Here is a 225,026-nt window from a genome sequence, read left to right on the forward strand (position 1 = left end):
AGATACAGCTTCTCCCTGGTGAGTTTCTTTTTATGATCTCGATTGCAGGTGTTAATTAGTTACCAGTTATTTGTAGTCCCAGGCACTTCTGGACCCAAGGTGTCAAGTGAGCAAGACTGGAGCCTCAAGCCTTAGGTTTGAAGGGGCCTATACCTTTGCGGTTAAAAGGCAGATTATGCAATCCTTGGGGCAAGGTCCGTGTTTTATTTTCTGTACCTGCCCTGAGGTTTGGCACACAGCAGGCTGTTGGTGATCATGTTGAGTGAAATACAGTAAAAATACCATTTTAAAAAATGTTTTAGATGTAGTGATATGCTCTGAATTCAGTGAGGGCACTTTACGAATCAACCAGTTGAGAAAGCAGTGGAAGAAGAAGGCCATCAGCAGGTGGAAAGAGGGACAACTCTCCCTTAAGTGTTTCAGACATGCTCTAGCTTCATGAAAGCCCAGGCCAGACCTGCTCAGGACTAAGGTTGGAGGCTGCCAACATCCTCTCACCCTGTCTCCCTCTCAGGAGGGTCCTCTACCCACTGCTTCCTCCACTTTCTGCTCTCTTCTGAGACACCTGTTCCTTCTCCTTCACCCACATAGTTCTGCCCTTGGCTTAATCTCCAACACAACTGCCTTTGCTGTACCTCCAGAGAATCAGCCTGTTCCCTGGGGATCAGAGGCTTTTCGAGGAAGAGTTGGCAAATCTTTTTCTGAAAAGGTCAAAGAGTAAATATTTCAGGCTGTGCAGATCATGTAGTCTCTGTGGCAACTATTCAAGTCTGCTCTTGCAGCTGGAAGGCAGCAAAGACCTGAGCATAAAGGAGTTAGTGTGGCCACATCCCTAAAAAACTTTGCTGACAAAAAATATGCAAAGGGGCATAACTTACTGACCCTTGAGTTTTAGAGAATTGACTCCTCAAGATGGTGGTGATCAGTTCAGTTCAGTCGCTCAGTCATGTCCGACTCTTTGCGACCCATGGACTGCAGCATGCCAGGCTCCCCTGTCCATCACCAACTCCCGAAGTTTACTCAAACTCGAGTCCATTAAGTCGGTGATGCCATCTAACCAACTCATCCTCTGTCATCCCCTTCTCCTCCTGCCTTCAATTTTTCCTAGCATCAGGGTCTTTTCAAATGAGTCAGTTCTTCACATCAGGTGGCCAAAGTATTGGAGTTTCAGTTTCAACATCAGTCCTTCCAATGAATATCAGGACTGATCTCCTTTAGGATGGACTGGTTGGATCTCCTTGCAGTCCAAGGGACTCTCAGGAGTCTTCTCCAACACCACAGTTCAAAAGCATCAATTCTTTGGTGCTCAGCTTTCTTTATAGTCCAACTCTCATATCCATACATCACTACTGGAAAAACCATAGCTTTGACTAGACGGACCTTTGTTGGCAAAGTAATGTCTCTGCTTTTTAATGTGCTGTCTAGGTTGGTCATGATTTTCCTCCCAAATAGCAAGCATCTTTTAATTTCATGGCTGCAATCACCATCTGCAGTGATTTGAAGCCCAAGAAAATAAAGTCTGTCACTGTTTCCACTGTTTCCCCATCTATTTGCCACGAAGTCATGGGACTGGAGGCCATGGTCTTCATTTTCTGAATGTTGAGCTTTAGTCCAACTTTTTCACTCTCCTCTTTCACTTTCATCAAGAGGCTATTTAGTTCCTCTTCACTTTCTGCCATAAGGGTGGTGTCATCTGTGTATCTGAGGTTATTGATATTTCTTGCAGCAATCTTGATTCTAGCCTGTGCTTCCTCCAGTCCAGCGTTTCTCATGATGGACTCTGCATAGAAGTTAAATAAGCAGGGTGACAATATACAGCCTTGAGGTGCTCCAAGGTGGAGATGGAGATGGTGATAGCAGTTACAACAGAAGCAGCAGCAGCGGCAACTGACAAGTATTGACATGTATCAATACGTAGCTTTTACTGTGGCCTGGGCCACTATTCATTTAATCTTGAGAATAATTCTATGAAGTAGACACTCTCTATCCCCATTTTATAGACTGAGAAACTGTATACATATACAATGGGATGTTACTCAGCCATAAATAGAATTAAATAATGCCCTTTGCAGAAACAAGGATGAACCCAGAGAGAGTCATATTAGGTACAGTAAGACAAAGACAAATATCACATGAGATCGCTTATATGGGGAAACTAAAACAATAAAGATACAAGTGAGCTTATTTACAAGACAGAAATAGACTCCCAGACATAGAAAGCAAACTTAATGGTTACCAAAGGGAAAAGGGAAGGAGGGATAAATTAGCAGTTTGGGATTAACAGATACACACTGCTCTCCACATTCAAGTGGGCTTTCCATAGGCTTTCATCTTGATTTCAGCTTTTCCTCCTCTATAGGAGCTAAAGAAGATATTGTCACCCACGTTTTACAGTGTGAGGAAGACAGACAAGAAGCTTACTTCATTTTTTCCCAATTCTCTTCCTATTTATTGAATCCTCATACAGTACTTGAAATTGAAGCACACTCAGCTGAGAGCTCTAAGATTGCCCACTGATTTTAGGAAAAGTCTCTAACTCCTGCTGATTACAAGGGTTATCACTCTCCAAGAGGTCAAGTTGGACCATGACATCTGGCAGGAGAGACTAAATACATGAGAATTGTTGATTAAAGGGAAGATACAAAGAGGGGGAGAAATAAACTCGGAGATTGGGGTTGACAGATACACACTATTATATATAAAATAAATAGCTATTAAGGACCTACTGAACAGCACAGGGAACTCTATTCACTACTCTGGAATGACCTACAGGCAAAAGGAACCTAAAAAAGAGTGAATATATGTGTAACTGATTCACTTTGCTTTACAGCTGAAAGTAATAAAACATTGTAAATCAACTATACTCTAATAAATAATTTTTAAAAAATAAAGGGAGGGTACAATTGGGATGGGCTTTTCTCTGAAAGGAACTATGACTCTAAAGAGGAAGAGGTCTACCTATTTTCTACTGTCAAAGGACAAAGCTAAAACAATGTAATGAATTTGATGTTCTTTTAGGGGAAACAATTCATGGGCCGGGGGAGTAGAGGGTCTCACAGGCCTCCCGCGGGATTTGGGGCAAGCGTTTCATAGAGCATTTGAAGACGTGATCAGAAAACAAGGCATAAGTGGCTGGGGTTGCAGATCTGACCTAATTTAGAAAGATCAAGAAGCAAGGAAACCAGTATTGACCCCAGAGTCGGCTTGGCATTTGGGGACTGACCCGAATAGATTTTCTGTTTATCATCGAGCAGAGCATTCACGAGAAAATGAAAGCTTATTTGGCTGATGTGTCGCCCTGGGCAGCAGTGGGTCCGTCCTGAGCCTAGAAATGTATTTCAACACTACTGTCCCTGAAGTCAGGAGATAAAGAAACAGGCTAAAATTTCAGAAAAGACACTTAATTGTTGGAGGCAAAGCCCTTCCTGATCATCTGAGGATTCCTGGATCCTGCTATGTTTCAAGGAGGCAGACAGCATTAGCCACAGAGAATAATTCCAGAGCCGCCAGCTGGAGGGGAAGGCAAGTGTGAACAGATGAAATTCTTCAGAAAGAGATGATGATGGGGAAGGAATGGGTGGGGACTTGCTTGGGGATTTTTCTTTGTCCTGGGAAATCATTCAGTTTTGAGGTCATCTAATGGAAGCAAGATGGTGGTAAGTCGGACGTTTCACTTGATCCAGAGAACAAGAGTCTCAGCCCTCTTAGAAAACAAAGGAGAACTGCCATCTCATTTCCCTTTGAAAACCACAACATTGTTTTTGGTACAGTGAATTCTATGCAAGTGGCCAGCAGGTCCATTCAGACCAATTACATTATCTGCCACTTGAACTGGAATCTGAGTTAGCACCAGGGGAAGGTAAGGGGAAGGTGTCTATGGGAGCATTATGGGAGGTTTCAGGGATAATTGGTCAAAGTCAATCAGGAGGTTTCCTAAATTAGCAACAGGTCTGTTTATGTTCCTAGGTTGAATCAAAATTTTCAAAATAAGTTGATCTCATTATCAGTGGGGAAGATGGCAGTGGCAGCCACTTTTCAAAGCAATGTTCACTAATGAGAACAGCTTTGCACAGACAGGCAAGCAGGAACATCAGTCACTGATGCCCTGTGAATAGATGGGCTAAATCAGGGGTTCCCAACCTCTGGGGCCACAGACTGGTTCGGAACTGGGCTGCAGAGCAGGAGGTGAGCAAAGGGCAAGCGAGCTAAGCTTCAACCTATATTTACAGCCACTCCTCATCTTGTTTTCCCATAACCCTCAGATGAGACTGTCTAGTTGCAGGAAAACAAGCTCAGGGCTCCCACTGAGTCTGCATTATGGTGAGTTGTGTAATTATCTCATTAGATACCACAATGTAATAATAATAGAAACAGAGTGCACAAAAAATGTAATGCACTCAAATCATCCCCAAACCATCCCCTCCCTAGTCTGGAAAAACTGTCTTCCGTGAAATGGGTCCCTGGTGCCAGAAACATTAGGGACTGCTGGGCTACGTGATGGCATACCAGGAAAGGAAGAAAACTAGCTACCCCTTCATTTTCCAGTTGAATTTCTGGGAAGAACAGTTTGTAACCCCCTACAAATTTTCCTACCTTGAACAGCATTTCTTGTTATTCAAATAATAGCAATGATTATGATAACAACCAGATGACGTTTTAGACAGTTATTACCTGGCAGGCATGGTGACAACAAACTGTGGAAAATTCTTAGAGAGATGTGAATACCAGACCACCTGACCTGCCTCTTGAGAAACCTGTATGCAGGTCAGGAAGCAACAGTTAAAACTGGACATGGAACGACAGACGGGTTCCAATTAGGGAAAGGAGTACGTCAAGGCTGTATATTGTCACCCTACTTATTTAACTTATATGCAGAGTACGTCATGAGAAACGCTGGACTGGATGAAGCACAAGCTGGAATCAAGATTTCTGGGAGAATATCCATAACTTCAGATATGCAGATGACACCACCCTTATGGCAGAAAGTGAAGAAGCACTAAAGAGCCTCTTGATCAAAGTGAAAGAGGAGAGTGAAAAAGTTGGCTTAAAGCTCAACATTCAGAAAACTAAGATCATGGTTTCCAGTCCCATCACTTCATGGGAAATAGATGGGGAAACAGTGGAAACAGTGTCAGACTTTATTTTGGGGGGCTCCAAAATCACTGTGTATAGTGACTGTGGCCATGAAATTAAACGATGCTTACTACTTGGAAGGAAAGTCATGACCAACCTAGACTGCATCTTAAAAAGCAGAGATATTACTTTGCCAACAAAGCTTTGTCTAGCCAAAGCTCTGGTTTTTCTAGTAGTCATGTATGGATGTGAGAGTTGAACTATAAAGAAAGCTGAGCACTGAAGAACTGATGCTTTTGAGATGTGGTGTTGGAGAAGACTCTTGAGAGTCCCTTGGACTGCAAGGAGATCCAACCAGTCCATCCTAAAGGAAATCAGTCCTGAACATTCATTGGAAGGACTGATGCTGAAGCTGAAATTCCAATACTTTGGCCACCTGATGTGAAGAACTGACTCATTTGAAAAGACGCTGATGCTGAGAAAGATTAAAGACAGGAGGAGAAGGCGATGGCAGAGAATGAAACGGTTGGATGGCATCACCGACTCAGTGGACGTGAGTTTGAGTAAACTCTGGGAGTTGGTGATGGACAGGGAAGCCTGGCACACTGCAGTCCATGGGGTCGCAAAGAGTTGGACATGACTGAGCCACTGAACTGAACTGACTGAGGCATGGTGTAAAATGCTTTCCATAGGCTATTTCATTTCATTCTTGCAATAGACCCATATGGTAAGAATTGTTGCCCTCATTTATAAAAGATTGAGCTCAGAAAGGTTATATATAGTACCCAGAACCTGAAAAACATCAAAAGAGAGAAATCGGCTTAATGATGTGTTTCCCTTTCTAGAGCAGTCTCCATTCTCAGTTGCTTAGTTACCAGCGGATTGTGTTCATTCATTCATTTGTTCATCTGTGCATTCAGCCATAGAGTTATTTTCGGGTGCATCCTCTGTGCTTGGCATTGTGTTAGGCACTGAGGACAGAGTTATGAACCAGACAGGCACTGTCCTTGCCTTCATAGAGCTTAGACAGAGGTGAACATCATGGGGAGGAAAACATTTACCACCATTTCACTAGATCCCCAAATAAAGATGGATCAACAGGTAAGTAGATAAACAAATGGTGATGTATTCACGGATCACAAGAAGATACTGTCACAAGGGATGCTACTGCACAATTGAAAAGGGTTATGTTACACTGCTATATTTAAAATGAATAAACAACAAAGACCTAGTGTATAGCATAGGGATCTCTGCTCAATGTTTTGTGGCAGCCTGAATGGGAGGAGAGTTTGGGGGAGAATGGATACCCATGTACTTATGACCAAGTCCCTTTGCTGTCCACCTAAGACTATCAGCATTGTCAGTTGGCTATACGCCAGTATAAAATTTTTAAAAATAAATAAAATAAAAATTAACTAATTAAAAATAAAAATGATTGTACTGCCAGTACACACAGAAACATGAATAAACCTCCAAAGCATTATGCTAATAGAAAGAAGACAGATAAGAACCATATGTTGTGGAATTCACTTATATAAAATACTGCAAAAGGCAAAACTATAGTCAGAATCCAAATCAACAGTTGCCAGGGACCAGAGACTGGAGGGCAAAAGAAAAGGTTTGGGCTAAAAGAAATGTTCTATATCTTGATTTTGTTGGTGGCTATGCAACTGTGTACATTTGTCAACACTCAAAGAATTATTTGCTAAAACTGGTGAGTTTAATGGCAGGCAAGTTACATCTCAGTAAAGCTGACTTAAAACAATCAGAAACATGGGGTCCACTTCCCACCCCTTTCACTAACATAGTAGGTGACATTGGGTGAAATACCAAATCTATGTTTTCATTTATTCTTTTGTAACATGAGACTCCTGAGACCTGTTCTGCCTCTTCTGTTACTAAAGTGAATGTGTTAGTCACTCAATCGTGTCCAACTCTTTGCAACCCCATGGACTGTAGCCTGCCAGGCTCCTCTGTCCATGGAATTCTCCAGGCAAGAATACTGGAGTGGATTGCATGCCTTCCTCGAGGGGCTCTCCATTCCAGGGATCGAACCTGAGTCTTCTGCATTGCAGGCAGATTTTTTACCATCTGAGGCACCAGGGAAGCCCCTTCTATTACTAAGTAAGAGAATTTCAAATGTGCAGGATAAAAGCTTTACAGGGTATTGAATGTCGTGTGAATATGGAGCTTCATTGTTATTTTTCCCCTCACTGAGGACTATTCAATTCTAGATGCTCAGAGATCTAGAGTGAATTTAATTTGGTAGGCTTCGTAACATTTGGGGTCTTGATCTTCTGATAAGAGGGGCAGCCCCAGAGGGTGTGACAGGGCTTCAGAGTCCCAGGTCAGTATGTTCCAGAGAAGACCCAGCCATCTGTTTTGGATTTGGACCATCAGGCGACTGAGCCAAAGTGACATCTTCTGAAGGTCTTTGCTGATGGCCACACATCGCTACATCATGAACAAATCATGTCCTCTGCCCAGCTGGATAAGAGACACATTCCGAGGGTAGATCCGTGGAGCCTGGTCACAGAACAAAGCAAGGAATAGATGGTTGGCTGTGTGTTCAGAAAAGCTCCTTGATCCTCATCCAGGGATTTATCTCTTTCGTGTGAACTGTTTTTCTGAAGAAGCAGAAACTCTTTCCAACTCTGAATACAATTCTCACCCCACCAATTTTTATTTTATTTAGTTTACAGTTTCATAAATCACCAGTATTTACATGATTCACACTGAGAAGGAATATGAGTAGCACAGAAAATCCAGCTTGGCATATGACCCACCCAGCTGGTATTTGATCCAGTTACCAAAATTCTCTTGGTCCCATGCTGGATGCTGAGGGGAAAACAGGAATAATATTGCATGTTCCTTGTTCTCAAGGGCTTTAAATGTAACTTTTTTGAGAGTTCATCTTCCTCATTTAGTGGGTAAAGAAAACAAAAACAGTTAAAACATGTTAAGATGTTCATTTTGAAACATTTAATAAACTATTAAAAAATATGAAAAAGAAAAAATCACCACCAATCATACTCTCGACATATAGTCTGTTTCTTCAAGTTTCTTATTATTTATACATGCATATTTATAATAATATAAAATTTTATCCACTTAAATGTTGGCCACCAGAGCTCTCAAGGAGTCATGGACACCTATTTTGGCTATATTATCCTTCTGTAGAATGTTCATTTATGCTCGATCCTTCCCCAATAGATATTCACCAATGCAGAGTTTTGCCAAAAACACAGTGGATACTTAGATGCTTCAGCTTTTTAAAGTGTTAGCCACTCAGTTATGTCCAGCTCTTTGTGACCTCATGGACTGTAGCCCACCAGGCTCCTCTGTCCATGGAATTCTCCAGGCAAGAATACTGAAGTGGGTAGCCATTCCCTTCTCCAGGGGATCTTCCTGACCCAGGGATTGAACCCATGTCTCCTTAATTGCAGGCAAATTCTTCACCATCTGAGCCACCATGGGAGCCTCGAGCTTTTTAAAGGATCATGTCTATTAAGTTTTCCTGTATTCATCATTACTACTTATTCAATACAAAAAGTTGGAAGACACGATACAAAAACACTAACTTCAATCCCACCACCAAAAATAACCACTGCTAGCGGAGAAGGCGATGGCACCCCACTTCAGTACTCTTGCCTGGAAAATCCCATGGAGAGAGGAGCCTGGTGGGCTGCAGTCCATGGGGTCGCTAAGAGTCGGACACGACTGAGCGACTTCATTTTCACTTTTCACTTTCATGCATTGGAGAAGGAAATGGCAACCCACTCCAGTGTTCTTGCCTGGAGAACCCCAGGGACGGGGGAGCCTGGTGGGCTGCCATCTATGGGGTCACACAGAGTCGGACACGACTGAAGTGACTTAGCAGCAGCAGCATCTTGGTATATGTTCCAGATTTTCCGCCATGCTTGTTTTTCTTTATAAGAATGTTAGTTACATGAGGTTTATAGACTGGGCTATAAATGTTTCCTCATGTCAGTAGCTATTCCTCAGCACCATACTTCTCAGTGGCTCCATGAAATTCCATTGAATGGATGGGCTGGATGTAACTAGCCAATCCTGTGCTATGTGAGGAGGTTATTTTCAGTTGATTCCTCTTATCACAGGCTCTGCTGTAGTAAATATCCCTGCACTTGCAATTGTACACACTTTCAGTTTATTGCCCTAGAACAAATTCCAATAAGTAGAATTGCTGAGTCAAAATGTACCGAGTCAGTTCATGTTTTTAAAGGAATATAATGAAAAAGACCTCCAATTTTTCCAAGCTCTGAAACCATGTCACAGAAAGATGAAGGTGGTTTGAACTCCTTTAGCCAAAGACCCTGAGAATGCAGGAGTTAACTCTTAAAGAGGGAAGGGAAGTAATTGTACTATCGTTTGGAGACTTACAAAAGGTAACACAAAAGTGAGGAATATTAAGATCAACAATATGGACAAAGCAATGTCCATTCTTATTCTTGGTTGAATGCTGTGATACATGTACAAATAGATTTACCAAGACAGAGAATATGTTTCCAGTAGTAGGCCTTTCCCATGGGACAATGGCTATGCGCACAATAGACGTGACAGTATCTTAGGGGGCAAAGAAAGTCACCTGTGTTACCTGTATGCTGCAACCAGAACAGACGGTTTTTAGCATCATTAAATCACTTAGTTTTCACTCAAGCCCTCTGATGTATGTTAGTGACCTAACGGGCCTGGCTCCCTGTCAAATTCACATGTTGAAGCTCTAACTTCCAGCCTGGCAGTATTTGAGGATGGAGTCTCTAAAGAAGTCATTAAGGTTAATGACTTAGGGGTAGCGGGAGGGCCCTGATCTTATTAAAAGAGCACCACGGAGCTCACTTTCTCCTCTCCATATGCATGCATTAAGAAAAGGCCAGATGAGGAGATAGCAAGAAGGCAGTCATCTACAAGCCAGGAAGAGAGGACTCATCAGAACCCAAATTTGCCTAACCATGATCTTAGACTTTCTAGCCTCAATGACTGTGAGCAAATGAATTTCTGTTCTTTAAGCCACCTAGTCTGTGGTATTTTGCTATAGCAGCCCAAGCAGGCTAGTACCCCATGAAGACTATCATCATCACCTATGCTATAGATGAGAAAACTTTGAGAAAAATTAATAATGTGTACAAGGTCACACAGTAAGCAGTAACCACCTTTTAAATTCATCTCTCTCTGAGGCCCGTGTTCCATCTGCTTTATCCCTTTGATTCTCTAGTAGGAAAAACTGATGACCGTCCTCCAAGTGTGACTTGAGACACTCAATTCAGTCATTTTAGAATCACGAAAGTGTGCATAGTCGTCTGTCTCCTCCTCTAAAAAGCCAGAGGGAGCGGAAGGTGGCAGGGAGACTCAAGAGGGAGGGGCCATATGTATAACTGTGGCTGATTCACATTTTGATGTATGGCAGAAATTAACACAATATTATAAAGCAATTATCCTCCAATTAAAAATTTTTTAAATAAAACAAACCAAAAAGAACCCAGTGTCCTCTCTCCCAGAGGAGAACCCAAAGTCTCCTCTCTATTTTGTCCCCTTCTTGTAAAAGTCTGAAATCCTAAGAATAATATTTTTAAGCCAAGGAATCTGACATGCAGCCCCCTCTCCAAAGGTATAACCCACATGTAACTTGAGAACTTGTGTCCAATTATCTAAACTCAATAAGAAGACCAACTGTGCTTGACCAGTTTACCCACAAATGCAATTATATGGGCAAACAAATGGTAAACAGGAGGCTTGACTCAATAAGCGGTCATCATTGACGCTAAATGTAATTATTACATCATTGAGAGCTACTTAATTCTTGTAAGGATGTCTTAAAATTCTTTTGAAATTACAGGCATAATGAAAGTTTACTAACAAAAATAATACAAAGAACAAAGTCTGCATTATGTTCTCAGCTTTTTCTTTTTTGATCCTCATTAACACTTGCAAGCCAGGCATGGACTTTCTCAAATGCCTTTATTGTCAATTAAATATCCATGTGGATGTACACACTCACAAAATATTTCAGACTGTGTGTCCTGATCCTAAAAAAACATGTAGACAACTCACCTACTAACTTTTGCAGCCATCTTTACTCAAAGAAGCCCCCATCAGGACTTCCCTGGTGGTCCAGTTGTTAAGACTCCACACTTCCACTGCAGGGGGAGTGGGTTGCACCCCTGGTCCAGAAACTAGCATCTTGCATGCTGTGCAGCCAGAAAGTTTTAAAAAAGAAGAAGAAGCCTCTACCTCAGTTACCATCCACCTAACTACTCCAAAACAGAAACTCAGGAACTATCCTTGCCTCTTCCCCCTTGTAGCAATCAATTTCAGTAAGTTCTGTGGATTCAGCTTCATAACCAACTCTCAAAACCATCTGCTTCACACTCTTCCTAATAATCCCCACTCCATCACAGGTCAGCATCACCCATCCCTTCGAAACTGGATCAGCTTTCTAAGTAGATCCCCCTCCTCCCACCAATTAATTCACTCAGTCTATGGTGAAAATCTTCAAGAATGTTTAAAGAATGCAGAACAGTAAGACATTACTAGAAGTTATTTTTTTTTAACTTGCCATTCTACAAGTATGCATTCCTCTTGACATATATCTCTATGTGATCTTTTATATTAATGCTGTTTTCATAAAGGGTCTTAAATTCTTAGCACAACCTCAGATTTGTGATGCTTTATGATTTGAGGGCAAGTTGCTAACTTTTTGGAGCTTTGATTTTCTTATCTGTAATATGATGTCACACATTCATGATTAACATCTCAAATTCTAAGGTTCTGTGATGTCTTGACCGGAATGGATGAATTTAACTCAGATGACCATTATATCTACTACTGTGGGCAGGAATCCCTTAGAAGAAATGGAGTAGCCATCATGGTCAACAAAAGAGTCCAAAATGCAGTACTTGGATGCAATCTCAAAAACGACAGAATGATCTCTGTTTGTTTCCAAGGCAAACCATTCAGTATCACGGTAATCCAAGCCTATGCCCCAACCAATAACGCTGAAGAAGATGAAGTTGAACGGTTCTATGAAGACCTACAAGACCTTTTAGAGCTAACACCCAAAAAAGATGTCATTTTCATTATAGGGGACTGGAATGCAGAAGTAGGAAGTCAAAAAACACCCGGGGTAACAGGCAAATTTGGCCTTGGAGTACGGAATGAAGCAGGGCAAAGGCTAACAGAGTTTTGGAAGAGAACGCACTGGTCATAGCAAACACCCTCTTCCAACAACACAAGAGAAGACTCTACACATGGACATCACCAGATGGTCAACACTGAAATCAGATTGATTATATTTTTTGCAGCCAAAGATGGAGAAGCTCTATACAGTCAGCAAAAACAAGACCGGGAGCTGACTGTGGCTTGGATCATGAACTCCTTATTGCCAAATTCAGACATAAATAGAAAAAAGTGGGTAAAACCACTAGACCATTCAGGTATGACCTAAATCAAATCCCTTATGACTGTACAGTGGAAGTGAGAAATAGATTTAAGGGACTAGATCTGATAGAGTGCCTGATGAACTATGGGCAGAGGTTCGTGACATTGAGGAGACAGGAATCAAGACCATCCTCATGGAAAAGAAATGCAAAAAAGCAAAATGGCTGCCTGAGGAGGCCTTACAAATAGCTGTGAAAAAAAGCAAAGCAGAAAAGGAAAGATAAAAGCATCTGAATGCAGAGTTCCAAAGACTAGCAAGGAGAGATAAGAAAGTCTTCCTCAGTGATCAGTGCAAAGAAATAGAGGAAAACAACAGAATGGGAAAGACTAGAGATCTCTTCAAGAAAATTAGAGATACCAAGGGAACATGTCATGCAAAGATGGGCCTGATAAAGAACAGAAATGGTATGGACCTAACAGAAGCAGAAGATATTAAGAAGAGGTGGCAAGAATACACAGAAAAAAATGTACAAAAAAGAGCTTCATGACCAAGATAATCACAATGGTGTGATCACTCACCTAGAGCCAGACATCTTGGAATGCGAAGTCAAGTAGGCCTTAGAAAGCATCACTAGGAACAAAGCTAGTGGAGGTGATGGAATTCCAGTTGAGCTATTTCAAATCCTGAAAGATGCTGCTTTTAAAGTGCTGCACTCAATGTGTCAGCACATTTGGAAAACTCAGCAGGGGCCACAGGACTGGAAAAGGTCAGTTTTCATTCCAATCCCAAAGAAAGGCAATGCAAAGAATGCTCACACTACCACACAATTGCACTCATCTCACACGCTAGTAAAGTAATGCTCAAAATTCTCCAAGCCAGGCTTCAGCAGTACGTGAACCATGAACTTCCAGATGTTCAAGCTGGTTTTAGAAAAGTCAGAGGAACCAGAGATCAAATTACCAACATCCACTGGATCACAGACAAAGCAAGAGAGTTCCAGAAAAACATCTATTTCTGCTTTATTGACTATGCCAAAGCCTTTGACTGTGTGGATCACAACAAACTGTGGAAAATTCTGAAAGAGATGGGAATACCAGACCACCTGACCTGCCTGTTGAGAAACCTGTATGCAGGTCAAGAAGCAACAGTTAGAACCGGACATGGAACTACAGACTGGTTCCAAATAGGAAAAGGAGTACGTCAAGGCTGTATACTGTCCCCCTGCTTATTTAACTTATATGCAGAGTACATCATGAGAAATGCTGGGCTGGAGGAAGCACAAGCTGGAATCAAGATTGCCAGGAGAAATATCAATAACCTCAGCTATGCAGATGACACCACCCTTATGGCAGAAAGTGAAGAGGAACTAAAAAGCCTCTTGATGAAAGTGAAAGAGGAGAGTTAAAAAGCTGGCTTAAAGCTCAACATTCAGAAAACTAAGATCATGGTCTCCAGTCCCATCACTTCATGGCAAATAGATTGGGAGACAGTGGAAACAGTGTCAGACTTTATTTTGGGGGGCTCCAAGATCACAGCAGATGGTGATTGCAGCCATGAAATTAAAAGATGCTTACTCCTTGGAAGGAAAGTTATGACCAAGCTTGATAGCATATTCAAAAGCAGAGACATTACTTTGCCAACAAAGGTCCATCTAGTCAAGGCTATGGTTTTTCCAGTGGTCATGTATGAATGTGAGAGTTGGACTGTGAAGAAGGCTGAGCACCGAAGAATTGATGCTTTTGAACTGTGGTGTTGGAGAAGATTCTTGAGAGTCCCTTGGACTGCAAGAAGATCCAACCAGTCCTTCCTAAAGAGATCAGTCCTGGGTGTTCATTGGAAGGACTGATGCTGATGCTGAAACTCCATTACTTTGGCCACCTGATGTGAAGAACTGACTCATTGGAAAAGACCCTGATGCTGGGAAAGATTGAAGAGGGCAGGAGAAGGGGACGACAGAGGATGAGATGGTTGGATGTCAATGGACATGAGTTTGAGTAAGCTCCAGGAGTTGGTGATGGACAGGGAGGCCTGGCATGTTGCATTCCATGGGGTTGCAGAGTAGGACATGGCTGAGCAACTGAATGGAACTGGTATGGAAATAACTTGAAAAAGTACTGAAATATAGGCTACTGCTTTTAGACAGGAGTTTATTGCTGAATAATCAGAACTCAGCATGTGTGTAGATTATCTTAAATATAATTAGAAATTCAAAGAATTGGACACAATTGACGAACTAACACTTTCACTTCTTGCAATGGAAAAAAAGATCAAATGAAATCATAGAAGATCCACTTTTTCTTCTTGAAATGTATTTATTTGGAATTTTCATAAAATGGAAGAAAAGTGCTCACATAAGTAGCATGTTCGCAGTCAACAGCATCATCTGTTTTATTCTTTTTATGGTGATTATCAAAATAAAGCCATTGAGCCAAGCACTCTCCTTATAAAAGTTATCTGAGGCAAAATTCTTTACAAAAGCAGCAAAATATTTTGGAGAATGATGAAGCAGTTTTGAAGGAAGACTCTTGCAACTGTTTAGAGAAATTGATTCAAAGATGATCATTTATGGGGTTTAGGTAAATTGTAATGGGATTTGGTGATGGAGAGTGGTAATTATGAAGTGGGTAGGGGAAAATTGATAGGGAAAAGGCCGGGGAAAAGAAAGGAGTAGAGGACTTAGTGGAGGGGGCTGGGCAGAGAATGGAGAAATTAATAGTCAAAGGGACCCTGTGGACAGGCAGACATTAGGACCTCAGGTGTCAGGACCTCAGACACCAGAGAGAAGCTGCCAAGGAAACCAGACATCCAAAGGACTTAAAATGTCTCATCAAAGGCAAAGCAGACACCCAGGAGGCTGATCAGGGCATTACGAGATGTGAGAGATGACATTTAAAGGGGCTTTTAAAAAAATAATTTTATTTATTTACTTATTTTTTGCTGTTCTGGTCTTCATTGCTGTGTGGGTTTTCCTCTAGTTGCCGCTAGTGGGAGCTACTCTCTAGCTGTAGCGTGCTGGCTTCTCATTGCGGTGGCTTCTCCTGTTATGGGGCACGGGCTCTAGGGCACCGATTTCAGTAGTTGCAGCTCCAGAGCTCAGTAGTTGCGGCTCCAGATCCCAGAGCCCAGGCTCAGTAGTTGTGGCACACAGCCTTAGTTGCTCCTTGGCAGGTGGGATCTTCCTGCATAAGGGATCCAACCCCTGTCTCCTGCATTGGCAGGCGGATTCTTTACTGCTGAGCCACCAGGGAAGCCCACAAGGACTTCTTATATGAGGTTATAGAAGTAGTAGAAAAAACATGGAATTCTTCTATATGGGTTTGAGTGGCTTTGAAAACATGCATTAACATCCCTGAGGCTGAGTTTCTTCAATTAAAAAATGAGGCTAATGATACCTGCCTCTCAGTGTTGTTATAAGAATTCAATAAAGTCATACAGAGAAACCCACATGTGGTAAATACTGCAAAAGCGTCATTAGGGTCCTCCTTCCTCCCCTTCATGGTTATCATGATCATCGTTGTTTTTCTTCTAAGGCTTAAAGACGGAAGTCTTGAAGTAGATGTACCTAGTTAAGGCTTGTATGCCTTCCCGTGCATGAAAACCAAATCAAAACAAACTCTGATAAGGTACAACTCTATGGCTAAGAAATTCCACTCCTAGGTGTTTACCAAAAGAAATGAAACTACATGTAAATAAAATGTTCATTGCAGTTTTATCTTTTTGCAATAAGAACATTTAACATAAGGTCTATCCTTTCCACAAAATTTTAAGTACCCAAAGCAGTACTGTTAACCAAGTGTAATGTTATACAGTTAGATCTCTAGCACTTAATCATCTTGCATAAATGAAATTTAATTTCCACCAAATAGCAACTTCTCATCTCCCAGATCCTGACAACTGCCAATCCACTTTCCACTTTTATGAGTCTGGCTATTTAATATACCACTTCATGTGAGTCGAATCATGCAGGGTTTGTCCTTCCTTGACTAATTTGTTTCACACCAGGTAATATCCTTAGTTTTCATCATGTCGTTGTATATTACAGTATTTCCTTCCTTTCTAAGGCTGGTTAATATTCCACTGTGTGTATCCACTACATTTTCTTTATCTGTTCAACTGTTCCCATATCTTTGTTTATTATGAATAAAACTTTTCTGCAGTTTTAACCATGATGACCTCAAACTGGAAGCATCACAAACGTCCGCCAAGTGGTGAATTACTTTAAAAACTTGTGCTATATTTATCTAGGGTACAAACTATGGATGCAATCAGTAACATACATGCATCTCAAACACACTGTATTGAGTGAAAGAAGCCAGACACTAAGGAATGAACAGTAACTATTTTCTTAGATAAAGTTTAAGAATAGGTCAAAGTAATTCAAGGCAAGCATAAATCATAACAGAGGTTAGGCGGGGAAGGAGATGGTAGAGATTGATTGGAAAGGGGTCTAAGGGGACTATCTTGGGCTCTAGGAGTATTCTAATCCTGTTTGGAGTGGACATTTCACAGGTATACACTTTAAACTGCTCCTGTAAGCTTTGTGCATCTGATGTCTGTAAATTTACTTCAATAGGCTTCCCAGGTGGCACAGTTGTAAAGATCCTCCTGCCAATGCAAGAGACACAAGAGACACGAGTTCAGTCCCTGGTTGGAAGATCCCCTGGAGGAGGAAATGGCAACTCACTCCAGGATTCTTGCCTGGAAAATTTCACGGACAGAGGAGCCTGGCAGGCTACAGCCATGGGGTCACAAAGAGCAGGACATGAATGAACACACACACAATATTTTCGTACTTTGGGGGAAAAAGACAAAACAAATCAAAACAAACAAGACCAATATTTGACTGGCCCCAAAAAGCTCACAAAACAAAGCAGGACTACCAAGATATAATGGAGGTCACACACGTAGAGAAAACTTTTCTGGCAAAGAGACAGAAGCAGATAGTGATGAATAAAGCAAGAGCAACTTTCCAGAAGGGCAGGCACATGCATAGCCGTTCAGAAAATAATCAGCTGACGGGGGCCATATAGCAGAGGCTTCCCTCTGTGACAGCTGAATTGTCAGCAGGCATAATTGAGGTCTCTGAAAGGGTTGATGGCACTCATCCTGAGAATGCGTGTATTTTTCTATGAAAGTGTCTATTAATTTGTCTATTCACCCAATAACTGGGCCCTGTGCTGGGCTGGATGGCATCACCGACTTGATGGATGTGAGTTTGAGTGAACTCTGGGAGTTGGTGATGGACAAAGAGGCCTGGAGTGCGCAATTCATGGGGTCGCAAAGAGTCAGACACAATTGAGCAACTGAACTGAACTGCTGGCCCTCCAAAGTAGGTCCATAATCTGGCTGCTTCTCATGGCCTTTGCAGCATCCATTGTTGCCAAAGCCACCATCCTCTGTAGTCTGATTATGACAACAAGCTCAGTGATGGTGTGTCCCAGCTTCCACCCTGCCCCCTCTGCAGTCTGTTCTCAGCACAGTAGCCAGATACATGTGGCTTACACTCACCAGTGGCTTTCCATGATCCTTTAAACAGAATGCCTGAGTCTCAGCTTGATCCCAAGGTTTCATGAACCAGGCGCTGTCCACCTCTCAAACCACAGCTCCTTCCCTGGGACTCCTCCCCTCCCTGAGCCCTCCTCCTGCTCCCTGTCTATGCTCCAGCCATAGTGGTTCATTACTGTAGCTTCGACATTCTGAGCTTGCCCCAAGCACAGAGTTTTATATTTGCCATTCCCTCCACTCAAAACTCACTTTCACTTTTCCACTCAAAATGATCCTTCTCTGCAGCTTTATTCTGAGTCCTTCTGTGAGGGTGCTTGGGGATGAAGTTGACATTTAAGTCCCCTTCTTGAGTAAAGCAGGTTGCCCTCCCTAATGTGGGTTGCTGCTGCTGCTGCTGCTGCTGATGCTAAGTTGCTTCAGTCGTGTCCAACTTTGTGTGACCCCATAGACGGTAGCCTACCAGGCTCCCCCGTCCCTGGGATTCTCCAGCCAAGAACACTGGAGTGGGTTGCCATTTCCTTCTCTAATGCATGAAAGTGAAAAGTGAAAGTGAAGTCGCTCAGTTGTGTCCGACCCTCAGCGACCCCATGGACTGCAGCCAGGCTCCTCCGTCCATGGGATTTTCCAGGCAAGAGTACTGGAGTGGGGTGCCATTGCCTTCTCCGCTAATGTGGGTTGATTGCATCCAATCAGTGGAAGGCCTGAATAGAACAAGAGGCTGATGCTCTTCCAGGTAAGAGAGGATTCTCATGTCTTGGGACAGAGAGAGAGAGAGAGAGAGAGAAAGAGAGAAAGAGAGAGAGAGAGATCTAGAGGCTCAGTTTCTGTGAGTTTTATTTTCGTAAGTACTTAATTTTTCCCACAGCACCTATCACCAGCTGATATGCTGTATGATTCTGAGTTTATTTGTTTATTGCCAACCCCCCTTGTGTAAGTTCATGACAGCAGGAACGTCATTTTATTCTCTGCTGTATTTCTACTGCCCAGCACACAGTAGGTGCTCAGTAAATGCCTAAACAATTGTTCTATTCCAAAGGCTATCCAAGAATACACAAAAGGCTTTCTCTCATAATACCAGACATCTAGAGTGGTGGTCCTCCCACTTCCGTCATTCATGAGAATCCACGGGGGCCTTTTATAGATCTGATTTTGTGCTTTTAAAATACAATTTTGAGAAGTGGTCTGTAAGCTTCACCAGACAACCAAAGGGGTCCAGGGTATGAAACGATCAAGAACTTACCCTGCTCAAGGAAAATGGCTTGAAGGCAGGAATGAGGCCTTCCTCCTCGGTCACAGAGCTTAACACAGTGCGGAAGCTCAGCACGCGTTTTCTGAGCAGAGGGAGGCTGGGGGGCCCCTCAGCGAGCCCCCCAGCTCACAGTGGCTGAGCATAGCCTTCGTGCCTGGTCCTGTGTGAGATACTGCACATGCCTCTGTCCACTGAATTATCACAGGGATAGTCTTTCTAAGACAGTCCACTAGTCTCCTCAGCTCACAGATAAGAAGTTTAGAGACGCAAAGTATCCAAAGTTAAACTCCTCACAGATACATCTGGCAGGGAATCCAAGTTTTCATTCCCTGGGCTACACTGCCCCCGGCGGCTCCTCTCCCCTGGGCTACCCCAGCACTTCCCCAGGTGGTCTTCATACCTGTTTCTGGCCCTGCTCCAATCTGTTTGCACGGCCACTATGTCACTCCCCTCCCCCACCGGGAAGTCCCTCCTAGGCTGCTTGACACCATCTAAGTGCCATCCTAACGCCAACTCTGAGTTGCCTCATTTTACCCTCCTGGGACCCCCACCCATCCCCACCCCATGGCTACCCTTTTCACAGCCCATCTTCATCTGTTATTGTTTTGGGTTGTTTAACTTTTTGCCTTCCTAGCTGGACGGGATCTAGTCTGTTTCACTCATTTAAGACAAGCAGCACGTGCAGTGCCTGGGCCATGATTGTCAGTAAGTGATGGATCCAATTTGTGAGTCGTAAAGATATGGCTATCTACTGTGACACATCCATCTATTTGTTATGAAATGCCTAGAAAAGATAAATCTATAGAGAAACGGAATCATGTTTGCTGGGAGGGGGAGTGGGGAGTACAGCCTATGAAGCAGAAAGGATCTCTTTGGTGTAATGAAAATGGTCTATGAGGTTATAAAATTCTTAAAATCATTGAATTTTACACTTACAATGAGAACACTTTTGACATGTTATTATCCATGTCAAACACATGTATAATATTGAGGTATCATGTACATAATACCTCAATAAAACTGTTAAAAAAACAAACAAACTAATGCCTGTCAGCCCTTTGCAAGTCAGTTCCAGAGATTTCTCTGATGGCGGGAAAGATACTCCCAAGTGGTATGTAGCTTAACATTTTTGTAAAAGCAATAATATTCAGACATCAAAGTTCACTGTTTCATAGGGAACCTTAACTTCCCAGTGGAAGATATTTCACTACTTTGGATTCTTCAGGGTCTGTGATCAAGTTTCATGGCAACCGATAAAGAATTTCAGAGTCATGTGGTCATGCGAACTAAATTTTTAGACAGAAATCTTTGTGGCTTAGTTTGGCTGAAAACTAGAATGATGTACAGAAATGGGATGATGATGTAGCAATCAGAAGCTGTTATCTCCAATTTCTGAGCCCTTGGGGCAATATTGCTAAACAGTCCTTTGGTTCCTAGTGGGAAGAAGGTCACGCCTTTCTCTTCTACAGATTTAGCAAGAGTTTGAAGTTTCCTAGGCTAACATGGAGGGACATAGGTGAAAACGGGCGGGCCTTGGACCCCAGTCATATTCTAGGAGGGAGCTGCTTCTTTGCCCTGTTCTGGTTGAATGAGAGGCGGCAAGATATAGCCTGCAGGGGGCTGAAGCTGGACCTAATGGACCTATGAAGTTGCTATACACCATGCTCTGGTTCTCAAACAAAAACCATGGCACTTCTCAGGCCAAAGGTCCTTGGAAAGTTCAAGGCCAGCTGCCCCAAAGCCCCTTGATCTTACGGAATTTAAGACTGCTGGAGTGTGGCAGAGAGAAAGTTCCACTGCTCCAACCCTGGGTTGCCTCTTGCTGAGTTATTGCTCTCCTGCACTAGAAAGATTGGTGTAACTGATGGCCATATAGTTTGTCTGCTGCATTTTACAAGATGGAAGGAAGCTTCAGGAGGAAGAGTGATCCAATGGACAGAAGATGGACTGGAACACAGAAGACCTGAATTCAAAGGCCAGTGTTATAACTAATCAGCTGTATGTCACTGGGAAAATCACTTCTCTCTGAGCATCCGATTGTCCATCTGTAAAACGGAGGAGTCTGAGTTAAACGAATTTGAAGGTCCTTTTGACTCTAATACTAAGAATATTGATAACTCTAATTTCCTAACCTTGGTGTCCGGAATATTCACATTTATTCCTACGAGGCAGGCACAGTTTTCACTGCTTATAAACAAGGAAACTAAGGATAAGGCAGGCTAACCGAATGGTTCAAGTTCAAGTGAAAATGTTAATCACCCACTTGAACTTGTGTCTGACTCTGCAACCCCGTGGGCTATAGCCTGCCAAGCTCCTGTGTCCAAGAGATACTCCAAGCAAGAATACTGGAATGGGTTGCCATTTCCTTCTCCAGAGAATCTTCCCAACCCAGGGATCGCACCCAAGTCTCCTGCATTGCAGACAGATTCTTTACCATCTGAGCCATTCAGAGTGCTTAGAAATGGAATTGCTTGAACTTACCCAGATCGTCTACACTGGGTCCTGAACTCCAGCTACACAGCAAAGTGTGAGAGGATGTTCTTCGTTCCCTGGCTTGGGAGCACCATAAACATTTTCAAAGGCCACTCACTGCTATAGAAAAGCTTTAGATTTTTTTCCTCCAACAGTATGAAACTTTTAACAGTTATAACTTTTAACATACACAAAATTAAAAGAACTTTACAGAGACTCTGTCATAACTATTTGTTACTAGCTCTGTTTGCTTTGACACCTATCCAGCCATCTAGCCATCCCTCTGTTCCCCTATCAATCCATCTTATTTTTGGTAGAATCCTTTGTTTTTAATTAACTTTGAGAAAGGTTGCTCCCATTGGGTTTTCTCAGTTCTTTCTCCCTGGTCACATATCATTTAATCATTTCAAGAGCCAATGGAACCAAAATTGTAGAAAACAATGTCTACTCTCTACATCATCTTCCTATTTCTTACTTCTTTAAAAAAACTTTTTTTGGCCCTGTGGCACTCAGTATTTAATCCCCAACCAGGGATTGAACCTCCACTCCCGATGCAGTGGAAGTGTAGAATCTTAACTACTGGACCATCAGAGAATTCCCATTTTCTTATTTCCACACATCATGCTAGTCTTCAAGCAAAGACAAAAAGATTTCTCTTTTTAAACATTCAGTACTAGAACTCCCATGACAATGTGACCCTGAGCTCCTTTATCCTGCCTTAGTGTGAGTTGCTCAGTCATGTTCTACTCTTTGCAACCCCGTGGACTGTAGCCCACCAGGCTCCTCTGTCCATGGGATTCTCCAGGCAAGAATACTGGAGTGGGTTACCATTGCCTTCTCCAGGGGATCTTCCCAACCCAGGGATCAAAGCCAGGTCTCCTTCATCCTGCCTTACAGATGAAGAAACAGGCTCATAAAAGTTAACAGCTGTCTGACTGTCACTTAGCTGGGGAACGCTGGAGCTCAAGCCTCTGTAGGGCTAAAGCTTTGACTCTTAGCCCTATGCCCTCATGCCTTTTGACATGGCAATTTCCCCATCATAGGCATTATGCTTTATCTTGAACCAATCTTTGTTAATTTCCGTTAGGGATTTTCTCCATAGGCAATTAACATCTTTTATAGCCAAACAAAACAAAACAAAAACAACTGAGGGTTTATTCACTCTGTTATGACTAGAAATTCAGATACGGTATCTTAGAATAGTAAATTACATGGCCCTTCTCTCATAAAGCTTAACATTTACAGTTTGTGTGTGTGAGTGTGTGTGTGTCCTCCTGTGGATTCTGTAATAGTTGTTGCTTTTAAAAACCAATGCCTTTGAACTCAGTTCACAAGCTTGACTGTTTCTTTTTAATTTCTTTTCCTTTTGCTTGTCCTGCTCTTGAAATAGAAGAGGTTTCATCAGGGTGCACCAGGGTAAGTGTTGGCACTGGTGTGATGTGGGATTGTTCAGATTACTCAGCATGGCTCTCAAGAGCCAAGCTTATCATCCTCAACCTATCAGCTTGGCTCAAGAAGAAGAAGAAAAAGTCGCTCAGTCATGTCCGACTCTTTACAACACTATGAACTGTTGTCTGCCAGGCTCCTTTGTCCATGGGATTCTCCAGGCAAGAATACTGGAGTGGGTTGCCGTGTCCTCTTCCAGGGGATCTTCCTGATCTAGGGAGCGAATCTGGGTCTCCTGAATTGCAGGCAGATTCTTTACCATCTGAGCCAAATTCCCTGGCCAACCCGCTTGAGTGATATTATCCTCTGTGAAATAAACAGGTCATAGAAGGACAAATATGGCACAATTCCATTTATATGAGGTATACAATATAGTCAATCTGCAGATGTGTAGGGAATCTACCAGAGGCAGCAGGAACCAGGGCCCAGTGTGCAGAGGTCCCGTAGTACCATAGACACGTGGCCAGGCTGTGGAGCTGGTTAAGTCCAAGTTCCAGTTCTGTCCTTTGCCAGTTGTATGGCCCAGGAAAGTTACCTAACTTCCCTCGACCGCTATGTCCTCTCTTATAACATCTGCCTCACAGAATTATTGACTGGGACACAGTAACATGCCCAGCACACTTGGTAAATATTACCAGGTGTTAGGGAAATTAAATGGAAGTAGTCTTGTTCGGGCTTCAGAGAAAAGAAAGCAGGGCAGGCCTCTGACCTTGTTTCCAACCTCCCTGGACACTGCCCTGACTACGTGCCTGCTGTGAGCGCAAGCCCAGGGCACCATAGATAAAATAGGAGGCAGATCTTGGAATTGTTGAGCCCCTGGAGGGGGTCTGACCAACCGAGCCCCAGGCTTAGCAACATTCCAAGATTTGCAAGAAAAAACAAACAACATTGTAAAAAAAAAAAAAAAAAGATTAACATAAAACCAGAGCTACAGTTTGCTCCAGTCTTCGACCCCTTCCAGTGCTCTTGCCTTAAAATCCCATGGATGGAGGAGCCTGGGAGGCTGCAGTCCATGGGGTCGCAAAGAGTTGGACACGACGGAGTGACTTCACGTAAAAGCATTGTCAATGACTGAACAGCAAAGGTGTTTGCCATCTGCCTCTAGGAGACTGAACCCAGTGCTGCCATAGCTGTTGACCTTCAACACCCTCTGAGGGAGTTCAGGGTGGAGTGAGGCACTCTGTGCTCCAGGGAATCTGGTGGGACCTGTCTTTAGACAGTTGGATGTTTTTAGGAATAGATTTTATGATCTCAATGCTTGCATCTCCTCATATTTCAGTCAGTTCAGTCGCTCAGTCATGTCCGATTCTTTGCGACCCCATGAATCGCAGCACACCAGGCCTCCCTGTCCATCACCAACTCCCGGAGTTCACTCAGACTCACGTCCATCAAGTCAGTGATGTCATCCAGCCATCTCATCCTCTGTCATCCCCTTCTCCTCCTGCCCCCAATCCCTCCCAGCATCAGAGTCTTTTCCAATGAGTCAACTCTTTGCATGAGGTGGCCAAAGTACTGGAGTTTCAGCTTTAGCATCATTCCTTCCAAAGAAATCCCAGGGCTGATCTCCTTCAGAATGGACTGGTTGGATCTCCTTGCAGTCCAAGGGACTCTCAAGAGTCTTCTCCAACACCACAGTTCAAAAGCATCAATTCTTCGGCGCTCAGCCTTCTTCACAGTCCAACTCTCACATCCATACATGACCACAGGAAAAACCATAGCCTTGACTAGACAGACCTTTGTTGGCAAAGTAATGTCTCTGCTTTTGAATATGCTATCTAGGTTGGTCATAACTTTCCTTCCAAGGAGTAAGCGTCTTTTAATTTCATGGCTGCAGTCACCATCTGCAGTGATTTTGGAGCCCCAAAAAATAAAGTCTGACACTGTTTCCCCATCTATTTCCCATGAAGTGATGGGACCAGATGCCATGATCTTCGTTTGCTGAATGTTGAGCTTTAAGCCAACTTTTTCACTCTCCACTTTCACTTTCATCAAGAGGCTCTTTAGTTCTTCTTCACTTCCTGCCATAAAGGTGGTGTCATCTGCATAGCTGAGGTTATTGATATTTCTCCCAGCGATCTTGATTCCAGCTTGTGTTTCTTCCAGCCCAGTATTTCTCATGATGTACTCTGCATATAAGTTAAATAAGCAGGGTGACAATATACAGCCTTGACTTTTCCTACTCCTTTTCCTATTTGGAACCAGTCTGTTGTTCCATGTCCAGTTCTAACTGTTGTTTCCTGACATGCATACAAATTTCCTCATATTTAGAGAAGCACTAAATCCTTTCATGGTGACAACAGATCCTCTTGACTAACAAAAACCTTTTGTAAAATGAGTGCTCCCTGGCATTGAACTCCCCCTTCACCAAAACCTTTATATATTGACTTTCCCCCACTGCCGCTTTGGAGCAGTCTCTCAGAACTATCGGAGATGCTGCCTCCTGGGCTGTGGTCCTCATTTTGCCCCAAATAAAACTTAAGTCACAACTCTCAAGTTGTACATCTTTTTTAAGTCTACACTCCCTAACTGATGATGGTATTAGTTTGCAGCCTGGGATTATTAGTGAGAACACCCACATGGCAATTTTGAAGTCTCACCTGTGGAGTGATTATGCTGCCTGGGACCTATTCCCACTGGGGACTCCAGACTGCTGTTACAGGGGATTTCCTAGTGCTGTTTGACTTGACTCCGGATGCTGTCAGCCCAGTTAGGAGATGTATATGGGTTATGATTGTATATTGAAAGTAAATTAGAAAATTCTCTATTAACTATTGAAAGTGTTTATTTGAGTTTAACTAGTGGTTTCTTTGGGCTTCCCTGGTGGCTCAGATGGTAAAGCGTTTGCCTGCCATGTGGGAGACTTGGGTTCGATCCCTGGGTCGGGAAGATCCCCTGGAGAAGGATATGGCAACCCACTCCAGTACTCTTGCCTGGAAAATTCCATGGACAGAGGAGCTTCGTAGGCTACTGTCCTTATTAATGAATCCTTTGAACCTGAAACCAAAGTTAAAACTTTTGGCAAAACACCAGGCAGTGAGCAGCCCAGCTTGACAGGCAATGGCAGTCTCGAAGGAAAAGAATTCAGATGTGAGATGAGATTATACACTTCAGTTCTGGAGTGGGTTGCCCTTCCCTCCTCCAGGGGATCTTTCTGACCCAGGGATTGAAACCAGGTCTCCTGCTTTGCAGGCGGATTCTTTATCATCTGAGCCACCAGGGAAGCCTGTGTGAGATATGGGATTTGGTTAACATTTTTTGGTAGGGTGTTTTTGTCTTCACCCATGAAGTTTCTCTTTTCAGGGCTTTTAAGTGAACACTGCCTGCCAACAGAGTATACAGGACAGAAACAGAAAAAGTGTTGGCCTGAATTCATAAGGTCAAAGATGAAAGTCAGAATGCTGGTAAGAAAAAACCTTAATAATGTTTTTGGCTGAACTCAAGCTGTTTGGGACTCTTTCTCAAGCAATGCCAAATAATTCATGCTGTAAAAAATAAATTCCACAAACTCCTTTGATATCATAAATACCAAACAATAGCATTTTCAGGAAGACACACCCTGAGTGCTCTGTTCCATGGTACAGTTCTTAGAATCTGTTTATAAATAATGGCTTTTTAAAATAAGATAGAAAAATTTTCCATGGCCAAGAAAAGATGTCCAGGTAATTTAAAGACCCTTAAATGTGGAAAGCATTGTACCAAGTGCTTAACATGAGTTATCTCATTTAATTCTCCCCACAACGCTATGGTATAGACATTCTGTCCTCCCCAAGTTACAATGAAGAAAACTATAGATGTTAAGCAACCTGCCTGAGGTTTCAGCTTGCAAGGTTAGAGTTCCTTCCAGTCCAGGCAGGCTTTCAAGATTTTATGAGCCATCAGCCAGATGGCCTCGAGGCAGAAGGCAGATGGGCACCCCCAGGGTAAAGCATGGGGGTTTCATTCCCTGTGGACTGAAACTCCAAGACAAGATAACAGGACAATAAAGAGAGGAGGCTGGGCCCTGCTCAGACCACATATTTCTTTTCTTGAAGTTAGGAGACCTCCACTACCACACAGGCACAGAAAGGCTCGTCGGAGGGAGGAATTATGTCAAGAGATATTCTACCCAGACACCTTTTCGGTAGAATCCATCTTGGCTAAGGGATGCGTGTGCACACATGGGAAGACCCTGAGATAAACCAAATATGGACTGTGAACCCAGGCAAATGAAAATGGCTGACCAAAGGAAATCTGGAAGAAATGCCACATAAAAGTAATTCAAACTGCCACAAGGGTGCGACTCAGCGACTCTCTCTCTCTCTCACTGAGTCTGCCCACGTGTCTATCCACACATATTGTATTTTCTCCCCTAAAAATTATTTTACTTGTTTTACTACTTTCCGTCTTTGTGGGAATTCTTTTCTGCAAAGCCTAAGGTCCAGGGCCCTTGTCACTGACCACTGATCTAGTGGCTAGGATCTGGTGCTTTCAACCGCTCTGACCCAACCCGATCTCTGACTGGGAACCCAAGCCATTGCAAGCGAGGCCACCGAGATCAGCCTAGGGCCAGTCACTCAGCCTCTCAGAATTTTAGTTTGTGATGTCAACTGGGGATGATGATACCTGCCTTGCAGGTGTGTCATGCAGAGTAGATATAATACATGTAAAGCACTTAGTACAGAATCTGAAAGGCAAAAAAAAAAAAAAAAAAGGAATCTGCATGGCAATAGCTTCTTCATTGATGCTTTTGAACTGTGGTGTTGGAGAAGACTCTTGAGAGTCCCTTGGACTGCAAGGAGATCCAACCAGTCCATTCTGAAGGAGATTAGCCCTGGGATTTCTTTGGAAGGAATGATGCTAAAGCTGAAACTCCAGTACTTTGGCCACCTCATGCAAAGAGTTGACTCATTGGAAAAGACTCTGATGCTGGGAGGGATTGGGGGCAGGAGGAGAAGGGGACGACAGAGGATGAGATGGCTGGATGGCATAACTGACTCGATGGACGTGAGTCTGAGTGAACTCCGGGAGCTGGTGATGGACAGGGAGGCCTGGCATGCTGCGATTCATGGAGTCGCAAAGAGTTGGACACGACTGAGCGACTGAACTGAACTGAACTGACAAGGAAGCTATTTTGGTGTCCTCTTTCTGTTGTTCTTATAAAGTACACAAACTCGAGTAGGACCAGAAATATATTCCTTCTCCTAATGCCTCGATGAGGATAACAATGAAAGGAGGACTCAGTAAGGACACTGGGAGGCCATGGGTTATGGACCCAGTGAAGGACCCAAAGAACACACACCACAGTTTGGTCCAACCAATGGAAGAAGGGCTATTATCTGTGCCATGAAACTAGGCAGGGGGTATTTATGCACTGAACAATGGAGAGCCTCACTCAATCCATAAAAGGCATTCTTCCTGGATCTCTTTGGGGTTCTCAGGGAAAAACTGAGCTCACCCCTATAAGTAATACAATTAGCCATTACATGTACCAGGTAGAGTGCCAGTGCCAGCATCTTATACATCGTCTCATCTGCACAGCAACCCCAGGATGTAAGGATTATTTCGCCTGCTTCCTAGGGGAGGTTACAAACCTAAGCCTGCTTGACTCATATGCCCATGATCTTAAAATACTGTGCTTATGAAGAAAGATTGATTGTGAGGGAGAAAACAATCAAGTCAATGTACTGTAAGCAAAAGAGGAAATCTCATTATGAAAATGGTATTTCACAGATTTCCTGAGTAAGAAGCCAGAACTGGAAACTAGAAAGGTTGTGAGCATGCTCACTCACTGTCTTGCTGTCTGTCTCTGTCCATCTTTTCTTTCTTTTTCTAGAACACTCCTCTACCCTTCCTCAGCCCCATCATAGTATTAGCCACTTCACTCTTCTGAGGTTATATGTTATTGGTCCACGTTCTCATGAAGACTTCACATTCCCAGGGGAAGACTCTTTATTAAAAATTCTTTTTCTTTCTTTCTTCTTTTTTTTGTTAAAGAAGTGAATACATCACTGATAGTAAAGTATTTAGGATGCATTCCTTTAAAAAAAATTTATTTATTTTCGCTGTACCAAGTTTTCGTTGCAGCTGTTGGATCTTTGATCTTTGTTGTGGTATGCAGGATGTTTAGTTGGGCCTGTGGGATCTAGCTTCCTGACGGAAATCGAACCTGAGCCCCCTGCATTGGGAGCATAGAGTCTCAGCTACTGAAAGACAGGGAAGTCCCCTTTTTCTTATTTTATTACCCAGGTGGAATGTGAAAGCTGAAGAGGGGGCCACAGAAATTTCTGAGTCCGGCCTAGTCTTAAGTAGGAATCTATAAAACCCCTGGAGAGTGCTTACCCAACTGTTTAGACACTTCAGGGGGGCCAATTTTACTGTAGGAGTCCTGGCTCTTAAAATGTGCATGCTCAGTTGCTCAGTTGTGTCCAACTCTTTGCCACCCCATGGACAGTAGCCTGCAGATTCTTCTGTCCATAGAATTTACCAGGCAAGAACACTGGAGTGGGTTGCCATTTCCTTCTCCAAGGGATCTTCCTGACCCAGGGATTGAACCACACAGGTCTTGTCTCCTGCATTGCAGGCAGATACTTTACCACTGTGCACCTGGGAGGCACGGGTCTTAAAATACCTTCCCTTTCACTATTCCTGTCTCTATTAATTCTCCTCCACGGAACCCACCTGGGCTGAGGGAGCAGGCCTGGTAGATGGCCCTAGCCCTTACTGTTGCAGGAAAGGGGACCCTTTGCAGGGCCTGAAACTGGGCTCTTGTCTAACACTCAGAAATGAATTGTCCGAGGAGACACATGTGCTGACAAAGCAAAAGATTTTATTGGGAAAGGACCCCTGGGGGAGAGCAGTAGGGTAAGGGAACCCAGGAGAACAGCCCTGCCACATGGCTTGCAGTCTCGGGTTTTATGGTGACAGGATTTGTTTCCAGGTTGTCTTTAGCCAATCACTCTGACTCAAAGTCCTTCCTGGTGGTGCACGCCTTGTTCAGCCAAGATGGATGCCAGAGAGAAGAATTCTGGGAGGTGGTCGGACATGCAGTGTCTCCATTTGACCTTTCCCAAACTCTTCCAGTTGGTGGAGGCTTATTAGTTCCGTATCCCTTACCAAAACATCCTGTCGTAAAACAACTCATGCAAATGGTTACTATGGTGCCTGGCCAGGGTGGGTGGTTTCAATCAGTGTGCTTCCCCTAACATTACCTCCCAGCTTCTTGTCCACAAGCTCCCATCATTAATATTCCTCTGAAAATGAACACCCAGACCAGAGCCAGACTGAATCTGCCACCCTCCAGGTCTGACCTCTGGGCAAGATTTCCATGCCATTTGGTCAGCGCAGCACCTGGTGGCCAGTGCCCAGAAGGACAAATTGCCCTAGAGGAAGAGCCATTAGGGAGTCACTCAGGGGCCAAAGGCAATGATGAGGGGAGAGGGTGGACATGAAGACCACCCTGCTCCTGAGGATGCTTAGGGAGTAAGGACCCCAGGAAGGTCCTGGCTGGGATAGGAAGGCCAGAACCTGCAGCTTCCTCCCCTCTGGGCCCAGCCTGGTGTCACAGGTCCTGAGTGGGGTCTTTCTGAGAGTGTGACCAGGGCCAAGGGTAGGGGGAAAGTTATGACGAGGGGGCTGTTGAGAAGACTGAGGTTTCTAAATCAGCAGGGGGCTCAGGGAGGGCAATGAGTGCCCAGTGAGGGAGGGGGCTTACCAGTGGGGGGGGGGTCCATCAGTGAGGGGCCCTATGAAAAGATGGGGTTCAATTTAAGTGATGAGGGGGAAAACTATAGGACTTTCTTTTTGTCAACTTTGGGGTCTCAGTGTTGCAGCCTGGGCCCTTTTCCACCCACTTCCACCCCTCACCCCTCTCCCTCCCTCCCTTCCCTCCTTCTCCCTTCTCCCTTGGACAGAGTCTAGGGCAAGTATGTTGTTCATTAACATAGCTTAAGATAAACATTTCCATAAGATTTGAGAAAAGTTAAGTTCAGGTGGAACCAGCTGTCCTCATGGCAACAGAGAATTTTAAAAGAAACCTCTTTTTTAATTTGTATAGAGAAGTGGAAAAAATAGAACGCTAGTAATTTGCTTCCTCCTGCTGCTTAAGAGAGAGATAAAAAATGTCTGACACTTGCAGCCTATATCCTCCATTTGGAGACTCCTGTCCTTCCTGCCGGTTACCCTCTCAAAACCAGCAAGCCCAGGGTATCCCCATTCACAATCCCAGAAGAAGATGCATTGGTCCAGCTGGAGCTGCTGCTTGTTGAGGACCAATACAAGGATGGCAAGCAGGAACCACATCTATAAACTGCAGGGATAAGAGAAAGAAAATTGATGCTCCAGAGGGATGAACACTAGACAGGGTGTCCTCCACAGCTACACTGCTTTCCTGTAAGATGCTCAAGCATTCATTTATTTTAGAAAATTCAACCTATATTTGTATAAGCATTGAGGAGCATGTAATTAACACAATGTCCGGTGCCTCAAGATATTGATTTAGGCAGAAAAATTAATCAACTTAGAATGCGGGGTAGTCAATTCAAGGGCACCAGATCAGCTACATAGTGGAGACTCTAAATATTGTCTGTTTCTACTATAGTACTGGTTCATAAGGAAAAAAAATCAAGCCACCTATGCAATTTTAAACACTCTACTAGCCACATTTTTAAAAAACTGAAAGGAGAAAGGCAAAATTCATGTTAGTAATATGTTTTATTTAATCCCAATATTCAAAATATTATATTTCAACCTGCAATTAATATTATTGATGAGCTATTTTACATTTTTTATTCTAAGTCTTAAAATTACCATCTGTACTTCACATTTATAGCATATCTCAATTTGAATGCAGCACTTTCATTGGAAATACCTGATCTATATTTAGATATCCTAAAATATACAGTTGATCAAGTAAAGTTATAGTTACAAGTTCCATGATTTTACGCCAGCTCTCATTATTAAGCAGAATAAAATTAATTTAAGGTTTTTAATTTTTCACTGAGCCAATCTTATGGCCAAATTGTTTCTCCTGTGTAGAAGGGATCTTTGCCCTGCTAGACTGTGGGCTTGTACGCCACCTACACACACACACACACACACAAATATCTGGAAATTCAAAGCTACATCTCTTCACTTCTTTTCTTGGTCTATATGACAACAAGTAATTTTTTTTTTTTCATAGATTAACTGACCTGAGAATGTTGGAGATTTCTGAGGTTTTGTTGTTGCTTTTTTTTTTTCCCCATTGAAACAACTAAGTTTCCTTAGCAGAAGTTTTCTTTGCCCCTGAAACTCTGTAATTGCATATAGAGGCTCAGGAGACCTGACAGTGCAAATCACTGATGACAAAATGCAAGCAGCTGATGTTTGTCTTCTCTTGGTAGCTCTTGGAGACAATAGGTACTGGCATGGAGGAACAGCCCATGTATAGCGTGCCCAGGCCAGACTTGAGGATTGAATGACAGATCAGGAGCTACCAGTCAAAGCCATGTGGGTAATTCAGGATCTAGGAGTAAAATCATGCCAGGACAACACATACCTTACAACATCTAGTCCGGCACCATGGAAAGTGTCCTGCCAGGTAACACACCTACAGTCCCTGGGAGGCGGGCCTCTCATGCTCCCCTCTCCTTGGTATTGCTGAGCCTGCTAGGGCCTCCGGTTTTCTTACTCTTTTTTGTATTAGTGTTTTTATTCCAGGAAGGAAGAGACAGCTCCAGCTCCCTCTTCTTGGCGTCCCAGTCTTCATCTCGCTGATCGAGTTGCAGCCCCATCCGCCTGGCGACCTGGCGATATTCCCGGCACTGGGGTTCCGCCCTAGGAGAGGGAAGCCAACTCTCAATCCCAACCTCTGCATCAGACAGCGTGTCCAGCCTGTGGAGGGGCCTCTCTTCTGCCCTCTGCATGCGGCCTGGGCACCTAGGCCATCCACTCAAGGAGGAATGAGGTCAAGTTCGAGCATTTCCAAGTGTACACTTAGAGAGGTCTCAGACACTAAAGAAACTATCAATACTTTGAGGTGGAGAAGACTGGGGTGGCTGGGTCAAATGTTCATAGAATCAAAGACAACCACTTAGCTTGAAGGCCCTGCTCATTTTTTAAATGCTCACATCAATAGAGGTCAAGGAAGATGGCCCTGTTTGTACGTACGCAGGAAGGCTTCTTGAGGGTCGGAAAGGGAGGGTACCCCATCCCATAGTAAATGTGGACATGCACCCACAGGTCTGTATGATGGGATCCATCTAGAAAAAAGTTGCTCGTGCTTCTTGGGAAGGGTTCATGGACCATCAGGGTAAAAAAAGAAACAAGATAATTGGCCAAACGTAAACAAAGACCCGGAAGGACTAGCCTATGTAAGTGATTTACGTCACCTCCATACTGCGCTCCGCCTTGCTCAGAGCGCCTCACTGCTCTCTGGGTGTGTATCTCCGCCTAGGGTCTGACTTACTGCTCTCCTCATTAGAGAGGATCCCCATACCGTTTCTCTCTGAGTGTGTATCTCTGCCCTGCTTCTGAGTTAGATAAACTAACTGTTTTCCTGTGTGCTCTCCCATACATTGTGAAAGTGAAAGTCACTCGGTCGTGTCCAACTCTTTGTGACCCCATGGACTATACAATCCATGGAGTTCTCCAGGCCAGAATACTGGAGTGGGTAGCCATTCCCTTCTCCATGGATCTTCCCAACCCAGGGATCAAACCCAGGTCTCCCGCTTTGCAGGTGGATTCTTTACCAGCTGAGTCACCAGGGAAGCCCCCCATACACTGTGCTGTGTCTCTCTAGTAGTAAACTTTGTACCTTTTTGTACAGCTTTTGCCTCCTTGAAACATTCTTGTTTTCAAACAGGGGCAAGAGCCCAGGGCCACTTTCCTTCTAGCCTCTAGCCCCTGGTGAGTAGTGGCTAGGGCTCTTGGTTTTTATCCAGGTTACCCAGGTTTAATTCCTGGGCAGGGAACTAAGATTTCGCTTCAGGACAGCTCACTGCTCTCCCTCTGAGATCAGAAGACTGTTTTCCTTCATTTATCTATTTTATTTAAAGATTTTTTTTTAATGTGGACCAGGACCATTTTTAAAGTCTTTATTGAATTTGCTATTGTTCATGGGGTCACTAAGAGTGACTCACGACTGAAGCTACTTAGCATACATGCACAGTATTGCTCCTGTTTTAGGTTTTGGTTTGGTTTGGTGGCTGTGAGGCATGTGGGATCTTAGCTTGAATCGCCTGCAATGGAAGGTGAAGTTTTAACCACTGGACCACCAGAGAAGTCCTATCATTTATTTTTTAATGGCATATTTCACTGATTATAAAAGCTGTGTCTGTTCATTGTAGAAAATTTTAAAGTACAGAAACATGTAGAGAAGAAAATAAAAATTACAGTCACACGTATGTTGTATGTATAGATAGATTTATGTAAAGCATAGTTAGATGATATTATATAAATGAGAGATATATATGTATATATAAATCATAGAATAGGTTATAGAAAAATAGATGAACCGATCATCAGACATGCACAGGCAATGGGAAGCATACAAAAAATACTGTTTTGTATATGAGACCAAAGGTGAGCATGTGACTTCTTTAAGGACACTGATGAAAGCCGGTTCACAGAGATAGTATTTGAGTCAGTATGAGGACAAATGCAATTTGAGAGGATAGATGATCGTATAGCCAGAGCAAACAGTATTTTAAGTGCAAAGCATGATGAAATGCACCATTCATTCAGTGGATAGCAAACCAGCTTGTCCCCCAGCCCCTGTGCCCCCAATAAGATGGAAGTGACCTCTCCATATTCAGACCACACAGTGTCCCTCCTCCAGCCTGCTCTTTTGACCTCTGTCACTGTCTATCTTGCGTTAGTGTTATTTATATAAACAAGTTATCTCTTCTCTGAGACAAAGAGCTTCTTATTGCCCAGCACTGTATTTGCTGCATCGTTACATCCTTTTTAGTATTTAGTTCGATGCCATGCATGTGAAAGTGTTAGTCCCCCAGTCGTGTCCGACTCTTTGAAACCCTATGGATCGTAGCTCGCCAGGCTCCTCTGTCTATGGGATTCTTCAGGCAAGAATACTGGAATGGGTTGCCATTTCCTTCTCTAGGGGATTTTTCCGACCCAGCGATAGAACCTGCGTCTGCTACACTGCAGGCAGATTCCTAACTGTCTAAACCACCAGGGACCCGCTGCCATGCATATAGTTGGGCTCAAAAATAATTGTTTTCTTAAATTTTACTGAAGTAGAGTTGATTTACAATGTATTAATTTCTCCTGAAAGAAATATTTGTTGAATGAGAGATTTAGAACTTAAGAGAAGCTGAATCAAGGACTTCTCTGGTGGTCCGGTGACTGAGACTAGCCCTTCTGCTGTGGGGGACATGGATTCCATCCTTGATAGGGGAACCAAATCCTGCCTGCTGTGTGGCCAGAAAAAAAAAATATTGAATAAAAACAAAAATACAACATATCAACTTAAAATAACTATATGGGGAAACTAACACTTTTAAAAAGAAGTGAAAAACTGAATTGAAAGTTGATTGTTCCACTAGGATACCTAGAATATTCTGAAAACCGTCAAATCCTGTCTAAGCTTCTTTTGATATTCTTTTATATTTTTTTCCCTTCATCATCCTAGCCCATGACCTCACCTACTTGCAAAATGAATCATTAAAAAATTCCTTATGTGATCTCCTTGCCTGTAGGGTAAGTACGTTCAGTCTAAGCTGCACAGCATCAATGCCACCTCTTCCCCTATAGGAGTAACTTAGCTAGAGCCTCTGTTTCATCTTGCCAGTCCTCTGATGAGTTCACATCCACTTGCTTGCTCACCCATCCAGCCTTATTCTCCATTCCTCTCCACTGTGAAGGCTCTATTCTGCCAGGGCCACTCATCCCTTCTTTGTCTTTCCACTTCCTCACATCCACACACAACCTACGCGCATTTCCAACTTGGTACCTTCACTCCAAATCAGGAATCTTTCTCCCTCCTCCATTAAGCAAGTTTTAGCTAGCTTTTAGGATCCAGATTAATTTCTCCTTAGCCAGAATTCCTTCCCCTAAGCCCCAGCTGTCACAAGCGAAGTTCCTCATAGGAGATGATAAGTAGAAATGACTTACATGTGATGTGGTTGATTGACCTTTGTTGTATTTGTCTGCTCAGCGCTGCCTGCCCACTTTTCCTGGTAATAGCACACACTCCCCATTATATGGAAGAATCGCTCCTCCTCCACTTCAGTTACGCTGCAATCGGGTATCCTAGTCATTCACCCACCGGTTACTACAGAGGGGCTGAGATTATTCAGAGAAATTCAGTACAGGAGAACCAAGGACAGGCCCCTGAGGAATTCCAGCACCTAAAAGGCATGCAAGAATAGGAACTTAGAAAAATCATGAGAAGAAATGGCCCTCGAGTAGGAGAACCAGAAGAGAGCAGCAGCAGATAAAACAAGGAAGAGCAACCAAATACCAGATTAAGTGGAGGTAAGATGTGCACTGAAAAGACGCCATTAATCTAGCAGCGAGATCTCCGTGAATGAGAGCTGATTCAGTATGATAGGGGAATAAGTCAGAAGAGTGGGTGAAGAAGTAGAGACAATTGCATAGATGACCTTTCAAGTAGCTTAGAAATGTAGGGAAGAAGAAAGGCATAGCTGACACTGGAAAGACCTCTAACTCTTCGTGTGTTTGTTTAATAAAAGCTATCTGAGCATGTTCAGAAGACAAAGAGAAGGGAAGAGGAGGAATAGAGAAAACTTAAAAACACAAAAGATGCAACAAAGAACAAGGAAATGATGATCTTGTAGGAGACATAAAGGTTTGGATAAAGGATCTATATGGAGGGATAACACTTGCCACAGAAGGATGGATGGGAAAGCAAGAAGAAACAGATATTTATAATAAGTTGGTTTGAGAGGTTTGAAAATGTATACCCATGACTTTAACATTCTCTATGAAGCTGAAGGCATACATTCTGAAGGACAGGCTGAGATGTGATAGGGACTTGCAATTGTCAACACTGGAGAAGGACAGGAAGCGATGGCCAGAGGAACTAAGGGTTCAGCTGGAGACAGAAGTCTTAGAACTTCTGGTGGTACTGGTCGACTTATTTGTGGTCTTTTCCCTAGCAGAACAAGAACAGGCGTGGAGAAGACAGAGACCAACCCAAGGCTAGGAATTCTGGGTTATATACTACAGAAGGACCAAGGGGTGGTAAGTTAAAAATAGTGGAAAGAGAGTGAAAGAAGCAGTGTATCATGGCACAGCAAACAAAAGGAAAGGGCGTTTTGCTCACCATCCAATTCTACAAAGATCAGCCTGCTGCAGTCACTGACGCACAGTGCACTCTGTGCTTCAGACAGAAGAGATTGAGGTGATAAGATACTTCGTTTAGTACTCTGTGCTTCTGCCAGGAAATGAAAGATGATAACAGGATGCTCTGTGCTTTGGATAAGCAGGTTCTTTAGTTAGATGTGTCTCAGGAAGAATTGTAATGAATCCAAAGATTCTTGTATCTTCCCGTACATAGAAAAGCACTATAATCATCACACTTGTTCTTTGTGATGCACAGTAATCTTTTACCAAGATGTATCCTTGACTGCACGTATTCCTTTAACCAAAAAAAATCATATATAGACTAGCCTTGCCCCCACCTCTTGAGATCAATTTCTCAGAGCTACTGAAAGGCTATCTCCTGAGCTAAAGTCCTCAGTAAGACCTCAAATAAAACTGAACTCACAGGTCTTATGTTGTGCTTTTTTTCTTTTAGCCCACAGTGTCCAGCTGGCAGACAGAAGGAAGATAGTGAAGTCTTCAGGGAGGTGAGAGGATGGAAGGGAAAGAATCTGAATAAGATGAGGTCTGGGACTCAAATACCTGCATGAGGATTCAAAAACTGGGAAAATGAAGACAGGGAGTCATGGTCACAGGGTGGTATGTTACAGTCTTAGAGAGTCCAGGAAACAATGCCGCTGATTTTGAGGTCTAGGACAGATGGAGATTATTGAATGCAGGCGATGACGGCAGGATCAGGGAGAAGAGAGAATCTTAAAGTTAGGACTCAGGGTTCTGCCTCTATTTCCCAAATCACCTTAATGATTATTTTGAATATTTTTAAGGTGGGACACCACTTTTCATCATAAGCAAAGATTTTACTGGTTTAACTTTCGGAAGATAACTGTATTTCTGAGAAGGGCATTTCACTATCACCCTTGTTCCCCAATGAATCTACGGTTAGATTTACTCTTGATTTCATTTTGGTTTTCAAGCAACGTTGTCCTCACTCTGCTGCTTTACTGTCTCAACTATGAATTACTTATTAACCTAACCAGATTATGTTGTTGCTGTTGTTTATCTGCTAAGTCGTGTCTCACTCTTTGTGACCCCATGAACTGTACCCTGCCAGGCTCTTCTGTCCATGGGATTTCCCAGGCAAGAACACTGGAGTGGCTTGCTATTTCCTTCTCCAGGAGATCTTCCCAGCCCAGGGATCGAACCCACATCTCCTGCATTGCAGGTGGATTCTTGACTACTGAGCCACCAGAGAAGCAGCCAGATTATACGTTCTTCAACTTTACCAACATCCCTCTCAAAGCTATAACCTTCATGTACATGAAAGTGAAGTTGCTCAGTCATGTCCGACTCTTCGCAGCCCCATGGGCTGTAGTCCGCCAGGCTCCTCTGTCCATGGGGATTCTCCAGACAAGAATACTGGAGTGGGTTGCCATTCCCATCTCCAGGGAATTGAACCCGGGTTTCCTGCATTGCAGGCAGACTCTTTACCCTCTGAGCCACCAAGGAAACCCGATCATGTACGTAATTGATACTTAATTCTATTTGAATGATTGGCTGAGAGAAAAAAATTAATGGGTGCTGGAAAAGTTCTTAACTTTCGTGAGTGCGTAAGTAGGAGAGTCACAGATAAGTAGGCATTTTAAAAAGTAGAAGGACCCTTATGGATGACAGCAGCCTAATTCACCTGCTTCATTTTAAATATGAGGAAACTGAGGGCCAGGAAGGAGACAGTTTGTCTAAGGTGACACAGCTGGTTTGAAGACTTTTCAAGAATCTGAAGGGGGTCCAAGAATCTTGTACTATCTCCGGTTTTCAAATTTGTGTCCCACCTCTCTTATCTCAGATAGTTTATGTATAGTTTAAGATAACAATTATAATTATTATATATTATTAAAATTATTGTAATAATCATGTAAAGTTATAATAATTATAATGTTGCATAATTTTAAAACAATAGATTTTTCCAGAAAAAATATAATTTTTTAATTAATTAACTGCCTGACATGCCTCTCTAATTTTTATTTTCTGTAAGGTAACAATAACTTTTTAAAAAATGGAAGTATAGTTGATTTACAAAGTTGTGTTAATACCTGGTATACAGCAAGGTGATTCTGTTTTACATATACATATATGAATATATATATTCTTTTTTCAGATATTTTTCTCTTATAGGTTATTACAGGATATTACAAGATATATTGAATATTGTTTCCTGTGCCATATAATAGGACCTTGTTGTTTATCTAGTTTATATATAGTAATGTCTGCTAATCTCAAACAATAGATTTTGATATTATATTTAATTGTAATCTAAATATTCTAATTTCTACCCCAAACTAGTCATTTTTCAATGAAATATTAATAAAAACTCAAACAACTATTGGTTGGATTGTGTCACTTCATTTTCATCAACCTGAGACCACTGAATTGGTAAAGACCTTGGTCACTGGTTCCTGTTTCTCTGCCCTTTTAAACTGGGAATACAGTCCATGGCGAAGAAGGCAATGGCACCCCACTCCAGTTCTCTTGCCTGGAAAATCCCATGGACGAAGGAGCCTGGTAGGCTGCAGTCCATGGGGTCGCTAAGAGTCGGACACGACTGAGCGACTTCATTTTCACTTTTCAGTTTCATGCATTGGAGAAGGAAATGGCAACCCACTCCAGTGTTCTTGCCTGGAGAATCCCAGGGATGGTGGAACCTGATGGGCTGCCATCTATGGGGTCGCACAGAGTCGGACACAACTGAAGCGACTTAGCAGCAGCAGCACAGTCTGTGGGGTCACAAAGAAAGTCAGACACGACTGAGCATGGAGCACAGTACCAAAGGAAACTTACTTCTCCAGGAACGCCACACAGGCTTTCTGCCCATAGATCTGAGCAAGCCTCTTTGGTGTGTCTCCAAAGAAGTCGGGGGCGTCGATGGCAGCATGCAAAGCATGGAGGGCTTTGAGCACGTTCAGGTGGCCTGATTCAGCTGCGAAATGAGCAGGGGTCCAGCCCACATCAGTTACCAGGCACGGCCGGGCTCCGTGTTCTATCAGGAGCTGTAGCACCTCCATGTGTCCTTAGATGAAGCCAGAAGAAACAGGAGGTTAAGGTGAAAGTGTCTCTGCCAGGCTGAGGCCAGAGCTAGCCTAGGTGGCACAGAAGAGGGGGAGACATTTGCCCTTGAAGCCCCTCCAGTTTCTTAGCATCACCCCTTCCTCTGTTCTCCCTTTTCTTACCAGGGACTCAGGGCCCCACCCTAACCCCTTTGTTCCTGCTCTGGGTCTGAGCCCTCAAAGGATTCCCTTTGCTCCTTTCAGGATGCTCCCCTCTCTTGTCCATTCTTACAGATACCACCCAGGAATTTGCTTTTTCTCCTAAGTTACTCTATCCACTCCCCAACGCCCCATCTGAGCTGGCACTCATAAGTTTCCCTCTGCTTTCAGCAGTACCAATGCTGATTGCAAAACCAAATATTTTGCAACAACATGGATGGACCTTGAGGGGCATGATCCTAAATGAAATAAGTCAGACAGAGGAAGACAAATATCATATGATCACACTATAAGCAGAAGCTAAAAACAAAAAACTGAGCTCATAGGTACAGAGAACAGAGCGCTGGGGTGTGGGTGGGTGTGAGATGGGTGAAGGTGGTCAAAAGGTACAAACTTCCGGTTATAAATGTCAATAGGATTTAATATATACAATGGTGACTATCATCAATAATACTCCATTGCATACTTGAAAGTTGCCAAGAGGGTAGATCTTAAAAGTTATCACAAGGAAAAAAATACATATGGTGACAGAAGTTAACCAAACTTATCGTGATATTTGACAATTTATACAAAAATGGAATCATTATGTTAGACACTAAAACTGATATAATAATGTATGTTAATTACATCTCAATAAAAAATACTTTAAGTCCCAATTACGTGAAAACTAGCACAGATTAAGAGCTCATGCTTTCTAGTCATATGGACGTGGGTTTATACCTGAGAATAAATACTGCTTGCCGACCATAACAACCCAGGTGAGAAACAAACGGCTGAGGTTTAGTTTCCTTATTTGTATAAAATATCACTTAAGTCACTGAGCTCTTGAGGAGTACAAATGAAATCACAGACAAAAAGTACATAGCACAGAGACCAGCATTCAGCAAATGTTCCACTGACAGGTGCTTTACTGTAACTCCCATCACTGTGCTTAAATTTCTGCAAAATTCTCCCAACTGATTTCTTTGGCTTGCTTCCTGGCAGCCCAGTCTCCATACAGGAGTCAAAACAAAATTTTAAAAAGCAAAGTTGACTATCACACTTTCCTAACATTCTTTAATGGTATTCTATGGCTGAAGGTCTTCACAGGCCCCTTGGCGGAGTTTCTGCCATGATCCTTCTCCAGTTCTATAACCGAGACTAGTTTAGCATGCCCCCGGCCATGAACAAGACAAAGTTCCTGTCCTATGAGCAGGAAAGATGCTCCATTTCTGCTAGAGGTTAAGAGGGCAGAGGGCTAGTATTAATTGGGAGTCCTTACGTGCTAGGCAATGCACACTCACTATCTTCCTGAATTTTCACTGCAAAACAGCATTACTGCTCTCATTATACTGATAAATAGACTAAGACTCAGAGATGTTAAATAACTTGCCTAAGGTGCTACAGCTAGTTTAAGTGGTGGTGCCAGGACTGAAATGGTTGTCATTCATGTGTCTGATTTCCAAGAAATGTTCTTTCTACTACCCCACAACGACTGCCTACTGGGAACCTCATGAACAGTGGTCTTGAAAGGAGGGACCTATATATAGGCATTGCCCTCTCACCCTTGATCGCAGCCCAGTGAAGTGGGGTTCGGTCATTCCAGTCCACGTCCTTGTAGTTTGGGTCACAGAGACCTTTCTTCAAAATCTTTTTCACTGAATTGTAGTCCCCTGCAGCCACAGCTTGGTGGAGCTTTGTCATGTCGGACAGTTTGGTCAACTCCATGATCAAGAAAAGTAACTGTGGGAAAAACATGCCACTTAGGAAAGTCTCTACAAGACTTGATTTCTAGTGAGTGATTCCATAGGGTTCCCACTGTTTACTTTCTGTTTTACTTCATACATTTGCATCCAGGGTTACTTCATGTGTGTGCCCTACTGAGGGTGTATTTGGATCTTAGCTACTATGTGGTTAGTGCCTGCCAATGCCCCATCCAAAAACTTTCAACAGTTCCTTTCTACCTATAGGATTATAGGCTAAACTCAAGGGCTGACATGTGCTAATTGGCCTCAAACCACTTCCCAGTACTACTTCCCACTCCTACTCTGAAGTGATAGCAGTTTGACCCTGAGTTAGTTGTGTAACTCTACCTCATCTTTCTCATCTAAAGAGGGAGTGTTATTAGCCAGAGTCTTGTGAGGATACAAGGGCAATTCATGTGAACAGTTTATACTGGATACAGACCAGGTAATTAACTATTGTTAATTCAAGAGATGGTGTGTGTGCCGGATTGCTCAGTTGTGTCTGACTCTTTGCAGCCCTTTGGACAAGAGCCCACCAGTCTTCTCCATCTCAGGGATTTTTCAGCAAGAATTCTGGAGTGGGTAGCCATTTCCTCCTCCAGGGGATCTTCCTGACCCAGGGATCAAACACGCATCTCCTGTATCTCCTGCACTGCAGGCAGATTCTTTACCTCTAGCCACCAGGAAGGTAAACAAACAACTAAAATGGCTAAATTGTTTACAACATTAAGAGATAAACCCACAGTTCTCAAATTACAGTCTGTAGACAGGACTCAGGGAACTTTTCTGGAGATCCATGGGGTCAAAATTCTTTTTTATTATAATATTAAAATGTCATTGGTCTTGTTCACTGTGCTGATGTTTGGCCTGATGATTCAAAAGTAATGATGTAGAAAACTGCTGATGCCTTAGCGTGAAGCAAAGCTGTGTCATCAAATTGAACTAGCAGTCAAGGTTTTCTTCACATGGTACACACAGAGTGTAAAAAACAAAAAACTAACAAACAAAAACAACTAAGTTTTGGAAAGAAATTAAGGCAGTAAAAATTATTTATATCAGGACTTCCTTGGTGGTCCAGTGGTTAAGAATCTGCCTGCCAATGCAGGGGCAGGGGTTCCATCCCTGGTCCAGGAAGATCTCACAGGGTGAATAAGCCTGCAAACTACAACTAGAGAAAAGCCCACGTACTACAATGTGCTGCCACTAAGACCCAACACAGCCAAAAGTAAATAAATTTAAAAAAAAGAATAGATACTTGGGTGTCAGCCCATAGTGGTTCTAAATCTCTGAGCATGCAGGACAAAGATACATCTTTTGCAGGAAGTACATATGCTGAGTAACCAAAGATGACACAGGTGTTGTTTTATCTTTTTGGCTTGCATGTTTTAGTAGAAAACCTTGACACTGGAGCATTTGCTCAATGATAAAATGAAATGGCAAACGGAAATACTAGAGGATTTCCAACTTGCAGATGTCACAAAAAGTCACACCATTGTATCTGGGAGCCTCTTTGCCCTTCTCACAAACCTTTAAGCAGGTTTATGCAAAAATCAGCCCCATTTGGTTTGCAACTGATTTCATCCCAAGGATATTCCACAACTTCTCATGGGACAGTTGCAATTCAAGTGTAAGTTTTCAGTGGAATATAAGCAGAAGATTTAAAAAAATAAATGTACAGAGCCAATAAGCACACGAAAAGATGCTCAATATCATTAGTTACTGTGTGTGTGCATGCTAAGTCACTTCAGTCATGTTCAACTCTTTGCTATCCTATGGAATGTAGCCCACAAGATTCCTCTATCCATGGGATTCTCCAGGCAAGAATACTGGAGTGGCTTGCCATGCCCTCCTCCTGGGGATATTCCAACCCAGGGACTGAACCTGTGTCTCAGGCAAGTCCTGCATTGCAGGTGGATTCTTTACTGCTGAGCTAATGGGGAAGCCCCACTAGTCATTAGGTAAATGCAAATCAAAACCACAATGAGACACCACTTCACAGCCATTAGGATAACAAATAATTTAAAAGACAAATAATAACAAGTGTGAGGATGTGGAGAAACTGGGATCGTCATACCCTGTGATGGGAATATAAAATGATGCAGTCACTTTGGAAAGCAGTTGGTAATTCTTCAAAAGATTAAAATGAAACATGGAGTTCTCATATGACCAGAACTCCACTTCTAGGAGTAAACCTAAAAGAAATGAAACCATATGACCACACAAACACTTGTACACAAATGTTTATAGCAGTATTATTCAATACAGAATACTTCAAAAATATGTCTAACAGATGAATATGGGAAAACATGGGAAAATATGTCTAACAGATGAATGCAGAAATAAAATATGGGATACTCATATTTTATTGGAATAGTACTTGACAATTTAAAAATGAGGACTTGATACATGCTATAATTTGCATGAACCTTGAAAACATGCTAAGAGAAAGAAGCTAGTCACAAAAGACCACATGCTGTAAGATTCCATGTGTGTCAAATGTCCAGAGTAGGCAAATCTATAGAGATGGAATGTAGATTATTGGTGACCTAGGACTAGGATGATTTTGGGGTGGAAAGTGAGCTAAGGAGCACAGGATTTCTTTCTGGGGTGATGAAATGCCTTAACATTAGGTAGTGGAGGGTGATACTTTCACAACTTTGAATATATTAAAAACCACTGAACTGTGTACTTGAAAGAGATGAATTTTATGGTGGTGGTGGTGGTGGTTTAATCGCTAAGTCCGACTCTTGAAACCGCATGGACTGTAGCTTGTCCGGCTCCTCTGTCCATGGGATTCTCCAGGAAAGAATACTGGAGTGGGTTGCCATTCCCTTCTCCAGGGGATCTTCCCGACCCAGGAAACCTGAGTCTCCTGCATTGCAGGCAGACTTTTATGGTGTGTGAATTATATCTCAAAAAAGCTGTTTAAAAATCAATGATACTATGAATTAGTGCCTTTCTTACAAAAAGCCAAAAATGTATTTGTAGAAAACAGAAACAATTCACTAAGCTTACCATAACTGAAAATTTAACAAAATTTCCAGCACTAGAATCCTTGTAAATTTGATTGTGCACTTGAATTTCCATCTTTCTCATGACAGGTGTCTCAATGTCAAAAAGTTGTCAGTAAATATAAGTTCTAATAAATATGAATGATCTAAAATAATTTTCAGTACTTTGGCCACCAAAAGAGTTTGACTCATTGGAAAAGACTCTGATGCTGGGAGGGATTGAGGGCAGGAGGAAAAGGGGACGACAGAGGATGAGCTGGCTGGATGGCATCACCGACTCGATGGACGTGAGTCTGAGTGAACTCCGGGAGTTGGTGATGGACAGGGAGGCCTGGCGTGCTGCGATCCACGGGGTCGCAAAGAGTCGGACACGACTGAGCGACTGAACTGAACTGAACTGAAAATAATTTCAGTAAAGATCTGAAGACAGAAGCAATATAAAAATACTCACTGTCTTGTTTGCAATCTGCAGTGCTCAGGCTTGGCAGGAAGTCCTAGCTGCTTGTCTTGTTGTGTTCATACCATGGAAACTGACTCCGCCTGCTTCATTAAAGCCCGCCAATCAAGGTCAGCCTCACTAGGGCCCCCCCTATGGTGGGCGGAGACTGTCCCTCTACCGGCACAGATGCTCTTCAGCCATTCCTGTTTGCTTCTGTAGTTCAACTGAGGTCTTTAACAGGCTGTTTGGAACTCTATTTGATTAGAAACCATGAAAATTAAAAAACAAACAAAAAGATCACCAGTTCTCAAGATACCATGGAGGAGGTAAGCTGCTGGTAGCCAGCTGGAGTAATGAAAGCAATGTGTGCCCCTCATATTCAGCACACTACTACTGTGCTTTTTAAAAAAATAGTATTTACTTAAATTTAATTATTATTTATTTGGCTGCCCTGGGTCTTAGTTGTGGTATGTGGGATCTAGTTCCTTGACCAAGGATTGAACCCAGGCCCCCTGCATTGTACCACCAGGGAAGTCCTTGCTATTGGTTTGTTTGTTTGTTTAATTGTCGGATAATTGCTTTACAATTTTGTGCTGGTTTCTGCCATACAACAATGTGAATCAGCTGTAAGTATACATATATCCCCTCTCTCTTGAGCCACTCTTATCCCACCCTTCTAGGCCATCACAGAGCACCACACTGAATTCACAGAGTTCCCTGTGGTATACAGCTGCTGCTATTGTGTTTTAATTCATCTCTTACCAATTCTCCCACCCCAGTTAAGCTCAACATACAGAATAGGTGCACAGTAACTTCAAGTTTGAGCTGGCCAGTTTGCCACTCTCTTGCATATATACTGCTTACGGGTGACCCCCAGTTCAGAATGCTGTGATTTGATCCTTTTCTACCTCCCTCCAATTTGAAAGAAGATAATAACAAACCTATATAAGTTTTTTTCTTAGTGCTTTAGGGTATATTTACAAGTTTAATCATGTGGAGCAGGTACAATTATGATTCCTACTTTACAGAAGAGCAAACTAAGGCACACAGTAATCAAGTAACTCTCCTAAGGTTATAAACCCAGTCGTTGGACAACTCAGCAGTTTGGCTGCAGTCGCCATGTTCTTATCTATTCTGCCAATGAATATTCAGGACTGATTTCCTTTAGGATTGACTGATTTGATCTCCTTGCTGTCCAAGGGACTCTCCAACACTGCATTTCAAAAGCATCAAAGTCACTTGCCAAGATAAATCAAAGTCACATGCAAAAGCAATTAAGTTTAAGCTTTCTCCACCTGGGAAACAATGCAGTTCCAGTCTCAAATCAATATTGTGAAAGAGACAACACAATGAGGCAGATAGAATGGTGATATGGGAGCTGGGTGTGGCAAGAAGGAAATTAACTCTTTGTTAAATGCCTTTGTGCATCAGACCTTGTTCTAGGAGTTTTATGGATATTATCTCATCAATCCTAATGCCAAGTCTGAAATATAGGTAGTTTCCAAGCAAGGAAACTGAGGCTTAGAGGGCTTAAGCCTACTTAGACCAGGTCTGTCTACTTCCTGTTGGGAGCTGAGTGTGAGAACATTAATCAGACTTAGTACCTAATGGTGTTATTGTCAGAATCTAGATCTCTGGGAAGTTCTGGCGTTCCTTGCACTCAGGCCTGGGAGGGTGAGAGTCAGGCAGGGTTCATTTGTGAATTCTGGATCACAAGTTCCCTTCCTCCTATAACCAGCTTGTAGGAGCTTTCATGGCTGTCCCTAGTGGTGCCGTGGTTAAATAATCTGCCTGCCAATGTAGGAGACTTGGGTTTGATCCCTAGGTTAGGAGGATACCCTGGAGGAGGGGATGGCAACCTACTCCAGGATTCTTGCCTGGGGAATTCCATGGACAGAGGAGCCTGGCAAGCTACAGTCCATGGGGTCACAAGAGAGTCAGCACAACTGAGTGATTAAGCACACACATGTATTCTAGGAGCTTTCATGGGGTCGCTTTGTTAGGGAGCAGGAACTTGGTTGACATCTGGGACCATCCCTAGGATCAGGAGGAGAAGGATGTGCTGGGTCTAGGATTCCAGCTTTTCTGCTGATCAGCACAAGCTGGAAATGTGTGCCAATCTGGGGTGAGATTTATGAAAGCTTGTTCTGGGGAGAGAGGATTTGCAGATTGGTCTTTTCTTTAAGGTGCTATTTTGCCATCGGGTGTCCTTCAGAGACCACCTTCAGAGACACAGCTGCAGGTCTGCTCTCAGCCTCTCCTGGTTCTGCACAACTTGAATGTGGGTGTTTGTAGCTTCATCATATGCTGACTTTTGCATGGACTTCTATAAGGGATTTGTATTACTGTCTTGGTACCAGGTACCCCTTCCACTGAGTAGCCCTTGTCCAGACACTTCATCTTCCCTATCACCTCCTGTAGGCCTGCCTCAGGCTCAGTTCCCTCGAGGAAGTCTCTCCCATTTGCTCCTTCAGGCCCAGCGTGTCTAAAGAGGCATTGCATGCTGCCTTGTGGGGTTCCCTAAACCCTGCTCTCACTTTTAGAAACAGTCACTTTATCAAACACTCATCAAATAAACCAGTTTGAGGATGATACATGCTTCTCGTCAGGATCCAGATCAGAAGGACAAGATTCTACAAGCAAAAGCAATGCCCCAGCATGGAGGCCAGAATGACTGTGTATAAAGTAAAAGACCTAAATGAAAAGGAGTTTGAGGCCAGATCCTAGAAGGCCACAAGTGCCACATCAGGACATCTGGACCTTATTTCTCCCTGTGCACAACAGAAACCATTGACAGTTTCTGAATGGGGAAGTAAGATGATTACAAGTCCAACATTTTTAGAGAAGTAATTTTGTCACAAGGTAGTATAATGTCTTCTGGGGTGAGGGCACCCATAGAAGAGGAAGAAAGAGTTAGAAGGCTTTAAAAATGCATATACTTTGAGAAAACGTATTTCTAGGGATTTATCACAAAGAAATCAATAAAAACATATACAAAAATTTAACTTTAAGAATATGCACAGAAGTGCTATTTCAAAAATTACGAATTATAAATAACCTAGTTTTCTAATAAAAAGGTATTAAACCCAGCTTTCCAGATTTTCATTATACAGCAAAATAATATACAACCTTTTTAAATGATACTGTATATGTGTATTTATTAGCTTGCTAAAATGTTAGTGTTATACTGTTGCTGTTTAGTTGCTAAGTCATGTCTGATTCTTTTGTGACCCCATGGACTGTAGCCCACCAGGTTCCTCTGTCCATGGGATTTCCCAGGTAAGAGTACTGGAGTGGGTTGTCTTTTCCTCCGTCAGGGGATCTTCCAACCTATGGAACCCACATCTCCTGCATTGAAAGGCAGATGGCTCTTTACCACTGAGTTACCAGGGAAGACCTAGTATTATACTACTACTACTAAGTCACTTCAGTCGTGTCCGACTCTGTGTGACCCCATAGACGGCAGCCCACCAGGCTCCCCCGTGCCTGGGATTCTCCAGGCAAGAATACTGGAGTGGGTTGCCATTTCCTTCTCCAATGCATGAAAGTGAAAACTGAAAGTGAAGTCGCTCAGTCGTGTCCGACTCTTAGCGACCTCATGGACTGCAGCCTACCAGGCTCCTCCATCCATGGGATTTTCCAGGCAAGAGTACTGGAGTGGGGTGCCATTGCCTTAAATGACCAATAACGTAGTTTATATATATTATTTGTTTTATGACAAAAGCTTAAAAGAATATACATTGAATTTAGATTAGTTGAATAAGCGCCTATAACTCATGCAAACAAAAGAGACATTTTGTAATTGTCAAGGATAGAGCTTTTAAGGACTTGATTAGGGTGGTAGCTGTGGAAATGGGAAGGAGAAATTGAGACACTGTAGGTGCAGAATCAGATAACTTGGCAGCTGGATAAGAGAGTCAAGTGACTACGAATCATAGTGTCACTGAGAGAAACCAGGTGTCTTAGACTTAGTACAAAGCCTCCTACATCTTGACTGAGTTTAGTAGGGGTGTTATCAATGACTGAAGCAAGCAAAAATGTCCTGGAAACTGGTTTGGCAAGCCAGATCTTAGAGTCCACTTACTGAATGGATACAAACAAGTCAGTTGTAACATCCATAGTTCCAAGAGTCCACAAATCAATCAAGTCTACAGAAGGTATTAAGAAAGTGAAAGTGAAGTCGCTCAGTCCTGTTGGACTCTTTGTGACCCCATGGATGGCAGGCTCTGCGATCCATGGGATTTTCCAGGCAAGAATACTGGAATGGGCTGCCATGGCCTTCTCCAGGGGATCTTCCCAACCCAGGGATCGAACCCAGGTCTCTGGCATTGCAGGCGGATTCTTTATCAGCTGAGCCACAAAGGAAAATATCGAATATGAGGGTTCCCTCATAACCCCAACCTCATTAGGTAATTATTTAACAATCATTTAACCCCTCAGTTAGAGGGGTTAAAAGTCTGTAAATTGCCCTAGGCCTTAGAGCTAGTAAAGGTAGAACTCGATTGGAGCCCAGGTCTGTCTGACACAGCCCTCTTAATTACTACATTTACCTCTGAAAAGATATCTGAAAGGTATGCACCACAATGTTAAATAATTACCTAATGAGGTTGGGGTTATGAGGGAACCCTCATATTCGATATTTTCTCCTTTGTTTTGTTTAGATCTCTATCTAAAAATTCCATATTTCTACATTAACATCAATTCCTTCTTTTTTTCACTGCCTCTGGCTAATTTGCTCTCCCAGGTCCAAGCCCATGTAATTCTCCTCTCTGGCCTAGTTTCTAGTCTGGCAAACTTCCCTGGGGAAAGTTCATCACCAGACAGACTGACTCCATGACTAAGAAGTGGATTCCAGTCACCTCAGGGCTCAGAAAACTTCCAACATCCTTGGGCAGATCTCCTGACCATCCCCCAAATTTTCACTCTCCTCGTTTTTTCTTTCACTCACACTGTTGCCATATGTCTTTTCTTTTGTTTTCCATTAACTGTCTTAAAAGTCTACACATATTGTCTTTGTATCCTCACCTCCTTACCTTACTGACCCCCTGCCTTCACTGCTCTATTATACTCAAGTTGATTTAGGGGTTAACAAGACTTTCCTAAATGAGAAATCTCACAGCCCTTGCTTTAGTCCGTTCTGTTTAATCAACCATGTCAAACATACTTTTAAAACTCCTTTCTCTCTTGACTTCTGTAAAGCTTCTCTCTCCCATTTTCTATCCTCACTTTGACCAACCTCTCATTTACATTCACCACCTTCTTTTCTTCCTACCTTCTTCCATGAATGTGATGTTATTGAGAATTTTATCTTCTGCCTCTGCTCTGTTTAAACCCTCCGTGCCAGTTCCATGCATATTCTCAGTACTTTTATCTCCTAATAAACAACTTCTGTCCGGGTCTCTATATTGAGCTTCAGACCAGTATAGCTAACCACTCAGAGGTGTGCTGGCTCTCTAGAGGGGACAAAGATCACATTTTGTAGTGTTTGCTAATTCCTATAACATGAGGTTCTCACTGGGATGATTTCAAGCCATCCAGGTGAAATCACTGCAGACAGAATTGGAAAATGTGCACTCTCTCCAGCAGGGATAAGTTTTAATTTTAAATTTAAGTAATTTAACTTTTTTATTCTTCTACATTTTGTTATCTTCTACGGGACTCAAAGATTTCCAAGTTGCCAATTATACGCTTGCAGTTTTATTGAATCCCATTGTTCCCTCCAGTTTCATTGCTTTAATCAGGATGGGTTAGTTTCCAGGCCAAGGCGCAGCCATCGCCCAGGGACTTCCCTCCTTGGCTTATCTGTATCATGGTCTCTTTTCCGTGGACCCTGTGCAGTAAGGATGCCTTTCACTTCCACCCCTTCCAAGGAGAATTAATAACTCACTTCTCAGAAACCCCACAGTCCTGGACGTACATACATAGGGAAGGCTCACTGTGGTGTCATTTCCTTAGCCTCCAGGGCTAGTCATCCTTGAAATGGTACCTAATATACAGTTTGCGCTCAATAAACACTATTTGAAAACACTACTGAGTACATTATTACTATTTATTCCAATATCTTGATTGAAGACACAGTCATCAGAGTTAAGAAGCACTGCTATGTTAATGAGAAAGGGAAGTAAGAATGAAGAGGTAAGAAACGGCAAAACAGCTCAAAACAGAATCAGTTTATAAACAGAAGTGAATTTTTTTCACCACATCAAAACAAAAATAAGGGACATCCCTGGGGGTCTAGCAACCCACTCTAGTATTCTTGCCTGGAGAATCCCAAGGACAAGGATCCTGGAAGGCTATAGTGCATAGGGTCACACAGAGTTGGACACTACTGACTTAGCATGGCACGGCATGGCTAGGGGGTGGTTAAGACTTGGCACTTGCACTGCAGGGGGTGAGGTTCAATCCTGGGTTGGGGAACTAAGATCTTGCATGCCTCATAGCATGGCCAAAAAAAATTTTTTTTAATTCTTTGAGCTCTTATATTAAAAACAAAAACAAAACCCTTATCAAACCCACCTTATAATCTGTATGTCTATGTTGACTTGTCATCCTTTTAGAATCTGAGGCTTCTGTATTCATTTCACTGGACTAGGGTTGCCAGAAAAAGTATAGGAAGCCTAGTTAAATTTGAATTTCAAACAAACAACACATAATTTTGAGTATAAGTAGGTTTCAAATATTGCATGCAATCGACTTAAACTAAAACCTTTTTGTGGTTTGTCTGAAATTCAAATTTAATGGGATGTCCTATGTTTCATTTACTGAATCTGGCACCCCTACATTGGAAACCTTCTCAGGATGTTAACCTGCTAAATGCTAGCCACTCTAACATCCTGAGAGAGTGTGATCTGATTACAATGAGAGAGGGCATAGAGTTGGCATTGAACAAAGAAATAAACTATTTCATACTAGCCTTCAAGACCTGCTTTCAAAGCCCACCACCTTTTTAGGTGGGATGATGAATCTTCTGATTTTGTCTTCTAAATCTTCACCCAGTCTTAAGGGCAAAGGGAGGAGGTCCTGAGAGACCTCTTGAGTAGGGTATCATGTTCCCTTTTAGATTAATATTCTGGGACAATTTGTATCATAGGAGGTTATTCCAGGAAGTACAGGAAATTGTCACTACGCTGAGATAGGTTAATTTAAATTTGCATCTATTGTTAGATTTAAATTTCACAACTTCTTTAAAGATAATACTGTTAAATACCTGTGTGACTGCTTCTCCCATGCCAGGTTCCGTCCTAAGTATTTCATGTATATTTCCATTTCATTTTCACAAGGCGCCTCTGACTAATGTATTTTGATTAGCCCCACTTTACCGATGAGGAAGAAAGTGAAAGTGAAGTTGCTCAGTCGTGTCCACCTCTTTGCCACCGGTAGACTGTAGCCCACCAAGCTCCTCCGTCCATGGGATTCTCCAGGCAAGAATACTGGAGTGGGTTGCCATTTCCTTCTCCAACCGATGAGGAAACTGAGAAGCAGAAAGGATAAAGAACATGCTCAAATTCATGGCCACTAATAAGCGACAGAAAGGAACTATAATCCATGCCTTCTTATCCAGTATGTGTGTTCTACATCAATTTAGTCGTGTCCGACTCTTCCACACTATGGATGGTAGCCTGCCAGGCTCCTCTGTCCATGGGATTTTTCAGACAAGAATACTGGAGTGGGTTGCCGTTTCTTTCTCCAGGGGATCTTCCCAATCCAGGGACCGAACCCGTCTTATTCAGAGTCCTCCTTAAATAAAAAAATAAAATAAATTTCATCTACAGACCTGTCAACCTTGCCAAAAATAAAAAAATACAAAGAATTAACTGCTCAGGAATTTCAAATTATTTTCTCTGCGTCTCTCACTGAAGCTTTAAATGAATAGGATTAAATTAGAAAGTGGATTGAGGAGAAAGCATTGGAAAATAAAGGAAGGGATTTCAGTTAAACCCCAAAGAACTGGGATGGCTCCTTTTTACACCGTTTCCCCTAATAAAAGCTCTTACTGATTGTCCTTCACTGTATTTACACGGAGAAATGAAACTAACTCAGGGGCAGGTCTTCCAAGCCGAAGCATCTTCCATATAATTTCTGAGTTGGCTTCCAATGCGGTAATACTACCGAGCGGAAAGCGGGATACGCGGGGCACTGCGGATCGCAGATGGAAAAAGTAGCCAGGGATTCAGTGAAATAAACAAAGCAGGGAGTTAATGAAACTGGGGAAGGTCTGATCAGAATCGAGGCTGAGAACAGGAAGTGGAGACGCAACACCTGCCCTCCACACGTGTGGGTAGGTCCTCGCGGGGGCGGGTGGGTAGAGGGATATGTTTAACCCGGGGTTCAGCTTGCCGACTCCAAGCCTGCGGGTGTGTGGTGTGCGCGGAGCTCGCCCGTCCCAGCGCCCGGATCAGTGGGAGGCCGGCGGTCACACAGCTCCTCCCTCTCCCTCCTCCTGCGGCGCCCGGGCAGGCCAGGGTCGGGGCTACCAGACCGCCCGGAGCTGAACGTGCGCAAAGCCGGCGCGCAGCCCCCCGCCCCAGCGCCCCGCGGCCAGGGTGACGCGGTGACTGCGGGCGACAGAGCCCGCGGTGCAGGCAGCGAGCAGGCAGCAGGCGGGATCATAAAGCCTTGTCCCGGTTCCCGCGAGCAGTTCACCGCGGCGTCCGGGTGAGGAGGGACCCCCGGGCGGGCCGGAGCCCCGTGCGGCCTCGGGCTGGGGGTGGGGTGAGGGTGGGTGGCTGGGATGTTGGGAGATGGGAGGATGGGGTGAATGGAAAAATGGGGGTGCTGGGGAGGCTGGTGCGCTGGGAAGATAGGGATGGGACGATGTGGGTGCTGGAGGTTGGGGGACTGGGACTCAACCCGCACCCACCCCCAAGCCGGAGTTGGACTCGCGGTCCCCGCCACCCTCCTAGCAGCGCTGGGATCCTTGCGGGGAGAGTGATGGAATTTGAATTCAGTTCTCCCAGACCTTTTTCCCCCGGGAAGTAACCTCTAAGAATTTGGTACTGAGAGGGAATCCGGCCGGCCGCGGGATCCCGGAGCACCGGAAGCTTTCTAATCCGTGGGTTACCCGCGTGCTCAAAAGAAACACACACACACACACACACACACACACACACACACACACACACCTCCCTCTGGGGAGTGTTGCTCCATACCCTGAATGAGGGAGAGGCTTGTTTTGTTTTTAAAGTCAACGGAACCAGAAAGCAGGGAATATTCTCTTCCCCTTCACCCTCTGGAGCCTCTCGTAGACCTTTCTATCTCTGAAAACGGCAAGGTCAGGCTTTCATTCAGACCTGTGGTTCCCGGGAAGGTTGCAGAGGTTGAGAGGAGGGAGGAGGGAGAGGTGCGTGGCCGCCCTTGAAAGACTTGGCTGATCAGGTTCTAGACGGATTTGTGTTAACAGATCAGTCTTGCAAAAATTACCTTTGACTCCAGTAAGAATGCTGAGCCGGGAGGTTGGTCTCTTTGAGTAGGAGCTGGAAATGCTTCAGAATGTTGATAGTTAGGAAGCCACAGTACGTGGTCTTGGGCTAACACCGAACTCGGGGATCTGGGCTTTAAGTATTGGCCTGGACCGTACGAAGGGGAAGGGGCAAGGGAAGGGGAAGGGAAAGGGAAAGGGATGGCTTTCTGGCCACCAGGAGGCACTGGCAAGCTGCCAGCATTCTCCGATTTCCTCGCAAAGGGCTTTCTGGTGGACCTGCTGAAGCTGGTGAGAGAACCCCGGACTTGGCCTTTTCTCGCCCTCTCTGCTACTAGTCGCATACCTGCAATGAATGTCACCCCCACCCTCGGCCATTTGTGCAAGAACTCCGGTCACGGCTGAGGCGATGATGCTTTTCATGGAAATGGACCCTTCTTACTCAAGCCATTGAGGGTGAAGGACTAGCAGAGTTGAGGTGGGCAGTGATTACTTTGGTTCAGCCACTCCTTATACGTGGGCTTCCCTGGTGACTCCGTTGGTAAAGAATTCGTGGGCAATGCGGGAGACCTGGGTTGGAACCCTGGGTTGGGAGGATCCCCTGGAGAAGGGAAAGGCTATCCACTCCAGTATTCTGGCCTGGAGAATTCCATGGACTGTATAGTCCATGGGATCTCTAAGAGTTGACTGAGCGACTTTCACTTCACTCCTTTTACAGCTGAGAAATTCTCGCTGAGGTGTGAAAGAGTTTGCCCAGCATCTGGAGGAGTTTCCAGCACGCAGAGCCCTGGGCAACTGGTTGCTCATTTCTCCTCCACTGTGTATCTGTACCTTTTAAACTTTAGTGCTGAGGAACACGTGTTCCATCACCCAGTTAGCTTTGTGATCCGATACAGTTTACCACCCTCTTTGAGGCTCTCCGCGTAGAGCATCAAGGAAAGAGCTAACTAGGTACCTGGGCAACTGGAGTGAGCCCTGAGAATGCCAGCTGGTGTTAGGAATCTGTATTCCTTACCCTGACATCTTAGAAAATGGATATTTCCTGAAAACAAAGATCATCCTGAGGTTATTTAGGATCATCCTGAGGATCAGCCTGAAATTTTTTTCAAGACCCTTTTGATAACTGAGGTCAGACTTTTTGAGACACTGAGAAATTTCCATAAACGTGATGCATTGAAGACAAAGTAATGAGTGAAGAGAAGCTGAAGGGGAACATTTAGCTCTAAAATCATACTGTTCCAGAATTTCTAGGTTTTTTTTTTGTTTTGTTTTGTTTTTTGCTTTCACTAAGAAAGCAACTCTTTTTCTTATTTAGAAAGGCTAATCCTATCCATTTGTCAGTATTTTCAGCAGTAAGGAAACTAGTTTAAAAACATAAAAGTGTAAGAACAGTCAGCAGTACCTGCTATGAAACGGTTGTGAACAGGCAGAAAACGTAGGCTTTCCTTTTACCAGAATTTCCAGAATTTTGAGGAAGCTTTATAGTTTGAAGGGACAGGCCGTGGGTTCTTACTGCCTTTCTCTATGAAGCCAAGCACCTGTTCAGAGTCCTGTCCTTTGCTCCACGTTACTGGAATGACTCATAACACACTAATAGACACAGTCTAACAGTCTAGTATATATAAGCTTGTAGTTTAAAAAAAATAAACATAGCAGTTGAGGAGAAAGAAAAACTCTGCTATCTAAATAGGTATCAATTGAGTTAAGTGGGCTAGTTGATTCCTAGTACAAACTTCATTCATTCCTTCATTGACCTCAAGAAATCTTTATTGAGCACCAACAACATGTCAGGCGCAGTGAGTATAGCAGTGCGGTCTCTTTTCTCATGGACTTCACTTTCTAGAACCAAGGAATGAGCAAGGTCAGTTTGGAAAGGACTAGATGTTTTAAAGCAAATGGGGGGAAAAAATGATGTAATAGAGTACTGGCGGGTGTGTGTGTGTGTGTGATGGGCTTCTTGATTGGGTTTTAAAAAGAGACTTTCCTGAGAGATGGCTTTAGGATGAGCCTCCAGAAGATGGACAGGCAGTTCTGGTGGAGAGAACCACAGGCACGCGGGGCTGGAAACTAGCTTGATTTGGTCCAGGCATAGCTGAGGGCAGTGAGTCTGCAGAAGGGGAGGAGGAGGGTGGCAGAGGCATGAGGCTGAATCCAGGCCGGGCAGAGACTGGGAGGCTGAGGTAAGCAGTTTGGACTTTGTTTCAAGTGCAGTGGGTAGCCTTGAGTGGAGGCAAGACTTGGTAGATTTACATTTTTCTCAAGGGTTCCTCTGTGGAGGATGGGTAATAGGAGGAGAAGAGGAGAGGTGATGAAACTATCTCCAGGTATATTTATTATGGAGATTTACCAGGGTGTGGGAGCAGTCTGTGTTTTGGGGCAGAATGGGAAGTCACTTCATGTTTCTGTCGCAAATTTCCCATCTGCATAGTGAGATGACATTGCTATGTCTGGTCCACTCATCTTGCAAAAACAAATAAGCTAATGAATATGTTCTTTAAAGTAAAGCAGTCCTATTTGCAAAGCAGAAATAGAGACACAGACATAGAGAACAGCTGTATGGATACCAAGCAGGTAAGGGGGCGAGTGCGAGGAATTGGGAGATTGGAGTTGACACTATACACTATTGAAACTGTATATAAAATAGATAACTAATGAGCACCTACTGTATAGCACAGGGGTCTCTACTCAATCCACTGTGGCGACCTGAATGGTGAGGAAGTCCAAAAGGGAGACGATATATGTATAAGTGGGCTTCCCTGATGGGTCAGCAGGTAAAAAATCTGCCTGCAGTGCAGGAGACACAGGAGATGCGGCTTCGATCCCTGGGTTAGGAAGATCACCTGAAGGAGAAAGTGGCAACCCACTCCAGTATTCTTCCCATGGACAGGAGCCTGGTGGGCTTTAGCCTGGTGGGTTACCCAGAAGGTTGCAAAGAGTTGGATGGGACTAAGAACAAACACCTGTGTATAAGTATGGCTGATTCATTATGCTGTACAGCAGGAACTAACACAACATTATAAAGCAGCTGTACTCCAATAAAAATTTAAAAATGAAGTAATGTAAGATTTTGTTACTATTCTAATATGCTAATATTATGCTACTTTGAATTCCTTGTGCTTCATTTGCCAACATTTTATATCAGTTTCAATGTCTTTTTCTTTATTCTTTTCCATAAATATAATTTACTAAACATAAAAAAGTATTTTGCTCTGCTCAGGGTGTTGAAAAACCTAAATCAAGAATTACTAATGAAACATGCCATCATAGAAGGCAGGGAAATTAATGCTAACATAATAGCCAGTTTGCTTTTTAAACATATTGCATCAAAAATTTTAATGTGGGATAAAAGGTAGTTTATTAAACTGATATTCGGTATAAACTAAAATTCAGGAATGAGCAATGATGGTCAAAAGGCTCAAACATCCAGTTATAAAATATATAAGCCCTGGGGACATCATATATAGCGTGATGACTATAGTTAAAAATACTGTATTGTATAGCCAGCTTACTTTTTTATTTAATTATTTTGTATTGGAGTATTGTTGCCTTATTTATTTATTTTAGCCAGCTTACTTTTAAAACTTTAATGTGATCAGATAAAATTCAGAATAGAAGCTAGACATGGAAACTTTTTTTTTTTTAATTTAGCTGATTTGTCTTTGTGCTGGATATAGCTGGGTACAGATATGTGTGTGTGCAAAGATCTGTTGACAACTGAAAACCTATACATGCCAGCAGAATTTCTGGAGGGGGCTGGGAACCAGGGCTGAATAGGATTATTTCCCTTAGCGAAGCGTCCTCTCTCAGAGGAAACTCTTGAATTTTCCCTAGTTGATCACAGTTTCTGGGGGCCAGGCAAGAGTTTCAAAGTTGTTTACCGGCTACAGTAGGCCTGACCTTCTCAGCAGCCAGACAGCTGAGAAAATCTGTTTCTCTTCCCTGCCTCATTTTGACATGCAGCGTACTAGAGGAAAAGGTGTCTATTAGAGGGAAATAGAAGCCTTTCCTCATTTACATCTTGTGCAATGCAGTTCTCAGTGACTTAGTGGTTCCCCAGTTAGCTTCCCCTTGCCAGACCTTATTAATTATTGATTGGTTGGCTCATCTGAATATCACCTTGAAGTGGTCAGACTGGTGATTCAAATTGCAGACAAGATGTGACCGTAATTCTAGAATCTGTACGCTTTCTCTCTTGCCTTATTTACTATCAGAGTCCCTTAGGGTTGAGGGTGGTTAGGGCATCTTTAAGGAAGACATTACAGTTTCTCCCAGAGGCCACAGCATTTTCTGTTTAACTTATATAATGCTTTGAAATATTGGATTAGGTGCTCTTCTTTAAAAATTAATAGGTTTTACATACAATGGCACCCCACTCCAGTACTCCTGCCTGGAAAATCCCATGGACAGAGGAACCTGGAAGGCTGCAGTCCATGGGGTCGCTGAGGGTCGGACACGACTGAGCAACTTCACTTTCACTTTTCATTTTCATGCACTGGAGAAGGAAATGGCAACCCACTCCAGTGTTCTTGCCTGGAGAATCTCAGGGATGGGGGAGCCTGGCGGGCTGCCGTCTATGGGGTCTCACAGAGTCAGACACGACTGAAGTGACTTAGCAGTAGCATGGTTTTCTGGCTTTAATTGAAAAAAAAAAAAATGAAGATCTGGTAACTTGAAGAGCTCATTCCCACATGACAGCAACCAACTGGGATACACCTGGACCCTTTCAGCTGGCCCCATCTACCGCAGCTCCCACCACTAGTTTTTCTATTACACAGGGTCTGTTGAGCTCACTTAAGTTACCTAACTGGGAGCCCTAGGGTTAGGGTTATCTAGTCTGGCCTGTCCAATTCACATTCACCCTTATCCAAATGCAGGAATTCCTTCTCCAGTATGCTTGATGGTGTTCCGCAGATGTGCACTTAAACTGCTCCTGTGATAGAGAGAATGTGGTACTTGTCCAAGAGCTCCAGCTAACAGAGTTCTACAGTCTGGGTCCACGCAGGACTCATCCCTTTTCCATGGAACTGTGGCTGTCATGTGCCATCTGGGTTTCCCCCAGCGTAAACATCCCTGTTTCCTTCAACAGCTCCTCATGTGACTTGTTGCCTTGTTCCCTCATCTGTCTGGTTATTGTTGGGTTATTGTCCCTTTAAGTAAACTTTCATTTGTCAAAGCCTTTAAAGCTCTACTAGTTCAATGAGATGTGGTTTAACTGTCACAGAAAGTACCAGAATGCTTCCAATATGGCTGCAAATGGCCCAGAGATCTTAGATAACTTAACTGTGATTTGAAAACCACAGATGGCAGCAAACATATGATATTTGCAAAGTGGAGGCAAATGAGCTCCAGTGTTCTAAATATGAGTAGAATCACGAAATTGGTTCCATAATAGGGAACTGCTGCTTCTTTTTTTTTTGGCCATATCTCTTTTCTTAGGTTGTGAAATGATTGCACAAGAACTGTATCAGCTTGTGCCCAAGATAAGAGGCTTTAGACTTTTCTGCAGAAGTCACTTGCATATTGCACATTTGGGATAATGTCCATATTAAGTTTTGATCCTATTAGCTAATATGGTAGAAATAAAACAAATTAGTAGAGCAGGTATTGTGTTTTCTCTTTCCTAGTTTCAATAATAATAAGTACTCTTGCTTGGAAAATCCCATGGACGGAGGAGCCTGGTAGGCTGCAGTCCATGGGGTCGTGAAGAGTCGGACATGACTGAGCGACTTCACTTTCATCTTTCCCTTTCATGCATTGGAGAAGGAAATGGCAACCCACTCCAGTGTTCTTGCCTGGAGAATCCTAGGGATGGCGGAGCCTGGCAGGCTGCCGTCTATGGGGTCGCACAGAGTCGGACACGACTGAAGCAACTTAGCAGCAGCAGGAAATGTTTGCTGACACTTTTCAATGGAATCATATATCTTTACTAGGAGAAGGCAATGGCATCCCACTCCAGTATTCTTGCCTGGAAAATCCCATGGACGGAGGAGCCTGGTAGGCTGCAGTCCATGGGGTCGCTAAGAGTTGGACACAACTGAGCGACTTCACTTTCACTTTTCACTTTCATGCATTGGAGGAGGAAATGGCAACCCACTCCAGTGATCTTGCCTGGAGAATCCCAGGGACGGCGGGGCCTTGTGGGCTGCCATCTATGGGTTCGCACAGAGTCGGACATGACTGAAGTGACTTAGCAGCAGCAGCAGCATATCTTTACTAAAGGTGAAAACTCAGAGTCCAACTACACCCAAGGACCTCTACCTTTTTCAGCATCCCAGTATAGGACCAGTTAGCTCCGTTAGAATCCTTTATATGATAGTGAGCTCTCTCTACATTATAAGGAATACATCATATATTACTTGATTATGTTAAAAGTTCTTCCTTGTATTTACCAGGCATCTACCTGCCTATAGCCTGTTTCAGAATAGAATAAATATTCTTTATTATTAAAGAATATGGTTTATTATTAAAGAATACGGTTTCACCCGTATCCTTTTATACCAAGGTCTCTCTATCTCAGCATTGTTTGCATTTTGAGCTATAAATGTCTGTGTTGTGGGTCTGTCCTGTGTATTGTAAGATGTTTAGCATCATTCCTGGTCTCTGCCCTCCAGATGCCAGTAATAATCACCTCTCAGTTGTGACAACCAAAAATGTTTCCAGCGGAGAAGGCAATGGCACCCCACTCCAGTACTCTTGCCTGGAAAATCCCATGGATGGAGGGGCCTGGTAGGCTGCAGTCCATGGGGTCGCTAAGAGTCAGACACGACTGAGTGACTTCGCTTTCACTTTTCACTTTCATGCACTGGAGAAGGAAATGGCAACCCACTCCAGTGTTCTTGCCTAGAGAATCCCAGGGATGGGGGAGCCTGGTGGCTGCCATCTATGGGGTCACACAGAGTCGGACACGACTGAAGTGACTTAGCATAGCATTAGCATAGGTTCAGTTCAGTTCAGTCGCTCAGTTGTGTCTGACTCTTTTCGACCCCATGAATCACAGCATGCCAGGCCTCCCTGTCCATCACCAACTCCCGGAGTTCACTCAGACTCACGTCCATCGAGTCAGTGATGCCATCCAGCCATCTCATCCTCTGTCGTCCCCTTCTCCGCCTGCCCCCAATCCCTCCCAGCTTCTGAGTCTTTTCCAGTGAGTCAACTCTTCGCATGAGGTGGCCAAAGTACTGGAGTTTCAGCTTTAGCATCATTCCTTCCAAAGAAATCCCAGGGCTGATCTCCTTCAGAATGGACTGGTTGGATCTCCTTGCAGTCCATGGGACTCTCAAGAGTCTTCTCCAGCACCGCAGTTCAAAAGCATCAATTCTTTGGCACTCAGCTTTCTTCACAGTCCAACTCTCACATCCATACATGGCCACTGGAAAAACCATAGCCTTAACTAGTCGGACCTTTGTTGGCAAAGTGATGTCTCTGCTTTTGAATATGCTATCTAGGTTGGTCATAATTTCCTTCCAAGGAGTAAGAGTCTTTTAATTTCATGGCTGCATTCACCATCTGCAGTGATTTTGGAGCCCCCCAAAATAAAGTCTGACACTGTTTCCACTGTTTCCCCATCTATTTCCCATGAAGTGATGGGACCAGATGCCATGATCTTAGTTTTCTGAATGTTGAGCTTTAAGCCAACCTTTTCACCTTCCTCTTTCACTTTCATCAAGAGGCTCTTTAGTTCCTCTTCACTTTCTGCCATAAGGGTGGTGTCATCTGCATATCTGAGGTTGCTAATATTTCTCCCGGCAATCTTGATTCCAGCTTGTACTTCCTCCAGCCCAGCATTTCTCATGATGTACTCTGCATATAAGTTAAATAAACAAGGTGACAATATACAGCCTTGATGGACTCCTTTTCCTATTTGGAACCAGTCTGTTGTTCCATGTCCTGTTCTAACTGTTGCTTCCTGACCTGCATATAGGTTTCTCAAGAGGCAGGTCAGGTGGTCTGATATTCCCATCTCTTTCAGAATTTTCCACAGTTTATTGTAATCCACACAGTCAAAGGCTTTGGCATAGTCAATAAAGCATAAATAGATGTTTTTCTGGAACTCTATTGCTTTTTTGATGATCCAGAGGATGTTGGCAATTCGATCTCTGGTTCCTCTGCCTTTTCTAAAACCAGCTTGAACATCTGCAGACATTGCCAAATGTCCCCTGGGGAATAAAGTTGCCCTGGTTGAGAATTGCTGCTGTAGTCTGATGTTCAAGCTGCCTTTAGCCTGTTTCAGAATGGAGTAAATATTTTTCTTCATTAAACAAGGATATAGTTGCTTAAAATGTCACTTATAGAAAAATAACTGAATGTAATCCCATTTATGGTATTCCTTTACTGTTTGACATCTGTAGGGTTTCCATGTGTTGATTCTTCTAGAGTTAGAATAAATGAAGGGGTATACCATTGTTAGGATTTTACTTACCTGTGTATAAGATTTGTGTGCTGTGCCTATCTCAGAAAAGTAGTGAAAAGATCAAAGGATATGGACAGTTGGAAGTCTTGCCAGATTACCATCCAATAATCAGGATGCCTTTTATACCCCCATTAGAATCACTGGTTTTGCTTTGGTAAATTTGACACTGTTAAGGAATAAATAAGTCCTGGGTTCCCAGCTTTTTGTTTACTAGTTATTGCTGTCTGTCCAGTTACATCTTTCTCAAAGGAAAGATTATATTGGCTGATGTGGTGGTAGTGGATTTTCATACATTGTGATTGTGAAGACTGTGTGTCACTTTGGATTCCCTGTTGTGAATGTCCAAAGTCAATATTAGACTTTTCAGGGTCCTAGTTAGTCCATGTAAATACATTTCTAGCTAAGCTGTATCCCACAGTTGAGAAAAAGGCACTTTTCTGTGAAAAGAGGACTGGGAGAAATGAAAGACTTCTTATGAATGATTCCTCTGTGTTCAGATAGGAGAGCCTTACGGTCATCCTCCCAAAGGTCTCAGAAGATAAAAGAAGCCAGTGTCCCAGCAAACCAGTGACTTAGAGAATTACAGTAGTTCTTTGTTTGGAAAAGCAAGAAGCGCTGTTTTCCTTTTAGCAACATGGGAAGCGTTGGGTCATATTTACCTAAATTGTGTGATACCTCCACAGAAGATGGGTGGCTTCTTATAATAAAATCACAGAAAAGAATAAAACAGCTTACTTTAAGAAAGAAAGCTAGAGAAGTGAATCAGAAACCAGAGGAACATTGTTAAGGACCTCCCCCACCAAGTACATAGAACTATGAGAAATTTAAAAAGATGAAGGGTACTGGACTTTAGTGGGAGCAGCTTCATTCCATTTGGGGGAAAATGGACAAGAACCCGTACATGGGGTTTCATGTGCTTATGGTTGCTTAGTACTCAGCACGTGGTGCTCTGTAGATGTTTGAATGGGTGGATGGTTGAATGGGTGGTCTGGTGGATAGGCTGTTGTGGTTAAGTCAGCACTGTCAGAGGTGAACACACAGTCCTGTGGGCATTGTGGGAAGGGGTGGGGCTTCTAGGCAAGGGCATCATGGGAAGATCCCCAACTAGATTAATTGGAGAATAAGATGAAAAGCAAATGCAGTGATGCATACATATCACATATGGAATTCACTGATGAAGAATTCACGTATCTTTGTAAATCTAAACCAGCACATACACTGAATACTTAGATACACCTGCCTGCTTAGCAAGAGGGTTCAGAGTTATAGTTATTTGTCTTAAAGTAGATGGCTTCCCTGGTAGCTCGGACGGTAAAGAATCTGCCTGCAGTGCTGGAGAGCCGGGTTCAATTTCTGGGTCAGAAAGATCCTCTGGAGAAGGGAATAGCTACCCACTCCAGTATTCTTGCCTATAGAATTACATGGACAGAGGAGCCTGGTGGGCTACAGTCTATGGGGTCACAAAGAGTCAGACATGACTGAGCACACGCACACACACATACACACACACACGCAGATGGTTTTCCACACTGTTTCTAAGTGTATGGTTTTGTCTCATCTCCTAGGTAAGACAGACCCATGCCTGTGCCCGCTTGCCCATTATGTAGCCCAGGGTTCTCAACTGGAGGCAGTTCCTCCCTGCCGCAGAAGTCACTTGGCAATGTTTGGAGACATTTTTGCTTGTCACAAGTAAAGGGAGGGGGCGCTACCACTGGCATCTGGTGAGTAGAGGTCAGGGATGCTGCTAAACATCCTACGATACACAGAACAGACCTCATTCCCAGGAATTACCTGGTCCCAAGTGTCAATGATGGGCTTCCCGGTGGCTCAGCGATAAAGAATCTGCCTGCAAGTCAGGAAATGTGAGTTCGATCCCTGGGTCCGGAAGATCCCCTGGAGGAGGGCATGGCAACCCACTCCAGTATTCTTGCCTGGAGAATCCCATGTACTGAAGAGCCTGGCCGGCTATAGTCTATAGGGTTGCAAAGAGTTGGACACGACTGAAGCGACTGAGCATGCGCACATGCACACACAAGTGTCAGTGAGGCAGAGGGTGAGAAACCTGCTGGGGCCAGAGCCTGCAGCACTGATGCTGTGTTGACAGCTTGGCAGGACACAGTTACCCGCTTTCGGATCACTGGGGTCTTTCTTAGAAGGTAATCTCGAGAATCTAATCTACTTTGCTTCCAGTGGAGCTAATCTTGTTTCTGGGGAAGAAGAGAAAAGGGCATTCTGCTGGCTTGATGGTTGGCATTTTCTCACCTCATCAACTCTACAAAATAAGGTTGTTTCTTTCATTTCAATGATTAGGCGATTTAGGTTCTGGATACCCAATGATTGGCCTGGAGTTGATCCTTCCCATTGCAAACTCAGGCCCTTCCCATTGCCCAGGGGAATTTCCTGTCCAGACCTCCACAGGATCCACATTCTTCACTCCTCACCTACTGGGGAGGGCTCACTGCTGCTGCAAATCTGATGACTGGGCGATCAGGGAATGAGATCTTCTGATCTTAAAGTGGCCACTAATTTACTGTGTTGTTCCTGCAAGTTGCTTCCCCTCTCTGGGCCTCAGTTTCTTTGTTTATAAAACAACAGAACTGGACTAATTAGTGTCTCCTAACTTCACCTGAACCAGAGTAGATTACCTCCATCTTCATCTAGATCACAAAACTGGGCACACTTTGTAAAATTTTTAGACATTTTACATTTTTCTCTGTTCAGTGAGGCATGTGGGATGGGATCTTAGTTCCCTGACCAGGGATTGTACCTACTGCGTCCCCTGCAGGGGAGGCCCAGAGGCTTAATCACTGAACCACTGGGGAAGTCCAAAACTGGACACGCTTTTTTTTTTTTTTTTTTTTGGCTCTTTGTTGCAATGTGTGGTCTCCCTAGTTGTGGCATGCAGGCTTAGTTGCTCCGCAACATGTGGGATCTTAGTCCTGTGACCAGGGATCAAACCCGAGTCCCCTGCGATGGAAGATGGATTCTTAACTGCTGGGCCACCAGGGAAGTCCCTATTTTTTTTTAACAGGGCACTCTCTGAAGCATGTTTCTCTTTTGTTTGTCATCCTACACTTCATCCCCACTCCGTACCCATGCAGGAAAACACGCTTATATTCCACAGACTGGGACTCCCTGAAAAGCCTAGTACAATGACTGGCTCATGGGTCCTAATTTGAAATTTTGAAAAACCTACTCCAGTTTTTGAAACTGAAACTAAAGCATACCTTTCTCCTAAAATTAGTGCTCTAAAGCAAAGTCTCCAATCTAACGTTATCCCTAAATTGGACCTAAAATATCTAAGTGGAAGTGTTAGTCGCTCAGTCATGTCTGAATCTTTGTGACCCCATGGACTGTAAGCCTGCCAGGCTCCTCTGTCCATGGAATTCTCCAGGCAAGAATACTGGAATGGGTTGCCATTCCTTCTCCAGGGGATCTTCCCAACCCAGAGATTAAACCCGGATTCTTTACTGTCTGAGCCACCGGGAAGCCCAGCATATCTAAGAGTGTAGCTTATTTCTGGCAGGAAGCCATCGATTTAGATTTAGTTGCTCAAGGAAAGAGCTAGGGTTTTGTTTCCTTTTTTTTTCCTACTCAAGTTATGCTTGTTCACTGTTGACAGATTAGAAAAGCACATGTGAAAAAGGAAAACGAAAATCACCTGTAATCTTGCCCCTTAAATGTAACCATTGAGAATATTCTGGCTTTATATTCATCTAGACTTTTATTTTTTCTATTTATGTATAAATGCGCATGTTCAAGTAAAAAGTAGAGCCTATATACTGATTATTTTTTTCTCACATGCCTCAGAGGGCGGGACTTGGTAGCGAAACCTACTAGTCAGTACGAGAGTAAGCCAATCTCTCCAAGCCTCAGTGGGTTTTGTTTGTTTTTATTTTTAAATTTTATAGCTCATTGACAATGTTGTGTTGATTCCTGTTATACAGCAAAGTGATCCAATTATATATTCTTTTTTGTATTCTTTTCCCTTATGGGTTATTGGATATAGTTCCCTGGGCTATACAGTAGGACCTTGTTGTTTATCCATCCTGTATATGGAAGTTTGCAGCTGCTAAGCCTAGACTCCTAATCCTTCCCTCTCCCACCCTGCTTGGCAACCACATGTCTATTCTGTATGCTTGTGAGCCTGTTTCTCTTTCATGGATAAGTTCATTTGTGTCGTATTTTGGATTCCACATATAAGTGATAGCATATGATATTTATCTTTCTCTTTATGATTTACTTTGCTTAATATGATCATCTCTAGGTCCATCCATGTTGCTGCAAATGCAAGCCTCTGTGTTTTATCTGTAAATCGGAGGTAACAATACCCACCTAACTCTACTTCTTATTGTGAGGACTAGACGTTATGTAAATTACCCAGCTATCTAGTGTTGGCCTACAGTAGATGCTAAGTAAAAGATAATTAGTTATGCCTCATATCACCTTCTTTTTATTTCTTAACCAAACCAATAATCAAGATTTGGATTCAGGAGACCTGAGCTGCAATCAAAACATTTCTTTATCTTTAAGAGTTTCTGCCTAATATTAAAGCCAATCAAAACCAAAATTAACAAGGGGAGATGCAAGAAAACCAACCCCAAGTCTCTTCTCAGACACCTAGGACACTTTAATCAGGAGTGTTTGTTCACTCTTCAAGAATCTAATCCTCATCAAGTCTCCTTCCTGGTCCAAGTAGCTCTGATTCAGCTTTTTATAAAATGTAAAACTGATGCAAAATAAATATCAAAATATTTTTTGTTACTTAGTTGGCCTTGGCCACAGCATCAGTGATTCAGTTTCAGAAGGACTTCTCATCCAGAATTGCCTGTTAAACCTCCTGAGAGAGGACTGACTTCTGCTTCCTTACAGTTAGAGAAAAAAATGTTTTACAAGAGAATAGTTGTCCCATTTTTATTTTAAATTCTAAGAAAAAGTAGCATTCCTAGAACAGAGATGGTTCTAACTGAATGGTTTGTGATGTAACTTCTGTGTTTAAGGGAGGAGATGGCTAATAATAATACTTAAGGGTGGGGAGGGGGTGAAACCTTAGAGCAAATAACAGAGAAGTTACATGCAAACCATACTTGATTCAGACCCAGGCAGTTGGGATGCAGGCACTAAAATCCAAGAGGCCAGGCCCCACCCACTTTGTATTGGGAACCTAGAGCTGAAACGTTGGTGAATGGGTTTCTCAGTTTTCTGATGGCCCAAACCAAAAGGAAGACAGTATCTTTCATCCTCCTTCAGTAAGCATTTAGGAGTGCTTACTATAGCCTGGGCCCTTCGTTAAGAACCAATAATAGAAAGACAAATGGGACCAATTCCTGCTTTGGAGAAGCTCACAGGTTACTGGGGTAAGCAATTCTGCACATTGTACAACAGAGCATTGCAGTAGAGGGCAGATAATACCCCGATGGAGGCATGGCCTGAATGTGCTGGGCAAAGAGGATCCAGCCTTCTGTGCTGCCAGTGGCTCCGCCTCCTGACTGTGCCCAGATGGGTGAGCTCTGCTCGCTGAGCTGGGAGATGTCTTCTCCTTTTGCACCCTGGAGGAACCAGGTCAGAGATCACATCCTTTCCTGGCCCAGGGAAACTTTGGTGATGGTTGGTAATGGCTTTGTGTAGTCAACTGGGAAGATCTCATTGAGAGGGTAACATGGAAGTCAAAACCTAGGAGTGAGGGAGCCAGTTATTTGGGTATCAGAGCAAAGAGCCTTCCTGGAAGAGGGACACAGGTTCAGATCCCAAGGAGGAGTAGGGGTGCCTGGATGCCTGGAATGTTTGCTGGGTGGCAAAGGAGGTGTGTGGCTGCAGCAGGTATGTGAGTGAGTGTACAGGAGGGGCTGGGGGCGGGGGTCAGATCTGGAGTCTGTTGGGTACATGCTGTAGAGCCTTTAATGTTACTTTAAGGCCTGTGGCTTGTGCTCTGTGTAATATGAAGTCATCTGGGGGCTTTGAGCAAGAGGAATGGCATTGTCACTCCAGCTGCTATATTGGGAATTGACCATAGGCTTTGCGGGAAACCAGTTAGAAGTTACTGCAAAATTCAAGAAGGAGATAGATGGTGGTGGCTTGGACCATTTCCATCACCCTGAAAAGCTGAGGGGGAAAGTGTACAAGAGGACAGATGAGGCACAGATCCAAGATAGTTTTTTGCTGATAAGATGTTAGCAAAGAGTCTCACTGTAATATAATTTATTATTACCATGAGTCAGACTTTATTTACCGGTTCCACTGACATTTGTTCCACCCTGGCTGCCTGCTAGGTCCCCTGTTAGACACTTGGAACAGCAAGTACAATCTACCCCTTGAGACTCTCAGTGGAGCAGAATTAATAGAGATTCTACCCAAATATAACATCATCAGCACCACAAAAAACCCCAGCTGCTGTTTTTACAAATATGGGGAAACATTAGCCAAAACACTGAGGATTTACTATGTGCTTGACAAGCCCATGTGTATGATTATGATATGTGATTGTTATAATTATTACAGTTGGATGCTCTTCTTTATAACCCGACTAGACCGCTACAAATTAGGAAACTAGTGGCCAACAACCTAATATTCCAGCCTAAAAATGTTATTTCTGGGCTCTGCAATCCAGCATGACCAAGACCCCTAACACCCTAGTGCCTCCCCAAAACCTATCATAGAAAATGCATGTGCCATTTTTTTCCAAACGTCTTCTCCCTTCATAACCCATGGAATCATGTTACTAGTCCCTTAATCTCACTGATCGGTCAGCCTATTTAAGTCCTATTTATTGCATGTCTGTTTTTCCATGTCATTCTTTGCCTTAAAGAAGGTTAAGCTGAAACGGCAGCTCAGCTTCGGAGATGTTACCGTCCAAATTGCATGCGCTTTTCTGCCTCTGCACCTGCCTTGCACTGGTATATCCTTTTGACTGGCAAGACCTGAATCCAGTTGCCTATATTGAATCACCAGGTAAGAGGTATATTTGTTCAAGGGCTTGAACTATCCGCCTGTTTCCAGACTAGAAGTGGCCCCAGGGAAGTTATGTGTGGGGTCATCTAAGAAGATGCTGATGGAGATCCTTAATTCTCCTGAGGGAATGGAGAGGCCTCATTCTTTCTTCTTCCTACTAACCGAGAGAAAGAAGTGCCTTCTTCTTCAACATCAGGACTGCAAGACAGGGACTTCCCTGGCAGTCCTGTGGTTAAGACTCTGCACTTCCAGTGCAGGGTATATGGGTTCAATCCCTGGTCGGGGAAGTAAGATCCCACATGTGGCATGGCCAAAAGAAAAAAGACTGCAGGACTGCTCAGATGAGGCCTTTTCAGACAAGCTGGAAGCTCAGTTTGCAATCACCGGGGAGAAGGTCCATGCTGCCTTTTTTCTGCATCACTGCCCTGACCCATGCCCTCTGGGTACAGTAACACATCTCTCCTGGAGTACCCTCCGAGGAAACCCCAAACCTGCCCCCAAGATGGTGAAGAAGAGGCAGGTGTCTCAATCAACAGGTGTAGTCCTGGTTGATGGTGGGAAGGTGTTAGAAGATGGTGATTTAGAGTTTGGATCCAGAGGGAGACAACCTTTTCTATCTAATGACAGGGGAAAGCAGGTACCAGCAGGCACTTGGAGTCCCAGATAAGCATGGATGTGCATCCCCGCTCTTTCTTACCTTTTGTGGGGAGGGAAGGAGTGGAGGTGACAGAGGATGAGATGGTTGGATGGCATCACCAACTCAATGGACATGAGTTTGAGCAAACTCTGGGAGATAGTGAAGGACAGGGAAGCCTGGTGTACTGCTGTCCTTGGGGTCGCAAAGAGTCGGACACGACTGAGCGACTGAGCAACAGTGACAAAAGAAAGGAGGCAGAGGCTTGGTCAAGCCCAGGAGTGGTGGCCAGACTGGGACAACCATCTCTAGACAGGGACATCTATGACCCCTAAAAGGACCTTGATTGCAAAGTGATTCCTTCTGGAGTCTTGAGAATTCTTGCTAATTCCAGAGAGTTGGGCTCAGGAATTTTCTCATCTGCTCAGGTGAGCAGTGTTGGTGATCTCTGAAAGGTACTATGCTGTCTGTACCTACTGACCTGTGCAACTAGGGAGACATGACTTCTCTGGATCTAGTTGTGCAGGGTTGATGGGTGACTCCTGACTGTGACATTTACCAAAGATCTTTCATAACCCACTGCCTTACAAATCTGGCCCTACTTCATAGCTGGGGAAATGAACACAACAGCAGAAGAGAGACTAGGTCTTCTATGTTTGCATAGAAATGGCCTCTTATCTCACAGGTCCATTCATGCAACAATACTTACCAGAAAGGTGGGGCATGAGTCATACCCCATTGGTGACTAACACAGAGGGCTCATAATCGAGTTCAAGGGGGCTGCAGCCTGATTATATTAATTCTCTTATTACCTTATCTGTAGGTTGAAAACAGGTGGCATCTTACGTGATGAGCAGATTCTTTTACATCATGTGCTTTATATTGGTACAGGGTAGGAATTTCAAAACATGTTCCCTATTCCCCCATGTTTGAAAATAACTTGAAAGCTGTTATTGAGCCAGCAGAAATTTGAGGACACTGCTTGATTCATCTGTCATCCCAGCCCATTCATTCTAAATACTCAAAAAAGAATGCATGAATATGTTTTAAATTATTAGAAATAGTTTATTCAATAAAAGATGAAAGTAATGTATGATCATTTGTATCATTCGTACTAAATGAATACATAGAAAATATGGTCATATAGCTAAAAGGTTTATCAGCATGGCTAGAGATGTCCCATTTGTTAATGGAGGACATAAAACCATAAAGAGACGGTCATTTTCCTCACATTTGTACAATCCATCTCCAACCCTAGAAATAGACATTGGGACTATTTGATAAATGAACATCACCAAAAATATATACTAAGATTAATAGCATACCATAGATTCTAATGCTCCTATTAAAATGAAGTTAAAGAAAAATAGGAAGTGACATCTTTAAGTTCTGAACCATGAAACAGTATCCTCTAGAGAGTGGCCATGCAACCTGGCAAGTCTCCTACCTGTCTCTTTTTTTTCATGAGGTGTGCTGATCGATGGCTAGAGAATGGGAAATCCAGAATCCTATCCATTAGCTATGAGCTGCTGAATCTTTTCTTTTTTTAAAACTTTACTGAAATATAGTTGATTTACATGTTGTATTTAATTTCTCCTATACAGAAAAGTGAATCAGTTATACACACACACACACACACACATACACACACATGAGGCCCTCCAGCCACAGGGCCCTGGAGACCTATACTCAAACCCAAGCTTAAAGTTTTCTGAGACCTTCTCAGGGGTCAGGCATCCTGGAACTGGCAGCCTTGCAGTCTCACCTTGACCTGGGCTCCTGAACGCTGGATGAAGCTTTTTGGTAGGGCAGGTTTTAGAGGACCAGGTTACTCTGAGGTGAGTGGAAAGATTCCCAGAGCCTGGGTGGAACTGACATCTCATAAGAGGAACCTTGTGCAACATGGAATCTCCCCATGGCCCTAGAACTGAACACTCAATTCCAGAGGTTGTACCTCCCAGGCAGCTGTGGGTTCTCAGGGGCTCCTCACCAAACTGTGGTTTGAGTCCCTGTGGCCACACCATGGTTCCTGTGGGTCGGGGATACAGGAGAACCCAGGCTGCTCGTCACAGGCCTGCCCTTCTGTCCTCTGGACTTGAAGTCTTGCTATTACATTATGAAAGACCACTCAGCCGACAGTCTTAAATGGGAGAGAAAAAGCCTTTTGTAATTCTAAATAGACCCTAAAATGTTAGCCTTATAGGGAAAGCTTTTTAAAGAATTGTTTCAGAGGAAATGCCTTGGATTTCGTATCTATACAGAGAAAAATGGTATGATCTAGCATGCGTGCCTGCCAAGTTGCTTCAGTCATGTTTGACTCTTTGTGACCCCATGGACTGCAGCCTGCCAGGCTCCTTTGTCTGTGGGATTCTCCAGGCAAGAATACTGGAGTGGGTTGTCTGCCTCCTTCAGGGGATCTTCCTGACCCAGGGATTGAATCCACATCTCTTATGTCTTCTGCATTGGCAGGCAGTTTCTTTACCACTCGCACCACCTGGGAATCCCATGATCTAGTGTAGATCTGCTAAAACTCCTCTTCGGGCTTGAATTTGGGTAACCAGAGTTAGCTAACTCTAGGGAAGGGGCAAATAACCTCAGTTGTCTGCCTTTTATAGGTGGTGGTCATAACACACCTGTAAGTCAAGTCAGGACACGAGTTTGAGTGAGTTCTGGGAGTTGGTGTTGGACAGGGAAGCCTGGCTCACTGCAGTCCACGGGGTTGCAAAGAGTTAGACATGACTGAGTGACTGAACTGAACTGGCCAAGTCAAGCTACCTCGATTTATATGATCACTGATCCTTACAGCTGTCCTGAGGGCTGGCCAAGTGATCGTATCCCCACTTTACAAACGAGGATCAGAGAAGGGGGTAAAGTGCCCAGGGCAGAGCAGCATAGCTTGTAAGATGTACAACTAGAACCCAAGATAGCATCGCTTGGCTCCAGCACCAGGGTCCATTCATTGCAACCACTGCCTTCCTTGGAGCTTCCTCCTACAATTCGAACATGAATTGCTGACTGTGTGTCAGGCCAGGTGGTCTGGTACCTTAGCCCAGTGCTTCTGACAAATGGTACAACTTTTCAGATTCAGGAGAATTGAGGTGAGGCCTAAGAGCCTCATTCCCAATCTTCCATTTGATGCCATGATGCTAGTCCATGGAGCAACTTGAAGTAGCAAGGCCTTATGAATTGAAAGGCTCATCACTGGCAGGTGTTTCACACCACTGTGGAGGATGTAAACGACCTTCTTCTCATGACTCAACACCTTTCTGAGAGATGCCCTATGAAGTCAGATGCCATACATAACATAGTTCGCAGTGTCTACATGGCAGAGGCAGAGTGTGATAGAAAGCATGAAAAGACTGTCCAGCAAAGTAATCACCTCACACAGTCCAGAAGAAGGAATGGAGCAGGCTAGCTGAATCTAGAAAAGTGAGTCAGATGCACTGATATGTGGTCTCACCATGCTGAAATTAAATGTGGACTTGATTGTGGGTTAGAAAGGAAAACAGGTGAGACTTCAGGTGTGTTGAAGGGTTTTGGCACCAGAGAGAGAAAATATTTCAAGAATGGGTGGATAAAAGAATATATGCCACAAAGCATTTAACAGAGAGAGAAGAGACCCAGTGACAGTGTAAAGTTTAGTTCTGGTCATTTTCACAAATATTTATTGCACTCCAATCATTGCGCCAGACTTTGTGTTAAAGATCCGAGGATACAAAGATATGGATGCAGCTCTTATGAGATAGTCTTAGGAGACAGAGTAGTAAAACATAATTTTAGTCTAATGTGATAGGAAGGAAGATAAAAATACATACAGGGAATTTATTTAATACTGAGGGTGAGTCTGGGGAATCAGAGAAGGTTTCAGAGAAGACCTGACATCCAATCAAGATGCTGAAGGTTGAATAGGAGTTTGCCACGGGGATTTCAAATGCAGGGAACAGCATTTACTAAGGCACAGATGCAAGGAACAGCCCACTGTGTTGCTCAGGAGTGCCGGAGCACAGAGAAGGAAGGTAACTTACAGGGAAAAAGAAGAAGAGTAGGAAGCCGTGGACCTTCAGATCACTGAGGGTTTTTCTCACAGTGCCCAGGAACTTGGGGTTTAACTTGTACACCTATGAATCTCTCTGAGTTTCAATCCCCTCAGTAGAGAAAAGAAGCCACCCCACACTGGAAGGCACTGTGGATTTAAATATAACCTTCAAACTGCCTTCCAGAAAGATTCCAATCCATGCTCTCTTCAAGGAAAAACAGCTGGTGGAAAGAAGGCATTGAAGGATTTGAAGACTTGCCTGGTGAGATTCATACTTTAAATCCTTCCAGAAACTGTGTGAAGGATACAGTTGAAGGGGTCAGGATCCAAGGTGAACAGGATGTTCAGGAGAGATGGTGACTGGTCAAAAGCACTGAAGGTGTAAGCGAGACAGGTGGGCTAGCAGAGCAGAGACATACTGGAGCGAGAATGCGAAGCTAAAAACAAATGTTAGAAGTTGGAACTTGGTTGGATGTAGATGGCAGGGAAGAAACAGTTAGGAGAGTAGCATGATTCCTAGGTTTCTGACCTGGGATCCCCAGGCTATGGAATTCTGGAGTTGCAGCCTGTGTCGTTGGAGGGTGAAGTGGGGGAGTTAGGAGACAGTCGTGTAATTTCACTCTGGACCATGGGCTTTGCTGTTCCTGTGGGAAGGTTGTCAGATGCAGATATCCAGTGGGAAGATGTGAGCCCAAATCTGAAATATCAGGTAAAGTTCATGTTTAGGAAAAACAGATTTAGGGAGTGGTCTTTAATATGCTCTGGATAGGAGAAGCAGGTAAGGGCAAAGCTACAAGGATTAGGAGGTGATGATGATCTTAAGCATCTCGGAAGAAGGGGGATGTTGACTGCCATCTTTTTCCTCACCCCGTTCTTCACATACAGAGGGCCTTCAATAACTATTTGTGTATTTTACTAGTTAGTGAAGAAATGAAGGCCAGAAACTATGGGTGGTCACTTGATTCCCTCCAAGTTTCTTGGCATAATCAAGTCTGGGGAGTCATGGATGACAAGCGAAGTAATATTGACCTGTTTTCCAGCATGGGTCAGTAAGATACAAGCTCTGATGGCTGCTGCAAACGTTGGTCAATCTAAAATCCCCAGAGGAAATGGATCTTATTCCGTTGGTTGCACAGACTTGATGTTTGATTACACTAATAAGGTAATGTTTTAATACCATTTATCCTTATATTGACTGTGGCTATGGTCCATAAGAAGGTTTTGAAAACTGACCCTGCTCTCACCTGAGAATGGCTTATTTTGTCATTGGTATGATTTCATGGCCAGCCTTTGGCTGGTGAAGCCATTCCTCAGGTCACTGCTGTCTTCAGATTAACTTTTCCATAAACTCAGTTTTCCTCCCTTCTCTAATGTCTGAAACCAGGCTGCTCATACTTTCTTTTCATTCAAAAAGCATATTTTTCTCTTTCTATTCCTTTTGACTATATTCAGTCACCATGGCAACTTATCAAAAAAAAGCTCTCTGGACCTCTTCACGCACAATAGAGGTATTTGGGGCCCCACTAATTAAATATGCAAAACAGCTGTTGGAATAGGTTTGAGAAGCAACTTGACTAAAAGCACATTCATGTCCTTCCTCTACAGGGCACCTTCTTGCGTTTGTATTATCCATCTCAAGATGATGATCACTCCGACACCCTTTGGATTCCAAACAAAGAATATTTTTTGGGTCTTAGTAAATTTCTTGGAACACACTGGCTTATGGGCAAAATTATGGGCTTATTCTTCGGTAAGATTTCTGTTGATCCTGCTTTGTAAGCTCTAGACTATAAGGAAAGCTTGAAAACAGCAAGAGTTTCAGGCAGTTAAAGATCAAAGTAGATTGTCTCCAGTCTAAACATCTCCTAAGATGACAAAGTATTACTTAAAAGACCAGGTGACTATCAGAGAATCAAGGGTTCTTGTTTTGTCTGTTCTAAATATGACAGGGTGGGTGGAGGGAGTGAAGGTATCAGACTTTCAGACAGGCTCCAACATCTTTCTATGGGTGGTCAGATTTTGCCTTCTTCCATTCTCTGTGGGGGCAATAATGTGATGAGAACAGCAATTGGGCTGGTGTGACCTCTCCTTTCTATACCATGTGCTGAAGTGTTTTTTTACAGTTGGGCAAAGAGAGAAAGAAGGCAGAAGCCACCATACCTCTCCATATCCTAAACCAAGGAGTGAAAGCTAATTTCTTATTTATCATAAATGAGGAACTCCACTCTCATTCCCATAACCACCTCCAAGGGGCCAGCCTCTTTCACTAAGACAATCCGATGTGCATTCATCACTTAGTATGTCTGCATTTCATGAATACTGGCTTTTGTCCTTTATCTGTTTCACCAGATACTACTCTTGACCTGGTGTTAACTACATCTTCAAATTTCCCCCTCAAAACTACCTACACCTTTTGGCATTCGTTTTAAATGTCTCCTTGGAGTTTTCTTAATAGCCCACTTTATATGAGAAACGATGAACATAATTACACATCGTTATGATGCTGAATCGGAGAAGGCAATGGCACCCCACTCCAGTACTCTTGCCTGGAAAATCCCATGGACAGAGGAGCCTAGAAGGCTGAAGCCCATGGGGTCGCTGAGGGTCAGATACGACTGAACGACTTCACTTTCACTTTTTCACTTTCATGCATTGGAGAAGGAAATGGCAACCCACTCCAGTGTTCTTGCCTGGAGACTCCCAGGGACGGGGGAGCCTGGTGGGCTGCCGTCTATGGGGTCGCACAGAGTCGGACACGACTGAAGTGACTTAGCAGCAGCAGCAGCAGCAGCAGGATGCTGAATAGTTTATAGGTCACTGTTATAGCAATCATTACATTTGGTTTCTGTGGGCACATCTCCATTGTGTTGATGAGAAAGTGGAACACAAATAATTGATGATAATGATGACCATAATAAGTGAGAAGTGAAGGAAAAGACCACGGCCTCCATTCTGAGCCCTTTACTATGTGACTGGATAGGTGTGCTTTACATATTGTTGTTGTTCAGTCACTAAGTCGTGTCTGACTCTTTGCGACCCCATGGCCTGCAGCACGCCAGGCTTCCCTGTCCTCCACTATTCCTGGATTTTGCCCAAGTTCATGTCAGTTGAGTCAGTGATGCTATCTACATATATTCCCACTTAAATATGATCCCCATGAGAGAGCTATATTTTCCTTCACTTTACTGAAGCAGACTCTGAGGCTCAGAGAGTTCTCTTGACCTGAAGGTCAGCGGCTCCTCAGCGGCAGAACTTCATCCAAAGCCACATCTGAGGGTGAAGTCTAAGGTCTCCCCATCTTTCTCTTGACCTTGATCAAATTAGAGTGGGAGGAGTTTCCCATTTGAAGATTCTGAATCTCAGTTTAATGCTCCTGAGGTTTTACTGGTTGTTTGGTTTCAGAACATTCCCTTTGAAGTTTTGCCAAGATCTGGGATTGATGATAAGGAGCAGCCTTCCTGAATACACCTCTCAGTAGGAAATGTCTCACCTCAAGTTCAGAGCTGACAGTGAGAACTGATAATTCATGATCCTATGGTCTTAAGAAAAAAACAAGTGGTTCATGCCCATGCTTGATGGTATCCAGTAGGAGACTTTTTTTTTACATGAATTTACTATTGATGCATAAAAGAATAAATTCCATGGGTCAGGTTTTTATACTCAGGAGATGTAAGTTAAATTAACCAGCGATATTCAAGTCAGAAAAAGACACTAATTATCATCTCCCACTGCTCTCTAGGTTCAATGACAACTCCTGCAGCCTGGAATGCACCTCTGAGGACTGGGGAAAAATACCCACTAATTATTTTTTCTCATGGTCTTGGAGCATTCAGGTAAAGTGTCAAGAGGCTGAACAATTTTAGCCTTCAGGGATCAATGAATGAATGCATTCCCCCTCAAAAAAAAAACGGGGGGGTGGACGGCAGATTTTGGAGTGTCAGGCTGGTCCTTGTCCTGGGAGGACTTGGAGTTCCTTCAGAATTAGCTGTGATCTACTAATCAGTCCTTAGCCCTGTCTTTTCCTGCCTCCAGCCCATGGAGACCAGCCTCACAACAGAGGAGAGGGGTGGTTGCAATTTGGGTGGTTGTCTTTCTATATAACAGTATTTAAACTCTCAAAATCATTCACTGTATTAGTTCAGGTTCTCCAAGAAATAGACACCATGATTAGATTAGCTGTGAAAGGCATGTATTGGGAAATGCCCATGAAGGATAGAAGGGAAGGAGCAGAGAAGATGGGGAGAGATTTCAGCCTGGCATGCAGGCTGGACAGTTGAGAAGGAGATGGGAAACAGAAGGACTGGGTATGAAGGGTATGAATGTGGTACAGTACTAAGAAAAACTGGGCCAGGCTGATGGAGGGAGAGCTTGACCAAGATTTGCTCATCAGAGTTCTGCATCTCATAGGAAGGGACCTATGGTAAACACACACCATGTCCGGTCACTGGAACGAACCTACAGGAAGTCTTGCTTTACTTGGACCCACTGGGGCAGGAGCTGGGTGGGCTCTTTAGTCAACTATGGTCTCTGGATCATGACAGGTAGCATGTTTTCATGGCTACCACCCCATCTACTTTTTTTCGACATTTTCTCAACTCCCTTCCCATCTTCTGCCTCAGGTTTATAAGAATTTTAGAAAAGGAAAAGTGGCTTTTAGCTGGTAAAAAAAATCAGGTAGCATCTGCAATGAGAAATTTTCACTTGTTTAATTGTAGCCCAACTGGTTATTTGATTCCTATGAGACCAACGATTGGCATCTTAGACTCCGAGGACCACATTCAGTCTGCATCTGTGTATACGATTTTATTGAAACACCAGCCACACTCATTTACTTTCCCCATTGTCTCTTCTAGTCTTGTGCTACAGCGGCAGAACTGAGACTGATACAAATAACGTAAGGCCCAAGAGCTGGAAGCAATTACTCTCTGGCTTTTTACAGAAAAGGTTTTGCTGATCCCTGTACTAGATGATTTTCCCTTCCTGAGTTGGCCTTCCATCATCAGGAGGAGAAAACATGATACTCGCCAACCTCCTTTTTGTTCTTTAAGGCCATTTACTCTGGAATACATAAAAGGCAGGAGTTCCCTTTTGATCCAGTGGTTAAGACTTTGCCTTCAAATCCTGGGGGTGCAAGTTCAATCCCTGGTCAGGGAGTTAGGATCCCACACGCCTTGCGACCCAAACAAAACAAAACAAAAAACAGAGGCAATATTATAATGAATTCAATAAAGACTTTAAAAATGGTTCACATAAAAAAAAAAAAAGAATACATGATAGGAGAAGAAGATTGTGCAGAACCAAGATGTGGAAGGGATTCTAAATGTAGTTGCTTATTAGCACATAACTCTTCAACCATCTCACCCTGTCTAGTCATTTACCTAACAGCTGAATTGTGTTTGGTATTTCCACTGTTTTAGACATGGCTATAAGCACTGAACATCTGTTAACTTACTAAATCCTTATAATAATCCCACCAGGTCCCAGATGTTATAACATCACCCTTCTGCAGGTAAAGAACCAAGGCAGAGAGAAGATAATGTGATTTATCCCAGGTAGACAGCTAGTAAGTGAAGGAGCCAGGATCCAATAACCAGCAGTGGTCAGAGTGTAGGTCCTGTTGTCTTAAGCATCACATTGTACAACCTGCCTATGTTAGTATTTTCTTGTCATGACCTAGTAACTGGGACTTCCCTGGTGGTACAGTGTTAAGACTCTGTGCTTCCAACAGGGACATGAGTTCAATCCCTGGCCAGGGAACTAAAGTCCCCATGCCACTTGGTGTAGCCAAAAAATGAAAAAAACAAAACAAAACAAAACAAAAAAACAACCAAAAAACCTTATAATTATTCTAAAGCCAAGACTTTATTATCTGTCCCCACCGATGAGGACAGGAATGGGGTAATGTAAGTATTTAAAGTCATATAACTGGAAACAGGCAGAGCCAAGATTTAAACTCAGAACTCTCAAAGGCAGTATTTATAATCACTGCACCAGTGTTTCTCAGCCTTGGTACCCCGGATGCTTTGGACTGGATCATTTCCTGTTGTGGAGGTAGTCCTGTACATCAGAGAATGGTTTTAGCAGTATCTCTACCCTGACTCGATGGACGTGAGTCTGAGTGAACTCCGGGAGTTGGTGATGGACAGAGAGGCCTGGCATGCTGCGATTCATGGGGTCACAAAGAGTTGGACACGACTGAGCGACTGATCTGATCTAATCTGATCTACCCACTGGATGGCAGTAATATACCCCCCACTACTCCTGATAATGAAAATACCTCCAGACATTGTCAAATATCCCCAGAGGACTAAAATCAGCCCCCTTTGAGAACCACAGCCCTATGCTTTACCCCAGGGCACTCCTACAGGGGGATAATTACCATCCAATTCCCAGGTTTTATTTGTGGATCCCTTGTAATTGTGACTGGTAGTTGAATGCTTCTCTCATTTTTGTTTTGAAGGATGATTTATTCTGCTATTGGCATTGATCTGGCATCCCACGGGTTTATAGTTGCTGCTGTAGAACACAGGTACGTCACTTGGCATGTGGCTGAGCTCTACCTTTCTTAAAGGTTTATACAAAGTACTATTAGAGGGAATTCCTTGGTGGTGCAGTGGTTGGGACTCATTCTCACTGTCGAGGACCTGTGTTCAATCCCTGGTGGGGAACTAAAATCCTATAAGCTGTGCCACTCAGCAGGATAAAAAAAAAAAATACTGATACAATTGTCAACTATGGTTACCCATGACTGAGGAAAAAAAGGAGACTGAATTAGATTGTCATGTGTATAAAAAAAGAGCTAACATTTCTAGAGTTCGTGTTCATATACCATCATTGAGTTCATCACTGTGTTCATTGAGTGCCATGTTCATATACCATCTCATTTAATCTTCTTAACAATCCTTTAAGATGTTACTATCACTGTTTCAAGGGAGGCGGAGTATGAAGCCGAGGAAGGGTAATTTGCCCCAAACCACACAGCTAGTAAGTGGTGGTGCTGGGATCTGATTCGGGAGAGAATGTTCAACTCCAGGGTCTCCCAGAATTACGAAGACAGAGTGCCTTATTTACAGGCAACAATGTCTTTTTCTTAGAGCTCCCTTGGGGGCCTCTTTGATTTAAAAAAAAAATGTAGAGTGGAAGAAGGGAAGTCAGAAAGAGTCAAGGATGGGAGTGAGGAACACGAGTGATACAAGTCATTGATTCTGTTTGTATTGTAGAGATGGTTCTGCATCCTCGACATACTATTTCAAGGACCAGTCTGCTGCAGAAACAGGCAACAAGTCTTGGCTATATCTCAGAACCCTGAAGCGAGGAGAGGAGGAGTTTCCTTTACGAAATGAGCAGGTACGTTGAGGAAGAGAAGAGGTGGCGTGCTGACCAAAAGGTGTAGGCGAAATGATGACATTTGTTCATTTAATTATTTTACATAGGGCAGACTGTGCCCCTAGGTCTCCTTACTTCCCATTCCCAAAAGATATGTCAGAGGATTCCCTGAGTGATCAAATTCCCTTAACGAAATATCTGGATCACAGTAAAAACAAAGACCAACATGAAAATCCTAGGAGATGACTGAATATTCAGAATTCTTTTGTGTTAGAACTAAAGTCTACTTTTCACTGAGGTGATAGAGAATATTTTTAAGAGTTCAGGCCTTAGAATGCAACTTTCTTTGTTTAAATCCTGATGCCATTACTCTGCAGGTGCAGTGGGCTTATCTTGGACAAGTTACTTATTCTTTTTGTTTTGTTTCCATGCTTTATCTGTTATGAAATAATGAACATTAACAGTATCTCATATGAGGCTTTGAGGAAGACCAAGTGAATTAAAGCATGTTATTTTCTATCTCTGTGCCAAGCTTTATGGCTTCCCATATGGCTCAATGGTAAAGAATCCACCTGCAATGCAGGAGACCCGGGTTTGATCCCTGGGTTGGAACCCACTCCAGTATTCTTGCCTGGGAAATCCCATGGACGGAGGAGCCTGGTGGGCTACAGTCCTTGGAGTTACAAAAGAGTTGGACACGACTGAGCGACTAAACAACAAGCCAGACTTTATAGTGGGTGATTTTACATGGATTATTGCACTTAATCCCACCTGCATTTCACTGAGGTGGACATTATTATACAATAAATGGAAGCCCAGAGAGGTTAAGCAAATCCTCTGAGGTCACACAGTGGGTAAGCAACAGAGCCAGGATTTAGACTAAGCGATAACCACCTGCAAAGCTGGGGCCTGGGTCATGATGTAGGTTGTGTTCTATAGGCAACCAAATTTTTTCCCTGTGTTTCACCCTCTACACAAATTTTAAGTGTTACAGCTTTTTACTTTGTCATGTCCTTCTTCTAATCATCCTATTAGTTACGGCAACGAGCAAAGGAATGTTCTCAGGCTCTCAGTTTGATTCTGGACATTGATCACGGGAGGCCAGTGACGAATGTACTAGATTTAGAGTTTGATGTGGAACAGCTGAAGGTGAGCTTAAAAAAAAATTCATTTTCCCTTGGCCTGGACGTCTTTGTTGCTCTTATTATTGTCTGTTTTACTGCTGTAATACAAGGTACAACATGATAAAGGGCTGCAAATAAAAAAAGAGTACTGGGAAAGTATTCCAACAGCGAGAAATGCATTAGGTTGAACTATGTGTATAACTGCCACCAGCCACATTTGAGCTATAAAAAAAAAAAGGTAATTTCGTATGTTCAATATAATATAAACAGTGGAAGTATTGTAATTTCTTGGGCAGCTCCTGCATCTTTTTGAGCTTGATCCTGAAACGCTGGTCAAAAGTTTTAGACAAAATGTTGGGGTAGGGCGGAAGAGCATCACAGTGGCTAGTGTGCTTGTAGACTCAGAAGTGTGTGGGGGTGCGGAACACAAGGAAGGGACCAGACTAGGATGATGGTCTGTCCTCTGCACTATGAGTCATTTGTGTCACTCAACTAGCCACTCCTATCTCCATGGCTTTGGACATGTGGTCCCCTTGGTCTGACTCCCCGTCCTCCTGACTTAGACCTGCTAAATCATCAACCTAAGTCAGGCATCTCCTTATCCATGAAGCTTGCCTGGACCCCACTGCCCATCTGGACTGGGCTAGCCATCTATCACACATGCTCCTTGTCCCATCTATCACACATGCTTCTTGTCACCTCCTTACCTCATCTGCATTGTGTATCTGTAACTCCTTCCCCAGTAGACTAGGAACTCGTGGGACATGAACTGCAGTGCCTGGCGCAGAGCAGGTGTTCAATAAATACTCAGAGAATGGACAAAGTCATGAATGTGGAGTGTGAGAGAGGGAGCCATCAGCAATGACATTGATGTTGCAAGTGTGGGTGATGAAGAGAGCCATGAAGTTCACTTCTTTATTTGAGGTTTTTGTTTGTTTTTGTTTTGGTGATGAAACCAAAGACGTTTTTGTACATATATATAGATAAACTTATATTTATGTTTTATAAGTATATATATATATATATGTGTTTTGTAAGTATTATATATATAACATGTTTTTAAATAGAATTGTTCGTGTGTGTATATATATATATATAGAGAGAGAGAGAGAGAGAGAGAGAGACGCATGTATGTATACGTACATATGTGTGGGTGTGTGGGTGCATGTGAGTGTGTATATTTCTTTTCTAAGAATCAAGGTACTTGACCATGCCTGTGAAATAATAATCTTGTGATTCACAAAATCTCTGCCTATCCTCTGAACAGCCTGTGAGATACTTATGCATTTATATCACGCTTTTTTCACATAGGACTCTATTGATAGGGATAAAATAGCAGTTATTGGACATTCTTTTGGTGGAGCCACAGTTATTCAGACTCTTAGTGAAGACCAGAGATTCAGGTAAGAGAATAAGGCTGAGAGAGAATGCTAAGTTATTGGAACAGGGGGAAGTGATAACACATGCGATATAGAATGTATCCAGTTCTTAGTGAGGAAGAGATCTTTTGGAGTTCACAAGTCCATTCTTTTGCCTCCATAAAATCCTTCACATGAATTTTCCTAAACAGAAACCTTGACTTTGGCTATTGAAAATTCTCCCCATCTCTGTTTTTCCTCATTATTATTTATCTGTTCAAGGTATTTATCATTTTCATTTGGAAATTTATCTTTATATATACATATTATCTGTGACATAATGATAGTAATAATAATGTTGTCATCTTATACTATTTTCTAGATTCCCCAATTGGCAGGGCATTTAAAAAAAAACTGTTTTACATTTAATTTATTTACAGTAATTCACATTTGCACTATCTAGCTCCAGGTTTTCATACATGAAATTTTTACTGAGAACATACCACCCACCTCCAAACTTTTATTCTTTGTATCTCAGCTTTCATATCCTTTTCTCTCAGAAGTTGACTCCAATTCTATGTTAGATGGGCAGGGCATTTTTAAATTATTATTTTTTCCATCTTTAAGGTTGAGCATGGGCTAAAATTACATTGCTACTGGAGTGGAAGTCAGGACCCCAGTCTTCTACCTTGAAGGAACATTTTCTTTCTTGAAGCGTTTCATCCCAAACTGATGAGATCATGTAGAATCGACCGTGTAAAGTAGACAGGATCATTCGTGAAACTTTAGCTCACATTTCTTAAAAGCTATTTCAACATAAGAAGATTCTCTTCTTTCATCCATTTAGCACATAAAATAGAGTCTCCAAAAGGCCAAGAAACATTGGATAACTTAACTTTAAAAAAAGAAAATGAATTACATTTTCAAATGATATACTCCATATGCTTTTCTTCAACTCTCCCAGGGGAAGTATCTTTACACATAAAGGAAAGGGTCTAACTGTTACTCAGAAAGATATAATGATAATGAGTACATAACGGGGTCCAGAAGAACTAGAAAGACAGGGGCAATAGTGCATAGACTGTATCTTTTCAGACACTCCACAATTTTATAGAATTACTTATTTTAAAATTTATCTTGAAGGATGACAAAAAAATTTTAAACGTTTTTAAGGGTTGTAATTCTCAAATGCCTCCTAAAGAAAATGGTGATTTTATTACAAGTTTGCTGCCTTGCAAAGCTAACGATATCCCCTTCCCACACTGAAGGGTAATACCTCTTCCGCCCAGTGAGATCACCCATAACGAACCAGTGAGGTGTTTGTCTCTGAATCCCTGTGATATTAGAAATCCCTGTATGCGGGCAGCATGTAACCAGCCTTCTTCCATCAGGTGTGGCATTGCTCTGGATGCATGGATGTTTCCCGTGGGTGATGAAGTATATTCCAGAATTCCTCAACCCCTCTTTTTTATCAACTCGGAACGATTCCAATACCCTTCTAATATCATAAGAATGAAAAAATGCTTCTTACCTGATAGAGAACGAAAAATGATTACAATCAGGTGAGTATCAGTAAGTGACACTACCTCATCTGAAACGGAAACCTGAAACTTGGATACACAATCAGTGACTATCACTGAGTAGCTAGTCTAGAATTGTTCAGTTTGTCGTTTAGACTTGGAATAAGGGAGCCTATTAGGTAATCTCAGTTTCCAGGTGCATTTAGACTTCCTCTTTTTAAAATGGACTTTTTTTGATTAGTGTTCGTATATATCGTACATACGCTGATAATTAAAATTTGCATCAGGATGCACGTTACTTCTATCTGAATATAAGAGCAAGCCTACACATTTTTAGGACTGGGGTAGGGGGAAGTATTCCATCATTAGGCTTGGCTTAGAACATTTTTTTTTTTTTTAAAGTAAGATGATCTGCTGAGATCTGCAGTGTGTTTACTCGTTTGGTAAGTATATGAATTTATTAATTCCCAAAGCTATAATGGGATCCCTTTGAGGGTTGACAATATACTTACATCGTGGATAAAAAAGAATTCCCATAGGGTTTTGAACTCGTAGTGAGATGTTATAAAAACTGAGCTTCTGCTTCTGTCTGAAACCTGATTTACTTAGAAGGGCAGAGAAGAGGCGCCAGGAAGTAAACACACACCGTAAAGGCAATAAACACTCTGGAGACAGAACGGAGGGCTCTTTTCTAAGTGAAAGTGAAAGTGTTAGTCGCTCAATAGTGTCTGACTCTTGTGACCGCAAGGACTGTAGATCACCAGGCTCCTCTGTCCATGGAATTCTCCAGGCTAGAATACTGGAGAGGGTAGCCGTTCCCTTCTCCAGAGGATCTTCTCAACCCAGGAATCAAACCTGGATCTGCCCTTTGCAGGCAGATTCTTTACAGTCTTTGAGCCACCCAGTAAGGTGCTCATAAAAGGATGCTTAGAAGAAATGGTGGTACAATTGGGTCTTAAAGAATCAAAAGACTTTAGATAGATGGTGAGAAAGGACCCAGATATTTAAGGTAAGGAGGTCAATTTAGCTTATTGGTATATGCAAGTCTATTTAATTCTAAAAGAGAAATAGTAGAGAATATTCAACCTTCCTTATTAGGCTATCACTATCTCTGTTTTTTCCCTTCTCTGCTTCCCTGTCCTGACTTCTGTTTACTCTGACTTCTGCAGTCTGTCTTCCTGACCTTGGCAGTGAGCTGAAGCTGGCCCCACTAAGGATACACATGGCCCTGTTGCTATTGGCAGCGTCAGCCCTTCTCTCTGCATCCCTCCCACCTGTGGACTACCCCCATTTCTCCTCCCTTGGGCACCACAACTCCATTCTCTCACGCTTCTCACATCCTGTAGACGGCTCCCTTCTTTTCTCCTCTACGTGCTCCTTCTCTTCAGGCCCTCTCTCCACTGCGGGTAGCATTCAGGGTTCTGCTTTCAGCTGTCTCGTGGCCCTGACTCTGTTTACCTCCTACTTTTGACTTGAAGTTTGGATTGGGATGTGGGAAACACTGAGCAGAGTTCTGGGCTCTATTTTGAGTAGAGATAACTAAAATAATAGGGGTTTGCTTAAAAGTAGCAAAGTAAAGAGGAAGAATGACATTGGGTGGGGCTGGAAAGGTATTTTTTGTTCTGTTTTTTACATTTTCTTGGCTGCACCACATAACATGCAGGATCTTAGTTCCCAGATCAAACTCGCGCCCCTTGCATTGGAAGCAGGGTGCCTTAACCACTGGACCACCAGGGGAGTCCCTGGAACGGGTGTGTTTTAACCTTTAGATATATGTGTCTGGCCACAAATTGGAAAAGTACAGAATTTGTATTCAACGTATTATCAGTGAAATCTATGGAGGAGCTGAGACTGCAAAGTGAGAAAAGAATTGGTCTGAAAATAGAATCTTGAGGATTTAGGGGATGAACCAGTGAAGAACAGAATAGTTCAGGCAGAGGAGGAAAGATGTGATGTCAAGGAAATAAAGCGGGGGAAAAAATGCAAGAAAATCAAATGTCAAATGCCCAGAGATGATAAAAACTGTGCATTAAAAGTGGCTGTTCTATTTGATGTTTGAAAGTGGCTCAGTTGTGTCTGACTCTTTGCAAGCCCATGGACTCTGCAGTCCATGGAATTCTCCAGGCTGGAATAATGGAGAGGGTATCTTTTCCTTCTCCAGGGGATCTTCCCAGCCCAGGGATTGAACCCATGTCTCCCACATTGCAGGCAGATTCTTTACCAGCTGAGCCACAAGTTCATCGATTTAGCAATATTTATGAAGTGCTTTGCAGTTTAAATAATACAAGGCAAATTTTTGCTTGTCTTTTAATCTACTTAATCCAAAGCTGAAATACAAAGTGTTTTGCTCAACAGCAAATAGAGATCCAGTTAAGTGTGGTGGTAAGGGGGCAGGATTCTGGCTCTGGGTTTAAAGACTGTCAACATAAAAAGCATTCCATCTACTCAAATCAGAAGTGACCTACAAAGCAGGAATCAACTCTTCTAAAACCAAGATGCCAAGCAAGACAGGAATCTTTGTCTTATTTGTCTGGAGGGAAGGATGCTTACATACTCGTGTGTGCATACTAAGTCGCTCAGTCATGTCTGACTCTTTGCAACCTCATGAACTGTAGCCCACCAGGCTCCTCTCCCCATGGGATTCTCCAGGCAAGAATACTGGAGTGGGTTGCCAAGCCCTCCTCCAGGGGATCTTCCAGACCCAGGGACCAAACCCCCGTCTGTCTCCTGCATTGGCAGGCGGGTTCTTTACCACTAGAACCACCTCTCATACCCCTAAATGAACAGTCTTGTGACCCTTGAGTACATATAGGGAGATCAGATTTACAAGTTTTGTTTCCTTAGTTTTTGGCCAACATCTTTCCTGCACCTTAACTATAAAAATAATATTGTCTAACAAAGTGATTTGCGGATAACTCCTTTCTCTTTCAGGGGTTCAGTCCATCAGAATTTTGTTGACTTCACTTTTGCCACTGGCAAAATAATTGGCTACCTATTCACACTGAAAGGAGACATCGATTCCAATGTAGCCATCAGCCTTAGCAACAAAGCTTCCTTAGCGTTCTTACAAAAACATTTAGGTAAGATATGGCATCCTCTTTCCCGACATAGACCGGATGATTCTCAGGACCAAACTATCTATCCTAATTCACGTGCATGTGCTCAGTCATGTCTGACTTTCTGTGACCCTGTGTAGCCTGCCAGGCCCCTCTGTCCATGGGATTCTCCAGGCAAGAATACTGCAGTGGGTTGCCATGCCCTCCTCCAGGGGATCTTCCCAACCCAGAAGACCAAACTTGGGTCTCTTGCATTAGCAGGCGGGTTTTTTTTTTTGTTTTTTTTTTGTTTTTTTTTGTTTTTTTACCACTGAGGCACCTGGGAAGCCCTACCTTAGCCTAAGTCCTATTTTAACGGTTCCCAGTTGGTTTACAACGTAACACTGCAGTCAATCAGTTGGAAAACAGTTGGAAAAGCTGTTTTGTGTACTGTGTCATAGGAAGCAAGCCTGCCTGTTAGAGCTAACAGTATTTCAGTGAAGCCAGTGGGGGGCAGGGGGTGGATTTCCATGCTCAGACAGCACCGGGCCTCAATCCTCTCATTCAGATGTTGCAGCTACCTCGTGTTCACAGAGGGCTTGTCGACTCCTTAATCCTGATGTGGTGTGTGTGTGGTTTGTGAGGCTAGGATGCCCCCTAGAGGCACTGGGCTGTTTAACGCTCTCAAAAGTTGAATACGTTTATGATGTTTCTATCTTACAGGACTTCAGAAAGATTTTGATCAGTGGGATTCTTTAGTTGAAGGCGAAGATCACAATCTTATTCCAGGGACCAACATTAACACAACCAACCACCAAGCCACTCTGCAGAACTCCACAGGAATAGAGAGACCAAATTTAGATTAAAAGAGCTTTTTAAAAAGTTTTATTTACAAACTTGTCTAAAAGTGTGTGTGTGTGTGTGTATGATTTTAATGTATTTTCTCAAATAGCTCATATTAAAAAATGTAGGCTATACCACAGTAGTGACTGAAGTTTGTATTATTTATTTTCCCTTTAAATTTAGAAAAAGACGGCTACATAGGAAAATCATAGCAGCCTAAATTTTAATTTTACTAAAGTGATCCTTTTTCACAGTAAAAAAACCGATTTTACATTAGTTCAACAGACACATATAATAAAACAGGCACAAGGCCACTGGAAATGTGTTACAGTGACCTAACACTCCTAAAAATATAATAAAAACAGATTTTCTTGCCTCGTTTTTTTTCTGTTATAGGCTACAGAATTGAGTTTTAGCATCATGGTCTGCTATGTAGGATTTGGCAGTGGTTCCATTTGACCCTGGGTCACAGTAAGAAAAAGTAGACCAAGTGGATAATAAAGCCATTGCTTTAACTGTGAATTAGTGCTAGAGTGCAATTTCAATAAGATGACCACACAGGGATGGACACTGGTGACGAAACAAAGGCAGCAGATTAAAGAAAGCTGGCAATTTGCTTGCATTCACTTTGTTTACCTCAGAGATACTCTGTTTACTAAAGAAAGGTGCAAATGAGTGGCCCTCGATGCTAGCCATCACACATAAAGTTACCGATTCACCCATGGGCTGCGAAGGATATAAAGGGAGAGAATATAGGTGTGTGTATGGCTGATATGTTTTGCTGTCCAGTAGAAATTAACACAGCACTGTACTCCAATAATAACTAATTATAACATGAAAACAGGGAAAGTGAAAAAAAAAAGATCAAGATTCAACTTTGAAGAAATTCCAGTTTTGCTAACTTAAAAAGAAAAGGCCATAATTTTCACTGCTTCATGTTCCATGAGTGTGATTTAATGGATCTTTTTTATTTTATATGGAGTAGTAAAAGGAGAAAAACACAATAAATGGAGGTAAAAAGATCACTGAAAGATTTGCACACTTCCGCCTCTGGGAGTCATGGAAAATGTGTTTTGTTTCCCAAGCAGTGTAAACACTTCTGCCACTCATCAGTCAAGTATATTTGGGTCTAAGAAGGGTCTTGTTCCTATGAATGCTGCATAACTGACTTTCACGAAAGCCAGTGAGAACAAGGATAATCAGTACTTAGTAAGCAAGCCTGGTTAACTATTCTATGCCTATTCCTTTTGCCTTGTTAATAAGTAACTGCATTTTCTGATTTGGCACTCAGGCTTACCTTAATGTTTTAATGTGCAAAATCACTCATTTTGAGAAATATAATTTCTCCTATAACTGTTCAGAGTAAATATTTTTAAATGAAGAGTTAAAATTCTTTATCATGAAACTGATGGCTTTCTATAATCTGGCCTTCATACATCTTCTCTGACCTTTGCTCCCAGGAATTAATTCACAACTACAACTCCTACATGAATGAGCCAAATTTGTCTATTATCCTAGGAACAAGCAATATATTCATCTACTTCAATTACGCTTAATGTAAAACCCTCTCCTTTTTTACTTATTGAAATTTTACCCAACTCTTAAGGTTTTTAATTCTCACTCTTCTCATCAGGCTTTAGAGTTCTCATAACGTTTCATATACGTTTTTAGAAATGGACAACCATTTCAATAGACCTGATGTTCCATTCAATAGCACCTCTTTAAAATCCTGTTTGTGGCACATGCTGATACGAAAGGATCCAGTGAAGTTTAAAAAATATAACCTACCATAGTGCATACTGAGCCTCTTTCAGGGAAAAGAAGGAAATATTTATCAAATGCCTACTCCTTTTCTGGCACATTCAATTCAGTTCAGTTCAGTCACTTAGTCGTGTCCGACTCTTTGCGACCCCATGAATCGCAGCACGCCAGGCCTCCCTGTCCATCACCAACTCCCAGAGTTCACTCAGACTCACGTCCATCGAGTCAGTGATGCCATCCAGCCATCTCATCCTCTGTCGTCCCCTTCTCCTCCTGCCGCCAATCCCTCCCAGCATCAGAGTCTTTTCCAATGAGTCAACTCTTCGCATGAGGTGGCCAAAGTACTGGAGTTTCAGCTTTACCATCATTCCTTCCAAAGAAATCCCAGGGCTGATCTCCTTCAGAATGGACTGGTTGGATCTCCTTGCAGTCCAAGGGACTCTCAAGAGTCTTCTCCAACACCACAGTTCAAAAGCATCAATTCTTCGGCACTCAGCCTTCTTCACAGTCCAACTCTCACATCCATACATGACCACAGGAAAAACCATAGCCTTGACTAGACAAACCTTTGTTTGGCAAAGTAATGTCTCTGCTTTTGAATATGCTATCTAGGTTGGTCATAACTTTCCTTCCAAGGAGTAAGCGTCTTTTAATTTCATGGCTGCAGTCACCATACACAGTGATTTTGGAGCCCAAAAAAATAAAGTCTGACACTGTTTCCCCATCTATTTCCCATGGCACATTAAGTTATTTCTTATCTTAAAAACACTGCAAGAAAAGTTTTATTATCCCCATTTTACAGCTAAGGAAGATCAAGGCTGAACAATAATATACTAACCTGCCCAGGTCACATATCTAGTAAGCCGCGTACAGGTAAGATCGATTTCCTGATGTTAGGGTCTGTTTGTGTGCTGCCACCTATGCAAAGCCTTGTTTTAAAAGCATGGGCTTTGAAGTTAGATGGGTCTAGGTTTGCTCAAGCCTCTGAGATTTGCTAGCTCTTTGACAGGCAAATTATTTATCTTCTCTGAAAAGCTTCAACTTTCTCACCTATAAAATATGGGTAATATTAATATGCACCTCAGAATCAAGGATTACATGAAAAAAAGTGCATTGAAAGGACAATGAGGGACTAACAGGAAAGCTATCATTTACTATTACTATGTATCCCCCAGTTGTAGAATTGTGGTTTGTTCCATGACCACAGACTTCCTCTTTTTTTTCCTTCTTTGTACCTTAGGTCCTCAGGAATTGAACCCCTTCCCCCTGCAGTGGAAACTCAGAGTCGTAACCACTGAACTGCCAAGGAAGTCCCAGATGTTTTCTTTTTAATGAAATGAAATTATACTTTTAAGGACAAACTTTATTCAAATTTTGTGTCATATTAGTATACTTCTAAATTCAAACAGAGTATTAGTCAAAACTAGAACAGCAAAGCTTCAGAAACAAAACAAAAATTTTGAAGGAGTTACTGCTAACAAAGCTATCCCCCCAAGTAGCATCATATATTATGCTTGTCAGAAACCTATAATTTTCTATCTTAAACTATTATTCAGAAGAAACCAAAATACTCCTTTTTTTGCAATGTGAGTAATGTGTTAGCAAACTGTTTAGCCAAATAAATCCTCCCAACTGATTAGAAAGATGACACATTTAAACGGAGAGGAAACATCTCAACTCAATATATACAGAAACAGCACTATAAATACACCACACAGGCAGTCTGAGATCTGTTTTGTTTTCAACACAAAGTTTTCAAAAATGACAATATCTTGTATTTACACACTCTCAATTTTCTCAAATATTTTTGTTGGTCTGGTTGAGATGGCACTTATTTCAGAGCAGCTTTGAACTGACTGACCACACTTACAGATCCACAGTTAAATCTGTATCATCTCCAGGCCTCTTTTCTGAAATAAAAAGAGAAAAACCTCAGGTTGAGAAAGAAATGTATAAATAAGAAAAAAAATGGGGAGGGGGGCGCGGTGTAGGGGGGAAGGTGTTGTGGCTTACAGAATCTTAGTTCCCTGACCAAAGATTGAACCCATGTCCCCTGCAGTGGACGCATGGAGTCCTAACCTCTGAACCACCAGGGAGTGCCCAAGAAGATTATTTACATGGGTGCTACCATGACAAAATTCATGTCCTTTAAAAATGGGGAGAGGGAAAAGATGTGTATTCTAATTACTACAGGGAGTTATTCCTACAGATATGATTTAAAAAAAAATATTTTAGTCCTCACACTGTATCTCTTATCATACAAAGTTTCTCTAAAAGATTATGAAATTGGCATATTTTATATTTTACTAGGATGATGTTCGGAGAAGGCAATGGCAACCCACTCCAGTACTCTTGCCTGGAAAATCCCATGGACGGAGGACCCTGGTGGGCTGCAGTCCATGGGGTCGCTAAGAGTTGGACATGACGAAGCAACTTCAGTTTCACTTTTCACTTTCATGCACTGGAGAAGGAAATGGCAACCCACTCCAGTGTTCTTGCCTGGAGAATCCCAAGGACAGCGGAGCATGGTGGGCTGCCATCTATGGGGTTGCACAGAGTCGGATATGACTGAAGCAACTTAGCAGCAGCAGCAGGATGATGTTGGCAAATGGTTCTTTGTTCTCTTTCATTAGTGCATACTTTCATATAACACTAAAGTTATCAAGAGCTGATTTCATTCTCCACATGCCTCAATACTGAGAGTCCCTTGGACTGCAAGGAGATCCAACCAGTCCATCCTAAAGGAGATCAGTCCTGGGTGTTCATTGGAAGGACTGATGTTGAAGCTGAAACTCCAATACTTTGGCCACCTGATGCGAAGAGCTGACTCATTTGAAAAGACCCTGATGCTGGGAAAGATTGAGGGCAGGAGGAGAAGGGGATGACAGAGGATGAGATGGTTGGATGGCATCACCGACTCGATGGACATGGGTTTGGGTGAACTCCGGGAGCTGCTGATGGACAGGGAGGCCTGGCGTGCTGCAGTTCATGGGGTCGCAAAGAGTCGGACACAACTGAGCGACTAAACTGAACTGAACTGATGCCTCAATTCTAAGAACCAGTGTGCCTCTTATGAAAAAGACCATGCATTAACCAGGAACATCCAACAAACTGAATCACCATATAAACTAAAAAATCTCCAAAGAAATTCCAAGAGATTATTTAACAAAGATCACTTGAATGTCTGTATCTGATTAAGTAGATGCAAACCCTGACATGACCAGATATTGGAACTATCCAATACAGATTTTGAAGCAAGAAGTTCAACAAACTCTAAACAGGATAAACTCTAGTATCTAGACATAGCCCAGGAAATCACCTATCATATAATCTTAACTGAAAAACACAATTTATGTGTGTATGTACGATGAAATCAACCATGTTCAAAATATATTGCTGATATGTTTATATCCCATATAAACAAAAATTATTAAAATCAAACTGATTAATCTGTCTTTGGATGGATGTATTATAGGTGATTGCTACTTTCTCCTTTTTAACTTTACCATTTTCTCAGATTTTCTGCATCAAATGTATTTTATCAAGGTCACAAACAACAAACAATTTCCTTTTTTTAATCCCAAAATGAAAATCAAGGAGGAAAACATTAATAAGTAGTTTTCCCAAAAAGATACAGGGCATAAAATCCAGAAACATTGATTGTGTTGTTGCTGTTTTCCATTGCTGTTATTACAAGTGTTTTTTCTTCCATTATTCCTAAACACAAATGCTTAGAAAACAGTTCAAGTTGAAACAGAGCAGGACTCTATGGTCCATGCCCCACTGTGTCCTCAGCCTGCCTTTTGTCTGAAAATCAATTTAATCAGAAAAGTGAGAAAATTCAGAAACAAAGGAAAACAGTCAAAGGAGACCAAATAATAACAATGTAGTCATTAAGCACAGTCAAGGACCTTCTCAAGGGCTGTAGATAATATGCTGAGCCATATCCTGTGAGCTGTCTTGCAGATATTGAAATACCAGATAGAGAAATTAACTACATGATGATCAGACTTTAGCCATGACATAACCTGACATAACTGGCCTCAAAGAAATGGAAACAAACTGGCCCTGGAACTGAAGATCAACTGTACCTAAAACAACCAAGATGACTCTGGTCAGACCACTGATGACCAGTTTCAGGATGACTGCCAGAGATGCCTGTGTTGTTTCTACAGGTAGTGCCCTCCTTCTGTCTATAAAAGCTCTTGCCTACTGACAGTCGGGGGAGCCTTTGGACAGACATCCGCCCTCCCCTCATCCCAACCCAGATGCCAGCATCTGAAATAAAGCAAACTTTCCTTTTCACCAACCTGGCCTCTTTAATGGTTTCTAAGCAGTGAGCCACGGGACCTGCACCTTTCAGTAACAAGGTTACCTTTCAAAATGAACAACAGCCTCACTAATTACTGCTTAAATATACTCATACCTCAGATGGACTCCTATCCAATTTGGGTATACCATTCCAGACATTCTCAGGGTTTACTACCTCCTCTATGCCATTTGAAAGGTCCAAAACCTGCAAGAGAAAAAAAGTAATAAAAACTGGTAATTCGAAACACTGTCACTGATTTATGTTAGTTACACAGTATCCTTTTTCAAATCAAATACCTTAAAAGGCAGTTACAATGATTTTGTTAAACTTTAACATTACATTTCAACTCAATGGTACATCAGTCCCAAAAAACATATTGAGTATCTATGCCTAGACATCAAAGATGGATGTTCTCAAATTCTCATGGTGTAAGTCTGCACATTCCTAATCCTTCCCCCTAGAAATTCTTCATTAGCCAGCCAGCGAGGGCAAAGTCCAGGGATCAATATTTAGGAAATGTGGCAAGGGATTCTGACACAGGTGGTTTTTCAAACCACAGGAAAAACACCATTTACTGAAGGTTTCAAGGAGATTTTACACAAGGGAATAATAGAGTCAGATTCTCATTTGACAAACACCACGCTGGCAATGTGGAGAAACAACGGATGGAAGACTAGAGGTAAACCAATAGAAGGTTATTAGAGGAAGCTAGTCGGGGTTGGTTCCCTGGTAGCTCAGACGGTCAAGACTCTGCCTGCAGTGCAGGAGACCCGGGTTCGATCCTTGAGTTGGGAAGATCCCCTGGAGAAGGGAATGGCTATCCCCTCCAGTTTCTTGTCTGGAGAATTCCATGGACAGAAGAGCCTGGCAGGCTACATGGGATTGCAAAGAATTGGACAAGACTAAGTAACTAACACCAACAGTTGTGAAATGAGAAACTTAACCAAAATAGTGGCATTAATAAAAAAAGTTTTAACTGAGATAAGAAGTGGAAAGTATGGAACTCAGTGACTGATAGGATTCCGGGGAGACGAAAGAGCCCTGAATGCTTAAATATAAACTTTTAAAACGGTTTTTGCATTGGATCAATTATCAGGGAGAATGAGCAGGTAACTAATCTGTTCAATGGGATTTTCTAATCTGGTAAAGTTTGGTAAAATTTCCTTAACAATCTGCAAGTACATTTTGAGACAAAGTACTTCACTGCAATTTTACATACCTTTGTGCCCTCTTCAGCTATTTCCAAAATCTCACATTTAGACCATGTGTTTCTGAGGCTTGACCACACAACACATTTGGATCCGACAGTAAATCCTTTCAGAGTGTACGTGTTCTCTGGTTGAGCTGCCAGATTGAATACAGCAAGAGTCAAAGCATGTCTCTTAATTTCTTAATGTTAGATATGCAAGCGAAGCATTTCCCTACAATGCATTTACTACTCCCATATCATTGGTATCATGGCACAGGACAACGTGTTCTGTCTCCCTAAATAACATGATCTCTATTTAGTTTTTAAAACTGCGTGTATGTGGACACAGGGAAAGGGTGAGACACAGAGGAAGGAAGTATACGCACCATCACAGCTCTCAGTGTGGCCATTTCTTGGTGGTGGAATCATGATGATTTTCATTCTCCTTAGTCTACTGTTTTCTCTATTTCGTACAGTGTAATAATATTGTAATTATGCAACAATCGAGTAAATAAAATTGACATTTAAAAGTCTAACATTGATTTTTTTAAAAAACCTAAAAGATAAGCCATTTTGTGTAACTTTCAAATCTTATTACGTAGGCAAGAAAAGAGCAGCAAAAATAATTTATAAAAAACGTATAAAAAAGTTAATGCTAATAGGTGTTCTCCAATATTTACTTGTGGCTGTTAACTTTCTTGATTAATATAGGCTCCCTAACTCTATTCTTTTAAGTGTTGCAAAATGAACGGCAAAGTATATGTACGAAGAAAACCAGTTGTTTTAAAACTCTGCTAAAATGATCCCCAATGTAAACTCATGCCTACATTAAGTTTGGCAAAGGAGCACTACATATTTTTAAAAATTGACCAAAAAACATAATGTCTTGATCTAGAGATGATTTGTTTACATTTGAAATGGGACTACTTTTTAGAGACATAGATTTTAAGCATTCTATTTTTAAAAGCAAAAATAATTCAGCATTTTACACAGCATATAAAGTATTATTTCACATTAATTTCATCCCTTAATTTCTTCATGTTTAAAATACTCTTCATAAAAATCCAAATCTAATTCTCTTTTCAGGTTTTCAACTCCTCTCAAATTATTTTTTTAATTCAGTAAGAATTATTCTCTTCTCTTTAAGATAAATAACTGTTTTTCCCTAAGCTAAATAAAAGTGTACGGGGGGTCAAAAACTGCACATACCTGGGATATGATCTGGTAAGGTGTAATTGTGTTTCCTTGCATCTTTGTATTCTTCTTCAGAAAACAGAGAGGTCAATGATGACATGGCATCTCTGTCTGTACATTCTGTAAATTCTTCTTTAAAGATACTCATTTCAATCTGCATCTTGGCATCGCAAGTCTGTCTGCGCAGGCGCAGCCTCCGCTCCTCATCAAAGCTTTCCGCACAACTGGATCCTCTCATGTCTTCAGTGCACAGGGCTTCTTGGGCTTTCTGACTAACGGTTAAAGACAAAGGGTTTATTCTGTCCTCCAGACACAGCTGGGCTGTAGGCAGTTCTAGTTCAGGCTGTTTCTCGTCTTCACAATTGAGGGGCAGCTGCCCTGGCAATGGTGGCAGGGTGACCTCTGGGTCACAGCCTTGGGGAAGAGTAATGGTTGGAGGCACCAGGCCCAGATCTTCTTTCTCCTCATCCCCGACCAGGGAATGCTGCAACTCAATGGATTCCAGCTCCAGAAATTCTTTGGACTCATCGTCAGGAGAAAGTGGTACCTCGAGAGAATTCAGTTCCAAGACCTCCTTTGCTTCGGTGGCATGTGGTAAGAATGTGTTAAATCCTGGCATTGGGTACCTATCATCAGACTTTGTTTTGTCACCCAATAGGCCCTTGGCTTTTTCTTCTAGCAACTCGGTGCCAATCTTATTTTTGCCTGGGTTTTCAAAAGCTTCAAAAATGTTATCAGTTTTGGGGTCATAGAATTTACCTGGTTGCGTTTCAAGGATGTTTAAGTCTTTGTTGAGTCTTTCCAAGAGCTCAGCTGTCTGGGATTCAATATGGAGTATTCTCTCTTGTCCAGATTCACTGCTTGATTTCTTAAGTCCAACATCAGGACTGGAGAACCCAAGAGCTCCCTTTATTTCTGCATCATTTTTTTCATACCTCAGATCACTGCTACTCATACCAATCTTAGAATATTTCTTCATTTTCTCACTAATGCTCTCACCTTTGCTTTTCAAGTCAACGATGGCTAAAGGGATATCACAAACGTCCCTTTTGATGTCTAATATTGTTATCTCCAACACATCTTCTGTGACTATTTCGTAAAAGTAGTCACATCCCTCACGAGGGCATGTGCCCTGTGAAATATTAAATCCTGAGAGGCAACATGGAAAGGCTTGCATGGGCACGGCCAAAAGCTCAGAAGGGATGTTCCAGAGTGCTTGTGGGTCCACGGAGTCTTCAATGTTTCCAAAGTCCACAAGCCTGACGGACACAAGATAATCTTCACAAATCCTGGTGACAAGGGCCCTATAATAATGCCCATCTTCTCTGTATCTCACTATGCAAGGATCTCCAATACGAGGGCAGTGGATACGACTTCTCCGATCTGTCACCTGCTCTCCCACAGTCTGTACTTTCACTTCTAAATGCTGAAGTTTCTTGGTATCCGCAAACTGACACCAAAAATATTCAGGTCCGTCGATCACCGTGGCATAAGCTCTTATAGTCTTCATCTTTGGATTATACCAGTTAAGAAACATAGAAGTATCTACGTCTGTTTTGCTGACCGATGTGGAACAGGCCCCTTGAACTATTTGCGTAGAAAATCCTAGTTGAGATTTTTCACTGAATGTATATCTGCTCATCATATCTTCGGCTATGATCCCATGTTCATCAGCAAGAGTAACTTCCCATTTGTCTTGAAACTGAACAAATTCGCATCTTATTTGAGTCTCATTTGTCCTTTGGGAAAAGTACTGCATCATTTCCTTATGGTTTAAAATCCCAGGAACCCCACATCCCTTTAAGGAACAGGGAATGCACAGTCCTGGTAATAGCGCATTAACACGGTTAAGTTTGCCTATTTTGTTTGTGTGAACCACAGAGACATTGCCATAATCTATAAACTGCACAGAGAGAAGGTCATTGGGTTGTGGTTCCTTGACCACAGCACGATACCATAAATTGTCTTCTGGGAAAACAGCACATATTACATCTCCTCTTTGCAAAGGTGGACCTGCATAATATTCAGGCCTTGTTCTAGTGTCATTTAACCTGTCTGAAAGACGATCAATTTCAGCCTCATCTTCTGTTAGTTGAACGTAAAAGTCTGAAAGGTCATTTATATGAGAAACATACACAGTTGTTTTAAATCCAGGCATTATGGCCTTCTTAGGGAACTCAGAAATTTTTAGAGGCAAACCTTTGTCACATGAATCTCTTAGTTTTCTCTCTGAAAGAGAGGCTTCTAGTTTTGTGGCTTTCAAAGAGGGCTCCACTGAACTTTCTAATTTCTTGTCTGTTGTTAATGGAGACACTTGATTATTTTTGTTTCCCACAGAGTCCTGGTGTGGAGTGACTAAGTTTGTCTTTGTTGAACTCTGTAAAAATTTGAGTTCCCTACATGCTGAGCTGATCTTAGGTTTGTATGATTCTCCTAAGACTGCCATACTATCTGGTTTGCTCTCTGATTTACTTAAATACTCTGTAGGTGACAACTTCACATCTTCCTTTTTCACTTCAAGAGTTTCAGTTGTAGAGAGGAGTGCTTTGCTTTTTCTTCTCCTTGTCCCACCTTTGTAACCCCAGAGCCCTAACTTCTCGTTAATATTAGCATTAATTTGAATGCTATCATTGTATAGTTCAATAATTAGTCTTCCATCTGGTTCTTTTGCTACGACCAGAGCCTTCAATGACTTATCTAAAACAGTCTCCCGAAACCACGCTGTAACTTCTTCTGGTATATGATCAGGAATATCAGATAACGAACATTTAATGGCTTGCATGGGCAAAAGTAAGACATCATGTGCATCGCTAGGCACTAGGCACAGATCATCACTGGTTACCACATAAACGTTCCCAAAATCAACAAAGAATACTTTATTTGGTTCTTTTTCTAGGATTACCCCCCTACGCCAGTTTCCGTCAGTATACTTGGCAAGACACAATGTGCCGGGGACCAAGTGAGATGTTCTTAAATGCAGCAAAACTTGACTTAATTGTGTAATATGATGGGATAGCTGTTCTAAAATACTTGCATTTCTTCCCAGTTGGCAATAAAATGCCCAAGGGTCATCAACATGTGTTATGTACACTGATTCTTCACTTCCAATTTTCATGTCATGTGTAGAATAGAAGTAAGAATGGAGCTTAACAGAGAACTCTAGAGGTTTCTGAAATTTTACTGGTCTTGCAAGTCTCTTTTGTACCAAAAAATGGCATACACCCTGGAAAGGTGTTAGCAGATCTACCACATTAAACAGTTCATCATGAATGGAAGCCAGAGCAAATATTGTGCACTTTAATTCAAGACTATTTTCCTGTGCATTATCTATAAATTCAATAAAAGCTTGGATTGCCTTTTCATCCCAAAGAAAAGGATTTTGTCCCATTGGCTGAATTAAATTATAAAGGCTGCACCTAAAAGCCTGAACCTTAGCCTTCAGAAACTCTTCAGTAATTGAATAAATATTCTTCACAGATACCATTTCTTTGTCCCCATAATCTACAAATATGATGTTGACATACTCTGAAGATTGTGCCCCGGTAATTAGAGCTCTGGACCATTTTCCATCTGCTGTTCGTTTTGCCAAACAAGCAGGAGTAGTTCCCTGGTGCGGAGGAGCTGTGTTGCAATAGTCCTGAATATTACACATGAGTGCTTTAAATCTTTGTGTGTTTCTGGTCAGCTGACACCAAAAATAGCCGGGATTTTCAACGCAAGATACTCTGACTTCCACCGTAGTTCCAACTTGTAGCTCTCCTTTACAAGAAGAGCCTGGCTCAATTCCCAAGAAATTCTGTACCAGAGGAGAATAAACAGACACTCTTTTCTCATTGTCCTGCACGAGTCCAGCTGAAACGTTTGTCGTAACTGCTGTGTCAGTCACTACTTCTGGAACAGCTGTAGTTTTACCATCTCTCATGGCTTCTTGTTCTTCCTTCTTGGCAGAAGATATTCTGTTACCGTCTATGGTAAAATGGTTTGAAACATGCCCTGGAGAGTGGACACTTACGGAAATACTGTCCTTTGTTTCAAATTCCTGGTACTTGGCAAATCCAGCTTGAGCCATCACCTTACTTATGTTTTCCTCCCCCGTTCTTGATTCATCAAGAATCTCAATAATATACTGATTATCCTGCTTATCAAGGACATGGATAACTAACTCTTTGTGGAGCACAGTCTTTTTAAAAAAGGAAATTGCCTCTTGGCTCCAGTTTTCTTCCAAAGGCCAAATATCCGCCAGGGCGCACTGCAGGGCCAATACTGGTAGCCGCCTAAACTGAGGGAGTAACATCCTCACGTCATACCGGTCCACGGTTTCCGAATTGCCCCGGTCAACTAAGAACACATCCACATTCTGGTCGTCTAATCGGGTGACCATAGCCCGGAAATAGCCATTTTCTTTCCATTTGACACAGCAAAGATCATCGGCTTCAGGTTTCAAGATGACACCATCCAGCTTACTGGCGGAGGCATAGAAACTGCACATTTTCTTCATCAGTTTGCTGAAGGTGCCATTGTGTTTCCTCAACCTAATCCAAAACTCAGAAGGATTTTTCACAAACTCCACCTGGGCATCATAGAAGGTGTTCATCTTTAACCTGATAGATGGTAAGGTGGGGAGTGAAATCTCTTCATCCATTTCTTCCGCAGAAGATTGACATTGAAAAGCAGTTTCCGGTTCTTCCTCCTCTTCCTCCTCTTCTCTGCCCTGGCTCTGAAGGAACCGGTCAGCCAAGCAACAGGACTGTACTCCGAACACACAGTTAAGATTAATCCCATCTTCGCCATATAAGGTGACGTAATACACATGCTCGAAGGAACAATAAAATTCAATCTTTGCGTTCACTGCCTGGCCCAGAATCAGTGCCTTCAGGTCACCGACCTGTGACCGAGACCAACCTCTCCCACCATCCCAGAGTCCGTACAGTGCGCAAGGGTAGGTCACCACGGGCATCCGAAAATATTCAGGCAGCAAGTAGCGGAGGCTACTACAACTCACTAACTCCTTCCTTCCATAGTCGACGTGAAGCACCTGGGCACAGCGCTGGGGCCGGAAAGTCTCAAGCAAGAGTGCCCTGTACCAAAGTCCATCCAACCCGCAGGATGCGCAAGGAGAGCCCGGCTTGTCTGGGCTCTCCTCTCTCTCCTCCCAGGGGGCACTGGTAGAGCGCTCGTCCCCAGTCCCCGGGGAACCCCGGTATACCTGAGCCATGCTCTCGGAGAGGCGGTGGATCTCCTGCGAGAGGCTGCGGAGCTGGCAGTGAATGCGGTGGGGATGGCACACCTGGGTTACCACCACGGGCTCCGTCACGCCCAGCTGCAGCTGAGGGTAGAAGTAATCCAGGCCAGGCTGCTCCTGCTTAGGGGGAATTCGCGGGACCACCGGGGCCCTGGGGCCCAGGACAGGCGTGGTGGCCGAGAGGTAGCGCTTAAGCAGGGAGCGGAAGACGCCGTCGGGCACCTGCCGGGCCAGGCCGAGCTCCTGCATCTGCTGAGACAGCTCGGGCACCTCCAGGAGGACCAGGCGGTGGAGCAGCAGCACGTCCAGGACGCGCCCGTGCACTTCCTTGCCCTGCAAGTGGCTAAGGAAGTCCACTGCGCTGGCCGCCCAGTGCTGGGGCTCGCCGCCGCCGCCCGCCGGCACCAGGCCGGCCAGCACGCAGCCCAGCACCTCCGACGGCAGGTGGAAGAACTCGCTGCGCCCGGGAGCCAGCGAGCCCGCCCCGGCCGCGATGGTGCAGCCCTCGTCCAGCAGGAAGACGCGGCTCTCCTGCGCCTGCCGGCTGACCACGCGGCCGCGGTGCCACAGCCTCCCCACCTGCACCAGGCACAACTCTCCAGGCAAGGCCGAGGCACCGCCCAGCATCCAAGGGCCGCGCGCAGCCGCCGCCGCTTCCTGGATCTCCCGGCTCAGCCGCACGTACTCGTCTCGCCGCTCTCCCAGCAGCCCCCACAGCTGCACGGGAATCACCTCGGGCTGCACGTCCACGAAGGACACCCGCAGCACCAGCGAGGCCCCCGGCGTCGGCAGCCCGGGCGTCGAGCACATCTTTGCCGCGCCGCCCGGCCCGGTCCGCGAAACCCCGGCGCCGCTAGGAGGAGAGCCCAGCAGACGCGGGCTCGCCCGACACACGGACAGGGAAGGATACCCGGCCCGGCGCCCACGCCGCAACGCCGCCGCCGTCGCCGCCGGGCCTCACCTGCTCGCGCCGACTGGTAAGACCCGACGGCCGGCCCAACCGCTCGGGGTCGCGCCGCCGCGCAGGCATTTACAGCGCGAGGCCCCTTGGCTTCCGGCCGCGGGCCGCCGGCGGGTCTGCGTGGGCGGGCGGGGCGGAGCCGGGCCAGCCGGGGGGCGGCGGGGACGCAGGCTCGGGGTGCAGAAGGGGCCTCGGGGAGCCGAGACGCCCGTCACTGCTCCGAGCCCCTTCGAGTCGCTTCGGCCCGGTCCGGGGACCTGGCGAGGCCCAGACCACGCAGGGACGTCCTTCTGGGCCATCTGACCGAGACAAACGGAGCCCGGCGAGCCCTGCACGGTGAGAGCCATTGAAGAACCGCGAAGGAGAAAGGGAGGAGCGAATGGCACGTTCGGGGCGTTGGGCCAGAACTCTCAGAGATCCGGAGCGGACCGTGCGGTGGCGCTGGCGTCCCCGGGGCGGACATTGGCTGTGCGCTCTCAACGACGTAGCCGCGGAGCCTGTCGCTGATAGTCTTGTCTATGAACTTGTTGGATCACCTGGATAGAGTAATAATGAGGGTTACATAGACTGTTAAATGCTTCTTTCCCCACGATTACCCGTGTATTTCTTTGCTGTTTTGTCTGCCCACTTTGCAGGCGTTTGGTCTCCATTTATGCACGGAGCTACTGTAGAACCAGACACCCATACACACTTGTAAAACTGATAAAAATCTGAATTTGTGGGTTATTCCAATGTCATTTTGCTGGTTTTGATTGTGTACTACAGTTGTTCAAGATTTGGGTAGGACTGGGTGAAAAGTGAATGGAAATTTCCTGGACATTTTTTGCAGCTTTGAAATTAGGTAGTGCTACCCTTTCAACTTTATTCTTTTTCTTCAAAATGGTTTTGGCTATCTAAGGTCTTTGCTTTTTCCAATGTATTTGATTAGGTTGGCCAAAAAATTCATTCAGGTTTTTCCATATATTACAGAAAAGCTGTAACAAACTTTTTGGCTAATTCAATGGAATACACTTGTGTCATTTCTGGGGGAAAATAATCTTGAGTTTTTTTAATTAGGATTGCATTGAAGATAGTGATCAGTATGAGAAATTACATCTGAGTAATACTGAGTTTTCCGGTCCATGGACATGGTTTCTTTCTCTGTTAATTGAATTATTCTTTACTTTGTCTCAGCACTGTTTTATAATTTTCAGTGAACAAGTCTTGCATGTAATCTGTTAGATTTATACCTAAGTTTTACATGTTTTTTTGTTATTGTCAATGATATTGACAAAAAAAAATTTAGCTTCCAATTTTTCACTGTTAGTAAATAGCACTATATTATAGTTTTGTGACTCCCAGGTCAAGAATCCACCTGCCAATGTAGGAGATTCAAGTTTGATCCCTGGGTCAGGAAGATACCCTGGAAGAGGAAATGTCCACCCATTCCAGCATTCTTGTCTGGGAAATTCCATGGACAAAGGAACCTGGCAGGCTACAGTCCATGGGGTCACAGAGAGTCACACACCACTGAGCACACACATGCACGCACATATATTGACCTTATATCTTGTGATTTTTGAAAACTCACTTATTCTAGTAGCTTTTTTTTATATATAGATTTCTTGGGAATGTGCACAATTCTACACAATTATATGGCTATATAATAAATGCAGTTTATCTCCCTAATTTTTATACTCTATTTCTCTCTTACCTTATTATAATAACTAAGATATCCAGTACAGTTTTGACTAGACATGGTGAGAATTGATATTTTTTCTTATTCCTGATTTAGGGGAAAAGCCTCTTTTTTACCAGTGTGATATTAGCTGTAGGTTTCACTTAGATCCTTTTCATCAAGTTGAGGAGGTTCATTCTGCTCCTAGATTGTTGAGAGCTCCTATCATGAAAGGTTATTGAGTTTTATCAAATACCATTTCACATTCTATTGATATAAATTGTCTGTAAGTTGAATTATATTTATTGATTTTTGAATGTTGAACCAACCTTGTATTCTTGGGATAAATCCCACTTGGAGCTGATGTATTATCCTTTTTATAAAGCTGAATTGAATGATAGTATCTTTCACCCCTATATTCATTTTTAAACTTTTTTCAGATTGGTTTTTTTTTCTGTTGCAGTAAAATATTCATAATATAAAACTTACCATTTTAATCATTTGTAAGTGTTCATTGACATGACATTACTTATATTCACATTGTTATGCAACAGTCACCTCTGTCCATCTTCAGAGCTTTTCATCATTCCAGACTGAAACACTGTACTAATTAAATACTGACTTCTGATTCTCCCTCATTCCAGCTCTAGTAACCACTAATCTACCATTTGTTTCTATGAATTTGATTACTCTAGGTATCGCATACAAGTAGAATCATATACTATATGCCCATTTGTGTCTGGCTTATTTCATTCAGTTTCAAGATTTATCCATGTCATAATATGTCTCAAAATTTCCTTATTTTAAAGCTGATTAATATCTCATTGTATGTACATACCACATTTTGTTTATCCATTCATTCATCTGTCAGTGGACATTTAGACTGTTTCCACCTTTTGGTTATGTGAAAATGCTACTATGAACATCGGTATATAAATATTTGTTCAAGTCCCTGCTCTCAATCTGTGAGTTATACCTAGAAGTGGAATTGTTGAGTGAAAAAGTTGGCTTAAAGCTCAACATTCAGAAAATGAAGATCATGGCATCCGGTCCCATCACTTCATGGGAAATAGATGTGGAAACAGTGTCACACTTTATTTTTCTGGGCTCCAAAATCACTGCAGATGGTGACTGCAGCCATGAAATTAAAAGACGCTTACTCCTTGGAAGGAAAGTTATGACCAACCTAGATAGCATATTCAAAAGCAGAGACATTACTTTGCCAACAAAGGTTCGTCTAGTCAAGGCTATGGTTTTTCCTGTGGTCATGTATGGATGTGAGAGTTGGACTGTGAAGAAGCTGAGCGCCAAAGAATTGATGCTTTTGAACTGTGGTGTTAGAGAAGACTCTTGAGAGTCCCTTGGACTGCAAGGAGATCCAACCATCCATTCTGAAGGAGATCAGCCCTGGGATTTCTTTGGGAGGAATGATGGTAAAGCTGAAACTCCAGTACTTTGGCCACCTCATGCGAAGAGTTGACTCATTGGAAAAGACTCTGATGCTGGGAGGGATTGGGGGCAAGAGGAGAAGGGGACGACAGAGGATGAGATGGCTGGATGGCATCACTGACTCGATGGACGTGAGTCTGAGTGAACTCCGGGAGTTGGTGATGGACAGGGAGGCCTGGCATGCTGCGATTCATGGGGTCGCAAAGAGTCGGACATGACTGAGTGACTGGACTGATCTGATCTGATCTGATGATAATTCTGTGTTTAATTTTTGAGGCAACCCCATATGATTTTGTATAGCACTTGCATCATTTTCTATTTTCTCTAGCAGTGCACAAGGGTTCCAGTTTCTCCACATCTTTATCAACTCTTAGTGTTTTGTTTTTTTAAAATTGCCATCCTAATGGGTGTAAAGTGGTGCTCATGGATTTTTTCGTGTCTATGTATATAAGAGAAATTGGTCTGTAGTTTTCTTTTTATAAATGGATTTAAGTATTTTGGGCAGTATCTTATGTGTTTTGGACAGTATTTAAGTTATTTTGGACAGGAAGTAAACAAATGAGAAGTCGAGGATGTCCTGAAGGTTTCCTGGTTGTAGTACAAGGTGTGTAGTGCAACAGAGACTCTTGAAGAAGAGTAGATTGTGAAGGACAGGGAGAAAGGATTGGAACAAAAAATACTGATTTAATTATTGTGAATTTTGAGCTCACAAGGACTATGGGCCATCCTGGTAGAGATATAAAGGGAGATGTTGAGAAAAAATAAGTAAAGCTGGAGGAATGAGTAAGGACCAAGGAACACAGATAAAGGTAACTTCTATTCTGGGAGATAGTGAAGGACAGAGAAGCCTGGCATGCTGCAGTTCATGGGGCCACAAAGAGTCAGACACAACCAAGCGACTAAAGAATAACAACTGTCTGCTAAGTCACTTCAGTCGTGTCCGACTCTGTGCAACCCCATAGACGGCAGCCCACCAGGCTCCGCCGTCCCTGGGATTCTCCAGGCAAGAACACTGGAGTGGGTTGCCATTTCCTTCTCCAATGCATGAAAGTGAAAAGTGAAGGTTAAGTCGCTCAGTCATTTCCGACTCTTAGCGACCCCATGGACTGCAGCCTACCAGGCTCCTCCGTCCATGGGATTTTCCAGGCAAGAGTACCGGAGTGGAGTGCCATTGCCTTCTCCGAACAACTGTCTACTGAGTGCCAATTACTGTAGTGTTTAGGAATTACCAGTCCAAGTGTAGTAGATGAAGTCACAGAAATGTGCAGGTCCTCCGAGAGAGAGAAGGCCAGGAACAGAGCACTGAAGAACAAACATTTAAAGATGTGACAGCAAAGAAACCAGTCAATACTGATCAGTTCAGTCGCTCAGTTGTGTCTGACTCTTTGTGACCTGATGGACTGCAGCATGCCAGGCTTTCCTGTCCATCACCAACTCCTGACGCTTGCTCAAACTCATGTTTGAGTCAGTGATGCCATCCAACTGTCTCACTGTCCGCCGTCTTCTTCTCCTCCCACCTTCAGTCTTTCCCAGCATCAGGGTCTTTTCCAGTGAGTCAGTTCTTCACATCAGGTGGCCAAAGTATTGGAGCTTCAGCTTCAGCATCAGTCCTTCCAATGAATATTTAGGATCTCTTGCAGTCCAAGGGACTCTCAAGAGTCTTCTCCAACACCACAGTTTAAAAGCATCAATTCTTCAGTGCTCAGCTCTTTATGGTCCAACTCTCACATCCATACATGACTACTGAAAAAACTATAGCTTTGACTAGATGGACCTTTATTGGCAAAGTAATGTCTCTCCTTTTTAATATGCTGTCTAGGTTTGTCATAGCTTTTCTTCCAAGGAGCAAGTGTCTTTTAATTTCATGGGTGCAGTCACCATCTGCAGTGATTTTGGAGCCCAAGAAAATAAAGACTGTCAAGAAGTGATGGGACCAGATGCCATGATCTTAGTTTTCTGAATGTTGAGTTTTAAGCAACAAGGTATAAGTGTTCTTTTTGCTAATATAAACATTTCAAATCTGACGTTCTAAATTAAGCTACTTTCTGTTTCAATTCTGAAAAGTAAAGATAAAGCTTTAAAAATTGTCTCTAAATTTGTTATCATTTTAAATTCAAAGATGCACCAGGATGAAATCACACGAGGACAAAACAAAGCCCTTGACAACCCATTAGGCGTTTTAAAGCATTTATTTTAAAAATCAGAATGATGCGCTATATTTACTCACATATATTCCTGTTTGTTACCAGATATTTTCAGCAAACAGACATCTTTAAGCCTCTTCATCTGCTTTTATCAAACCTTCAAAGTGGATCCTGCTGCTGTTGACAATCACAGCAGCCCGCTAAGGGTAAAGTATGGGGAGAGAAAAATAATCACATACTCCTCAGAATTCAGAAATAATAAAACACTTGAATGGGTAAAATGTACATACAAATAGTGACAGAATTTTCATACACACTCTAAAAGGAAGAATAATATAAACATATCACATATTTATTAATTGCTCATCATCCAACCAAATATTTTGTATTATTTAAAACTATCAAGTTCTAGATTTTTGTAGGATAGCTATTAAATGGATGACTACTTCTTTAAAATTACCTGTTTAAAGACACATGATCTTTTGAAAATGCAGTTAAGCACTGCATATGGTTAAGGAATTGCATGAAATCGAGTGTTACTGACCTGATATAATTATCCTTAAGGTAGGAAGAATACAACATATGACTTACACGTGTACATGTTTTTTTCTCTCCACCCACCCCCACCCAATCTCTGAATTCAACAGATTCCTTCTAATTGACTTCAACTCTCTTTGAAGTTTTAAAGAGAAACAGAGATGGTCCTTGCTTGCAAGAGTTCATTCATCGAGGGAAAGCCAACACGTCCATGCAGACAGACAGACATCCGCAGGAGGGGAAGCCATGGGAACAGAGGTGTTGAAGGTCTTCAAGTCTTCAGAGATCATTCTAGATGTTGAAGTAGGACTTCACCAGTGAAAGTGAAGACAAATGGGTAGCAGTGGTGGGGAAGAATGTTAGGCAAAGAGCACAAAATGAACACTGCCTAGGAAGCTGCCAAATGAAGAACATCTTCAGGGGCGATGCATTTGTGAGGAGGTAGAGTGTGGGTGTGCAGTGAAATGCAAATGTTAGAAAAATGGGTTGAAGCCAGGTTGAGAGGGGCTTGGATACACTGTGAAAGATTTTAATTTTTCTTGTGTGTGTGTGAAGGAGTAACTGAAGGTAAGAAGGTGGGATGACATGCCCACTGTTGCCTGAAGGAAGATGTGTCTGCTGCTTGGTGAAGGATTTCCAGCCACATAAAAAGCTTGTATGCTGCTGTAAGTCCTGAATACAACTTTCCTCATCTTAAAACATGAGAAATTAAATAAATCCAGGAAAAAGAAAATCCCAATAATTTAAAAAAATCTTTCCTTTTTTTAACATGACATTAATATAATGACCCTCTTCAAGTATATGTGCAAGATTCAAGAGTTCAACCACTTCATCTTAAAAAGAAATGGACCATCAAGAGAAATGAAGGGACTTGATTATACTACTTTGTCAGAAGTAGAACCCCAAATGTTGGGTTGGCCAAAAAGTTCATTTGGGCTTTTCCACACCACGTTAGGGAGAAACCCAAATGAACTTTTTTGACCAACCCAGTAGGATAAAGGTCTTGAGAATCCAAGTTCAGCCTTTTCTCCACATTTCCTGGCATTCAATAATATATGTATTTTGGGGAAATCATTTTTAAAAGAGTTCTGGTTTAACTGGGGAGAACAGCATCAAATATTTTCACCCTCAAGTGACCACCAAGTATTAAAAGAAAGATTTTTTTAACCAACGAGTGTTAAATGAAAGATTTTTCCAATGGAGGTCCTGAGGGAATCTGTTTTCATTAAACAGAAAAAGACATGAATAACTATTTCAATTGTACATAAGTGGTTATGCTTAAAAATATAAAGATGACAGAAAATCAGTTTCTCATTTAAAACTTCCTTGAATTTGTTTCCTTCCTTTTTTCTTGGCAAAATGAAAGAAATTTCAGACTAGTCTTTTGATAGTCACAGATCTTCAAGTAAGACAAAATTAATTGATTCATACCATCTGTAAATTTTGTTGAGTACCTAATGGCAAATAAATGTTACTAGCCCTACCACTAGTGGCTTATAATTAAAATAGGATTTGGAGCACTTGATGAAGATATATTATTCCTCACTGAAAGCAAATTTAAGAAATGTTCTCTATTTAGATATATGCTAATTCACTTATAAAGAACAAAGAACTGTATATAATTAAAAATAAGAACATGTATATTTTTTCAATGAGAAAAAAATCATTTGGGAAGGGAAAAAAGTGGAAACTAAGCAAAGGAAACTTAGAGGTTAAGTATTATTGATACTGAGCTGAAGATAAACACCAAGCACAGTTATGTTACAAGAAAGTGAGACTGAAATGTTAAGTCTTTCAGTGTGGACACAAAATTACTGAAGTTATTTCTTTTTATTTACTGTGGGTTATTCTGGAGAGGAACAAGATGATTTCAAGTTGGTAAAATAAAGCAAAGTTCCAAGACACATTAATGAAAATGGTTTCACTGGCAAAGTATGCCTGTGCTGGGATGTATGTGTTATCTACAGGATTTGGTCAGATTTGGGGGGGTCTTCATGTTTTAGCGGAAGTGTTTTGACTCCATTCTAGAATGTATGTCAAAGGCAATTGAAATTCATTTAAAATGTCTATGACAAAAAAAATGCCATAAAGAAAAACCTGTTCTTGGAAGATTCAATAATCCTGGACTGGGATGTTGCAAAAATGACATGAGACATTTACTCAGTACCTAATTAGTGTATAATAACTGTCAGTGGTAACAATAATTCAGTTCAGTCACTCAGTCGTGTCCGACTCTTTGTGACCTCATGAATTGCAGCACGCAATTAGAAGATCTGTATTTTTATCCTGATTCTGCTACTGAATAAATTACGAACATGAACAACTCTACTTCTCCAGGCCTCAGTCTCCCAACATAGAAAATGAGACAGTTAAACCAGACCATCCCAAGGAGTCATTTCAGGTTTAAAAAAAAAATCCAATTATTCCAATCCAGACATCAAGGAATAGTCTCACTATGTAAGCGATGTTTTCACCTCAAGCCCCTCAAAGAAAAAAGTTAAATAAAATTTTCCATGGTCCAGTTTGCATATAATTATTTTGATCTAATATTTACTGGGTTTACAACATTATAAAATACACACAAAAAAACAAAGTTTCCTAAAGTGGTTCCAATACAGATAATTTGAGAACTTAAGTACATATAATTATTTTAAGTATATTTAACAACTCAGTTCATACAGGTTGACAAATACAATGGAAAAGTATACTGCCTAAAGATTTTAAGAGATTAAACTCCACGTTCTGTAAATTCTATTAAAAAAATAAGCCACTACATATCACACTAAAATATATTTTAAAGTACACTTTCCCTCTTAAATGGCAGTGATTATACATTAGGGCAACCACAGAGCACTTATAAACTTTTTTCCATTCAACATCATCCATACCCATGATACATCCTGTTTGGTCAGCTCCAGTGTCTCTCTTGGGTCTGAACTTTTGTTGGAGTTTTCCTATTTTGACAGTTACAGCCTTTTCCCATAACTGTAGCTATCCATCCAGAAATGCCCAGAGTCTGAGGCTGGGGGAACAGGTGGTTCACAGGTGAATGTGAAGAAATCTCTCACCTTTCTAAGAAAAGGGATATGATTCAGTGACTGGAGACATAATTGTGTACCACAGGCAGTTTATACGATCACTTTTTAGGCAGGAAGCTTTTCAGACTGAATAAGATTCAGGCTGGAGACAGCTTTCATGTGATTTCTGAGTTCTCCCTCCCTCTCTCTCAGGCCCTTAGTGTTAGGGAAGGAGGGATTAAGAGAGGCTGTATGTCGACTGACTTCATGTTACCTTTGCTTTTAAATGCCACTGAGAGACTGATGATACCAGATGTTTCTTTATTAAAAGGACCTGTCCACCTGAACTTTAATCAGATAAGCCCCGTTTTTCATATATTGAGATTCTTGAGAGCTAGCGAGAAATTCAGGCTGGAATGGGATATATCACAAAGCAGACATTCTTCTCTGTTTTCATTCAGATGTGGTCTCTCTGGCTGTCAGGAAGTCCTTAGCCTATGTGGTAGAGACCTAACCAATGAACACAGATCACAGGGCACTGAGAGAATGAGGCTTCTTTCCTTGAGATCCAAACTTTTTTTCACTCGCCTGGCAAGAAAAGGTACATCAACCTCCTTCAACACTAGGGAAACTCAAAATGTTTATTCATTCACCTCCCTTTAGTTTATAGAATATGCACTTTAATGACAACAGAAAAGTAAATGATCAGATTTCAGTTGTAAATACTGACACAACACATTAAGTATATTCCTTGGTCCCTATGTATGGATGTATTTTTCCACATTCCTACTGTCCACTTCAGGTCTGAGATGCCATCTCCCTTCTGGCACTTTCTCCTCTAAGCAGGCTCTACAGCATAGCATCTCAAAGCTTGAATCTTCTCGCGCAAGTTAAGTGGTCAGGATTTGATCCTTCTTTAGAAAACGCTGTGCTGGGGTCTCATTGGGTGGTCTTGTGTGATCCAATCAGATTGCTTGTGAACAAAAAGAGGAGTCAAAGAGAACTTGGGTTTCCAGGTAAATAAATAAAGTGCTGCCCCCTATAAATCACAGTCTCTGTGGAGTAAGGTGTCTTCCTAAAGAGGTAGAAATAATAGGGGGTGTGTGTTGCAGATGCCCGCATTTCAATGATACTGAACACTGTATCTTTAAGGGCTTAAAATGGACTGACTCCACTCATCTCTCTGATTTTTTCATAAGTAAGCCAGAACACCAGTGACCAAGGGGTCTGAAAGATTAACCAAAGAAGTTAGTGCATATTTCAAAGCAATTATAAATCTTCTACACATATGCATACACATCTTTGAATGATGAACTCATTTTGAATCCACTTAGGCTGAAAACAAATATTTTGGCATTTCACCTATCTAGAGCACCTTATCATTTACAAAGCATTTTCAGATCTTAATTTGTCACAGATTTCTCCAAACAATTTATAATGGAAAGGAAAGGTATTGATACCCCTGTTTTACAGATGAGGGCACTAAGGCTTAGCAATCAGATGCCTGCCAGCATGGTGGAGTTGGACCTTGGGCTTCTGACTTCCATTCCAGGGTTCCTTTTACTGACCATTAGTGGATAAAAGGCTAGGACTCAGCATGAATTCTAGGCTGGGCTCTTTTCTTCTACATGTAGTTTGTGTAATGTATGGAGCATGACAAGGAAGCCCTGAAGAACTTGAAAGTAGAGATGAAAGATTATCCTTTGAGAGTTTGATCATAAAACCAACACCTGGTATATCACATAATGAATATAAAAATGCACATGAAGTGGAGAAAAGGGCTTTCACCTCAGCAAGAACTGCCTATGAAGGTGGCACTGTGCAAAAGGAATTACAAGGGGATGAGGGTTAATCAAGAACAGAAGATAAAAATGCTAAAGACACACATGGAGATCACAGAGGAAACAATGGAAGTCATCATCAGAGGAAGTATGTCTTGGATCCAGTTCTTATCTGGTTTGGTTCCTAAGTTATGGGTAATATTGATCAGAGAGAAACCCTAATCACACTAGAGTATAGAGAAATAAGCAATTAGAATGTAAAATGTATTTGCCTAGAGTGTTTATAAAGCAACATTTATGTCATACGTGTTTAGAAATGTTGAGCAAGTTATGCTAGTAGACTGAGGATTCATTAGTGGATTTAGGAGAATACATCTTTGGTCAATTAAGTGTATGAAGACATAGACAAAGAAGCCGTGACAACAACACAGCCCTGTGACAATGAAAGTGAAGTGAGCCAAGGATGTGACTGCAATTGGATCTAGAAGCAGAGGTCTCAGTTAAGAATGGACTAGGCAGTCCTTCCTGATGGCTCTGGTTATCAGACTTCTTCCTCATAGCAACCAAAGTATATGCGAAGGAAATAAATATTAACCAGGGATTAAGCAAAGCGAGGGCATGCTATCTCTAACTAGTGTAAGGAACTGGGATTAAGTTTAGGTGGGTTTTGAAGAGGAGTTAAACAGGGAGAGGCAAATAGCATGTGCAGGATATAAACTGGATATACTGAGCCTCTGCAGAAGGGCATATGGCCAGTACCTTCTTTTACTTGTTTTTTCCTCACTGGCATAGTTGTACCACTGAAAACAATCCAAGTGTATATGATGCCATGTTATCATAATTCTGGAAAAAACTTTTTTTCCTCCATGCTTTTACTGTGGGGCTGAACACACAGGGACTCTTGGGTTGACCTTTTGCAATATTAAGTTTACAGATAAGCTCTTCCTGGTATTATGATTCTGTGTTCAGCAGGCAACCTTCTGATTATGACTTGGCTCCCCTATAGTTTGAATTTAACTATCCAGAGGACTTCAGCATTGAGATCACTGGCCAGATGTATTTCTCAGTGTGGATGAGCCAATGTCCTCTGGTCATCGGTTTCAGTGAGTTTGGCTGAAGGGCAGTTGTATGTGCAAAGGCCGATTTACTTGGAAGTGCTCATGAGTCAACAGGCTTCTACGCTCAGGTCCTGTGGCAAATCAACAAAGCCACGCCACCCTGGTGATCTCGGGTGGTTAGCCAGTCTGTCTCCGGTAACCTCTCTTCATCACCACGCCCTGTCTCTGTTTTAAAACTTCCATAATGAGCTGCAGGACCTTGAGATACTCAGTATACCATCCTAGTTAGGACCATGGGTTTAGTTAGAGTTGAACAAATCTGCAGTGGATTCCCAGCTTGGCCATGTACTAGCTACATGAACTTGAGTGAGTTTCTTATACTTTGAGCTGTGTTTTTCTCATCTGAAAAATGAGGATCACACTACCTGTAATGTTAGGTTCTTGTAAGACTTAAAAAATTACGTGTGTAAAGAGCTTAGCACAAAGCTTGTCATACATTAGGTATTCATTCTGAGGTCATTTATACTTCCTGAGTCTCATGTTACAAAGACAATGGGTCAGATCAAGTGGTCTCAGTGCTCCTTTATACTGGGCTGCTCTGCATCACCTCTTGGTTTTGTTTTTCATCCCTGGTCTCACCCATCTTCATGGTCTTCCCCACCAGAAACATCAAAGTCTCGTTTCCCTTCTCTCCCTCCTTCCCTTTCTCTGTCTGATCAGTTACTCCGTCCTGTGGAGTCGAACACAAATGTTCTTGAAATCCACCTTCTCTCCATTTCTACCATCATCTCCTGGCTAGACCACCGCCCAAACTTCCCTTCTTGCATGCTAACTTTCACAATAGCTTCGACATTGCTGCCACAGTAGACTTGTCCCCAAGCAAATATTAGCACATGGCTCCCGGGTTCAAACAGGCGCTTGCTACTGCAGTTTCACCTCAACTACTGAATTGGCTCCCCAAGGTCCTTCTCAGCCTGGTGCCTAAATGCTCTTCTTTGTACTCTTCCCATCGCCTGCCCTCTGAGGACCTCCAGTCTAGCCACACAGACTTTTCTACAGTTCACCAGACATTTTGGGGTCGCCCGCGACTTGCTTTATGTTGCTTCCTCATGCTTTTCTTGACAAACACCTACTGATCCTTCAAAGCTCGGATCAGGGATCACCTCTGGGAGGCCTTTTGGGACTTCTCAAAGAGTTCAAGCCATTTTTCTCCACTATACGTGTTTTCATGTTTTGTTCACAGCACTGGCAACCTCTTTAGTAATCTGTGTACTCTGAAGCCAGACTGCCTGGGTTTGAGGCCCTGATGCCAGTAGTTAATAACCACCTAGCCTGGCCAAGTTATTTAGACACTTCACTTTAGTTTTCTCCTCTATAAATGAAATATATGATAGTAACCTTCTAAATAGATTGTTGGGAGAACTCAACGAGTTAAGCCATGAATATGATTAGCACAGCACTGGTCATATAGCAAGTGACTTCATAATCTTAGCTTTATAATCTCTGTAATTTTAACTACTTATGTGTCTATCTTCTCCCATCACATTGTACGCTCCTTGAGAGAAAAAAATACACATCTTATTCCTTCGTGTTACCAGCACTTATAATAGGACCTGGTTTATGCAGGCCAGATCAAAATCTTCCTTTCCATTAAATATCCATAGATTTGAGATAACTTCAAAGTATAATCAAGACAGTGAAAATAATCTTTTACAGCTTAGGTGTGCTTTTGTATCAGATATTGCCAAGGGCTTTGGCTGTTAGTTTCATGTTAATAGATAGATACCTACTACCCTTGGTGATGTCATTTATCCCCAGCGCGTCAGTTATTATCTCTGTGTAGATGGTGCTCAGGTCTAATGTGCCATCCTCATAATTCTAAGATCCAGGCCAATATATGAAGCTGGTCATCTAGATATCTCTTCTTAGATGTCCTATGAGTATCCAAAACTGAACATATCCAAACTAAACTTGAGATTCCACCATGAAATTTTCTTCCCTGAAAATGATCCCATTTTAGAAAACTACATCATTGGTTGCTCAGGGCAGGAATCTGGGAATGAAGCTCGATTTTTTTTTGCTTTCTCCAACCATTTCCCCATCTCTATCCGGTTGTGTTCTTTTCTATCTCCTTTCTATCCCCACCCCCTTTTTTTTTTTTTTTTTAATCTATCTTCTTCTGTCCCCACTGTCATATTCTAGTCTGAGTTATCATTATCTGTCATCTGTCACAACTCCTGGTCTTTCCTCAACCCACACAGCAGCTAGAATGATCTTCCTAAAACCACACGTCATCAGGCCAATGCCCCTCGCTCTCATGGACCCTGTGGCCGTTCCCAGTCCCATCCCTGCCTCTCTCTGGCCTCACCCTGGGCTTCTCTCCTCCACATCTCCATGCCTTGGCCAGCTGGCTTTCCTTCAGTTCTCTGAATGCATCATGTCCTTTGTCCACTCCAGCTAGTTCCTACACCCAGAGTGTTCTTTTCTTCCCTTTTAACCTAGTTAAGTCCCAGTCACTCTTCAAATCTCAGTGAGAAATCCATTCTCCAATGAGGTTTACTTAACCTCCTAGCGTAGGCGGTCCTTACTTGCTGTCTATTCTGAAAGCACCATGACCCTGCACCCTGCCCCCTCCCAACTCTTCACTCAGGGTTTGTCTCGACCTAGACTGGAAGCTCTAGCACTGGAGCAGGAACTGAGGCTCTTAGGTTCCTCCTAAAGTCAGGCACTGAGACAGGGTTTTGTATGGAACAGGTGCTCAATTCATATGATTATACTATATTGTGTAAAGCATTAATTGAATTTCTAAACCTGTAACTCCTATTGCTTCAAATATGTTCTAACTCACAAAATACTCGAGTACCTTGTTTTTATTGTATTTGTTATGTTATTTAGATAAGTCTAACTCTACATGTTAATTCACTTTAGTAAAAAACAGTATCCAAACCAAATGAAAATGATATGATGTCTTCTTCCTAAGCAGAGCTTTGTGGTGATAGATATTAATGGGTGGTAGTGGTGGTTAAGTCACTTTGTCATGTCTGGCTTGCTACCCCATGGACTGAAGCCTGCCAGGCTCCTCTGTCCCTGGGATTCTCCAGGCAAGAATACTAGAGTAGGTCGCCATTTCCTTCTCCAGGGGATCTTCCTGACCCAGGGATTGAACCCGTGTCTCCTATATTGCAGGTGGTCTCCTGCATTGCAGGCGAATTCTTTACTGCTGGGCCACAATGGATAATCCAATATTTATGATCAAAGTAACTAATTTTGTTTGAAATAGTGACATTTTCATAACAATGGTCTCTAGTATGAAATCTGTATACCTGTCTCAAACTGCAATATTTTGGCTAAATAGCAAAAGTCTTTACATTCAGAACAATCTATCCACTGGCTTTATAACATCAGACTATCAACCTATTCATTTCTGATGTAACTGAATTATTTTACCTTAATCTACCAAAGGGGTTGGACGTAAAAGAAAACAAAAAGAGAAAAGAAAGAATCATGATTTGGGGGCAGAACCATGCCAGAAGCCAGAAGTGAAAAGGGAAAATATTGATAGACGAAAAGTAATTTAAGTACAATAAAAACAAAAACAAAGGCAAGAAAAACCTAACTTTACCATTCGAAGCCAAGATGGTAAAAACCCTTTATAGAGACTCAGGAATCCTTCTCCTTGAACAGCTTGAATCAAGCAGTCAGTAGATGATTTATACAGAAGGCCCCTAAAAAGGAAAGAAGACAATTTTGTTAAATTTCTTACATGTAAATAGATGTACAAATAAAATTTAAAAAAATAGTCTAGGAAAACTTATTTAACTATCTTCTGCTAGTTTAGAACAAATAATATTTGTGCTTCTGTATACATAGGACACCTCTTTTGAGTTTAAAGATATTTTTCAAGGCTGACTCTTGGGATTCACCCCACCCTTGGTCTGATAACTTAGAATTCACTCCATCTAGTCTCTTCACAGAAAACATACTGTTTTATAGCCAATCAAATTTGGGTAATTTGTGTAACTTGGGTAATTTGTGTAACTTGTGTTACTCACAAGTCATGAGCTTCTGAAAAAATGCCCTGCAAATTCTTAACAAAGTATATTTTCAAAAACTCTATGAAAACAACAAAGTCACAATAAACACCTTGTGTCTAAACAATATGACGGTTAAATTAGCTGATTTCCCCAAATGCACAGTACTTTTCCATCAGACACAAAGCGGGTAATTGCATAAAAACAATTTCCTGGTTGAACACACGTAAACACAAAAATACATTTCCAGCAAGAATAAATAGGAGGAAGAGTCTTTAAAGAACATTGTTATTATAGACATTCAGATACACAGAGACTAAGACTTTCTATCTACCTTCCTTGTTTATCTCGTGGTTGATTCATTATTCGGCTTTTGATGACATCAGCAGGTGTTCCCAGAATAGAAGCTACCAGTCCAGAACATAAGCTGTAGATACAAATAAATGAAATTGAAAGGTAATATGTAGCAGCTTCCAAATTTTAAGGAAGGGGGATTTGATATTTGGAAAGAATGAAATACTAAATCTAGTCCAATAATATTCTTCATACTAATGCTCTTTTAGCATAAAATCAATGATAAATTCATTCATTCAAGAGCTAAAAAAAAATTAAAACAATATCTGGTCAACAGATATACACTGAACATCTGCTGGAGGCAGGCACTCTTCTAGGCAGTGAACAAGACAAATAAGATCCTGTCCTCAAGGTACTTAACTGGGGATAGGCAGAGGAGAAATGAATAATTTCAGGTAAGCTTAGTGCTGTGGAAAAAAAAATTAAATGAGATCACGTGATAGGGATTAATCAGGTGAGAGGCAGTCATGAAAAGGCTCTTGGGTGAGAGCAGATCTTGACATACATGGTTCCTTCTCACCAGCCAGATCAGAGACTAAATAGATGCAGGCAGAGAAGGCTGAGATTTTATTCTCAATGCAAAGGGAAAGGATCTTAAAGTGGGGGGGCAGAAATCACATAATCACTCCTTTTTGAAAAAGGCTTCTGGTCAGTTATTCAAGACAGACAAAATGGATGTAGCCAACCCACTGCAGACTAAATCAAGATTCTTTTAAATGAGTGACTCAACAGTTCAGAGGCCACCAGCAGTTCATTATGTATGTGGGCATGAGAGAGGCAATACAGGAATATGATCGACATCCCATAATCTGAGAAGCCATTAACTGCTGTAAACTTTTCCAGGAGAAACACAGATGACGAGAAGATGGGTGGTCATCCTGAATCAAGCGAAATGAAGGCCTGAGACCCAGGAGTTGGCAGCTGAGTCTAGAGACGGGAATCAGCGGGGTGGGAAGAGTATCGTATCTTGGGCTAATAGAAAGCTAGAAAGGAAAACTGTGGACAACTTTTATCTCTTCCCGGAACATCAAGTGTCTCCCAGAGATAAGGACCGCTGACTTCCGGGCCAAGCAAGGCCTTTGAAGTGTCTGAAGGCTGTGTGGTGGGGAGGTTGAAACTGCACTAGGAATCTTCACACTCTCTTACTTTGAACTGCTGGGGCAGCAAGCACCCAAGTTCTTTTATGACTCTTTCAGATCAGGATTGATCATTCAAAGGAGAAACACACTTCAGGAATACCTGAATTCAAGAGAAAGAACCCATATAACCTATTACATTTTCCAGCAAGTGACCCGACTGTGTATATAACTTTTCTTGGGTCTCTGTTCACACGACAGGCCTATATGCAAAGATCTTACTGCTTCACCATATATATCCAGGAGGGATATATTTAACATTCTTTCTTTTAACATTTTTAACATTCTTTTAAAATTTAACATTCTTTTAACATTTTTTCCTATTTGTTCAGATCCTCTGAAAGTCAAGATTTAATATCAGAATTCCCCAGGCCAGAATACTGGAGTGGGTAGCCTTTCCCTTCTCCAGGAGATCTTCCCAACCCAGGGACTGAACCGAGGTCTCCCACATTGCAGGCAGATTCTTTACCAGCTAAGCCAAAGGGAAGCCCAAGAATACTGGAGTGGGTAGCCTACCCCTTCTCCAGTGGATCTTCCCAACCCAGGAATCAAACCGGGGTCTCCTGCATTGCAGGCAGATTCTTTACCAACTGAGCTACGAGGGAAGCCCTCATTTTAATATACCTTCATTATTTTTACATAGAAACAGGCAACCAACTACAAAATTCACCTACGTTCCAAAACTGAAGTCTACTAGAAACAGCATGCAAGGCCAGTCAAGAGGTGAGAAAAACAAAGAAGACAGAAAAAAATACACAATTTCCCCTTTTTGGCTCAAAAGACTGGAAAGAAACACTACGTGTTCACTTGTCCACTTGCTTCAGAGAGGCTGGGTGCCGGCTCAGCTATACATATGTTTCAAGAGTGGACACTACTTCTACCAGAGTGTTAATATTATTAATAAATTCTACTTTTAAAAGGTAGGCAGCCCTCATTCATTAGTAGTCATTAATTAATGTACTTATTAAAGGATTTTTTTACCTGTATAATAACCACATCAAGGATCCCCTTTGGCAACCGTGGGCCTGTTCGGCACACAGACACCTTGGGAGGCGGCTGCCAGTGGCCTGCCTCATCCTCCTCTTATCAAACTGTTTGCAGGAGGTAGTGTGATCTGGCTAGGCTTCTTTAAATACTAAGAGAGCAAATACTGCATTACGGAGGCCTCAGGTAAGGTGGTTATCTAGAGTCAAAGTGAGAAGACAGAGCCGTAAAAGTTACATCAATTTTGCCTAGATACTTGACAGGAACATGGCTACTTTTTGCTATTGACCTTTGTCGCTCCTTGCCAGTAATACCCGCCAAGTGAAGCCCAGCATGTGTCTTAAGTGATGATAGACAGAGAATGATTGGGTACGTCTTCTGTTCTCTCCAGGAGACCGGATGGCTCTGTGCAAGGCTAGTCTATTAGTCCATAAGCATGGTTTCGGGATGAACAATCCTCTTCTGCATCAACTAAATAACCACGCTCATGTTATGATCCTCATACAGTGTAGGCTAATCTTTTGCCCAGTTTCACCTCTCAACAGCCTCAGGATTTAAAAAGAGGGAAAAGGGGGACTCTTCTGGTTTTCCTGTTCTGTGTAATTTCCTTTCTACTTCCTCCTACATTAACAGACCTCGCCACGTGCCTCCCCATCTCACTAGAACCCTAGCCGCACGTCTTCTACTGCTCCTTCCCTGCCCTAGAACTTCAGCGCACCCACACCATTGCTTTTAGTAGATGTGCTGCTCAAGTGAGCACAGACCCCATTGTTTTTAATTTTGGTAAAATACACATAACATACAGTTTACCCTTAACCATTCTGAAGCACCCAGTTCAGTGCCTGCACTATTTTTACTCCTCTTCTTCGTATCAAACTCCCTTCCTGCGAATGTTGATGGCTCCTATAAATCTCTCGATTGCTCAGCTGCAACCCTCTTTAAACCTCAGTGAGCACTCATTCTACCCTGTGATGCAGCGTCCAGAACTTCTAGATCACACAGCACTGTTTGCCTACCCAGCTGTGAGTTCATGGACAGCAGCTTTTGAGCTGCCTCATGGACCACACATACGCCCCCTGATCCCATTTAAAAACCTGATCCAGTGGGTAACTAGTCCCTTTCTTTTAGCACTTACTGTGCAGTGTTTTTATACTTGTTCTGTTTTTCCCCTTGGTAAACTCCCTGGGAAGCAGTGTGGTTTACCTTTTGTATCTACTGCAGGGCCTTGCACAGTGTCTTTAACCCAAACGATGCTCAAATGTACCCACTGAATTGAGTTGGATAATCAACTGTCAGAATCTGACCCTGGGATAGCCCTACAAAAGGGCAAATATTGGGGGAAATTTAACCTGAAATATCCTGCCCCTCTCTTCCACATTTTAACTGTAACACACTTTAAGAAATTGCTCTTTATAAAGGTACTATTGCCTTTCTTTAAGGGTGTTATCACTAGGTTCCCAATCAGAAGAGATGAAAGTTAGAATTTATGCCAAATATGGAAGAAAGAGTGAGATAGGAAAAAATAGAAAGAGACAAGTTAAAACAGTCTTACCTTGATAAGCCATGAGTCACGATATTGTCCTCAAGTGGCGTATTCAATACCAAGTAGTGTTTTACTGTGTCATAAGTGGTTAAATCTGGCAATACACAGAGAAAGTTTAAATGTCATTCACTCAACAATGAACGTCTCTGTGTCAAGAATGTGCTAAACGTGGGACAAGAATGTATACAAAGATGAAAGATGCCATTCTTGTTCTCAAGCAGAGAAAAGCAGAGCGACAGAGGGAGGGGGAGGAAAAAAGGAAGAGAGACAGACGCTCAATTATATCATCTGAACATCTGAATCCAGCTTTGCTCAGAGTCAGCTCAACCCCTGCACTTCTCAGCGCTGGAGCTCACAAATTCCTTTTTTAGCCTAAGCTAGGCTGAATTGAGATTCTATCACTTTAAACAAAAGATCCTGGCCATTATTCTACATGAAGCTTTTTACACTTTTTTCTAATGGCAATGAAGATCTGTTGAAAGGTTTTAAACAGGGGAGGACTAGATCACAGCCATGGAATTTTATAAAGATTACCTACACCAAAGAATAGGGAAGTGAACTGTAAAGAGCTAAGAATGGGTAGATACATTTGATCATTCACCGGACATCTGAGAGCGTACCATGTGGTGGGCATTATTCTACATACTGGGGAAAGAGCTGTGGACAATCGCCATTCTTTGTTGAAGGAGGAGACAATAAACAAGTAAGTAAGTAAGCCACGTGGCATTTCGGATGGCAGTAACTGCTCTGAAGACAAATCAGACAGGAAAAGGGGACAGCGAGGGTGCGAGGGTGGGGAAGGATGGTGCGTGTGAATTTTAAATAGAACAGCTGGAGATGACCTCAAAATAATATTTGAGTGGAGACCTGCAGGAAGCTTGAGGAAGTAAACTTTGGAAATGTGTATGAGAAAGTGTCCTAGGCAGAACCACAGTAGGTCAAAAAGGCAAAAGTCAGCTTCGTATGTTAGAGGAACGGCAAGAACACTGGTTTAACAGGAGCAGAGAAGGCAAGAGATGGAGAAGGGGACTGGGGCAGAGGAGTGGCTGACCTGGGCTAGTATTTACAAGATCACTGTGATAGTCTACTCAGACTATGGGAGACAAGGCACATTAGACACGATACTACTGCGGTTCTTCTAGTAAGAAAGAGTGGTGGCTTGGATACTGGGGTGTGGAGCACTGGTCAGATTCTGAGTGTTTTGAAGACAGAATCAATAGATCAGCCAGCAGACTAAATATGGAGGGAAAGAAAGGAAGCAAAGATGACTACAAGGTTTTGAGCTTGAACAACTGGAAGGACAGAGCTGCCATTTATAGCGATGTGAAAATGAGAATGGACTGATTTAAATGTTTTAAAATAAGATGACAGGCACGGGTGATCCTGATGAGAACAATTTCAGATGCATAGTGGGGCAGAATGGCTGTGCGATGCATGTGTGTATGTGTGTGGGGGAACCAGTTAGGAGATATTTGTAGTGGTCCAGGAGGAGGAGATTAATAGTACTTTGGACCAGGGCGTAGCTCTAGGGATGAAGAGAAATGGATGAACTTGAGATCTCTCTGGGAGACAGAACTGGCTATATTTGGTGACTGGTTGGCTGTAAGGACTAAGTGAAAGCAAAGAGATCAAAATCATGCCTAGGTTTCTGGGTCGTTCAACTAAAAAGCCATCATAAAAATATGATGATATCATATTTTGAGATTGGGAAGAACAGAGAAGGAAGTGATTCAGTAAATGATTTGGTTTGGACACATTGAAAGTAATATATATTTGAGATACCAAATGAAGATGCTAAGTAGATGCTAGAACTTGGAAGAAAACTCTGGGCTGCAAAGATATTGAAGCAATCAATTGAGAAATGATAATCTGAAAGGTTTTCTGAAAACCAGAATATCTACTAATATGATACAGGAGACATCAATGGACTGAAATAGCAAAATATAAAATAGACTTATTTCCTTTAGTGTTTAAGTGGTATGTTACTATAGCTCTCAAAACTGCTATTTATCAGTTTCTTAGAATCATATAATCTTGGTCTTAGAAAGGAGTCTTTCATCCACTGATTCATTCATTAAACATTTGTTGATTATGTAAGAGGGACTGGGAAAGGTAAGAGGGACTGGGAAAATAAAGATGAATTAAATACAGTCCATGCCTTCAGGGGGCTCAGAATCCAGGGGGAGGAGATAGACACATAGAAGAAAGCAATGAAATGAGGTAAAAACAGCAAGAGAGCTAAGCACAGAGAACTACGGGAGCATATAAAGGGCATCCAACACACCATGACCCGGGAGGGCTGGCTGTGGGAGGTGCAAGAAAAGCACATGATGGAGAAGCCACCTTAGCCACGTATTAAAAAATCTGCAGAAGGAACTAAAGAGAAGAGGGAAGAGGACAGACAGCACAGACGCTGAGGCAGTTTGGTGTGTGTAGGCAGTGGAACCTTTCCACTTATGACTCTGCTTCACTATGTGCTCCAGAATCAATGAAGTGCTCAAACCCAGAAGGCACAGGTTGATTTATGCAAGCCTTCTGTGATATGAAATTTCCACTTTATTCTGTGAGTGATGAGAAGCCAGTTAGGGGTTGTAGGGATACCAGTAACGTGTTGAGATCTGTATTTTCGATAAAGCTCTCTGGATATTGGGTCCAAACTTGAGGGCAGTGGAAGAGGTGAGGTAGATGCTGTGGCAGGGGTCTAGTTGTGTTTTGATGGTTACTTCTGTAAAAATGGTCATTGTAAGGATACAAAGGTAGTTACTGGATGGGGGAACCTTTTTCTTTTCAATGAAATATAGTTGACATACAATATTATGTAGGTGTACTACACAGTGATTTGACAGGTGCATACATTATACAAAGGTCACCATGACAACAAGCCTAGTAATCACTGGTCCTCGTAGAAAGGTACTGCGATATACTGGAATAATTCCTTATGCTGTACCTTACATCCCCGTGGCTCATTTTTATAACTGGAAGTTTGCACCTCTTAATCCCTTGCAATTACTTTGGTTCCCTACTCCTCTCCCCTTAAGCAACCACTCATTTGTTCTCTGTATCCATGAGTCTGTTTTCATTTTGTTTTGTTTTTTAGGTCCCACCTTAAGTGAGATCATCTGGTACTTGTCTTTCTCTGACTGACTTATTTCACTTAGCATAAGGCTGGAGGGGGGAACATTTAAGAAATATTTAGAAGACAGAAGAAATCAGTGACTGACTATGGGAAGTGAGAGATGGGAATGAGTGAAGGAAACATTCAGGTTTCCAGCCTGAGGTGTCCAGCTGTACAAGATGGATTATACAGCAAGAGGAGCAGGATTACTGGGGGGAAAGATCTGTAGTCTAGATATAATGACCATCACATGTGGTACATATACCAGTTTGAATCTTAGAGGAAGGTATGGGGTGGGGAGGAACCCTTAGTCATGGTTTGGTATTATCTCCTTACTGCCACAAGTTGCTAGTTTTAGGAAATCCTTTTCATACATCATTGTAGAATAAAGTGAAACCACTCTAGGGAAAATATTCAATTACAACATTACAACATAAAATAAGACTGTTGCCAGTACATATTATAAAAATAATAAGATAAAAATTCTCATTTTCCCCATTGTAGTGCTTATAGTTAAAATGATTTAGGTGATCAGGACTTCTCAGAATTCAATAAAGTTTCCATTACCTCCCATATTCACCAGCGCTGCTCTTTGTATATTGGGTACCCAGCCTGCCCAAAGCCCACGTATTCCTCCTTCGGCTAAGATTTTTGCAAATGCATGATGCACACCACGAAATCTAAAGGGAAATAATAATAAATGTGAAAACTCTATGCATTCCTGTGTATCAGATGCAACTGCATAAGCTTCATCTATAACTGTTATGAGTTGGAGAACAATAATATCTTAACTATCTAGAATTGTTAAAAATTAAAGCAACCTATGCAGGTCTAATTCCCAAATAAACTTAATAGTTTTTTAGAAAAAAGGCCAATTTTTTATTTAAACATTTTTTATGGAAATCCTTATAAACTGTAACATACATCCTCTTCTCAGATTAAATAGATCAAAACTCTTTTCTTGACATTTTACATCGTCTGTGCACATATTAATTATAGGAGGGAACAGTGTCTATCAGACCTTTAAGTTCATTTTCCTCATATTATGGGAGACCTTCAAATTTTGTAATTTTATCAAATGACAACATTACAAGATTAATTCTCATGTCACTTCACGAAAGAAATAATATTTTAGACCAAAAGTTAGGACGAAGAATTTCAGAAGAGTTCTTAAAACTGAATACTTTTGGCTTTATGAAAATTTATCTTTTCCTTATTTTGCACATTTTTCTATACACAGATGAAAATGGTGCTGGTGAACCAAAGCTGGAGACCTCTGATATAAAATAAAAACCTGGGTTGTATATAGCCAGAAATACCTGGTGTCGAATACCACCTTACCACTTACTAGTTGGGTGGCTTTACTCAGGCATTAAACTCTCTGAGTCTCACCAAAAAGATAATATGTTCTTTTACTGGGCATTCAGAATTGCTATTCTGCTACATAAGAAGTATGCTCAGGAATAATGGTCACCATAGCTAGAATTTATTTATTAATAGAATTTACTTATTAATGCACTTACTAAGCACCAGGCTTGTTATATATATATATATATATGTATGTGTGTGTGTATATATATATATATGATACATTTTATTCCTAAAAACTCTATGGAGTATGTTATTATTATTCCAATTCTCATCCGAACGAAGAAACTGAGGCTTAGAGAAGTTAAGAACTTGGCTAGGGTTATACAGCTAAAATGTGGTAAAGGCTGGATTTGAATCCCAGGTTGCTTGATCCCAAGGTTCATGTTCTTTACAGCAATTTTTAAAAAACTATTATATCAAAACCAAAATGTCTAACATGAGAGACAAAGAGAAGGAAAAATATTGAGGTAATCAGTGAAAACTCAGACATTTCTGGACCTCAACAGTTCCTTTTCTCCATGTAGCCAACCAAGGCAATATAACTTTGCCCTGCTCCATAGTAATCAGAAGTAGTTCCAAGATGACAAAATGGGTCCTGTGATGTTGTAAACTATATGGTTAAGTCAGAGTGGTACCCTTTTCTCCTCCCTGGTCCACGTTACTTAGGTCCCTGTTGGGAAGGGGGCCTGGACTGCCACAGCCCACCCTCACTTTGCACTGTGTCAGCTGGAGGGGCTGGAGAAGGCAACGGCACCCCACTCCAGTACTCTTGCCTGGAAAATCCCATGGACGGAGGAGCCTGGTGGGCTACAGTTCATGCGGTCGCGAAGAGTCAGATACGACTGAGCGACTTCACTTTCACTTTTCACTTTCATGCATTGGAGAAGGAAATGGCAACCCACTCCAGTGTTCTTGCCTGGAGAATCCCAAGGACGGGGGAGCCTGGTGACCTGCTGTCTATGGGGTCGCACAGGGTCGGACACGACTGAAGCGACTTAGCAGCAGCAGTTGGAGGGGCAGCAGGGCAGAGGGCAGTGGTCGTGGCAAACCACCAAAGGAGACCCCAAACCCTCCTCCACCTCTGGCTCAGCCACACAGCCATAGTGTTCAGAGAAGCAGACCCCTGCATGCTCAGCTCAGGACAGCCTACATTTTCTCTGTTTCCTGGCAGAGGGTTATCTGTCTGTCTGCAAGATCTGCCTCTTTTCCAGAAGAAACTGCCTAAGTGGTATTTGAATAAACTTGAATGCGTTTCTTTTTGAAAAAAGGCAGATTTTGACAACACAGCGTAGTGCAACAGGAGGACTTTATATCACAACAGTATAGTAATATTGAAGTTAAAAAAACCCAAAAAACTTCCTTAAACTTGGGAAAAGAGGCAGAGAGAAATCAGACAGGGAAGTAGAACAATTCATAAGGTTTACCTTCCTATTTCCCTTCCTGCATGGAGAAAGGGAAAGAAAACAGGCTTTCTGGCACCTGATGAGCCAGACCTTCTGTCATGGAAACCATCTTAGATAGTGTCTCTTAAAGATGAAGAAACAGAGACTAGAAACGTTAAGGGACTTCCACAAGGCCAAGCCACGATGGCAGAACTGGAATTCACACCAGGGCAACTGTTAATGATCAGATTCTTTCTAGCAAGCACCAGTAGGGGACAAGTCTAGCTGCCTTGGCTGGAAAAGAAGCAGAGTGATGCACGCATGCAGTTTGTCTGGTAAAGAACAGGTACACCATAGCAGGTAAAGAGAAGGCCCCACTCCAGTCTCCTCTTAGGGAGTATCACTTCCAAACTAGGAGTCACAGTGAATGCCTTTACTGAATGTTGGGGCCCAAAAATGCAGAGGTCAAAGGGGAAAGGAAAGGTACCTGTTGGCAGAGGACCTACCGCAGTGGTTTTCCTTCAAGTTTCCTTTTTCCTTCCATTTGCATTTGAACCTTCACTAGGTCAGTGGGGTTGGCTAAAAATTGGCCAACAACACCAGCCATCATCCCTCCAATCACTGATTTCCTAATTATAAAAGGAAATACATTTTTCTAAAGGTTATTATCAATTTCACACTTTTTGTAGGAAACAATACCATGCTGGTACAGCCCCTGCATAAGAGATTTAAGACAAAGTGAAGCAAAAAAATAAACCCACACAAATCACAGAGGAGAGTAGATGGTTTGTTTACTGATGGGAGGGCTCAGGGACCAGGAGTCAAAATTCAAATCCGAAGTTTCAGGCCCCTTTAATGGCCTGAAATTCAAAGGAAGGACAGTTGCCTCAAAGATATAATTTAACTGCAGTTTAATTCTGACCACAGGGGAATAAAAACAGCACTGATATAGTCAGTCTAACAAAGGCTGGTAAGCCAAGTTTTATAGGTTACTGTTTTAGTAGTTTTATGAAATGAAAGGGTTTTCAAAACGTTCTTCTCTTTGAAGAGACTCTGTCCCTGGACTCTTTCTCCTTTCTTTTTATAAAAATGGAAATATAGTGGATGTATGATATTAAAGAAATTATAGGTGTACAATATAGTGATTCACAGTTTGTAAAGATTAGGCTCTATTTATAGTTATTATAAGATACTGGCTATATTCCCTGTGTTGTACAATACAGTGTATTATTTTCAAAGCAAAACTTACCAAAGGGGATAATGCTTATCTTCACTTTTGCCAAACACAACTTCACGGAGATGTTCATAAGTGACCATTCGACCTCCAGAATACACTGTACAAAACAGAGCATGGGAAGGATGAATTCAGCCCTACGTTTAATAAAGTAAGAGGATGCTTTCACATGGCCTAGCTGATCTCCTTAGCTGTGTCCTTTCTCTCATATAACCTAGGCTTCTGACACCTGGCCTTGGTGGTTCTCCAAATGTGCATGCCTTGTAAAGCCTCAGGCCTTCTATGTTGCCTGATCTTTTCTTGAATGGATTATCCCTTCTCGTCATTGCTAACTCCTCCTACTCTTTCAAGACTCCACTCGAAGAACATGTTTTCCAGAAAGTGCCCTCTGACCTGGCCTCCAGTGTTCTAGGCTGTCATTATACCTGTCATGCTTCTATGATCCCCCAGAACTCCCCAGGTGTGTGTCTAATACTGCATTTATCATCTTGATTAGAAACTAACTTGGTGTACTTGTTCATCTTTCCAGCAGACCATGAGCCTTTCAAGGCAGGTTGTGTGTGTTTTCATTACACTATACACCCTGGTACAGAGCTTGGGACACAGCAGGCATTTTCATTCAATAAACACACGCAACTTCACTGGATAATTTACTATGTTAAGGTAATCAATCTCAAACATATGAAATGAATCTTATCTATAAAATCACATATGGTGGTCAACAAAATACAAATGAAAAGAAGTCAAACTCAAAATGATAATGGGAGGCAAGAAAAAGCTATTAAAGAAAAGAATAAGAAATAAAAATCATGAAAATCAATACACAGTATTCAGAAAGAGAGGTTTTCTTGATATTTCAGGAAGTTTGATACAGGATTTTAGGATATTCAAAAACATACAAAGTACCAAAACAATCATCTTTCTGGACAGTTCCTGGTGAATATACTGTAATGTGCTCATCTGGAAAACTGAAGCTTTAAAAATACAAAGCTGGTAAATATTAGTACTGGGCACTTTTCTGATGAAAGGTCCCTACATACTTGAGGAATAATTAAAAATATATAAACATATAGAGGAGGAAAATGCCATACCCATCCCTCCTCCTTTTGAAGGCAAGATATGTCCTGTCCACAAGCTAGAAACTCAATAACTTCTATCGTTGTGGGTGCCCCACTGGAAGCAGAGCAGAAAAGTTTCTCATTGGCAGTATTATAATTTCAACTGTTTTCCTTTCAGAGTGACTAAAGGCCCACATAGGTAGCCTGGGAAGTGAGGCAAAAATCACGTGTTGCTTTTACTCTATTGCCAAGGTTGGATTACATAGTCACCCATGCTGTCTTTCAGATCAACCTGGCCTTGGACACAAGGGACAGAGACTGGTAAGATCTGGCATTGCATTCAAATATATTTTCAATTTCAAAGAATATTAAAAAAATAATAATAATTTTGTGTTTAAAAGTTCCTCAAGTTGATAAAAATTGCAGTGATTCATCTTCTTCTTTCTTAAACTTAAAAAACCTTTTCATTAGGAATCCTTTCAAGCATACAGCAAAGTAGAGAAAAATAATACTCTATGTCTATCATGGAGATTTATCAATTACTAACATTTTCACCTTACTTGCTTTTTCTTTTCCTCAATTATTTCAGAGTGCATTAGAAAATTTCATGACATCGTGACAGTTTATCCCTAAATACTTTTGTATGAATTTATAAAGCCCTGAGGCTATAATTCCTTAATAAGCATTGGTGGTTAAGAGATAATATATTCATTTATCACATTAGTAGAAGGAAACTAGCTGGCTTTTCGACACAACTCAACAGGAAAGCAGAGGAGACAAACACAGAAATCATGACAAACTCACCAGCTAGAATCAAGATAAATACCTATGTGTCTGTAAATGGCGGGTGTCACTCCTTGCCAGAGCTTTAGAAAGCCTTCCTCCTGGACAATCCCTAGGGCTGTGCGTACCATGCCCCTATATGGAGCAGACTCTGTTGCACCATCTCCCAACCGAGCAAGGGCAGCTTCTCCTTGTATTTGAAGTCGAGTTTTTGTGAGGTCGAGGGGAAAGGTTGCTGATAACGACGACGACAAGAAAAAACAAAACGAGGGGGAAACTCGTAACATTCAGAAAAGTGAACCAAATTTTTTTTAGAAAATCACAGGACCCAGATTTTAGTCACCACAAGATGGGTGATTCTCAAATTTCAGAATACATCAGAATCAACTAGGGAGACTGTTAAAAATTATATTATTTCCTAGCCCCATGCCTATGGAATTTCAGTAGGCAGATAGGGTTAAGACATCAGCGGATTCTGACACACTCCCAAACTGGAGAATCACTGTCCCAGAGCACCAGAAAGAAAACAAAAAGTGACAAGCCTTGGGTTCTTTCCAGTCATAAATGTCCATCTAAAACCTACTTTTGTCCTCAATTTTTGCTTTCCAGTGGGAATAATTTCAGGTATCTATAGTCTAAGATGTGCCCTGGTCTGCAACCATGATTAAGAGCCAACGTGACTTTTAGAATACTGTACTAATATGGCAGGTTCTTAATAAATGCCAGATGAAGCTGAATTCTGTCATTTCATGGGTGATGCTCCTGTGTCGATGAATCACTGGCCTGACTGTCTGAAAAACAGAAGATGCATCATAGAGTTTATCATTTCTTTTCTACCCAAGGGTGGCAGGCTCAATATTCTTTCAAGTAAGGTACATGTTGAGTGTTTTTTTCCCAGCACTGATGAGTTTTCTGCATGACCTCCTTAACAAAATACCAACTATCCTTGAAATGTTTTTCCTAATGATTATATCTTGACTTAGAGGTAGACCTTTTGCCTTGAAACAAGTGAAGCTAACTGGCTCACATAAGGAAGATCAAGCTCATAAGTTAATATGCACAATGATTCAGACAAGTTCATAAACATTAGTGACACTGCATGTCTTTATAGTGACCACCGCCTGATACAAAACCATAGCTGTGCCTTTTCCACGAGAATAGTCAACGTGCACCACTGGTATTTGGAAGAGTTAATTATCTTGCTGATTGTTTTCCTAAAACACAAGTTGTGTACATACAGAGAATTTAAGCAGTGCTTTACTGACATATGAAGCCTGCAAAATCTTAAGATATAACCACTGCTATATTAGCATAATTATGCCCCTTCAAATAATTTTGACTTTCTTGCTGGTTACTTAAATAATGCTGCAGGTTCTGATCCTAAATTGTTTTGTACTCAAAACTATCTCATATTTTGATTCCCCCGGTTTTCACTCCCCACCCCCACACAATTCTCCACAAGTTTTTAACAGGAGGACGTTTTCTTTACAAAAGCCATTGGTCACAAGGGAAACTGGGTTAAAAAAAAAAAAAAAAAAAAACAAGAAACTGGGAATATAGCTAATCATTTAGCAATCTGCTTTAAAATTTTTTAAGTTGATGAACTGTATTTCAGTGAAAACAATGTATAATAATTCTTCAGCTTTGGGGGAACAGAAAGGAAAAAAAATAAGGAGGGTTCAAAGGGCAAGAATGGATGAGCACTAGGAGCAAAAAAAAAGAGATCATGTTTTGGCGCTGCTGGAAATAAAAAGTAAACTTGTTTTAGAACAGGGCAAACTAACACTTACAAATGATAACATATTGGAGCTACTGCTTTTTCTTTCTTTTTTTTTTTTAACGGGCAAGAAGATGAAAGCGTCATGTTAAAATGCACAGGGAAGGCTTCACAGGGGAAACACGGGCACTATACTCATAAAATTCCTGCAAGAAGCATCTCCTGTTCTTGCAAGAGCATCATAACTCCGCTCTAAGTAGCCCCTCTGACTTGCTCATGCAGATGTAATTGTTCATCCTCTCTGCCCTTATAACACCACCTCCATTACAATAAATAGCGTAATGTTAACTGTGTCTCTGCATGTCTCCCCACCAACCTGTAAGAAGGTCAGGGCTGGGTCTTTTTAACTGTATCTCCACAGTCTCCTGCACTGTGGTCATTATAAGAATGTCGTGATCAATCGGTGCCTTGCCTTGGATTTAGCGTTTATATATTAACCTCTCAGACTCTCGCAAGGTATACACAGTGTAGCTGAGTTCAGCTCAAAGAGGTCAACAGGCAGATGCTGAGTGGATGGATGCTCGGTAAGGAATGGGTTAAGAACTTAAGTCCCACAAGTTGAGTCCACAACTTGTACCCAAAACACAAAGATACAGTGAGGCTGGGTAAGAATATAAACAGAGATGTCCTCAATAAAGACGGAAAGTGGACTGTGGTTTTAAAAAGGGCATCCTCACAAAAGGGGAAATGATGCCTATAGGGGAGTAACAGCTCAGGAAGCTTCTAAAAGGATACATTCAGGCGCAACAGCACATCCGACGGAGACAAAATTGGAAGGAAGAAACCTTCGTGACCTCCACTCCCTCCTCCTCCTCCCAAGACTGGCCTTGCCCCCACCCCGCCACACCTGCCCGCAGGACAGGTGTGGACCGACAGGGTTGCATCCACTCGGAAACGAAGCCACCCGCCCGGCCCCCCACCCTCGGGCGGCCCCTGGAGGTCGAGCGGGGGAGGCCCAGGCTGGACGGCCGGGTACCTAGCTCGGCCACGGTGGCCGCGCAGCCCGACAGGAGGAACTTGCTCGCGCGGGGCCATCTCTGGGCGAGCGGCGAGAGCCTCTCCGCATCGTCTGGAGTCGACATTCAGCAGCAGCACGGGACGACGATACGCCCCTTCTGGCCCGCGTCCCGCGCCGCGGCTGGCCTGCCACCCGGCCAGGGCGGCCCCTTCTCAAGCGACACGCTGCGAGGCGGGGATCATTTCTCTAGCTTGGCTCGGCCAGGCGGGCCCAACGAACCCGCAGCCTCCCTGGCAGCCCCAGGCTGGAACAGCCCAGTGGATGGGGAGCGGAAAACAGCTCGAAGCCCCCGAGGCTTCTGGGAAATGTAGTCCGCGTGGCTCCTCCCCCTTCAGCCGAGTTCTCTGATTGGCCGCAAGCCAGCTGCCCTGAACCACTCCCCCGGTCTCCATGGTAGCAGGGCTCCCGCCTCCACCCTCTGCACTCGCCCTAGCTGGAACCAACCCCTGCATTCTGTCCGGGATAGCCAGGACTTGAAAAAGACGTGTACGTGGTAGGAAGAGATGTTGCAAAAGTTACCTAAAAATTGGGGCGGGGAAAAGAGGCTACAGTTAAGAAGTCGAACAAGCTGCAAAAGTCACAGCGGAAAAGTTGGGAGGTCGAGTGAGTGCCCTGTTCCAGGGCGAAGAAGCAAGACTTTTCCATTCTCTGACTCAGGAAGGTGCTAGACAAAAACATGGAATTCATTTCCCCAACAGTGATTATAATCTTAGGTTGTGTTGCTGTTTTATTATTTCTTCAGTGGAAGAACTTGCGTAGACCCCCGTGCATAAGGGGCTGGATTCCTTGGATTGGAGCTGGATTTGAGTTTGGAAAAACCCCTCTAGAATTTATAGAGAAAGCAAGAATCAAGGTATGTGGCCTGAGCACATAGGGTTTCCGGAAGAGATAATGTATTCTTTTTTATTTTCTTTTGTTACATGTCAAATGCAATGTTAGAACGTGGGGAACCTACCTACTGCCCACAGTTAAAACGATGTAGCCATTTATGAGTAAGTTAACTAACAACAACTGTCTTATGCAAGATTTTTCTAAAGAAATAGGTTTTTATGAGTCGTGAAATACAAGACAGCTTGTCAGTGCCTTTTTGGAAGTAGAAATTAAAAGTGCTAGTTACTTCATCATAGATGAAAAATCTAAAGTGTATATATATTAACTAAATTCAATGATTGGGAAGACAGAAGTATAATATAATTAATTTCGATTTATGAAAACACTTAATAAATTAGTATTCAAATCGATTAACACCAGGCAGTTGTAAAAATGGCTTGCAAACTTGGTCTTTACAAATACAGTGGGCACTGTATTTTCAGCTGGTGCTATTTGATTATGGTGAGGTCTATTTTCACTGCACACTAAGGATATTAGTAATCATTGTTGTACATGTTTTTGTCTTTAAAATCACTTTTAAATATATGTTTCAAAAATAGTATATAGGTTGCTGCTAACTTTTTCCTTTATTTCAAACAATGCTTCAATTAACAGTCTCCTGTGTATGTTCCTGTGTGTTTGTACTGTTTGTAGTTTTTGCACTTACTTGATTGTTTCATCTGAAAGTAAAAGTGAAGCAGCTCAGTCATGCTGGACTCTTTGTGACCCTGTGAGCTATAGCCTACCAGGCTCCTCTGTCCATGGGATTCTCCAGGCAAGATCATTGGAGTGGGATGCCATTTCCTTCTTCAGGGCATCTTCCCGACCCAGGGATTGAACCCAGATCTCCCACACATTGCAGGCAGATGCTTTAACCTCTGAGCCACCAGGGCAGCTCCTCAGAATAAATACCTAAATGTAAGACTACCTAAAAGACATTAAATTGTTTATATTATTGTGTTGCCCCTAGGGATTATGTGTTGCCCCTAGGGATTATGTGGAGAAGGCAATGGCATCCCACTCCAGTACTCTTGCCTGGAAAATCCCATGGACGGAAGGGCCTGGTGGGCTGCAGTCCATGGGGTCGCTAAGAGTCGGACACGACTGAGCGACTTCACTTTCACTTTTCACTTTCATGCATTGGAGAAGGAAATGGCAACCCACTCCAGTGTTCTTGCCTGGAGAATCCCAGGGACGGGGGAGCCTGGTGGGCTGCCATCTATGGGGTCGCACAGAGTTGGACACGACTGAAGCGACTTAGCAGCAGCAGCAGCAGGGATTATGTAAGGATTAAAGAATGATGTAAGAATCCTTTTTCTTTTCCTTTGAGTGTAGGAGAGTTCTGACGCTCATATCCTGGCCCACACTAGGTACCATAATTCTTGCTAGTTTGATAGATGAAAAATACTATCTTTTAAAGAAATACATCTTAGTCTTCTGTAGCCTTCCTTAGATATATGATTTTGATAAATCTTTAGGAATGTTTCTGAAAGCTTGTCTTAGAAGGTCAAGAAAGGTCACAAAGTTTATTCTGTTTTCTTCTAAAAGGTTTATAGCTTTCTATTTTACATTTAGGTCCTAGAGCCACTTAGAGTTAATTTTTTTGTAACGTGTACAGAAGGGGTGAGTTTTACTTTTTTCCCATCTCCATGTCCAGTTGTTTCAGTATCATTTCTTGAAGGACTTTCCTTTCCTCACTTAATTGCCTTTTGTAGCATTTCAAAGATTAATTGACATATATGTGTAGATCTATGTCTAGCCTTTCTATCCTATTCCGTTGATTAAATGCCCACTCCTTTGTTAACACTAATACAGTAAATAAATAAAAACTAATACAGTTATAGTAAATCTTTAAAACAAGTAGTGAAAATTCTTTGAATATTTTGGCATTGATGTGGCATTCAAGATTCAGTTCAGTTCAGTTCAGTCACTCAGTGGTGTCTGATTCTTTGCGACCCCGTGGACTGCAACGTGCCAGGCTTCCCGGTCCATCACCAACTCCCGGAGCTTGCTCAAACTCATGTCCATGGAGTCAGTGATGCCATCCAACCGTCTCATCCTCTGTGGTCCCCTTCTCTTCCCGCCTTTAATCTTTCCCAGCATCAGGGTCTTTTCCAATGAGTCAGTTCTTTGCATCAGGTGGCCTAAGTATTGGAATTTCAGCTTCAGCATCAGTCCTTCCAGTGAATATTCAGGACTGATTTCCTGTAGGATTGACTGGTTTGATCTCCTTGAAGTCCAAGGGACTCTCAAGAGTCTTCTCCAACACCACAGTTCAAAGGCATCAATTCTTGGGTGCTCAGCTTTTTTTATGGTCCAACTCTCACATCTGTACATGACTACTGGAAAAACCATAGCTTTGACTAGATGGACCTTTGTCAGCAAAGTAATGGCTCTGCTTTTTAATATGCTGTCTAGGTTTGTCACAGCTTTTCTTCCAAGGAGCAAGCGTCTTTTATTTCATGGCTGCAGTCACCATCTGCAGTGATTTTTGAGCCCAAGAAAATAAAGTCTGTCACTGTTTCCATTGTTTCCCCATCTACTTGCCATGAAGTGATGGGACCGGATGCCATGATCTTCGTTTTTTGAATGTTGAGTTTTAAGCCAGCTTTTTCACTCTCCTCTTTCACTCTCATCAAGAGGCTCTTTAGTTCCTCTTTGCTTTCTGCCATAAGGGTGGTGTCATCTGCATATCTGAGGTTATTGATATTTCTCCCGGCAGTCTTGATTCCAACTTGTGCTTCATCTAGTTGGGCATTTCACATGATGTACTCTGCATATAAGTTAAATAATCAAGGTGACAATATGCAGCCTTGATGTACTCCTTGCCCAATTTGGAACTGGTTGGTGTTCCATGACCAGTTCTAACTGTAATTCAAACAAAACCTTGTGGGCACCAGGATGCAGGGACCCCACAAGAACTGAGCCAGACTTGCCTTTGAGTATTTGGGTGTGTCCTGTGGAGGCATGGGTCAGCAGTGGCCTGCTGCAGGGATAGGGGCTTTGGCTGCAGCAGACGTGGGAGGCTCTGCGTGTGTGTCCCACCATAGAGCCACTGAGCAGACGACCCACAAACTGGAGAACCGTTATATCAAAGAAGGTCTCACACTGTTGTGAAAGTTCTAGGGCCCACAACAGGTTTTCCAACATCTGGGGATCTGGAGAGGGACTGAGAACCCCCAGGGAATTTGACTTTGGAGGCCAGAGGGATTTGATTACCGAACTTCCATAGGACTAGGGAAACATACTCTTGGACGGCACGAACAAAACCTTGTGCACGCCAGGACCAAGGAGAAAGGAGCAGTGACCTCACAAGAGACTGAACCAGTGTCTGTGTGTGTCCAGGAGGCACCAGCAGAGGCGTGAGTTGACAGTGGCCTGCCATGGAGTCAGGGACACTGAATTCTGTAGTCTGGCATAAGTCCTTTTGAAGGAGGTTGCCATTACCACCATTAACCCTACCATAGTTTGGCTTTAGGCCAAACAACTGGGAGGGAACACAGCCCCACCCATCAACAGACAATTGGATTAAAGATTTACTGAGCATGGCCCCGCCCACCAGAGCAAGACCCAGATTCCCCCGCAGCCAGTTTCTCCTATCAGAAAGCTTCCTAAGGCTCTTATCCTTATCCATTAGATGGCAGACAGAATGGAAACTACAATTACAGAAAACTAACCCAACTGATCAGTTGGATCACAGCCTAGTCTAACTCAATGAAACTATGAGCCATGCATTACATGTAGGGCCCCCCAGATTGGACGGGTCATGGTGGACAGTTCTTACAAAACGTGGTCTGTTGGGAGAAGGGAATGGTAACCCACTTCAGTATTCTTGCCTTGAGAACCCCATGAACAGTATGAAAATGCATTTAAGATTATTTGCATTTTAATATAAATTTTTGAATTGGCTTGGCAATAATAATAAAAACTGATGAAAATATAATTGGGAAGTTTGTTAAGTCTACAGAAAAATTGAGGGAAAATTGACTTTTTAATGATATTGTCTTCTATAACTGCCATATCTCCCATTTGTTATATAACTTTTTTAGGCATATTCTGTAGTTTCTAATGATGGGAGTCTTGCCTGTGATTGTTAATTATTTTTCTGAAGTATTTTATATTCTTTATATTGTAGATACCTTGATGATATTGCAGAAATTGTAGAATGTTTTCACTTTTTGTTCCCCTTGGCTGCACTGCATAGCAGGCATATGGGGATCTTAGTTCCCTGACCAGGGATCAAACCTGCACCCCCTGCCTTAGAAGTGCAGAGTGTTAACCACTGACGCCCAGGGAAGTCCATAAATTGTTTCACTTTTGTTTTCCAGTGATATCACTGGCACATAAAAGATATAATTGTTTTTGTTTTGTATTCTCTTATCTTGCCAAATTCACTGATTAGTTCCAGTAGTTATTTGGTAGATTTCCTAGGATTTTTAGGCATACACAATAGATCCTACAAACAGATAAGTTTATTTCCTGTTTTCTGATCTTTATGCCTTTTATTTCTTTTTCTTACATAAAGAGAAGTGAAGTGAAGTGAAAGTCGCTCAGTCATGTCCAACTCTTTGCGACCCCATGGACTATACAGTCCCTGGAATTCTCCAGGCCAGAATACTGGAGTGGGTAGCCGTTCCCTTCTCCATCATAAAGAGAAACTTCTAATATATTGTTGAATAAAAATGGTGTACATAGATTAGCTTGTCTTTTTCCTAATATTCAGGAAAAAGTGTTCAATGTTTCAGCATTAAATTTCTTATTACCTGTAGGTTTTTCAAATGTGCCTATTTCAGACCTGACCTGGTCCATACCCAGAATTCACAGTTGCTACCAGGGAAATAGTGACCTAGTCACTAAATCAGTTCACTCCTATTCTTGGTGGAGTTTTAGTCCATTTAGATCTTATTGTTTCCCCAACTCTCTGATGCCTTTAAAAATATGATTTTTGTAATCTACCCCTCTTTTCTTTCATCCTACACAGACACAAAAGCATCTGCATTTGTTTTAAAAGCTGCAGAATATTCCCTGAGTCATAGTTCACTTAGTCATCTAATGATTGACATGGTTTGTTTTCCATATTTCACTATTATAAATAATGTAGCAACAAATGTCATTTCTGTGTGTGCCAGTATCTGTGGAGTAAATGATCAGATTCAAAATGTCAGTGTATTTTTTTAATTTAATTTTTATTTTAGATTAGATTATGGGGTTTCCCAGGTGGCGCTAATGGTAAAGAAAGAACCTACCTCCCAGTACAGGAGACTTAAGACACTAGGGTTTGATCCCTGGGTCAGGAAGATCCCCTGGAGGAGGGCATGGCAACCCACTCCAGTATTCTTACCTGGGGAATCCCATGGACAGAGGAGTCTGATGGGCTATGGTCTGTAGGGTCGCAAAGAGTCAAACAAGACTGAAGAAATTAAGTACGCACGCACGCATTAGGGTATAGTCGATGTTGTGTTAGTTTCAGATGTACAGCAGAGTTATTCAGTTATACATGTTCATATATTCATTCTTCTTCAAATTCTTTTCCCATATAGGTTATTACAGATTATTAAGAGAACATTGTAACTTAGAGTGAAGTGGGAAACTGTGTTTTGAGCAGAGGAGTAATGTGATCTGATTTAAATTTTAAGCGGTCACTTTGGGCACTCCGTTAAAAATAAAAACATAAAACTAAGAGAAAAAAGATGATTTGAAGGTTTTGGCAAGAATTCACGCTTGAGACCCTGGTGGCTTGTACCATGGTGATAGCAGTGGAAGTTGGAGAAGTGACTGCATCTCTCTTAAAGGTGGAAGCAGCAGGATTTCCTGGTGAATGGAACGTGGTGTGTGAAAGAATGAAAAGGATCCAAGGTGACTCTAAAAAGTTAGGCTTGAGAAACTAGAACTTGGACTTACTATCAAGTGAGATGGACAGTATTACCTAAAATGTGGCCAGAGTGCCTGTACATGTTGCCAAAGGTCACTTTCCTGATGGAAACTTAAGAATTCTCATTTGAGCAAACCTTCACCAATGAAAATGATTCATCTTCTAAGTATTCAGTAATAAACCACTGAAGGTAGGGAACGTGGGAAGCAATGTAGATGTCTGCATCACTAATGGAAAAATATGAGGCTTCACTGTTTTGGGGTATCAGCTATTAGGCTCATAGTTGCCTAATAGCATCCAACAGTGTGTTCCAGGAATGATCACATGCCATGTCATGCAGATCTGGAAATGACTCATATTGAAATACTATGAGCCTGACGGTACTTTGAGATATTCATAATAACTGTTGTTGTTCAGTCACCAAGTCATGTCTGACACTTTACCACCTCACGAAGTGCAGCATGCCAGGCTTCCCTGTCCTTCACTACCTCCCAGAGTTTGCTCAAACTCGTGTCCATTGAGTCAGTGATGTCAGCCAACCATCTCATCCTCTGTCTCCCCCTTCTCCTCCCGCCCTCAGTCTTTCCCAGCATCAGGGTCTTTTCCAAAGAGTCGTCTCTTCGTATCAGATGGCCAAAGTTTTGATGCTTCAGCTTCAGATTCAGTCCTTCCAATGACTATTCAGGGTTGATTTCCTTAAGAATTGACTGGCTTGACCCCCTTTCTGTCCAAGGGACTCTTAAGAGTCTTCTCCAGCACCACAATTTGAAAGCATCAATTTACTATAATGGGATATAAAAGTATGGGTGGTGGTTCCAAAAATATACATGTTGAATGTGGTCCGGGAAAGTCAGTGTGGCCACAGGAGGAAATGAGAATGAGGCTTTGAAGGAAGAAGGTTATAAAACTCATGGGTCCAAGGCAAGGGTCACTGTGTGCTAGGCAAGGCCACAGGAGAAAGAACTCTGTCCGTCAAGATGCAGAAGATGGAACAGAAAAAGCCCCATGCACAGCATTTGTTGGAGTTTCCTTGGGAAAGCAAGGCAAGACAGGGTAGACAGTTTAGGACTGACGACCCTGAAGAGTTTCTTGGGGCTTTGAGCTCTAGGGTTGGTCTCCAGATGCCCAGTGACTTTTTCTGGGATGATTTAGGGCAGGGATCATACTGGCTTGGTGTGTCAGAGTTAGACCAGGAAGGGGTTGGTGATACAGACTCAAGATGGGTTGACTTCCATATGAAAGGCATGTTCCTGGTTGGCTGAATCCTTTGCTCTCTCTAATTATCAGCTAGCTCTGAGAGGGCCATTTCTACCCAGTAGTGAGGCCACTGGGCTTCCCTGGTGGTTCAGTAGTAAGGAATCTGCCTGCCAGTGCAGGAGAAGCCAGTTCGATCCCTGGGTCGGGAAGATCTCCTGGAGAAAGAAATGGCTACCCACTACAGTATTCTTGCCTGGGGAGTCCCATGGACAGAGGAGCCTGGCAGGCTACATACAGACCATGGGGTTGCGAGAGTTGGACTTGACTTAGCAACTCAACAACAACATTGTGAGGCCTCCAAAGCTGAACATCATGAATAAGAAAACATAGCTCAAGAAGACAAAAGAATCATATCAATTTGGGACTTCTGTAAATTTTGGGTAGAAGCTATAAAATGCTTTTTTGTTAGTGGAATTTGAAAGATTTGTATGGCTTAAAAACAATTAAAATATTCTTAATGTAATGGTTCCTCTTCTCCTCCATTTGTGCTGCCTGTACTTTTCTTTTGAAATATGAGATTGGTTTGTGTTTAAATGAGTTCATTTTGAGTATTCTAAGAAAATAAAAATACATCTTAATCAACCCTTTGTATTTTACCTCTGGTTATTTAAATGTATTCTAGAGAACATTGAAGAGAATTTAAGAGTCGTCATTTGAATAGAAAAAGAAAAAAGAAAATGTAGCTAATGTAATTGACCCTGTGATGAATGGATGCCAAATAGACACCAAATCTAAAAAAGTACAATTGGAACAGTAAGCTCTTTTGAGGTTAGAGTTGTGGGGAAGATTGTGGTTTATTGCCTCCATTCATAATTGAAGAAAATGTTAAATTATAATTAGAGGCCAGTGAAAATAATGATATCTTTTTCTCCCAGTAAAATTATGGACTCCCTGAAGCCAAACTCTGCACTAGAGGATGTTTGTAGGCTCCTAGGAGTGATCTGATAGAAAAGGCGCAACTGATGGTGTATGAGAGAGAAGGTATCCATGAAGAACAAAGAGAGACTATAGACTCCATATCACAAGTGAAGGAGGGTGAGCATTTCCCAGGGGCAGGACCCTCCATCTGTTGACTTGAGGGGAAGCATGGAGAATGAGTACAAATGGGTACAATTCTTTGCCCTGGTGGTGAGAAGCTGAGAGTGCTCATTTTTCCCCAGTGAGTTACAAAGCAGGAACACTCAGAGTGGAGAGGGTTGGGCAGGGTGAACAGGTGAGTCATTTTGGAAAGGGAGAAAGTGAACACTACAGAACTTTCTATTGTAGACATTGTTGAGTGACCAGAGATTGACGGTGAAATCAGTCAGCAGTTTATCTTTTTCTTGAACAAAGTTCAGCCATAGGTTGCTTATAACCCTCCAGGTATCTTGAAAACAGTGTTGGAATTTCACAGTGTTTAACCTAATTTCTAACAATTATTTCTGAGTATTATTTCCTACTGCCAGAATGGAAGGTGCAAACAAATAAATATATGATCAAAAGGAAGGTTAAATATTATGACAATAAATTAGGATTTATATAATTAAATTTCACTCCATCAATCAAAATTTATAACTAATTACTAGGAAATGGAAAGCCACTCCAGTATTCTTGCCTGGAAAATTCCATGGACAGAGGAGCCTGGCAGGTTATAGTCCATGGGGTTGCAAAGAGTCGGATGCGACTGAGCACGCATACATTATATGTAATCTTAATAGTTTTTATCTTGACTGTAATTTCAGTATCGGGGTTCTTGAGGAACTCTGTCTTAAGCATAACCCATGTCCAGTAACTTATCTATTAGAAATGCTTACTAATCTGATCTCTACTTATGTGTTTTCTTTCAGTATGGACCAGTATTTACAGTCATTGTTATGGGCACCCGAATGACCTTTGTTACTGAAGAAGAGGGAATTAATGTGTTTCTAAAATCCAAAGAAATAAATTTTGAACTAGCAGTGCAAAATCCCGTCTATCATACAGGTAAACAGTATTTTCAGATAGGCCATTTGAAATGCAACATGGACTCCCAAGGGCAGTTCTAGGTAACAAGCACATCTTCACTCCTCTATCAAAAATGAGGCAGACCCATTATTTTATTCTTTAGAGTAGGGATAGAAAAGAGTTTGTGATGAGTTTGGCCTTTGAAAAACAAATTGTGTGCTTAGTCGCTCAGTTGTGTCAACTCTTTGTGGCCCCATGGACTGTAGCCTGCCAGGCTCCTCTGTTCATGGGTTTTTCCAGGCAAGAATATTGAAGTGGTAGCCATTCCCTTCTCCAGGGAAATCTTCCCATTCCAGGGGTCAAAGGCAGGTCTCCTGCATTGCAGGTGGATTCTTTACCATCTGAACCAAGCCCTAAAAATGAATTATTTGCAGTGTCAAACATTAGGATCTCCACAAGGCATGTGTAAAAGATAAGGTCACCTCACGTTTACTTGGGAAAATATTGGAATTTATATCCTGTTAACAGCCCCCAAGATGTCACTGACTCTATTATGCTGCTGTGCATATGTTTTACAGGCTATTGCTCTTTGTTTGATCTCATGTTGCACCACTTAGTGAGCCCCCCTCCTTTATTTTGGCTGTGCTCCGTCTTTTGTTGCAGGGCAGGAGAGCTGCTCTTTGTGCCATCGGCTCCCTAGTTGCAGTGTGTGCCTTTAGTTACCCCACAGTATGAGGGATCTTAGTTCCCTGACCAGGGATCAAACCTACATGCCCTGCATTGGAAGGCAGATTCTTAACCCCTGGTCCCCCAAGGAAGCCCCAGTAAGCTCTTTACTGTGGCATTTCCTGACATAGTCCACAGGGTTATTAAGGTGAGTGGGGCTTGGCTTCATATAATTGGTGCCCTTTCTTCATCCTCAGAGACTGCTGGACTCAATCCGCATACTTTCAGTGTGACTGTCTGCCTTTATTTCTCCCCCCTGGTTCATTTTACACCTGGTTCTTTTCTCTGCTTTCACAATGCCTATGCTTGCTTCTAACATCTTTCTCTTGGCTTCCTTTTTTGGCTTCTTCCTTAGGTTCCTTTTCCTATAGCTTCTTTTATGCATTTCTTGCCATTAAGACATAAAAGTTTGTTTTCGAGGCTGTTAGATCAATAGCATGATTATTATTTTTTGTTGCTTGCATGAAAAATCACAACATGTTGATTACATTTTTGACTCTTTAATGCTTCTTGACTGTGGCATTCCAGATCAAAGAAATAGAAATACTTGGAAGATTCTTGATCTGTAAATTCACATATTCCTTCAGAAAAATATACCAACTTACGTATCAGAGGTATATTGAAATGATCACATTTTTTTTTTTCAGCTCTGCCCCCCCGGGGGACTTTCGTGTTTAAATATTTCTATTTAACAGATAAAATATCTTAATATTTACTCATGAGCCAGCTTCTCATTCCTTTTAAATATACCCCTACCACGGAGATGATACATAGTCAAGAAATCTACAAATTATTTTTCATTAATTTATGTGAAATGTAACCTACATATAATAGGATGATGAAATATAAAATTAAAAATTAGTTTTTAAAAAACTTATTTCAAAGATAATTAAAGAGGATTAAAGAAAAATATAAAGGAATAATGAGTTCAAAAATTCATACTCTTTAACACCCAGACCAGACCAGGTGTGTCATGAAAGGATCATGAACACTGAGATAAAGGGAATGGTGGAACAGTGTGGGGACTTCCCTGGTGGTCCAGTGGTTAAGCGTTCACCTTCCAATCCAAGGTTTGATTCCTGGTCTGGATGCTAATATCCCACATGCCTCATGGCCAAAAAACCAAAACATAAAGCAAAAACAATATTGTAATAAATTCAATAGAGACTAAAAATGATCCACCTTAAAAAAAAAAGTCTAAAAAAAAAAGGCAGGGGAAACCGTGGGGCCAAAGCTATTCATGGAGTTAGGAAGATCCTGCTGATGGAGACAATATTTAAGACACTTGAAGGAGAAAAGAAGTCAGAAGGAGAAATGTGTATCTTATAGGTGTGTAAGGGAAGAGAGGGTTGTTGTCAAAAATAGATAACATTCTGAGCAGATAGAACAGCTCATGAAGATGGTGAGATGTAAAAAAAAGTGTGTTTTACCTGAAATATATATTTGGAGGGCGAAGACACTGGAAATACCATTGGAGAGCTGGAAAGAGGGTAGAAGGTCTTGCAAACTTTGTTAAGGCTTTCACTATCTCACAGTCTATGTTGAATCTTCACCTTTGGCTCTAGTTCCTGCTGATCAAGACATATTGACTGTTTACTTCAAGAAGGGGTTGCTTCTTTTGAAAAGTGTTTTCTCTGTTTATAGCATCCATCGCAAAGAATATCTTTTTAAAACTGCACGAGAAACTTTATATCACGGTGAAAGGGAAAATGGGGATTTTCAACCTATACAAATTCACTGGACAATTGACTGAAGAATTACAGGAACAGTTGCAGAATTTAGGTACTCATGGGACCACAGACCTGAACAAGTTTATGAGGTAAATCAATGCCTTGTTATTTTTGTTTTGTTTTCTTTTTTTGGAGTAATAAAGTTTGAAGCCTATATGTTGGACCTGAAATACTATGTGGTGGATTATGAAATCTACCGTACTAAGCAATTAAAACATTCTGTTGATCTTTTAAATTCTAATTAATGGGCAGTTTTCATTTAGTACTTCAATTTGAAGTTAAGCAAACGAACCAATAGATCCTAGGCAGCGCTAGTGGTAAAGAACCTGCCTGCCAGTGCAGGAGATGTAAGAGATGGGTTCAATCCCTGGGTTGGGAAGATCCCCTGGACTGGGGCATGGCAACCCACTCCAGTATTCTTGCCTGGAGAATCCCATGGACAGAGGAGCCTGGCAGGCTACAGTCCATGGGGTCACAAAGAGTTAGACACAACTGAAGCAACTTAGCAGGCATATATAATAATTTCATCTTAGTCATTCCTTACAATTTTGTATGTTCTACATGAGTTTCCTTCATATAACTGTCATGTATCCATCAGAATTTTGACAAAGCATTCAGTGCAATTTGTGATTGACAAATTGAAGAGGACATTGAGAGGAGAGGGGAGAGGAGAGGATTGCAAAGTAGAGGACAAGGTTCCAGGAGATGTTTGTGAGACTTCACAAGGTGGCTGAGACAAAGCCACCATTGGCCTCAGGAGTGAGCCCAAAGTCCTCTGAGAGCAGAGATGCTGAGACAGTGAGACAGGAAAGGACAGTATGGGGAGCCAGGTAGTGCTCAGTTATGTTCCGGAGCTTTTTGACAAATGTCAGGGCTGAGCATGGGAGCCATGTGAAAAATCCCCGCCACATGCAGGGAGATTTGGTAAATTGAAGTTACCAGTGAGGCCCTTTTCCATCTCAGGGGGATGCCCTGATACTGGAGGCAGGATTCAACTGTTCAGGCTCGTAAAGCACAACAACATTTAATATTTTGTTAGAAGTCTAGAAACAGAGACAGAAAAAATAAACTTTTTTTTTAATAAGTTTTTGTTAAAACTTATTATAAGTTTTAATAAACCAACCAAACTTTTGACATGCCTAATATATACAACAAAACAAAACAGATTCTTGAATAACTTTGGAACTGTGACAGAAGGAGATCCTGAGAATTTTCTGTAAAGGAGAGATGGCAAACAAAAATGGAAGAAACAGTACTTAGTGTTACTAATCTAGAACATATTAATAATATTTGATATTCTTTTACATAAGTATTCCACAGTAATTTCATTCATTTGAGGGAAAACTTACAGATAACGTAGACTTCAGAAATATTCACAACCTAAAAGCTGAGAGTTATGTTTTGTTTGGTGGGAATTTTTAGGATTGCAAGCCCTAAAACTTCAACTTCATCTTGGGTTACCCTTAGAGAACTGCTCTGAAAAGGTGAGACCAGGAGCCAGGTCGTATAGAAGTTTTGCAACAAAGGACAGGTAGTCTAAACATCTATCAGAAGATTTTTATTAATCAAAGAAAACCACATATCTCAGGAATTTAGCACTTTTCTATGTTTGGGAATATACAAGAGTCTGGGCTCACTGAAATCATTCATTTGATAGGTACCTCAGCTCTCTGGGGCTAATATCCCGTGTTTTCACATCTTGAGGCTCCTGGGGTTCACCGCAGGGAGTGCCTGCAGTCTGAGGGCTGCCAGATGGCAGGTATTCTTTTCCTTCCTGAGTTTCCTCAGGGCTCGCCAGCTCACCATCAGTGGTGGCTATAGGTGCTGATGACTATGATATCCTTTGTTTACTGATATGGCAGGAAATATTCCATTTCTCACTACTTCATTTGAATTTTCAGTATGGTTCAAAGTCATAAGATCCTGGGAGATATTAGGAATTTGGTGACTAATATTGCCCTTGATTCTTTGTTTGGGTATTTTTTTGCTGCTGTCTAAAGGTAAGAGCAGTATCTTGGTTATTGTTATTTGCTAAAAATAAATGCTTGTTGAAATTGTGTTGAATTTTTCTGTGTATCAGCTTGATGAGGACAGAGTATAGGGACAAAGTAGGTGATTAAATAGTTAATCCCACTAGGGGATTGCAAGTAGAATAAAAATGGGAGGCCCCTGTAAGTTAATGATTACTCAAGAAAACAGATTTACGTAACCATGAAGCCAGGCAGGCTTGTTTAGCAGCAAAACCATGCACAGAAGCACAAGACATGCCCCAAAACAATGTAACAAAAGTGGCATGAGACCCTAATCCAGCTCAGTGAGCTCAGTAAGTTAGGACACGCTCTCTGTACACATAAAAAACAATAATTTATGGACGTGGCTTGACCATGTAGGGACAAGAAAACTCCCCTGCCCAACCAGCAGGAGGAACTGATGATGGAAACATGACATCTGCTCAAGAAAAAGAAGATCTTCTCCGCTTCCCCACTTTTCCTTTGATTATAAAACTGTAGCCCAGTAAATTCTTGGGTTGTAGCCTCCTCTGACCCACAACTCGTAAGCCTCACAAGCATCCTATCCTAATAAGTCACTCCTTATCTATCACTCTGCCTCTCGATGAATTCTTTCTGTGCTGAAATGTAAAGAACTATGGTACCAGAGCTCTTCAGAGCCCCCCTGAAACACCACCTAAGAGTTTTAAGCTCACATTTATCAGGATCGAACAATATTTGCTTAGAAAGCATTTGAAAATCTTTAGATAAATAAGACCACAACTTTACCCCCAAGTTATCTCGAGCACAGTAACCAAATATTAAAAGCTCTTAAGAGTGACTTCCCCCCACTAAATTGATCACATATGATTGCGTGCATGCGTGTGTGCTAAGTCTCTTGAGTTGTATCCGACTCTGCTATCCCATGGACTGTAGCGCACCAGGCTTCTCTGTCCATGGAATTCTCCAGGCAAGAATACTGGAGTGGGTTGCCATTTCCTCTTCTAGGGGATCTTCCCAACCCAGGGATCGAATTGGCGTCTCTGATGTCTCCTGCAGTGGTAGGCAGGTTCTTTACCACTGCAGCCTTGGCAGCCTCACATTTGATTGTCCACCCCTAGTATACAGCTGTTCAGTAACAGCTTCTTGTATCCCGTGCCTCTCTTCTTTGGTCATTGGCTCTGACATTTTATGTGTTTCTATCTTTGCAGGCACCTGCTTTACCCAGTGACAGTGAACATACTCTTTAAAAAAGGTCTGTTTCCCACAGACGAGAGGAAAATCAGGGAGTTTCATCAGCACTTTCAAGCTTACGATGAAGGTTTCGAATATGGGTCCCAGTTGCCAGAATGGCTCCTCAGGTAGACAGCTGTTTCCTGTATTAATTCCCTTTTCAAGCTCCCCTCAGCCATTAATATTTGTCACTCCTCTCTATGTTCTAAGTAGATATAATAGCAGTTTACATGGAAGAGACAGAAGCTAATTCTTATGACCAGTTAGGTGTGTGTGTGTGTGAGCTAAGGGAGGAACTGAAGAAAAGTGATGGATTATTTCTTTAGTCTCATTTTGAGGAACAAAAACAAGAGGGGAAGGGGAGAATACGAGAACGAAATGAAGAATCTGTTTTGAGACCTTCTATGTCGTTTCCCTTCTATGCCATTTCCAGCTTACTCTTACCAGTCATTCCTGCATTATCACGTGTGACTTGGGTCAGAATCAGACTTTGTCCATATTCTCCCCTGAGGCAACAGTAGTTGGGGTCAATTGTATTTCTCACGATTGGCTCAGATAAAAGTTTATGAAACAGTTTGATTAGAAAGTAATGTGATTTTTTTTTTTTTTTTTTTTTAGTTTCTTGGCAGTTGGTCTACACTGATGACTGGTCAGAAAAGATTAAAAATTTTGCTCTTAGTTAGTTTGCTTTACCTCATTTAACCTAATCACAGGTTGCTGTGCTAGTTTTTCATCCTCCTGAGACTGGCAACAGCCAGAGTAAACTTAGGCTGAGCAAGTCGTCGGCCCTGTTTTCTCATTCAGCACCTGTCCCCTAGGAATGCAAGCATTTCTTTGCAGAAGATACTAAAATATGGCAGCCTTGCCCCCTCAGTTTTCCTTGGGTACTGATAAATCTGAAGGAAGACCTCTCATGAAGTTCCCGCTGAAAAAGAAGATGTTTGGAGAATTAAGATTCCGTAGATAGTGTCCCTTTTCTGCTGTGATCTATTACTTCTGGAGTGCTTTTCAGTTAATTTATACACGTATTCTTTCTCACCTAGAAACTGGTCAAAATCCAAAAAGTGGCTTCTAGCACTTTTTGAGAAAAACATTCCAGATATAAAAACATACAAATCTGCAAAAGATAATTACCCGGTAAGTTTTCCTTAGCTTTTTTTGTGGTTGTTGTTGTTGCTAAAAATCATGAAACGCATTAGATAGCATTTTGCCATCCACTGTGTTGAATGTTTGCATACGTTATTTTATTATTACATCCTCACAACAGGAAGGGAGGAATTAACCCTATTTTCCATAAACGAAAAACTGACACTACAGATAACAAAATAACGCAATAGTCTGAGCTTCTTTTTAAATTGATTTATGGTGGCACAGTGGTAAAGAACCAGCCTGCCAATGAGGGAGATGTAAGAGATGCCAGTTCAATCTCTGGGTTGGGAAGATCCCCTGTAAGAGGGCATGGCAACCCACTCCAGTATTCTTACCTGGAGAATCCCGTGAACAGAGGTGCTTGGCAGGCTACGGTCCATAGGGTCACAAAGAGTTGGACATGATTGAAGTGATTTAGCATACACACATTGATTAGAGAGTTCTTTGTGTCAACAGTCTCAGGTGGGAGTTACAGGTAGTTAGGCAAAGATAATAAAGCTTGACAAAGTTGACGGTTTTTTCCCTGAGGTCACCACCACTCATTGTTTCTCTCTTCAAATGCAGCCAGGTAGTATGACATACAACTTAAAGAGCAAGGCACCAGGAGTCATGCTTCTAAGTGTCCTGGATCTACTGCTCTCCCCATGTGGTCCCTAGACCAATGGTACCAACATCACCTGGGAACCCCTCAGGCAGAAACCCTGAGAGCCAAGCCATCTGTGGTTTAATGCACCTTCCAGATGGTTCTGATGCTTGCTAATGCATGGTTCTCAGTCCTGACCGCTCATTAGAATCCCTGGAAGCTTTGGAAAACTACCCGATTCTCCAGACTCACCCTCGGAGGCTGGGCTTCCTTTTGGCCTGGACTGCCTGGACTCAAATCCAGTCACTGCTCTGTGACCTTGGATGTGGTGCCTAATCTCTTGGTCTCAAGTTTTGTCACCTACTTCATAGAGTTGTGGGATCCAGTGAGTTAATATTTGGAAAGCACTTGGAAGAGAGTAAAGACTATGTAAGAATTTATCATTGTTATCATCATTGAAGAAATCACTTCCTATCTTTTAGCACTTAAAGATGATATCAAATATTTTTGTTCGTTTGTTTTTAGTTAACAAGAGCAAGTGTTATTTTAAACAACTCTGCTTAACAATGGAGGGGAAGTTCACTTTAGAAAAAAAAAGGAATGCGTGAATGTTTGGGGATCTCCCTCTTGAATAGAGGGGATAGAAAGTTAGACTGGGTACCAGGACAGCTGGAGAATTAAATTGTTTAATGCAAACAATCTTTGCTGTATATCTTAAGCTGTCATTATATTCTGCAAGGCATTTCTGAAAAGACAGAAAAGGGGGAAAATCACATTGCCTTTTATTTTCTTAAATTAAAAAAATAATAATACAGTAAAGTACAAAAAAATATAATCACCATATACACATTATTCAGAATTAAACAGTCAACAGTTAGCCAAAAGGAAAGGAAGTTAGACTGGGATGCCCTTCACTGACAAACTTTGTCTCAGCTAAGAATTCTGTTTTACAAACAGATCTAGATAAACACATTTTTCTTTGCATTATTTTCCAGGATTTAGAGGTAAAACCATATGTGTATAAAAGCTGGACCCAAGTAGATCTGTAATCTAGGAGCCTATAAAACAGGGGTTTTAATGCCCTAGTTAAAACTTCCCAGGATTCCCTTGTGGCTCAGCTGGCAAGAATCCACCTGCAATGTGGGATACCTGTGTTCTATCCCTGGATTGGGAAGATCCCCTGGAGACAGGAAAGGCTACGCACTCCAGTATTCTGGCCTGGAGAATTCCGTGGACTGTATAGTCTATGGGGTAGCAAAGAGTCGGACGTGACTGAACGACTTTCACTTCACTTCACTTAAAACTCCCCACTGACAGTAATTCTAGAATAGCATTTATTTTTCTTACTCTGAAGAAATGAGATACTTTAATCATAAGTACTTGAACTCCCTCTTAGAATAAAGACAGATTTTGAACTTTGGTGAAGCTTATTCAGTGTTTATGGCTGGAACTGAATTCAGTTTGAACACTCATGAGCTGTGTGACTTCATTTTTTAAAAAAGGCCCTTTCTAAACAAGAGATGCAATCTGCTGGATGACAAAGAGGTTGTGGAGGTGGATCTGGCAACTTCATGGGTCATGGAGGAAACTTTGGAGGTGGTGGACGTAACTTTGGCCGTGGTGGAAACTTTGGTGGAAGAGGAGGCTATGGTGGTGGAGGTGGTGGCAGCAGAGGGAGCTATGGAGGAGGCGATGGTGGATATAGCGGATTTGGAGGGGATGCTGGCAGCTATGGCGGTGGTCCTGGTTATAGTCGTAGAGGAGGCTATGGTGGTGGTGGACCAGGATATGGAAACCAGGGTGGTGGGTAGGGTGGTCGTGGTGGAGGATATGATGGTATCGATGAAGGAGGACATTTTGGAGGCAACTATGGTGGTGGTGGAAACTATAATGATTTTGGAAATTATAATTGACAACAGCAATCAAATTATGGACCCATGAAAGGGGGCAGTTTTGGTGGAAGAAGCTCAGGCAATCCCTATGGTGGCAGTTAGGGATCTGGTGGTGGAAGTGGTGGATATGGTAGCAGAAAATTCTAAAAACTCAGAAGCAAAGGACTACAGTTCTTAGCAGGAGAGAGAGCGAGGAGTTGTCAGAAAAGCTGCAGGTTACTTTGAGACAGTTGTCCCAAATGCATTAGAGAAACTGTAAAAATCTGCCACAGAAAGAACGATGATCCATAGTCAGAAAAGTTACTGCAGCTTAAACAGGAAACCATTCTGTTCAGGACTGTTATATCCACAGTTTGCAAAAAGTGCAGCTATTGATTAATGCAATGTAATGTCAATTACGGAGAAGGCAATGGCACCCCACTCCAGTACTCTTGCCTGGAAAATCCCATGGACGATGGAGCCTGGTGGGCTGCAGTCCATGGGGTCACTAAGAGTCGCACATGACTGAGTGACTTCACTTTCACTTTTCACTTTCATGCACTGGAGAAGGAAATGGCAACCCACTCCGGTGTTCTTGCCTGGAGAATCCCAGGGATGGTGGAGCCTGATGGGCTGCTGTCTATGGGGTCGCACAGAGTCGGACACGACTGAAGCGACTTAGTAGCAGCAGCAGCAGCAGCAACAGCAGCAATGTCAATTAGATGTTACATTCCTGAGGTCTTTTATCCGTTGTAGCTTTGTCTTTTTCTTTGCATTACATCAGATATATTGCCCTGTAAATTGTGGTAGTGGTACCAGGAATAAAAAATTAGGGAATATTTAACTTTTCAAAAAAAAAAATTTGTTTCTGTTTTCCTCCAGCAGTGTTCACACAGAGTTTATGTCTTTATACCAACAATCTTTTAAAAAACATGGGCTAAGAAGAAAATAAAAGATTTTGTTGTCTTTTACTGTATAAGTGGATTTCAATGACCTAGGGTTTTTTTGGTTTTTTTGACTGCACTGAGTCTTAGCGGCAGCATGTGGGCTCTAGTTCCCTGACCAGGGATTAAACCCAGGGCCTCTGCATTGGGAGCACAGAGTCTTAGCCACTGGACCACCATGGAAGTCCCTCAATGGCCTAGTTAAGCAAAAGACTAGAAGAAGATTTTTTTTTTTTAATATTATACACACTCTTATCACATCATAATTTTATCATATTTTAACTTGAATGACGTCTCCCGTGTTATTCTGCTGCTGCTAAGTTGCTTCAGTTGTGTCCAACTCTGTGCGACCCCAGAGACGGCAGCCCAATAGGCTCCCCCGTCCCTGGGATTCTCCAGGCAAGAACACTGGAGTGGGTTGCCATTTCCTTCTCCAATGCAGGAAAATGAAAAGTGAAAATGAAGTTGCTCAGTCGTGTCCGACTCTTCGCGACCCCATGGACTGCAGCCTACCAGGCTTCTCCGTCCATGGGTACCGAGGCAGGCAAGAGTACTGGAGTGCCATTGCCTTCTCCCATGTTATTCTAGATACATATTAAACTAGATACATATTAAACTAATGTTTTTATTTTAAAATACTGTGCTACAGAATAGCCTATCAAGAGAATGAAATATATCTGTAGCATTTTCAATGAAACATTAACTTTGTACCATAACAACTTGCATTGTAAATCTGATAAAAATCAGAAGTAAATGAAATTTATACTTAAACTATTTTCAAACCTGCTAATCCATTGTTACAAAAACAATAAGACATCACTGACATGTGTGGGCTGCTTACTGTGTCCCAGCCATACTATTACACATTTCACAAATTCACTACTCATTTATTTTTCACAACAACTTCAATACCTGGAAAACAAGGGATTGTTAAAACCAGAAAGCCAGAGTTAATCACTTTTGAAACATTACATTCTTTGTAAGTAACAGGAACAGCCTCTAGTCATGTGTTTACTTTGATAGTGATGTAATTGGTGTTTTCCATATTATAGAATCTGAAGAAAACCCACTGCATTCTAGCGTAGTGCACTTCTCCAAATCCCAAATCCATGAGTTAAGGATTGAGTCTCTAAGGGGCAGCATAGCCCTAGTGGCTAAGATTGTCCCTAAAGGGCTTTCCTGGTGGCTCAGATAGTAAAGAAAAGAATCTGCCTGCAATGCAGGAAACCTGAGTTCGATCCCTGGGTTGGAAAGATCCCCTGGAGAAGGGAATGGCTACACCCACTCCAGTATTCTTGCCTGGAGAATTCCGTGGACAGAGGAGCCTGGCAGGCTACAGTCCATGGAGTCTCACAAAGAGTCAGACATGACTAAGCAACTTTCACTTTCAAAGGGTAGATAGTCTAGTAGCTATGATTGTGGGCACTGGAGCCAGGGGCCAGACTCCCAGGATTCAATCCCAGCTCAACCAGTGACAATCTGTATGTCTCTAGCAAAGCTCCCCAACTTAATTGTGCCTTCATTTCCTCAAATGTAAAATAGTGAAAATAACAGATCTACTCCTTAGAGCTGGGGTGAGCATTGAATGCTTTGATCCCTGTGAAGCCCTTAAAACAGTACTTGCCTTCCAAAGCAGTGACTACTATTATTTCTATTGCCTATTTAAGATTCACAGTGCACAAGTAAGTTTAATGGAAATGTTACAATGCCTGAGTTTCTTCATGGTGATGGAGATGACCATTGGCAGAGGCAAATCTGGGAAACCTTCCAATGAAGGAAATGCTTTCATGGAATTTGTGTGATGACCCAAGAACAGCCACAGTAGGTGGCCTTGGATGTAGCCCTGATCTGACCTGGCACCATCCATGTCAAATGTCAGTTCTCTGCATAGTTTTAGAGTATTGTAATATTTATAATATACTGATTTAGACACAACCAACATGCCCTTCAATAGGTAAGGGGGTAAATGGATAAACTGTGCTACCTACAGAGAACAGAGTGTTAGTGCTAAAAAGAAATGAGCTATCAAGCCATGAAAAAACATGGAGGAACCATAAATGCATATTACTAAGTGAAAGAAGCTAATATGAGAAGGCTATGTACTGTCTGATTCCAATTATGTGACATTTTGGAAAAGGCAAAACTATGAAGAAAGTAGAAAGATCAGTGGTTGTTAGGGACTGGGCAGAGATGAGTAGACAGAGCCTAGGGGATGTTTTAGGGACATGAAAATACTCCGTGTGATATTGTAATGACAATAGATGTCATTATGCATTTGTCCAAAGTCATAGAGTTTACAACACCAAGAATGAATCCTAAGGTAAGCTATACACTTTAGATGATTATGATATATCCATTTAGTTTCATCCTTGGTAAAAAAAAAATGTACAGTTCTGGTAAGTGATGCTGACGACAATGGAGAAGCTACGCAGATGTGGGGGTAAGGGTTATATGAGAAATTTCTGTACTCTCCTCTCAATTTTATTGTAAACCTATAACTGCTCTAAAAAATAAAGTGTTTAAAAAAATTAAGCCAGGATTTGAACCAATGTGGTAAAAGTATTGAACCTCAGAGTCCCTGCTTCCAATCACTAGTCTACCAGTAAGTATGTAAATCCCTTAGCATGTCTGAAATCGCAAACCTAAGAATAGCAAAAATAGTATCTTTCAGATTAAAGAAAAATGTTCTTTTCAGATTAAAGAAAGATGATCTTTATTAATATCAGTCTTGGTCACATAGCTCTGGTTTGACAATATTCTTTTTTTTTTTAAACAGACAGTAATGCAGGCTGTACTGGACCTCCTAGAGATGGAAGCAAATGAACAAAAGAGTTCTAATTATGGGCTCTTACTACTTTGGGCTTCTCTGTCCAATACTGTCCCTGTAAGTATATTAGTAAAGGAAGGCATGCATTTCTGTCTACTGTACTTTCAGTTTTTCCCTTCATTTTTCTTCCTCTTTTATAATTTATTTATTTGTTCATTTATTTTTGGCTGTGTCAGGTCTTTGCTGCTGTGTGGACTTTTCTCTAGTTGCAGAGAGCGGGAGCTACTCTCTCGTTGCAGGGCGTGGGCTTCTCATTGCAGTGGCTTCTCGTGCTGCAGAGCACAGGCTCTAGCTTGCAGGCTTCAGCAGCTCCCAGACTCTAGAGCACAAGCTCAGGAGTTGTGGTGCATGGGCTTCATTGCTCCACGGCCCGTGGGATCTTCCTGGACCAGGGATGGTACCTGTGTATCCCTGCATTGGCAGGTAGATTCTTTACCACTGAGCCACTAGGGAATTTAAAAAAAAAATTTTTTTCCACATGTTATGGGGAAGAAAATGACTGTAATGGATTTGGTTGTGAGATAGGAAAATAAAACTAAGTGCCTAAGGAAATCTGTTAAGATCACAAAGGAGGCACAGCAGAGATCTGAAGTGCATTCTGCTCTTTGTAAGGCAGCATGTAAGAGGCTAAGGGAAGACTTTGCACTTAGGGGTCAGATGTGACCACACCTGTGTATGGAGCACTTTCTGTACTTTCCATGTTGGGCAACGTGCTTAATATCAGTGCTACAAAGATGAGTGAGTCTTGACCCCTGCCATTTATTGGGGAGAGAGTAGATAAATGGGTAGTTCAGTTAAAATTGAGCTGAATCCAGGTATCCTAGCCACAGCATAGGATCTTATGGAGGTAACAGACTCTCTGATCCTCTGTTCCCTTATTGGTAAAAAGGGATAGTAAAACTCCTAGTGTGGTCCTAGGTTTGAGCCTTTTAATAATCCATAACCCTCATTTTCTACAAGATTATTGTGAAGATTCAGTGAGATAAACCAGCTGCTACCCAGGCATCAGGAGTTCTTTGTCTTCCCTTGAACCCATTCTCCTGTGTATCCTTCCTGTTGGCATGATGTAGACCTGAAGCCTCCCCATGAGTGGAGCTGGTGACATTAGAACTTACCATACTTTTAAAGAAAGAGGAGTGTGGTTTTTTGTTTTTTTTTCTTTTGCAGTCACAGATAAGATTTGTTATAGCAGAAGGATACAAAGCAAAATCAGCAAAGGAAAAAGGGGAGTGGGGGGGATGAAGCCCAGAGAGAACCAGGTACAAGCTTCCAAGAGTCTTCTCCCTGCAGGGTCACACAAGACACACATCATTCCTCTAGCAATTAAGTTGTGACAAACTTTGGGAAGTGTTATGAACCAGGGAAGCTCATTAGAGACTCGGTGTCCAAGATTTTCTTGGGGGGTTGATCACAAAAGCACCCTCGGCCTAGCATCATCAACATTCCAGACTCTCAGAAGCCTCATTGTTTGCACAAAAATGTAGATGCACCGAGCTCCTCTTAGCAGTTCGGGTGGTGGGGATGAGAGCAGAGATTTTTTAACCATTTCCTTTTAAAACTGTTATGAATTAGAATAAAGCTACAAGACTTGTCTGACACTTCATGATCGATGCACAACTGTTTCCTGTGTCAGGAAGACTTTATGTTAGCTTAAGTTGCACTTATATAATTTGAGAGTTTAAAGGTTAAACTTTTTATGTGTTTGTTTTCTACTAAACAGGAACTTTTAACCCACGTATAATGTTAAATGTATTCTTTTTTCTTCTAACAAATAGAAATAAGATGTGTTAAATATTATTTGTTTCTCCTTCCTCTGGTAAAAGTTATGGAAGGCTTTCTAAGTATCAATATTTTGGTTTCCTGTAACCCATTATAAAGAAACTGAAAGTTGCTCAGTCATGTCCAACTCTGCGAGCCCATGGAGTACATAGTCCATGGAATTCCCTAGGCCAGAATACTGAAGTGGGTAGCTGTTCCCTTCTCCAGGAGATCTTCCCAACCCAGGGATCAAACACAGGTCTCCCACATTGCAGGTGGATTCTTTACCAGCTAAATCGCAAGAAGGGAAGCCCAAGAATACTGGAGTGGGTAGCCTATCCCTTCTCCAGTGTATCTTCCCAACCCAGGAAGCAAGCTGGGATCTCCTGCATTGCAGGTGGATTCTGTAAAGAGCAGAAATAGAAATTCTGGCTTCTCTGTTCAAGTGTGTGTCAGTCACTAAAATATCTATTTCATCTAGGGTAGGAGAAAGTAAAAACAGTCTACCCTTTCCCTTTCTTTATGTACCTCTAATACTATTCTCTGATTTTTCCTTATGCAATTCTTTTGGAAACTGATTAAGCCAGAGCAAAATTAAAAGGCAGATATCAAAAGCAACTCCCAAAGCAGCAACAAAAGTCAGTCCTGTCAGAGGATTAATTTTCAAGATCTCATTAGAAAGGACCCCCTGGAAGAAAGGGACACAAAGCCCCATTGATCTGACCCAGGGGAAGACAGTTTTTTGGAATCTGTTCCTGGCACTGGTGCGAAAGAATTTAAATCAATAATTTCGGAAAGCAAGTGTCTGATGATCAGTGAAAATTCCGTCTTACTGGTTCTTGTTGGCCCTTCCAAGAGGGAACTGGCGTGTAGGCAGAGACCCTGAACTGGCTTTTGAATCAAGTCCAATGCCAAATCACAGCGCCGTATGAGAGTGGGCCAATTGTTTAACTGCGAGCCGTAGTGTCCATATCTATAAGATAGGATGAATGTTATCTGCCTCATAGGATATTGTGACCATTATGTTTTTAAGGAGTGGAAAGTGCCTTATAGTTCCTGGCTCAAAAAGCATTCACTTTATTTTCTTATAAAAAGCAACACCATGGTTTCAATCAGTCATTTTGTTCAGTGGCCCACTAATAATGAACTGCTTTGGCTTCCAAAACTTGACCTCTCAGATGCCCTAGGGTGAGAGTAGCTACTGCTGTTCCCAGCTTCTGTAATCTCCCACCGTGGCCTGGAGAGCCTCCAAAAGCCCTGCCAGAGGTGTGGATTATGGGGCCTGTGCTTCCCTGGTGCCTGGATCATATTCTACTCTCTGCTGTGTCTCAAGGGCCATGGAACTCAGAGCTCAGGCATCAGATGGGCTTGGTACAGGGCTCCAGGAGGCTCTGTTATGAGACCAAGGTCTTGGTGAACTTCGGTGGACTGGTCCAAGATATTAACCACGATTTATGAAATTATTTCTACAGGAAACCCATTTCCAAAGTCCAAGAAATTCCTGACTACCAAATAAACTTTTCAGGAACATTGTTCCAAACCAATCACAAAGTTGATGTTTTACCTGTTCAATCTGCTTCTCTGAGGCTCTTTCTAAACACTTTCAATGGTGATGGTCCCCCACCCCTCCCCATCCCACACTCAATTCCCACAGCATTTATTGTCTGTACCATCTGCTGCCTGTATATTTAGCTCATTTTTTTCTCTTGTCTCTCTCTCATACTTTCAACAGATGTGAAAGTCCTTTGGGCAGGAAGTATGTCTTCTGTAAGTTTTGTGTTTACCATGATTGGTAGAAGACTGTCTGGCCGGTTATAGAGATTCCACCAATATTTGTTAAGTGTTTCATTTGTTGGTTGGCTTGTTTTAATTTGGCTGTGCTGGGTCTGAGCTGTGGCACACGGGGTCTTCGGTCTTGGTCACGCCATGTGGAATCCTTAGTTGCAGCGTGCGAACTCTTCGTTGTGGAATGTGAGCTCTAGTTCCCGGACCAGGGATCCATCCTGGGCCCGCGGCATCGGGAGCTCAGAGTCTTAGCCACTGGATAAGCAGGGACACCCTCTAGTAAATCTAGTTCTGAATGGAAGAACAAATGAGGCTGAAAAACACGCTCAGTTCATCTTCTCCCTGATTCAACGGGCAGAGCTTTCCTCCCCATCTCTTCTTTCCTATGTTCGTACCTTTTCAAGATGATGGAAAGGCATTTTGGTGGCTGCTTCTGAAGCTCAGTGAGTCCAGTGGTCCTTCTTCTTTTTCCCCAGCCCTCACCATGGATGTGACCCCTTTGACAAAACATGAACTGGTACTTTTGGGAGAAGTTTTGAACTCTTTTGTCAAATGTCAAATCCCAAGGTCACATATTCTTATTGGTTGACTCAGTCATGTGTATAAACTTCTTATGCATCATTGCTCTTCTCTGTCCCTTTCTGTTTAAAAGAGTGATTTTTTTAATTTAAAAGATTTTATGTAGAATATAATATATATTTTTAGAAGAAAATCTGTTAAGAAAAGGGGCATCAAAGACAGTAACTAACACCACTGTACAACCATTTATTCAGTTTAACTGAATTCCTTGAGTTTGCTTTAAAAATAAGTAATAGCCAATTTTAGTCGATCTCTAAAACTGTAATTAACCACATAAAATTTTAAACCCCTCTTTTGTATAACTGAAAATCTATGCAGTATCACTAAGATATATTTTCCCCCCACTTGAACTCTGAGTCTTTAATTAACAAGCCCTACTGTATAGCATAGGGAACTATATTCAATATCCTATAAAACCCTAATGGAAGAAATATGAAAATATATGTAATATTGTATTAATTTCTGCTGTACAGCAAAGTGATTTAGTTGTATATACATGTATACATGCTCCCAGGTCGATCAATGTTAAAGAATCCACCTGCCAAGCAGGAGACACAAGAGACACAGGTTCAATCCCTGGGTCTGGAAGATCCCCTGGAGGAGGAAATGGCACCCCCCTCCAGTCTTCTTCCCTGGGAGAATCCCGTGAACAGAGGAGCCTGGTGGGTTACAGTCCATGCAGTCACAAAGAGCCGGACACAGCTGCAGCAACTGACCATGCACGCACCCACGTGTATACATATATGTACCAATATATATAACGAAATCACTTTGCTGTACAGCAGAAATTAATTCAACATTATAAGTCAATTTTACTTCAATGCAATAAATTTTTAAAAAAACGGATTGAGTATGGAGTGGCTATTAATTAAATCCAGTAATTCCAGTAATTCAGCACTTCCCCTATAGATAATGTAGAAAGGGCCCATGTCGGGAGAAGGTGAGGAGAGCTCACTGAGCATGTTTCCTCTAAAATGAACTAGTTGATATCTTGGGTAAGTGTGTCCTAATCCGAATACACCACACAGAGTGAGTGGGTCTTGGGCTTGTAGAGGCCTCAATTCTCCGTTCCCTTTGCTTGTGTAAACAGCACCGTGTTTATCCCCACAGTATCAGTCTAGTGTCACAAAGGGGACAGCAATGAGTAGGATGGAATTTGGTTTTGTCCAAGCACTTCCCTGGTGGCTCAGTCAGTAAAGAATCTGCCTGCAATGCAGGAGACCTGAGTTCGACCCCTGGGTTGGGAAGATCCTCTGGAGGAGGGCATGGCAACCCACTCCAGTATTCTTGCTTGGAGAATCCCCATGGACAGAGGAGCCTGGCAGGCTGCAGTCCATGGGCTCGCAAAGAGTTGGACACGACTGGGCGACTGAACACAAGCACTTCCTTTCAGTTGCTTGCTCTCCCTCTTCTGACCACAGAGGGGAGCATTGGGATCATTTAAAGACGCTTAGCAGTCTCTCAGGACGGACAAAAAAGCTTGAATGACACAAAGTGTTAGACATCTGAGTCTTTTCAGGATTGGTTTTTCTAGATGAATTCTTTCACAATATGTGTTTACAAAAAAAAAAAAAAAAGGATGAAAGGGAAACCCAAGCTTCTTTTAATGATTTGGTATGTTTTCTTTAATGTGTAATCTAAAATAGAAGCAAAAACATCTACCTGAACTAAGGGAAAATTTTTTTGTTTTTTTTTTTTCAATTAAATTGTAGTTTATTTGGGGCTTCCCAGGTCGCTCAGTGGATGAAAATCTGCCTGCAGTGCAGGAGACGCCAGAGATGTGGGTTCAATCCCTGGTCGGGAAGATCCCCTGGAGGAGGTCTTGGCAACCCACTCCAGTAGTTTATTTACCATATTGTGTATAGTTTTAGGTGTACAGTATAGTGATTCAGTCTTTTTTCAGTTATGCTTCATGATATGTTATTGCAAGATAATGGGTATAATTTCCTGTGCTGTCCAGGGCATCCTGTTTCTTATCTGTCTTAGTAATTTGTATCTGTTAATCCCATACCCCTAATTTGTCCTTCCGCCTTCTCTCTCCCTTTGTTAGCCACAATTTTGTTTTCTATATCTATGAGTATGTTTCTGTTTTTCCTGTACATTCATTTGTATTTTTTTTTAAGATTCTACATATAGGTGATATCATACAGTATTTGCCTTTTTCTGACTTATTTCATAAGCACAATATTCTCTAGGTCCATCCATGTTGCTGAAAATGGCAGTGTTTCATTCTTTTTATGGCTGAGTAATATTCTATTGTGCATATGTACTGCTGCTACTGCTGCTGCTGCTGCTAAGTCGCTTTAGTCGTGTCCGACTCTGTGTGACCCCAGGGATGGCAGCCCACCTGTCCCTGTGATTCTCCAGGCAAAGACACTGGAGTGGGTTGCCATTTCCTTCTCCATTGCATGAAAGTGAAAAGTGAAAGTGAAGTCGCGCAGTCGTGTCTGACTCTTAGCGACCCCATGGACTTCAGCCCACCGGGCTCCTCCGTCCATGGGATTTTCCAGGCAGGAGTACTGGAGTGGGGTGCCATTGCCTTCTACATCTTCTTAATCCAATTATCTGGGTGATTGGATTGCTTCTATGTCTTGGCTATAGTAAATGATGCTGCTATCAACATTGGGGTACATGTATTTTTTTGAATTAGTGTTTTCATATTTTCTGGATGTATACCCAGGAATGAAATTTTTGGCTCATATGGTAGTTCTAGTTTTAGTTTTGTAAGGAAGCTCCATACTGTTTTCCATAGTGGCCGCACCAGTTTACATTCCCAGCAGCAGTGTACGAGGGTTTCATTTCCTCCACACCCTCTCCAGCATTTGTTATTTGTAGACTTTTTGATGACAGTCATTCTGACCAGTGTGAGGGGATGTGTCATGGTGGTTTTGATGTACATTTCTCTAGTAATTAGTAATGTTGATCATCTTGTTCATGCGCTTGTTAGCCATCTGTATGTCTTTGATGTTTAGCAGTATAATTTTATTGGTTGGTGATATTTTCTTGGTTGTGCTATTTTATAATACCACAATGAGGAAAGATGTGAAATAATTTTGTTTGGCCTAGAGCAAGAACTTGCAAACATACTGTATTCAGTAATACTCTATAAACTTCAAGCATCCTTACTCAATAGGGTGTGAAAGAACCCTATTTTGGGTAATGAGTTATGATATAGTTTCTGAGGCTTATTTAAAATTATCATGTTTCATTTGCAGAGTATATGATTTGCTAATTTATTTGTATTTCAAAGAGATTGAATCTTTAAAAATGTCTTTGTTTTGGACTAACTTGCTTAAGTGTCATAACTTGTTTCTGAAATTCTAATATGTGCTGGTGTAATATTTTATATTGTATATTGCTGCTGCTAAGTCGCTTCAGTCGTGTCCAACTCTGTGCGACCTCATAGACGGCAGCCCACCAGGCTCCCCCGTCCCTGGGATTCTCCAGGCAAGAATACTGGAGTGGGTTGCCATTTCCTTCTCCAATGATATTGTATATTAGTAAAATAAAAATCCTGATTCCCCCCCCCTTTTTTTTTTTGTAGTGAAGATAGTTTACTCTGTATAAACAATATATTAAAACTGTAATGGCAGAATAATATTGTAAAGTTAATCCCTCGGAGATATATAACATCTCTTTGTTCGTAACATCTAGTTGTTTTCAAAGATACTCTTTACTAACATGTTTTTAAGTTTAACTTCAATATTTTAACTGTTTGTGGCTAATCCTGTATATTCTTTTGTTCACCTTCAGAGAAGGTTATATTTTTTGACACATGTTTTTCTTTTTAAGGTTGCATTTTGGACATTTGCATTTGTCCTTTCTCATCCCAATATCCACAGGACCATTATGGAAGGCATATCATCTGTGTTTGGCACAGCAGGTACTAACACTGAATTAAATTGCATAATTGCAGTAACATCTAATAATGTGTGCTTGTCGCACATTCTGGGCAAAGTTAAATGCTCATAATTTAATAGAATTTCAAAATAATCCAAATTGAACATAATTTTATATGTTTCAAAATATAAGTTGATCAGGTAGAATCTTAGAATTTAATTACTGTCAGAGATTTTAGAATTCATCTGGACCAACTCCCTTGTTTCCAAATAATGAAACAGAGAGATTATAATTTGCCCAACTTGCCTGATTAAACTCAAGTGTAATACACAGGGCTTTTCTTCTAATCTCCTGGCCCATTGCCTTAACTGAACTCCAAGTCCATAGTTTTGGAATTCAGGATTTTCCAGATTTTATAAAAGTAATATGGTGCATATTCTTTATGCTACTTAACAGTACTAATGGGATATGGATGATAGTTCCAAAGGAACTTTTAAAATGTTATAATTTTTAAAGGTTTTGTGGCTTTGAACTGCAGGTAGAGATTTCTACTTTGCCATTTTAGTTCAGATTTGAGCTCATCAATTGTCATCTGTTTTAAAAAAAACAGACGCTTGAATGGAGAAAATTCCAGTCCTTGGTTATTCAGCGTTATTTTACCTGTTTGAGAGTGGATTTACAAAAAAAAAACAAAAACAACTTTAATATGTCAAATTATGTATTCTGATGTGAAAAAGAAACAAAAAATGAATGGTACTCTTAGAAGAACACAAAATAATAATAGGGCAAAGTGATGTGATGACAATTAACAGTTATTCCCTTCTCCCCTTTGTGATTGCTGAAAATATTTTATTTGGATTTTTAAACTTATTTTGACTATTTCCTTTCAAGTTAAGCCAAAAATCAAATTGGCTTGGCCAACATGGATATGGAAGCCGTATTGCCTCTGAGATTTGAGTGTGAATCGGCCACTGCTAGGTCATATTTCATGGACGTGATGAGCATTAGAATCATCGAGTCCCGACAACGCTAACAAGTTAGATTCTGGAATTATTACAGTGGTGGACGTAAGACAAGATGACTTGCGTTTATGGAGCTTATATCTGCAAAGCTAACAGAAATGTGCATGCCTGTGTGTCTATACATGACAAAGGGAATGCATCCTTGATCATCACATACTCTCCTTTATCTTACCAGAGTCTTTTCCTGACACAGTGTTCTCCAAAATCCTGGTCTTTCAGAAATAGAAAGGTAGTATGGGTAGTGCTTGGAATAATACAAGAAGTCTACCTGACCCAAAGGCCACAGTAGAAGCATAATGTTTATCAAAATTTTTACTGCGTTTGAATCTTGAACTCTAAAACACAGTTCTAAGGAAGAAGGACAAAATCTTTTGTCTTTTTCTATATTCCTGTTTTAGAACCTGTGCTTCCCTGGTGGCTCAGAGGTTAAAGCATCTGCCTGCAATGCGGGAGACCTGGGTGTGATCCCTGGGTCGGGAAAATCCCCTGGAGAAGGAAATGGCAACCCACTCCAGTATTCTTGCCTGGAGAATCCCATGGATGGAGGAGCCTGGTGGGCTACAGTCCATGGGGTTGCAAAGAGTCGGACATGACTGAGCGACTTCACTTTCACGTCGTTCTCCTCTAACAGGCTTCCCAGGGGTTGCTAGTGGTAAAGAACCCTCCTGCCAGTGTAGGAGATGTAAGAGATGCAGGTTTGATCCCTGGTTGGGAAGATCCCCTGGAGCAGGGCATGGCAGTCCACTCCAGTATTCTTGCCTGGAGAATACCCGTGGACAGCCAAGCCTAGTGGGTTACAGTCCATACAGTCACACAGAATTGGACAAGACTAAAGCAACTTAGCATGAACACATTCCCCTCTAACAGAAAAAAAAACAACCAAACTTCAAATAGGTACCAGTGTACTAGCTATATTGTGCCCGAGCTTTCAGTTTATAAGACTCTTGTAGGACTGAAATTAGTCTATAATGTATCAAACATTTTTTGCCATGCTTATACAGAATCAGTTCATGTCAATTCATGAATATGATGTAGCAGTTCAAGAATTTGGATAATGGGAGAGGAAGCCACAGATATTTGGAAGTTGCTATCAGGGGACATACCCATATGCCCAAACAAAGGATTCTGTCAAAGGAGGAACGTTAAAAGTGGATGAAATAACCTGACACAGCATGACATTTCTCCCATTTTTATGCTTTTTTTCTATTAGAAGATTGCCTTTTCCTTCTTTGAAGATGTCTTTAGTGAATTTCCAACTCAGAATCTCACTAGCCTCACCACTAGAGCCCATCTCAGACATTTTCCCCAACTTTCTTATACAATAAGTCTTAGGGTAAAGCTGCTATTAAATACTTGGTCCTTTATGTCTGGCTTCTTTCATTTGGTATAATGTTATATTTTGTATGATGATGTTATAGATTAGCTGATTTTCATGTTTCAACCCCCTTGCATTCCTGAGATAAATCTTTAGTCATGGTTTATAATTCACATAAAACATGATTTTTATATATGTTGCTGGATTCAGTCTGTTACTATTCTGTTGAGGAATTTTGCATCTTTATTAATAAGATATACTGATTTATAGTTTTCTTTCTTGTGATATCTTTGTCTAGTTTTGCTATCAGAATCAGTTCGGTTCAGTTACTCAGTTATGTCTGACTCTTTGCGACCCCATGGACTGCAGCACACCAGGCTTCCCTGTCCATCACCAACTCCCGGAGCTTACTCAAACTCATGTCCATCAAGTTGGTGATGCCGTCCAACCATCTCATCCTCTGTCGTCTCCTTCTCCTCCCGCCTTCAATCTTTCCCAGCATCAGGGTCTTTTCCAATGAGTCAGTCGTTCACATTGGGTGGCCAAAGTATTGGAGTTTCAGCTTCAGCATTAGCCCTTCCCATGAATATTCAGGACAGATTTCCTTTAGGATGGACTGGTTGGATCTCCTTGCAGTCCAAGGGACTCTCAAAGATCTACTCCAATACTACAGTTCAAAAGCATCAATTCTTCGGTGCTCAGCTTTCTTTGTAGTCCAATTCTCACATCCATACATAACTACTGGAAAAACCAGAGCCTTGACTAGATGGACCTTTGTTGGCAAAGTAATGTCTCTGGTTTTTAATATGCTGTCTAGGTTTGTCATAGCTTTTCTTCCAAGGAGTATCTTTTAATTTCATGGCTGCAATCTGCAGTGATTTTGAAGCCCCAAAAAATAAAGTCTGTCACTGTTTCCATTCTTTCCCCATCTACTTGCCATGAAGTGATGGGACCAGATGCCATGATCTTACTTTTTTGAATGTTGAGTTTTAAGCCAACTTTTTCACTCTCCTCTTTCACTTGCATCAACAGGCTTTTTGATGCAAAGGCTCCTCACTTTCTGCCATAAGGGGGGTATCATCTGCATATCTGAGGTTATTAATATCTCTCCCGACAATCTTGATTCCAGCTTGTGCTTCTTCCAGCCCAGCGTTTCTCATGATGTACTCTGCTAGTAGTTTTGTGGGTAAAGCATCTGCCTGCAATGCAGGAGACCAGGGTTTGATCCCTGTTTTGATCCCCGGGAGAAAGAAATGGAAACCCACTTCAGTATCCGTGCCTGGAAAATTCCATGGACAAAGAAGCCTGGTGGGCTATAGTCCATGGGGTCTCAAAGAGTTGGCCACAACTGAGTGACTAACACACACACTCTGCAGGGTGACAATATACAGCCTTGATGTACTCCTTTCCCAATTTGAAACCAATGTGTTGTCCCATGTCCAGTTCTAACTGTTGCTTCTTGACCTGCATACAGATTTCTCAGGAGGCAGGTCAAGTGGTCTGGTATTTCCATCTCTTGAAGAATTTTCCACAGTTTGTTGTGATCCACACAGTTAAAGGCTTTGGCATAGTCAATAAAGCAGAAGTAGATGTTTTTCTGGAACTCTCTAGCTTTTTTGATGACAATTTGATTTCTGGTTCCCCTGCCTTTTCTACATCCAGTTTGAACATCTGGAAGTTCACAGTTCACATACTGTTGAAGCCTGGCTTGGAGAATTTTGAGCATTACTTTACTAGCATGTGAGATGAGTATAATTGTGTGGTAGTTTGAACATTCTTTGCATTGCCTTTCTTTGGGATTGGAATGAAAACTGGCCTTTTCCAGTCCTGTGGACACTGCTGAGTTTTCCAAATTTACTGACATATTGAGTGCAGCACTTTCACAGCATCATCTTTCAGGATTTGAAAGAGCTCAACTGGAATTCCATCACCACCACTAGCTTTGTTCGTAGTGATGCTTCCTAAGGCCCACTTGACTTCACATTCCAGGATGTCTGGCTCTAGGTCAGTGATCACACCATTGTGGTTATCTGGGTCATGAAGCTCTTTTTTGTATAGTTCTTCTGTGTATTCTTGCCACTTTTTCTTAATATCTTCTGCTTCTGTTAGGTTGATACTATTTCTGTCCTTTAGTGATCCCATCTTTGCATGAAATGTTCCCTTGATATCTCTAATTTTCTTGAAGAGATCTTTAGTCTTTCCCATTCTGTTGTCTTCCTCTATTTCTTTGCATTGATCGCTGAGGAAGGCTTTCTTATCTCTCCTTGCTATTCTTTGGAACTCTGCATTCAGATGCTTATATCTTTCCTTTTCTCCTTTGCCTTTAGCTTCTCTTCTTTTCTCAGCTATTTGTAAGTCCTCCTCAGACAACCATTTTGCCTTTTTTCATTTCTTTTTCTTGGGGATGGTCTTGATCCCTGTCTCCTGTACAATGTCAGGAACCTCCGTCCATAGTTCATCAGGCACTGTCTATCAGATCTAATCCCTTAAATCTATTTCTCACTTGCACTGTATACATAAGGGATTTGATTTAGGTCATACCTGAATGGTTTAGTGGTTTTCCCTACTTTCTTCAATTTAAGTCTAAATTTGGCAATAAGGAGTTCATGATATGAGCCACAGTCAGCTCCCAGTCTTTTTTTTGCTGACTGCATAGAGCTTCTCCATCTTTGACTGCAAAGAGTATAATCAGTCTGATTTTGGTATTGACCATCTGGCGATGTCCATGTGTAGAGTCTTCTCTTGTGTTGTTAGAAGAGGGTGTTTGCTATGACCAGTGTGTTCTCTTGGCAAAATTCTATTAGCCTTTGCCCTGCTTCATTCCGTACTCCAAGGCCACATTTGCCTGTTACTCCAGGTGTTTCTTGACTTCCTACTTTTGCATTCCAGTCCCCTGTAATGAAAAGGACATCTTTTTTGGGTGTTAGTTCTAGAAGGTCTTGTAGGTCTTCATAGAACCGTTCAACTTCAGTCTCTTCAGCGTTACTGGTTGAGGCATAGCTTGGATTACCATGATATTGACTGGTTTGCCTTGGAAACGAACAGAGATCATTCTGTCGTTTTTGAGATTGCATCCAAGTACTGCATTTCGGACTCTTTTGTTGACCATGTTGGCTACTCCATTTCTTCTAAGGGATCCCTGCCCACAGTAGTAGATATAATGGTCATCTGAGTAAATTCACCTATTCCAGTCCATTCGCTGAGTCCTAGAATGTCGACGTTCACTCTTGCCATCTCCTATTTGACCACTTCCAATTTGCCTTGATTCATGGACGTGACATTCCAGGTTCCTATGCAATATTGCTCTTTACAGCATCGGACCTTGTTTCTATCACCAGTCACATCTGCAACTGGGTATTATTTTTGCTTTGGCTCCATCCCTTCATTCTTTCTGGAGTTATTTCTCCACTGATCTCCAGTAGCATATTGGGCACCTACCGACCCAGGGAGTTCCCCTTTCAGTATCCTATCATTTTGCCTTTTCATACTGCTCAGTCATGCCTAACTCAGTTAGTTGCTCAGTCATGCCTAACTCTTTGCAACCCCATGGACTGCAGCCCACCAGGCTCCTCTGTCCTTGAGATTCTCCAGGCAAGGATACTGGAGTGGGTTGCCATTTCCCTCTTCAGGGGATCTTCCTGACCCAGGGATTGAACCGAATCTCCTGCACTGCAGGCAGATTCTTTACCAACTGAGCTACAAGGGAAGCTATATATATATATATATATATATATATAGTGAATTGGTTACCACAATAAATTTAGTTAATTCCATCACCACATGTATGTTCTTATGATGAGAACTTTTAAAGACGAACTTAAGTAAGTATCAAATAGATAATACAGTATTGTTAACTATAGTTACCATGCTGTACGTTACATCAGTAGAACAACAAAATTTTAGTGTCATCCTTACACAGGAGCCATGTTAATCTTCTCTGTATCTTTGCAATTTTAGTATATGTGTTGCTGAAGTGAGAACTATATAATTCTTCTTGGAGTTTGTGTCTTCTTAGGAGTTTGTCTATTTCATGTAAGTTATTTAACTTGTTGGCATACAATAGTTCATGGTTTTCCCCATAATCTTCTTTATATCTGTAAGTTCTCTAGGAAAATATCTCCCTCATCCATGGTTTTAGTAATTTGTGCCCTCTTTCTTTTTTCATGGTCCGTGTAGCTAAAAGGTTGTCAAATTTTTTTTTTTTTTCGGAGAGCGAACTGACGGTTTTGTTGATTTGATCTTATTTTTACTATTGATTGTCTATTCTCTATTTCATTATTTCTGTTTCAATCTTTGTTATTTAACCTTTTGTCTCTCCTTACCGATATTCTCTATTTAGTTCTTTAGACACGATTTCTTTAATTCTTTGAATATATTTAAAATATCAGATTGAACAACTTTCCTTAGTAAGTCCAATATTTGAGTTTCTTCAGGAACAGTTTCTGCTGATTGCTTTTTCCCTGTATGGTCTATGTATGCTTGATACACATCACATTTCATATTTTTGTCATGTGTCTTGCAATTTTTTGTTGAGAACTGGGCATTTGAAATAATATACTGTGGTAACCCTGGAAATCAGATTCTCCTCTCTGTTCAGAGTCTTTTTTTTTTTTTTTTTATTGCCACTTGTTATTTTTCCTTGTTTGTTCACAGAGGTAAACTCTTAAAAATATTTGATGTTGTTAAATGCTATGTGAAAAAGAAAACAGCAGATTAGGGATGATCAGGAGTGCCAGAATTGGAGAAAAGTGCAAGTGGCTCAGTCATGTCTGACTCTTTGCGACCCCATGGACTATACAGTCCGTGGAATTCTCCAGGCCAGAATACTAGAGTGGGTAGCCTTTCCCTTCTCCAGGGGATCTTCCCTACCCAGAGATCGAACCCAGGTCTCCTGCATTGCAGACAGATTCTTTACCAGCTGAGCCACAAGGAAAGTCCAAGAATACTGGAGTGGGTAGCCTATCCCTTCTCCAGTGGATCTTCCCAAACCAGGAATGGAACCCGGGTCTCCTAGATTGCAGGTAGATTCTTTACCAAATGAACTATCAGAGAAGCCCAGAAGGAGGTGGTAGCATTAAATAGTTGGATCAGAGCTGACCGTCCCGGAAAGGTGAAATTTGAGCAAGGACTTACAGATGGTTAGGAGTTAGCACATATCTGGAAGAGAAGCCTGTTAGAGTTAGATATTGCAGGTGCGGCCTCACTGCATTCTCACAAAACTCTTGCAGACATTCACTTTGGGTCCTGTTTAGACTGTGTTTTCAAGCAGTTTTCTTTTCTAATTTAGGATTCCCACTGTGAGCGTCTGCCCAAGAGCAGAAGGTCATTCCATCTTAAGAACAAACAATAACAAATAAAAATGCACTTAAATTGTTACCTGGTTGCATTTGACCCTTTTCACCTACTTGTTTTGAATTAGGGTAGCATACACAGCGGAGAAGGCAATGGCACCCCACTCCAGTACTCCTGCCTGGAAAATCCCATGGACGGAAGAGCCTGGTAGGCTGCAGTCCATGGGGTTGCTAAGGGTCGGACACGACTGAGCGACTTCATTTTCACTTTTCACTTTCATGCATTGGAGAAGGAAATGGCAGCCCACTCCAGTGTTCTTGCCTGGAGAATCCCAGGGACGGGGGGAGCCTGGTGGGCTGCCGTCTCTGGGGTCATACAGAGTCGGACACGACTGAAGCGACTTAGCAGCAGCAGCAGCAGCATACACAGCACACTGGTTTGTTTTTTGTGATTTTTTTTGCCTGTGTGTTTTGTTTTTGTTTCTTGGTGGCCATTCACCTGTAATGCACATTTAGTTGAGGGGAAAAAATAATAAATTTTTTTCTGTTAATTTAAAGTAAATCAGGTTAATTAACAGAAATACACCTGCATAGAAATAATTCCATAAAACATCAGGAATTGTTTTTTTGTCTTACATAAAAATCATGATTTGTGGATCATAAAAGACACAGTACAAAATTTTCATTGGATTATAATTTTTGTTTGAAAATTTGATTCATGCCTTTCTACCCTGTCACTTAGTGATTATGTGACTTTGGATAAAAGATAAAAGTTACTCAGAGCCAACCAATAATATTTCTTGATACCTCTGAGTCCTGATTTAGCAGCAGTTCTGCCTGGGGACAGACCAACACTATCAAGTGACCAGATGCTGTTAGCTGGCGACACTGACTTGGTGGCCACACTCATCATGTACTGGTGAGAAAGGATTTTCTCTCATATTTATAAACAAGCATAAAAACTAGCAGAGGGATACATGAGGCTCAGGTCCTATGGTGATGTTCTGGGCAAATTTGATGTCATTTGCATCATTGTAATTAATTCATCAATTTTACCTCATAGCATTGAAACATTTACATTTATTCTTGAGGTCTTCTCTGCAGTCACCTCTTACCCATACTATAACATGTGTGCAATTTTTATCTGCTTGGCTGTGTCCCAGTATCTTCTTGTCTAACCTAGAACAACATTCTTGGAGGATTCCATCATGGTATATCAAAGACCTGAGTCCCTCCAGCTAACTAAAGAAGCTTATTCTCATCACCGCTTTGCAGCCTGCTAGGACTCAGTGGCTGATAGCCAAGGTTGTGTCTATGATAGAGTCTTGGTCTTTATGCCACACATCAACCAAAATATTGAAGAAAGAGATCATGTAGCAGAAGCTAAGGCCACTGCAGTGGAGTTATGAATGGAGAAAGGTTATTTTATTTATTTATTTTTTACATGATTACTAAGTTTAATTCAATAGATACACCCACTCCTGCCTGGTAAACATAACAGGCTCCTCTCAAGGTTACATTGTGATGTGAGTACAGGTTTCTTGTTTTCAGTGACAGCTTTACAAAAAAAGTGTTAGTTGCTCAGTCATGTCCAACTCTTTGTGACCCCAGGAGTCCGCCAGGCTCCTCTGTCTGTGGGATTTTGCAGGCAAGAACTGCTAGCCAGACAACATGAATCTAATATGGACATTTGGAAGGTCTAGCATATCACAGAGGAATTTTTTTACATTTACATCTCACTTTCCTTTGCTAGCCCAGCTTTTAAAAATCCTAGAATAAACTCAGAAAACATTAAATTATGACAGAGCTGTTCACAAACTACTTCTCATCCATCAATCTTGGAGAACATATGTACATTACCTAAGCAAATGTTTATTAATGCAGGAGATTTCATTGGAAACCTGCTCCAAATGTTTAATTTTGTTATCTTCTTTTCTCCTTGGACTTAAAGACCAAGATGGCATCATTTTTGGAGCTCAGAACTCATTACTTGCCAATCTGCTCATACAGGTACAAAGACCAGGGTGAAATTTCACATGTAGTATCTGACCCATGAGAGATTTCCCAGGAGGCTGGATTTCCTCCACTATTTTCTGCTTTGAATGCTTGAAGTGTGCCTTGTGACACTAACTCAGGAGATTTTGTGTGAAGTCATTCTGTCCTCATTTATTGCTTGGCTTCAGTAGGTGGAAAGAGATACCTCTGATGGCTGCAGATTATTTACAAGCTTGGAGATAGGTCCTATCTGGCACTTCTCATTTTATTAAGTCTTTCACTATCTCACTCCAGTGTAGCACAGTTAATCTGCTTTGTTTATTCTCTACATTTTTCATTCAGACACAGTTCTTTTCTCTGAGTGTTCCTTTAGAGAAGTATTCAGGCATTTGGAGAACCTTTTTTCCTCTTTAGAAAATGAGATAAAGGTATTCAAGCCAGGTCAACTTCTCTCCAGAGAACACAATCCAGAAATTTAGAATTATTATGCAGGATTTATAAAGAAAGGTATTTCTAGATCAAAGTTGATTTTTATCTTTTATTATCTACCCATTGTCATCTTATTTGTCAATATCTCTACCTTTTACTTATTATAAATTAGGTCATGTCCTTTATTCTTTGTAAAAGACCATCATAATTATGAAGCAGTCTTCATTGTATATTCCAGTAAATAGAGAAGTTGATAACCTCTTTTTAATATATGAAAGAAATATTTCTGAAGATAAATAGGATATTGTTTTTTCAGAAGAGAATCTTGTGTGGTTGTCTTGGTATAGTTGCATGAATCTTTTCTTTAAATGATATCATGGGATTTGGTATATTTTTATATGGGTGTGTATAAATAGAAGAAGTGGTGGGATCAATCTTTTGATTCTTGACTCTATCTTCTGTCTTAATAACCTGTTCTAAGCACCACTGCCGTCCTTGGCATCTTTCTCAATTCATTGTTATCGCTGCTTCGTTCATTCCTGGTCTGTAGTTATGAACATCCAACTGAAGCTGCTGATTAGCGTCTACCTCTGAAAGGTTATTGCTTATAATTTTTCAGTGGGTGTCAAGCGGAGTGCTGTGCACCAGTTAGCAATCCCAGGGGAGGACTCTAAACACTTCTGCCCAATGCATCTTGGTATCAGAGTTGTCGAGGATAACACAGTGCTGTCAGGCACTGGCTACAACAATGCTAAACTCACAAAGAGCAGAAAGAGAGCGAGATCAGCTTCAGCAGTGCGTGTGGGTCCCCTGTGGCCAGCGTGTCTCTCCCTGGAGCTAATGAAGAGGAGTTGGCCTCTGCAAACCCCTCTCACACCGCAGTGAAAGGAGCCCTGTCCTCATCCCTCTCGGGGCAGATGTAATGGGGGGTTGGACAGGTGCCTCATCCTGCCCTTGCATCAAGCAGAGACAAAAGAGTGTTTGCTGCCCCTGAAACAAGGAAAGGTATTCCCACACAAGGTGACGAGCCTGGCACAGGCTGTGTGGGCTCTTTGTGTCTCGTTGAGGAACAGTTCCAGGCTTAAGGTCCACCTTTGTATTGGGGTCGAAAGACTGAGCGTGAGACCACCTTTCCCAGCAATAGGAATCTGTGTTTTTGATAATAAGAATTTATCCTAAATCCTTCAAATGCCAAAAGTCACATCCACTGGAAAAGTCAGAAGAACCAGACCTGGGAGTTCAGGAATGACTGAGGTGTCTGGAATAAGGTGGTGGCTGGAGGGGGAGAATTGAAGGAGCTGCGACTTGCCAGGCTCCGGCTACAATCCCTAAAGCCCTAATGCCCATTTTCATCATCCATGGGCAATCTCTAGGCTTTTTGTTTGCTTTTTCCAGTCTGTATCCACCACAAACAGCTTAAGCTGTTTTTAAGCCTCCCTTTCCACTTTACTTCTGTTGTTCCTATTAATTTAACTGGTATTTTTCTTATATAAAGCTCTTGGTTTGGGGTAGGACCCTTAGAGAGGAAACTATTAATAACATTAAAAATACATATATATGTATATTTACAAAACAATTTAAATAAAGAAAAACACATATTATGTTCCTATATGGGAAGGTTTAATATCATGAAAATGCCAATTCAAATTAATCTATATTTAATTAATTATAAAAAGAAATCCAGTGGTTTGGAGGGGGAGGAAATTAATGAAGTGACTTAAATATTTTTTGAAGAAGAAATGTGATTAGAAAGACTATTAGAAGCATGAATTAGTAAGGCCATATTTTCCCAACCAGATTTTAAAACGTATTAGAAAGCTGCTGTAATAAGAGTATACAACTGCCACAGGACAAATAATTGACCATCATAGCCCTTGTTCGCTAACCTTTTGCTGCAATAAAGAGCAAATTCAGATTCTTTTCTTCCAAAGCTAAAAAAATATTATTAGAAAAAAGTCATTTTTCTATTTTATTTTACATTCTCGAGGTCAAAGTTTCTAAAACTATCAGCATTTGCAGTGAGTTAATATTCTACAGACCTGCAGTCATTAGAGAGACTATATTTATAGTCAGTTTATAGGGAAGAGCAGTGAACTAAAAAGCATGTAACACTACAGCCTAGCCTAGACTTTATAATCTTTCATCTACTCTCATCTGTTTTTCTTTTGATTTTTTAAGATAAATTTAACTTGTATCTTTCTCACAGAATTTTGTCTCACAGAACATGTATAATAATGGGCATGTACAGTTCATTCTAAAGGAGATCAGTCCTGGGTGTTCTTTGGAAGGACTGATGCTATAGCTGAAACTCCAATACTTTGGCCACCTCATGCGAAGAGTTGACTCATTGGAAAAGACTCTGATGCTGGGAGGGATTGGGGGCAGGAGGAGAAGAGGATGACAGAGGATGAGATGGCGGGATGGCCTCACCAACTCGATGGACATGAGTGTGGGTGGACTCCGGGAGTTGGTGATGGACAGGGAGGCCTGGCGTGCTGCGATTCATGGGGTTGCAAAGAGTCGGACATGACTGAGCGACTGAACTGAACTGAACAGTAATGAACATGCACAATGTAAAGGAAGGAAGCTGGTATTTTATAAGGAATAAAACCCAAAGAGTACCTTTTTTTTCCCCTCTATTGAACAAATATTTAGCGGTTCCAGATCAAGAAGGCAGAGTAGGAAGATCCTGAGCTCAGCTCCTCCTGTGGGCACATCAAGACTACAGCTACATGCGGAACGATTATCTCTGGGAATGACCTGAAGACGAGCACAGCAGATTTTCTGCAGCTTGGAATGTAAACAGAATGCCGTGTCAAGGTAGGCAGGAGGGTCAAAGATGCAGTCTAGACAGAACCTGTACCCAGAGTGCGTGACCCACTAGCGGGAGAGACATCACAACTGTGGAGGTGCCCTCTATGGAGTGAGGGCTCCAAGTCCCACCTGGGGACCCCCTTGGTACCTGCACAAGGAAGATGAGCCCCCATAACATTTGGCTTTGAAGACCAGTGGGGTTTACACTTGGAAGAGCTGGAGGGCTGTGGAAAACTGAGACTCTGCTCTTGAAAGGTTCACATGTAAACTCACTTGCTCTGAGTACAAGCACAGAGGCAGGAAAATGTGAAGGGCGCCTGGGTCATACCCTGAAGGAGGCTCACTAGTCATTTTGGGAGTGATGCTGGAGGGGTAGGGAGCTGAGACACTTTCTCCAGGGATGAGGGCGTTGGCAGGTGCCATTGAAGGTACCTCTCCTTCACCTAGCTGGCCCAGGACTGGCAAGCAACATTTCTGTCACTCTCCATCAACTAGCTAACACCATGTGCACCACCCCAGATTCTCCTGAGGACCCACCCTGCTCAACTACCCCCTTAGTGGCCCCTGCCCCACCTGGCATGTGACCTAGCTGGCACGGGCAACTGTACAGAGTGGCTCCACCTCTGGGGAGCGATTGCCTGCATACCATGAGCCCATAGCAGTCAATAGAGCCACACAGCCCCAACCAGGGCACAATTGTGATCCAAACACAGCAGGAGGATGCACACAGCACACACAGGGGACACCCCAGAGCACCTGGCTCTGGTGACCAGGAGGAATTGCCCCACAGGACACCTTCTACAGAAGCCTACCCTTTCAACAACAGGAGCTGTAGCTCATCTACCTAATGCATACAAACAGACACACAGGCAAAATGAAAAGAGAAAGGAATTCTTACAAACCAAAGCCAAAGATCAAAACGTCAGAAAAAGAACTAAATGAGATGATAGCAATTTACCTGATAAAGTGTTCAAAATGATAGTCATCAGAATGCTCACCACAGTTAGGAGAGGAAGGGATGGACTCAATGAGGACTCGCAAAGACAGACTATATAAAAAAGACCCAGTCAGAACTGAAGAATTCAATAACCAAAATAGAAAATACAGTAGAGGAAATCAGCAGCAGATTAGTGGATGTAGAAGAACGGATCAGCAATCTGGAAAACAGGTTAGTGGAAACCACCCCATGAGAACAGCAAAAAGAAAAAATGAATAAAAACCGATGAGGATTAAGACTCCCTAGGACAACTACAAGCATACTAACATTTACATTAGAGAGGCCCCAGAGGAGAAGAGAGAAAGGGATGGAAAACCTGTTTGAAGAAATAATGGCTGAAAACTTCCCTCTCCTGGCGAACAAAACAGAAGACAAGTCCAGGAAGCACACAGAGTTCCAAACAAGATGAATCAAAGACACCCACACCAAGACACATTATAATTAAATGTCAAAAGTTAAAGACAGAGAAGAGTCTTAAAAGTTTTGTAGTATTTCTTTTTACATTTATAAGAATAAGTGCAGAAAAGAGTTTATTGCTATCCTCTTCTGGGAGACAAGTCACCAAATAAAATCTTCATCTCACTAAAATTTTCCAAAAATCTATAACCAGTATGTTCTCACTGCCTATAAATAACCAATGTTATAGGGTCATTGGGTGTATAAAACCTATTGTAAATGCTATTATCTACTTCAGGACATTTTATCCTTTCTTATTCTTTCTGAGATGTTCTAACCTTTTCCAGTGAATGCAGATTTCTTCTGTGAAGGAAACAGCAATTTTATAAATTTAGGAAAAATATTCCTGGAACAGAAGTATAATTGTTAAAATTCAATATTTGAACATTATATCTCATATTCCATTTTTTTAAATTCCTGAAATGAAGGATAGGGCATAAGATACTTGTTTTGTATTACTCTGGAATACTGTAGATTCTTTATTTATTGTTTCTCTTTAACTTTGTCTCTTCTCTAAAACCTGATTTTTTTTCAGGAGCTTAGAAATATGCCAAGAAACCAGTTTTCTACCTCTGCCACCTATTGATATCATTGCTTCATTACTTTTTAAGACAAATCACAGAAATACTGGGTTTTTTCAAAGGTGTTACATAGTTTCCCCAAATAACAGTATAAAGAAAACACTAACTTTTATTTTTTGATATTGCTTTTTAGAGAAATTATTATAAAATGTGGGGAGCAAATTTCATGACCAAATTTGGTAGGCATCATTGCTTAAGGTTATTACATCAGATCCTTTACTTTCTTCAACCTTTATCTCATGTATTTTTTTTTAATCCTAGTGTGTTCTTTGAACTTTTGTACACACTTTGCCTTTAAACAAGCTGTTGAAAGACAACTTCTGTGAAGGAAAACAACCTCACAACACAGAACAGCAGTCAAAACTGGGAATTCTTGCTTTCAAAAGTAAAGAGGTGGTAGAATGTGCAGGGACGCACTCTTTAAATTTCAGTGGAGCTTTGTTTTGTGTTGTTTTAGCTGCTCAACATTCCGGATCTTAGTTCCCAGACCAGGGATCATCAAACCCAGGCCCCCTGCAGTGGACACACAAAGTCTTAACCTCTGGACCACCAGGGAAATCCCTTAGTAACATCCCTTATGCTTTGCTTCTCTTCATCTTTCTGTGTGTCTTTCATTTGTGGGGAAGCACGGAGCCTCCTCAGTCGGTGTTCAATCCCACCTTCTGATTCAGTCGCCTCAGAATTATGTCTCGAAAGATCTGAGTGACTCAGCAAATGCCTGTCATTCTCCCTTTTTCTCAAAACATGTGTTATTTTCCCCAAATTATTAGTTAAATCTTGATGTAATGGTCCTTCAGGACTATAGGAACAGAATTTTTGTATCTTATGTATTTATTTATTGGGAGAGTGAGCATGTGTGTGTGTGTGAGGGGGAAGGAGCCTGAAATATGAAGGAGACAGAGGAGTCATCTCTCAGAGAAGGACCTGCTTTAGTGATTCCATTTGATTCATATTCCTTTTTTAAGTCTAAGAAATCATATATTTTATAATTAATTTTGGAGTTTAATTTCCTTTCTCTCTGCCTGGCTACATGCTACTCATCCTTCCAGGCCTAGCTGAAACTTTAGCCCTAGGCAAGAAGGGATGAACGCCACTGACACTCGAATTCACTCTTAAGAAACTTACGTTGTAGTTATTTGTAACCAGATATTATTTTGTGTCCTTGTGTTCAAACTCGTTTAATATAATGACGGTGTCTTTCTCATTCGTTTCTCGTCTCTGGGAGGTGATGGGACACAGTGAACAAGTATAAGAGCTTTCAGTGTAGACAGACATGGGTTTGAAGGCCGCCCTGTCACTTTGAAGCTTCTCCTTGAACACATGATCACTTCATAGAGGGCAGATCGTGATGAGGAGTAAATGAAGCGGTCCAACATGTTGGTGGCTTTAGATAGTCAAAAATTAGTATGATTCTCTTCCTATCTCTTACAGCACCTATGTTTGGGCTCGGAAGTAACAGATACAAAGCACATTTATACTGAGTGAATAAATGGTTGAAGTAATAGAATTTTAATCTATTCTACATCCTTAACAAATGTAAATCACAGTTACTGCATTCTAACCTGCTTGTCATCATGTGTGCAGAATCCTAAAACTGTACATAACAGTTTAGAAATGTTCTTCGCTATTTCTGAACTCAAGAATTATCCTTTCTTTTATTTGGTTTCCAATATCCTGTTATTGGTTTGACTTCTATTGCATTTGTGCCGAGAACAAAACAGATGTCTTCTACATTTTACCCTAAATTGCCCATGGTTTCTTCCCTGGCAGTCTTTTATACTGGTCCCGGTCTCCATTAGGCACTAGCCCTTCTGATGATTACCTTGGCTTTCTTCCAAGTGGAGCCTTCTAATTTTAGAGTCAAAACACTGGAAGAACAAACCACAGATGTGCATTGAAATATGCACAGTATGGGTACAGAGCTATTTCTAAGAGTTATAATAAGAAACATCTTTAACCTGAAGATGTTGTTTGGAAACAGCATCTCTCCCTTTCTTTTTCTTTGTCTAGTCTGGGAATCCTACCTTATTTTTCCTACCTCACACTGGGATTTGAGAAACTAAAAATATCTTATTAAAACATTTATTTTCCAAGTGTACTCTGCATCTCTTCTACAATGGCAGGTCATAATAGATTTTAAATATTATTTTCAATTCAGAGCAAGCTTTTGTTTATTATATAATACAAAACATTTTTTGCACTTTATAATTCAATTAGTCTCCTAAGAATATTTCAGAAGAAAAAAAGAAAACAAAACTTTTCTCCAAAAGAAAGTCAGAAACTTGACTATTACTGGAGTCCAAACTTTTTCAAGGCCAGAATTATGGCTGTCTCAAAGTAGGTAAGTCACTTTGGAGTCACAAAGATCTGATTTTAAACACAAATTCTGACCCTTGGCAGTCATTTATTCTTGATTAAGTAGAGAAATCTTTATTTTCTATATCCTATACCTGCAGTAAAATAAAACACAGAAAATACTAGAGGGATTGTTTAGTGAATTTATCTAATGTAGATGCTCTAGATACATTTTTCAAGAGAAAACTCTTATTTTAAGTAAGATTTAGAATCTGAATTGCAGATTGCGTGCTAAGTCCCTTCAGTCATGTCTGACTCTGTGTGACCCTATGGACTGTAGCCTGCCAGGCTCCTCTGTCCATGGGAATTCTCCAGGCCAGAACACTGGAGTGGGTTGCCCTCCTCCAGGGCATCTTCCTGACCTAGGGATCAAACCTGCATCTCGTATGTCTCCTGCATTGGCAGGCAGGTTCTAAATAGATTTTTAAAGAGAAATGTCATATTTTAAGTAAGATTTAGAATCTGAATCGTAGATTATCACTGATCTATTTGTAATGTCCATTTGGCAAGGGCCCTTCTTGCTGGGGTCACGTTGGTTTCCAAGATAAAGGTGAAATTGTTCTGAATCCCCTCCAAGAATTCTAGGAATCTCTGGAAGAAGTGGGGGAGGCGGCCGGAAGTGGAGGCCTGTGCCTCTCAGAGCTTCTCTTGATTTTCAGTCTCTCGTTTCCTAATTTCTCCCCTCCCACTGTCTTTTCCTTTCTGGATGTTCTGCCTCTTTTCTGAATCTCACTGCCTCCTGGACACACCCAGGTCTGTATTTCCCCAAGTGTTAACTTATGGTATGTGTTATCTGACTTTATTAAAATATTGAAAATATGGGACAAGGAAAGGGAAAATTGTACAGTAGTCAGAGCAGCTTAAAAGCGAGTGTATGACGTAAAGTTGAATTTTCTGTTCTTGAAAGTTTCGTCCGGCATTTCTCCCATGGTGAGTCTTCTTCTAGTGCTTGTGCTTATGCCCAGTCACTCAGCTGTGTCCGACTCTTTGCAGCCTCATGGACTGTAGCCCACCAGGCAACTCTGTCCCTGGGATTTCCCAGGCAAGAATACTGGAGCGCGTTGCCACTTCCTACTCCAGGGGAATCCTCCTGACCTAGGGATCGAACTGTGTCTCCAGAGCGTTCCTTAGCCTTCTACTAGGTTGCCGGTCACCTGCCAGGTAGCTGGGTCTGCTCTTGTCTTGAAGCCCCTCCAGCCCCGTCTCACTTTCTTGAGACTCCAGCAGCCCCAGTTCCCTTGGGCCTCTTTGGCACAGACATCGATTCTCCCTTTGTCTCGTGTTTCCACCACAGGGCTAATGTATAGCCATATTTATTAGACGACTACATCAATCTTCTAATATAGGCCATTAGGCAGTGCTTTTCTTTTCCCTTTGTCTTTCTTTTTTTCTTTTTTTGAACTCAAGGAAACTGGCGGGCTACGGTCCATAGTGTCACAAAGAGTCAGACAGGACTGAAGCAACTGAGCGCGCACACGTGCACATTCTGAAAGAATCTCAGATCCCCTCTTACATTTTTAAGTTGATGTTCTCAAGTTTGTTATCCTGCATTTCAGTACCCTCCCTGCTTTTAACTATCTTCAAATATCTTACGTCTCACAGAATGGTTTCCTTGTCTGCATGGAAACCAGTTATCCGTGCTCCTCTCTTATGGCCTGGACTGAGTGTATGGCAGGAATACCTTCATGGTTGTAACCCTGGTGGAGCCCGACTCAGCTCCTGGGACTTGTTCAGTGCTCAAAAATCTGTCAAGTTTAGTGGAGTGTATAGAGGCCCCTATGGGGATTAATAGAATCAGGGCTCAAACAAAAACCCTGGTTCCCAGACTCTGCTAAGCAAAAACATTTGCTTCTGACTCCTTGGGAATTCCACATGTACTGACTGAGAAGGTTTCCCAGGCAGCACTCACCCAGCCCTCTCCCTCAGGATGGGCTGACTGTAGAACAAGCCTTATCTAGAGTCAGACAGATGCGTCTGGAGACCCGCATTCCACTCCCAGACACTGGTTCCCAGTACAGTTGGGAGGCAAATGTGAAAGTTGACTTATTCAAACTTACCATGTTGTTGAATTTATTCAGCATACACTGTCAAAATGGAATGCTGAGTTGTTTCAAGTAATTTTCAAAGTGTAAACATTTTACTTAAAACACCATTAATTAAATTGTCTCATTTGATCAAAGGCCCTGGCCATATGTCGGTCCATAAAAAGACCAACTCAGGTGCCTTCAACCTAAATATTAGTTCAGGTATACAACTTACAGTAGGAATGTTTGATGCAGCTATGTTTGGGAAGCTCATAATTCCAGATGAAACATACATGTGCCATCGCCCCTTTCTTAATATTTTTTTTGCACCCTCTGAAATGTATGATTAAATGATTAAAAAACAAAAGCAAAAACAGAAACAGTTCAGCAAGGAAGAGATAAGAGAAGAAAGTCAGGCGGCGTCTCGCATCTCTTACTTTCTACTTTCTTTAAAATTTTATTTGTTTGGCTGTGTCTGCTCTTAGTTGTAGCACACGGGATCTTTAGTTGTCACTTGCAGGAATCTTAGTTACGGCATGCGAATCTTAGTTTTGGCATGTGGGATCTAGTTCCCTGACCAAGGATCAAGGCTGGTCCCCTGCATTGGCAGTGCACAGTCTTAGCCATTGTACCACTAGGCAAGTAAGACCCTTACTTTGTACTTTTGATGCCTGTCTTTTATTGCTCTTTCCTTAAGTGAAATGAAAATTTGGACAAGAAATAATGAAATGAATAAACTTGAACTCTTTTCTGACAGGGACTATCTTAGACATTTGGTAGCCATAGGACTTGTAAGAACCAAGGTTGATACCAGTCCATTACACTACAGTAATCATCACTGGTTTAGTTTTTTATGCCATCCATTTTATCTTGGTAAGAATAAAATGATAAAAAGAGATAATAAATGGCTAAACTTGATATGCAAAGATAATAGTAATATTGACACTTGATGTCAGAGGCAGTTCTTAAACTACGTTGAAGACCTTACATAAAATCACTTTCTGGCCTCTTTAAATCCTTTTTTTTTTTTTTTTTAATTCTCTTTGCAGGTAAAGATAAGATTAAAGTGTCTGAGGACGACTTGAAGAAACTCCCTCTAATTAAATGGTGTATTTTGGAAACCATTCGTTTAAGAGCCCCTGGTGTCATCGCTCGAAAAGTGCTGAAGCCGGTTAAAATTCTGGTGAGCTTTGATTTTGTTTTATTTATTTATTTATTTTTTTTAATTTTATTTTATTTTTAAATTTTACATACCTGTATTAGTTTTGCCAAATATCAAAATGAATCAAAATGAATGATTTTGTTTTAAAATAATGAACCTTCTAGAAAAAAAGTGGATACTTTATCCATTTGTTTGTTAGATACTTTCTCAATTTCCATTAAATACTGAGTGACACAGAAACAGGTTACTAGTAAAAGTTGTGCAGCAACATTTTGTTAATATGGGTATTTATCTGTTGGCAAATATTTCAGCTAAAACACAACCCTTTTGTAATCACTTTGGCTATGTGGTTCTGTATCAGAATTAGTATAATCCTATTTCAACAAGCAGGTAGGTTGGAAAATCTCTTCTCTGTTGGACCAACCTATTCCTCAGCTGGAATAGGTTGGGGAATTGAGGGCATGAGGAAGGTCCTTTAGGATAACTGGAAGACTTCAGGCCCCAGTTCACAGTTACAGGTACGCAAAGCAGGAACGCCATGGGTAGCTGCAACTGATGTTAGGAATTAAATACGGAGTGAGGTCCTTTCTATGGGCCAAGCAGAATTTTCTCAAGTGCACCAGAAAAGGTATGTACGTATGGCAGATGTTTAGTTCCATATACAGTGAACCAATCAGGCAGAACAAAATAATCTTTTTTAGATGATTGACTTGGGGCCTGAATTATCCAGATAGGTTGTATTTAGTCAGCCCTCCATTTATATTAGCTTTGTTTATACACAGCTTGAGAGTGCCTGGATTTAAATGAAGAAAATTTTGTGGTAGTAGAACACAAAAGAGACAAAAAATCCAAATTTTATACAAGTTGCTACTTGCTAAATACAAAGGAAATGTAGTTTATTTAACTGATCTTATGCAAATTGTAGCATTGAGTTTTAAAGGGATTTTTAACAGTTTTTGCTTTTAAATAATCAAAGTATTAATTATATTAGACTATGGATATAAATGAATGTATATTTAAATATGTATAAATCTAAATATATATATAATTTGTATAATAAATATATAAAAATTTATTTATATAATAAAAATATACATATTGATTGGAAATAATCAAACAACTTCATGCAGTTAAGTAGAACAATGTGTTCATCACTCTGAATATTACTATTCAATATACGTGTTATTGAATTTTTATTAAGCCTTATTTATATCCTGGCCAGTAGATAAGTATCTGAATTGCAGAATAGTTAATTGTCTGACAAAGACAAGTGGATGTTTGTTTTTATTGTTATTTTAAGCCTACCGATCCTATACAAATTCTGTTAGATCTATACCTGAATTTTTCTGCTATTTCAGAGTTTAGAGGAGAAAAAGACCATAAAGAGAAGCTAAAAGAAGAAATTAAAAATTGCTTAGAATCTCACAAGTCAGAGATAACCACTGTGAACATTTTGATATTATTGTAATTTTAGAATTTTGTCCTGTAGTATGTTCATTAAAAAATAAATTGAGGTTACACCAAGCTAATTTTCTCACAACTTACTTTTATTTTATTTAATAATAGATCCAAAATAGTTTTTTAATCAATAAAAGACATTTATGTCATTTTGAATTACAGCATAATCTAATATTGAATATATGGACACCAAATAAATTTTTAGATCAGTTCTCTGTTCTTGAATATGTATGTGGTTTCCATTCTTTCACTATTATAAACAGTGTAAAGATGAACATTCCTATAGCTAAATATTTGTGCACATTACTGATTATCTTCTTAGTATAAATGAATACAACTTGGTTCTTTTAAACATCAAATATTCTCTGAAACAAAGTAGAATATCTTTGTTGAATATATTAACATGTTCCCAGGAGTTTGGACCATAAAAACATTCACAGATGGGATCACCTATGTCTTGACCCATTGGTCAAGTTTCCTTGCTATGAATTCTAGAAGTATTCTCCATTGCTGTTTCCTAATGGAGTCTGAGCAGGATATATATTCTTGCTCTCGTAATTACTTCTTTATATATTTATATATATATATATATATATATGAATAAGTGAGAATGGACAGACTTTATCTACTTTCTTTGGTTTGCTCTGTTCCGTCATTCTCTTTATTATGCCACCTTTCCAAAATTCTTAAGCTTCTACTTGTGCTCTCTATTCAAGGTTTCATATTTAGTACCAGGTTAATCTGCAAGAATACCTAGGAAAGAAAGTGAAAGAAAAGAAAGTGAAAGAAAAGAAAGTGAAGTCGCTCAGTCGTGTCTGACTCTTTGTGACCCCACAGACTGTAGCCTACCAGGCTCCTCCGTCCATGAAATTTTCCAGGCAAGAGTACTGGAGTGGGTTGCCATTTCCTTCTCCAGGCGATCTTCCCGACCCAGGTATTGAACCCAGGTCTCCTGAATTGCAGGGAGAAGATGCTTTACCTTCTGAGCCACCAGGGAAGCCCCACCTAGGAAAAAACTAACCAAAAAATGTGTTGGAAAATATGAATAATTAAGGAATATTAGTTATATTCTCAAGGTATTAAAACATGTAACAAAACTATAGTAATTTAAATGGCATGATACTGGTGTCCGACCTGATAGTCAGGTCAATATAACAGACTAGATAAGTAACAAAGACACAAGCCATGCAGAATATATAATATTGGATAGATAAATCTTTTTAAGTCCCTGAAGAAGAATGAGATTCATATATGGTTTGGGATGATTGGTTAACAATGGGTATTTTTTTTTTTTTTTTTAGCTTCTAGAATAACAGTTCTCAAACTTTTTGACCTTATGGCCCCTTTCTACTTTACAAAATTATTAAGAGCCTCAAAGAGCTTTTGTGTATATGAGTTATATCTATCAATATTTGCTGTATTGGAAAATAAAGCTGAGAAATTATTAAAATGTTTATCTAGTTGTTGTTGTTCAGTCACCAAGTAATTCATTTTAAAAATAAGAAACCTAATACATGTTAAAATAATAATGTGGTTTTATGAAACATGACTATATTTTTCAAAACACATAAAAAATAGAACAGCATCATTTCAAGTGTTTGCAAAGACAACTGAATTCCCATATATGTGTCTGCTGTCAATCTGTTGTGATATATTGTTTTCTACTGATGGAAATTAAAAAAAATTCAGCTTCCCACAGGCATGTAACCAAAAAAGAAAGGAGTATTTTATTAGCCTTTTTCAGATATCTTTGTTGCTATTTGATTCTACACTAAAACTCAACAGAGATACTTTTTTAAGTTTGTTGCAATCTGAAATTTTATCAATGAATTTTTTTGGTACTTAGTTACATTAAAATACATTGGCCTGTCATGCTTCCCTGGTAGCTCAGTCAGTAAAGATTCCACCTGCAATGCAGGAGACTGCTTACAAGGCAGGAGACCCGAGTTCAATACCTGAGTTGGTAAGATCCCCTGAAGAAGGAAATAGCAACCCACTCTAGTATTCTTGCTTGGAAAATTCCACGGGCACAGAAGTCTGTGGGAGTCCATGGGGTCATAAGAGTTGGACACCACTTAGTGACTGAATGACCTCCACCATCCTATACTTTGAATAAGTCTTTTATTCAGGAATGATTTTTGATCTAGCTGATTCTCTGCAAAGGTCTCGGGACTCCCAGAAGACCTACCCCACCTTTGAAAGCCACTATTGTGAAGAGAGGGCTTCCCTGATAGCTCAGTTGGTAAAGAATCTGCCTGCAATTCAGGAGATCCCAGTTTGATTCCTGGGTTGGGAAGATTCACTGGAGAAGGGATAGGCTACCCACTCCAGTTTTCTTGGGCTTCCCTGGTGGCTCAGCTGGTAAAGAATCTGCCTGCTATGCAGGAGACCCTGGTTCTATTCCTGGGTTGAGAAGATCCCTGGAGAAGGGAAAGGCTACCCACTCCAGTATTCTGGCCTGGAGAATTCCATGGACTGTGTAGTCCATGGGCTCACAAAGACTTGGACACAACTGAGCACACAACTTTCACTTCACTTCACATGAATATCATTTTGGAGAGAAGAGGGCTTCTTAGGTTTAGGATTAATCAGTGAAACCACAATGCAGATGAACAGACTGTACCATATCAAAATTTAACATGTCCTATTAAGTATAACCTAAATTAAATGTAAGCCAAAAACTTAAGAATGAATATCAGTATAAGCACAATGCAAGTGTAAATGATTTTAGTATTTAATGAATCACAGATCAATAAGTAAAGCACTAATATTACATAGATTACTGAGGGTAGGACATGACACAAATTTTATGGGAGAAAACAACTTAAAGTGAAAAATACTCAGCTAAGACATAAATTCTTGACCAGCAATAAAAAAGAACCTATTTAAAATGTCAGGTTAGCAGATAAGAGGGCAATGAAATTGATACTCTCATATATTGCAGTTAGAAACATATCTTGCTACAAAATTTGAGGGAACAATTAAGCAGTATGTATGAATAGCCTTAGATACTCAGAAGACATAGGACATGTATATTCTCATGTCTTCTGAACATCTTTGTTAAAAGATTTTATATGAACAGTGCTTTGTGAAAGAAGATACTTGTGATAGCATTATTTGTTATAGAAATAATAGTAGAAAATGATTGGTTAAGCATCCATTGGAAAGAAAATTGTTTTATATGAATATATAATATAAAAATAATACTTATGCTATAATATCAAGTGAACAAAGTAAGAGTCAAAAATTATTCAATAGGGACAAAAATAATAATATGTGTATACTGGGTTCATTTATGCATTTGTAAATGATACATATCAGTATATATAAATAATCGACTTCCCAGGTGGCCCTAGTGCTAAAGAACGTGCCTGCCAATGCAGGAAATGCGGATTCCATCCCTGGACTGGAAAAATCTCCTGAGGTAGGAAATGGCAACCCACTCCAGTATTCTTGCCTGGAAAATTCTGTGGACAGAGGAGCCTGGCAGGCTACAGACCATGAGGCCACAGAGAGTCAGACACAACCGAGCGACTAAGCACACACACATATATAAACAATAAACTACATTTAAAAATAACAAAAACCTAAACTGCTGTTATTAGCTAAAAGTACTGGAGGGAAGTCTAGCCAGTTGATAACTGTCTTCTGTTGCCAGAACTCTGGTTGCTTTCTATTTTTTCTATTTTCCTGAATTTTCCCAAGTGTCTAGAGAGCAGTTTTTTATTATACAGAAGAATACACTTTTGTAAAGTACTTTTTTGTAAAGTACTTTTTCTTTTTCTTTTTTTTTAAGCAGCTCACACCAGCTAAGCTTCTGGCTCAAGAGCTAGAGAGAAAGAGTGTGCTTTTTGGGGTCGGGCTCCTCTGATGGATGCTTTGCCTTTACAGGACTCTACTCTTCTTGAAGTAGAGTCTGCATTCCTTGCACCACTTTAGATGTTGACATCCTTCTTGATTTACAGCAGAGACTCCTTCTCTTTGCTCATCAAGAAAGCTCATCTCTGGACTAGCAGATGAAGTTCATCTGATCTCACGGCATCCCTATGGGGTGGGCTGGTCAAGATCACTTTGGCTTACCTGACAGGTGCAATTATTGCAACACAGAGAAGTTGTGACTTCCACTTCCTCGTGATCTGTGCCGAGTCTTCTGACTGTTTCGTCTCTCCCTTGATCTTTTTTTTCATCTGCCATGTTGCAAGGACAGGACCGTTTGGACCGGACATGATGATGTCCATTTGCTCAGATGGTTCCTTTGCTACACCTGTTTCTTACATCCTCCGCACTCCCTCATCCACCTACCATTTGCTGCAGCAACAGGAACTTCTTTCTAGTCTCCTCCCTGTTGTTAGTATGACTGCTGTTCCTGAGGTCCTTCTGAAGTCTTCCTCTACCGGCCTGCTTTGTGGGCTGCAGCCGTCAGTGTCTATGACATGATGCTAGGTCAGCAGCCACTAAAGGGAGCTATGAGGGTGGGGAGGGAAAGGTGGCGGCTGCCCGGACTGGACACCTGGCCCAGGGCGGCCCCTAAACATATCAGGGCCCTCCCCAGCTGACTTCAGAACCAGTTGTGATGCTTCTAGCCTCAGTTCCAACAGAGGTAGAGTGAACACACAGGACTGGGATCTCACAGGTCTCTTTCCACTTTAAAGATGGTAAGAGGACAGAAGCAAATGCTTCCATCTCTCCTCATTTTGATCTAACTCTCTAGCAACCCTGGTACCGAAACCACCAGACTCAAGTACTACTCAGCTCCCATGGGAACCAACAGGGGTCTCTTGGGTTAAACAGTGACGGCCCCCTCCCCTCCTCTGTCCACTCCCTGCTTCCATAAAAAGAGATGTTTTTAACTGGAAGATGCTGCTATTCTAAATACGTAGATTTCAGGTAAGTGTTTTGCAAATACCTTGAGAAGACTTAAAACTCTGCAGGATTAAACAGGTGTGGCTTCTGCCGCTTGGCACAGGGAGTTACTAGTAAAATATCTTCACCTCAGTAGAGGTGATGGCTCTCTAGCCATCTCACACCGTGCAGGAGCTCTTTGTCCTCTGGCTCCTAAAGAAGGTGATATAAAGATGATTATTTTTATAATTTTATTTTATTATTTATTTTTGGCTGCACGGGGTCTTCATCGCTGTGTGCAGGCTTTCTCTAGTTGCAGTGCATTGGCTTCTCATTGTGTAGCGTCTCTTGTCGTGGAGCACGGGTGAGTAGCTGTGGCACATGAGCTTAGTAGTCCCACAGCACATGGGATCTTGGATCAGGGATCAAACCTGTGTCTCCTGCGTTGGCAGGCAGCTTCTTTATCACTGGACCACCAGGGAAGTCGTATAAAGATGATTTTGTGAAACAGTGTTTAGTTCTCAGGCTACAGTCCAAAGAGTCGCAAAGAGTCAGCCACGACTGAGTAACTAAGCGTGCACATGTTATGTATCAAGAAAACCTATTATAAGGTGAATGGAGAAGGATAATGCAGACTCTGCTGCTTCGAGAAACATAATGTTTATCATCAGTTTCACAACCACCAACACCTCAAACGTGAAACAAACCCAATAAGCACACAGCACTTGCTTTGTCCTGTGTCTTCCTAATCAGTTGTCTTCGACTTCTTTCTGCCCTAACTGCTGCTGCTGCTGGAGTCAAACAGAATTCTCTGCCCCTTCCCTGACACTGTCATCAGCACTCCCAATGACAGGATACTCGCTACCCCTGTTCTCAGTGCTAATATGGCCAGTGTCCTGTCTCAGAGTTAGTCTTTTCTGCTCCAGAACCTCAGAATCCACTGTGATGTCCATCATCAAGGCCACATGCTGCAAACCCCAATGTGTGCGCACATGCTAAGTCACTGCATTTGTGTCTGACTCTTTGCAACCCTATGGACTGCAACCCACCAGGATCCCCTGTCCATGAGATTCTCCAGGCAAGAACACTGGACTGTGTTGCCATGGCCTCCTCTAGGGTATTGACCCAGGGATCAAACCCACGTTTCCTGCATTGTCAGGCAGATTCTTTATCACCAGCTCCACCTGGGAAGCCCAATATCAAACATCAAAAGCTGCATTAGAGTATGTCTTAGTTGCTTAGTTGTGCCCAACTCTTTGCAACCCCAAGAACTGTAGCCCACGAGGCTCCTCTGTCCATGGGGTTCTCCAGGCAAGTATACTGGAGTGGGTTGCCATTCCCTTCTCCAGGGGATCTTCCTGACCCAGAGATCAAACCTGGGTCTCCTGCACTGCAGGTGGATTCTTTACCATCTGAGCCACCAAGGAAGACCTCACATTAGAGCAGACCTAAACTAATAAATATAATACTAAAATTTTCACATTTATCTACTATCTTCCCCCATGTAACCAAAGATATATGTATGTTTAACTAATCATCAGAATTAGACATAAGTAATTGCCTGCATTAGAAAATAGAAGTGAGCCATCCAGGAAAGAGATTGTCTCACCATCATTTATACCATGGATATGTCTTCTCTCAAATATGGTTGTAGGATGAGTTTAAATGACCCACGATCTCATTAAAGCAAACTTCAAAACATGACTTGGAACTGATTTTTCTCTTGTAGAATTACACTGTTCCTTCTGGTGACTTATTGATGTTGTCTCCATTTTGGCTACATCGAAATCCAAAGTATTTTCCTGAACCCGACCTGTTCAAGCCTGTAAGTTGTCTCTTTCCATGTACATTGTCCTTGGATTTCCTCTTTATGCTAAGAACATGAATTCATAAATCAATTAGGGCTATTAGCATTAGGAAGTCGTATTTCTCTCTAGTAACTAAAGCTATGAAGCACAGATTAGATTTGTAACATAAGTGGTATAACATTTACGAATCAGAGAAATTTTTGGAATAAGCTTCACCCACTTTAAAATAAATTTTTATCTGAAACGAACAGGACGTGGCAAAGTAAATATGCTTGATTCTAATAGAAGCCTTATTTCATGTTCTTCAGGGAATTGCTTCTGTTATTGGTTTCCATGGAGTACAAAAAATAAAAATGAAGCAAATTAAAACTGTGTTCTGCTGTTTCTTAGAATTGAGGAATTACAGCGCAAAATAGAATTTTAAGAGGTCATTTAGTCCACTCTCTGCCTTTAGGTGAAATTTTCAAAAATGGCATCCAGATGTATTCATTCTACACACCAAGCTTTCTCCAACTGGGAGGGCTGTCGGTGTCTCCTTGTTAAATTTATTACCAAGAGCAATTTTATGATGGAGCCTGGGGCCTTATTATAAATATTCTTCCTCTTCTGAGGTCAATTCTGTGGTTGATTTACATTATCATTTACATTTGCCACTTAAGAAAATTTCTTTTTTAAACCTTTTTATTTATTAGTTCATGTTCCAAAAACATAATGGTGGCTGATATTAATAACAGGTTGGAAAAAATGACCAACAACCCTGCAACTTTATATGCAAGGATTAGCTGTACAAGATCATTTTTAGCCTAGAGAAATAAAGTTAAGCTTATTTATATAAGACTGATTTGGGGAAAAAAAATGCTTTCTTCCCACAGGAACGTTGGAAAGAGGCAAATTTAGAGAAGCACGCTTTCTTGGACTGCTTCATGGCATTTGGGAGCGGGAAGTACCAGTGTCCTGGAAGGTCAGTGTGACAGCTGGGTCACATTTATCCAGAAAGTCTGCAGAAAGATGAAGGCTCAGAGAGGGAAAGCTTTGGCTTAATCCCTCTTTTCTTTATTATCGAAACTAAAGGAAATCTAGGAGACCACATTCTCTTTGGTTGGCCCATCGTATTGTGTGATGTCTTTCTGGGAATGTCTGCAGTGGTTTCTGATAGGAGACTTCGTGAGAATTAAATATTACAGTTGCAGCTACCAGATGAAAGCTGGGTTTGTGTTTCAAATGCTCAACTTTCCTATAAGGATGATTTGAAGTGCTTTGACTTCTTTTTTAAAGATAAAGATAGTGTGCGTGTGTGCTCAGTTGTGTCCAACCCTTCGCAGCCTATGGACTGTAGCCCACTGGGTTCCTCTGTCCATGAATTTTTCCAGGCAAGAATACTGGAGTAGGTTGCATTTCCTTCTCCAAAGATCTTCCTGCCCCAGGGATTGAACCGAGTCTCCTGCATCTTCTGTATTGGCAGGCAGATTCTTTACTACTGAGCCACCTGGGAAGCCAAAGATAAAGATAGAAGTATCAGTATTTCTTGATATGTCCATAACAGTGTTATGATGGACATTTGCTGGGGTTAGAGAACATCTTTAATTTGGACCATCACAGCAACTTATTAGGTGGTTTTTGTTTATTGAATTAGTTTGGTTCTATAATAACCTGCCTTTGATGTCTTTTAGAGTTAAATTAATATGGTACCCAGGCTGACTATTCAATGTGATGCCCTGTTCTAGTGCAAGTTACTTACTGTTTATTTAAGAACATCTTAAATAATGTTTATTTATTTTGAACATCTCACCTGTAGCAGGCCCTGTACTAAGCGTTAAGAATAGAGCATGGAGAAAGATAGACATGGTCCCTGACCTTTGAAAATGTACAGCCTACATCGAATAAATACCATTTCCTCATTGGAGATGGTTCTGTTGGAGAAATGTAGGTACCTGTTTAGAACAAAATCTCATTCAGTGAACATACAAATCCTTTAAAAATTCTATATTCGAAACATTGTAGTTTTAACTTAAGGCACTCATCTCCATTGTTTGAACATAATTAAACCAATCCATATTTGTGATTATGACTTACTCAACAGCATCCATTCAACTCCTCCTTTGTTATATGTTTTATAATACCAACTTGGTTTTTGTTGTAGTTCAGTCGGTAAAGAATCTGCCTGCAATGCAGGAAACCTGGGTTTGATTGCTGGGTAGGGAAGATTCCCTGGAGAAGGGAATGGCAACCCACTCCAGTATTCTTGCCTGGAGAATCTCATGGACAGACGAGCCTGGCAGGCTAGAGTCCATGGGGTCGCAAGAGTCAGACACAACTTAGTGACTAAACCATCACCACCACCACCAAAATGGTTATAATTAGCCTTGGCTGACCATGGAAATTCTGTCTTCCTTCCTAGAAGTTGTTCTAGAAGCTGAGGGGTAGGTAAGCAGATTGGTGCCTGGTGTTTCCCTGGAGACAACTGTTCATCCTTGGCTTAAATTGGTCAATCAGATTGAAGGGAGACACGATTTTCTTCCATGCATAGGAGAGAGGCCCCCTCTGTCCTCTCCCACTAGAAGTGAACAAGCAAGCAGGTAGCTTCGGTTGTTGCTAAGAGCAAGTTCAAGAGCAATAAGCTTTAGGACACAGAGGAGAAATATGGGAAAATCCTGGTCTGTGAGATGTCACGTGTCACTGAATCAATATTGAGGAGCTACTCTACTTACTGTTGTGATGGATAATAAATATTTTTAACCTTATAAATAATATATATTACATGTAATATATATGTGATAAATGTTCACTGTTTTTTAAAGCAGTTTAAGTTGGAGGTTTCATTGGTTAGACCTGAAAGCATGCTCACATGCCCACCAAAGAAACTCCAAAGTTGAACATTATAACTAAGTGTCAGATACTGTAAGGGAATAGTATAACAAACAAAAATAATAATAACTACAAAACTCCATGAAGCTCATCCTTCCTCTAATATTAGTTTTACTTTAGAAAAGCAGTTCTTAAACCAATAACATATTTAATATTTTTGTCATCTACTAATATCAATGTTGTAAGTCTTTTAAAAACATTAGCTAATGCTTTTTTTCAGTCCCTTTATATATATTCCTAGATGTGCCTAAAGATTTTATCATAAGCATCTTTAAAATTGAGCAACGAGTAGTTTAAACCAAGGACTGAAATGCTTTGCTATGCAGTGTATAGTGTGGGCCAATGATCAAGGATTAGCTGATGACTGTGGTTTCTAAGAGAGGCTATTTATGATCTTACTGTGATATCTTTTGAGGCTGGCAGACATTTGCTTGAGTTTGATAGCAATGGGTCCAATAGTGGGACATTTCAGCTCAATCAATAGTATATTATTTATTCAGAAACGATACATTTCTCAATGCACTAAGCTCATACTGTATGTTCTGCAGTGGGTACTGCAGAAGCTTTGGGCAAGAGTAAGACATATTCTCAGTCCTCAGGAGATGACATCTGGAGAAGGTGAGGAGAATATCATATCGAGTTCACAAATAACTGGAAGGAACACAGGATGAGAGATGGCCAAGTATCATGCTCTGGAGATTCAAGGGAGGGTGTATCTGATCAGGGTGATCTTAGACAGTTTTCTGGGGAGAAAAGCCTTTGAAGAGTTAGATGAACTTCTGGACAGAGGAAGCAGTAAGCAAAGGGTCATTTGGTCAAAGGTATGTGGGTTATGGGTTATGGTTTTACTATTACTGGGGCCAGTAGTGACTAGAAGACAGATTGAAAAAGAACATTGGTCCAATGATGTATTACAAAGATTTGGGTAGAGCAGACTCGAGTGGGGCATGCCTTAGGTTATAAGGCATCTTGTATTCCATCTCAGAGACATGAAGTGGTGGAATCTATCAGATTTGGAAAATGACTAGAAATGGTGATCAGCTGAGAGAGAGGATTTGAGGATTTGAGGCTTTGAATCTACGTGGCTGGAAGAGATGGTAGAAATAGAGAAATTAGGAACAGGAGCAGTTTGGAGGACAAGACATTAGGTTTTCCTTCGAAAACTTTTGAGTACAAAGTGTGGCAACATATATATCGTATAACCAAAATCTGTAGGCTGAATATGAATGTTAAATAAATATGACTTAATTTTTAAAAACCAACTTAGTTTATTTAGTTTTCTATTAAGTTTCTGTTTTTAATAGCCGTAATTTTTCTGTTACTTATACAGCCAACCCATTAAACATTAAAAAAAAAAGCAAACAAAAACCAGAAAATTGTTCATGAGGGCGAATGACTTCATTTGGACAGTGTGTGCTAAGAAAGATCTTTGCACTAGAAATATAATCCCACAAAACCTTAGTATAATCCCTAGAAAATGCACCCATTCTTAGTTTGTATGCCTCGAGCCAGTTTATTTTCTCATGTACCAAATACTCAGTGAGTCAGAGAAATTTGCCTGTGAACTAGCTGATGATCAAAGTTTGTCAAGAAAACACTGCGGGTTGCAGCTGTTACCCCTTGGTGTTTAGGCCACCAAACCAGAAGAGCCCTCTCCGAAGTGAACACTGAGTAAGACCTTGATGCTGCCATCAGCCGCCAACCAAAAAGCAGAATGGCAGAACTAGAGTTCCTCCTTGAAAGACAGGAGTTCAGAAAATATATTTCGAGGATGAACCCCTGGCGAGACACGTTTCTGCAGCGGAAGGGAATTCTTCCCAAATAAATATGCTGGAGAAGTCTAGTGATTGTGCAGAAAAACAAACAGGAAAAAACACGTGAACTACTGGCCTGCACCAGCCATAGCAGCATATGAAATGAAGAATGGGCATTTTCCTAGTGAACTGTGAATTTCGACGGAGGAGTAGGATGGGGGATTTCCAGTGTCAAGTGGGTGTCTCTGAGAGTCGATGATCTTAGCAGAAAGGGATGTGCCTGCCATACCCACCCCTTGGAATGCACATCAAAGCCAACAGTCCTGTTTGCCCTTGGTGCCCATCCCTGCAAGAGGATCCCAGTGGGCTGTGTCATTGTGCTAATTGATATGGGTTAAATTCCAGTGTAAAACACTAGCTCTGATCTTTGGCAAGATTACCCTACCCTCCTTACAAAGGCATGCTTGGATAAGAAAAGGGTGTAGTAAGAGGAAGGCTGCAGTACTTGAGACATGGAAATGAAGCATGGACTTCTCGGGAAGAGAAACTGTGATTTCTACTTTTTGTGTGTATTTGGGTTTTTCATGTATCCTAGGGCAAGCAGTGCTAGGTCACGGATTTATCTTGAATTACTAACAAAAATCACATTATTATTGGAAAATTAATTCAAACATAGGTCCAGCTGATAGATTAGATTCCTGGGTCAGGAAGTTCCCCTGGAGAAGGGATTGGGAACCCACTTCAGTATTCTTCGGCTTCCCTGGTGGCTCAGACAGTAAAGAATCCACCTGCAATGCAGGAGACCTGGGTTCGATCCCTGGGTTGGGAAGATCCCCTGCAGGAGGGCATGGCAACTCTCTCCAGTATTCTTGCCTGGAGAATCCCCATGGACAGAGGAGCCTGGGGCTACAGTTCATGGGATTGCAAAGAGTCAGACACAACTGAGTGACTGAGCACATTGCTGTTATCTCTTGGGCACCCAGTATTCATACGATTATCCTTCATTCAATTAATAGTCACCAGTTGTATGCTATATGTCTGGGTAAAGTTCCAGGACTTACCTTGGAAAACAAAATGATGGACAAAGTCCCTTTTCTCAAGGAGCTTATAGTCTAACTCAAGACACCTCAAGACACTAGAGAGATTCAAAGGCACACAGCATTCCTAAATTGCTTATAATGCAGTTGGAGAGATGAGACATAGCAACATGAAAAACTTACTTAACAGCATAAGATGGCATTAGAGAAATGCCAGGTGATTCATCTATATTGTAAATGCCATAGGAGTTCAGAGGAAGGAGCATTGAAAAAGGCTTTGTGGACTAGATGAGAATAATCAAACTGCACAAAAGAAAGCATACCTGCCTGAAAGAGAGTGGTATCAAACGCTGAGCAGAAAAAAAAGCTAAGTGCTCGTAGGAATGTAATGTGCCTATAAGTTAGTGGTAGCAAGGCAGCTCTATATTTGTGGTTTGTGAAGCTCTGAGTACAGTTGTTTCTATGTGTTTATTATATTAATGATAATGTAATTTGTGTGTGTGTGTTGGGGGTGGGGGACTTCCCTCATAGCTCAGTTGGTAAAGAATCCATCTGCAATGTGGAAGACCTGGGTTTGATCCCTGGGTTGGAAAAATCCCTGGAGAAGGGAAAGGCTACCCACTCTAGTATTCTGGCCTGGAGAATTTCACGGACGGTATAGTCCATGGGGTTGCAACATGACTGAGCGACTTTCACTTTAATGTAATTTTAATAATTGTGCCTCATTCAGTAAAATATCTTTGGGCAATCTTGCATTTGAGAAGCACTATAAGTAGCTTTCCCCCTTTTCCTGCTTATAGGATGCTGTTGTCGTTCGATCGCTCAGTCGTGTCCGACTCTTTGCAGCCCCATGAATTGCAGCAGGCCAGGCTTCCCTGTTCTTCACCATCTCCTGGAGCGTGCTCAAACTCATGTCCATTGAATTGGTGATGCTGTCTAACCATCTCAGACTTCCCTGGTGGCTTAGAGGGTAAAGTGTCTGCCTGCAATGTGGGAGACCCGGGTTTGATCCCTGGGTCGGGAAGATCCCCTGGAGAAGGAAATGGCAACCCACTCCAGTACTCTTGCCTGGAAAATCCCATGGACAGGAGGAAGCTGGTAGGCTACAGTCCATGGGGTCCCAAAGAGTTGGACACAACTGAGTGACTTCACTTTTACTTTCACTTTCTAACCATCTTGTTCTCTGTCATCCCCTTCTCCTGCCTTTAATCTTTCCCAGCATCAGAAGTGAAAGAAAGACCCAGCATCAGGGTCTTTTTCATTGAGTTGGCTCTTCACATCAGGTGGCCAAAATATTGGAGCTTCAGCTTCAGCATCAGTCCTTTCAGTGACTATTCAGGACTGATTTCCTTTAGGATGGACTGGTTTGATCTCTTTGCAGTCCAGGGGACTCTCAAGAGTCTTCTCCAACACCACAGTTCAAAAATATAAATTCTTTGGCGCTTAGCTTTCTTTATAGTTCAACTCCCCCATCCATACATGACTGCTGGAAAAACCATAGCTTTGACTACATGGACCTTTGTTGGCACAGTAATGTCTCTCTTTTTAATATCCTGTCTAGGTTGGTCATAACTTTTCTTCCAAAGAGCAAGTGTCTTTTAATTTCATGGCTGCAGTCACCATCTGCAGTGATTTTGGAGCCCAAGAAAATAAAGTCTGTCACTGTTTTCATTGTTTCCCCATCTATTTGCCGTGGAGTGATGGGACCGGATGCCAGGATCTTAGTTTTCTGAATGTTGAGTTTTAAGTCAACTTTTTCACTCTCCTCTTTCACTTTCATCAAGAGGCTCTTTAGTTGCTCTTTGCTTTCTGTCATAAGGGTGGTGTCATCTGCATATCTGAGGTTATTGATATTTCTCCCGGCAATCTCGATTCCAGCTTGTGCTTCATCCAGCCCAGCGTTTCTCATGAGGTACTCTGCATATAAGTTAAATAAGCAGGGTGATAATCTACAGCCTTGATGCTGATGTACTCCTTTCCCGATTTGGAACCAGTCCGTTGTTCCATATCTGGTTCTAACTGTTGCTTCTTGACCTCTTAGAAGATAGCCAATTGCTTTTGAGGAGAGGGGAACTCCAGTCACTCCGGATTTCATGATAAGTTGCAAATTCAATTCATTCTGGGGAATTTGTTACATAAACAAATGCATCCTCTCCACTCCAGTTGCTAAATGGAACTGAATGAGCTGGATTTACTTACATGCTTGTTTCCATTTTCATTATGGCTGTGCATGTGTCCTGGAGGAGATGGGGAAAGGGCTGGGAGTGGGAAGAGCAGATGTGGTTACCTGCAAGACTGAATGAGGCGGCCAGGTCCCTTATTAACTTCCAGCCACACTTCTCTCTCCTTTCTGCTTTACTGAAGAGAACTGACTCACTCGAAGGGGCACAGAAACCATTGGCAAAATTGCCGTCATTACTTCCCCAAACATTTCATTCTGACACGTCTATGTGGCTAAGATTTAAGTCTGTCAAGAACAGAAGCAGCACACTCCAGAGCGATTTTTGATACTTAAGCCAAAGTGCTTCCAAAATAAAACATGCTCATGTGTGCATTTCTGCTCCAAAAATGCCAGCAAGGACCCTCTTTTCCTTTTGTTTACCAAATAGATTGCCGGCCCCTCCGTGGTGCGCAGAACTCCTGCACAGGATTTGTATCTGTTGGAAAGAATGAAAGCCCACTTTGGGCTGGGTGTCTCCCCATCACTTTTTTTTCCCCGTGGGCTTTCTCCCCTCATTAAACTGAACTGCTGCTCTTTAATAAGTTTGGTCACTCTCATGTTCAGAAAGAAGTTTTAATTCCTAGGAAAAGAGGACTGGAAGTAAAGCTATGATATATCACAATATTGCCCATGGGTTATTTTTTTAATTGAACTTTTACTTTATATTGGCGTATGCTTGATTTACAATGTTGTGTTAATTTCAGGCTTCAGCACAGTGGTTCAGTTATATCCATTCTTTATCTCCCCATCATTGACTATCTCCTTCTTGCTTGCTAATTGCCCTAGTTTTCCTAGATTTTCTAGCATCCTAGATTCATGGGATGCTGGGGTGCTTTTTCCACCCCCAGCTCATAGCAATGAAGCACTGTTCCCTAAACCGATCCTCACATCCTTTCCCTTTGCCCTGCCGCCCCTCCCATAGTGATTGATTTTAGTCTTGCCTTGTGTTTTAAGTGATACAGTTAACTACCAAGTGAAAGTTTCTATTGAGACTTCTGGGTCAGAAATAATCACTCCCTGTAGGATGTGAATAAAGAAGCACTTGGCCCCAGAAACTGTCAGCAGCTCTTTTGAAACTGCAAAAGCAGGATGAAGTTGGTACCATAGAGCAGGGCAGCAGAGGCGAACTGGCTCCATGGTTATGTCATTGAACTGTTGGAGTGATCTCTGCCTGAGGCCAGCACGAGCTCTAGATTTTTTAGGTGCATAAAGTGATACAATCCCTTCCATACAGAAACCAGCCTGTTGTGGATTATTCTGTCACTTGTAACCAAAAGCATCCTGTGAGTGAAAGTCACTCGATCATGTCCGACTCTTTGAGACCCCACGGACCATACTGTCATACAGTCCGTGGAATTCTCCAGGCCAGAATGCAGGATTGGGTAGTCTTTCCCTTCTCCAGGGGATCTTCCCAACCCAGGGATTGAACCCAGGTCTCCCACATTGTAGGCAGATTCTCCCACATTGCAGCCACAAGAGAAGCTCCAAAAGCATTCTAAGTAATCTATAATTTCCTTAAGAGCAAAAGCTTTCTTTCAAGATCTATTTAACTCCATGGCATATCATATTAACATATAGTAACCACAAGAGTTAGTAGCTTTCTAAATAGCTTGGACTTCTTAGGGGACTGAGTTTCATTTAAGGTGGGTATATCACTGAAGAAAACAAAAACAAATGTCACTGCTTGATTTTTTCCTGGAGGGTCTGAAATTTAAGCTATAGCACAAGATCATTTCTATTTGGTGAGTAGTTTGTCTTAATGAAGTCAGTAGTATTCTTTGCCCTTTCGTTGAATAAGAACGTTTAGAAAGAGGTATCAAATATCTAGCTCACAGCTCCTACATATAAGAGTTTTTCTTCTAGGAGGATCACTGTTAAAATAACCCTGGCTGCAGCTCTGACAACCAGTGGCCTCAGAGACTGTACTCCCACTAGGATCTGATTCTCATCTCCCCAAAGAAATATAAAACAGTATCTCAAGTCAAGAAGCTCTGAGGTCCTCTCCTTTCTCTCCCTCCTTTCCCCCATTTAAATATGTCCCATTCCCTTCTCTTCTGTTTTTCACGTTTTCTTCTTTTCCTTCTCTTCCAGTTTACCCTAATCCGATTCTTCTCATTTTATTCTGGATTTATTTCGCCTTATTTAATATCACCATCTGTCTGCTCACTCTTCCAGATTTTGCCCACGCCATCATTCCCAATCAAAAGTTTGGTACCCCAGGCATAATGTTTCCTGTGTAGCTGAGGTATGCTTGGTCATTTTAATTTTATGTGCTAAAACTAAAAGATTTGATAGACTACAGCTTTTTAAAAAATTATTTTATTTATTTTAATTGGAGGCTAATTACTTTACAGTACTGTAGTGGTTTTTGCCATACATCGACAGGAATCAGCCACGGGTGCACATGTGTTTCCCATCCAGAACCCCCCCTCCTACCTCCCTTCCCATCCCATCCCCCAGGGTAAACTACAGCTTTTAACATATTTTCCCCTTTCTGCTTGATCATGTTCCTCTGATAATGATTCTAAAATATGATCCCCATACCACTAGTAGCAACATTACGTGGAAACTTGTAAAAAGTGCAAGTTGGGTGGCCCATCCCTAGATCTACTAAGTCAGAAACATGGAGGGTGGGTCCAGTGACATGGGTTTGAACAGCCTTCCATGTGATTCTGATGCATGCTGAAGTGTGAGAAACCCTGGTCTAGATCATTTTGCCTCCTGTCACCAAATGGTTTTCACTTTCCTGTAAGATTTCTTAAAGGGAATGAGGGTGTGGGAAAAGTACTTCCCCTTTAACTTGACTAGCCCTGCTTCAATGAAGGATGCCTGTGAAAGTATGTCTGTACCCTGCCTTCTCTGAATTCCAGGGCAAGATCATTCTATTTTCATAAGCTGCAGCTGGTAGCAACTTGGAATATACTTCAGAGCCCCTGCTCCTGGCAACAGTGGCAGTTTTCCAGCCCATGCTGGCACTGCCCACAATGACTTCTAGTAGGACAAAAAGAGAGATTTTCTTTTAAAAAGGAAGAGAGGGATTCAGTCTCAAAATCAAGACATCTAAAATGAAAATCATGACTTACTGCTAACCCTAGCGTTCCTTTTGTGCTCCTTGTTCCTCTTCTGTGTATCACTGATTTCCTAGACACTTGGCTCCTAGAGTCACCCTTCACCCCTCTCTCTTTTCAATCTGCCGCATCCACTCCCACCTCCTAACCTAGGTCATCTTGACCCAGGAGATGTCATGGTTTTCTTATCCTTCTCCCCCTTTATCTCTTCTTTTAATCTGTCTTACTCACCACAAACAGATGAATTTTCCTTAAATAATCATCTCTAAGTTGTTACTTTCTTGTTAAAGCTGGGCATCACTGCCTACTGGCCAAACCCATTGGCCTAGAACTCCAGACTCTTCAGAATCTGACACAAATACATCTTTCTGAACATCTAGGAATGCCCACCCTAGACAGTCTACTAGTTGTCGCCTGATGACTGTGCCCGTTCCTCCTCTGACTCTTGCTCTCTCCTGGGTCTGGAATGCCCCACTCAACATGTCTACTTATCAAAGCCAGTCCTTCTCTCCAGGACTAGCTCAAGCATCACCTCCATATGGAGTTGATCACTCCGGGCCACAGTGTTCGCTCCAGTCTCCGGACCTCCGTAGCCCTTTTGTCTCCACCTTTATCTTAACACTGTTACCTTCCCCATCTCTCCACGTGCATTACTAGCAATACGATCGTCAAGTCTGGGTTTCGTAGGGCTTTGTGTGCTCAGTGTTTGTGTAGGTCTCCTTGAGCATTTATTTACAAATGGGGAAAACACGCAAGTTCTCAGTATTTAAGGAATTTTCAACATGTTTATATTTTAATGAGCTTTATTTGTAGATGTGTAATGTTGTTCTTGCAAGTGTAAAAAATAAATCTGTTATAAATAATATGCCTCATTACTTTCACTGTTTTGACATTAGAAGTATTAAGAAAACATTTCTAGCATGAGCATAGCTCAACTTGCTTCTGAAGAGCTTTTGTAAAAATATGGATTTATGAAGCTCTCTTTCTTTGTAGTAAAAACCTTTAATGTCACAGGTATGTGTATGTTAGTCCCTAATATGTTAGACATCAAAACAAAATTCAGTAACAGGGTAAAGGCTTGTAAACACAAATTGCTTTTTGCCATTTCAAAAAAAATTAACTTCATTTTAGTGAATAACTGAGGTAGTAATTCTGCTAGAATATCCAAATATTTGGAGAAAATAAGAGTTTTAGCACATATTATTTTATTACCTGTTTTATTAACTCATCTTTTTCTTTAGAATATCAGAATGTTTAGAAATGATAGTAAATATGGTATTAATATTTATATTATTTCAATACCTAATACTAATTTAATAACTGAACTAGTTTACCCCTCAATAACAAAAGAAGAAAAAATTTAAAGCCTCCCTAATGCACACAGTATCAGTTGGTCAAAAACCTAGAATATAGTTTTACCCTAAGGAAATTCAGTTTTATGATTTTTAAGAACATCACAGAGACTAAAATTAGTTCAGAAAATGCTTGCAGGTTCCAGTGGAAAACTATCTTAATGAACTAACAAACATTAGTTCTATTTCTAATCAAAATATACTTAGTGTTTCTAAAATAGTCCAATTTGTGCTCTTAAATAGCATATGAACTATTTCTTGTTTACATATTTGCATAATAGAGGAAGTATTCGTGGAGGGCCTCTTATGTGTGATAATGTTTAAAGAGCCTTCATTTTCACATAGAAGTATCACTTTTCAGTACAGTTTCTTCACAAGGTCTCTTATACTCTCAGGGTCAAAGTACCCAGCACCAGAACCTGACTCATTCCAGCCCCTCGGCAGCCTGTTCCTCAGTTCCTCCTGCTCTTCCGGCTCCGTCTCTCATCACCGCGCCTTCTGCAGGGAGCTGAGGGCTTTCTTCCCTGCAACAGCCCCACCTCCCCATCAACAGTCCACAGTCTTTATTATCACAGTGCCTCTCCTCCAGGGACTGGAGAGGAGGGGTGCCAGGCACTCTTTCCCCACGGGGCTGAGTTCAGAGAAGTGCTTCGGTCACAGCAAGCTAAACTTAGAAAAGGGCTAAAAACAGACTTCTAAGAAAATGGGATTTGTTTGGATAAAGGAGAGCCTATAAAACTTTTATAATTCACAAATGCAGAATTAACGAGCATTTTTTCTAGTGCTGCTGGGCAGCTGCTAAAGATCGAGGAGTCGCTGCTTATTCTACTGAACGCAAAATGTCAGTGTAGTGATCGTTATCAAGTCATTTCTAGAGAGGGAGCTGAGGACTGAGAAGAATTGGCTGTTTTATGTGAGCAGGAACTTTAATGTTTCTTTTCACACGTGGGTACTCATTGCCATGGGTTTCCTAGGTGGCTCAGTGGTAAAGAATCCACCTGCCAATGCAAGAGCTACTGGAGACACGGGTTCAATCCCTGGGTCCGGAAGATCCCCCAGGGGAGGAAATGGCAGCTCCACTCCAGTATCCTTGCCTGGAAAATTCCATGGACAGAGGAGCCTCGCAGGCTGAAGTGCATGGAGTCGCAAAGAATTTGACATGACTGAGCAACTGAGCACGCACGCAAGCGCTCACTGTCAGCCTTTCCCGTTAGATCTGAAGGAGCTCAGGCCTCCATGGAATGCTTTCTTCACGGGACTTTGAAGATAATCACTCTTTTCATTATCCTACTCCTCTGGCTACTTCTTAGATTCCTTTGCTAGTCATCCTCACCTGTCTAACCTCTAAATTTTGGACTGCCTCAGAGCTGTCTCCTCAGATTTCTTATTTTTTTCTGTTTAACCTATCCCCTACGTGACTTCATCCTATCCCTTGGCTTTATATCACTGTCCGAATAGTGAGGACTCTATTTATGTCTCTTGTACCTCCATCCCTGACTGAACCCCCCAAACACCAGGCTCGTCCCTAGTCATCACTCAACATCTCCACTGGATGTCTCCGAGGCACTGGTCAACAGCAAGCTGCAATGAACAGGTCCAAAAGTGAGCTCTGAATGATAACTCCTCAACCTGCTCCTCCTTCACCTTTCCGCATTGCAGTACCCTTGTATTTCCTCAGGCCAAAAACTTGGAATCCCCCTTTATTCCTTTATTAAGTCTTTTTTTTTTTAACTTCACAATATTGTATTGGTTTTGCCATATATCAACATGAATCCACCACAGGTATACACGTGTTCCCCATCCTGAACCCTCCTCCCTCCTCCCTCCCCGTACCATCCCTCTGGGTCGTCCCAGTGCACCAGCCCCAAGCATCCAGTATCATGCATCGAACCTGGACTGGTGACTCATTTCATATATGATATTATACATATTTCAATGCCATTCTCCCAAATCACCCCACCCTCTCCCTCTCCCACAGAGTCCAAAAGACTGTTCTATACATCAGTGTCTCTTTTGCTGTCTCGTATACAGGGTTATTGTTACCATCTTTCTAAATTCCATATATATGTGTTAGTATATTGTATTGGTGTTTTTCTTTCTGGCTTACTTCACTCTGTATAATAGGCTCCAGTTTCATCCACCTCATTAGAACTGATTCAAATGTATTCTTTTTAATGGATGAGTAATACTCCATTGTGTATATGTACCGCAGCTTTCTTATCCATTCTTACGTCTGTCATGCAAACCATCAGCCTATCCTGCAAAGTATATCCAGATACTAACCATGACTCATGACTATTTCCATCATCCTGGCCCATTCAGGTCCAAGTTTTCTGTTGCCTGGAAGATCATAATTGTTTCCAAATCAGTCTTCTTCCATCACCATATATTTTATTCTCAAAGTAGCAGCCAGAATGATTTTTTAAAAACTTAAGTCAAATTTGTTCAAAACTGTCTAATGGCTTTTTGTCTCACAGAAATGAAGTATTTAGCATGCCCACAAAATTAAGATGATAATCAGTCATTCTGCAGAGAATCTGAAGAATAAACATTTGGATATATCTCTTTCTAAAAAAATCATAATGCAAAGAATTTATTATTGATAGTTACATATGTTAATAATCAACAACAATTAAACACCGTTACAGTTTCCAAACAGTGTTTGTGATTTATGCTATCTTCTCATTTCAGAGTTATACATTATGGATATATCTTAAGGGAAGAAGATATGGTGTGCCCATCATGGGCTGCTCCTGTCCCAAGGACAAACATCATGGCCAGAAATGGACAATCTAATTTGTTAGAAGCTTGACAAAAACTTAATTGTGAGGAATTCTAAACCTGCAAATTAGCAAAATTGCTTTTTCTTGGAATTACTGCTTAATTTGATCCAAATCAGTAGATTGAGTTGTTCTATTTCATAAGCATTGACACTCCATTGAAATGAATTATCTTTAGCATTTCTAAGTTGTTGTCAGTCTCTAAGTCGTGTCTGACTCTTTGCAGCCCCGTGGACTGCGGCACACCAGGCTCGTAGGTAGAATTAAATTTACATCACAAGTATTTGTGAAGAACTGATGTATCCAGGTAGGTTCTAACAATACCTGGAGTGCTCCAGATTTCATTTGAAATAGAAATACAGGCAAGATGTTTCAAGAATACCAGTGGGAAATAAATCTAATTATCTGATACAAATAGTAGATCATTCATATTCATTCATCCACTCATGCAATCAACAAACGTTGAGGATTCAATGATAAATAAGACCTGCTTCCTGTTTTTGTGAAGGTTGTAGTCGATAAGGGGAGACAGACATGAGGAAGATTAAGTGTAATAGGGTGGGATTGTAGGATAATGGTGTTAATTGAGGGATGTTAAAAGTGCCACAGAAACATAGAAAAAGATGGAAAGATAAAGAAATTGAATCTGCTTTATGGAGGCATCTCCTTCCATCATCGTTCCTTTTATCAGTCAACACTAGATACTAGCAGAGCTCCATGCCCTGTGCTAAGACCCAAGACTATAATCCCAGGAGAGAGATAACTAATAAACGATCACAATTCATGCAGTAGACGCAGTGGCTAAAGTGTGCCCAGGGAGCCATGGAATGGGCAGGAAGGGCACCTCAGCCCGGGAGCAAGCAGTCAGGGAATGCTTCCAGAGGAAACTGAGCCTCAGGGAAGAGAAGGGCTTGCAAAAGATGGCATTGCCATTCAGAGAACCTCAAGTATTCAGTGTGGCAAGAGCATGGATTTTAAGGAGGAGCTCTGGGGGAGAGGAGGCTGGAGAAATAGGTAGGAGACAGGTCTTCAATGGCTGGCAGTGTTCCCTGCAGCATGTAGAAGGAAATAAGAAGCATTGACAAATGGAATGGGCTTCCCTGGTAGCTCAGCTGGTAAAGAATCTGCCTGCAGTGCAAGAGACCCTGGTTCAATTCCTGGGTCAGGAAGATTCCCTGGAGAAGCGACAGGCTATCCACTCCAATATTCTTGGGCATCCCTGGTGGCTCAGATGGTAAAGAATCTGCCTGCAATGTGGGAGACCTGGGTTCGATCCCTGGGTTGGGAAGATCTCCTGGAGAAGGGCATGGCAACCCATTCTAGTGTTCTTGCCTGTAAAATCCCCATGGACAGAGGAGCCTGGCAGGCTACAGTCCATGGTCTTGCAGATAATCGGACATGACTGAGTGACTAAGTACATGTGTGTAAAATGAGGAAATGGCAATAAATTTCTGTCTTAGAAAGTTCTCTTCAGTAGTAGGGCAAAGGACAGAGTAGAGAGAAGTGATACTGAAAGCAGAGAAGCCAATCTGAAAGCCCAGGTGATTCAGGAATCCAGGACATCAGTAAATGGTGAAGATCTACAGTGGGGAGCAGTGGAGGGACTAGAGTTAGGGGGATACGGAGAAGGACTGGGGAAGCATTAGGAAGATAAAACAAAAACCTCGGTGTCCAACTGTGCAGGAAGTGTAATGGAGAGTGTTGTTTCTACGATGGCATACAGATTTCTGATGTTGGACTAATCGTACTTATTAGGGGCCATTCCCTCTAAAATGGTCTGCCTCCCCTAAGGAGAGCTCAAAACAACCCACTGGGATGCCAGGAAAAGTGGCAGAATTTCATTTACATTTTTCTCAGTTTTTAAATTTCTGTGTATATATATATGTGTATACAAAGTTGGCAGTAAACTAGTACAATGGTATGTATATACAATTTTTTAAAAAATATTTGTTTGGCTGTGGTAGGTGTTAGTTGTAGCATGTGGGATCTAGGTCCCTGGCCAGGGTTCGAACCTGGGCCACCTGCATGGGGAGCGCAGAGTCTTAGTCACTGGACCACCAGGGAAGTGCTTATAATTTATAAATAAATGGGTCTTCATATATTGTAGGGTATGTACAGTATTTTCTTATCAGAGATGTATGATCAAAAAACTTGGAGCCTGAGTGTAGGATTATAGTAGAGAAAAAAATTGGCAGTTAGGGGAAATTTAAAGTGCCTCCAGAATATCTAGGCAGTAATTCCTACAGGACTGTCCTATGGAACTTTCTGTGATCATAGAAAAGTTCTAAATAGGTGTTGTTCGATATGGTGGCCAGTAACTACTTATGGCCATTAAGCACTTGAAATGTGGTTTATGCCACTAAGGAGCTGAAATTTTTAATTTTGATAAATTTAAATTTATTTAAGTAGCCTCATGTAGCTAATAGCTACTGTATTGAAAAGGACAAATCTAGAACTTAGAGGAGAGACCTGGAATCTCATTCATTAAATGCTTCCACTGGCTAAGCATTGTATACACATTTTAAAACACTGTAATCATCCCAACTCCCTTATGGAGTAGACAGTTTTATAAAAGGAAAGAGTTAAGTTTTTCTTTACTCTGTCCTCTTAATAGTGAAGGTTTATATTGCAAGGAAGAGCACATTTGCTCTGAAATATGAGTAGTTATAGATATTCTTCAGTGTTAGCCACTCAATCGTGTCTGACTCTTTGTGACCCCATGGACTGTAGCCTGTCAGGCTCCTCTGTCCATGGGATTCTCCAGGCAAGAATACTGGAGTGGGTTGCCATGCTTTTCTCTAGGGGATCTTCCCAACCCAGGGATCAAATCTGGGTCTTCTGCATTGCAGGCAGATTCTTTACCATTTGAGCCATCAGGGAAGCCCATACTCTTTACTGGAAGATATGTATGCATCTTTCAATACCAAGCACCAATTTTATTTTCTTTTTCTTTCAGGTGGCTGGCTCTGTTGGAGATTCAAATATGTATTATTTTAATATTTTATTATTATGACTGCAGTCTTCTTGACCCATTGCCAAAACAGGTAAATCTTTTCAGAATTTTGAATAGCATGACTTTCAAATTTGAGATAAAGTCTAACTCCTTCATTTTAATTACTGGGTATGAGCTGACTGATCTCCTCACTTAGGCTCATCTTAACAGTTCGTCTCTGCAGACTGAGAAACACCCCTTTAATTCTAAGTCAGTTCTGTGTTCCCCATTATCACAAGACTGGGACCTAACAGTAGTGCTTTCACCACTTGGTGTTAGGAGCTCCCCAATGAATTATCCATTTTAACCCTTTTACATGGCCTTGATGTCAGGCTTGTTTCCCTAGAAAGGCATGTCTGTGTGTCCAAAAGTGAGCCATGAGCCACGAATCATAGCCGTTAGTCCACTTGGAAGCAATGACATAGAAGGAAATTAACCCAACAGTAGAAACAGTGAAACGCAATGTGAAGGCCATGACCTTTCCCCACCTCTGACCTTTGGCTCTCTCAATCATTTAACTCATTTGTGTTTCTGTAGTTCTCTTCTCTTGGACCAATGGCCCTCAAACTGGTGTGAGCATCAGAATTAGCTGAGATGGAGGGGGCTTGTTAGAACACAGAATCCTTGGCCCTAGCCCTAGAGCTCCTGATGAGTAGATCTGGCAAAGGGCTTCAGAATTTGTATTTCTGATAAGTTCTGGGTGCTGCTGCTTCCACACTTTGAGGACCACTGTCCTAGGAAACAGGGGGAAGTCCAATTTAATTCCAGGTGTTTGGATGTCCCTTTGAAAACTCTGGATAAAAGGTGCTATTTAATTTAAACTGAGGCTGAAGCTCAGAAATTAAGGATTGCAATCTCAGGGCTATTCACATAGCATTTTGTGCTATGATTTACTCTTGATATACTAAGGGCTAATATATGGAGGGATAAATAAAACTCCTGGGTGACATTTCAACAGAAATTCTGTAAGTGCATAAATGACACTGAAAATATTATATTGCTCACAAATATGCACATTTCAGCACTTTGCCTTGATTTCTTTTGCACTTCTATTTTGAGTACAAGCAACAGTGATAAAGAACTCTCAAAATCCAATGATGAAAGGGAAATCAAAACACCCTTCACAAAGGTTTTCAGCTGAGTACAGTTTTGTTGGCAAAATGAAGATCCGGGCCAGGATTTACAGGCACCAAATACTAGTTTCTGATCTTCCAAGTTAAATGTTGCGATATTGTCCAGGACTGACTCAGCATCTAACTATTTTCCCACCAGTCAGAAGACACAGGAATGCCTTTTCACATTAGAAGGATGTCAAACCATGTGACACATAAAACTGGAGATCAGTCATTTTGACCAGATCCTTAGGCAGGGTTTTTTCCAGCACTTTCTTCCCCACTAAGAATTCTAGTATTTTTATACCTTTTTCTTTTTGTTTTAAAATACATCTTATTTCTATTTTGACCCTACTACGAACATTTTTCAAAGAGATGTGACCTCAGTTTGTAAAAAGTACAAGTCTGAGAGAATCCTCGTCTCAAAGGGCATTTCATTTCACAGTTCTTATTTTAGAAAGACCAATTAATATTATTTAATTGTTGGATTTATTTTACTAAGTTGTGAAAGGAGGTGATCAAAAAATACAGGCAATGACCTTCCAATTACCAGGCTCTTATAAGCTGCAGCAGGGAAGGGGGAGTCACCAGGGCATGCTCCAGACACTTTGGCATCAAGTGTAGGAAGATCATGGGGCTTGGAAACCAGCTCCCTCAAAGGAATTTTCTTGCCACAGTACCTCAAATCAAATGCTAGCATCTGCAATTTTACTTTTGTAAGAGTTTTATTTTACATCAGTCTAAAGAAAATAATTTAATCTTAATTCTCTCCCAATAAGAACCAAACCAGAAGGAAACTTTGCAAAGCTTTCCAGGATCTGTGATTGGTCAGTTGTGTCCAGATGCTGGCAATGGGAACTATTTCATTCTGAGCACTCACAGGAAGACCCACTTCAGTTCTTTCCCAAGAGCAAACACATTTTTTGCTAATACAGTGAAGTTTTTATTTGGATGATTGGTTTTCTTCTGCTGTGCTTTTGGGAGTAGGGGAATGGATTCTTAGAAAATCTCACAAGATCTATAGATCCCCCTAGTAGAAAAGTACACACTTCTTCATATACACAAAATGATGAACAGATGCAATTTCAGAGAGTCCATGCAAGTTCTGTAACTCATTCTATCAACTGACCTAAGAATCCACTTGCTGAGAAACTCTGTGCCCCATTGCATTCAAACTCATGACAAAAAAAAACTCATCATCTAAGTTGGATCACCCTCCTCCTTCCTCACACTCCTCTTTCTCCAACACTCAAAGTTGACAGAACAGGTTGGTTTTCTCATTCAAGCTCCTAAGCTTCAGCAACCTCTTTGCTTAATTTGCAATGAACTGACCTCCCCTCACCCCCACATCCATTCACCCCTTGTTCATAACTAAGATGTAATAGAACCTATCGGAACATTTGGCACCCACAGAATATCCCATTGGACAGTTTTGATCTTCAGTTCAGTTCAGTCGCTCAGTCGTGTCCGACTCTTTGCGACCCCATGAATTGCAGCAAGCCAAGCCTCCCTGTCCATCACCAACTCCCGGAGTTCACTCAAGCCCACATCCATCGAGTCGGTGATGCCATCCAGCCATCTCATCCTCTGTCGTCCCTTTTTCCTCCTGCCCCCAATCCCTCCCAGCCTCAGAGTCATTTCCAATGAGTCAACTCTTCGCATGAGGTGGCCAAAGTACTGGAGTTTCAGCTTTAGCATCATTCCTTCCAAAGAAATCCCAGGGCTGATCTCCTTCAGAATGGACTGGTTGGATCTCCTTGCAGTCCAAGGGACTCTCAAGAGTCTTCTCCAACACCACAGTTCAAAAGCATCAATTTGTTGGCACTCAGCTTTCTTCATAGTCCAACTTTCACATCCATACATGACTTACTGGAAAAACCATAGCCTTAACTAGACGGACCTTTGTTGGCAAAGTAATGTCTCTGCTTTTGAATATGCTATCTAGGTTGGTCATAACTTTCCTTCCAAGGAGTAAGCGTCTTTTAATTTCATGGCTGCAGTCACCATCTGCAGTGATTTTGGAGCCCCCCCAAAAATAAAGTCTGACACTGTTTCTACTATTTCCCCATTTATTTCCCATGAAGTGATGGGACCAGAGGCTATGATCTTTGTTTTCTGAATGTTGAGTTTTAAGCCAACTTTTTCACTCTCCTCTTTCACTTTCATCAAGAGGCTTTTGAGTTCCTCTTCACTTTCTGCCATAAGGGTGGTGTCATCTGCATATCTGAGGTTATTGATATTTGTTCTGGCAATCTTGATTCCAGCTTGTGCTTCTTCCAGCCCAGCGTTTCTCATGAGGTACTCTGCATATAAGTTAAATAAGCAGGGTGACAATATACAGCCTTGACATACTCCTTTTCCTATTTGGAACCAGTCTGTGGTTCCATGTCCAGTTCTAACTGTTGCTTCCTGACCTGCATACATATTTCTCAAGAGGCAGGTCAGGTGGTCTGGTATTACCATCTCTTTCAGAATTTTCCACAGTTTCTTGTGATCCACACAGTCAAAGGCTTTGGAATAGTCAATAAAGCAGAAATAGATGTTTTTCTGGAACTCTCTTGCTTTTTCGATGATCCAGTGGATGTTGGCAATTTGATCTCTGGTTCCTCTGCCTTTTCTAAAACCAGCTTGAACATCTGGAAGTTCATGGTTCACGTATTGCTGAAGCCTGGCTTGGAGAATTTTGAGCATTACTTTACTAGCGTATGAGATGAGTGCAATTGTGTGGTAGTATGAGCATTCTTTGGCATTGCCTTTCTTTGGGACTGGAATGAAAACTGACCTTTTCCAGTCCTGTGGCCACTGCTGAGTTTTCCAAATTTGCTGGCATATTGAGTGCAGCACTTTCATAGCATCATCTTTCAGGATTTGAAATAGCTCCACTGGAATTCCATCACCTCCACTAGCTTTGTTTGTAGTGATGCTTTCTAGGTCCACTATAATAGTGGTTTGCACCATCAGCACCATGTTGTCTTATGAACATCAGTAACATGTGTCATAGAAGTCTCACTCAGCAATTATAAATGAGGTGTCAGATACTGGGGGCCAGAAATGTATTGAAAGAGCTGTATTTGTGGTATCCTCTTCACCCAGCTAAAGTGAAGGGTGAGTCCCAGGCTCATAGCCTTGGGATATGTGAAACTGTGAAGAAGCTGCTATTAGAATAAGGGATTGGTACTGATGAACCTATTTGCAGGGCAGCAAAGGAGATGCAGACATAGAGATCAGACTTGTGGACACAGCAGGGGAAAAGAGAGGGTGGGACAAATTGAGAGTGTAGCATGGAAATATGTACATTACCATATGTAAAACAGATAGCCAATAGAAGTTTGCTGTATGACCCAGGGAGCTCAAACCAGTGCTCTGTGACAGCTTAGAGGGCAGGGATGGGGTTGGAGGTGTGAAAGAGGCTCAAGACGGAGGGGACATATGTATACCTCTGGCCGATTTATGTTGATGTATGGCAGAAGCCAACACAATATGGCAAAGCAATTATCCTCCAAATAAAAATAAATAAATTTCTAAAAAAGAGTAAGGGATTGCCTCCTTTTCTGTCCCTTGAATAGTAGTGTTAATCACTCAGTCATGTCTGGCTCTTTGCGACCCCATGGACTGTGGCCCGCCAGGCTCCTCTGTCCATGGGATTCTCCATGCAAAAATACTGGAGTGGATTTCTATCCCCACTCCAGAGAATCTTCCCAACCCAGGGATCGAACCTGGGTCTCCTGCATTGCAGGAAGATTCTTTACTGTCTGAGCTACAGGGAAGATCCATCCCTTGAATAGAAGGCTAAAAATGATGCTTGCCATGAAGGCAATGGCACCCCACTCCAGTACTCTTGCCTGGAAAATCCCATGGACGGAGGAGCCTGGTGGGCTGCAGTCCATGGGGTCGCTAAGAGTCGGATAGGACTGAGCGACTTCACTTTCACTTTTCACTTTCACACATTGGAGAAGGAAATGGCAACCCACTCCAGTGTTCTTACCTGGAGAATCCCAGGGATGGGGGAGTCTGGTGGGCTGCCGTCTACAGGGTCACATAGAGTCAGACACAACTGAAGCGACTTAGCAGCAGCAGCAGCATGGAGAACTCATCAAGTAAAACCATCCAGCCTTCCAAACCTAAACTCTGCCTTTCGGGAACAATCACACTGACTAAACCTTAGGTCCACACTGTTGGCTTACATCCCTTAACTTCTATCCTCTTTCTGCATTTCTGCTTTTAGAGTTCTCTCCACTTGGTGGGTGTCCAGCAGCCGGAAGGACGATGCCGGATTCAGTTTAAACAAAGAAAATGATGTCTGCTGGAGGGCCAGGGCCGTCTGGAGGAATGACTGCCCCCCATCCAGTAGCCCGGTGGCACCTAGACCTGAGTTTGACAAGAACACGTCACTTAATTTTATTTTAGGATTTAGTTCAAGACAATGTCCAGGTGGCATGTGTATTTGGTATTTTAAGTGTAGACGAAGAATCAGACATCACTCTCACTGATACTGAGGCCCCAATACAGGGTAAAACATTTCAGTGATCCAAAAAGAGGTATTCTTCAGAAGTTGGCATTGGTTTCATACATTACTGCAACAGTCCCCAACCTCTTTCGCACCAGACACCGGTTTCATGGAAGACAATTTTTCCACAGATGAGTGTGGGAGGCAGAGTTTTCGGTTTCTCCCACCACTCACCTCCTGCTGTGTGGACTGGTTCCTAACAGGCCAGGGCCCAATACTGATTCGTGATTGGGGATCCCTGCATTATTATATCAAAACTTTAAATAGAAATAATGTCATTTGAATGAAATTTTTCATATGTTAAATTCACTGTGAAGATAACATACTTTAACTTCTATTTTGAAAAAAGGCTAATAGTCTTAGACTTGAAAGAGTATTAAATAATGATTTCTGGAAAGTTGCTATTTTTCTTAATATAATTCTTAACTAGCAATTGGAATTCTTAAACCACTATTAATTTAATTATTTATGAAACATGTCTAATGCTAAATATATGAAGAAAATGATCACTTTCTAAGACCTGTGAAGTCAGGGATCATGTCTGACACTCATTTCTATCCTCCATTCTGCCTAGGACAGCACTTCTCTATAGGGTATATTCAATATATGTATGTTGACTGATTTATTCATTTGTATTTTAATTAAGGTGAAAGCACCCTTTTGATTCAAGGTGTTTATAATTGTAGTTGAAGAGATAATATTTTTCCTAGTTTATAGAAGCTCTAAGTGACGTGTCAAGTCAAATAACCTTTCAATCTACTACTTAAGACTTTCGCCTGAAATATTTACTATGAAATCCAGAAAAGAAATCCTATCATGTTCAGGGGAAATATATGACCCCAATCACAGCGTGATTTGTCCTCTAAGAGTCAATAAAATGCCATCTGCCTCCTTGGTTTCACAATAAATAAGCTTTGCAGTGCATGTGTCCTCTGGATTATTTGCTCCCCTGTGCTAGAATGATCCCGAGGGGTTGAAAACGATTGCTTACTTATCTGTCTCCCACCAATGGGCAGATGACTCGCTAGGAGAAAATTAAGTACTTTGGAATGCATTAACTCTTTGGGACTAATACAGTGATTTTGAAGCTTAGCTAGCAGCTTGCCGCTTAGCTTAGCAGGCTGGAGGTCTGAGGACTGAAGGGAGTGAAGAAGGCAGTTGAAAATCCACAGGAGAGCTGAGAACTGTGGACCACTAGCTGGCGGTTCTTCTAAATATGGCAGGTGTGCTTCCAGGGAAGGTGTGTCCTCTTCCAAACAGCTGGGGCCCACAGCCAAACATGGTATTTGCAAATAATAGACACTTGAGCTAAATCTGCAGACATTTGGGGCTAGTGTTTATCTCCTTATTATTGTTTGGTAAGGTTGAAGTTAGCTGGCAAGTTTATGCACTTTAAAAGAAAAAAAAACTGCCCAGATGTGGGAGATCTATAACCTTTGAAATCAAGCACGGTAAGAGGAATATACTTGGAGGTCCTTATTTCTTTTCTTTTTTTTGTAAATGAATTATTTTAATTGGAGGCTAATTAATTTACAATATTGTAGTGGTTTTTGCCATACATTGACATGAATCTGCCATGGGTGTACATGTGTTCCCCATCCTGAACCCCACTCCCACCTGCCTCCCCATCCCATCCCTCAGGGTCATCCCAGTGCACCAGCCCCGAGCACCCTGTCTCATGCATTAAACCTGGACTGGCGATCTGTTTCACATATGATAATATACATGTTTCAATGCCATTCTCCCAAATCATCCCACCCTCGCCTTCTCCCACAAAGTCCAAAAGTCTGTTCTTTTTCTCTGTGTCTCTTTTGCTGTCTCGCATATAGGTTCATCGTTACCATCTTTCTAAATTCCATATATATGCATTGTTATGCTGATTGGTGTTTTTCTTTCTGACTTACTTTGCTCTGTGTAATAGGCTGCAGTTTCATCCACCTCATTAGAACTGATTCAGATGCATTCTTTTTAATAGCTGAGGAATATTCCATTGTGTATATGTACCTCAGCTTTCTTATCTATTCACCTGCTGATGGACATATAGGTTGCTTCCATGTCCAGGCTATTGTAAACAGTGCTGCGATGAACACTGGGGTACACGTGTTTCTAATTCTGGTTTCCTTGGTGTATATGCCCAGCAGTGGGATTGCTGGGTCATATGGCCATTCTATTTCCATTTTTTTTAAGGAATCTCCACACTGTTCTCCATAGTGGTTGTACTAGTTTGCATTCCCACCAACAATGTAAGAAGGTTCCCTTTTCTCCCCACCCTCTCCAGCATTTATTGTTTGTAGACTTTTTGATAGCAGCCATTCTGACTGGCATGAGATGGTACCTCATTGTGGTTTTGATTTGCATTTCTCTGATAAAGAGTGATGTTGAGCATCTTTTCATGTGTTTGTTAACCATCTGTATGTCTTCTTTAGAGAAATGTCTGTTTAGTTCCTTGGTCCATTTTTTGATTGCATCATTTATTTTTCTGGAATTGAGCTGCTTGTATATTTTTGAGATTAATTCTTTGTCAGTTGCTTCGTTTGCTATCATTTTCTCCCATTCTGAAGGCTGTCTTTTCACCTTGCTTCTAGTTTCCTTCATTGTGCAAAAGCTTTTAAGTTTAATTAGGTCCCATTTGTTTATTTTTGCTTTTGTTTCCATTACTCTGGGAGGTGTGTCATAGAGAATCCTATTTCTTTTTATTTCCCTAGCCTGAGATTTCATATAGGTTTCCCACATGGCTCAATGGTAAAGAATCTGTCTGCCAATGCAGGAGATGCGGGAGACATGGGTTCGATCCCTGGGTCGGGAAGATCCCCTGGAGGAGAAAATGGCAAACTACTCCATTATTCTTGCCTGGAAAATTCCAAGGACATAGGAGCCTGGTGGGCTACAGTCCAGGCGGTCACAAAGAGTCAGATGTGACTGAGCCCAGCACACACAACACATATTAATCGAAGGTGTATTTATATATATATATATATACATAAAGTATATATTTATATGTACTAACTTGAGTTTTCCACAAAGTGGAGCCTAAGACAGATTTGTATGTAGTGCAGAGAGTTAATTTGAGACGTGCTCCCAGGCAGCAAAAGTAAGGGATCAGAAAGAATATGCCACAATCGAGTTATGTTATTAAGGTAGGTGTCCCAGCCCCTATTTCAAAGCAGAAGCCATGAGAGATGAGGGGACCATGTTCAAGGGCATGTGAGGAGTGGCTGGAGCATGGTGGGGTGAGGAGCATGGGATTCTGCATGTAGTTTTGATCACGTTTTAATAGAATGTGAGATCATCTATGTGCAGAACATCCTTGTGGAGGCAGCCATTCAGGCTCATGTGATGATTAATATTAACCCTCCTTTGTCGTGTCCCTGCAAAGGGCTTATAACTTCATGTTTACTTAGCAGCCTGAAACAGAGAAGAGTTCACGTATTTACTGATGGAATTGCAGAACTAAATGGTAGTGCCACTGGAAACTTGTAATTAAAGCAGGAAATGGGAAAGGAGGGGCCATTAAAACTGAAATTAGCAAGTCACCTGCTGAAACTTATGTGTGAGCTTTTAGATAGAGTATGTACTCATTAAAAGGCATGTCCTTTCAAGATTTTAATGAGGACAAAAAAGGAAATGTCTAAGTCTGTTCAGACTATGTAACAAAATACCATAGAATGGGTGGCTGATAAACCACAGAAATGCATCTCTCACAGTTCTGAAGGTGGGCAAGTTCAAGACCAAGCTGCCAGCATGGTTGAGTTCTACTGAGACCCTCTTCCTGGTAAGGTCAGTAATTTCTCAATGTCCTCACACAGTAGAAGGAGTAAGGGATCTCTTTGAGGTCTCTTGTAAGAATAGCCATTCCCTTCATGAGGGCTCCACCCTATCCTCATGACCTAATCGACTCCAAAAGGCCCCAGCTCCTAATGTCATCAGCTTTGAGAGGATTGAACGTGTGAACTTAGGGAAGGCACAAATATTTAGGCCACAGCAGGAAGTAATCCTCCATAGTTGCTCATCTTTCTAAGTAGAATCTAAAGTATTTTGTTCCAATGGAAGACCCTGGACAGCATTTGGAAATGCAGGTGATTCCTCCTCTTTTGGGCCCTAAATCTCTTAATAGAGCAGCCAGGAGCCTGGGACTGTCTCTGTGAGCATCCACATGGGAGTAGACCATGATACTTGGCTTTCATCAGCATAGCATCTTTTTTTTTTAAAGTTTTTAGAATAAATGTCTCCATATTTCTTCATTAATGTTGGGTTTGGGTAAGTAAAATGAACTTATCAAAGTTTTATTGTTTTAAAATCTTATTTTTTGTTATTTTAATGAATGGCTATGGGTGGTTACTAACAAGTGTACACCTATTTTAAACTATTTTCTTGATGAACTGCCTATTGTTACATTCTAGAAGCCAATCATATGCGCTTCTGTCACTTGAATAATTACTGTGAGGCACTTTGCTAAGCCCATTGCACTCACCCACTTTTATTCTCACAATAATCCCATGTGTCAGGTGGGTTTCTATGATTATCATCCCTGTTTTACAAATGAGAGAAATAGAGTTTGGAGAGACTGAGTGACATACTTGAGGTCACACATCGAGGAAGTGGCAGAGGCAGGAGTTGAACCCAGGGAGTCTGGCTCCAGGGCACAGCTTCTTAACACTAAACAGCGTGGCATCCTTCTCTCTCGCTCTTTTGGAAAAAACATTTTAATCTTTTTTTTTTTTTTTAACCTCACAATAAGGCATGTGGGTTCTTAGTTTCCCAACCAGGGATCGAACCCATGTCTCCTACATTGGAAGCTCAGGGTCTTAACCACTGGACCACCAGGGAAGCCCCACTGCATCTTCCTAAAGAGAAAAGTATTCCTCATGAGAGACAACACCATTAACCTTGTCACCATAATCCACATTCTGGGTTCTCTGTTAAGTCTGAGGGACAGCTGGATAATTTGTCACATAGCCTGCACTACAAACGGAAAAGGAAAAGAGCTCTTATTGCTTACCAGTGTCCTTCCTCATCAGCTTCTGTCTCCAGGAGCCTCCAGGCACCACCCTTCCTTGTGAGTATTATACAGTGGACCAGCTTCAGATGAAGTGTAGCATATAAGAGAGATGGCCATTTGTTTGAAGAAAAATATCTGATAAAAATTCATCTTTTTAGTGAGGTCATATAAATACAAATTTTGGGACAAATGTTATAAATTCTAATGATATATTTTAGCAGGCACTGTCTATTAATAGTAATTGACTTTTTTTTTTTAACAGTGTTCTACCTTGTTTC

At 41.7% G+C, this 225,026-nt stretch overlaps 5 protein-coding genes, 2 long non-coding RNA genes and 1 other non-coding gene across 21 annotated transcripts; 4 read left to right on the forward strand and 4 right to left on the reverse strand.

Moving 5' to 3' along the window:
- Positions 1 to 31,895: 31,895 nt before the first annotated feature.
- On the reverse strand, positions 31,896 to 45,943 carry ANKRD66 (ankyrin repeat domain 66). The gene is made up of 4 exons (XM_055574671.1): positions 45,850 to 45,943; positions 42,208 to 42,385; positions 40,239 to 40,467; positions 31,896 to 32,933 (listed from the first exon to the last, which is right to left on the reverse strand). The coding sequence occupies exons 2-4, from the start codon at positions 42,368 to 42,370 to the stop codon at positions 32,732 to 32,734; spliced, it is 594 nt and encodes a 197-aa protein (XP_055430646.1). The 5' UTR covers positions 42,371 to 42,385; positions 45,850 to 45,943; the 3' UTR covers positions 31,896 to 32,731.
- Positions 36,307 to 39,734, forward strand: LOC129647595 (uncharacterized). 2 transcript variants are annotated; one of them, XR_008712365.1, is made up of 4 exons: positions 36,307 to 36,593; positions 37,238 to 37,322; positions 37,879 to 37,930; positions 38,515 to 39,734. It is a non-coding gene; the product is annotated as an uncharacterized LOC129647595 (long non-coding RNA). The 2 variants fall into 2 exon arrangements; XR_008712366.1 differs by having other exon boundaries at positions 37,241 to 37,322.
- Positions 45,944 to 53,979: 8,036 nt separating the features above from the next.
- Positions 53,980 to 90,628, forward strand: PLA2G7 (phospholipase A2 group VII). Of its 10 annotated transcripts, none has more exons than XM_055571266.1 (14): positions 54,157 to 54,492; positions 55,520 to 55,733; positions 70,471 to 70,613; positions 75,468 to 75,545; positions 76,324 to 76,445; positions 76,889 to 77,033; positions 79,023 to 79,116; positions 81,744 to 81,812; positions 82,504 to 82,630; positions 83,645 to 83,758; positions 85,045 to 85,136; positions 86,483 to 86,653; positions 87,014 to 87,054; positions 89,543 to 89,608. In XM_055571266.1, exons 3-13 carry the CDS (start codon positions 70,505 to 70,507, stop codon positions 87,027 to 87,029), a joined length of 1,137 nt encoding a protein of 378 aa, XP_055427241.1. In that variant the 5' UTR covers positions 54,157 to 54,492; positions 55,520 to 55,733; positions 70,471 to 70,504; the 3' UTR covers positions 87,030 to 87,054; positions 89,543 to 89,608. The 10 variants fall into 10 exon arrangements, with proteins under 10 accessions (XP_055427236.1, XP_055427241.1, XP_055427231.1 ...); XM_055571256.1 differs by lacking the exon at positions 87,014 to 87,054 and adding an exon at positions 90,370 to 90,628 and having other exon boundaries at positions 54,167 to 54,492; positions 89,543 to 89,691; XM_055571259.1 differs by lacking the exon at positions 87,014 to 87,054 and adding an exon at positions 90,370 to 90,628 and having other exon boundaries at positions 54,167 to 54,492; positions 70,474 to 70,613; positions 89,543 to 89,691.
- A 2,964-nt stretch (positions 90,629 to 93,592) lies between these two features.
- TDRD6 (tudor domain containing 6) lies at positions 93,593 to 105,121 on the reverse strand. The gene is made up of 4 exons (XM_055571267.1): positions 98,961 to 105,121; positions 97,782 to 97,906; positions 96,677 to 96,766; positions 93,593 to 94,160 (listed from the first exon to the last, which is right to left on the reverse strand). The coding sequence occupies exons 1-4, from the start codon at positions 104,995 to 104,997 to the stop codon at positions 94,131 to 94,133; spliced, it is 6,282 nt and encodes a 2,093-aa protein (XP_055427242.1). The 5' UTR covers positions 104,998 to 105,121; the 3' UTR covers positions 93,593 to 94,130.
- LOC129645830 (uncharacterized) lies at positions 105,091 to 111,176 on the forward strand. The gene is made up of 3 exons (XR_008711517.1): positions 105,091 to 105,164; positions 110,504 to 110,604; positions 111,046 to 111,176. It is a non-coding gene; the product is annotated as an uncharacterized LOC129645830 (long non-coding RNA).
- A 2,023-nt stretch (positions 111,177 to 113,199) lies between these two features.
- On the reverse strand, positions 113,200 to 136,870 carry SLC25A27 (solute carrier family 25 member 27). Of its 4 annotated transcripts, none has more exons than XM_055571272.1 (9): positions 136,536 to 136,870; positions 133,826 to 134,017; positions 131,957 to 132,041; positions 131,214 to 131,336; positions 128,522 to 128,634; positions 124,849 to 124,933; positions 121,157 to 121,249; positions 120,414 to 120,516; positions 113,200 to 114,007 (listed from the first exon to the last, which is right to left on the reverse strand). In XM_055571272.1, the coding sequence occupies exons 1-9, from the start codon at positions 136,639 to 136,641 to the stop codon at positions 113,975 to 113,977; spliced, it is 933 nt and encodes a 310-aa protein (XP_055427247.1). In that variant the 5' UTR covers positions 136,642 to 136,870; the 3' UTR covers positions 113,200 to 113,974. The 4 variants fall into 4 exon arrangements, with proteins under 4 accessions (XP_055427247.1, XP_055427245.1, XP_055427246.1 ...); XM_055571270.1 differs by having other exon boundaries at positions 113,200 to 114,925; XM_055571271.1 differs by having other exon boundaries at positions 113,200 to 115,027.
- A 139-nt stretch (positions 136,871 to 137,009) lies between these two features.
- On the forward strand, positions 137,010 to 220,667 carry LOC129645831 (24-hydroxycholesterol 7-alpha-hydroxylase). Its single transcript, XM_055571273.1, has 12 exons — positions 137,010 to 137,430; positions 146,403 to 146,538; positions 148,870 to 149,044; positions 152,155 to 152,304; positions 153,220 to 153,313; positions 159,500 to 159,607; positions 167,465 to 167,555; positions 187,841 to 187,974; positions 195,983 to 196,078; positions 196,934 to 197,022; positions 214,095 to 214,182; positions 219,468 to 220,667. The coding sequence occupies exons 1-12, from the start codon at positions 137,254 to 137,256 to the stop codon at positions 219,537 to 219,539; spliced, it is 1,410 nt and encodes a 469-aa protein (XP_055427248.1). The 5' UTR covers positions 137,010 to 137,253; the 3' UTR covers positions 219,540 to 220,667.
- On the reverse strand, positions 173,725 to 173,830 carry LOC129648051 (U6 spliceosomal RNA). The gene has a single exon (XR_008712653.1). It is a non-coding gene; the product is annotated as a U6 spliceosomal RNA (small nuclear RNA).
- Positions 220,668 to 225,026: the final 4,359 nt, after the last annotated feature.

The sequence above is a fragment of the Bubalus kerabau genome, chromosome 3 (assembly GCF_029407905.1).
Source record: "Bubalus kerabau isolate K-KA32 ecotype Philippines breed swamp buffalo chromosome 3, PCC_UOA_SB_1v2, whole genome shotgun sequence".
NCBI classification, from domain to species: domain Eukaryota; kingdom Metazoa; phylum Chordata; class Mammalia; order Artiodactyla; family Bovidae; genus Bubalus; species Bubalus kerabau.

Bases quoted from the DNA above. Each gene is read 5' to 3' on its own strand.
- PLA2G7 (XM_055571261.1), top strand. From the start codon at position 70,505: ATGTTACCGTCCAAATTGCATGCGCTTTTCTGCCTCTGCACCTGCCTT. The intron at 76,446-76,888 runs GTAATGTTTTAA...CTTCCTCTACAG, and splicing joins TGTTTGATTACACTAATAAG to GGCACCTTCTTGCGTTTGTA. The intron at 89,692-90,369 runs GTAAGATATGGC...TCTATCTTACAG, and splicing joins GTTCTTACAAAAACATTTAG to GACTTCAGAAAGATTTTGAT.
- SLC25A27 (XM_055571269.1), bottom strand. From the start codon at position 136,641: ATGTCGACTCCAGACGATGCGGAGAGGCTCTCGCCGCTCGCCCAGAGA. The intron at 124,934-128,521 runs GTAATGGAAACT...GTGTATTGCCAG, and splicing joins AGCGCTGGTGAATATGGGAG to ATTTAACCACTTATGACACA. The intron at 121,250-124,848 runs GTAAGACTGTTT...TTGTATCTACAG, and splicing joins GTGACTCATGGCTTATCAAG to CTTATGTTCTGGACTGGTAG.
- TDRD6 (XM_055571267.1), bottom strand. From the start codon at position 104,997: ATGTGCTCGACGCCCGGGCTGCCGACGCCGGGGGCCTCGCTGGTGCTG. The intron at 96,767-97,781 runs GTATGTAAAATT...TTTCTCTTGCAG, and splicing joins TAGCTGAAGAGGGCACAAAG to GTTTTGGACCTTTCAAATGG. The intron at 94,161-96,676 runs GTATGAGTATAT...TTTTTATTTCAG, and splicing joins TGGATAGGAGTCCATCTGAG to AAAAGAGGCCTGGAGATGAT.
- ANKRD66 (XM_055574671.1), bottom strand. From the start codon at position 42,370: ATGGAGTTGACCAAACTGTCCGACATGACAAAGCTCCACCAAGCTGTG. The intron at 40,468-42,207 runs GTGAGAGGGCAA...GCTTCATCTAAG, and splicing joins TCACTGGGCTGCGATCAAGG to GACACATGGAGGTGCTACAG. The intron at 32,934-40,238 runs GTAAGTTTCCTT...TCCCTCTCCTAG, and splicing joins TGTGTGGCGTTCCTGGAGAA to GGCGGAACCCCAGTGCCGGG.
- LOC129645831 (XM_055571273.1), top strand. From the start codon at position 137,254: ATGGAATTCATTTCCCCAACAGTGATTATAATCTTAGGTTGTGTTGCT. The intron at 196,079-196,933 runs GTAAGTTGTCTC...TTCTTCCCACAG, and splicing joins AACCCGACCTGTTCAAGCCT to GAACGTTGGAAAGAGGCAAA. The intron at 197,023-214,094 runs GTCAGTGTGACA...TTTTTCTTTCAG, and splicing joins AAGTACCAGTGTCCTGGAAG to GTGGCTGGCTCTGTTGGAGA.